General features: G+C 35.9%; 1 protein-coding gene across 3 annotated transcripts; it reads left to right on the top strand.

The window, feature by feature from the left end:
• Positions 1 to 88,457: 88,457 nt before the first annotated feature.
• Positions 88,458 to 283,232, top strand: LOC145660639 (homeobox protein OTX2-B-like). 3 transcript variants are annotated; one of them, XM_081725930.1, is made up of 7 exons: positions 88,458 to 88,684; positions 132,674 to 132,706; positions 173,950 to 174,116; positions 194,604 to 194,779; positions 255,973 to 256,446; positions 272,236 to 272,339; positions 278,672 to 278,809. In XM_081725930.1, exons 2-6 carry the CDS (start codon positions 132,681 to 132,683, stop codon positions 272,314 to 272,316), a joined length of 924 nt encoding a protein of 307 aa, XP_081582056.1. In that variant the 5' UTR covers positions 88,458 to 88,684; positions 132,674 to 132,680; the 3' UTR covers positions 272,317 to 272,339; positions 278,672 to 278,809. The 3 variants fall into 3 exon arrangements, with proteins under 3 accessions (XP_081582056.1, XP_081582054.1, XP_081582055.1); XM_081725928.1 differs by lacking the exon at positions 272,236 to 272,339 and having other exon boundaries at positions 88,465 to 88,684; positions 278,672 to 283,232; XM_081725929.1 differs by lacking the exon at positions 272,236 to 272,339 and having other exon boundaries at positions 88,483 to 88,684; positions 194,628 to 194,779; positions 278,672 to 283,232.
• The last annotated feature ends 5,126 nt before the right edge of the window (positions 283,233 to 288,358 follow it).

Genomic DNA, 288,358 nt, shown 5'->3' with positions numbered 1-288,358 from the left:
TTTCATACGCACGCTGAGCTCAGACAAGTCTTTCATCATATCAAATTTAGTCAAGATTGGATTAGTATGGCTGATAAAATGTGATATAAAATATCCTTTTACTAAATATAACCCCAAATCTGAAAGAAAATAACTCAGGAATTAAAGACCTACACATCACAATATTTCATATGTGTACTAAGCTTATAAAGTTCGATCACCATCCCAATTTTGGTCAAGATCGAATGATTTCCATGAATTGCATTTTAGTGATATTTCTTGATTCACTGAGTTCAAACCAAACTTTGTTAGCCAATAACTAGGAAACTTAAGATCTCTATACCATAATGTTTCATATTATGCTCGAATGTGTAGGAGCTCGTCAATTTCCACCACCAAGCCAAGTTTGGTAAAGATCAAACATGCTAACGTGTGTGAGGTCTACTACCATACGAAATTGTCAAGAATCGGATTGTTATTGTCGAAACTATGTCATTATACTTTCACTAACGAGGGAAGGGAGAGATGTCACTCAGAGATAATTGCACTAAATTTGGTGTAGGAGTTGGGAATGGGAATAGAAAAGAGCGTGTGGAAGCATTCGTTTAGCAGGCGTTCGGAATCAGAATTAATGGGCCCTACAGTTATGAAGAAGTATGTCCTGTCAATCAGATATTGGTGGGAGGATGTCTTTGCTCCCTGTTGCGGCCAATGCAGAACAAGTTAAGTAAAGTAGAATGAAAACAGAAAAGATTAGCTGAACAGAAAATGCACCTATGTCCGCCTTTAGTCCCAGAGGCGAATGCCGGGATACTAAATCTATCAACTGCCCTGCCCTTGCAGTTACCAATCGGGTATGCATCACTAGTTAACCTTATGAAATTATATTTTAAAAAATAAAGAAAATACATACAGAAATTAATCATGGGCGTCGCCAGAAGTTTTTCAGGGAAGGGATCAAAATGAAGTTGCTGTATTTTTTCACACTATAAGATGCTGTCAGTACGCAAGTATTAAATGTTTGAACCCACCAATATTAAGTGATTTCATTTGTACAGGTGTTTGATATCTACGACGTGGTGCCCACCAAAATTAAACTATTGTGTGTTTGTGACTCGAATTTAAATATATATTTCGGGGTTAGTGATGTTTAAAATTGGAACAACTGTGGACGGTCATAACAAAAATAACCGTTTGAATACATACAAAATGGTTCATTAATACAACTATGTCAACGCGAAAAATAAAAAATAAAAATATTTGAATTTGGACTACTCACCACTAGAAAGTAGCAAAATGTATTGGACAGGAACAGCCTCGTAATAACTGCATTCAAGACTCCAAATAAAACTCACGCATGTTTCACAAGCACTGCACTTTAATAGTTTGAACACAAAATGAACATGAGTGTTTCACTTCTGTTGCCTAGCACACATGAGACAGAACGTCTTCAGTGTCTATACACGTGTCATATTCGTAAAGTTAACTTGCAAAGTGGTCTCAACAAGATTAGAAAATACCGTAGTTAACCTTAATATACGTACAGTGAGTTATATACTGTTTGTAATGCGCTTACTCTCATTAACGCCCTCCATACCTAGACGTCATTAACTATTTCAGTGTTATCTTGCCATGGATGACTTTACAGATGCCGTTTTAGGATCCTTTTACTGCTTCAACAAGACAGACAACACAAAACAGTATCGGACTTCCAATGAGTTAGGCGTTAGTATAAGATAATAAAGGCACAGAATCCTCTACGAGAAGACCTGAGCCTGTGGCCCAGTAACGGAGTCACCGATGTTCCCCTTCTTTATCCGAGGAAAATTATAGATTCGTGGTAGAGATGGATGTTACGTAGTGGGAATCTAAAATTCACAACGTCTGGCAAATGTAATTAAATGTTCCAGAACGTAATCAAACTGAACTGGTTTGTACCAAATCCTACTTTAACTAAATTTAGTTACTAGCAGCTTTACAATGATTCTGTACACATATCGTGTTGAAATCTATATTGTGAAAACGAAAAGCAAATTCAGTAATGAATAATAAATCCATACCATTGAAATTTGTTAAGCAATTTAGTAGTAGTTTGCGCGTGCTTGCATGTACTATGATTATAACTGTAGTTCTGTTTGTATGTAGCTCGTTTTATATTTATTTAAGTATATGTAGCTCGATTTAGTGTCTTGCTTGTGCATATCTTGCAGTAATTCATTCCATTTCTATTTCTCTTTCAAACATTGATTGGTACTATCTGACGTTCCTACGCTCATGTACATCAATTATACGAAGTTTTACTTTATCATCTTTTAAAATATCTCTGTGCACTTACAGGCAACTTTCATATTAAATTAATTATCTCTTTTATATATATACTTTCATTTATGTATATATTTATTTATATCATATCTACATTTTAACTTTTTTTAAAATATATATATATATATAATTAACGTATTTTAGTGAGCTTTTTCAGAATCGTCAGTCTGTAACCAACTTCAACATAACATCTTATGACACCATATTAATATATCATTGAATCTATACAAATTAAGCAGCAAGAAAGATCACTACCATTACGATTTGCTACAAACACCATCTGATATCAAGTCTATATTATACAGCATGCACCACAGAAAATTTTTATGAGACATTTTATTTTATAATATAACTATTTATAATTCATGTCGAAAGTTTAGATGTGATGGTGTGTAGAATTTGGAGAGGGGATAGAATCCCCTGAGCTAAATAATAGCTTCAGAAATCCATTATATTTTATTCATGTCTTAACGTAAACAAACCTTGAACACTTATTTAGAAAGTTAATTAAAATTTAGCACAATAGTTTTGCACTTTTCAAATCCTTGACACTATAACATTAAATCCATAAAACAATTCGCAGGGTTGATTCTTCCATTTTATATTCTCTATCTTCTTCGACTCAAACTTTTTTTTTTTTTTAATTTCGATTCAAAAAATGTATCTTTGTTTAGGTTTAAATCACCGGATATAGATCATAATGCAAATCGCAACGTTCCAAAATATACTTTAATGTAATGCGGCGCAGGTGTAAAATAGCGGGGCATTACATGTTTTTGCCATAATGAAACAGTTGTTAACAGAAGCATTAAAAAATATAACAGGCACACATAGTATCAGGAACTGTAATCAAAAAATAAATATACTAAAAAACAACACACGCTCAGTCTGAAACAAATTAGACTGCTTTTTAAAAAATGTATTTCAATTTCTCTTTATAGAGATAAGGTGGGTAATGGCAAGGGCAGTTGATAGATTTAGTATCCCTACATTCGCGTGGTGGGATTGAGAGCGGATATTGGCGCATTTTCTGTTCAACTAATCTTTTCTGTTTTCATTTTATTTTATTTAACTTCCTCTGCATTGGCCACAACAGCGAGCAAAGATTCCGTCCCATCAAACTCTCTTTGACAGGCCATACTTCCCCAGAACTGTAGGGCCCATTATTTCTGATTTCGAACGCTGCGAAACGAATGCTTCCACACATTCTTTTCTACTCCCATTACCTACTCCTGCATCAAATTTGGTGCAATTATCTCTGAGTGATATCGCGCCCTTCCCTCGTAAGTCCAACCCTAAAATTAATGATCTATAGCTCAGAAACCAAAGACCTGCATACCATAACATTTAATATTTGTAATAAGCTCGTGAAGTTATATTTCCTTCCCAATTTTGGTTCAGATCAGATTATTTCCATCGATCGCGTAGCGTACATAGTTATACTATACTTGTGATTGATTTTTTAAAGAGAAAAAACATAATACTATGAATAAGATCGTACAAAGAAGTCTTGCTGCAAACAAATATAAATTGGTGATATTATTATTATTATTATTATTATTATTAATAATAATAATAATAATAATAATAATAATAATAATAATAATAATAATAATAATAATAATAATAATAATAATATTCGATTTCCAAACTATGCTATGCAATCCATTCAACGTCCCAATAATAGGTTCCATCGTCTCCGTTAACTCTCTACTCAGACCAGAAGTGGTTCAAATTAATCATTTCCGGTTTCTACGTTTATTGGCATAGAACGAAAACACTAACAGATAGCGAGAAGCAGTTATTTGCAAACGATTCAGCGTCGGTCTTGAGTTTGTGACGTAAGACGTGTTATATTAGTTCATCTCTGTGTTTTATTGCTAAAGTCCGTTAAAATGAGACGTAAAAAAGGAAATTTCATTCGCACAACCTAATACAGAATGTTGCACTCTTTTTCCAAAGGCAGAACTAAATCAACGCCGTATTCATGAGTTTTCTCGAGGTCCACCCGTGTCGTTCTGTTTTCTCTTTGTACCAGTTCTTTTATAGTCATTCACTTTTCTTAATCATCTGTCTTTAGCCATAATCGTGGGACGAAAATTAGACATTTAGGTTCAGTATTAAAACATACAAATATAGTTCCTTTGGATGTTTAAGACAATTGATTCATGTTGAAACATTAAAGTCATACTTATGGTTCTGAGAATAAAGACTCTTATATAGAGGTTGACTGATGGAGCACTCACCTATTATGCAGGGATCCTTCGTTCGATCCCAACTAGCGCTAAGTATACTTTGTAGAGAGCAAACACCGCATGCGTGAGATTTCTCGGGATTCTTCCGTTTCCTTCCGCTTTCTTTATTCCACCACGTCTTGATTATCATCATCACCAGAGCGTAAGTGTTGGACGTTAAACTAAAAAATTAAAAAGTAATACATGGTTACTTTTTTTTATTACAAAATTATACTTATAATACACTATGAGTGGATTCCGTGAGAAATCACATGTTCGAATAGAGAAGAGCTTCCGAAGAGCGAAATCATGGTACCTGATGCTCCATAGTTGACTTATAGATGCGTCGCAAAATATTTGGTAAGTTTCACTGAAATTATATTTATCCTACGTCGTCCTTGAACTCAATCACATTTTGTAGTGATCTCATGATTGTCTTCTCGAAACATGTACTTACTTCACGAACAAATATGTTTTAAGAACACCTTTGATGTGGGATGCAATGGAAAAATTGTAGAACACTAAAGACACCGTGAATTGATAAAGTTTGGGAAGCATTGGAGTAGAGGATTGCAGTTCTGACTTACAGTTACAATGCGATAGATTCTTACAGAAAGGGATATTTTAACATTTCACAAAATGATTAATAGATTCTTATCAATTTGATGGAAACACTTAAACTTGGAAACAGGTCAGATGTTTGGATTGGCAACGACTAGACGGGGAACACAACACCGAGCTGTTGGTGGTGGTGTTTTTTCTTCGTACTACGTAAGAAGCAGTAGCACTGCAGTGTGTAGTGGGCTGAACAGACAGAAGTAATATAAAATGGACGCATTGTCTTATTTTCAAAGAGGGCAGACTATTGATGCGCGGTTATGTGTTGCGAGCTTGACTAAAGTAGCAAGTGTGTTGAAGGTGTAGCGAGGGACAGTATTAAAAGTGATAATGGCCTACGAAATTCGCAGTAAAACCACAACGGCGTAGAGAAAAAGTGGTCAGAAGGAAACCTTCGGTGACAGGCACTGCCGCGCACAAAAGCAAATTATCATTCGGAACTATCGTGAAAGTGACGGAAGAATGCAAGTAGCAACTCGCATGTCCTGTATCGATAATCACGGTCCGGCGCGAGTTACATGACATGGATGGACATATGGAGCCGTGTTGCATGGACGTAAACGCTGATAAGGGACCATAACGCTTTAACACGTCGCCAATAGTGCCGCGAACATGCAACATGGACTGCTGATGACTGGGAATCTATATGATGGGATGAACATCGTTCACCTTATTTCAAATCATAGATCATTTTTATGCGTATCGCACTTCCAGAAAATCATATGCTCCGTGGAGTCTAAGCTCAATTAGGAAACATGGGGATGGCTCTGTGCTGTTGTGGGCCACAATATCATGGTTTTCAGTGAGCCTTGCTCTGACGCTTATCGATAACTTCACTGCCCAAGAATATGTTGCCATAGGGGACCATGTGGATCCTACGGTTCAGATGTTGTTTCCGGGCAATGACGTCCATTCACAGAGTTGGAACTGTTGCTGCGTGATTTGAGAAACATCAGGGTGGAGTTAAACACCTCCCCTGTCCCGCCCAATCCTAAGACCTAAATATAATTAAACATCTGAATTTCGGTTTGGAGATAGAAATCCTGTGAAGATTTCCACCTCCATCTTCTATCAAGGAGCTGAGTGTTTTGCTGTACGTGGAATGGCGTAATGTTCCAATTAGTATCATTCACGACGTCTTTGACTCCATTCCATCAGAGGTGTTCTGAGGGTGGAAGATAGTCCAGCACCATATTAACCTCGTAAGTTGCACTTTTCAGATGTTTCCAGATATTGATGAGAATCTGTATATTACTCGACAAATACCTATACCGATTACGGAAAAATTATCTTTCCTTCGCGCTTTCAGTTGGATATATTGTATTTCCTTTGAAACTGAATATTGAAATAACATTTATAGATACCTTCACAGAGCCTCGCTCTATTGCACCATCAAGATTTTGGTGTCACTTTCATGTTCTGCCTACTTCTTACTTCAGCTTTCTCTACGGGTCATATTGTCGAGTGTTGTTTTGCCAGACTGATTTAGCCAAGGGCAAATTAGACTACAGTTTTGATATAAGAACAGCTGCACTTCGACTGTTATCATTATAGAGATATTCATTGAGAACCTAGCTATTATTACGGGAGTTGTTGTTGGTTGTGTCTTATGGGTGCCAACCTATGGCTGGCCAAAATTTCAGTTTACCCTACTAGTTACTCCGGGACCCTTCAGCTTTTCCGGGAAACCGATGAGGCAGAGATGTTCTATCGGAAAGATTTTGCCAGCCACGGTTCTTCAACTCTCTCACGTTTCCCTGTTTCAGCCACGAAACTACCGAATGCAAAGCGCCACCATAAGTTAAGTGACGCCGGTTCGGAATCACCAGTGATCTGCCTCAACTGAGAAAAACAGCAATCTACACTTACCTACTTCAGAACATCAACACAAAATTCACTAATCCAAGACTTTCCTCAGTACAGATCATTAAATACATGTCTTGTGACAATAAGACTCAGATAGTAAGGAGTAGGAACGGTATAATTGTTAAGACACCCGATCCAGAGTTTCTCCGTACGACACGGAACAAGTTCAGTTTCTAGATTTTTAGGGAAACCCCATTATAAACCAGCTCAGTGATCAACACACGAAACAGCCGCCGCCACTGAGATCACCAATACTGTTTGTTGTTATATGAAGGGTAGATCCAAGTTATATTAACAATGAGGTCTTTGAAAATTTGTAAAACTTAAGCAAGAGGTCATAATATCATCAAATGTCCCTGAATCAAAAATGACAATAGTGCGAGTACTCGGTATCAATGAATTACTCGTGACGCAGATATATATCCTAATCCTATCTATATATAAAACTACATGAGCTCACTAACATAAAATAATGGGTATTTCCAGTTGACGTGGGAAGTTGAAATTTGGCATGTTTGTAGATTTGAGGAATTTTCCTACAGGAAAATTGCTCAAAGTGAATATTTTTAGTTTTTAGAGGGTCTAAAGGGGGGATGAAGAAATTCCCCATGTTATTTAATTTTTTTGCACTTTTCAGATGTTTGTAGAAAAGTGGATCTTTTTTTACTTATAATCTTATATTTTAGGTGCTTAAAATTGGAATAAAAACTTGAAATTCGGTATGTTTGTACGTTTATTATAGGCTTATTCAACGAAATCACTAAAATAAAAATTTTCAACTTTAGAATGGTTTTACAGGAAACTAAAAAAATCTTTCCCATGTTATTTGTATGGGACATCTACACCCGAAAATGTTCAGGCACTTCGGCCAGAATTGGAACGATGAAATTTGGCATGATTGTAGCCTTCTGGGACCAACCCACAAGAAAATTGTCAAAAGTGAATATTTTTAATTTTTAGGCAGTCTAAAGGGGGTATGTAGAAATATCCCATGATATTTGAATAGCCATTTACTTGGGATACAAAATTTTATCTTTTAGGTAGTTAAAATAGGAAAAGAAACATGAAATTCGGTAGAATTGTGGGTTTAAGGCGAATTGTGGGTGCGAGGCTGTAAGCCAACTAAACGCTGGAGTCTAGGGGCGAAGATCCCAGCTGGTCAAATTCTGGAAATATTAAGAGTAAACACACAAAATTTACTCTTGATGCAAAGGCTGATACATAAGAGGTGCGAGGCCGTAGGCTGAGCAAACCGGGGGTCTGATGGAGGAGGTTCCAGCTGGCCAAAGGCTAGTACATATATACGAACACCACCACCACGTTGATTTACCTCCTCTCCATGCCTCTTCATTGCAAGCAGTGTGAGGTTCATGGCCAGCACTCTACAGTGGAGAAACCCGTTGAAATGTGGTAATCGTTCCGACCTACATCCTGCACGCCTTTGTACCAATTTACAACTATTGTGCTCCAAAAATGTCTTGAGCCGTGGCAAAAATGCGAACTAAAGCTCACACCCTCACACACCCACGCGTTGAGCCAATAAGGGTTCAGCTGTTGATAAGCGAGAGAAAGTGAGTGGAATTCCTTCAGTCGATAGCAGCGCTTGCAACGGAAGACTAGGGATCAAGTCAATGTGGTACATCAATACCTCCGACTAACTCTCATCCGTACGTACAGTTACAAATGCCGATCCAAACATTCTCTCGAGCCTTCGAAACCAGAGACTATAGTGCTATTATGCTAAAACAAAGCACCTACAAATCTATCACCACAACAATCTATAACTGTCCATCAAATAGTAAATAATACATCCCATACTCTGTTTTATGAAAGTTCCGCCCATTGCTACGAAACCATATTGCACAATAAATCCAGCCAAGGCGATTTTTTTTAGAACATCTGTGCTACCTATTCAGTCAATGATGTATGTTATCACTCAAACATACCCGAAACCGAAGTTTAAACATCAGTACTACATCATCCATCTTAGTTTACACTGCACTATGGCACTTTTTTGTTCTTAAAATTCGTTCTTTACAGCAGAACAGAGCGCTTTTTGATGCACTTCTATTGGAAGAACAAATCCATGCTTTCATCCTTAGCGAGGCATATTTCATACACAAACTAACCTGTCACATAATTCAATTCCTATTATTACATCATGGTAGTACCATATTAACCAGACGAGCCAACGGGGGAGGAGGAGTATCGATTGGATTTTTCCGTTTCACTTCCTTTGCACACTCATTCTTCAGTTTTACATAATGTTCCTGAACATCTTGTCAGCTCCATATATGTTAAGGAACTCAATGTTACGATAGCAACCATTTACGTTTATCTTGGTCATAATATTCCACTAGTTCCTTTCAGTACATCACCAATAATTTTCGCACCTACATAATCATGGCAAATGTGAATTTGCATAGCTGATCAGCTACACAACGATCCTCCAGCCCGGTTTCCTGATTACGTCACTAGCCCTACTACCGATATCGACTGCGCAGTTATCGAAACTAAGTAGACCCGTCACTCAAACTTCCCCAGATGTAGTAATTGTGTCGAACATTATTTTCCATCGTAGCTGTGTGGAGGTTCTCGATCTCATTCGTAGTTATCATGTCACCACTTCTCAGTCTGCACATAATCGATCACTGTTACCCACTGTTACGATAAAAACAAATAGGGCTGCATACAAATCTTATCTCATAGATCATATATTACCATCAACTACCAAATCAGAACTATACCTGACTCTCGATTCTATCATTACGGTTATGCGAAATGCTATACACAAATACATCCCTAAATATACTATTCCTATCTTTCGACCATCTTTACCTTCCTTTGTTAATGATCAAAGGATCTCGGCAGTTTTGTAGGGATTTCGTTCCTACTGGCAATCTTGATTCTCTTGATCATCACAGGCAATTGCAATATACCATTCACAAATATCTAAAAGCTTACAAATTACGGTGTTGAGTCAAAGCTTCCAATAGTCTCCGTACTCTTTCACATCGAACTCAGTATTCGAAGCGTTTCAGGCGACTCACTGGTCAAAATGCTAGCACAACATATCCACTTATCGACTACAATACGCCTTTTCATGCCGATACGGACGAAGTGAATGTATTGGCACAATATTTTCAGGGCATCCTTATACCTCTCGCGCCTGTTGTACTACATCGTTCTCATCTAGTCAACTAGATAAATCTGGACTCTTCTCACCTCCACTCTAATATCATTCACACTCTGTCCAAGAACAACCATTTTATTGTGCCGATCTCGATATCTGACATCACTTTCGTAGTAGCTCATAGACGGAACACCGCTCCTGGCATGATGTCAATTTCATATAGGCATATAAGCGGGAGACTCTACACAGCCATATATCAGCTTTCCCTAACCTATATATTTCTTATCCGTACTGGTTATATATTTGTTGACTGGAACACATTACAAACTAATATGTTTTTCAAACCTGTCAACTCAGTCCTATTCAGTTAACGTCCACATTTAGCAAAGTATGGGAAAGTACCATTGTCAAAGGTCTTTATTCCTATCTGGCAAGCCGTTACATCCTTCCGATAGCACAAACTAGTTTTCGACCTTCTTTCAATATGAATGAATAACTAATCTGTCTTACCAATTCCATTTATAACTACTTTAACAGAGACAATCCAACTTATCTGCTTTTGTTTCACCTTCTGACATCCGGTCCTCATATATAAATTCCAACAGCTCAGATTGCTCACGTGTATGTTTGATTCATTTTAATTCTTCACATACCGACTGTTCTGTGACTGTATCAACTCTAGTTTCTCATTTTTCATTTTTCTTCATTCTGCTGTTCCCAAGGATTGACTTTGTCGCGATGATTGTACATTCTTTTCGGTGCCAACTTCCTGCTCTTCCAACTAATTTCAATATCCAGATGACATTGTACTGTTTATCACAGGTAAAACTATCCATCAACTAAATCTGGTTTTACAAAACGCTATTAGTCTGTTTGTTGACTGGTGTTCACACTGGCGATTCAAAATAAACCCGGCCAAAACTCAGGCTATATTGTCTTCCTTTCTCCGAATCAAAATTCTCGTATCCAGCACAACCCCAATCTTATGCACCTCACCGTTCAAAATACCCATTAAAATCTACTCGTAGCGTCAATATAAGTATCTTGGACTTAACTGCGATCGTCTTCTCATTTGGACAGCACATCTGCAACATATCTCTAAGAAGAAAAGCGTATATTCCTTTAAACTTGCTAAAAAGCTTTGCTGGAACAACTTGGAGTCTCAATTCCAGTACCTATCTCAGCACCTACAAATTTTTCCCCGCCATCTACTCACGTATGATCTCACAACACCTTGCTATAAGAAACTATAGTATATAAGTGATATTCTTGAATGCCATTAAGTTACCCAGTCCAACTCGAGACCTCTACACTCACCTTATATTTCTACACTTCTTCTGTGATTTAGAAGCACATCGTACAAAATATATCACCCAGCGGCAATAAACCAACAGCCACTTCTGCAGTAAACTTTTGAAGATCACGCCCAAATTATCTCCCTCTCGGCTGTTCTCTTTCCTCCGCTCTCAGTACTATTTATTCTGTATCGCCACCCAGACACCCTGTATTACGAACCATACTCTACAGATGCTCACCGACTTCGGCCACCTTTACTCGAGGCCACCATATGTGGAGAGAACTAGCTAAAAAAAAAAAAAAAAAAAAAAAAGGCAGGGTACCACAGTGTAACATGCCGATTGTGATAAGATTGAACAGACGTAGGAACATCGAAAAAGAAGCGACAAGTATTTTTTTAATATCGGCCAACAAGCGCATTGAAAGGATCAAATAGGGGCATAAAAATGGGGTCAAAATGAGATTATGTGGAATATAACGAGAACGAGAAGAGATATCGGAAAAGCTTAAATGTACGAAATACTGCCCATAGTCGACGCAAGCCAATGAGGTAGAACTCACCCATGCAAAGAAAGCGGAACATCCGAAAATGGACCAATAAAGTATACAACATTACCACAATGTGCGACGGAAATAAGTGAAGAGGGTGGTAAGGAGCAGGATGAAAAAAGAAACAAAAACGGAAATTCCGTGTTTTTGCTTTGGGTGCATACGTCGCTCGTATGCAAAAGAGACGCAGATTCATCTCAATGCACGAAGATGGGAGAACGCACAGGAAGGATGCAAACGCCGTTCGTATAGGCAGCCAGCGAGACAATATTGCGCAGTAGATTGCATATATCGCGTAATGAAAACAACGATTAGATGGATGGTGGAAACGAAAATGTGTGTAGGCAGTAGTAACACAAAAACAAAATTGTTACTGTTATGTTGTACGCGTATTTTCATAGTGATGTAACATTGATATTCATGCGTAGCACTGATATTACTGTTGCTGTTTATCTTACATATGTGAACCACCTGCTATTGCATTCTACTGTGCTATGCATTTTTGTTCCTATTACGCAATGGGAGAGTTCATGCAGTTCGGATTCCACATTCAGCTGTAGGTTAACGCTCCTCGGTGCTCAATGAGACGCTGAACTCCCCACCAACCAACCAACATCAATCCACAGAGCTTTTTTTTTTTTTTTTTTTTGTATTCATATTCGACGGATGATACATCCCAAATTACTTCGTCCTCTTTATCTTGTCAATAAACTGTTTAGTTTGTGTGGCGTCCATTGTTTCCTGAGACAAACTAACCAAAGGTAGACAACAGTGTAGTAGGTTGCAACAAGATGTTCCGGTCTTTAATAAATGCAACAATTGCCTCTCATGTAGTTAGACATAGTTTATGGAAATTTTGCCACATGTGATCCTTGGAACACTAGAGCAAGCTCTTCAAGCCGCAAAGGCAAAATTGCCGCTGCGACAAGTACAGTTTTCTCCTATTGAGATTGAAATCAACGACGGCCAGAGTCGAATGCATTAATGTCATGTTATAGTTTATACTATTCTATTTTATACCTTACTACCAGAATACCCGTTCTTTGCACGGGGAGAATATGTTTTATTTTGGACATAAAGGACTGAATTTGGATTTAAACTGCATTTACTGTATTACTGTTTGTCTCAGCGACCCCGCAAACTATGGATTCAACACTAATATCGGTCATTTTCGATCATTTTTATGTATATCCCCTTCTCACTCTCTCAAGCTGCGGGCTGAATTTGGAATTGACCTGCATCGGAAATCTCACTGTTCATCTCAGCGACCCCGAAAACCATCGATTCGACACTAATATCGGTTATTTTCGATCATTTTTAAACATCTTCCCCTCTTGTTCCTCTAAGTTGCACCGTCAAAGTGATGTGATAAAAACCATCCCCGGTCCAAACCTCATCCATGTTGAAAATTTGATTGAGATCGGTCGGGTGGTTCAAGACTTATGAAATTACAAACATAGTCACTTTCAATTTTATACATAGATATGTATCAATACCAAAATTGATCTATTTCGAGATGACTGAAACTATAACTTACATAATATCAGTCTAAAGGAAAACTCTATTGACAAAAGAAATTGAAATCTATTTCCTTTCGCTGGGGTACTGTATAACAATATTAAATGGTTAACGTCATTCATCACGACATGAAATTTTGAATTTGTAAGAAAATAATAAATGAGGCTCTTTTCAAAGAAGAAGAAACGAGAATTGTTCTGAATATTGTTCTTTCTACCGTAGAGCAGAAGAGCAGGAAGGTCAGCTTCATTCACTTTCACTGTTAAGAAGAATAAAAATGACTAAAACAAAATTATGGATTATATAAATATAAATTTCTTTCCTTCGTTCTTCTTAAATCGTCTTGGGTTCATAGGCAGTAAAAATAAAAGAAAAGGGAATCAAAGAATGGGAAAAAGAAAAGAATTCCATGAATTTTACGCGAACCACTTAAACACCAGTAAACTGTGAAATCTTCTTTTGAAAGTCTCGTTCATCCAATAACAACAGAAGATGAAGCAGATCGATCGTTTTTTAGGGAGGCTGTTCTCATCTCTCGCTTGGAGGAGCTGCGCGATTGGATTGGATTAGAACATCCATTCTCTCTTCTTCTCTTTTCTTTCGTCTTTTTCTTGTTCGATAAAAGCCGGCTGAAATGGAGGCAGGATAACATGATTGAATGAAGCTGGAAAAAGCCATTACAGTGGCAATATACAGAGAATTCATTAACTGACTTATGGCTGTATGAACACGTTGTGAAAATACTCCAGATTACAAAGATATTAAGCTTTGAAGAAGAAAGCTGAAAGAAGAAACCATTTTCTAGCTCCCATTGTCCCACCCTGCCCTTCTCTCTAAATTTTTGTTGTTGTTTTTCCCCTTTTTCCTGTACAGTAGGTTCTTTTGTGCAAGTAATCAATTCATTATTAATTTTTCAATATGGTCAAATGAAGTTGATACATAGATTTTATCTCAAACTGAACAATTGTATAGTAATTGGTTTTTACCTTCAGTAGTTAAGCGTAATAGCTTCTGATTTATAAGAAGGATCATATAGTCAAGTCTTTCTGTTCTTATGCCGTATATGAATTCAAACATTTTAACACTTAAATGTATTCAGCAGCTTTGTTCACACTTTCTTACTTTTTGCAAGGTAGTACAAGAATCAGTGAATAATAGAGAATTAATTCTTCAATATTACTATTATTGTATAACAATAAATCAATAAATAGATAAATTCCAAGATGAATTTATACCAATAGATAGGTCTCATTATGGTTAACATGGAATTACACAGTATGGTTAACAGCGACTTATTTAGGGAGGCTATCGGGCTCAACCCCCTCCCGAAATAAATGTGTTAGTTTCTCGCATTCCACTTTGCGATGCCCTTTCTTCTGCCGTTCTGGTAGGAAACAGGCAATTCCACAATAAGTGTCGTTTCTCATCAGATCAGCTAGAACTATGTCGGTATCTGCTAGGTTAACATTAAAAGATCAGACTTCCGAGTGCTGGTACGTTGCCAACGTAGGACAGGCTACAAGGAAGGAAAACAGGACACAGGACAGGAATAAATACGCAATGCGTTCCATAAGATGACAATGGAAAACAAATACAACTGTAGAATGTTGACCTGTTTTATTACTGTTACTGTATATAGCACACAAAACAGTTGTCGCGTCGCCTGAGGTTCAACACCGTGTAACATTTCACCGATTTTACAGGAGAGACAAAAAACTGTTTGAAAACTAGCTTTTGCCTCATTATACGCGATATTACTTTTAAGGGAATAGCAGAGCTATTTGTCGTGATATAGGTGTACTACTTAACCAGATTGTGCGCCATCATGTACTGATTCTAGTTGTATCAAAAACTCAAATTCGCCAAAATTGGAGATACGCGGTGTTGAATCTCAGGCGACATGTCGTCTCATCACTTGAGGTTACAGTCAAGACGGTTATGCCAGTACGATTATAATGATGTAAACATTTATACATTCTCCAAATTTATCCACATTAACATTTAAATTACGTAACAGCATTCCTGTTCCTGATATGACTCATCCACCAATGCACATACATTATACATTATCAATTAATCCTTTAAGTTGTCGTTTCATCTTATGCATATATCAATACACATTTATATCATATTTATACTAACTTCCTCACGTAACAGCAGAAGGATGATCATTTAATTTCTGGAAGCAAATTGATTAATTCGACATGGCAAACACAGTAATGTATTAAACAAGTACGCTATCATATATGTAGAGGCATTCAATTTGTTATTTATGATTAACTAAAGATATTTTATTTTTCCTGATGTAAAAGATGTTACTATAAACAGAAGAGAAGACAATTCAGTTACGGAATCCTCACGGATTCCAGACTACTGAAACTCAGTGGCGTATTTAGGGTGTAACTATCGGGCTTAAGCCCCCCGAAATCAATTTCTTATATGCACAACTTTATTAAAATTTGTCGACACACAAAAGAAAAAAAACTTAAGTACTTATTCACGTTTTATGCATAGCACCCCACCCCCCGAAACAAAATCCTAAATACGCCACTGTTGAAACTACTACACCAAATTCATGTTTTCTCCTCTTGACCAACACTAGTCTACTATATACATAGTTATTTATATTTTCACCACTAATTGCAAAAGCAGTAGAAAATCTCAATTTAACAGAAAAAAAGAAGAAAATCGGCTATAATTCCTCGGCCATTAGCGCCAGTACACCGGTTGCACAGATTAATTATAACGCAACATTAACTTATACAATAAAATAACAGAAATAATGGCATAAGTATAATACTAATAAAAACTAATAGGCTGTTGCTAAAGATAAACGAAGAGGGCGTTCTAAAGAAAGATAATCTTATATTGTAATGGAGATCAAACCGGTCCATTACAACGAACAACAATAATCCTTCTTACAATTTCTAAGAATTTCATTGACTTTCCATTTTCTTATGCTCTTTGTTCAGAAATAATACTATATTTGTCAAATTTCATTCCATGTAAGAACTGCGTTCTTTTTTCTTTCTTTCCTCCACTCTACTCTTCTGTTTCTTTTCTTAGCTGTTACTTTCTTTCGTTTCTCCTATCATACTTTCCATTGTTGTTAGTTGTGATTCAAGTTGGCCATCGTCAGTTACATCAAAACTAAGAGGAGCTGATAACACTGTTATGCAATAATAATAATAATAATAATAATAATAATAATAATAATAATAATAATAATAATAATAATAATAATAATAATAATAATAATAATAATAATAAAATTTCTGTCACAAGAACAAAACAAACTGTTTCTGGAAGATAATTTGGCCTTGAATCAAGATCAAATTGCAGAATTTCTCCACCAACCTCAATTTTCACGTGAAAGTGTTTTTTGTGCATACCTATGGCAGCTTACATATTACATAGGCTATATGTATTTGCCATAAAGACATAGTCTCGTCTAACAATAGTTTTTTACATAAAGTTTTTAAAAATCGGTATTAGTACACAAAGGAAAAAAGGAATGAGCAGCATAGAAGTAAGTAAAAGTTAAGAAACTTACCTAAAAATGTTTTCTGCCCGATTTCCTGCGAAACTTACTTCTATGTCTGTCAGGAAAGTCCCATCGTAAGGTCCAGCAATAGTCAGACAACATTGCTACACTCCACTTTTCTTGATAACGCTTTTCCATTTGAGGGATATTCTGGTGAAAACGTTCACCATGTTCGTCACTAATGCCACCAAGGTTATCCGGGAAAAAGTCCAAATGGTCGTTCAGGATATGCAATTTAAGTAACATGTTACATTCCATGCGGTGATATGATGTCACTAGTTCATGTTCAATATAGTCATAATTCTCTGCCTTATAGTTGCCTAAAAAGTTTTGCACACACTTACAAAGGACAGCCATGACATTTTCTCAGCATCACTCAACAAATTAAAAAAATTCTCATCATTCATTAATTCCCTAATTTGCGGTCCTACAAATATTCCTTTCTTTAATTTAGCATCACTGATCTTTGGTAACTTCTGTCGCAAGTACATGAATGCACGTTATGTTTGGTCCATACTTTTCACAAAGCTTTTGATAAGTCCCAATTTAATGTGCAGTGGAGGTAAATACACATTTTTAGGGTCAACAAGAGGAGCGTTCGTCAGATTTTTACGTCCAGACAGCAATTCATTGCGAGCAGACCATGTTTTCCCCAATGGTGATTTTTTTGTGTCCCTGCTGTCCTACTCGCATAAAAAGCAGCAGTACCTTATGGACCTCGGCTGCATGTCAAGTAGAATAGCAATTACCTTTAGATCTCCACAGATATGCCATTTGTATTTGTCATATTGGATAAGAGTGAGAAGCAGTTTAAAAGTCTCATAAGTTTCCTTAAGGTCAACTGTGTGAGCAATCGGAACAGAAGGAAAGTTCCTATTTTGAAGAAAAAGTGCTATGACACTCAATTAACTGGAATCTATGAACAGACGCCACTCATTACACCGTATGGATGGCCAATAATCTCCATAACAGATTCGATATTGTTACAAAAAAAAAAAAAAAAACACGCCATTTTCCGTCGAGAAGCATTCTGAAAAAACAGCTTGACGGTCACGAAAAAACACTCATTTTTGCATCGTGAGAAAGACGATTCCATTCTTTGAATCGTAATGCTAAAAGCTCATATTGGTACTTAGACAAATTTAAATCACGAACAAGATCGATGAGATCTTGTGTCAAAATGTGGAGGGAATTTGCTTTACAGGGCAATTCAAATGTTGCGTCGCGTCGGCATGAGTGGATCCCTATCTTCTGAATCTTCTTTATGCTCCTTACCAGATTCATAGTCACTCACTATCACAATTTCTGGAGGCACTGCTACTGGTAATTCCTCACTGTGGGAAACAGGTCTCATAGCAGATGGTAAATTCGGGTATTGCACACTCTTCTTTGTTTTCGACGTGATTCAAGCTATTTTTGTTAGACAAAATTAACAGTCTGCTGTGTGAAACACCTCCAACACACATTTCTTCCAAAGCTTTAAGGGTAAAAGTGGTCCTACAAAGCATGCTTTTTGAAATTTTGTAAGGTGCCTTGACCCATGGGTACATATCCTAAGTTTTCAACAAATAACCTTTGACCTTTTCAAAAAATCGAATTGGCGTTACATGATGGACAAAACTTTATGACCTTTTATTCTAAAAAATGTTTAACCTTTGGCCTCTGAGAGGTGTACATGTTTTCGTCCTCAGGATATGTGTCCTACATCTTGAAAAAGAAAAATGTCACAACCCAGAATGTATATTGTACTTGTTTAGCACAGTTTATACCGAATACAGTTTCCCTATCAATTGATAAAGCCTCTACGCCAACAACTTTCACAGTTTGAGAGAGAATAATTTGAAAGACTTCTCTTTTGGTATCATATCAACGCGCATGCACATAGGATTTATATGCAGTGATGGTAGAATTATGCGCTATATACACTATGAAACTTGGTTATTTGATCTACAAATCAGCTGTAACGGACATATATTAAAACAGCATATCGATATCGCATAAAAAAACAATCAAATAAGCCAAAATCCAAAATTAACTAATGATGTTCTTCCGCGTTTTTCTCGTTAAATGCAGGAAATTTATTAATATAGTTTTACTTATATGCGGTTATGTATAGAAATACAGCATATTTTCGGGGACAAATTAATATTTTCTTAAGTGCAGGAATTTGTTAAAATAGAATACTCTAGCTATATGCCTGTTTATTTACTTACTTCCATGTTATAGTACACAGAAACCTTGTCCAAGGGCGTCCATGTTGTGGTTTCCAAGGGGGGAGGGCAAGTATAAGGGACATTTCAAATATAGTTTCAAATTTTGCTGTAACTATTCTAAAAATTCTGTTGGGTTTTCGATATTCCGAAGTACAATTTCCACTAGGGGAGCGAGCGCCCCACCTTGCCCTCCTAATGGGCGCCCTTGGCCTTGTCCTCAAACGGGTGAAAGAATACTTGTGGAAGGTAATAGTTTCTTATTGTCCCAATTGAGGACACCACATAAAGGTCTCGAACCACTACTGAATCCCTCTGCCATCTATTGAAGTAACGCTTAATTAACTAGTGTTGCTTATGCAAATATATCCAATATAAATATAGGTGTAGTAACTTAATTCATTTCACAATAAAACAACAAGTTAGAGTGAAAATTATGTGAAAATACTGTATAGTAGACCTATTTGTCATCAGGTTTAGGTGTGTATACAAAATTTTAGGGCTCTGGTTAGTATGGGAGTGTGTGGAATTTAAGTTGCAAGAGTTGATTCTAACAAACAAAAACAGAAAAGTAATTTAATGAAAGCATTGTAAACAGACAAAGCCAATTAATTGGAATAAAATGAATAACGGCATCTATAAAAGCTGAAGGGGAGAAAGTAGAGCAGGATATAAACCTTTTATAAAAAATAAACTCCTGGCACAACAGGCTCTAAGGATCAGGGTCTTGCTCACCTCACCGTTAATACTGGCTTGCTGACTTTCTACACAGGACTTCACTACTTCTTCCCTTTAAGTAGCTCCATAATTGTCCTCAGGATCAAAGGTGTTCGAATTCATGAGGTCGGCGCTCATGAGTTCGAAACTCACTGAGCGTGAAGTTGGGTAAGCTCGAGTTCCAAATTATGATGTGAGCGTGATGTCGAAAGGATGTTGTAAGCGTGAGGTCGAAAAAATGTTGTGGGAGTGAGGTCGAGTCAGCGTGATGTCGAGATGATATGAGTGTAAGGTCGAGTGAGCATGAAATCTTTGAGTTTTACGTCCCACGCTTATGCCGGTTAGACTAAAGGAGACGGTGATGATGAGTAATGAATGAAACGGTGGAATGAAGAAAGTGGAGGGAAACGGGAGAGCCCCGAGAAAACCCACGCACACGGTGTTTGTCCACCACAAAGTTCACTTGGCGGGACTGGAATCGAACCCGGGACCCCAAGCACCAGAGGTGAACTTTCTACCACTGAGCCACCGCGGCCCCCGACGAGTGAGCGTGAGCGTGATGTCGAAAGGATGTTGTGAGCGTGATGTTGGAATGATGTTATGAGCGTGAGGTTAATTGAGCGCGATGTCGAAAAGATGTAGTGAGTGTGAGGTCGAGTGAGCATGATGTCGAGATGATGTTTTGAGCGTAATGTCAGGTTGACAATGTGAGTGTGAGGTCGAAATGATGTGAGCGTGAGTTTGAGTGAGGTTAGTCAAAAATTGGCACCTTTGCTCAGGATGCTCGGTAGACGTGGCAATACCAACACTGGTTAGTGAGTCCAGGAGGTTACGCAACTTTTCCCGGTCAAAAGCCGCCACTGCTGACTGTTGTACTCACTAGAAGCCATATTCCAGCGCAGCTAGTCGTTGACTTTGTAATTAGTTTTGGATGGCATTATTTCTGAAGATCTAAAATGTAAAGGAGAAATAAGAGCAAAATAGGCATGGCGAGAGGAAAAGAAGTCTCAGAATTTTGACTCTGATTTTTTTTTTTTTTCCTTTATAACTTCCTTCACTCTTAAAGTCGCTAAAAACTAAAGAGAACATTGTTTCCTGAATTTCCATGAGTGTAACACGACGCATGTCTCTGAGTGCATCTCAAATGGAAAAGCCATTCAGAAGGTCACGTGGCCTATAATACTCCTAGAGGCAAAGCGCCGTGAAATTATCATCCGCTGCTCTATTGGAAATTTACAAATGTCGCGTGCTGCGATGGGTCTGCTTCGCATAATCTGATATACGACGACCACTTGTTTGTCTGTCAAGGGAGAGACAACGATAAAGACATTGATTTCACTTTCACCAATTTTAATGACGATTTGTTCACTTCCCTGTCAAATACACTAGTCAATGTTAAGTTACAATTTTTCATGATATTCCTAAAGTAAAGGAAACTTAGAAATAGTAGAAAAAATAGTGTATTAATACGTTGCTCTAAATTAGTGTATTAATACGCTGCTCTAAATTAGTGTATTAATACGTTGTTCTAAATTAGTGTATTAAAACGTTCCTCTAAATTAGTGTATTAATATGTTTTTCTAAATTAGTGTATTAAAACGTTGTTCTAAATTAGTGTATTAATACGTTGCTCTAAATTAGTCTATTAATATGTTGTTCTAAATTAGTGTATTAAAACGTTGCTCTAAATCAGTGTATTAAAACGTTGCTCTAAATTAGTGTATTAATACGTTGTTCTAAATTAGTGTATTAATACGTTGCTCTAAATTAGTGTATTAATATGTTGTTCTAAATTAATGTATTAAAACTTTCTCTAAATTAGTGTATTAATACGTTGCTCTAAATTAGTGTATTAAAACGTTGCTCTAAATTAGTGTATTAAAACGTTGCTCTAAATTAGTGTATAAATACGTTGCTCTAAGTTAGTGTATTAATACGTTGTTGCTCTAAATTAGTGTATTAATATGTTGTTGCTCTGTATTAATATGTTGTTGCTCTAAATTAGTGTATAAATATGTTGTTGCTCTAAATTAGTGTATTAAAACGTTGTTCTAAATTAGTGTATTAATACGTTGTTCTAAATTAGTGTATTAATATGTTGTTCTAAATTAGTGTATTAAAACGTTGTTCTAAATTAGTGTATTAATACGTTGCTCTAAATTAGTGTATTAATACGTTGCTCTAAATTAGTGTATTAATACGTTGCTCTAAATTAGTGTATTAATACGTTGCTCTAAATTAGTATATTAATACGTTGCTCTAAATTAGTGTATTAATGCGTTGTTCTAAATTAGTGTATTAATACGTTGTTCTAAATTAGTGTATTAATACGTTGCTCTAAATTAGTGTATTAATACGTTGCTCTAAATTAGTATATTAATAGTTGCTCTAAATTAGCGTATTAATACGTTGCTCTAAATTAGTGTATTAATACGTTGCTCTAAATTATACAAAGAGCCGCGGTGTCTCACTGATAGAGCGTTTACTTCTGGTGCGTGGGGTCTGGTACGATCCCAGCTCGCGCCAAATGGGTTTTGTGGTGGACAAACACCGTACGTGTAGTTTTTCTAGGGGGTTCTTCTGCTTCCTCTCACTTTCTTCATTCCACCATTTCATTCATTTCTCCTCCTTATCGTCTCCTTTAGCCCACACGGCAGAACCATGGGACGTAAAACTCAAAGATTTTATTTCATTTCTAAATTATAAAAATACCTAGGTAATCATCTAACTTCATAACGAGAACTGTATAATTTATATCGTTTACGAAACATTGTTAGGGTCATTAAGTGTAGGATAGGGATGCGCTCGAGTCGAGACATGTCTCGAATCTCGACTCGACTCGACTCGAATTCGAGTCGAGATTCGAGTCGAGACACACTTTGTAAAATTCGAGACGAGTCGAGACAAACGTATTTCTCGACTCGAATTTTCGAGTCGAGACACGAGTCGAGTCGAGACGGCTCTTAAAAATCTCGACTCGACTCGAATGTCTCGAAAATCTTTCTATAATTTTTAATATTATTTTGAAGAAAGTATTCACTCAGAAACAGCCTTGAAACCAATTCCAGCTTTTATTCCTTCAGAAAGGTACAGAACGCATAAAATTAATAGTTAATCTTTAAAGATCAAGACTTAATTTTCAGCTCAATTTAGTTAATTAGAACTAATAGTTAATGTCGTTGTATTTGGTTGTACTGCAAATATAATGATAATAATAATTGATTATCTAGTTTGTATAAAACTATTATCCGTAGTCTAAATCTAGTTTGTATAAAACTATTGCGATAAAGTGAACTTCATAAATTCTCTGAATCAGCAGTTGGTAGTCTATAGTAATTTAGCATAGTTATAATTATTGTGTTTTCGTTCCCATGAACGCAATAGGGTTACGTAACTTCTGGATTATTCGCTTGCCCAACTATTCTGAGGCTTTAATATGTTGCAGCATATCACGAGCTACGGATAATATATAATGTAACATTTGTTGTAAATCACATATTATGATACGAGACTATTTTACATAGTATATCTTATCTAATATAAATAAAATAAAGAGTTTGTTTGTGTGTTTGTCTGTCTGTCTGTGTGCGACCTGGGGACCAGACGAGTGGACCGAGAGTTCCCAAAATTTGGTCACGGGTACCTTAGTCCAGGCCCCAGATCAAGACCAAGCGTTTTTTTAAAATTTCGAACCAGGGGGGGTCTCGGGGGGGACGTTTACTGGGACCGACCTGGGAACCAGACAAGTTGACCGAGAGTTACCAAATTTTGGTCACGGATACCTTGGTCCAGGTCCCAGTCTAAGGCGAAGCGTTTTTGTCAAAATTGGAACCAGGGGGTCTCAGGGGGGCGTTTAGCGAGACACGTAGTAAAATTAATCCAAATTGATCGACATTAGTGTCAAATCCATTGTTTTCACGGTCGCTGAGATCAATGGTGACACTTCCATCAGCGATGACTTGCAAATTCAGCTACTACTGTATGGGGGCCGGGTGTCAGCGAGTGAGAAATACCGAGACATGTATAAACAGCCCATATTGATTGATACTAGTGTCAAATCCATAGTTTTCGCGGTCACTGAAATGAATGGTGATACTTCCACAGGTGTTGACTTCCAAATACAGCCCCCATGCGAAGAATGGGTATATTAAGCTAGTATTACAATAAATGGACTGCTTGGATGCCAAGAACTAGTACAGATAAGTATCATTCACTTCTATGAATAGGTATTTTTTTAAAGGATTTTTGTAAACACTAAGTTATAAAACAATGAACTACATACAGTAGTTATGGTTTTGGTTCCCAACATAAAAGAAATATGGATTGTTCATGAGATATTGAACTTCAACTTTCACTCCTGGAAAATTTCAATTTTGGAGTTAGGCCACTTGGCATCAAAGCAGTTCACTGTAAGATAAATACATTCCGCACATTAGTAACATAGTTGTTCAGGGGCCTTCGATTTCCATCCTCTCAAATGAAAGCTGAACGTTTGCTTGATACATGCTGACTATATAGGAGAAATAGTGTATTAAGTTTTCGAGCTTTGGTGCGTATCCGTATTTACACTCTGATATAACTTTAAGTTCACACTCAAATCGAGCTAATTGTTTAATGCATTTCGAAAGCTTTTGTTTTTGTGCAGCTTATTAAGGAAAATCTATTTCATAATAGTAACATTTATGTACTAAGAAACTATGAACGTAAAGTGGACTCGACCTAGCCCCGTGGCCGCTGTGACTCAGTGGCACAGCTCTCACCCTTGGTATGTGAGGACTCTGATCCTGTGTGTGTGTGTGTGAACTCCGCGGCTAGTGTACGCGTCTTTGCCGTGGAAGACTCGGGCTCAATTCCCGGCGCGAGCTCATGTAGTTCGGATTCCACGTTAATCAGTAGGTCTACATTTCATATATCCTCGCTGCTGAAAGAGACGGTAAAGTCAAAATCAACTCAACAATATATATGTGTGTGTGCTTTTGTGAAATTCCTTGTGGCTGTATGGTTAACACATACGCCTTGATCGCGGGAGACTCTGGTTCGATTTACGGTGGAAGCTCATGAAGTTGTTACCGGTATCCCACTTTAAACTGTAGATCCATGCCTCATATAACCATAGATATAATATGGTACAGAGTAAAACAGGCATAGAAATTTAAGCTTTTTAGGCTAACTTAATCTTACATATAATGCAACTAGCTTGGCCAAGATATAATGAAGGAAATGCTATCATTGCAACACTCTGAGAATAGAAAATGTTCGTCAGGTATTACTATCCCCCCCTCTCCTGCAGAATGAAAACCCTGACTAAAACTCAATATATATATATATATATATATATATATATATATATATATATATATATATATATATATATATATATAAAACTATTTTGTGTAATGTAACAAACAGTGGCGGATAGTATTCATGTTTCCTTGCAGAGGTCCTTACGAGGGTTCGCTTCCATCTTCCTCTCCCCAAGAACTAAAATAAATTAAAAAATTGCTATTACTTGTTAATCTTGTACAAAGGACGCAATTAAAGTCCCAGTGTAACACCCCTTCACATTTAGATTTTTCCCCTGGAAGGAAACCAGTTATTATTGTTTCTTGATTTCTCAGTCTCACCTACATAAACATACGAATAGAATTACAGGATAGGACATGTTTAGAGTGCTTGCACTTGACATCTAACTATATTTCTCATCAAATGTGTCACAGATGAAAATTTCCGTTTGTACTGCCTCTATTTTCTGGTACATATGTTTCATTTATGTTATGTGGCTAAAATTCGTTAGGAAACAAGTACAGACTGCGCCTGTGTCCTGACAAAACGTAAATGTACTGGATAATTATTTCTTCACTTTCTTCCAGAAAAAAAAAGTAACCCATCTCATGTCGGCTAACAAAAGGAGGTAGCGGACCAAAGATAGCCGTTGTTTACCTAAGGTCGTTACACAGCAGGGGTTTCATTCAGTCAGAGGGAAAAGAAAAAATAATTTAAGGTTTCTACATTTGTTTTGAACTGCAATATACTTCTTCCTTTTATTTTAAGAACCATTTCCTTCTCATTTGTCTGCATCAGGAAAAAAATGCAAAAAAATCACTAGAATGTGCCTATTTACCCAAAGTACGTACTAGATCACTAGTTCAATAGTAAAATCACTAAATCTAGTACGAAATCATAAATGTGGCATCCCTGGGTTGGAGCGAAAGTAATGGTTGGAGTAAAAACTAGTCCGTATTTCTACTGCGTTCTGTTGTTGAATTCGCAGAAATGTTCAAAAATAAATTCAAGAAGTAAAACACGATCCTACAAAAGACTATTTACTTGCTCACTGGTTTTCGTATTGTGAACTGAAACTCAAGTGCACAGTCATGTTGAATACTTCTGTCCCTTTCTACTTTACAACTTGAGGTGGGATGAGGGTCAGAATAGATCTAGTGATATACCGCTAAAGGAAGTACTTCAGTACAGAGTCGGAAGCGGTATGTATTGTTTATACTACTTACAACGTTACCCCCCACATAAAATATAAATTCACCCTTTCTCCCTTCCCTTTTTCGAATACAATGAACCGACTCTTTTGCTGAAGAAAGATGCTAAAAGAAAATTGAAACATCTGTGTCTAAACTTTCTTTGAAGCGCAGTCTTTTGTATTTGTAAGGTTTTGCGAGTGTTTTCGAGATAGCCAAATCTTTTACGAAGGACTCCTGCTGCGAACTGACCGTGAGTAAACACCTGATCTCGCTGTGCTCAATTTCTCTCGCACACGTGAAATGGGTTTGTTGTTTCCAAAACAAATAAGAAGTTACCTTGTGCTTTTGCATTTCTGCACGCACACAGGTACCATTGTTGTTTTAATGATCAGAAGAAATATCAAAACCATCCGATATATATGATACGAAACAGCTAACAGAGGGAGGCAAAGATAAAAGTAGTCCTATACCAAGTTTTCCGCGTGGTACCATTATGGAGAATAAATATTTGATAAAGTCACGTAGATGCGCTAAAACCTATTCCATCTGTCCTTATAACTTTTCTGGTCTTATCAATTTCTCAGGAGAATACGTACAACATATGTCCAAATTCCATATATATTCTTTCTAAACTAATGAGTAAACTCATTAAGAACACCAACTGATATCAATAAACAGTAAAGAAAACAATACTTTATACTTCTATCATTTGGTACACATCTCTATGAAGCATAGCTTGTTTCTTTTCGAAATAGCTCCTTCGTGTCACAGCTGTGGTTAGTTTTGTTTTGTGTTAGGATGAAAGAGAGAAATGCAATATTTGCTTCGCGGTGAAGTTATATATATTTTTAAGATGAGTGGTGATAAGCTAGGTTTAACAAAGAGTGCCTTTCGGATGCACAATTTAACGGGTAGTTGCAGTCCGTGTTGAGAATCGAACCAAAGCAATGTAAGACATGTTATGATAAATCCAAAAGGTGTGTTGTACCGGTGCAGTACCAGTTTTTAACGTTTTTCAAAATGTTCCAAAACCCAAAGAATAATCTTTAAATTCTGATATTTTAGTCGTCACAAATTACAATTTTATAATGTAGTCAATGTTTATAATTACTGGGCAGTTGGGCGTTTAAACTAATGACATCATAATAAAGTCAAAACCATAATTTTGAGTTGAATTGATTCTGAGTTTAACGTCCCGTTCAGCAGCGAGGCTATTTGAGACGTGGACCTACTGATTAACGTGGAATCCGAACCACATGAACTCCAACCGGAAATCAAGCCCAGGTTTCCCACGCCAAAGGCAAGTATGCTAACCGTTAGCCACGAAGGAGCTCCACCATAATTTTAGTGGGCGATAAGAAATATCTCGCCAGTGCTTTTACAATAAATAAAATTTTATAAGTATTAAAGAATAGTGGTAAGAGATTTTATAATAGCTCTTTTATTTATGAGATATGAGTATTTAAAAAAAAACAACTAAAGAATAGGTTGGCGGAACCACAAAAGACTCGTAAAATAAACTTTCTTATAAATACATACTCACCTTACTCACCTTTTATAATTGCCATGCTTACGTTCTCCATAAAAACAGAAATTCTCTTTTAGTGATACTTTACACAAGATCATGAAGTGGGTTCAAATTTAATTAAAGGCAAAATACAATACAATAATCCACAAATATTGCCTCAAGTGAGTTTAAAGATTTCTAAACACTAGTGCGAAACCGGGCTCTGCCGTTGCGATCGATTTACTGGTCTTGAGACGAAAGTAAGAAGGGACTTACGCACACAGTAAGCAAAAACAATTAATATGCCTGTAACTTTCCCCCAAATGGGCGTATCTTAAAACTAACCTCACCATTATTTTTCTAATTAAATTCTAGCCCGAAATTATGTATCATATTACCCTATTCCCATTTTGAAAACTTGACCTTAATTCAAAATGGCGGATTTCAAGATGGCTGCCATCAAGGTCATATCTACCATACGACTTCCCCCCAGGACTTATATGTATCCACATGGTTTTTCTTCACTTTTCTTCATTAACGCTCCGTTTACAAAGGGTAGTAAGGGACTTCTGTAGTAATCTCTAATAACCACATCACAATTCTTAAAAGTTATTTAAAAAAGAGAAAACATGCACCATGGCAAAAATTTGTCATCACAAGTAATGATGCATACATGCCTTCTATCAGCAAAAAAAGTTTCATTGAAATTGGAGCCGGACATTTGAGTGATGTCCCTTGTGGGATGTGATTGAACGTGACGTCAGAACACATCGCCCCCCTTCCCGGAATTTACGGGAATTAGGTGACCTGAGTGAGCACATGTGGTGCCAGCTCTCTCCAGCGACCTATCAAGGATCATTGCGTGTATGCCAAGACGGGTCGCCGTTTTTATCCATGCCAAAAGTCCGACATACTGACAATTAGGTAGGTAGTCATGATGGTCTGGCTGATATGTGCGTATATTTTAACTCGTACATTTTGTCTCGACTCGAATTTCGAGACGTCTCGACTCGAATTCGAGTCGAGTCGAGACAGAGACTGTCGAGTCGAGACACGAGTCGAGACAGAAACATATTTTCGAGTCGAGACACGAGTCGAGACAACATTTTCTCGAGACGAGTCGAGACAGGCTTAAATCTCGACTCGACTCGACTCGAATGCATCCCTAGTGTAGGAGGCTCAAGCGGGCAGAGCATGTAGCCTAAAGGGATGAAAGTAGGAACGTTTTCAAAGTTGTAACTGGAAACACAATAGGAAGACTAGGCGCAGATGGAAGGACAATATTAAAGTGGATCTCTCAGAATTTGGAATACAAAGTGGAAACTGGATCCAGTTAGCTAAGGACAGAAGTCAATGGAGAGCTTTTGTTAACGCGGCATTGAACCTCCGTTTCATAGTTAGTTAGTTAGGTATTCATCTAACTATCGTAATGGAACATGGTCTGCCTAAAGGATTGATACAAATGGTCGCAATTCTTTTTTAATATTTACGTAAACTATTTTATTTATTTTTTGTTTAAGAAAATTTAAAAGCTACTTCCTACTTTAAAGTATGAATGTTTCACACTAATTCAGTCCCACAAATTCAAATTATAACAAAATCAGAACCAATACGCACTATCAACAACAACAGAAAGTTAGTGATGTTCTAGTTCTGGGTTCGCTTCCCGGTAGGAGAGCATAAATTTTCACTAATAATTCGTCTCCTTTGACCTAAAGGGCATAACTGTGGAACAGTAAATTAAAAAAAATAATCTCATTTTCATGTCAATTGTGTCCTATTTTTAAGTTTCACAATTTTTCCTTTTAAGAGTCACGATAGTATAGTCAATTAGATGTCAAATTCGCAGCCCAGGTTCGGTTCTCTTTGGGGAAATAAAGGGATAGGAGTGTGGTGCTGACTATGTCATCTTCATGAGTGTCGAAGTTAAGAAAGTGTGGAGCCTTTATCTACATACACAATCCTTAAGGTGTCCCGAAAAGGGGAATATCCGGGTTGTTTTCAAGGCTTTTTTATATCTAGTATAGTGCAAATAATAATAATAATAATAATAATAATAATAATAATAATAATAATAATAATAATAATAATAATAATAATAATAATAATAATTTCATTTTCAATTTAGTGTTCCTTTCAGCAACGAGGCTATAACGAGATGTGGACCTACAGCTTAACGTGGAATCAGAACCATATGATTTCCGACCAGGAATCGAACCTAGGTCTTTCACGTCCGTGCGAAAAATTGAGAACTCGACAATTATGATGTCAGAAACAAATCCATATTTCTAGAAGAAAAGGCCTGCAAACAATTTATTTAATGGCCTTTCGGATGTCGAATTGATGCAAATGAATAACAGATTTGTACTCTTTGAAGCAAAAAGCTTCTATATATAAAATATCACACCTTTAGAGTTACAGTTCGAGAGAATCATGTACAGTAATAATTGCAAAATTTCCTCCTTTCGTCAATACCTGCCAAAAATTGGTACTAATAATTAGTGCCGGATGAACTAAACAAGCTTTAGCTTAGGACCCCTCGCTCTCGGAGGACCCAAAAAAGTTTAAAGAAAAGAAAACTGAGTATATCTAGGTAAATTTCGAAAATATAAGATAAAAGCAATTAAAATAAAAATAAAAAACTACCTAGCCTTACAGCAACAGTGCTTTGTGTTCTGTAAGCTCTTATGATGTAAGTAATTGGGCTTCTCCTGTAACCTTCTGAAATATCACTAGTTTGCTCATTTCTCTCTAAATATTAGAGTGCCTATGTTGTATATACATGGATTGGTTACACATGACCACATGTAGCATACAGCTGAAGACTGCAGTGCAGACAATTTGTTGCACACAAAAAACAGCTGCACTATAAAGGGCACCATTAACTTCAATAATTTAAGGCCTTATCAAACCTAAATTCAGCTCTGCTAATATATAGATAATTGTATTCCGTGTATCTTCAAATTACCTTATTAGTGCAGTCAAATTACCAAAAAGTAAGGAAGAAATTAGTAACAAGCTGAAAATTGGTACAGATGTTGGGAATGATGTTCTAAACAATATATTAAAAGTCTCCTGAAATCCCACGTGACCTTCGCCGCCATATTGGAAAATGGCCGCTGGTAGTGTCCAATGAACATTACCCAGATAAAAATAGCAATATCTTCGCTATGGTTCAACATAAAGAGATAAACTTAGTGTCTTTTATAAAACAAGGATAACACAATATTTTTGTAAAGAAACAATTTTTCATAAAACGCATACTTTTAGAAATATTTAGCTCTAAATTCTAAAATTCCGGAAACTACGTCAAACTGATTCAAATTTTTATTGAACTTAGGAAGTAATTATTAACAAATTAAAATGTGACATAGATGTTGGTAAAGATTATTTAAATGACATACTAAAATCCCACAACTTCTTCGTTCGTCATATTGGAAAATGTCCAAATATCCGAAGTAATTGAAAGATAATATTTTTTAAAGAGAAATACAAAATCTCGACCGCGCTAAATATTTGAAAAACTGTAATTGCAGTCGATCCGAAGTCAATTGCAATCAATGTTGGTGGGAGAAGTGAGACATTACGACGTATTTAAGGCTGTCGTCCGCCATCTTGGTGGCCGCCATCTTGGAATCCACTTGTTTATTTTAAATGACAACATGGTCATGTGGCATATTAAACAACAACCTTGTTCGAAGAGAAACCCAACGGTAATATTATTTTTCCAAACACATCAACGGATTTGTAGTTATGAATAGATTTAGGATATGTTATGTGTGAAATGCTGTGAAATGTTCTGTGCAAAGTTTCGAATTGAAGTATAAAGTAAAAAAAAAAAAATAATAATAATAAAAATAAAAAAAACTTTGTAACATCTCACATTACGTATTCTTTAATAACCGGGAAAAGAGAGAGCTAGCACACATACAATCACATGATATGTTCAACATGCCCACCGTTCTGTTCTATGTACACTCATGCCCAAAATTATTGTCTTCTTGAAAGAATATAATTTGATAATGATTTTGCAGGGTACTTTTCATGCTGATACTATGTGTATAATCGGGAAATGTATATTTGTGGTAAATTCATAGGAAAATAATTATAAATACGAAAATTACAGTGACTTACATAAAATATTGCTAAATGGACAAGAAAATTTTATTTTCTGTTTATTGTTGTTATTTACTGCTCTTTTCATATGAAATTTTCCACATACATGTCTTAGCCGATTATACACATACTAACATTATGAGAAATACCTGGCGAGTTCGTTATCAAATTATATTCCTAGAACGACATATTTATAGACATGCGACAATAATTTTGGACATGAGTGTACATCCTTAACCGTACGACCCAGTGCTTGTGCAGTCTGCGAAGCATAGTTGGTGGTATTTGTTCACAGGCCGTAATTATTATCCTATTCAGGTAGCCAATGTCATTAATTTTACACTGGTAGACAATAGCTTTAAAGTGCCCCCGAAGTTAGAAAATCAACGCAGCTAGTACGGGAGATCTTGCTGGCCACTCAACTGATCCATGTCGATCTATCCAGCAACCGGGAAAATGTTCAATGAGCCATCGATTACATTATAAATGCCTCATCTTGTTGTCAATATGGATGAAATCACCCTTCCTTGTTCAATAAAAGTGGCATAACAGTGTTTTCAAGTATATCTCCATATTGTGCATCATCCAAGGTCCTATCAATGAAAACAGGTCCAATAGGTCCCATCAATGAAAACAGGTCCAATAAGTTTTTCGACCCATTTTCACACCACACCATTACCTTACCTGCACCTTGCATCTTTGATGCATCTACCTAATTAAGATTTGTATTAGTCCAGTACCGAACATTTTACACAATACTGAGAAATCCTACGGTAAAGTTTTTTTTTTTTTTTTTTTCAAAATCTGCAACGGTTTTGAAGTTGTGAATGGATTTAGAATAGATTACGTTATCATTTAGACTTAAATTTTGTTATGTGGGGAACATTGTATAGACGGGAACCGACTGTCTCTTTACTTTTTTCTTAAAGCTAGACATGATGCTAACTCGAGAGGGAAGAATCGAAAATATCCTTTTGGCTGGAGGACGCAGTTCAACAAAAATAATAGCCGTCTTCAAAGAGCGACATCCTAATCTCGAGCCAGTGACAGAGAGTGCTGTATGAAAATGAATCCACAAATTCAGGGCAACGGGAAATGTTGATGATTTACCACGATCAGGACGACCACGAAGTGCAACTGATCCAGACAAATCAGCAGTTATGTTGGGTGTATTGGTGAAAAGTCCTACGAAGTGTGTGTAACGTCTATCAAGTGAACATAATGTTAGTGTCAAAAGTGTTCAAAGAATATTAAAAAGGAAAAATGCCCCCCTCCAAAAAATACAGTTGAAACAAAAATTGTCAGAGCATGATTCTGATAGACCAATCGAGTTTTGTGAGTAGGTGTTGGCCCAGAAGCTCATGACTAATGTCCGGATTTGTATGTAATTACATATTTTTTCCTTCATATGTAGGTTCGTCAAATCCTTAAATGTTTGTGATTCACACCTGTAGGGTGCTTCCACTTAAGTTTTATATTACATATTTTTACATATTTTGAGCAATATTTCATATTTCTATGTTTTTTACTTTTTTTTTTTTTTTACATAAAACTGTCTTAAAATTTTGCGTTTACTGAAATTTTAATTTAAAAAAAATAAACTCTCCAACTGTGCAAGGCTTGCATCTAGATTCAATTTTGTTATGTCTATCTTTTCGTTTCTTTACCGAAAGAGAAATATATATATATATATCTTTTTTTACTTGTCAAACCATGTTTCGCAGAATTTTCGCCGATAACAAAAGATATATAAGAAGAAACAAGTAAAAAATCCTTCCTCCGGGGTACATTAGCAGCGCCCTTTATTCTCAACTCTGGAGGAAGATAGATCATGTGCCTGACAGGCGACTGGCCAGGAAATTCCTAAATTGAAGTCCATTTGATTGTTATCGGAGGTCGGACGAAAAAAAAGATGAAAGCAAATCCTGTAATTCAAGTTAAAACTGTATGCTAGTATGCTTCCAGGAATTTACTGCAAGAGTTCGTTCCAAGAAGCTGGCGACAATGGCAATATCATAACAGGTAACCTAAGCTTTCAAAAAACTTCGCTTGTTTAACTGAATGACAGGAGGACAGTACTCTAATATTGCAGTTGCAAATCGCATGTGTTCTGTATTGATCGTCGAAGTTAGAAATGGCTCCGGTTGCCTCAACTTTATCCGCGAAATTGCGGTCGTGGGTAACTATCGATAATGCGTTTACTATGGACGGTAAACTGGTGTTGTGCCAAGTGTGTGATAAAAAAAAATTGGATGTTCAATGAAATCTCAGTTAGAACAACATGTACGAAGTGCACTCCATGCAAGAAATAAAAATTTGCGAACTGCAAGAAAACAAGTACTCTTGACACAAATCCATCAAGATACTTCAGTGAGTGAGTTTTTCAAAGACTTGTGCCAAGCAATGATAGCAGCAAACATTCCTGGGAACAAAGTTCAAGTGCCAAAATACCGTACTTTTCTGGAGAAGTACTGCGGGCGTCGAATTCCTGACGAATCCACTCTTCGAAAGTGTTATCTCGAAGTTTGTTATAGGGAAGCTATAGATACCATTAGGGCAGAAATAGGTAGTTCATATATTTGGATTTCTGTGGACGAAACAACAGACGTTTTCGGACGTTATGTAGCAAATTTAGTGACTGGAAAGTTAAGTGAAGATGCTCCATCTAAATCCTATCTTATTGCTAGTAAATTGCTGGAACGCAGAATCATTCCACGATTGCTCGCTTTGTAAACGATGGTCTTAAAGTTTTGTGGCCGGGAGGAGTTCAGGAAGAAAAAGTCCTTGTTCTCTATACAGACAGTGCAGCGTACATTTTAAAGCGGCTAGAGCACTTACAGTTTTTTACCCTCACTTAATTCATTTCACCTGTATGGCCCATGCTCTTCAGCGTGTTGCTGAAGAGGTGAGAGACAACTTTCGCGAAGTAAATCAACTCGTTTCTTCCACGAAAAAATGTTTGTTAAGGCGCCACAAGTGTTCAAGTTTACAGAGATCAACTACCAGACGTGCCACTTCCTCCGGAGCCTGTGCTAACGCGATGGGGCACTTGGATACAGGCAGTACATTTCTACAATGAACATTTTCAAAAAATTAAGCCTGTTGTTTATTCATTTCCATCGGAGTCTGCTGTGTCAGTTGGCATTGCTCAGAAACTGTTTAATGACTCAAAAGTAGCGTGTGATATCGCATACATAGACAGCAATTTTGGTTGGCTACCTACAAGCATTAAAAAGCTAGAGACTGTTGGGCCGCCTCTTCCGGAATCCATGGAAATCATAGAGGATGCAAAGAGACTGCTTCAAGGTGTGTGTGGAGATGTAGGAGAAAAAGTTCGAAAGAAACTGAATGCAGTGCTGGAAAGAAACCCGGGTTACGACAGCCTGTTGGCAATGTGTGAGATTCTCAGTGGTGAAACAAAAGCCCCCCTGAAGATATTTCCCCAAACTACATCCCCCTGTAACCTCATGTAATGTGGAGAGATCATTCTTTGCATACAAGAATATTTTATCCGATCCCCGACAAAATTTTACTTCTGATCATTTGGAAATGTACCTTGTAACCCACTGTGCAACAACACACAGTTGAACTGCAGGCACATCTTTTGTAAGTACTTTATTTCAAATTAAAAATGTTCATTAGTGGAAATATTCTTCAATCTTAGTTCAGCTGGTATTGTTTAAAAGATATAGGAATGCTTTTCCCTGCATGATATATATATGCAGATTTGAAACGGGACCACCCCACACCACATGAGATTTCTGAAGTACAAATGCCGTATGCATTGCTTTTCTCGGGGTTTTCCTGTTTCTCTCTAGCCGATTCACATCTTCCTTCATTCGCGTATGATTTTTATTATCCTGCAATCAGTCACGTCAGTGACGTATGGCTGTATCAGCTGTTCAAGCATTTCACTTCATTGGGAGACTTGCATTAAGCAGAATAAAGTGTAGTAGATTTTCCTTTTTATTTTCATAATTCGTTTAAATATTGCATACTCATACACGTGTTAATATTACGTTTTCATAAATATGTAACATGTAATATTACATATTCTTATATAATATTACTTATTTCTTACATTTTTAAGCGATTTTTGTTACATATTTATGTACATATTTAGGGGATTGATATTACATAAAAATCAGGACTCTACTCATGACCCAGTGTTTCCTCATAACATTGTTTTTAGTGGTAAGGCAAACTTCTATGTCACAGGTGAGATTAACAACCAAAATGTCCGGTACTAGGCTAATACAAATCTTAACTGGATAGATGCATCAAAGATGCAAGGTGCAGGTAAGGTAATGGTGTGATGTGGAATATAGGGCGAAAAACTTATTGGACCTGTTTTCATTGATGGGACCTTGGATACTGCACAATATGGAGATATGCTTGAAAACACTGTTATGCCACATTTGTTGAACGAGGATTTCATCAATATTGGCAACAAGATGGAGCACCGCCACATTATGGTCGTAATGTAATCGATTGCTCATTGAACACTTTCCCGGTTGCTGTAAAATTAATGACATTGGCTACCTTAAGAGGAGAATCACTACGGCCTGTGAACAAATATCACCAACTATGTTTCGCAGAGTGCACAAGCATTGGGTCGCACGGCTACGGATGAGCATAGAACACAACGGTTGGCATGTTGAACATGTCATGTGATTGTATGAGTGTTAGCTCTCTCTTTTAATGGTACGTAATGTGAGATGTTACAAAGAATACGTAATGTGAGATGTTACAAAGTTTGTTTTTTACTTTATCCTTCAATTTGAAATTTCGCACAGAACATTTCACAGCCTTTTATACATAACAAATCTTAAATCTATTCATAACTTCAAAATCGTTGCAGAGTTTGGAAAAATAACCTTAACGTTGGGTTTCACTTCGAACGAGGATGTTGTTTAATATGTCACACGACCATGTTGCCATTTAAAATAAACAAGTGGATTCCAAGGTGGCGGCCACCAAGATAGCGGACGACAATCTTAAACACATCATAATGTCTCACCTCTCCCACCAACATTGATCGCAATTGACTTCGTATTGACTGCATTTACAGTTTTTCAAATATTTAGCGACGTCCAGATTTTGTATTTCACTTTTAAAAAATATTATCTTTCAATTACTTCGGATATTTGGACACTTTGCAATATGACGAACGAAGAAGTTGTGGGATTTTAGTATGTCATTTAAATAATCTTTACCAACATCTGTATCAAATTTTAATTTGTTAATAATTACTTCCTAAGTTCAATAAAATTTTAAATCAGTTTGACGGTAGTTTCTGGAATCTTAGAATTTAGAACTAAATATTTCTAAAAGCATGCGTTTTATGAAAAATTGTTTCTCTTTAAAAAAAAATATTGTGTTATCCTTGTTTTACAAAACGACACTAAGTTTATCTCTTTATGTTCAACCACAGCGAATATATTGCTATTTTTATCTGGGTATTGTTCATTTGACACTACCAGTGGCCATTTTCCAATATGGCGGCGAAGGTCACGTGGGATTTCAGGAGACTTTTAATATATTGTTTAGAACATCATTCCCAACACCTGTACCAATTTTCAGCTTGTTACTAATTTGTTCCTTTCTTCATTAAAATTTGAGCTTCATTTACTGTACTATATACGAACTTTCTTTCTTAGAAAATAGCATTCCAATAGAAACATATAACAGTAGTTTTGAAAAAGATCAAAAAAGAAAGTTACCTACACACTTTCTGAATGAATTTTCTCATAATTCTGTTTATTCATATACAGAATTCAAGATAAACATTTGTGTGAAATTTCAAATTCGTGGAAAATTTTTAAGTCCATTAAACAAGAAATGAAATAAGGTGTTCTACAATTTCATGACAACTTGTGAAATTGGATGGGAAGAATGTGAGAAATTTAAATGCGAAGGATATAGGATGGATTATTCAGGGTTAAGGATAATTACTAAAAACTGTTAAGAAAAAGTTTTTTTAAAAAAGCTTAAAAACAATGTTTTTATAAAATGTTCAAATGGAGAAACAGTTTTTGGTGGAGTAAAATTAAGAAATGGAACTAACCAGGAGCACACCCTAACTGTAAGATGGATTTTGTATAATCTGAAAACAAATTTAAATAGCCCTTCCGAAAGTGTAACACATTCCAAAGTAGTAGCTGCTAATGGGCACAAACAATTAAGTCACAATGATGTCACAATGAAGACTTGAAAAAAATGAACCACAGAATATTAAAATTTTGAGATAAATTCGAATAACTTCAAATATGTTTAGTTAATCTATAAGAAAGTTTGGTGACATTACACTGTACTTAACATAGAGTCTATCTAAAGGTTTATTATGTGCGTGTTGTAAGTAACGCAAGTGTTGTCAACTCGGTATGCACTTTTCACTTTCAAATGACACTACGTCATGTTATTACGTATATAAAATAACTACGTAATTGTAATCAAAAAAGGTATATCTAATATGTAGCAGTGTTGCGAACTTGTTATTGAGTTATTTGAGGAGGTTGATTCTTACAGTTTTGAAGCATAGCTTCCAAACTACATGGATAATAATAATAATGCTTTTGACAAAAGTACTTCCAAAGAGGTCTGTACAAATCTCAAGTACAAAGATATGTATACTGGCTCAACACTATTGTCAGATTAATTTTATAAAGAATATTCCAAAGAGAATAATTTCCAAACTACTGCTATAACACATTTCTCATATCAACATATCTCAAGCATACTAATCATAGAATATTAGAGTGAATTAAACAAAATAATCTTCAAAGAATCAGGTCAGGAAAAGAGAGAGTGACGCGTAAATCATTAAAATGAATTTTGTTTCCCAATTTGGCGTGGTCTTGTGCTTAGCGTACCGAATTTCCATGCGGAAGGTTGGGATTTCGATTTTACTCGCTCCAATTCTTTTTTTTTTTATTTATTTATTTATTTCTGTATATGTTTAGTTTTGGCATTCGGGAAAACAAATTGTAGAACAGTAGAAAACTTCATATTCATGCGAAATATAGTCAAGTACAAACATCAAACAAATAACGTTAAGGTAGCCTTCACACAAGGATCCTATGAGCCGCTCGCGTGAGCTGCAACTCTGAACTGCTATGAAGGTCACCCCGCCAGTAGCTGGCTCGAGCGGGCTGCTGGCGGGAAGAAAATAGCACACAGTCTTATGACAACCCTTCATATGTGAGCATGAACTCAGTTGGAATGGAGTACCGTATTTTTCTTTCTCGTTTCTAATTATTGTTATAATTATTTGTGACAACTTTAGTGGTGCATTTTATACTAAAACTTTAAAAATTTACAGAAGAAAGGCGTAAGAAATGCTGCTTTGGAGTTGTTATGTGATCTTTAGGTATCTAAACTTGGGAGTAAAGTTATGTTTAATACGAGAAATGATAGGTAGAACTTGATACTATTTGCTAGACGCGGAAAGTTCCAATGCTTCAGGAGCATCGTAGTCCTATAGCAGGCAAATCGGTGCGTTGAGCAGAATATGATATTTCTGCGTTAAGCTTAATTGAATTATATAAGAATAATGAAGAGGATCTATTGAATTTATGTGAGGCCCACAGATTAAATGAACTTGAGAACACAGTGTAGAAAGTGTGGGAAGGAAGTGAAAATCAACAAGCATAGAAAAACCTAACGTAACCTAACAACTGTTAATGTTTTAACAGCTTTATTGTAGATTTAAAGCTGGAGGGGCACCTCTAAAGTCAAACCTTATTCGTGGAAATTGTTATTATTTTTCTACAGAATGATGTAATCCAGGACCGTACTGGCCTAGCGATAAATTTCCCGGTGGGCCCTTGACGGTGATCTTTTTTAGTGGTCCCTTCGGCTCGTAATCGTAAGTAGCGATATATATATATACAAAAGGGCACACGTCGCCTCGCATACAAGAGTAAAGGAACGGAGAACAATAACACGTCGAGTATACCAGCAACATAGTCAACAAATTCCACACCAGCTCATGATGTTGCGAAAACAGCCTTTCATATTTTTCGTAATTTAATCCTTCAAAGGTTTCTGATTTCCTGCTATATACCAGTATTTCAGCTACTTGAAATCCCAAATGATGCCATAACTTGAAATTAAATAATAATTTACATTTTACAGCACTGTTGTTTTCCGTAGAGCGGGAAAATACAAATGGGGGCATCGAAAACTTTAAAGATGGTCCCTCTTTCAACATATTCAAAAGGGTCCCTGAATTATATAAGAATGACTCATGTTTTTAAACTTATATGGTGAAAGTGTTTTCAGTAATTTTTATTTATTTATTTATTTTTTTGAGTCCCTTGGTCACGGAGTCCTGGAGCAAAAACGTATCTTACTAGTGGGCCCCTGGGTTGCAGTACGGCCTTAATCCGGTTAACCGGTTATGTAATTATTTCGTGCTATAATGAAATGAGTAATGTGAAGTAACTTATTGTTTTTTTTTCGTTTAATTAAGAGTGGAAATGATTAGGCTTTTCTGCATAGTGCTGTAATTATTATTTTTAATGTAATAAAAAAAGTGGTACATACTCCTATTCTCTTCTTAAAAAGAGGTCAAAATTTTGGTCTAGATAGGCAAATATTTTACGAGTCGAGACGGAGCTGTTCCGATACAAACAGGTAAACTTTTCGATACAAGACAACATTTTACGACATCTTTTTTAATCCTCAGCACTTATCTCGTAGGCAATTCTAAAGAAAACACACGTTTTATTTATTTATTTATTTAATCCCAGGTGGCTTTACATCTCTCTCTCTCTCTCTCTCTCTCTCTCTCTCTCTCTCTATATATATATATATATATATATATATATATATATATATATATATATATATATGCAATACAAAGGACAGAATGACGTTTATATATTCAGTAATGTCCCGATTATCCGCGAGTACATGAAATAGTGCACGTTTCAAACCGCAACTCTACTCTGATAAGTACAAGCACGGGAATGAAATGCGGGAACTGGGGAGAGTACTTCACTATGCTGTACATATTTTATGTTTATTTGTATAATAAAACTTAGTTTTTGTGATGAAACTTTCGGTTTTTTGTGTTTACATCTCATTTTTAGTCTTTTTTCGGTTTATCCGCGATTTTTGCTATCCTCAGTGTCCTTGCCACCCATTTCCGCGAATAATTGTTGTTTTACTGTATTGTAATTACTTTGGTATTTAGCTAAAATGCTAGAAAGTTTTACCGGGAGTAGTGCCATGTAATTTGCTTGTGTTAACCTATTTCTCCCCTTAACTTTCTTATAATTCGTTGGTACTATAGCCAAAAATAATTAGTTTTCCGTTCCACTTTCGGTCCAAAGTTATTAACAAAAAATCACATTATAAACTCGAAAAATCTTCTATCGGTTGTAGATACGCAGAGTAAAAAGGAAGTTTTACCTCTTTTTTGTTAGGATACTTCCCCCGTAACAGAAGGATGTTTAGATTTTTTTTCTTTTTTATCACTGAGCTTAGAAACAGCCAGAAGGAAAATGGCTGTTGGAGAAAAAAAAAAAAGAGGAAATCTCTATGCTGTGACATTTTTTGATGACAAACTGAAAAGTAACTGAATCCGCCATTTAAACGTCACTGGGCTTCAATGTAAGTTGCTTGAAACTTGAGGCACACACTTTGGCTGGGAGACAACAGCATCTTGGGAAGGAAAAGCCTTGTCAAAAGCCTGTCACCTACAAACATTAAAAGAAAAAAAAAAGTCCTCTCCCTCGCTTACACTATACGACTTTTTCAAGTTTTTTTTCTTTCTTTCTTGCGTATAATCTGGGCAGAAAAATCTTTGGAGATCCTGACGAATGTCGACGAACACAGGGAGGGTGATGTCTTATATAGGGTGAGGTGGAGAAACAGCGTTTCAGGTGTCCGAAGCAGACAACTGTCTCTGTCGCATAGCTAACCGGCTTAAGAGCCTTAAAATCTTCCAACACATACACACACATATATATATTATATACATGTATTAAGACCCACACATAACGTAAAAGAATACAACCAAGATCAGAATAGTTCAAGAGGTAAAGACGAAAACCTTTCACTCTTTTGTTCTGCTATGACTCCATTATAACTGTGTCATTTCATTCATATATAAACAACACTCAATTATACAAAATTACTTGCACAGATTGAGTTAGGACCTCATTTTCCAATACCCTAAAAAAAATTTTAGCCTTGAGCTATTTGTGGTACACACACAAAAAAAAAATAATTAAAAATTTATCCCTATGATTCCCCCTTTCATACCAATTTTAAAAAAATTCTTCTCCGGAACTGAAAGAGAAACCTATATAGAGATGTAAAGTTGTCTGTGTCTGTACATTTTTATACTAAAAGTGGTCAACATAACAATAGCTTATAATTGTTTTACCTTAAAGTTTTAATTTATGTACCTTTAAATTTAAATGCAGTATTTAGTTACAAAGAGTCTAAAACTTCTATGCGCTAGCTGTGAGTGTATTACTCATTAAAGTACGCGAAGAGAAGTAAGTAAAATTACTCTTACATATTCTGAAAAAAAATCTTCGCCAGCATGGAAAGGTGGTGCAGACATGTTCAAATTAGGAGGGCCTTCATGAAGAAAGAAGGACAAGGCAAAGTTACTTCTAATGCTCCTGAACTTCTCGTACATATACAGGATGTCTGCAAATTCTTGAAACAATATAGAATTCTGATTACACGGTAGCGAGCTATGCTTTTCAGCTACTTTATAGTAGAATGGGAATCTGTATACAGTGGATAAGATGATCGCCTAACTTTAATTCGTTTTGGGAGAGATTTAGATTCTGTAGTCAGAAGACTTCCTAAAGGCAATCATGATACCGTTAGCTAAGAAATCGAATCCGGAGAGATGCGAGGATTATAGAACAATTAGGCTCATATCTCGCTCAGAAAAATTTGTTTCGAATTCTCAACAGAAGATTGTATGAAAGAACAAATGAAAAAGTTGAGGAGGAACAAATCAAGTTCAGGAGAGGTAAGGGTACAAGAGATGCAATTGGTTGAGTTGATTTTAGTTTAGCGTCCCGTTCAGCAGCGAGGCTATATGAGACGTGGACCTACTGATTAACGTGGAATCCGAACCACATGAGCTCCCGCCGGGAATCGAACCCGGGACTCCCGCGCCAAAGGCGCGTACGCTAACTGCTTAGCCACGGAGGAGCTCAAGAGATGCAATTGGGTTATTAAGGGTGATCAGTGGGGATGGGCACGAGCGAGTTCGAGCGAGTTTTCTTTGAAACTCGACTCGACCCGAAACAGAAATCTTTGAGCTCAACTCGAGAACTCGACTCGAAAAATTTCCTCCAACTCGACTCGAATTCGGATCGAGTTTCAAGTCGAGCCGAGGCAAAACGAGCCAATTTAAGCTAAATCCTGTTTGTAGTTCCAAGTACTCTCTTCACATATCCTACATAGATAATATAATTATCAATGATACTACCACTACAACTTTATTATTATTATTATTATTATTATTATTATTATTATTATTATTATTATTATTATTATTATTATAACAAAAGCACCGTCTATAATCATAAAAGATAGGCGGTTTGTATCTGAATACTAAAATCTAGTTGATTGTCAATCTTGGTCGTCGAAAAGTCTTCAGGGAGCAAGGACATCCGTCGAGAGGTTCTGAGTTTGAGTTCCGGAGGAGCAAGTATTCAGGCTGGAGCCAAAAATTGTTAAACCTTATTGGGCGTCGGCCAAACATGTTCAAAACTGCTCGGTCCTGGTTTAGGGCTCTCTACAGTTCGAGCTGCTCGGCTCGCAGCTCATTCGCTATCAAGTTAAACCGAGATGTGAGCCGAGCCAACAGTTCAAGCCGGCTTGAGCCAATGACTCACCCGAGCTGAACCGAACCGAGCTTATTGCTCACCGTAACCGAGCCGGTTCGAGCCATTTGCTCGGTTGAGCTGACTCGAGCTGAGCCCACGGACTCGTTTTAACGGAGCTGGCTCCAGCCGATGGCTCAGATGAGCAGAGACGGTAGTTTATCCCAACAAAGCCGGCACGAGCCATCGGCTCAATCAAGCCGAGTCGATGGCTCGTCCCAACCGAGTCGGCTCCAGGTGTTTGCTCAGTTGAATCGAGCTGAGCCGGTTTACATTACCACACGAGTTGGGCTTTAAAAAAATGGGACTATGGGACTATTTAAACTCGTTTCGTTATAAAAATCTATTGTCATTTCGTTATCGAGACGAGATGAGATACAGTAAAATTGCCCACGAGAAGCACTGAAAGTACCCCACGAGATGCACCCCTGTCGTGAGCAACACTAAAAATATTCCACGTTACTGCTTATATTCCTCATGCCTTTCCCTTTCCAGTCTAATCAGGCCATGATTTCAAAACGAGTTAAAACAAGCTGAATGAGCGAACCATTTATCAAACTCGACTCGAATCGAAACTCAACCTCAAAAACAGTGACTCGACTCGGAACTCGACTCGAGGAAATTGCCTTTGACTCGACTCGAAACTCGAGTTACATTCGAGTCGAGTTTCGAGTCAAGTCGAGTTTTAGCTCCACTCGTGCCCATTCCCAGTGATCAGTGAAAGGTTTATCGAAAAGGGGAAAGAGATGTATGTGATATTTATTGATCTAGAAAACGTTTTTGACTGCTTTAATTAAGAATTGTTGGAAGTTCTGAAGAAGGTTAGGTTGGAATACAAAGAGTGAAGACTCATAAGAAACCTATATCTATATGAACCAACAAGTTAGTGTTAGAATAAGGAGGAAATGACAGGGGCTAGTGCAATTTGAAGGGGACTTCGACAAAGATGCTCTGTCGCCAACATTATTTAATATATATCTAAAAAAAAAAAAAAAAGTGAAAAAGAGCCTACATAATGAAGACGGCGTTTCGGTAGGGAGTAGAATTATTAGGTGTACCGTTTGCAGGTAATATAACTCTTGTTGCAAAGAAAATCAATCAAATGTTAGAAAACTTAAGGAAGGGCTGTGAAGAATATGAAATGAAAATAAATATTAGAAAGACAAAAGCCATGGTGATTGGAACAAAGGGGTTGTCAAATATAGAAATAGAAGGGGAGAAAATAGAACAGGTGACTATTTTTCGATACCTGGGTAGTATTATTAGTGATTATACGAAGTTCGAACGTGAAATAAAAGCAGGGATAGGAATGGCGAAAGAAGCCATTAAGAGGAAAAATGGACTATTTTGTGGGACCATAAATAAAGAGTTGAGAAAGGATTCATAAAATGCTTCATATGGAATATTGTTTCACATGGGTCAGAAACATGGACATTATGCAAAAATGATGAAAAACGGCTGAAAGTTTTCGAAATGTGGGTATGGAGAAGATTGTAGACAATTAACTGGGTTGAGCGGAAAACGAGTGAAAGGGTGTTAGAAATGGTGGGTGAGAAAATAACAATTTTAGATATTATTAAGAAGAGGAAGAGAAACTGGATGAGGTATTGACTAAGAAGGAACTGTATCATGAGGGACATATTAGATGGTATGGTGGCAGGAAACAGAGGGAGAGGGCGAAGGAGACTACAATTAATGGACAATATCAAAACAGAAAAATCATACGTGAAGCTTAAGATGTTAGCGAAAAACCGTGGAGCATAGAAGCTTCTCAGTTGCAGCAAGTGACCTGTCAATAAGGACAGAATACCTACGATGATAATGAAGGAAAGGCTGAGAAATATGTGGCAAAGAATAACTGAAATGTCTATTCTCTCCTTGCTAAGTGGTTAGCATGTTAATCTTGTATGTGCGACATTCAGGTTCGATTCCCAGTGTAAGCTCACGTGGCTTGGATAATACGTTAAACTGAAGATTTACATTTCATAATCCTCAAAGCTGAAAAGCGGCGTTAGATCTAATATTCAATATTGAAGGGAATGCAAAGCAACAATGGAATGTTTGAAAAATAAGTCGTCAATAGTAACGGATACTTTGCTGCAAGCTTTAATGATTTTTACACAAATTGGTAAAGTCAGGAAAATGTAAATATTAATTCAGTAGAAATTTTTGAATGATGAACTGAGACTACTTGAGTTTAGAAATCATGGTCATAGTTTCCCAGTGTTTTGAAGCTGATCCATCTTCTGTTACAATTACAGTTACAAGAAAAATTAACACACATGCACGTGTTCTTTTCCGTGTAATTTCCAAACAAGTCAAGCAGTTTTGATTCAGTTTCTTAGAAGTAACGGGAATGTAGTTTTCCATACAGCACCGAAAACTGTCACCCAATTGGTTAATTCGTACGAAAATTATCGAAGAATAGTGCATATTCACTTTCAATTTATGCTTATGTCTTATATATATATATATATATATATATATATATATATATATATATATATATATATATATATATATATATATATATTTATCTTTGATATAGATATCAAGTGAGGATCCAAATTAGATTTCTGACTAGAACTCACTTAAAACATATCAATTGTGGAGCTTATTATTAAAACGTCTCTTGTCCATTTCTTTTTTAATCGAGATATCAATGTACACGGAATCATCGAATAATTGTCTACATCTTTGCACTTTTATTTCTGGTCAAAACGTCCCAGAACGCAGAGAAAAATGGACTTGAAATATGCACTTGCATTCAAAACGTTTCTTGTCCACTGCAAAATAGCGGACACCTTAGAGCAATAAAGTTTCGAAGCAAAACGTCCTATGTCCATTCCCATTTGAACACGATTCTTGCTGTTTTATTTCAAACTGTCTCTTGTCCAAAGATTTTCCTCAGCAATTACTTGATACAGAACTGCATTAATTATTGCTTTCTAGAATATTTAATGAATATTTAAGTCCACAAACTAGTTGGTTGGTACCACTGGCTCAACCGAGGTAATTGACAAAAGATTTGTGCGATAACATTATATTTTATGATGATTACATTGCTTAGGTCACATTATAACCGTCACCAGGTTATAAGAGTAATTTTTGTGGACGCTCTGTATATTTCGTAAAGACAGTAATTATTTTTCGATTTATACTTTATTCTGCGGCGCAATAACTTCTTTCTTCGATAGGAACTGTTTTTCTTCCCACGCAACAGGACAAAGGAGTATTTTATCGTTCACTTATATATATATATATATATATATATATATATATATATATATATATATATATATATATATATATATATATATATATATATATATATATATAAACTTTGCTTTCTGGTGAGAATATCTTTGTGAGCGACAAAGCTTCTCAGTGTTTCTTCCTCACTTATTAATATAGAAAAACTATGTTCCATAGTTATTTGGAGCTGAATCAAGTGTATTCTCCAATCATTTATGGAAATATTGCACACCAGTTGTCTGAGCGCCAAAGCGACGACAACCACATCGTTTTCCCAGTTCGTTATCTAAAAGTTCCCACACCCAAGGTATCGCAATGTCTTGTGCGTCATGGCCAATGGACTAAAATTAACGTCAATTCTTTTTTATATTCTATATTTATATTTGCACGTACATACAGGTGATTTAACCTGAGTGCTTTTTGGAATGAACTGCAACATTGACCAGACAATCAGTGCGGCTTGTATCTCGAACCTCTGAGTTCGAGGTGTGTTACTCTGTATTTCGAAGCAGCAACCACATACGTTGCATCGGGCATCGAGCATAATGTTTTGCTAAGGGGCAAACGTTATTAGCCAGTCAAGGATCTAGTTATGGTTAGCCCCAATCAGTGAAGTCCCAGGTTCACATACCTAGTGCGTATCAGTTATAAACGCGCCCTTCCAAAATTCTCATTCCATTTTGGTGACTGTCTACATACTTTTGCTGAAGACTAACGTCGACCTCTAAGGATTTTTTGGAGCAGCAATCAGACTACTTCGTGGGATCATCCCGATGTTACTCCCACAGCACTAAATCCCCAAGTGCATTAATGGTGTGAGAAAAGTATCTATAGTGAAATCCCAATCCTAATCTTCCATATACGTATGTGTATAACAGTGATAAAGGACTATAGTGTAGTGAACAAGCAAAGTGTGATTTTATTAGTGAAAATAATTATATATATTCAGTGTTAAATGTTGTAATTGTTTTCTTCTACGTTATTTTTTAATAGTATTTTAATAAATAAGCATAGTGCCGTCTTATCCAGTGTGTTTTTGTTACATGTATGAGTAATGTCTGAGTGACCGTCTGATCGTCCGTGAGGTTTTCGAGACGAGACATCCGAACCTCTCGGTGATTAATGCTCATCTCGTTATTGAGTCCGCCTGGCGATTTGGAATCGATTCTGCAATCCCTTTTTGGAGATGTCCTTCGACGTCTTACCCAGGTAAGTCCAGATCTCCTGAAAATACTCATTGGCAGGACAACGGAGGACAGACCCCAGAAAGCGGTTATAATATCAGCCGTATTGTTCGACTTATTTCTTAGTAAAATAGGTGCTTGAAGTTTGAAGGCACTTAGAAAAGTGATTTGTCAGACGTCTGTAGAGTATCGCAGTTCATTTTCATAGATGTGAGTGGTATATTAAAGTGAAGAAAATATTCACAGTTTCATTATTTTGCATCAAATTGTCTCTTGTCCGATAGATTTGCTTTCCCAAATGTCCCTTGTCCAAATTAAATACCTTTATTATTCATTACTTGTGTCTTGAATAATGGAATTTGTTTATAAAATGTGGCAATAACGGTTTGTTGGGTGGACAAGAGACGTTTTGATAATAAGCTCCACAATTACTTAAAAATACAAAGATCAACATATTTTCGGATAGTGAAATAACTCAGTGTTTTTTAAAATTGCTTTATAAATTCACTAGGACATCTATCTAAAATTGGAGTAAGAAGAACTATGCACATAAACACAGAGTGCATACGATATAAAGACATAATTAACATTTATGGCATCTGTACACCTCATACGATAGACGTTGGTACCTGCATATTAAAATAACCTCTTCAAATTTAATTTCATTTGCGTGGCAAAACTTGATGAAACTAAAAAATAATACATTTAATTGTGTCTAAGCGAAATATAGCAAGAATAAGTAAAGGAGTAAGGCAAGAATGTGGACTTTCACCTCTCCTGTTCAACGTCTCCAGTATATAGAAGAGGCTATGAAAGAATTCTTTGATAAAAACGAGAAAGGCGTAAAAGTAAATGGCCAGGTTTTCAGCATAATAAGGTTCGTTGATGACATAGTACTGATAGTGGAGAGCGAAAAAGAATTGCAGGAAGCACTTTCGAACTTGAACGACCAACTGGATAAAAAATGCAAAATGAAGATAAATAAGAAAACCAAAGTGATAAAGTGCACAACAGCAGTACAGGAATAGGCAAACGTATGGCTAGAGGGAGAGAAAATCGAAGACGTTAAGACATTCTTTTATTTAGGAAGTCTAATATCGTCGGACAGAAGAACTGAAAAAGACACAAGTTCCAGAATACCGCAGGCTAAACAAGCATTCAATAGGAAAAGAGGACTACTAATATGAAGAAATGTGTCGTCAGACGTTCGAAAACCATTTATTAAGACCGTGGTATGAAGCGTGGCGCTTTATGGATCAGAGACGTGAACATTGAGGAAAGCTGAAATATCCAAGCTGGAAGCACTTGAAATGTGGTGTTGGCACAGAATGCTGTGCATATCATGGACCAAAAGGAAAAGGAATGAAGATGTACTAAAGGAAGCTAATGAAGGACGACAGATCATGAAGATAATAGGAAAAAGAAGAAACAGCATGCTTGGCCATCTTCTTCGGCACTCCGATTGGATCACTGTGCTGATAAAGGGTGACAAGAAATAACCCGGACGAATGTTTATTACCATACATTTATTAAACCGAAAGAATTTAGCAAAACAACACGTAACACAAAGAAAATGGGTATTTAAGAACAACAAGTTCAGCTGGTTTCTTAGTGTTTTCAAATGTTCTGCGATGGGCCGCAGGTCCTAGGGCGACAATCGGTTCCACTCACGACGCAGGGATTGCTTCAGTCATTCCAATCTTTTGTGCGTGTAGTGCATGCCCTGGCCTCTAAAATCGACCATACACCGTAGTCCATGGGGTTGAGACCCGGCGAGTAGGGCGGCCATTCTGCAGACCAGATGAAGTCCGGAAAATGGGTTCTGCACCTGTTTTTCGTCCGTTTCGCCATGTGAGTCGGAGCGGAGTCCTGTTTGAAAGTCCATTCTGTATCGCCGAAGTGCCGCTTTGCACACGGAAGTACTATGGTCTCAAGAATCTCGCGTCGGTACATCTCGTGGTTGATCTTGACCCTTGACCCATGAACACCGGAGGAGTCTTGCCGCTTGTGCAAATTGCGCCCCAGACCATGACTGCTGATTTTGGCGGTGTTCGACCGATGGCTGAGGTGCCGGAAGCCTGTGAGGACCAGGTCCTGTCATTTTGGTGGTTGTAAGTAGTGCTGTCGAAATCGGTTTTTGAAAAAACCGAAAACCGGTTTTTGAAAAAAAGTGAAATTTCATAAAACCGAAATGTCGGTTTTGAAAACCGCTTTTGCGGTTTCGGTTTTGAAAACCGCTTTTGCGGTTTCGGTTTTGAAAACCGCATTTGCGGTTTCGGTTTTTGAAAACCGCTTTTTCGGTTTCGGTTTTGAAAACCGCATTTGCGGTTTCGGTTTTGAAAACCGTTTTTGCGGTTTCGGTTTTGAAAACCGTTTTTGCGGTTTCGGTTTTGAAAACCGTTTTTGCGGTTTCGGTTTTGAAAACCGTTTTTGCGGTTTCGGTTTTGAAAACCTCATTTGCGGTTTCGGTTTTGAAAACCGTTTTTGCTGTTTCGGTTTTGAAAACCGCACTTGCGGTTTTCGGTTTTCAGAAAACCGGTTTTCTCAAAAAACGAAAATGCAGAAGTCACAAAAATTCGACAGCACTAATGTCAAGTAACGACGAGAAAACAGCAAAGAATCTTTCCCATCTTCGACTCTCAGTTGCCAGATGGAGGAAAAAAATGCTCAAAATTTGCAAAGGGGAAAGAAGATATTTTCTCTTAAAATGTCTTAATGTGTAGGGAAATTCTTGTTTAGTATACTTTTACAATTGGCAGAATAAAAAAAATAAGTTGCAGTTTCTCACAAAGAGGCACGGCTATCGTTATTGGGAAGTAAAATGATATACGTAGAATAAAATATGATCGGTGTTCCCTTCACGTATGAACTATTGCAGGTGTCTGGGACTTGCGATAAGAAAGCAGTCAACACATACAAAACCACAACATTCTCATTTATCGGAGTGGCAACAAATCAACAATAAAATTGTGTATTGCGATCTATTTTTTCTTTTCTTTTTTTTAAGAAAGGGAGGTGGTGTTTTTTTGAAAGAGTAATGATAATATAAAAGATCTTAATCACGAAAAACCACCCGCATTTTGGGATTGAAGAAAAATCTAAGACGATTCAATGGATAAAGTCTTGGCATATTCAACGTAAACCGCTACAACTCTGACAATCTTAACCGCTACACCTCTGATTTTTATATATTTCGTAAACTAGATCACAAGGAACACGAATCTGAAGGATTTTTGACAATCCGACTTCCGGAACTCGAGATATTAAAACTTTAAGTTTAATATAGATATATTCTCTATACGAAAAATATTATGTTCTGTGAGATATATAAAGGTAACCAAGAAAGTTCTGTCGCTTTTTGTGGAGTCTGTGTTCAATTGATCCTCACACCGTGAGTTGAATGCGAATGGAGAAAAAGCGAAGGTCAGATGTTGGTGTGGGTATATCCAACACTCTACCTGCTTGTGGCAGTTCAGTTACAACGTGAACTTGTGTAAGGACAGAGTGAATATGGAACCTCCACACAGCGTCATAAGGGCGTGTATGCTGTACGAGTTCAAACTTGGGTCAAACGCCACTGCAGCGGGGCGGAAGATATCTCAGGCCTTTCGTGAGGGTGTCGTGATTACGCAGACAGTGCAAGGGTGATTTAGAAAGTTTAAGGACGCTGACAAAATACTCACGAAAGACGCACCACGTGCCGGAAGACCAACACATGTACAAAATGAAAATCTTCAGGTAGCAATTGAGGCGAACAGCGGAGGGACCTGTGAGAAACTGGGGCTAACATTCAATGTGAGTGGAGAAACCATCCGGCAGCACCTCCATCAACTTGGGAAGCAGTACAATTTGAGTCTATTGGTCCCACATGAATTAACTCTGGGCCAGAAGGCTACGCGAGCAGACACCTGTGTTTCTTTGCTGTCTCGTCTGAGAAAGGAGCCATTTCTGGACAGGATGTTGACATGTGATGAGAAACTCCATGGCGTCGTCATCATTGGTTAAAATCCCATGAACTGGTTCCAAAACAGCTGAAACCAGTAATGCAGCAGAAAGTCCTGCTGTGTGTTTGGTGGACTGCTCGTGACATCGTGCATCGGGAACTGTTACCGGCTAGTCAGAGCAGAACATTAATGCAACTGTTTACTGTCAGCAGTTGAGCCGTGCTCAAGAAAAACTCAAAACCCTGGAGCCAGCACTTCTCAATCGCTAAGGGGTTTTCTCGTTACGGGACAACGCTAAGCCCCACATGGCTAGATTGATCCGGGACACCATCCTACGCCTTGGATGGGAAACACTATTGCAACCGCCATACTCCCCGGACATTGCACCGTCCGAATATCGCCTGTTCCATTCCTTGGACACTCACCTTAGAGAACTCCAGTTAAACTCCGTAGTAAAAGTGCAAAATACACTTGATACCTTCTTCGCTTCACGGTAAACCAAGTTCTACCGCGATGGAATCCATGCCCAACCCGAACGTTGGGAGAAGGTCGTTGATACTGATGGGTACTATTTTTGATCTTCCAGGTACGTCTTAGGCAGGGATGTAGCCACGGAGGGCCCATCGGGGCCAGCCCCCCCCCAAATGATTTCCTGGCACTCCTAATGGCCAGATGTTAAAACATCATCGTGAGATTACTTCGCTTCAGTCATTTAAAAATAACAAAGTTTACATATAATTAATAATTTACGGTAAAATAGTATGGAAAAATAGTATTTTACCATACCGATCACAAAATAGTATGGTATTTCTTCCTTATAGCCATCCGAAAATAGTATGGTATACTTTTTGTGACAGCAGATTACACAATTTACGGCGATTTGTATTTGACAGTTTGAAGACAAACGTTTTGACAAGGTACTATAAATTCTATCATAAAACAATGGTACTAAATCGTAAGTACATTATATTATTTATATGCTGTAATTAGTGTTTTAAGAAAACTTTTTATCAGACAGAAAATTTGGTGAAAAGCAACGTTTTTATTTAGTTTTTCAGTTTGGAATTCATTCGCTTTTTTAAATGCTATTTCGTAAAACAGTAAGTGAGATATAGCTGTTAATAAAATAATTATGTCTTTTTCGTCACGAATAATAAATAACATTTTTGTCAGAAAATCTTAAATAAATTAAGTGCAATTTCAAAGAAAATCAGTCTTATGTATAAAAGTAACCAAGAAAGTTCTGTCGCTTTTTGTGGAGGTCTGCGATAATTGGCCCTCACTGGCGGCAGGGTTTCGTCGAGTCGAAACATATATCTCGTGTCGGGGTGTTGAAGTTACCACCGCGTAGCTGATAGAGAAATAGAGAAAAATAGGGTGTTGAAGTTAGCGACCAGCGAGAACTTTGTTTTGGTCCGCACTTCTTAGATTCTTTGCGGAGAATCTTGAAGGAGCCAACACGAACTATCGCCAGTCATGTGCATGCGGTTATTATTATATATTATTTTTTCCTTGAGAATTGTTCCTAAAGTGAGCTCCGGGGGTCAAGAATAACCTCTGCCTCAACATCATGAAGTGAAAAATCTTGAGATAAGTGCGATAATTGCATGAATTTAGATGGCAACTGTCGTCGATCATTAGAAAGTGAGTATGGGAGAACTATGAAATAAAGTAAATAGACACGCGTGATTTTGTTACAAAATTACACACATTTTATCTAATTCCAAACAATTATCGTCGAATATACACGGTTAAAGGAGCACTCTGATTTACCCAATTAAAAAGATCTTAACGATTTATCCCTTTACAAGCGACGTTTCCTTCATCGCCTTCGTGGCGAAGTAGAAAGAACACTTGCCTAGTAATCATATGGTTGGTGGTTTGAGTCCCCTGCGGGGTAATTTTTTGATACTTTTTAAAGTGTTTTTTAGACTCACCTTAATGTAACTAAATCACACATATAGCCGATTTAACATTTTGGGGGAGTAATTTTGTGGTTCGTTGGCGCTTTGTCGCGTCTCTGCCGCTGGTGGTATAATTTTCAAAACGGTAGAGGGGCCACCGGGAATCGTTGCTGCGGCGCCGCCAATGTTTGGCGAGATGTCGCTAATTGCCCATTTGTGGTCCACCGACTCTTACGGCATGGGGACAATTCAGTGTGAATGGCGAAACCATTCAACAGCACCTTCATCAACTGAGAAAACACTAGAAGTTGGGTCGATGGGTCCCACATAACTTGATTCCGGGTCAAAAGGCAACGCAAGCAGAGACCTGTGTTTCTTTGCTGTCTCTTCTGAGGAAGGAGCCATTTCTGGACAAGGTGTTGCCATGTGATGAGAAATGGGTCCTGTACGAAGTTCCACAGCGCCGTCATAATTGGTTAGCATCCCATGAACGGTTCCAAGACAGCCGAAACCAGCACTACACCAGAAGAAAGTCCTCCTGTGTGTTTATGAACTGCTCGCGGCATCGTGCATCGGGAACTGTTACCAGCTGGTAATCGCATCAATCAACTGTGTACTGTCAGCAGTTGAGCAGTGTTCAAGAGAAACTCAAAACTCTGGAGCCAGCACTTCTGAATACCAAAGAGGTCCTTATGTTACAGGACAACGCTAAGCTCCTCGTGGCTAGGATGACCCGGGACACCATTTTACGCCTTGGATAGGAAACACTATTGTATACGCCATACTCACTGGATATTGCACCGTCCGATTATCATCTGTTCCCTTCTTTGGACAATCACCTTTAAAGGATGCCAACTCGAATCCCAAGTAGAGGTGCAAAATGCACTTGATACCTCCTTCGCTTCACGGAACACCAACCTCTACAGTGATGGAATAAATGACCTTCCAGAACGTTTGCAGAAGGTTGTCGATGTATTCTTAATCTTCCAGATACGTGTTAGGTGACATATGAATGGTGGTGGGTGAGAAAGCGATAGAACTTTCTTGTTTACCTTTATAGATCGGTTCTGTGTATTGAAATAGTTATGAACAAAGGTATAATGTTTGGTCGGGGGCAGTAGTTCTTGGTTAAACATAATACAAACTATCTGTAATATAATTTTTGAAATTATTATTATTATTATTTTGTTATTAATAATAATAGTAAGAAGAAGAAGCAGCAGCTGAAAACAGTGTTTTTAGTTTTCTGGAAGAAAACCAAAATTTTCCAGTTTTTTTCAGGCTTCAAAAACACTAGCTGCAACACATCTTTCTTTTTAGATTTTAGCTCGCCCCCCTTCAAAAACGACGAGCCCCTCCTACAGAAACCTGCTGGCTACACCCCTGGTCTTAGGTGACATATCGATGCTCTAAGGTGATAGGTCAAAAAGCGACAGAACTTTCTTCGTTAATTTTATACATACTATGTAAAACTACTGTATAAGTTCTAGTATCTCGAGTTCCGGAAATCGGAATGTCAAAATTCCTTCAGATTCGTGTTCCTCGTGGTCTAGTTTACAAAATATATAAAAATTAGTTTTGGTCCAGTTTGCTTCCGTGGTCACTTTATGTTCGAATATCTCGAGTTCCGAAATTCGGAATGTCAAAATTCCTTCAGATTCGTGTTTCTAGTGGTCTACTTTAAAAAATATATAAAAATAAGGTGGGGTCTAGTTTGCTTCCCTGCAGCCGAAAAGTACATTGGAAGTGTCATCAAAGAAGTAACTTTAAAAAAAAGTGCGAAGGATCCAAGGTCAGTATTTGTAAAACACAAGTTCACATCAGTACTTACGGTTTAGAACTCCCCACTTTCCTGACTAAAATATTGCAACCCTAATTTATCTGTGACTTGTACAACCATCGAACAATCCCTTTCGCACAGTGCTGCATATATTACCATAATAGTCTTGGAGCAAATAAAAAAAGTTAAAACACAGACATAAATCAATACAATTGTCTCGACCAATAAATGCTTTCACAATTGTTAAAAGGTGTAATTAAAAACATCAAACATTGTTTCTGCTTTGAAAAGGACAAACAAGGTTTCGTTCATAAAACCGCAAACACGGTTTCGGGCGGCTTTCGCTTTCGAAAAAAGCTTCTGCGGTTTCGGTTTTGAAAACCGCTTTTGCGGTTTCGGTTTTGAAAACCGCATCTGCGGTTTCGGTTTTGAAAACCGCTTTTTCGGTTTCGGTTTTGAAAACCGCATTTGCGGTTTCGGTTTTGAAAACCGCATTTGCGGTTTCGGTTTTGAAAACCGATTTTGCGGTTTCGGTTTTGAAAACCGATTTTGCGGTTTCGGTTTTGAAAACCGCTTTTGCGGTTTCGGTTTTGAAAACCGCATTTGCGGTTTTCGGTTTTCAGAAAACCGGTTTTCTCAAAAACCGAAAACCGCAAATGTCACAAAAATTCAACAGCACTAGTTGTAAGCCTGCTCAACAGTGAACAGCTTTTCCTCGGTGAAGAGAATGCGCTCGTATCACTGACCTGCGGCCCGGCGCTTGAGAAAGTGGCATAGTCCGAATCGCATTTTTTTTTTTTTTTTTTTTTTTTGTCCGTGAGCAGCTGAACTTTTTAGAGTTTGTAACCCTGAGGTTGAGCTCCCTTTTCGGTATTTGCCGCATCGTTTTGCGATTGATCTCTGTCTCACAAGCGATTTTTCTCATGGAGACCCTCGGATTTCGTTACATTCGTTTTTTGATGATATTACGGTTCTTGGACATGTTGATGGTGCGCTTTCTTCCTCTTCCGGGACGGTCGCCTTCATGGCCGAGCTCCTGAAATCGCGAACTGCGTCTGAGACTGTTGTTTTTGGAACACAAGCAAACGAACAATTTCTTATTGACGCTTTACTCGACGAAGCAGTTCCCCTGCTTTTGGTTGCCATTTTGAAACAAAAAATAAATTCCTCGTGCGGAAGTCGTAAAAAACATGTACAGGTACACAAGAATCCAACAATACAACACTTGACTACAGGACACTACATTCCCGGTAGGCTATGCCAAACTTTGTACCGGCTATTTCTTGTCACAATCTAGAGGAAAAGGCAGAAGGTAAACCAGGAAGAAGAAGACCAAGAATAGAATATCTAGATACAGTGACGAAGAAGAGACCTTATCAAAGTATAAACAGCTCTACTACATTTAAAATTTCCATATTGCCCACCAACCTATGGTTGAGGTGAACAAGAAGAAGCGAAATATATTAATATATCGTGTCTACGAGAAATGTGTTAATCTATAAATTTATTAAATACGACATGAAATAAGTACTTCTACTAAATAAAAGAAATATCAATTAAAAGGACACGGTTTAACATATGTTTTTAACTGATACAAATATTCTAAGTTTAATGTGGAAATTACCTGGAGAGTGAGGGATAAATTCTCTTTGTAATTAACAATCCCTTAAAACCGGTATTCTGAAAACTTTGTGATACGTGTCAACATATTTTTTCTTAGGGTTGTATTTACCGAGTTTCATCGTCCTAACTTGAAGGGCTCATGAGATATTCTAATTTTGACTGAAATTTTAACCCCAGACCTCCCTTAGGATACGATAACTTAGCTTGAGGTAGGTATTAACTAATTTATAAAATTCGTTTCAAACTGTTTAGCTGTTTTTCCGTGATCCGATCACAAACAACCAATTAATTCAATATGATGAAAATATACAGAAAATGCTCCTCTCCCCACTCTTAAAACGGGGAAGTTCCAAAAACGTTGATACTTGTGTCCGTTTACTTATTGGTCTCCATCCCCTCTTCCTTTATGATACACGTTATAATCAAAGCAGCGGGATAAAAACTCAGTTAATGGTAATTGATAATTATATCAAGAAATCATTTCAATCGATTTAGCCGTTTCTGTGTGATTCGATCACAGACATGATCAGTTTCATTTTTAGATTGTAAATGATAATTTTGTTCAAGTTCAATCACTATACCATCTTCCATACTTGACCACTGAGTTGCGCCACTGCTTCTGAAGCATTGCTTTAAATTGGAGCTTCCGTACGGAGCCACCGCAGTTGCTACAGTTAAACAGTGGGTGCCACTGTCTGCTCTAACATAACCGTCTCGAGCAACTCTCAGTATCCCTACTCGTGAAGAAACATAGTCTTAAATTAAAGCTTTCGCACGGGGACACAGCAGTGTCCGCCACCGCATAATGTTGCCAATGTATCATTTGAAAAAAAAAAAAAAAAAAAAAGTTGGATTACTGATCAGAGACGGAGAATGCACAATTGTTTATCGCTTAAAATTTATCTTGCTTTTACACCATACACTGGAGTTCTCGACTGTCTTAAAACAACTATAGACTATTTCTATATTTTACATTACAATGTGGTTTCATTCCTGTGATGAACCCACTGGCCCGCTACTAGAAGGGGCTAGTAGGGGCCTGGTCCCCCTAAAGTTTTCCTTGCCCCTCCAGACCGTAACACAAAATGCTATTATTAATACAAAAATCACAATTTAGCTATTTGTAAGATAATTTTTAATGACTTGCCCCCTAAAATATTCATGGCCCTCCCAAACTTCTGTAGCTGGTTGCGGGTCTGTAAACGCATAAGATACCACGAATAGATTGTTGCCTGCTTCCTTATATCAGTATCATCTTCCAAATTACCTTTATAATCCTGATCTTTCTGTAACGTACAACGTACCCATGTGAGCTAACTAGTCGTCTATTCTGCCCTGCTAAGCGAAAAGGCCTTATCTCCATTTCATATACTTTCGAGAAAGTAAGCAAAATGCGTTTTGGCTTAGGCTGTACGTACAAATGTGTTGTGTTTCAGTAAAACTTTATTAAATATATTTTCACAATCTAAAATTTGTGTGGTAATACAGTTAAATATTTTTGCTTATGAATTGCCACTTAAGATCTTTTTGCTTACTTTCAGTTACAGTTTTGAACATAAGGTAAACACTCATGACGTCATTACTCCCTACCTATTGGTCAAACCACGTCAATTTCACTTTAGGTGGATGCAAAATTGTACTACGAACATTCCCATACCAATATCTCGATTTTCGAAAAATGTGGAGTTAAGGTCTCTTCGCTTAGGACGGCAGTATTATGTTTTGTTCTTTATATATTAATCATCTCAATTCCAGCCACCTCTATTGTTTGCCAAACGAATTATTTCCGGATCAATATTATTACTATTATTATTCAACCACTAAGGAAAGAAGTAGAGGAGGAAAATATATAACCAAACATGTACATCGATTGGATTCCTTGTGGCTAAATGGTTACAATTTTGCTGACTGTACAGGAGACCAGGTTTGATTTCCGGTGGTAGATAGGTTTGCAGCGCATTGTGATTATTAGAGACCGGATGTTTAGGCATTAAAAACCTAGAAAATAGGCATGCAAATAGGCACTTAAAATTTAAAAAATAGGCAGTAAAATAGGCACTAAAGTGTAACTCGAAATAACGAAGATAAATACTCAATACAATTAAAAAAATAAATTCAAGTCATAGATATTGTTCAAAGAATATAGAAGCATACCTGTTTGTTAATATTTTTTAATGTATTTATAAAAACGAAGGTTGACATGTATTCCATGTGTATTTTGTAAATACATTCTATACAGCGCTTTATCACTACATATAACAGTCCAAATTCTATACATTTTAATCAGTACACACAGCAGTCCAAAGTTTTACAGCACTTTATTAGTACACATAGCAATCCAAAGTTTTATTGCATCTTATTACTACAAACAGCACTTATTTCTCGAAGAGGCAGAATCCATTCTTGAGATACTAAATTATATATTTTTACCAATAAAGCCTTATTTCGAAGAAAATGCATAGAATAGGCAACATTAGGCACTAAAGCAATCATTTAGGCAGGAAGGGGCCAAATAGGCAAAATAGGCAAAATAAAATTGGCTTAAATTGAAACTATAACAACCTATAAAAACTTTAAAACGTTATTTTTGACCATATCTTTAATATTAAAGAATAGGCATTTTGCCTAACATCCGGTCTCTAGTGATTATCATCCACCTTCATGGTCAGTATATTCCAAACGTACGCAGAGCCATAAAACGCGTTGCAAACACATTACTAGCCGTGCACTTATATTTCCGTTCATACTAGTGGCGCAACTCAGTTGCTTGTATGAAAGGACTGTACATTTTCAGAACAATCAGTGCTAACACTAAATTTTCAATAAAACATTTTTGTTGTTGAATATTACTATAATAGCTCTACAAACAATGCGTTTGAAAAAGCCCATAGCGTCCACTGATTTGCCATTTTTCTTTTCTATCCTATCAAGTAACCGATTACAATAATTGATTACTGAACTCTTCATGTTTCTGTCAACAGTAAACAGTTATTGAATGTTTTTTTCGTGTTATAATGAGAAAAGGAAAGTGGAATGTACTGTTATTTCTTCGCTTAAGTTTAAATGCTCGAAAAAAAATCAAATTAAAAAGCAGTGAAAAAAAATAAAAATTATAAGCCAGTTATTTTCAGAGCCCTTGCATCTCTACTTTTAACTATCTCAATTATTTTGAAGTTTTCTTCTATTTTATAATTTTCCCTCTTAATGCGTGAAGCCATTGTTAATAGCCATTGTTTCTTCCAGACCTGTTTTTTGGGGGGCACTGCCCCCCGGAGCTCTGATAGTGCCCCCCCGGAGCAGACCAAAATAATACATCTATAATATAATAATAAATAAAATAGTATCAATAATGCCTCCCTGGAATACTAAGTGTGCCCCCCGGAACATTGTTTCTCAAAGAAACACTGATTGTCACCTCAACAAGGATTGCCACCTGTCCCAAATTTAAGAAAATTTTCAACGTCCTGGATTACTCCTAAGAGCAGGGGTGTACCCACAGGGGTCCGCTGGATCAGGATTAGGGATGCGCACGAGACAAGATTTATGGCTCTCTCGTCTCGAAAATTTGCTGTAAAAGTGATGTCTCGACTCAAAAAATGTATATTTCTCTATTGGAAGAACCGTGTCTCGACTCGAATCTTTTCAGGAAAATCCTGTCCTGACTCGTCTCGTGCGCATCCCTGATCCGGATCCCCCAAATTTCGTAACATTTGTAGCTTGTCTTAAGAGAACTACACTTTAACAGAGAAATGATTGACGTAGGTTAAAGTTTTGATTTTACTCCCCATCTGTACTCTTTCTTTTCTTTTAAAAAAATTTAGAGCTATATTTTTAAAATAAATAAGAAGTTGTTAGAGTCTTTCTACATAAAGTGTGCCCCTGTTGGCGCTGCTGACGACATGTGCTTTCTCGTACCTTCCTCGAAAGAAGAGGGACAAGTTGCTTCAAACGAGATTCTTCAATAGCTGGATGTGGACAGGGTTGCCAGATTGCCGGGCTTCCCTGTGCATTGTCTTGTTAGCCATTCTATGTAGCTTACGATCTTCACTCGCCAAAAGCAAACGACTGAATGCCAAATTGACAACACAGTCGAGGTCATTCACTTCTTCCCCCAAAGCATACAGGAGGTTTCCTCCGTAAGAAGGATGCATGGGTGGGGCCCAAGTATATTTCACATATTTTCCGAGGGCACACTTTAAATAGATAGGCTCTAGTTGAGTTGTTCTTCTTAACAGACAGGAGGACGTTCATACCACTGCTATGTGTTGTTGCAAAAAAAGGGTAATTTCGCTCACAACTACAGGTATGTTAATGACAATTTATTGTATAAATGTGTGTGTGTGGCATCAAAAAAGTGCCTGATGTAACATTGAGTGTTTGTGTATTGTGCTTGAGGAGAAAAAGAAAAGCAAAGAGGATTGAGACTCTGGTAGCTGTCGTGCAAACAATTCATGGCTTACACAGTGTTGGCACTTTCCGGATCAGCATGCTAGTCTCGCTGCAGGGCGACATACGTATGTGTGTGTATTGTGAATGGGGAAATACGCGCCCTGCTATTGTGAGGGGAAACGAGCACCTTGCGCGTTTTCCCCGTAATCTGTAGAGATGCAGAACAATGAGATGAGTATATTTCCCTATGGAACTGCAAGACCACTACATTTGTAACGAGTATGGGAGGTAGAATTGTCCTTTAAAAATCCACTAATGTCTTTTTCAGGTAGATTTCGAAAGAAATACTATGTTACGACTTCCGGAAAATTTCTACGTAACTTTTCGTTTCGTAGGACCTCACGTGGGTTGCATAACGTGAGTGGCACTCAAATTTATAATATATTTTTTCAGTATACAAATCTCAGCCTATAGGCCTGGCCGAAAGGGATTTGTTTGCTTTCTTATGCAGATAGTCACAGGGGTAAAACAGCAACTGTTGGTACGGCACTCAACGCTTTCTATGTGACTGGTATTGTTTCTTTAAACGCAGACGCTGTTCCTGCATATGCTTACAGTCCATCTGCTCGTTTACGATCTCCAACAGAAGAAGACAGTCGCCAATTTCATCAGGAGAGCCTGCTTGTACGGAATGTAAAAAATGGGGATGCACCATTGTCTCAAGCTGAACCCAATGTGTTATGCAGCAATGTTTCATGTTTATCTGATGTCAACAGCTCCATATCTCAACGACCGGCGCCAAGCACGTCATTTGCGTCATTGCATCCATTGCTACACAGTGACACATCATCTCCTGCTACTATAGGAAGAAAATGATAAGTGCTGCTGTTCTCACATCTGATCACTATATGACTTAGCTACGTCAGGTAATACCTTCTACTAAGACTACTGCTTGTAAAAAAAAAAAGAAAGAAAAAAAGAAAAAGAAAAGAAAAAATCGGAAAGTCATAAACACGTAAAAAATATTGCAGGACAGGGTTATTCATCATCGGCAATTCGTAACAAAAGAAATTATTATCTTTACGCAGAGATACTTTAATGGGTATCTTTACGCAGAGAAAAACGGGTAAGAATAGAGGATACAATGTATCAGATGTGCATTGTGGTATCATGTTTCGTGCGTATCTGCAAAACACATGATCTGCTTCGTCTGTTATCAGTGCACAAATAAGATGGTGTTACTTCTCATGATAGTGTTTTGTTTGTAACTGCTCAATTCATGTTATACCAACACAAGAGTTTGTAGACACTTCAGAAGCTCCATTCCTATCGTAGAAGTTATAATATTTGAAAGAAGAATTTTGAACTACATATATAATTTATTAATACAGGGAAAATACTTCAATGGTAACAAAAGATCGTTTTTGTATTACAAAGAGAAAAACTTAAATTTACGTTTCCTTTCATGAAAGTTAATTTCTTGGTATTTTCATAATGTAAGTTGTATGATTTCATTACGTGGTTCTATATTAGTGTGTCAGATATTTGATGTATTGCTTGTCAGTAGTTTTAAATTTTGTTTGAAAACGTGATTACACACGATGCGCATATTACCCCAGCGTCGGGAAATATGAGCCCCTTACCACCCTTTTGCATATTTTGGTGTATGATGCTTTTCTGTAAAGATTTTCTTTCATGCTATTATTTACGGAGATATTAAACTTTGCAACTGCATACTGATTTTCAGGTTCCTTTTTCCCACCTGTGCCTCAGAGCACATTTTATCCTTAGGAGGCGCATATTCGGGTACAGAATAAGACAGCTTCAACATTACATAGACTATTTGACCCGCCTAAAAAAAAAAAAAAAAAAAAAAAAAAAAAAAAAAACTGGACTTCTCTCAGCAAATATTTCTGGGTACGCACCTGCTTAAAAGGTATACATTATATGGCGGGACGATAAAATATCCAAAATAATTACAAAATATGCGACAGTAATTCTTAGTGACTTTTGTAAATTTCCACCCACGAGACATACCATTGGAGATATCGACATGGTTTCCAACTGGAAGCACGAGATTCCTATTTCGCATGTTTTTGGTTTAAATATTCATTCATGAATATTCTTAATAAATTGTTCAGTTTTCTTAATAAATTGTTCCACGTATAAAATTGGGTGTGAGGAACCTGCGATTTGCACATGTTCAATAAGCGTGCCCTTGTTTATGCTTAACCAAAACGCGACAACCTAACCTGGACTGATACCCAGGCGAGCACAATGACATGGAAGTTGAGGAGCGAGCTGTTTCCGTGATTATGACATTGAACTCTTAATACGTATGTACAGTTACTGTTTGTATCAAAGCTGTTGGAAATTCAATCAAAATTACACCCGTAAAACAAGTTGAAAGTTTGACTAAATTTCGGGGGACATATTTGTGCCAATGATGGAATGGATCACTGGATCGTGCGTCAAAGGACGTGACCCACTGTACCCCATCACCTATCGTATCCCACTTTGACCCACCTACCCATTCTGACCAACGCTGACCCACCGATCCACTCTGACTCACCGGCCCATTTTGCTCAGTGCATTGTAGACAGCATCTTCCGAACACTGGAGAATTTGACTACGTTTTAATTTCAAGGCCTCCCTTTTTCTTCTTTTTTCATTTGTTTCTAATGAAAAAAGTACTTCAGATACATTTGGATATTGATATTTACAATTTAATAATAACAATATGACTTACTACTTGGCTTTTGAGACACAGCCTGTGAGTTTTTAGAAGAGCTAACTACTGGAAAAATATTTTTGAATCACCTATAATATATGAATTATTATATAAAAAATTGAATGTAACTATGTGTCCGTGATCATCACGGTCAAATTGCAAAGTCAAATTAAATTACCTTTGGTATATATGTAGGCCTCAATTCCAACTTGGAAGTTATCATAAGCGTATTGCTTTCATTATAATAGCCTACATATCCTAAGGGGAGGTCCGAATTTTTGCGAAAAATTGAGTTTCTTACAAGCCGTTCAACTTAGAGAGATGAAATTCAGTATATTAATTCTTTATTAAAATTAAACAGAACGTGTCCTAGCATTTTTTAAATTCCCTTTTATTGGTCGTTTTCTATATAGATATTGGAAATTTAGAGTGGGTTGATTTATAAAAATAATCGAAAACGGTCGATATTAGTTGAGAAACAAATTAAGAAACAATTATTAATTGAGAAACAAAAACTACAGTGCTTCGCATTTTATATCCACGGCTTTCTACTATAATAATCGCTGAAACCTGTGTTGAATATATGGGGCGTTCAGAGCACAAGGCAATTAAGCCATAAAGTTGTGAGACAAATGGGCATAAAATTTGTACTGTAAGCTTAATTACATGGGAATTTTAAATTTGTACGAGATACTTAATTATAGAGAAAATTTTATTTTTTTCCCTATATCGGTCTACTTTGCCTTGATTTGAGACTTTCAAATTTCATCCTATTTTCCACTGAAAACAATCTGTAAGTCAATAAGGAAATATTTACATATGATAGTTAAATTTAAATTCATCGCAATTTAGAACCTTAACAAACACTTTACCATTGTATATCATAAAGTTCAGAGCCACTGGTATTGTAACAGAGCGGTGTTTGAGCGATTGACAGTAGAAATTCAAACTCCAGTGATAATTTCACAGTCTTGTTTTATTACAAGTAAAAACTCTTTAGTCTGTGGAGAGGAGGACGTGGATCATGGATCAGAGTTGATGATGATGGGTTTTGGTAGATCGGAGCTGATCATAATGGGTCAGAGTGGATTATGATGGGTGGTGGGTCAGTGTGGGTGACGGTGATGGTGGGACTTGAAGAGTCACTGTGGGTCGTGGATCACGATGGGTGGTGGTTCAGTGGGTCGTGGGTTTAGTTTTCAATGCCCCATGCCATCTCTGATTATGCTTACCATATTACCGATTCCGCGATGTTTTGAATCGTGATATAGCGATTTGATATTGGAAATATTTATGAAAGGAAAAGAAACTGTAAATGAAACATTATTTAGGAAGCACTTGGGCATTCAGAGTACAAGGGCATTAAGTGTAAAACTAACCTCTTGCATGACAACCATTATGACCGTAAGCCGCTCCAACGCCATCTATCAGCGATTGGCTGAACTACGTCCAGTCAATGACGAAAACGACGTCAGCGCGCTGCATCTCCCTGTCTCTAAGAACGTATCAGAAGCTTTCTAGACCTATAATCGTCGTCGTGTATTTTATTTAGGCGTTGTTTTGTGATAATGAAAACAGTATATTCTAACTCTCAATAAATATTGTATGAAATGAAATGAAATCTTTAGTTTTACGTCCCACGCTTATGCCGGTTAGGCTAAAGGAGACGGTGATGATGAGAAATGAATCAAATGGTGGAATGAAGAAAGTGAGAGGGAACGGGAGAACCCCGAGAAAACCCACGAGCACGGTGTTTGTCCACCACAAAGTCCATATGGCGCGAGCTGGGATCGAACCAGGGACCCCAAGCACCGGAGGTGAACGCTCTACCACTTTTTTTAATTGTATTTATTTAGAGCAATATAGAATACATTCTGTGCTACAGTTGCGTGAGAGACATATTTATATGGATAGGCTTAAATCTAAAGACTAATATGAACACCTAAAATATATGTGCAAGGAGAATATACAAAACAAACAACATTACAGCTTAAGAATAAACATCGAGAGTCACCTGGAGAAATCGAGCGAACAATCGTTGCTCGTCTAGGTGAGTAAACTGTTTTTTCCGAACTCGGTTCAAGTATGTCAGGTATAGATGTCGGTCACAGAAAGGTCGGTAGTTGTCTATAAATAAAATAGTAGAGCAGATGAGCCAGGTAACCGCTCGTTGTTTGGTAGGCGGGAACCACTGAAATTCCGGAAATAAAAGGAGATCAGAGGTGAAATGTCTTCCTGAACCGCGACAAATCAGCCCACGAAAGGAACACAGAGTTTGCCACGCAGGTCGCGTAGTCGTGCATTGTGTATAACGGTGTTCTAAAGTGTCCACCTGCGGACAAAAGTCACATATGTCGGACGCACTCCTACCAATCTGTAACAGTCTGGTTTTTGTGACAGTCAAGTTATTTACTAGACGATACCAGGCTTCTCTCATTGGGGATGTAAGATACGCCGCTTGAATGGTACGCCAAATAGCAGGCCAATTATGGTGCGATTCTCGGACTTCACATAGGGGGGTGACATCTGTCAATTCAGATTGCAACAGTGCGATATAGAGAGATTTAGGAGTCCAAGACGTGGAAGGATTGTCACTCGGAACCATCGACCAGGCCAGGATGACCTGTAAGATGTATGTTGGACACGATTCAGGAAAATGAACATGGGCAGGATTGTTCCCTGGCCAAAGGCGATCTTCCCAGCATTGAAACCATTGCGCAGTGTGAGAGGAGGCATGTTCCAAATGATGTAGGGCGGTGAGCATGTAAATAGCTCGACATTTATGACGTACACTGATGAGATTCTAAACCGCCACGCGCAGTAGGAAGATATAAAACGCGTCGTTGCACGCGGAACATGTAGATTTTCCATATGAACCAACCAAATAATGACTCAATTTGGCGCGCATATTTATCGGGCAGTGGAAAAAGACGCGCTAGGAACCAGAGTTTGGAACTAATGTAAATATTCAGATAGTGAATGCGTTGAGCTAGAGTGAAAGTTCTTGAGCGGCACAATGCTAAATTCATACGCAGCACCTGGAGTAATGGCTGCCAAATATGGTCGTAAGACGAGCGGCATACGGCTTGAAATCGGACGCCTAAAATGAGGGATTCTGTCGTGCAGGTCAGAGAGGTTAAGACGTCCCTGGGAAGCAAGGTCTGAAAGTTATTGACCGTCAGAAGAGTTGTTTCGTGTAGGTTAAGTTGCAAATCGCTCGCTAGGGAAAAGTCTTCGACTTTTCGTAACGCTGAGACAAGTTGAGCAGTGGTAGCACAGAGGAACGTTAGATCATCCATATACGAAATGGCTGTCAATTGCTTGAAGCTGTGAAAAGCCGATGTAGGGGGGTGCTTGAAATGATGGAGGAGAGGATCTAGTGCAAGGCAGAACAATATTCCCGAGAGAGCGCAACCTTGTCTGACCCCTTTATGAATCCCAAAAGGGGAAAGAAGATGGCCATTAAGTTGTAACTGGGAAGTAGCGTTGTGATAAAGCTGGTGCAGAACGGTAAGTATCTGAGGAGGGAAGTGATACTGTTGTAAGACTTCAAACAAATAAGAGTGGTTTAGGGTGTCAAAGGCTTTCCGAAAATCGCATGCAAGAACTCCTACGGGAAGAGATTGAAATTGGGCATAAGCAAGGAAGTCGCGAATGGTCGCAAGTGCGGTATGAATATTGTGGGAGGGGTGTAAAGCCGTTTGAGCGGGGCAGATGTACGGAAGGATAACGTGCTTAATACGAGTGGCTAAAAGCTTAGTAAAAAGTTTGTAATCTGTGTTTAGAAGTGTGATCGGGCGATAGTCCGCCACGCTTGTGGGATTGCCGCCTTTGGGTAGTAGAATGATAACGCCTGCATTTTGATAGACCGGTCCACCTTGCAACAGAAAATTAAATAATTCACAGAGTATTGGACCGACTAGTGGAAAAAAGCTTGAGTAAAAGCGGTACCCGATCCCGTCTCTGCCCGGAGATGTACTTCGTTTAACTTGGGAGAGGGTTGTCTCGATTTCGGAAAGAGTGATGGGCGCAAGTAAGGAAGTGCAGTCTTGTTCGGATAGGCACGATGGGATCTTGGTAAGGAAAGGGGGAGGTACTGTATTAACGTCGGGTAATGCGTACAATGACGTGTAATATTCCTGAAAATGCTCGTATAAGGCGTCTTTGATAGTGAGCTGTTGCCCATCCGAAGTGGACACATGAGAGATAAACTGATGTTGTTGGCGATTGAGGCGTTTAACATAATGATACAAAGACGAAGGTTCAGAAACAAGTCTCTCTGCCGTCCCGTCGTCAATGTGAACGCTCAGCGATTGAGTATGTTGGAGCTGTTTCAATTGGTGCTTAACACGCATGATCGCCGCCATATTGGAAACGCTACTTGGTTGGTTCCACAGTTCGCATAGGACGCTGTATAAGAATTCGTGCATCTCGCGATAGTTTTGGCGATGTAATATCCCCATGCCTTGAAAGAAAGTTCGAATTTGGGGTTTAATGTAGCGACACCACCACATGTTAATATTAGGATAGATTGTACGAGCTCGTAGCCATCGTGTCCAACTAGCATGAAATAGACACCGGACGTGGTCGATGGTTAAAAGTTGATTGTTTAATTTCCAATAACCACGACCATACAATTTGGGAAGTTGCGTCGGAAAGCGTAAGATCAGCTTAATACCTGTATGGTCTGTAAAGCAAGCCGCATATTGCTGTATATCAAATACTCTGCTTAGGAGGCTTGCCGGGAGATAGCAGCGGTCCAAGCGTGAGCCCACTTGGGCTGATTTGAAAGTAAAAGTGTGATTCTTATGAAAATGAAGCCAAATGTCTTTTAAGCCCAAATGTGTAATAAAACGATGAAAAGCTGGAGATGGATGATATTCACCGCTCGTATCTTGAGGAAACATGTGACAATTCATGTCTCCAAGAAACAAAATTGGATATCGTGTAATAGGTAGCATGTCAACAACTTCTTCGTGATAAAAACGTTCGCGGGCCATACGCTGATTTGTCCCTGAGGAGCCGTAGACAGCCAAAATACATATACCATCAATAACACATCGAATGGCCCGCCCTGACGAGGATAGTTGGATATGCGTAGCGTGGAGGCCTCGTTTCACAAGTAAAGCAGTGCCCAATGATGGGGGTGCAATATTGACAATAGCAGTATAATTAGACACAAAGGATAGGTCGGGATCCTTTACCTCCTGCAAACAATAAATATCAGCATCGTGAAGCGCTATGAAGTTCGCTAATAGCTGTTTATTCGAGATGCTGTTTATAGAATTAATGTTTAAAGTTAAATACGAACGGGAGTTGACCCCAGCGTTCATTAGGTAAAACACAAGAAGCGTACCTACAAGATAAATGTGTACCTTACAAGGCTGTAAAAATCTCCAGGACACATACCTACAAGTGTACCTCGCCCGCAGAACAACACACACACTGACTAAATCTGCGAAACGCCATACATATTGTTGACCACACACAAAAAAAATAAGCACTGAATTGTAAACACAAAACCATGAACTTCTCGAAAATAGGTTAATATCTTTGCTATACACAAGCAGGAAAATTCCAAATTGACATAGCTTTCGCACATAACGCAAATAACACAAGCAGGAAACAAAACACCAGAACAGCATACAACTCGTGATGACGAGACAAACAAAGAAACCAGTGAAGTCTTACCACAGTTCCTATTCCACAAGGTCAGGCGTTTGGAGGTCACTCACACTTTCTCGTATATTCGGTTTACGTTTTTTCACGTGTTTTACAGATAATATAGGCGAAAAACAGGTTGTATCATCATTAAAGACGTCAGCGGGCAAAGGTACAGCTGGACGGAGCACTATATCCTGTGTCATGCCATGCTTAGCAGAAGGAAGACCTGTCACTGGATCCTGAAGTACTACTGTCGCATATGAAGCGAGAGCTGCGGGTGGTGTACCTGGGGGGACCTCGGGGGGCATGGTACCCCGTCATCCAAATCCGTGGGAACTGAAGGTTGCTTAGCTGGTAATATGGTAGCAGATGAGTCATTTGATGGCAATTGGGGGAAATCAGTTTCTGAAGTAGACAGCGGTGTTGACACTTGTTGGGACGTAGCGTCGGAATTTGTATCACTAACAGAGAATGTCAAGGGCACAGGTCGTTCGGGTACATGACGTGTAGTTTTTGTAACATGACGTAGATCTGTCGTTACAGGGGTGTCCCCTTCCAGCCGCGTGGACCGGGCAGGACGTCGCCGCTGTTTACACGTGGAAATCAGGTGATCGAGTGATCCACAAGCGTGGCAAGTTTGTAACTGTCCTGGATAGGAGACATTGCCTTTAATAGTGTCAAAATGTAATCGAGTAGGGATATGTTTTTTTAACGTCATCGAAAAAATCCTGTTACCATTATAAAGGCGTGTAGGAAACACAGTTTTCCAGACTTCATACTCCACACTTTTAATTTCACCATAATTACACAATACCTGAGACACTTGTTCATTAGGAAAATCGAATGGCAAATCCATAATTTTAACTCTCGTGAGATTAACTTGTGCGTCCATAATATACACATCGCTGACAGATTGATCAAAATGGGTAAAAGATAATGTGTCTGGAGCCTTAGACATAAACTTTTCGTAACTTTCACTATTTTTGAATTGAAAAAACATGCAATACTCTTCGTTATGGAGCTGTAAAGCTTGGATATCCTCAAATATGTTGGGAAAATGTACACATAACCAGGCATGTAATTCAGCCGGGCTAGGGCGTATCGTGTGTGTGGTTTTGTCAAAACCAAATTTTACACTATTCTTACGAAGTTCTTGCATGGTACCACTAACACTGAAGCCACAAAACACTACCAAAACTTGCAAACAATGTTCAGTTATAGTAATGTCGAAAGAAAGGCGAAGCTCGCAAATACAAATCACTATTCCCGGAGCTTAACTGTCAACGTCTACTCCCGGCAACAGCCAGTCAGCGAATCCACCACTGAGCCATCGCGCCCCCTACATATTGTATATTTTGCAGTTGAAACAAAATGAACTGTCGAATGGACAAAGTTCAACATTTCCGTCACATACTGCTCTTCGAGTTTAACTGTGAGTCAGATGCAGCAAGAGCAGGGTAAACAAATTTTAATATGTATGAAGCTAATGCCCTTTCTGAAAGTACGGCAAAGAAGTGGTTTTCTAATTTCCTGGAATTCCGATTTGACTCATATAAAGTTCCACAGTTAGGATGTCCATCACATTTCAACGAAGATCGCTTAAATAAGCTTCTTGACGGGAATCCCTGTCAAACAATGAGTTGAAATTGATAATTCAACCATTGCTGCCATTTCCATTCTATGGCTAAGGTTCGGAAATTGGGTATTACATGCCCACATTCAGCTAAATTGACAAAGAAGTTACTGAAGACCTCGGCAGGAAAACTGCTCCTCCCCGCTTACTCCTCTGACCTTGCGCCTACAGATTTCCACTTTTTTCCAAATTCTCTCTCTAACGACATTTCCACATTATTGACTGACAAAAGTGCATTTGAAACTTGACTCTCTGATTTCAATAATAATAATAATAATAATAATAATAATAATAATAATAATAATAATAATAATAATAATAATAATAATAAATACACACATACAGCAGTTCTTTCTAGGCATGATATCGAACTCCCGCAACGTTGACAGATAAACCAAACCAGTGACAACCCCTTGTGAGCCTGAGCCGCTCTAACGCCATCTATTAGTGATCAGCTGAACTACGTCCAGCTTAGTGACACCAACGAGGTCAGCTCGAAACGTTGCCCTGTTTCTAACAGGCATATCAGCAGCTTTCTACTCCTAGTGGCCTTCATCTCTTTTATTACAGTGACCCCGCAGTTTGTCTCACGACGCCGTGTGGACACCGGGAAAGCACCGGCCGGGAATCGAACCCAGGACGTGAATCAAACGCTCTAACCACTATACTACGGTGCTCCCAACGTTGTTGACAGATGGCCTTTGATAAAATGGAGGCGAGTGCATTATTGACTGGCAAATTGACTGGGTCTTGTGTTGTGTCGTGCTTAAGAATATAATACAATGCTTCATTAAACCCATTGGGCCTTATGCAGAGTTGTTCTGACGAGTGATTAGTGCCATACTAAAGAGAGCGACTAACATATGTTTCCTGCAGTAGTCACCCGTTTAGTATGACGATAATCAATCATACGTCAAAACGACTCTGTATAAGGCGAATTGTGTTTATATCAGTACTGGGCAAAATCAATTGAAAGTAATTGCTTTGGAAATTAATTGCAATTGATTCCAATTGGTTCTTTGCAATTAATATCAATTGCCATTGAATTCAATCATAAAATTTGCAATTAAATTTACGTCAATTGTTAACTGTTTATCGTAAATTGCAAAGGTACAATCGAAACATTTAATTGTTAATTGGAATTGAGCAATTGAAACTTGTAATTGTTAATTGGAATTGAAGTCAGTAATTAAAAGTGAAGATAAGATATGTGTATATTGTGTTGTCCACTTGTTGTTACTGTTTTACATATTTGAAATAAGGTACTTATATGAAATGCTGAATAACGAGGATCCCTTCGCTCCTCTGAAAAGAAAGCCGGGAAAGGAGTTATAGATTTTTGTGTCCCGGCAAAAATATATGTTCTCTTACGGAACATAACCCTTCCTTTTACGGACATTCTCTGATACGGATGCGGACAAGTCTTTTCCCCACAAGTGTATCTATCATGAGTCTACTAGACCTGGTGAACCATCAAAGGGAAGAGCTTCAAGCTGAACTTGAAATTCTTTTTTTTTTTTTTTTTCTGCCCGCAATAAACTGCTTCCTGGTGGAAATCCTAGAAAACCTTTAATAACCAATAACACTTAATGCAGGGGTAGTCGTATGAGCGAGCATTCTATGCGAAAGATCTTCCATTCCCTATCAAATTCAGTCCTTCTTCCTCTGGGTCTTGCACTTTTCCCGACAATTTTATAGATAACAAAACAAACATTGTTTGTTTTACAATAACATTTTCAACGATCAGTGTTTTCTCTCTTACTTTTTTTGGGGGAGGCAACATTTTTTCTTCTACTTATGATACTGGAACAAGTCTGGGTTGGAGTTTCCCCGGCTTCCTTTTTCACTTTCTCTAAGAGGATATTCTTTGTGACTGGAGTTGGGTCAATAAACATATACTTTCCAAGTAACTTGCATTTTCATCCATTCCGCCAAAGAATGTACCGCGCTTTTTTTTTTTTTTTTTTTTGCAGAAAATGAGGGAGAGGAACAGTGACGTAACTAAAGGCTTGGGGGCCCTTCCGCAGACAGCGTGGAGCGGGGCTCCTTCTCTACGTCCCACTTCATGATTTGGGCCCCCTGATGACTTGAGGCCCCCCGCAATGCGGGGTCTTTAGGGCCCTTATTATCGCCCCATGGAGAGGAAGATGTGGAAAACAGGTTGATACGGAGAAGGGCAGAAAGATGTATAGAAAGTTAAATAATGAATTAGGAAGAGAAACAGACAGAGCGAGGGACGAGTTTTACAAAAGAAAATGCGAGGACATAGAAGAACTAGAAAGAGTTGGGAAATATGAGAAAATGTACAAGGGGATGAAATCTGTGGAATTTCAGAGGAAGGGATATTACGATGGCAGTAGAAAAATAAGAATGGGAAGGTAGTCAGCGAGAGAAATGAGGTCATAGGAAGATGAAAAGAATACGTTGAAGACTTATATGAGAGTAGGGATAGAACGTGTAGCCAGGCACGTAGCCAGGATTTCGTTATAGGGGGGGGGGGTCCGTGATAAAATACTGTAGTTATCACACCAGGGACTCGATCATTCTAAACTATTTTGCTGACAACATATATGCGTTAGTTTAGCCAGGATTTCGTAATGGGGGAGGGGAACGTGACATGAAATACTGTGGTTACACACCAGGGGATCGATCAATCTAAACTATTTTACTGGCAACATACCCATAATGGGTTGTTAGGACAATAACATGAGGATATGTTAGTAAGTATATTAATTTTAAAAATTATGAACAAATATTGAGTAAAAGAATATAAAAAAAGTATTGAAAAAGATATAGTCTTCCGAGGTCATTCGAACTCGGTTCTTCTTGTCTTCTTGCTTCTATTTCTTATTTTCGTTTAATGCCGTCAAGGATAGCAATGAAATCTCTTTCGGCAGTAATGACATCCTATAAAATGGATTAGTGTTGTCGTGAAATTCAAAATGGTTTATATTATTGGTGATATTGGGCATTTCTTAAGTACTACCTGAGAGTCTATCTGATCGAACATGTTTATCGATTGTCATTTGTAGTCCATAGGATTAGCATGAAACTAAATGGAATTCGGAATGCTCCGTTACAATAATATCCATTTTCAACTTGACTTCGCTCTCTTCACACAAAACTCCTCATAAGAAAGAGTAGTACTAAACAAACGTTTGCTGTAGCTTTATATTTTTGATGCTGATTCATTTTTTTCTCGCTTCTTTTTTTTCATCCTTCTTTAATATTTTTTTCATTTCTTGACTCGAACGGGGGGATCCGGACCCCCCCGACCCACCCCTTGGCTACGTGCCTAGTGTAGCCTAAATGTTGAAGTAGAAAATGAAGTAGGCGAGGATTATAAAGGATTTAGTATTCTTCGGGATTAGTGAAAAGGCTATATCCGAGATTAGGAATTGAAGGCAACCGGAATAGATAACATACCAATCGAATTCATTAAAAATATGGGAGACAAGGGAAAGAAAGAGTTATTCCGACTATGCAATGAAATATATGAAACAGGAGAGTGGCCAAAAGACTTTCTGAAGACAATCATGATAACGATGGCTAAGAAATCGAACCCAAAGAGGTGTGAGAATTATAGAACTATTAATCTCATATCTCATGCAGCTAAAATTCTGCTCCGAATACTGAATAGAAGGTTATATGGAAGAACAAATGAAGAAGTTGAAGAGGAGCAGTTCTGGTTCAGAAGAGGCAAGGGCACAAGAGATGCAATAGGATTATTAAGGGCGATCAGTGAAAGATTTAAAGAAAAAGAGAAAGAGGTGTATGTTGTATTTATTGATCTAGAAAAGGCTTTTGACCGCATGAATTGGGAATTGTTGGGAGTTCTAACGAACATAGGGTTGGAATAGAAAGATAGAAGACTCATAAGAAACTTATACATGAACCAAGTAAATGTTAGGATAGGTGAAGAACTGACGGAAGAGAGTGCAATTGGAAGGGGAGTTCGACAATGATGTTGCCTCTCGCGAACACTATTTAATGTCTTTCTAGAAGATATAGTGAAAAAGAGCCTGTATGATAATGACGGCATTTCGGTAGGAGGTAGAATGATTTGATATATAAGATTTGCAGACGATATGGAGTTTGTTGCAGAATCTGAAAAGAAAATCAATATAATGTTAGAAAAAATGAGAAAGGGCTTTGAAGAATATGGGATGAAAATAAATGTTAGAAAGACAAAAGTCATGGTGATTGGAACGAAGGGGTCTGTGTCAAATATAAAAGTGGGAGGGGAGAAAATAGAACAAGTGAATAGTTTTCGATATCTGGGTAGTATTGTTAGTAATGATATGAAGTGCGAACGTGAAATAAAAGCAAGGATAGGAATGGCGAAAGAAGCCTTTAGGAGGGAGAAAAGTTTGTTTTGTGGGACCTTGAATAGAGTTGAGAAAAAAACTCATATAGTGCTTCGTGTGGAGTGTTGTACTGTATGAGACGGAAATGTGGACATTACGTAAAAGTGATGAAAATCGACTGGAAGCATTCGAAATGTGGGTGTGGAGAATGGAAAGAATTAGTTGGGTCGAGCGGAAAACGAATGAGAGTGTTAGAAATGGTGGGTGGGAAAAGAATACTTTTAGATATTATTAGGAAGAGGAAGAGAAACTGGTTGGGACATTGCCTAAGAAGAAATTGTATCATGAGGGACGGCCTAGAAGGTATGGTGGCGGGAAAGAGAGGGAGGGGCGTAGGAGACTACAATTAATGGATGATATAAAAACAGAACGATCTTACGTGAAGACGAAGAGGTTAGCGGAGGACCGTGGAGCATCGAAGCTTCTCAGCTGTGGTAAGTAACCTGCCAATAAAGGCAGAATACCTATGATGATGATAATTGGTACCAAATACAAACATGTGGTCAAATTTCGGGAGTTAATTTTTGAGATCAAATCAAGAAAGGATATCCTGTTGCAGTTTCTCGAATTCAGCATTCTTTTCGAGATACATGGTTTTCAACTCGGAATCGAAAATCGACTTAAGACAATTGGAACTGAACACAAACATATGGAGAAACTCCGGGAGGTGATTCCTGAGATGAAAACAAGAGAAAAAGTCTAGTTGCAGTTTCTCGAATTCAGCTTCGTTTGAGAGATACAGAGTGTCCAACATGGATTCCAAAAAGCAATTCCTTTCAGTGAGAATATACCGAATACTTCACCATTAATTAGAAGCGAAATATGGCCAGAAAAGTTGCTTGTCAGAAAGTAATGTGTAGCAATACGCTGGGGATTAGTGGACAACAAGTGATGCCATCAGATTGTAAATACTGCCATACTGGTACATCGAGTTTGATTTCCATATTGCACTGTTATTATTATGCATCTAGGCATTCCATAATAAAGTGTATGTAACGTATGAAGTAGGCTGAAACGAAGCGGAGTAACAGAGTGAAACGATCGATCTATCCGAGTCATTGCAGCTAAATCAGAAAGTAAGTACGTTCCTTTGCCTTCATTAAGTCAATAGTATCAATCAGGGACAAAGATATCAAAAGTAAATGGAAACAACTTGCCGTCTTCACTATCGCACAAGGATGTTGCCCATACATCCGAAATTAGTTTCTCTGCACCAACTTAGATCCAGGCACTGCAGGCAGGCCTCCAAACCAGGCGCTGGTCTGGATTACAGACAAGACAACAAAGAAGATTTCAAATCGGACCCCAATGCTTTGGGTCTGCTGAGCATGTAATCTGTAGCAAAGCTAGTCAGAGTCATTATTGCCCTTTTTCTACAGTACATTCGTTTTTGGAGTCGGTTTTAAATTCCAAGTTGGCAACCCCTCTATCTTGAAACTGAAGCTGAATTCGAAAAACTCCAATATTACTTTTTCTATTGTTTTGAACTCAGGAATCACTTCCCGAAGTAATCGCTCTAGCTATCTATTGCAAACATTGAATTTTAAAAAATGGCTCACATGAATGGGATATGGGCTATAGATAGCCACTGCTAACGTCACCTTTCTCCGCTACAAATTTCATCGAAATAATCGTCCTCCGTTAAAATCACGAATTTCCGTTACAAACTTGCTCAAGATAATCATCAACCGTTAAAGTCGCCATTATCCGTTAAACGAACTTCATCGAGATAATCGTCCATCGTTAAAGTCGACATTCCGTCACAAACTTGTTCGAGATAATCGTCCACCGATAAAGTCGCCATTATCCGTTAGAAACTTGGTCGAGATAATCGTTGTAGCTACCTATTTAAAAAAAAAATATAAATAAAAATTCACATCCGTTCAGGAGTTATCATGCGGACTAACGGAGTAACAGACGCCCTAAGAACACATTCTTATATAAGTTCACTCCCACTGCATGATAATAATAATAATAGATTGTATGTAAGTATTGCTATAAGTAATAGATCACTTTTTACAAACTATCATTCACTACAGTCTTCCGGTAATTTTGTCCATTAATTGGAGACTTCTTTCCCTGACTCTCTACCTTCCGGCATACATTTTATCACATCTCTAATGAAAAAAAAAATTCTCAAAAGATGGCCTAATCAGTTTATTTTCTCTTATTATCTCCATTATTCCTATTCCCACAACTTTCGTAAACACTCTATTTTCTATCCAGTTAAATTTCTCCGTTCTTCTCCATATTCACATTTCGAATGTTTCTAGTTGTCTTTTGTAACTTTTCCGTAATGTCCATTTTTCTGCCTCGTACAGTACAATACTCCACATGAAACATTTCATGAGAGCTTCCTCGTGGTTACTTAGTAAGTACACGCCTTTAGCGTGAGAGACACGAGTTCAACTCCCGGTGAGAGTTCATGCGGTTTGGATGTCACATTAAGCTGTAGGTCCACGTATCATATACAGCCGTCAAAGAGGCTCTAATGGGGCGTTTACACTTAGTCGATTTAGTCGCACGACTAAATCGACTCGCTGCATTTGCCACTAAATCGAAGCAACTAGGCCGAATCAGATTGATGGATGTGTTCAATTATTTCATCCACAGAAAATAGAACGTCTTTTAATTCAGTTGCCAGTCGATTAGTCGCCTTCGATCAACAAGCGATTAAGTTGAAGTCCCGTTTACACGGTCGATTAAGTTGAAAGTGACGTCAATTCAACTGAATCGAACGCAAATCGACTAAGTGTAAACGCCCCATAAGCACCACTTCCGCCAACCAAAAAACGAAACATTATAGTTGTCTTTGACACAAATCTTTATTTATTGACACATGTTCTTTTTCTTTTTTAAAGTTAATTTTCCCATTCTTTGCTTCGCGTTCACAATTCAGATCTTCGCTGATAATGCTATTTAGTTCCCTAAAACTAGTCATTTATTCCCTTTTCTTGCTGCAATAATCATATTTGATATTACTGCCTTTATTCTAATAATCATTCCTTTCTTTTCCTTTTACGTTTTCTCCCTTTCATGCGACTATAAGAGAGAAGAAAGTATAGTAATCGTAAATAATAACATTGGTAATCATAAAATAATAATATAATGTTAAAAAATCGAATAAAAATATAATTAAGTTTTCCCAGCTAATTTACCTAACCTCCAATGGGATTTTTGGAAGTTCATGCATTCAGATGTCCAAAATGATTGTCGCATATCTATAACTGTCTTCTTGTAAGAATATAGTTTGATAATGATTTTGCAGGATACTTTTAATAATGATACTATGTATATAATCGGGAAATATACATTTGTTTTAAATTTCATAGAAAAAGAATTATAAATACGAAAATTAGAATGAGTAAAACAAAATGTTGCTAAATGGATAAGAAAGTTTTATTTTCGTTTTATTTTTCTTGTTTACTGCTCTTTTGACATGAAATTTGCTACATACATGTCTTTGCCGATAATACATGTACTAACATCATAAGAAATACAGGATGAATTCGTTATCAAATTGTATTCCTACAACAACATATTTATAGACATGCGACAATAATTTTGGACATGAGTATACGTACACTCGTCTTCAGGTTTTAGAAGATTACTCAGAGAGAGGTTTCCATCTTTTTTTTAAACACTCAAAATCTGTCACTTCTGTCTCCATTATTGAAGATAGATAGATAGATAGATTAAATTTTAATTTTGCAATTAGTATTACATGATAAATTAAAGACTAAGATGGGAATTTCTACCTCTTGAGATGGGATTTTATAATTCTTCAGGTTGGCATCACTGTATTCAAGATAATTCAATCAAATTCATTGAAAATTAATGCTCAGACTTTAACCCAAAACAAATTGAATCACTAATCAGGGAATAATCAGTGCAGATTTATTTATTTATTACTAGCAGCGTTCACCCCGCTTCGCTGCGGTCACCCCGGAACGCAATAAACTTTGTTACTTAGATAATTTTTACTTTTTCGCTTTCAAATTGCAGTAAATGTTAACATTATAGCGCCTGTCATTTATGTTAACCCGCCGAGTGACACGGTCATGCGGGTTGCATATAAATACGTTTATTTTTATACCTATGATGAACTAACAAAGGATTTGTACGTTATGGACACTTGAATGGTCAATTATCTCAAGACACTGGTAATTAAAAATTAAAGTGATATGATAAAAACCATCTAGGGTCCAAATCCTAATAACCCCCCAAAAATAAAAGAAATTGGTTCAGCCGTATTAGCGTGATGAGGGAACAAAGGATTTGTACGTTCTCTTTTATAATATAGATTATTATTATTATTTTTTTTTTTTTTTGAGAGAGAATTTTATTATTGGAAATACAATTCTGAAGAGTAAAATTAAGTACCCTCAACAGCGAATGAAACAAAATAATAATAATAATAATAATAATAATAATAATAATAATAATAATAATAATAATAATAATAATAATAATAATAATAAACTGCATGGATTATTACCTAATTAACGATTAAATTCGTTTTGGAGCTAAGTTTGTACCATCTCTTGAATTCGATGGAATTCTTTTGAATATGATCGCTGCGTACAAAATATATTGGAATGATAGGAGACATATAGTGCAATATTTTGATACTAGTCGAGTCAGTGATGCCAACCCGTGGGAAAATCTTATTTTGTGGGATTTTTTACATTAATTTCTAGAAAGGGATAAAGGGAATTTTCCCGGTTGGTACCAGGGACAAAATTCTCTATTGTCAGTAAGTAAGCTAAATGCACGCTAGTGCAAAATTAACTTGTGATTCTCAAAAATAACCTGCAAGAAACGTAAATTGTGGTATGGTATTTAATAACTATTTTTATTCTTTTAAATAATAATTAACACCTTACGTTCCAGGTGTCAGCTTCCTATGTGCACGCTACAATACCGGTTTCATTTACTGTTAAAAGAATGTCAAAACAGTTATATAGGGCTATTTATTGTACGCATTCACATTACTCATAGAAACAATTATTTGCATTGTGGATAATTGGACTGGAAAAAGGAAATTCTAATGTTCTGAAGAGTTTTATGCTGCTTCAGGTTGGTAGCACTGATCGAAGATCAAAGCGAAAGGCTTTCCTTTTCCGATCTCGAAATACATCTCGAAGTTGCTAATTCTTTATCGTCAAAACAAACACATGTGTATTGTAATTGAATGCTCCCTTAGGCCTGCCGTCTACTGAAACAAAACATTTGTTTATCTTTTCTGTCAGTAAGGTGCTGTCACCTAAGGAGAAATAGTAGAACTAAGTCTTGCCTTGCATCTACTATCAAATTTTAGCATCTCCAGAATTAATATGACCCTTAGATATATTTCCATGACATCTACATGAATGTCACGGGTACACAAGGGGTTAGTGGAAAAGTAAACTACGATATGAGAAACAATAAAGTTGTAAAATGTTTTACACAAATTGACTGTAAAATAAAGTCCATCCAGTATTGTTAAATTAAAATATGATCTCACAAAAGCATGATGTTAATACTAAATGCTGGCAAAAATGAGCTTGCTTTTGTCCATACATTCAACGTTGGCTTTCAATTATAATTAGGAAAACTTATTCACAAACTATTTGATAAATGCAGAGATCAAAATTTACGAATAGACTAGTTCACTCGTATATTAAAGAAAGTTTGTGATATTCAATATTTTTTTCATATACATATAATTATATTAAATTCTGTAATTAGTTTAACATGGGAAATTCAAGAGCAAAATGGGAATTTCTACCTCTGAAGATGGGATTTTGTAACGTTTCAAGTTGACATCACATCAAGCTTTTACACTTAAACAATGTGAAGTGTGTTGGTCAATACCTTTTATTAACGTTTAATTTCATCCGATATCCTTCACTGCTTTTCCCATTTTTTCCCCCCTTTCAAGTTCTGCTATAAGAAGCATATTGCACATGCGGTGGAAATGGCGTTACAATTCAAAAATGGCAATTTTAAGTTATATCGCTCAAAAGAGAAGAGAGAGAAAGAAAAGCGAGCTCTACCTGGTGGTATTTTCGCATAAACGTAACTAAACAAATTACCAATTGATGACAGAAATACCAGTATTCCAGGGAGCGATTTTAAAAGAATAACAAACTTTAAGATTCATTTTTCCACAAATGCGGATTTTTGACTTGTAAGAGTCTTCCACCGTGTGTATGTTCCTGTTTCGCAGAAAGGAGTTCAAACTGTTTTTTTCACACTCAGCGCTACCATGTTTCGAAGAACAGAAAAATAATCAAATGTGTATGTTTCTGTTTCGCAGAATAAGAGATTTTATTTTCTTACGTAAGTTTGTGGAAAGCCTTTACTGCACCAGAAGTACGCCGATATTTGTATTACATATTGAGAAATTGATTCCATCGTGATATTGTAATCACATATAGAAATTGTAAGTAAGAAACAAATTATTTCATAAATTATTGAGAAAATTAAGATGGCTGGTATATCAGCACACCGTAAAGTGAAAGGGAATTTCTATAAGGTGAAAGGAACGAAGAGATAGTGATGGATGGAACATATAAAATGTGTCCACGTCTATTTTCGTAGTTATATACATTACATGGAAAATATTTCGGACATTTTTTCCACTCCTCTTCTACTTATTACAAAGCAAAAGTCAGTTACTGTACACAGTAATGCTTCAGCAAATGAAGAAAAAAGCTGAAGATTATTGCTTCCAGTTTCGTGCGCAAGAATTTATGACTGACTTTGAACAAACTGCAATAAACGCTACAAGAGAAATATTCCAGCAAGCGACATTACGCATTTGTTTGTTTCATTTTACGCAATTTATATGGAGAAAGGTACAAGATATTAGATTGGCTCCACTTTACAAGGCCGATAATGATATGAGGAAATAGCCTAGGAGAGCAGATGCACTTTAATTCGTCCTTTTGAAGAACACCGTGTGCGTGGATTTCCTCGGGGTTCTCCCGTTTCCTCCCACTTTCTTCATTCCACCATTTCATTCATCACTCATCATCATCGTCTCCTTTAGCCTAACCGGCATAACCGTGGGACGTAAAACTCAAAGATTTCATTTCATTTTCATTTCGTCTTTTTGAAGACATTCCTGATGCATTTCCATATATACAAGTACAAGAAGATGAACCTAACATCCCGGAGGCCAGGGGCGGATCCTAGGGGGGGCGATCGGGGCGATCGCCCCCCCCCAGAAGAGGAACCTTTTTTATTTTTTATATATAAATAAAATCCATCCCAGAGTTTGGAACCCTTAAAAGTAGCATTATGACAACCCACCGCCCCCCCAGAAGTCGGTCCTGGATCCGCCCCTGCCGGAGGCACAGGTTTTCCTAGACACTTGGCGGACACATATTGACGCAACCTGAATGCAACCTTCCACCCGCAAATACAACAATATTTAAAAGTTTACTTTTTTATTAGATTGTTATTTGACTCCTTATGTTGTACTAATCTTATTTTTATTAATGTTTCAGAACAATAAGAAACAAATTTGATAACAACAGCGAAAAAAGTATGAACAATGCCGAAGTTTAGCATTTCAAGTTTAGTAGGAAGTAGACATAAATCATCCTTGTACTGTATATACAGGTTCATTCTATTTTTGAAGCAAGAACAGTCCAAGAATGCAGCTGATGGAAGCAGGCAATTTAACTTCGCGGAGAAGATTGTGGAGCAACGTGACCAAACGTCCCGTTTTAGCCGGGACAGTCCCTTTTTTTCCAACCATTGTCCCGTTTTTTCTGATTGATTCTCGAACGGGACGCCTAAATGTCCCGTTTTTAAATAAAAATGGCCTAGGTGTCCCGTAATTATTATTCAAAATATAAATCGTCAATGCAAATTCTCTCTTCCGTACCAACACTCGTTGCCAAGGTTCAGCTGTGAACTTCTGAATTTTCAAATGGGAATTGAGGGTTTGTGGTTCAAGCGAGAATTGAGTGGGAATTCTGAGTGCAATCGGGAACCATTATTTGTTGTGTGATACACGCAAAGTTAGAAACGGTGTGTTATCACTCTTACTTGTGTAATTTGTAAATTGAGAACACTGCTGAGACCCAAAATGCAATCTGGAAGTCAGATATCCCCCCCCCCCGGTAGCCGATTCGTATGCGCTCCCGTTTTCGCAAGTGAAAATTCTGGTCACCTTGTTGTGGAGACGTTTGGACAGTCATACTAGAGTTCTTAGGAATAGGTTTAGGTGTGGTGAGGTTGACCTTATTTCGTACTTTAATGCAGTATCTCATTGCATTCATTTCAATAGATCTAGTTGAAATTACAATCGAATGAAGACAGGGTGATGTTAAGAGTGGCACCTGTATACTAAATTTATTAAGGTTCATGGCATTCTTGTTCAAAGCAGACGATTTTTATTATTATTATTATTTATATGTCTGTGTGTTTGTAATTTCTTCTTGTTGCAGTAAATCATGATTAGACTTGTGACAAGACAATTGCAAGCCGCACCTCTTTAGATTTATGTTGGTATTTTCTTTCTTTCGTCAAATATTTCTAATATTGAGGTGCTACAAAACTTTTCATGCGATTCTGCGAAGCAGGAATGGGTAAACTTGGCAAGGTTGCACACTGATAAGGCATTCTGCGAATCAGGAAGTAACCCTTTCACTAGGTGTGCGATATCATCTGCAAAGCGAATACACTTGTTTCATCACCTGCCAACATATACAGTCTTTCAACAAAATAAGAAAAGAATAAGAAGAATAAGTGGGAAAGAGCTGTTGGAGATTCTGTAGCCCAAATAAGTAAACAATATTGAAGTTCGGGACTAATGCATGTTTTATACAAGCTACTAAGGGCAAAAGGGTCATTAACTTCTGAGAATCCGTAGAAAAGATCATTAGCAGGGACACACTTACCTGAATCCGCTTCCTCCCCTCCAAAAGATCCATGACTCGACTGACTTTGTACACTTTCTAAACACAATTACATTTGTTTAACAGATAAATTAATCATGTAGCCTAAAAATTTAATTTTAGACAATCTGTACTCTTTCTTTCATAATTATACTAAAAATAATTTAGTTCTATTATTATTTTTTTCTGAGAATACAGGTGGCAATAGTTAACAATTGCTTATAGACTTTTCGGGTGCAGAATAACAAAGGTCCAACACTACATTAGTGTATTGGACTCCCTCCACACACACACACCCACAATAAAATAAAATAAAATAAAAAAGAGAAAAACTTTGGATGCCTCCCATTAGAAATTTCTGGGTGAACATCTGATCGTTAGCATAGGTCTATATTACTAACGTTATTTGTTTGTTTCCATTTGACACTGCAACATCAGAACTGAATCTCTACATATATAGAACATTAATGATTCCAGTAACACGCTAATCTCAATAGAATTTTAAAAATGCAATGAAATCGTGTCAATACAATGAAAGCATACCGATGCGTAAAATCTTCATATTAAATTTCTACCGCTGTGTCTGTTCAGTTTAACCGTATGCTCCAAACCGCAAGTGTCCTTGCAGGGAATCAAGTTCTAAGGCCACATTGTCACGTTACAAGAACTTGTAGCTGTCATTAAAATAAATCTTGAAACCCTACCATATTTCACCGTGTACACATAGTCTTGTAAGGGTCATAAAACATTTTTTTTTTTTTCCATTTTGCAAAGAGTCAAAGAGTGTCCAACTTTCTGGGACGTCTTGCTTGCTACCTGCTATCGCCCTCCCGCTAACATATTTCTAAAGGAAAATCTAGTTTCGCCGCTTCCGAAACTACGGATTCTTTTGGACAGGGAGGGGAGTGCGCCAAAATACACGTTTTTAATGAGGAGGTTAATTGTTTGTCCACTAAAGTGCAGTGCTGTAAGGGTGGTGATACCTTTCTTGTTTACAAGAAGTTGTAAAATCTAAACAGTAGATAGAAAGATCGGGTTGCAAAGTCTTTTTTTTTATGACAGCTACAAGATTAATGTAAAATGGAAACGTGGAAGGAAGAGCGAGTGGTAGAAACTTATATACTCGAAGTCAATGGCGTAGGGAAGGGGTGAGCACAGCTCCTTAAACTAACAGGTTACTATTACACTTCACTATTCCTAATACTTAGAATAATATACAGAGCAAATTATCGGGGAGACATTAGACGGTAAACTGGACAGTTCATAAGTACATAATCATTATCTTTACTAAATTTTAAAAAAGTGATAAAATGCACAAGAGCAGGACAAGAAGAGGCAAACGTATGGCTAGAGAGAGAGAAAATCGAAAACGTTAAGACGTTCCTTTATTTAGGAAGTCTAATATCCTCGGTCGGAAGAAGTGAAAAAGACGTAAGTTCCAGAATAGCAAAGGCTAAACAAGCATTCTATAGGAAAAGAGGACTACTAACATCAAGAAATGTGTCGCTGGACGTTCGTGAACGATTTATTAAGACACTGGTAAGGAGCGTGGCGCTTTATGGATCAGAGACGTGGACGTTGAGAAAAGCTGAAATATCCAAACTGGAAGCATTTGAAATGTGGTGTTGGCACAGAATGCTGCGCATGTTATGGACCGAGAGGAAAAGGAATGAAGATGTGCTAAAGGAAGCTAAATGAAGGACGACAGATCATGATGATAATAAGAAAAAGAAGAAACAGCATGCTAGGCTATCTTATTCGACGCTCCGATTGAATCACCGTGCTGATAGAGGGAAAGGCAGAAGGAAATCCAGGAAGAGAAAGACCAAAGATAGAATATTTAGATGCAGTTACAAGGAAGAAACCTTATCAAAGTATAAAACAGCTCTCCCAAACGAGAGAAAAGTTTTAGAATTTCCATGTTACCCACCAACGTATGGTTGAGGTGAACAAGAATAAGATCAGATAAAAAGGAAGAAGAAAAGAAGAAACAAAAGGAAATAAATTTAAAATTATTAGTTACGTCATCCACACACTGAAGCCTTAACTCCAAGCATAGCATTATTTGTAACATATTACCGTAGTAGCAAGAAAGCTCTCGGCCAGTTGGCGCGTGCTTGGCTTTTGGCTTTCTACGCTTGCACTTGAAACGCATGCTTTCATACAATCTGCCTTTTGTTGTATTTGCAAGCGATGCTTTAGACCCTTCGTAGAGCGTCATAGCATCACTGGCCATTCATTGGCTATTGGCTTGATATGGCTTGTAAAACGCTTGCGTCAAGCTTGAATGTAACACTGAATACACTATTGCCTCCATGTAACTTTGTTACTTGAATCCAGCTTGCGGCATGCTTGCACGTTTTCCAATCAAGCTGGATGCAAGTTTGGCCGACTTGCAATTCAAGCTTACAGCAAGCGTTTTGCAAGTTGTCTCCGCTACTAGGATAGTTTAAGTGAAAAAAGTTCTGATATTGTTTAATTCTTTATTTTAAAATCGTATTTATTTTTCTTCCATCTTACGTCGTGTTTTTCTTACCCCCTTAACCCCCCAAAAAGAAGAGATTGATAGACGTTTCGCTGTTATTTATGCTAGTGAGATCAAAAGGATAAAGGAAGTAAATGATTTTGTGAATGCACTGTATATAACTTGTAGATCACTCTCCTCAGGATTCTGTACAAGAATGAACAATTTTAGCAAAGATGATTTTTTTTTCGTAAAGGAGGAAAAGATCATGAGATGTAAGAAAGCGAAGGAAGACTGTTGATAAAAGTAGATAGAGAGAAAGAAAGATACTTTTTCTGTTGTTGAAATAATTGCGTGCACGAAAGCTTTGAGAGGGAACAGGTATTGATTACTGTTGGCCAGAAACCTTAGAGTTTACTTGTGAGCTGCTTCATGAGGAAGGTGGAAGGAGGCAGAGAAGGCAAAAAGGGATGAGTTTTTAAGTGGGGGAAGGGGGCGGCTCTCGTGTACACAGTCTCTCCGCCTGCTCTTTGTTTGCAGTTGGCATTCACAAAAGAAATGCATGTCGGTTTGGACAAGAGAGAAAGAGAGAGAGAGACAAGCGCCCCAGAAGAGGTATAAAATCCTCTTCTGGCGCGCATGCATAGCTAATCCTGGAAGGTGGATCCCTACGATTCTTGTTGAAATATTATTGGCTCGACTTAAGCACGTGACTTTGCGCAGCGCTATGGGTTGCACAGGAGTCGCCATTAGACGATGTCGTGTGTTTGAAAAGTTGGGGATTGCAGTGGATCAATCGTGGTCTTATTTAATACGGTTTGAGACGGTCTAAGCTGCTCTGTAACAGGCTTAAGGCTTGTTTTATCTGAGGCTGCATTCAGTAACAGATTTCTGACAGCTTAGGTGAGTTTATTGTGTTTTATCTCCTTTAAATGTTCAAACACAGACATTTAAGAAGATTAGAAAGACTGATCTTGATGTGTTATTGACGATATTACTGTTGAGCGTAGCCGCTTAGAGTTGTGACACCTACAATCTTTTTATTATTTTTTTATTGTTTTTGCTGCATTAATGTGTGCATTACGTTTAATATGCTTTTTTTTTGTATTCGCTTTATAAGAGGATGTGCTTTATTGGTTTAAGAGTTTTGTAGCAAAATGGATTTTTTTCTTCAATGCTATTAGCTTCTTAAGAGGGAAAGTCTAAGGGGAGGGCAAAATTTCATTAAAATGGATAAAACTGGTTTTTTGCTAATTGACCAAGTGGGCGAACTTTGGATGAGTGATTTGAATGTAGCAGGTGATAATATGACATTGTTGTTTTGTTAGTTTAACGAAAAGGAGAGGGGCGGAAGATGATTCTCCGTGGGAGAGGCTGTTATTTGTCCCACATACAGATATAAGCTTTTAATGAAAACATAGCCTATATATGAAGTGATTTTTAAAAGTTGAAACATATTCATGTATCAATCCATAACTGTGTGATGTGATTTTTTTTTTCAATGACTTATTAGATCTACCATTATATGAGTTTTGTAAATTTTGTCCTTGAATAGTTGATAGTAATTCGAATAGAAACTGCTGATGGAAAAAAAAATCTATACATCTACAATGAAAAGAAGAAAATTGTGTATCTTTAGGGGTTTGGAGGTGATAGGGAAAGAGGATTTTGGGGTATTCACCGACCGAGTCATTCTTTCCCTGACCCTTGCCGGTTTCCGATCTTTTTTTTATAGCTTTTGTTACAGCATGATATCTTCGACCTCCTTACGGTTGTAAGATTTTCAAAAGGAGAAACATGTAAGCCCTTATCACCTGGACGTAGGGGAAGGGGGTGCGTTAAGCTCCCACCCCTTAGCCATTCTTTGTTTGTTCTTTAGCTTAAAGGTGTTGGAAAACTCCCCTTTCCTTTCTACCGAGTCCTGCAATTAGCCAAGCAAGGATTTTTTTCCCCTTTGATTCTATCAGCTTCGACGATCATTCAGCCACATCAGTCTTCATTCTTCATGCTTCACTACAGTTGATTGTTCAACAGGCAGGCTGTTGACTCACTTTTCATGCCGGTTGATTTTCTCCAATTTCTGTTGTTTTTCTTCACCTTTCTCCACAATTATAACAGTGTTTACGTTTTCACCCCCTCCCTCCCCCTTAAAAAGACAATGGATGTTCCAGTGTTTTACAGGAGTACATTATTATATGTGGTGAAATCTCGTACTGAGTCTAAAAATAAGCTTTTCATGGCTCAAACACATTTATAAGTGCGACGTTGAATTTTTGGTGTGTTTATGCGTGTGTTTCAATACAACAAGTGTTTATGAAAAAGCTTCAGCTATGAAGGAAAGATCATTATTTTAATCCGTGTGTGCGTGTGATTTTGTATGCACAATAATCAGTGGCATATTTACGATTTTGTTTTGGGGGGGCTTTGCCTGAAAATGTGAAAATTCTGCAAGATATTTTATATATTTTACTATAGTAAGTAAGATTTCGGGGAGGGGCTTAAGCCCGGAAGCCTCCCCTCTAAATACGCCGCTGACAATAATATATTTTTATTGCAATCCTTCAACTTCAGAATTACCCTTTCCGATATTTCATGTAGTGAAATGAACGACACAAATTTCAAAAAGACTAGATATTAAACAGTTGTGACGTGGATAGATTTTTTTTTCTTTTTTGGTACGGATTCTGTTCATTGATTCTCTCTCTTCCTGACAGCAATGTGAATGTTAGTACTCATATACAAGTATTCTTACAACTATAGCAGTAAATGCAAAAGGAAGGAAAATTTTACTTATTAATTATGTCTTACTCTTTTGTTTGTATTTATCATTATTTTCCAAAGAGTTTCCTATGAATTCAACTTCTTTGCATGACATTAGACCCTAAATGAAATATTTAAACTAAACGACGAAAATTATATGGTGACTAAATGGCTAGTGGAATAATTATTAAAGAGACGAAACAAGAGTACCCAAGAAAACTGGGAGATATTGTATTCCTCAAAGCTACGATAACCCAGGCATAAACCTGCGATCCTGCTCACCAGAGATAAGCACTTTGCCACTGTTCCCCTTCCGACTACTTTCAGTACACTCATAATTTAGTTACCGTATTTAAATTTGGTTTCAAATTAGTTTCTGTATACATCAGTGGCTTTTGAACTTCTCACATTGTCCGTAAAGATTTTAGCAGGAAGAAATCTACATTGGTAATTTTACAAAAACTAACCCGTCATCCTCTTACAAATTTCGGTTATATTACTATTATTGATAAAGTATGTTATACTAACTTGGATTGACTTTCCGGTTTGCACAGTATAATTTAAGCTTTTCATAACTAGAGGTCTAGAAATATATGAAAACATACAGAAAATAAGATTCGTGCGAGAAGGTTAGCAACATTGTTACATTATTTTCCAATAAATACATTAGGAATATGATGCTATAAATGATATATTTCCTCCCAACAAAATTATTTTATAGTTAGTATTTAAAAGACATTTAATTCGTTATATACGTCCTATTTGCATGTATAGCACCATGTATCACAATAAGAAAGTCTATAATACAGCGTAGTGTAAATTAAATTTCGAGAAATGAAATTCGGAATCATTATATTAGACTCTACTAAATTTATTTTAATAATATTGTTTACATAACAAATTATAGAATAGCTTTAGGGTATAATAATCGAATCGTTCGCTCGAGTTAATCATAATTTATAAGTTAAGGGTGCATAATGTTTACTGTCCTGATAGGATATAAAACTTCGAATAAACTAAATCAATTAGATGTTTGTAATAATGTTGCCCATTTGTCCTAATTATTGTGGCTTCTCTTCATTATTCATTATTGAATTATAGAAGTATTTTCGTCCTTATATCATTTCTGACAACTTGAATTAATGTGCTCCGTCATCGGCAAAGATACGTAACATGTTCGAAAACATTTGTATGTTATTCGACTCAGCAAAGATGAAGATATTTCCTCACTCATTAGGAATAATATTTGTGTGTGTGTCACATATTTGTATTTGTGACATTTATGTTACATCTGGATATTCTTATTTTAAAATATACACGTTACTGTAGGAAGGAAAATTGAAGTAGGATATAAGATGACCACAAATCCTTATATATATGGATTTAAATAGCTAATTGGTTAAAATCAGTTCCTTTGTCACTTGATCTCGAGTTCGATAAACCAAGGAAAAATACTAGACAATTATTTACTCTTTACTTCGTTCAATAAAATAGGTTTAAAATGTTAAATAACGCAGTTCGTGCATTTTGAAAGCAGTCGTAAGACAACGAAATTACGTTTAGCGTAAAAGTCGTTGTATTTCGTATTGCTATAACTAAATTTGTTTTCTTACTTTAACCAAATTAGATTTATTAGAAATACTTTCTAATATAAACACACTTAACCATGCCTAGCCTTCAATCTAGTATCAAATTATATTTTTTGTCTTTCTCTCTATATATAAAACATATATACTGTATTAGGTGAAGAAAGTTATCTGAATGTATCAAAACCCATCTTCTACATGAGTGGGAAAGGCTGCGACAATCGGAAAGATGAGACGAAAGAACGGTAACACGTGAGCCGAAAGCTCTTTAACTTCGTAAACGATGGAAAATGCGAAGAGCAAATTCCTGTCCGCCCCTCGGAGCAGTGATTAGCCGCAGCTTCCCGCCCACCTTTTCCGCTCTTGTTGTCGGCCCTCGGCAAACACTTTGGCCCTTTGGCCGTCGCTCGGTCGCTCCCTGACGTTTGATGAGAGGATAGAAGCAACCCTTCGCTCCTCCGGGCAATTAGACTCTAATAGGCATAAATCAATTACATGAGTTGACGAAACATTTGAGATAGGGACGTGTTTCTTGTTGTATTACACTAATATAGAGGATTCGCAGGAACTCCCATTATTACTCCAAAGAACAAATGGAACGTATATCGTACACTTAGCGCGAAACTTGGATGGACTAGGGTATATACTCCAAGACTGTTATCTGCATATATACCTAGTACTTTTAAAGTGGAGAAAACAATTATAGTTATGTTTTAATCTTCAATTATTTTATAGACATTTTTATTTATATTTTAAATATTATACACGAGTATACACAAAATTAAATTATTTTCAAAAAATATATCTCAGCAGGAATCAGTTTATAGCTACATTTTTCTACATATCTTTAAATGTGATTCCAATTGCATTGATACGGGTTTTAAAAACATATATGTATATAACAAACAAAAATTTTAGGAATGATATAAAAGAAATGGATCAAAAGATCGCGATCTTGGCCAAGGATTAGTTTTTGGATCAGGGGCCACAAAATTTTTGAACAGCCCCTAAATCGAGTTTTCTTTCTTTTTTTTTAACGGAATAAGGGCATCAAACTGAGTTAAGTGATAGTGTGAGTTTGGGTATACTATAGATATGTAGTTCACCAATATAAGGCCTACAAGAAAATGTTTGATTGAAGTATATTGGATCTTTTGATCGAAAAAAATGTATGTAAATGAAATACATATAGGCAATACATCAATCAGCCAAGATCTACTTGCACTGCATTAAATACATACACTAAAAAAATACACCAAAGAGCCTTCCTTTGTGTGTTTTCAACTGTAATGTTTATTTTAAAGCATTGTTATTATATTTTCAGTAGTTTTGAAATATTTCCAGCGTATAAATTCTTGATTGTACGGGAATCAATGTAAAGAAAATTATCTTCGGTGTAGATAAGTGTAGTATCTTATTGCACAAAGTTAAATATTAAATAATTTAAGTTTAGTGTACAAACATGATTATTTTATGAAATACATAAGGTTTAATAGGTTTAGAAAGTAAATTAAATAATGAGGAATTCTTAATAAGATAATCGTAAAGATTCTTGTAATCATAAAGGAATAGTAATAAGTATTTGATCGCAGAAAGATGAGTTTACATAAGACATCTAAAATTTTTCAACAAGTTTGTTTAATAATAATAATAATAATAATAATAATAATAATAATAATAATAATAATAATAATAATAATAATAAGGGGCTTTATAAACTGAAACGAAAAATACAGCTTATATGAATTGAAAAGTGTTTACTATTGGAATACTCAAGGAAAAAATAATAATTTTCTGATAATTACATTTAAAAATATAAAATTATTTTAATATCTATTATTAAAATTATTCACTACATTGTACATTGCTGTTCGCGTAACTGTGCTTGTGCTGATCAATTTTACGGAGCCAATTGAGTTTCACGACCAAATACAACACCGAAAGTGTGCTGTAGAAAACATGTAATATTTATTTAAGTATATCTGTAATATTTTTCTTTTTGTACACAAATGAAGAATACGCATGAAATGAAAATTGTATGTAATGATTTCGTTGTATAATACGCTTGAAGTACACGAGTTTCGACTGCAAATAAGAGCATCGTCGATAACATGGTGTCCGTGAGTTTTCTCGGGATTTTCCCATTTCTTTTCTTATTCTCAATCTACCAATTATATTACTATTCATTATCATTAATTATTTGTCTCCTGTAGCCTAAATAGCATAAGCGTGGGACGTTAAATTACATAATTATTTTTTCATTTACTCATCTTCTGTATCGTTTAAAGATACCATAAGTGAGTGAAAACATAAACGTATGTACCTTCTTTACTTTTATTTTCTGAAAGTACAGTCGATGGAGGATTATGACCAGTTAGATAGTGCAAGCTTAACTTGATAGTGTTCCTCTGGCTCTGAACTCCACAGAATTCTTGGTTTTCCAAACTGAAACCTGCTACTTATTAATTCAAGTAGCTCTCTGGTTGCCTCACGACATCGGAAATACTACGAAAATGTGAGCCTCGCCAAAAGCAAAACCCGGGATCATGTGCATGAAAGGCCTTCGAGAGTAATTAATAATGTGTAATCATTGATGTGTTTGATGATTAATTAAATTTGATATTGAATAAATCTTCCTTTCAATCCAATATCGTTTCTGGTATAGTAAGTGAAATACTGTAAGAGTATTTCGGAATATACAATAAGTTATATGAAACAGGCAATAACAATAAATTAATGAAAATGAATGCAAAGAACGCGATCAGGGTTATGCTTAACGGTACCATCCCGGTGTTCGCCTGATGCAACTGAGAGGAGAAAATCAGGAAAATCTCCATCGGAATTGCCACCGTGGAGTTTCAATTCACAACCTCCCAATTCTGAATCAAGAACGGTGACCACTAACATTATATATACCTACTGCTCAGTTAATTATTTTCTTACAATGTATGGACAATTTTGTTCGATATTGCTATTCAGTTATTTATGAAAAGTAAAAAAATAAAGAATAGGGGAAATCCTTAGCAATCCTGTCTTCCCTATGGTGTAGTGACTAGCGCCCGCGCCTTTAGTGCACGTGGTCCCGGGTTCAATTCCCAGTAGGAGGGCATTAAAATTTGAATGCATTACGGTGCTTCGGATTCCACCTTAAAAGGCCTAATCACTGCGAAATTAAAATACCGCTAATTTTACAGTAATTATGTGATATCTTCAAATAGATAAAAGATAATCGAAATGTGGAACAAGAGCGCACTAGACAATATTATTTTACATGAACTACCGTTATCACGAGTCACGTAATAGCTTTCCGTTGGCAGCCATTTAAAAACGCGAAAATAAATGACGATTTACGAAATGGCTGGAAATCGAAAGTAGATAAGTGAATCGTGGTAATGGTATCATATGTAAAATGATATTGTCTAGCGAGCTCTTGTTGCACTTTTCGATTATCTTTTATTTGTTTGAAGATATCACATAATTACTGTAAAATTAGTGGTGTTTTAATTTCGCCGTGATGGGGCCTCTTAAACTGTAGGTGCATATGTTACATAGCCACGGGACTGAAAAGAAACTCTAAACTTCTACAAACAAACAAATCTTAGTTTTCTTCAGTTGAAGTATCAAAAAATAAAAAAGATAATTTTTACCTCGGTTTGGTAACAAAAGACTATAAATAAGACTAACCTTGTGATGTAGGTCTTCACTTATGCACTGATGTAAAAAGCTTAGCGCTGGAGAGTTCAAAACTTCACTTCCAACCGAAATTGGCATTTTTTTGTAACTGCTCTGACGTGTATTTACCAAGTCTTGTATCTGCAAAAATCTTACCTACTTGCATAGTAAAGTATGGCACATCAATCTCAATTTAAGTTGTCTAAAGATAGGAAAATTTACATATCTGATTTCTATTTTTATAAGAGTGGAGATGGACGACTCTAGCTCTAAAATCATTTTATATAATTATGACTAGCCTATTAATTTTATTAGAGAGTAAATAGAATAATTACTTTTGCAATTGTGAATTATTAAGTTTATCTATCTTACCTCTTAATTATCGTAAATAGACAATTATTTCTTAAAAGAAAAAACTATCTCTATACTTATTTTTAAAAGTAATGAATTATTTAAAGCATTTAAAAAAAAACTTTTGAATACAGTACACTCACGATTATCTAGGGTAATTGGACAAACTCACCTCGGATACGCAAAAAACTCTGATAATATGGAGATCAACTAGGTACAGTAGTATGCACTGCAAATTACATAATTCTAAAACTAATTTTTTAAAAAACGACAATATTTTTACATACATACAGCACCGTACAAAAACACTTTTTGAAAACGTCAGTAATTGTTTTCTGGAAAATCTTTCCATGTTGCGATCTTATATCGATACACAATGACAGACGACTCAGCCCGAAGATTTGGGACTTAGTGGTTCGGAAACAGCCATGCGTGTCATTTCTAACGACAAATGTAATATGCATTCTTTTTAGCTACCTCGGCTAATCCAAAGGCTCGGTTAATCGGGATCTTACACATCAAATTTTATCTCTTCCCTTCTTTAAGTGAAATTTCCCCATGTAAGTTCGAAATTTAGATAATATATATTTAAGTATTATTTACTCTGAACTTTGGCCGCCATGTGCATAATTTTGATGCACAAATAGTGTGGTCCAAAATACCCCCAAAATTTGGCTTGGCGGCTAACGTGTTAATTAGCAATTTAGTCAACACTATATATATATACAGATGCGGATTCAAGGGGCTATAGGGGCTGTGATTTCCCCCTTGACGCTCAGGTATACACTGGATAAAATAGGCTTCAATCCTGCTTTACACTGGATAAAGCGGCAAAGTATGGTTTAGCCCTTCCCTTGATCACATCCTGGATCCGCCACTGTATATAGTCTATCTTCTAAACAAATTTCCTAATTTTTCTATATGCGTCTACTTGCCAAGCAAACAGCACTATCTATAATATAGATATTTATTAAAAGTGCATTGCATCTACGTTAAGTAAAGAAAATAACAATGTGAGAAATTTTAGCATATATACAATAAGAGTGCTACTTGTTACGAAAAAGAAGAGAGAAATTATGGTTTTCGTAAACGGATATGTAAGTGCAGATTTGATTAAACAAAATCAGCCATCTTGTTTTAGTGATTTTTTATATTAAAAACTCTACCTAATGTAAATAAGTGATTAGCGTTTCTGACTCACAGTCCCCTGAGTTCGAATACAACTTTTCCTTATTCTGAATGAAACTTTTCTAGGCTTTTCCCTCAGTCCCAGCATCCAAGTTTCAATGATACCATAGCCCACCCAGCTAATCCAGTGGCAAGTGCGCGCATCTTTGGTGCATGGGGTCCCGAGTTCGATTCATAGTGGGAGACCTTTGAAATTTCAATGCATTAGAACGGTAGTTTGCATTTCATCTTAAGCTGTAGGTCCAAACTCCAATCCATTCATTCAACCATCCATCGAAAGGTAACTTTACTTGTAGGCTGGGACCAACGTTATTTCCAAATTCATCGTATGACGAGTATGAATAAGGTGTTACAAGTCATGCAGTGATAAAGAATATTTCTAATCAATTGACCATTTTATTCATAGTACTTCCTACGTAAGAGTCCACTGAAATTCAGATTTTAACAATATTCTAACAAATATTTTGGCGTTTTTACTGTTACTTCCAACTTAGACTCCTGTAGACAAAACAACAGAAAATTCTAAATATTTACTGTAATAATAATAATAATATATTATGTACGTTCATAGACATATATGTGAACATATGAAGGGTAATTTTGCCTACGAGATGACCGAAAGAAAAATTTTGTGTCTTGATACGAGAAGAGAGAGTATTTTCAAGACTTTTTTTTGAGATGAGACACCCCCAAATCTGATCTTGTAACCAACACTAATTAAGGATTATGTGAAAGATTGGCATTAACCACTTAATGTCCTTTTGTTCTTCACTCGCTGCGTACTCCATTTTCGAAGAATAAAATCTAATTACTGGATGAAGTGAGAAGTATTTTTTTTCTTTTTTAAAAAGTTTAACGTACCACGATTATGCATCAAGACTAAGGGAGGAGATGAAGATGATATGGGTGATAGTGGTGGAATCAAGTTGTTAAAGGAAACGGGAGAACCTCGAAAAACTCACGCACACGGTATATAACTAGCACAAGGTCCAATTGGCTCGAGCTGGGGTCAAACCTCGAACCCATTCACCAAAAGTAAGTGCTACCAGTACCTTGAGCCACTAAGACCCTGATCAATTTAGTGTGGTACAGTGTGTTGATTAGAAGTGAATCATCATGATAAATGATAAGAGTGTATACCTATTATAGAAGAGTATCATCATAATAATTATTGTCAATTTAATTAAGTGTGATATTTGTTTTGTTTACGTAGAATAATTATTTGTAAAACTAGCATAATACACGCAAATGAATATTATTTCTAATATTTTAACGTACTATTAGTTCAGTGGTAGAGCGGTCACCTCTGGTGCATGGAGTCCTTGGTTCGATCCCAGATCGCGTCAAATGAGCTTTGTGGTGGACAAACACCGTGTGCGTGGCTTTTCTCGATGTTCTCCCGTCTCCTTTAGTTTAACCGGCATAACGTGGGACGTAAAACTAAAAGATTTCATCTAAAGTATTTTTTCTGTAATGACTGAGAGAAATACGATTTATGGAAACTTAAAATATCTGGAAAATAAAACAGCTTAAAGACATCTCCATCCATGTACAACACATATATACCAGGAAACCAAATACACTATGTTAAGTATTTATGAAGTCTGAAAAGTACGACCTGAATATAAACTGGAATCTGCGCTTCAAAGTTAATTTGTTCCAACAATTTTATACGAAATAACTTCCAATAAGAATAAAAATGTAAATATATACATTATTTTCCTCAGTAAGTAATCGATACTGCACGTTTCTCACAGATAAAATAATTTTCATATGATGGATATTGAAGCTGAACGTTTAACCTATCTTGCAATCTACTATAAATTTCAAGCTTGTTGTTTTCAAATTACTTCAAGTAACATGCAAGATATCCCAAATATTCAGAGGTTAATCTTTTGCATGTAAGCTTAACTATCAGGGCTAATAAGCAAATATAAGGTTAACATCTTAGAATCTAAATTTATATTCCATACCTATTACCCATTGAGTCAAAAATAGTTCATTCTTTATATTTCTAATACCTCTTTTATCATAGATTCCTAATAAGACAAAAGGCAAGAGGACAGTGTTTACATTTAAATCTTATTCAAAGAAGCTTACACTGAAAACTAAACCTAGATATCTGCATTAACGAATACACGTGAGCTAGTATATAGTCACGAAATTCTATTTCTATTATGTTTTACTGCACAACCTACATATTTTAAAACTTTAATGTATTTTGACAATTACGCTAGACAAATGTTTAAAAATTATGCCAAAACTGCAATCACCTTAGGAACATTTTTATTTTTCTTAGCTTATAACATTTAAATATCTAAAGAAAAACTAGATCCCTATATTGCTTTGCTAACAACATTCATATTCTAAACTATTTAGAAAGTGATACTCTGATACATTTTTTTGAGTTTTACGTCCCACAGTTATGCCGGCTAGGCTAAAGGAGACGGTGATGATGAGAAATGAATGAAATGGTGGAATGAAGGAAAGTGGGAGGAAACGGGAGAACCCCGAGGAAACCCACGCACACGGTGTTTGTCCACCACAAACTCTGATACATAATATTCGAAATCTTAGAAGGATGCTGTATAAACAAACAGCAAGTAATTTGTATTTTAGGTATATTTTTGTTTGAATACCAATATTGCTGTTGGTGGCAATGCATCCAACACAAAACATCAGATCTGAGACATGTCCTTGCTCTGCACTGTATACATAACTTTGAATTGAAGTAACAGGGATATTTCCAAGAACTAAATAGACAAATAATATTTACAATTTGATCCTTTGTGTATTTTTATTTCAAATAACTTCAATGAAACTACGTAACGCTGTGCTTGAAGAGAAGAGCCTGCTTAACTACTGGATCAAAGGGAGATTTTGAAGTACTGATTGCATGAAATATTCCTTTTAGTCGAAACTGCAGTGGCACATTGAAATTTATGCATAAATACTAAGCGAGGTGACGACTTACGCCTTTAACGTGTAATTCAAATCATATATAGAAATACTTACACCGGGAATCGAACTCGAATTGGTTAGATTGTGGAGGCTTTATCAAACATGGACCTATTCTTTAACTGGAATTTGAATCACCTGATCCCCCATCGGGAATTGAACCCAGATCTAGCGTGCCTAAAGCGTGTATGGTATCCATATAACCACAAGAGAACTCAGGGAAATTGACTTTGAAACTTTCATACTGATGACAAGAACACTGTTCCGTGACAGGTTAATCTCGATGAAGCCAAAATAGAATATCACAAAATATACACAGTTAAATACATTGATACTTACACCTACGAAATTAAGGCATTTCTGTTGTATTGTGTGGACCATTATACACTGTGAAGAAAATAGCATAGACTATAGCGTCTTTTGACACACTTCCAATTGAAACTGCGTTTTAAATACACTATTGGTATATGAATTCTCAAAAAATGTGCTTTGTGTACACGATGAAACAAAAATGAAATTAAATCTTTTAGTTTTACGTCCCACGATTATGCCGGCTAGGGTAAAGGAGACAGTGATGATGAGAAATGAATGAAATGATGGAATGAAGAAAAGTGGGAAGAAACGGGAGCACCCCGAGGAAACCCACGCACACGATGTTTGTCCAGCACTTGGCGCGAGCTGGGATCGACTAAGGACCCCATGCATCAGAGTTGAACGCTCTACCACTGAGCTACCGCGGCCCACGGTGAAGCAAGTAAAAGACTGATTGACACCCATGGAAATCGACGTAAGTTAAATACGCGATTTTTTCGGGGGGGAGGGGGGAGAGTATAATTTGCTAATGATAGAAATTAGAGATGCGTTTGAATTGAATTAATTCTATTGCATTTGGGTTACCAATGAAAACAATATTAATAACAAATAAAAAGAGTTATTATTGGAGCTGATAGATAACTCAGGACTTTCTATATAAATTGTTCGTCTTTTTCTTTTTACTCTCCGACGTATTTATTTTCATTTTACTGAGAGAAAGAAAAATGCTTACATTAATTAAGTTTATATCTATAAATAATACTTTAATGTTACATTATATTTAATATTCGCAGAAAATTTTTATTATCTGTGGCTGAAATTGATCTTTATATGTGAAATTTTAACATCTTTTCATAAGAGTTTAACATAATCGAAACTATGTAGTTTCATTGGAGATGATATGAAGACTTGAAACGCTAAATGATCTAAGCACCAAAACTAGAAATTATTGTTTTGTCGCTTATATGTGATCTACGTCCCCATATCAATATCCTGCTATGAGATCTAAGTGCCAATACGGTTATAAGTATTTGTAATAACTGCTAACAGAATGCGTTGTCTGCATTAAACTTTCTCATATTGTGAAAGTAGCAATGTCTTTCTTAGGTTTCTTCGAGCACCAGTTTTTGGCATTTCAGGTCTTCATATACAAGACAAGAGGCTCGTTCTTCAAAGTCAACCAGAAAGGTCGTCTTTCGTTTGAATTTTTAAAAATCATTCAGAAATGATATTACCATAACTCGAATTTTTTCACATTTCCTTGAACTCTCCATAACACTCAATGCAACTGAATGTTTAAAAATTACAACCTCGATAACTCGAATTTTAAGGGTTTCATAATCATATATTTTTTTTTAAAACTCGGTAACTCGAACTTCCGTATTTGCGAACTTCTACGAGTTGGAGATTAACTCGTAGTTATAGTTCTATGTTTTTACGTAATTGTCATTGTTCCTAATATCTACTGTAACTGTGTTTTATTTATGTCTAGTAGCATTTTACTTTATTAATCATCTTGCTTAATTTAAGGAACTTTCACAACTTCGTGTTCTAGAGGTTGAATGAATAAAACTTATATAGAGTTATAGAGGTTATATGGTCACTTTTTCATGAGGAACGCAGAATCTCAAATTTTTGTTGTGGCTACCTTTACAACTCGAACCTCTATTACTCGAAGAACTCGAATTTTTATCTATTCCCTTCAGCTTTGAGTTATCGATGTTCCATTGTATTTCGTACGCGATCGATGAAACTAATCCCGCCTTGGCCAAACTTGGCAGTGTTTCAGATCTCTACGAGCTATTATGCACAGGCCTCTAATACCCGAATTATAATTCATCAAAATTTGGGAATGGGCTTACTCAAACATATGTACTGGTATTAGAACAAAAATACCTGGAAGAAACCTCTTCAACGTTGAGTCATAAAAAAGATAAGTTCAAAATGATGAGATAATTTATTAGCTATGTTGTAAATGCAGTGTTTACTTCAGTGGTGTATGCAAAAGAAACTTTCCAGGTTTTTACCTCCCTCCCCTCCCTTCAACAAGACATTACGAAAAAATAAAACATTTACTATATTAAGATATATAGACACACACACTAAAAAAAAAAAACATGTTCATCCTTAAATTATAAATATACAATTTGGATAATTCATGAAGAAAAAATCAATTGAGACTTTTCCGCAATAAGGAAACTTACTATCAAAAAAGGAAGTAGTATTTTAACATTAGTGTACAACTGTTAAAAATAAAAGTATTTACAACAACGCATGTCATGTACAGAAATTATACAAAGAAGACACAACATTAGTATTTATAATGACTTAATATTATTATCTTTGATTGGTTTATTTGTGGTTTAGTGTCCATTACAGCACCGTGGCTATATGAGACGTTAACCTACAACTTAACGTAGAATCCTAACAACATGAGTTCCCATTGAGAATCGAATGCGGGTTTCCTGCACCCAGGCCCATACGATATCTATATAACTACGTCGGAGCTTAATGTTGTTCTATTATTTGTTTTTCATGTATAAAATAGCCTAACTTTTTAACTTAAAAAAAAAAACACTTGTACACAGGGACACACTAACCGCGGGGCTCCACCAGGTCCGGGAGGCGGTGACTCAGTGGTAGAGCGTTCACCTCCGGTGCTTGGGGTCCCTGGTTCGATCCCAGCTCGCGCCGTGTGGACCTTGTGGTGGACAAACACCGTGCTCGTGGGTTTTCTCGGGATTCTCCCACTTTCTTCATTCCACCATTTCATTCATTTCTCATCACCGTCTCCTTTAACTTAACCGGCATAATCGTGGGACGTAAAACTGAAAGATTTCATTTTTTTCCCCACCAGGTCCGGACTCCCTCAAAACTATACCTATTTAACAGGGAAATGATTAATGTAGCATGAAAATTTTGATCTTGCACTTTATCTGTACTCTTTTTCTTATAAAAACAATCTAGTTCTACCATTTTTTTAAAAAAATATATACGTGGTAGTATTTTACAATTAGTTCTCATGTTTTCGGATGAATAATGATATTCCTTACATATTACATATACGTAGTGGCTTGTAGTATCTCCCCCACCCACCCAAGCTTGGAACCGTCCCAACAAAAAAAAAATTCTGAGTGCGCGCCTGCTTGTAGATCTTGTTAATTTTGGAAAACGAAACTCAATAGATAACAAGAATTTTAGGAATTATCCAAAAAATGGATCAAAAGATTGGCCAAGAATTAGTGTTTGGATCCGGGGCCACAAAATTTTTGAACGGACCCTAAATTCAGTTTTCTTTCTCTTTTCTTTCTTTCTTTTTCTTTTTTTTCGAATAAGCACATCATACTGAATTAAATGATTGTTTGGCTTTGACTATACTATATGTAGTTCTCCAGATATAAGACGTACAAGAAAATTTTTGATTGAAACATACTGGATCTTTTGATCCAAGAAAAGAAAAAGGAAGGAAAAAAAAACATGTACGAACTCAATTACTTGAGACTCATCACAGCGGAAATGATTTAACGTTGCTAATAGATAGTACTCCAGCGGAACGTAATATGAGTATTTTATCTGTTACTATTATTATTATTGCTTGAACTTCTTTCAAATTCAATTACATTTTCTATAATTAATTTCTCCTGTGTGTTTTGTACACTTATTACAACAGTATTTTGTTAGAAGCTCAAAGAAGTGTGAACTTGCGCATAAACATATGGAAATAAAATTATAATTCATATTACACGTCCTGTAGAACAGTTACACATGCTTATTGTTAATCTTATAACTCACTGGCATGCAATGTAGCTATTTATTATAATTTCACCTTCCCTCTCTTGTAAAATAGCACAAATGAGAATTTACACTAATTGTTGTAATCATTTTCACTTAAAGTACATACATATCTTTGTCAACAAGTTTCATAAATATTTTATGTTTATGAAGAATAGTGGGTTGAAAGCACTGTATATTTTCATGAAAAAAAAAAAATGTGTGTGAGATATAATAATAATAATAATTTGTTTTGGTTCCTCCTCCTCGTGACTAAATAATTAGCGCTTAGAAATTGAAATTATAATCTGGTTTGTTTAGATATTTTGTGGTCGTTTCAAAATTTGTAAGTGCTTGAGTGTAATATTTCGTTATTTTATTCAACAAGTAAAATTTACATGATATTTTAAGGGATGTTTGACACACAAACTAATGGGTAAAGACCATCTTGATTATCTTTGGTGCAGGATACTTGGCCCTTATTTCAGGTAACTCATGCGTTTGAGTTCCCATGTTAAACTAAGTCACGCCACATACAGTCCCAAGGCTGAAAATAAACGCTAAACTTCGTGTTTGTTTATTTGTTGAAGTTTCGGACAATTTCTAGCAGGGAGGTAACACCGTAGTCTAATGGTTAGAACGCTGGACTCACGTCTGCGTGGTCTCGAGTTCGATTCCCACCCGGTGCACCTCAATTTTCGGCTTCCAAGTAGCGTCATGAGGAAAACTGGGGAGTCAATAAAAACGTGACGGCCACTACGAGACGAGTCAGTGCGCTCATCACGTGTTTGTCGCTAGGCTGGACGTAGTTCAGGCGGTCGCTAACAGATGGCGTTGGAGCGGCTCAGGCCTACTAAAGGGCTGTCACACCAAATGGTATGGTTTGGTTTTGAATGCTATATCAGACGTGTATCTATATTTTAACCCTTTCACTACTAGTGTCCCCTGGAAGGGACACAATATTTAACGCTCATCTATATGGTTCTTGCTCGTATATGCACCCTTAAAGTAAAATGTGCCTTCAGATGGATATGTAAGAAATATTTTTAACGCGATACAAGCATCTTAGAGACCATCACGGTCTGGTAGCGTTGTATTGAACTCAAAAATTTTCAGAAGTGTAGAATTAATTCAGTAGTGAAAGGGTTAAGGTAGAATATGAACCATTGAAATGCATTCAATGCTCTCCCATCAAAAATTGAGCCCGAGACTACATGTCAAAGGCTAGTGGTAGCCCACGAGACGAGACGAGAAATGAAGTTTTCTCGTCTGGAAATTTATTTCTCCTCATTTTGTAAATTTATAATTAAAATATGTGTCCTGGCTTTTTCTGAAGATTATTTAGAAATGATCAAAATCCGTCTGCATCATGAAAAGTTTGCGAAGGGTGTAACAGATAGACATTCTTAATACGAGTATTTACTTATTAGAACAAAGGCGTAATATTGCCAATCTATATTCTCCCCCCCCCCAAAAAAAAAAAAACTTCAACATTAAACTTCCATGTTCATACAGTTAGAACTAGAAGTAATAGATATAGTACAGGTCTCTTCCATTGCAAAGACACTAGGACCAACCAGGGGCGGATCCAGGACGGACTACTTGGGGGGTAGGGGTGGCAGTGGGTTGTAATACTGCTACTTCAGCTACTTTTAAGAGCTTCAAATTCTGGGATGGGATTTATTTACATATAAAATAAGAAAGTTTCTTCTTATGGGTGTGGGGCAATTGCCCCGATCGCCCGCACCTGGATCCGCCCCCGGGACCAACATAATGTTGAAGTCATCAATCTGGAGAATATGCTCTGTCTACAACAAATTATGCGAAAAACACGATAAAATTGATATATATGCACAATGTCCTGTAAGGCACTAAAAAACTGTTGTGAAAAGATATTGTAATATTACAGCACTCTAATTGAGCATCAACCTGTTGTGTTGATAAATAAGTAAATAAAATAAATACATAAAATTTAGATAAAATAAAATAAAGCAAATAAACCACATTTATCATTGGAGTATATTGTGTAATAACAACTCGCGTATCTGTGATAAATGTTCTTCATTGTGTTTGTACAATCACTTTATCAACTTATATTTTTATATATGATTAATGTAACACTAGAACAGTGTTTGAGACTTAAGATGTGGCTGAACTAAAGTTGCTCACGTCTCGTCTCAAAAATCAAACAAGAATTGTAATTTTTCTCGTCTCGTCTTGAAGTAAAAGATAAATAGAAGACTTTAAAATTCAGAGTTTCTAATTTCACGCCATTTTCAATTTACAATAAGATAAATAGAAAGTAAATAAATGCTAAGATTTTTTTTCGTTGGAGAACTAACATGTACTACAGGATTGCCAACCATACGATAATTTATCGTAATATACAATAATTTAATGTTTTACTGATAATACCTTTGCGATAATAGGTAAATATACGATAATTTTAGAATGCACACTTTTTTTTTTTTTTTTGCAGTTTTTGAATATGCAAATAAATTGTAGATATATACCTATATCAAATAATTATAAGACACACACACACACTGAGTTTCTTAACAGTCATTCCAGCTAAAATAAACCAATATCGATTTGAAAATTGGCAAAGGGCAATCCTTTATCCATTTTTTAAATTAAATTACGTTATGAGGGGTTAGATCAGTGTAGTGCTAATAAAGACTTTTTTTAAAAAAAAAATGATGGTAATAACAGTGATGCCGATTTGGAGTTCAAAACTGAAGATTACTAGATAAGTTTATTACATATTATCCTTAGTATTAGTAGTATTATACTTATTTCTACAATTATCACGTTCATGACGAATATATTATTAACTATTATTATTATTATTATTATTATTATTATTATTATTATTATTATTATTATTAATAATAATAATAATAATAATAATAATAATATTTTGGAATATACGATAATTTTAAAGACGAAAACCGATAATTTGTTTTCTGAGGTTGGCAACTCTGATGTACAATCATTTTTTAAGAAAATATAGTTCCCGGTTGTTCTTGAACTTCTCTGTATTTTTATCTATTGATATGGGGTGCCATTTGGGGAAGGCAGAGGGGACAATTTTCTACCATATTCCAATAAATTATAGGCTCAGTGGTAGAGCGTTCATCTCTGGTGCTAGGAGTCCTGGTTCGATCCCTGTCCCCGCCAAGTGAACCTTGTGGTGGACAAACACCGTATGCGTGGGTTTCCTCGGGGTTCTCCCGTTTCCTCCCACTTTCTGCATTCCACTATTTCATTCCTTACTCATCATCACCTTCTCCTTTAGCCTAGCCGACATAATCGTGGGACGTAAAACTCAAAAATCTCATTACATTTTTCCAATAAATTATACAGTAATACACAGAGAAAAATCCGTTCTCCGGACAGCGGTATATTGTACAAATATACGTTATCCTCTTGCTTACTATAGAAATCAGTACGGAGCATACGTTATCCGTATTCTACATAGGCACTGCCCTTAGATGTTACATCATGCCGTTGCATGATGTCTGACATCTAACAGTTTCCCGTATATCACATGCATATACTTATGTTACCTTCGTCAGCTATGTGTTATATACGTCCCTTTTGTATGTGAGATCCTGACCGTCTACATTGTTTCATACGGAAAGTACGTATAGATGGAACACTTATACAGAAAGTATTATAAAACATGCGTTTTCAGTTATACGTCTGCTGTACGTTAAGTCCAAAAACTACAGGAATTACGCATGTAACCTATCTTTTTAAGTACGCCACCTACAATTTTTTTTCTCAGTGTACATTAAAAAAAAAACATGAAAGTTTAATATGGGTGCTAAAGCCCCCCCCCCCCAAAAAAAAGAAAGGAAAATCTGAAATGATACCGCTCTATACATATAATTAAATCAAAGATATGTAAATCTTTCTCAGACAATTATTACTATATAATAAATGTCTGAGAAAACTATTAAAATGTCTTTCCTGTAATTACGAGGCTATGGTTTTTAGAATTGCAGAATAGTCGTTTTTCAAACAAACTGTATATTACTGCTGAATAAACTATTTTAGGGTTATTTTTATTAGTATTATTGTTATCATTGTACTATGATCGTAAAGTCATAAGAACTATTATAGTTGCAATATTAATGAAAATAAATGTTGAATGTGTAACAAAACAGAGAAGAACTTTAATATTATTTCGAAGTCAAATATGTTTTTTAAAAAACAGTGAATCTTCTCTTGTTTCTGTAAACTCTTTTCTCCCTCTTCATGGAAAGTTCAGAGAGAGAAAGAGAATATATAGATACAACCCTTCTATGGCAGTTGGAGAATGAGTTCGCGCACACTCCTTGCAACCTAGCATCATCGACGTTCCTGCCCTGCCTGGGATTTTAGTTGGTTGAAGTCCCCTAACATGGCAAGGGTACAGCTAAGCTACGCACAAACACGGACTATGTTCAACTTTAAAGAATCTTTATTTTGTAACAGTTTCTGTCAGGCTGTTATTTTTTAACTATAATTTTTGGCTTACGAGCTATGAGTCATCTCACTGTATAGTTTAAAGAGGCCGGATGTTCATCACCTCAGAAACAAATTTATTGTCGTATCTTATCACGCCAAGCCAGTTAGTCAATATTATTTTTACTTATCTCCCTAATATCAATTTTTATATATTATCCTCTGCAGTAGCGCACGGAGATTTTCAAGGTACTCAGTATTATATATTATCAGGACAAGCGTGAAAGATATATATACAAAAGTAGGTATACAGTTTTGGTATGCCGCTATTTACAGAACCCGCAAAAAATGCTAAATCTATCTACAATTGCAAATCGAAAGCAGATAGATGAATTGTGAGAACGGTATCACATGCAAAATCGTATTGTCTAGTTCACTACGTTTCTGCTTTTCGAATATTTTTATTTGTTTTGAAGATATTACAGAAAAACTCTAAAATTAGCGGTAGTTTAATTTCGCCATAGTGACCCTTAAGTTCATTCTTCTCCTCTGTTATTGTACTTGTTGTTTTTGTAAATATTTATTCGATGGTTTGAAGTTTGTTTCATGTAAGCATCATGGTTATATGAGGCGCAGATCTACTACTTAGCATGAGATCTGAACAACATAAGCTCACACATGAAATCGAATCTGAGTCTATTACGGCGAAAGTGGGCATACCAAAACCCTGCAGCTACGAGGAAATGCTTCCGTAATTATCACTGTTACTAGTGCTATCTATATCTTTGTTTTTAATACAGAGACAAAAAGATATTTTCTTTCTTTTCTTTTCTTTTCTTTTTTCTTTTTTTTTTTTCCTCATTGACCGTGTTTCATCTATTACCAAGCTTCGTAAATGTCTTGCGCTCTTTGTCAAACACATTCCAAGAAAATAAAAATAAAAATCGAAAAATGTCTGGTCTCTTCTTTACGGCATCATCCTTGTATTTATGACATAGCTTTTGATATCATTTTTGATACCAAACTAACATTTTCCAACTACGTAAAAAAAAAAAAAAAATAAATAAATAAATAAATAAAGTAATCGAAGCTTATAGAAACCTGGCGTATACGATAAGAACTGGAAGGGATTTCAAGAAACAACGCACGTTAAAAACGATATATAATGCAATCGTTAAATCGAAATTAGAATACCCTGCTGAATTCTGGAACCCTACAAGCAAAAAGTATAGCCACAAAATAGAAATGATACAATCAAAATTCCCAAGGTATTTAGTTTTCAAGGAAACAGGCATATATCCTAAACCTGAAACATATCAGTGTTTCAGATTTAGGATATATGCTAAACATTGTATCCCTTGATATCAGAAGAAAGTTCAATTACTCTGCCTTCTATATAAAATTTTAAAGAAGAAAATCCGAGTGCCACAATTACTTGAACTCCTAAAATTTAAAGTTCCCAACGTCAGAAGACATTCAAACGCTGGCTTATTTCAATGTAAAACATTAAAAAACCAACATAATGAATAGCCTACCTATTTGGAGCATGTGTGACTTCTACAACAAACTTTATGTGTTTGATCCAAATATTGATATATTCAGAATGTCCTTTATTAAATTGGATGAAGTAGTAAATTCTTTAAGTGCCAAAATCGATGATTAATTAGTCATTAAAATTATCACTTGTCTGTTTATTCTCCTGTTATATATTTATCTATTTTTGTGAATACTGTAAATGGGTATCTTTACCTGTAGTATTAGTCACTCTAAATAAATAAATGAGAAACAGGCGTTGCTTTTTTAAAATTTGTGGGAACACCGAAAAAGACGATATTCAACATCATGAACTCGTATGACCTAGAATGAAACCAGCCAATATTCCCATTAGTAGTGAGCACTTCAGAACCAACGAGCAGTGACATCCCGTTTTCTTCATGGCCTACATCTGGGAAAATAAGCCGTATTCAAAGAATTAGAAAGATAACCTTCAAAACGCAGATTTCATGCTAGGTTTTAGAGCAGCTCAAAGAATTATGTTATGAAAAAAGTAGAACAATTATTTATTTTGCCTTCCAATGTAGCTAGTAACAAAAAGGAGACATAAGTACTTTATATGTAAAAACTAAAAAGAAATATAGTGGTAGTTTCTTAAAATTATTATTATTATGTAAAATTCATTCCATCAAAAACATTGTTGTGTTAGTGAAATTAGTTTTATGCAACTGCTGAAATTAATGACTGCTCTAAAAGTGTTTACGTATGAATCTAGCTTAACCAGAAATTCTCTGTGATGTTAATGACATGAATATCAATTAGGTAAAACAATTACAATAAAAAATGTGTTTGGGTGTTTTACAATTAATGCGGTATGATCAAAGGGAGATCCAAAAGGCCACTCAGCTGACAACATAAAAGGGTAATCCCTAACTTTCGAGCTCTTTGTCAAAGCAAAAGAAAGTAACGCAAAACTGAAATAAGAGAGTTAAATATGATATTCCAGGCGTACATAATGTAACCGTTTATTGCTCGTACAGTAAAGAGAGAAATTAAACACGTTCATGCAACTAATTAACCATATGTAAGTACAAATATATTCTGATTAATATTTTTAATTAGGCATAATAAATTTTGCTAAAATTGAAGCAAAGATTCCCCAAATGAACTTCAGGACATTCATATCTTTAACATTAGTAAATAGGCACTTTGCCTAACATTTGGTCTCTAATGATGCATTTGCAGTGTGTTGATCTGTACAAAATTTCATAAATAATCTTTCACATGCTGTCAATTGACAGTAGTAGCAACATAATGCAGCGCTCCGAATGATCTTGCTACTATTGTGCAAGTAGTTAGTATGTAGATATATGTATAGATGGCGGGAATGTGTCATCAGAGTGGCGCCGTTGCGGCAAGATGAGAATTCCGTGATTCCACTCAGAGTCGGCGGCGACACATATATAATGCTCAACAAAGAATTGAAGTAAACTTATTTCGTAAGTTTAGCATAAAAAACTTTAACATACGTTGTTCATAAATGACACATTTTGAATTTAAGTGTCATTTTTGAAACACAAACTCTGAAAGGTTTTTTTTTTTTTTTTTTTTTTTTTTTTTTTTTTTTTTTTTTACCTTACGGATGCTCAATGTGGGCTCCACTGGCGACCACCAGCTGTTTGCTCTATATTTCAGCTCATCTCATCGATCACCAGAATGAGCTGGATTACATAGAGCCATTGTCGTGCGCAAAAAGTTCCGAACTTTAACCTGTCTTGTCCAAGATATTATGTTAAAATAAACACTTTCCATATCAATATATGTATACAAACGTCTGAGAAGATATGAACTTGGTAGCTTGAGCCCCCTTTAATGAAATTTTGCGTACACCACTGCATAGGACGATCAATGGTTTTCTTCTCACTGCAGCTTCCCTTTTTCTCACCCGCACTAACTACCTGGGTACTGTATCCACCACTGGTGCTTATGCGGGAGTGAATTCTGATAAAACTGTATTCTGACAAATATTTGAACATTGGTGACCGAATTATTTTCGAATATTCAATTATGTAAAATCTGTTTGTGGATTTGCTGTTTCTGAAAGTAGCGAAGTCTGGAGGTGAAAACTGATATTATGAAGATGTATCACAGAATTTTAAATTGTAATTTGTCTTTCCGCTGATATTCCACGAAATGTGTACCGGTGTTTCTCGAATGCGCCTGAAACTACAGAAAAAAGTATCAATAATTTGCAACATGGTAGACACTGTAACGAGGAAAGAAAATTATTATGACCGAAATAATTATGAAAATTTCATTGTCAACACGCATGATAACTTTCCAATGTGAAGAATTAGTTTTATTGGTCCTCCGTCACTGTGCCGTTGCAGACATCGTTTTATTCAAACAGTGATGAAACGGTTCGCATTCACTTTAAAATTCCTTTTCCGATTATATCCTGATTTTGTACACTCCTTCATACCTTGTCTTATTCATTTATTTCCTACCGATGTAGACATAATTCTTGTTTTTGTTTGTAGCACAATTCTTCGAAATTTCTAGCCTATATATATTTAGGCTACAATATCTCCGACTTTGCCTTATGTTTCTATTCTTTACTGATTTTGGCCTATTTCTTTTCTTGTTTTCAGGGATGTGTTTATTAGACATCGACTTTTTCTTTACTACTCTTATTTATTTATTTATTTATTTATGTTATCGATTTGTCGTTTCATATGTTTTTAACGAAGTATTTCCCGAGTTTGTCATATTTTCCTTATCTAACTTTATTTACAATTGCTGGGAGAGAGCTTCACTCCATTTAATAAGAATTCTCACAAACAGATGAAAAAGAATGTTACACGTGTGTAGAAAAGAAAAATGTTCCATATTCAGACAATGCAAAACCATCTTCATCCTGAGATCACTGACATAGATAACGTATTTCCGTGAAACACAGCTCTTCCCTTGGTAAGACCGTTCCATTTTTATTCCTTGATATAACTATTCGTTTTTCCTGTTTTTAACCTCCGTGACCAAGAATCTAGGAGAAAGTCGAAAATTTGAAAGTTTTTTTTTTTTTTTAATCCAGGAATTACAGGAATCTGGAAGTAGAATAAGTTTAGTATTGTTTAGTATTGTTTTATTTGGAAGCTTCTCTCTAATTTGCAAGATCTTTCTCTAATTCACGGATTTTTTTTTTCGAAACCAGAGTTTTGAAGAAAATGTTTAATGTAAAAATAGACGATTGAGCTGGTTAACGAAGCAAGGTGCATAATTCAAATTTCATAATGTACACTTGTGTTGTTCGTTACCTCGTATCACACTGATAAGAACACCCAGATATGAAAGATCGGCGGGTTGCTAGATTAGAGAATATATTTTCAGGAGGTGAATAACAACAGTTATGACTCGATTGGTTTGGTACATGGTAAAATTCAATTGTCAACTTTTGTTTCAGCAGTGATCAACATTTGTGTCTGCCAGCTATGAACTGAGCTAACGTTAGTGGTCTCGTTGAAATGTTGAAGGTTCTCATAGTTAGTTGGATGATCTAAAGTGCTTGAGACTATCCCCACCTCCAAAAAGAAAAAAAAAAAAAAGAAAATGAATCGCTAGTTTGAACTTCGATAGAATCTTTAGCTCACTGGTCCCATATAAACTTAAGGTTGGTTTAAAGGGATAAGTTTTGCTAATAGATGTCACTACAAATTTCAACCTACAGACTTCAAATTTTTAGAGAAGGAACTCCATAACCTATCGAAGACAACAATCCGTGCCGATTTTTTATTTAGAATTTTCTTCATTGTTGAAATGGCTTGATTGTTGGAATAGATATCCAAACCTTTAACAATGAAACTGTTTCAACAATGGAAACAATTCTAAATAAAAAAATCGGCAAGGATTGTTACCTTTGATAGGTTATGGGAGTTCCTTCTCTAAAAATTTGAAGTCTCTACGTTGATATTTGTAAGAGAAACTGTAAGTTTTCGTGAAAGGTAAAAAATACATTAGAGATACGAAGACTGTAGAGACATCTATCGCCAGAACATGTCCCTTTAAATCATCCTTAAGGAAACATTGAAGGCAAGTACATAATTTAAAAAAAAAAAAAAAAAAGTGCTGAAATAAGCAGGTGAAAAGAAGCTGGAAAATCTCGAAAAAATACACAAACATAATGTTGTCCACAACAATTTCATATGGGCTGGGATTCAACCTATGATCCTTGGAACAAGAACTTCGATTCCAGAAGAGTGAATGTGAGTTTGTGCTGGATAAGTCCCGTCTTAGGCATATTTACCATCATTGCTTCAGCATTCATTCGTTTAGGGTCTTTTCCGTCATGAAACAACATTGTGGTATTTTTTCCCCTAAAGATGTGCAAAGAGAAAAAAAAACCTCATGTCAGTTAGATTTATGGTTGAAATAACCAAAACAAGTAACTACAATCATCTGCACGCATATTTATGAAATACATTTCTAGTAGATTGGGTGAAGTGAGTGAAATGCCTGTTTCTATATTATACGACTACTGCATATGGACTGTCTCTTTAGGCAAATTGTTTGGCGCGTGTTGTCCAAGAACGAAAGAAATTTTTCGTTCATCATAGCCTTCCTTCAGCTATCTAGACTATAGAACACTAAAGTGGAATGAAGTCACTTGGGACACCATTTAATATTCAATTCAGCTAAATTCTCTCATGGAGTACTTTGATATAACAGAAAACCATTTTAGGGGAAGAGACTTAAAAAAAACTCGGAAATTGAAAAGTAAGGAATGAGGACTACCCTTATATATATCGGGTAGTCCTCATTCGTCCTAATAGGAGGTCGTTCGGAAAGTAATCTCCTATTTATTAAACAAGAAACACCAAAGTAAATAAGAATAATTTATTATTTACATCTGAAAACTACTTCTTTGTTCTATGTTTCAACATAGTTTTCAGAAACATTCAAGCACTTATCATATATCTGCACTAGCTTAGAAATTCCATCAGCATAAAAGTCTCAAGCCTGTGCCTTGAGTCAGCCTATAACCGTATCTTTCAGCTCATCATCATCACCAAGGCGTTGGATCCTGGAAATTGGTGGGAATTCATCGGAAAGTTTCGATATTGTCGATTTACGCGAACTTTTCCATCATCAATTTTCTGAACCAGTTCATCGGTGACCAATGATGGCCTGCCACTCCTCTCTTCGTCATGAATGTTTGTTCATCCACTTTTAAATGAACGAACCCATTCACGAACAACTCTTTTACTCATCACACTTGGTCCATACACGGCACAACGCTCCCGATAAAAAGCTGCTGCTGAATATTATTTTGTCGTAAGAAAACGTATAACAGCTCGCACACCGCACATGGCGGGGTTTTCTATTACAGCACACATTTTGAGACTCTACAAAAGTGGAACTGGTAATCAGACAACCTTCACTCTACCACGGCTGGATGCAGACTGATCCACCGCGCATGTCTGTGCAAAGATGGTAGCCCTGCCCTCACTACTTCGCGCACAGTGATCAATCGGAGGTTACTTTCCGAACGTGCCTCGTATGTAATATAAAATAAACCAACTGTCTAAGAAAGTCATATAGACCCTATCTTTAAATTTACTTAAGAAATGTTATAAATACGGTACATATTTAGAATTAAATGATTTAATCGTTACATGTAATTAAATCGCCATGAAGTTTATATATATATATATTTTGGAACCCTCTTCCCAACCCTTTTATTTGATACCCAACATAATATGTTTCGCTGGTAGTTGAATAACAAGAGGTCTATGGTGTGTTGCTCCGTCATATTAAATTTTACAATTCTAGAAATCCCTTTAACTTCTACATGGAAAGACATGTACGTATACATAGACGCGAAAATCACTGCTCTCGTTTTAACTTTCCCGCAGTCCATTAAAAATAAATTATTGAATTCTAACCACGGAGAAAATACATACATACATACACACGCACGCACACGAGATAATGACTTATTAAGAGCAATACTGACTAAAGTGCTAATTGATTAAGCTTTATAGTAATAACTTAATTAAGAGGAAATTATCTTCATTTATTGGATATTCGGAAATTGAATCCTAGGCTACTATCAGCTGCTTCTTGTTCATGAAAGAAGGATTAAAACTCTTGAGAAGGTGTTAGACTTCATAGTTAAGCAATTTACGAGTTCCTTGTGTCTGCTTAATATTATTGAGTTTCCCGTAATGTTTTGAGATTTGCATGTGTCATGCTTCATTCAATTTGTCTTTTATGTTGAATGATAGTAAGTCAAGATTTCGAGATGCTTCATTTACATGCTGAATCAACGCATGAGTAGCATATTAATGTCAGTCACTCTTGTTTTTCGTAATATACAAACCAGTTTCTCTACTCACAAGTAAACCTTACGTTTGGGTGAATCAAGTTGCTGACTGAGACATATGTGAGAAAGTAGTACTAAATGTGGTCAGTATTTCAGTGAAGTTGTAGGTGCGAAGCTCCAGGGGTTTAGGAAATACAGGTACCAGAACATCACATGGAAGTACAGAATAGTCTTCATACAGTTGGAGGTAAAAGCTCTGTAAGACGTCTTGTAACGACAAAAGGTGAATAACAAATAATATATGGGTACATATTAGGACTAGGGGGAAGTCCTATAGTAAGGGTATACCTGACGGCGGCCATCTTGAAATCCGCCATTTTGAATTAAGGTTAAGTTTTTAAAATAAGAATATGGTCATGTAATACATGATTTAAGGCGCGAATTTAATCAGAAGAACAATGGTGACGTTAATTTTGATTTACGCGTAATTGGTAAAAAGTTACAGGGAAATTAAATATTGTTGCAGCATATGTATTAGTCCTTTACCCCACCTTATAAATTTTGTGTTAATGATAATAATTAAATAAAAACCAGGTATAAATATTAGGTCTATAGTAAGAGTTGACTTGATGACGACCATGTTCAAATCTGCCATTTTGAATCAGACAAAAGTTTAAACAAAACGCATAACATTGACACCTTATTAATAGCAAATTTTGCCATAAATCCAACGGTATAACCATCATTAACCAGCATTATCATTAACCAGCATTTGCTATCGCATAAACAAGTTGATAATATAAGGAAAAATGACCATAGTGGAATTGAGTCATAATTGAACTTGGATCTTTCTTCCAGAAAAGTCCTCAATTAGTACAATCAATATGTAGTTCAGAAAAGAGTGCATGACTTGCACAAATGCTCTGCTTACAGTGAGCACACCTGACAAAGGCAATCGAGTTACACTTGACACATTTGTCATTAACAATTCCATCAAAGCAGTATTCGTAAGGAGCGATCCATTTAATTTTGTGCTGGTTAATGATAAAGCAAAAATGGTTATATCGTTGGAGTTATGGTAAAATTTGCTATTAATATTCTCACTTTTATGCGTTTTGTTTAAAACTTTTGTCTGATTCAAAATTGCGGATTTGAACATGGTCGTCATCAAGTCAACTCTTACCATAGACCTAATATTTATACCTGGTTTTCATTTAATTATTATCATTAACACAAAATTTACAAGGTGGGGTAAAGGACTAATACATATGCTGCGACAATATTTAATTTCCCTGTAACTTTTTACCAATTACGCGTAAATCAAAATTAATGTCACCATTGTTCTTCTGATTAAATTTGCGTCTTAAATCATGTATCACATGACCCTATTCTTATTTTAAAAACTTAACCTTAATTCAAAATGGCGGATTTCAAGATGGCCGCTGTCAAGTATACCCTTACTATATGACTTGCCCCTAATCCTAATATGTACCCATATATTTGTTATTCACCTTTTGTCATTACAAGAGGTCTTACAGGGCTTTTACCTCCAACTGTATGAAGACTATTCTGTACTTCCATGTGATGTTCTGGTAGCTGTATCTCCTAAACTCCTGGAGCTTCGCACCTACAACTTCACTGAAATACTGACCACATTTAGTACTACTTTCTCATATGTGTCTCAGTCAGCAACTCGATTCACCCAAACGTAAGGTTTACTTGTCAGTAACAATTTATAGCTTCACTCCGCCGTTTGCTTTGAACAATGTCTAAAAAATACAATCTTTCAATGTTGATGAAGGATTAATTTGGTCTAAATGTAAAGGAGTAGGCCGCGAAAATTCGAAAGTATCCTCCTGTGGGCTGCTTTGTAGAAATTCCGTGAGTATAGTGACTGGGTCGATTACCGATGGGAATGCTTGTCTTGAATATGAGATCGGGGTAGTAATTCACACCCATGTTTAAACAGTAGGTCCGTTTTATACAACCTTCTTGCTTTCTAATTAACTAAAACTGTCTCATGATTTTATTATTATAACTATTATTTATTTATTTAAATATTTTTACTCGAGTCAATCAACAAATACAAAAAATGAAACAAAACTCAAACGAAACTGAAAGTAAAGTAAATAAAAAACGAAAAAAATGCGGAAACTGCATAATAGAGATATATTTCCGAGTTGTTGTCAGTTTTTTAATGTATGTTGTATATTTAATAACAGACGTGAACCATAGTCACGAAAAAATTAAATGTCGACTAAAAGCAGGGAATTCGTGTTATTATTCAGTTCAAAATCTTTTGTCGTCGCGAATTCTGTCGAGGAATTTCAAGCTTAAAATATATAAAACGATAATCATGCCTGTTGTTAAGTATGGTTTGTGAAACACGGTCGCTTACTCTCAGGGAAGAACATAGACTGAAAGTATTTGAGAACAAGATCCTGAGACGAATATTCGGACCCAAGAGGAACGGGAATGCGGAATGGCGGAAACTTCAAAACGAGGAACTACATAATTTATACTGATTGTTAGGGTCATCAAATCTAGGAGGCTCAGGTAGGCAGGTCATGTAGCCAGGATGGAAGAAAGTAGGAACGCTTTCCAAGTCTTAACTGGAAAACCAATCGGAAAACGACCATTGGGGAGACCAAAGACAGATGGGAGGACAATATTAAGATGGATCTCGCAGAAATAGGAATACAAAGTAGAAACTGAATCCAGTTGGCTAGGGATAGAAGTCAAGGGATAGGTTTTGTGAACGCGGCATTGAATCTCCAGGTTCCATATGCCATAGAGTTAGTTATATTTATGCTGGATTATAATATGAATACTGCTGAATCCTAAACATGAAAAGACATGCCACAAGTAAATGTACACGTCAGTATAAGATGACACAAAGAACATTGTCACAACAACTTATTGCGTGCTCTGATGTGTAAGGTGTATGCTCTCTTATGCTCCCTGACATTATACTTGGTTTTGCTTTGCCCATAATCCAGCATAATTTGTTGAATCTGTTAAGATAGGCATGTCAAACTTGTGGTCCTTGACTCGTTTTTCTGCGACGCTTGGTTCACCTAAAGAAAATAACAATATACATACATAGTTCACAATGTGAACAACTTTTCTCAGTTATGAAAAGGAACAAGTAACCAGCAAAATTGAGATTAATAGATATTCACCTGACCTACGTTCTAAACTCGCTGGGGCGGGAAGCATGTCTTCAGGTATTCGAAAGCTGGCTGCAGGAGAAAGATGTCAGGTGTCGGGCATTAAACAATAAGTATCTATCTACTATCCAGATTTTCTTTCGTTCCTTCTATTTTTTAAAGAACTACAGTATGAGCGATTTGAGGTATTTAATTTGATTGCCTTCGTTAAGGGAACGATAATCGCCCAAACATCTCACCTTTGCGCAATTTGCATAGTTGTTTTGCTCAAATTTTTTGTGATTTTAGCTAAAAATATTTTTTTTTTATTTATTTACAAAGTTTCGAATGTACCTGAAAAACATTTTACACTGAAAAGAATTAGGAATGAAACCAAAAAAAAAGAATTTTTGAAGAAAGCTAGCTAGAACCTATATTTGAAGGTTTAACTCTAGGATTCATCTAATGAGTGAAAAAGTAGAGAAAAATCTAGAATAATGGGCCATAGTATTTGAGCTCGGAATCTTCCGAATGCGAAGGGAGAACGCTAACCATTCACCTTGCCCCTTTATTTGTCTATAGCTACGCAATGTATGCCAAACATTTAGCTATTTTTGTAGAACTAACTAACTCTATGACCTATGGAATCCGGATATTCAATGCCACATTCACAAAAGCTCTCCATTGACTTCTATCCTTAGCCAACTGGATCCAGTTTCTACTTTGCATTCCTACTTTTGCGAGATCCTTCTTAATATAGTCTCCCCATCTGCGCCTAGGTTTTCCTAACAGTAGTTTGGTAGAACTAGAAAATTAAAAACCAGTGCTCCCAGTGGCGGATCTAGCCTAGGGCTGAGGGGGCCTAGGCCCCCAGTATTTTGAGCGACAAAAATAATTTAAGCTATTATATGTAAGCTATTATTTACATATTTTTGAAATTATAGTTAACTTATGATATACCTATCGTAGTCTGGATTCTTGCAGCCCCCCCCCCCCAGTTTTTACCTTCTAGATCCGACACTGAGTGCTCCCACGACGTGCTTAGTATGTCAGTATTAACAGAGTAACAAATAATTAAACATAGTCCATTGACAATACAGAATTATATTTATGTATCCCTTTTCAGTTTCTGTTTTGTAATGAGAAGTTAAAACTTATGAATTCCTGAAATCACTATATTTCGGAAATCGGGGCTCAATGAAATGCATTTGTTTAAAAATAAGCATATTCCGACTTCGGACTGTTTCGCATTTTAAATTCATTCGCGAGTTAAGCTTACTCCTACAGACCTATACTAAGGTGTGGGTTTCTTTCTTTAATTTCTTTTCTTTTCTTTTCTTTTTTTTTTTTTTTCAGTTCTTAACCATCAACGTTCATTTCATTTGATCTTCAAAACAGTTGGGAATGAGCGTAGAATTGTTTACTTAGGATCGGGAGAAGTATATATAACTTTCTTTATATAAAGGTGTCAGTACACTGGTCCTCACATTTTATGATAGAAGGATCGTTCTAATGACCATTTTTACTTGTAATGTTCTTAAGATATATGCATTTCAAATGTGCCAATCATTAGAATGTTTTACGGGGAAAGTTCAGCTGATCTTTAGCTTCCTATGTACATCTTGGTGAATGAATGATATTTTTATAGTCCTAGTATATCTACACAATTAGGATCATTGTGATATAATAAAGTCAAATCAGAACATGTTTTCAGCTTTTTTTTTTTTTTTTCTTTGGAACAACAAGTAATGTTTTGGAAAGATTTTGTGGACTATTATTATGATTAAGTATTCTGCCTTTCGGCAGGCCCTGGGACTAATATTTTTGTTTCAATGTTAGATTTGGGTCTGGAAATGTTTCTTCCACGTTTTTCGATCTCCAGCTTCCTCTTTCAACTCCCAATATTTTCTTCTATTTTTTAAATCATCTATCACTTGTGTTCTTCGTCTTCTTCCTATTCCTCGCTTTCCTTTCATCTTTCCTTCTTTGGCGGTATGAAGAAGACAATTTTTTCGCAAGATGTGTCCAATCCAATTGGCCTTCCTACAAAGGATGCTGGCTAGAAGTGTCCTCTTCTCTCTTATCCGTTTTAAAACATTTTCATTTGTTACTCTCTATGTCCTTTTATATTCTCCATCTTCGTCCAACACCACATTTCCAAGCTCTCTAAATATTTCTTCTCTAACTTTCATAATGTTCAAGTCCCAGAACCGTACAGTCCAATGCTCCATATATAGCACTTGACCAACTTCTTTCTAAGTCCAACACTGAGCTGCTGAATGATCTTATCATGTGTGCTTCTTTGGCTATGGCTCTTCTTGACCTGATCTCTTTGATGCAGTAAGCATCTCTAAAGGATAAATTTTAGATAGGTAAAGGTTCGTCATGCCGCTGTGTACCGTTAGAGAAAAAACACAAGATATAAAATCATGTAAAAACAAATTTTTATTTACTTTATTAATTAACAATCATAGTCTTAAATAACACAGGCTTCTGGATAAAGAAATGAGTTTATGCTTTGTTATACATACAGATTTCAAATACAATAGAAAGGAAAAAAAAAACATTCTCATATTAAGTAAAGGAGCTCAAAATACGTTTTAGTTTAGCGTTGATTGTCATACATATAGAATCCATTTCTGTTGAGCGTGAGTTGCTGGTATTAGACAATGTAACACGCTTTACTTATCGATCAGTGAGTGTCATTGAACAGGCGGGCCAATACCAATTGACTTGATGTGATTATGGAAGCTTCCTAACACGCAATAAGCTGGTTTGTCACATGCTTAATTGCGGAAGAGGGCTTAATGCTTGCTAGCAGCAATATGTTTTACTAGGTTCAAGTTTATAGGCTGTCGAGAGCATTGCTCAAATCAGATTACCAACGAAATTGAGCAAATAATATTACTCACTTAAAATCCTTTTTATACTGAAGGAAAACAGTACTCCAGTGTCCCATTCACAACAAACCTTTAATAATTCCTTTAACTGTTAGATGAAATAAATGTGTTATGTGACCTCTTTGCATTATAGGAGGTTTCTTGGTCATTAAAAGAGGTCTCTTTAAGCTATCTTATGAAGTCTAAGAAAGCGCACCTTTCACACAATGTTTCCTTATATTAGTAAAATGGAGGCCTTTGTAACATACTGCATGCAGTATAGCGACACCATCTCTTTTACATGGTTATAAAAATTGAAAATTAAACTCTCGACTGCAAATGCTCTCAAAAAGCTAAGAAAGGTCAAATAGTGGTGAATGTTGAACTGGGTGAGTCTTGATCAGTGCATGATTCCCAACGTGATTATTTCTGGCTTTCTAGGTCGAAGTTCGCTACCTCTTATTCCAAGTACTTCTCTGTAGCCTACGATGTTTAACTGTTTTAAAGATGCAGTGCTAAAATAATTAGTATTGCGTTTACTACTTTGTAGATATAAATAGCTTATTCCTCTAGATTCGAATCTCATCCTCGAAAAGCCACAGTTCTAGATTTCTCCTTTCTCCTACAAGCTTCAAGACCAATTCAAGTTGGTGTTCAGGGGCCGCGGTGGCTCAGTGGTAGAGCGTTCACCTCTGGTGCTAGGGGTCCCGGGTTAGATCCCAGCCCCCGCCAAGTGAACTTTGTGGTGGACAAACACAGTGTGCGTGGGTTTTCTCGGGGTTCTCCCGTTTCCTCCCACTTTCATCATTTCATTCATTACTCATCATCACCGTCTCCTTTAGCCTAACCGGCATAACCATGGGACGTAAAACTCAAAGATTTCATTTCATTTTTTCAAGTTGGTTAGTACAGCTTTGCTTACTGATGGCCTAACATATTCTAAATCATTACTTTAACTATTGTCCTAGTATTGATCAAATTAATTAATTACTTAATTAAAAAATAAGAGTATGTTTCTTTGCTTAGCTCTATTGTATAGATTTTTGTGTGACCTTTCTTAAAATACAAGTTCGAAAGGGAAATGGCCGCGCTGAAGAAAACGAATCTTAGACATTTCTTTTACATGCTATTCGTCCAATTCGCTTGAGGTGTGAGGAAAATGAACTCCAGTATCGTGATAATGGCCGGAACATTTACCTTCGTTGAAACGATGAAATGTCTGATTGAGAAGGTGATATGTGATACCAGCACCATTCCAACAAAGAGTTAATTATTGTTTGTTTTTCAGGAGAAAGAAAAATGTGCTAATGTTTATTTGCAACTCATACGGGCTACACTTCTTAATCTCTTCACCAAAGACAATTGTCCCTCAAAAAATTAATTAATACTCTGTATAAGACTAGAGATACATTATTACGATAGAACATACTCGAAATTTAAAATGATCTTCCACCAAAAGGGAAATTTTCAAGGTTAATGTTTTTTTTTTTTTTTTTTTCATCTTAACGTATTATGACATGTTCAGAAAATGATCAAATCTCCCTTCGTCAATACCTTATGTGCCTTCTGTGGGAAGCCTGAGCTCTATTTTCGATGGGAACTCGTGTGATTCGAACAGGCCCGGATCAGTGTCTAGGCTGAATAGGATGGAGCCTCGGCAGAACCGTAGCTAGAGATTTCGACGCCCAGGGCGAAGTATGGTTTCACAGAAGTTTCATTAAGATGTTTAGACATTTTTAAGATTAAGTTTATAGGGTTGTTTACAGAAGAGTTATACACTGCACATAAAGTAGTTTCTTTAGGACATTCTGATTATCCACACACCTTGGGGGTTAAAATCTGGCAAGAATGAAAAAGTAAGTTAGTCTCTTCCCTAACTTAAAAAAAAAAAAGTTCCACGATAATTCTGGTTTAAAAAATGTTCTACAGTATTTTGATGTGTTGTATATCTTCTTTGAGACTTCCCCTCATCCACTCTTATTGGAGTTAAAATTAATAAAGAATGGGGATGTGGATTTACGTTTTAAAATAACTCGCGATAACCGGCAAAACTTATTTGGTTTTGATGCAATATTATACGTATATTTTCTTATACTCTGTTTCGTATTGGGGGCCGCGGTGGCTCAGTGGTAGAGCGATTACCTCTGCTGCTTGGAGTCCCGGGTTCGATCCCAGCCCCCGCCAAGTGAACTTTGTGGTGGACAAACACCGTGTGCGTGGGTTTTCTCGGGGTTCTCCCGTTTCCTCCCACTTTCTTCATTCCACCATTTAATTTATTACTCATCATCACCGTCTCCTTTAGCCTAACCGGCATAATCGTGGGACGTAAAACTCAAAGATTTCATTTAATTTTTTCTTTCTTTTTCGTATTCTCTAGTGCTTCAGATTAAAATCAGTTAAAAATGAGTGGTTAATTTAGCTCCTTAATATGGGATGTATTCACCCTCTACCTCCGATTAAAAATATGATCCACGATTTTTTTTTTTTTTTTTTTTTTTTTTTAGTAAAAATATTTGATTTTATCATTATTTGATTTTAAAATCAGTCGAGAACGAGTGACCTTATCCCCTCCACTCTCAGGTTAATATATTCTATGTTTCGTAAAAATAATTGGATTTTGATACAAAATTGTGTATGTGTTTTTGAGGTTTTCACATAATATCCCGCTGCTTGAAGTCAGTGAGGAGTGACTTAACCCCCTTCTATAATTAAGAAAATGTTCTATGACAACTTTCGTTAATAAAAAGGAAGAAGAAAAGGCTCTCGTCGTGTTGGCGTAATTTTGACTGAGAATTTCGAATCATTTCAACTGTTTGGAGTTTGAAATGGGTCAATAACGAGGGAGTGCATTCATATTTTCAGTGAAAATTTATTTTAAAAAACGGGTTCACTATCGGAGTTTTATAGAACATAGTATGTGTTTTGTTAGATAGTGTGTTTTTGTTATATCTCTCACTTCAACAATGCGTACCATCACTAATACATAGAAAACATGTAATTTATTAAATTTTACTTTTGTCGTTGCAGTATGCAATGGATGTCAAAAGGGCCCAAAATACAAAGACACAAACACATTTATACGTCTAACTAGTTATAATTTTCTAGATTTATTACTTAACAGCAAATTTAAGTAAATCGCTTATACAGGGTGTCCAATATAGAATGCAACCCGGAGTTTGGGATAGTAGAACTTTTCAACCGGAAGCGGTTTACAAATAATGAAACCTTGCTAAAACTTTTACTTACATGCACCCACCAACAATGCTATTCATTGAATCAAAACGGAAGCACTTCTAGAATCTGCCGTAAAACTGTCAATTCAGTTCGTGATGAACAGCAATGTTGCCGGGTGTATGTAAGTAAAAGTTTTACCATGATAATTTCAAAGTTTCTTTTTCATTGTTTTCAGGAATTGCATAATGTACACAGATCATTAACACATCTTTTGATGCACCGAAACATCAGCACTGTTGCCAATTCAGAATGTTAATTTATGAAAACCACGTTTTCCCTAGTAACCCCGTACAGAGGCCTCATTCGATTAGTTATCGGTGGAAATCAAAAATTCTTCTTTCCACTCCATAGCTTCTAAACTACTACAACTATACAAACTGAAAATTAAAGACAGAACATCTATACGTATGAGTTACGAGTCAATTTACGTGACTTGTAAAAAAAAATTGATTTACACCTGCGGTTATATCTGGCAACACTGTGTGGTTCCTAGAGCACTTCAATCGTTGCTTCCTAGTTTTAAAATATATGCATAAACAAGGGCTTCGGTTTGATATGTGTACTGCTTCCGGTTGAAAAGTTCTACTATCCCAAACTCCGGGTTGCATTGTACATTGGACACCCTATATAACGTAAGTCGGGAGAATGCCTTATCTAAATGTAATGTATCTCAAAGTTTGCTAGCATGTAAAGAAAAGCATTGGAGATCTATTTTTATTAGCGACGTCAAATCTCCAGCCGGCGCGGCGGTTAACGCTGCTCAATTGTCATCCGGAAAATAAAGGGCGGAGCGCAGATACTTCCCGTTCAATTTTCCACTCAGTAGCGAAACGACGCGGAATAAACATTCGATAATCGATTTGTCACACAATGGAGGGAGCTCATTTTTCCCTTCTTCTCTGTCTCTCTCTCTCTCTCTTTCCGTTTTTTCGATCTTTTTAAAACCTCTTCATATCAACAAGAAAGAAAGAAAGAAAAAACAATTAACAAAATTTTCTTTTTATGGAATTTTAGGCATGAAATGCTATGTGCCATTTGTTCTTCTTACTTTTTTCTTTACATGGAACGAAGAGAGCAATTGTTATCACTAATATTTAAAAATGACTTTTTTTTCTATTATACTTGACGTTAAAGACATGACCTACAACATCCCGTTCAATTAAAATAATGTGCCTATAACTCACCCACTATATGGTTGAAGAATCCCTAAAGTTCATTGCCACGGAAACAAACAATTGCCATAGGAAATGTTCAGTGTCTAGCTAAGCAGGATTTATCAAAAAGGCCAAAAGTGAGCAATGTGGATCTCTTTAAATATGAGATTTTTACGTTTACGTCCTTATTTAACACGGAAGTTAGAGAAGAAATATTTAGAGATTTGAAATCTGGTGTTGGAGGAAGATGGAGGAGATAAAATGGAAAGAGAAAGAATAACAAAAACGAAGTTCTTTTAAAACGGATAGGAGAGAAGAGGACTTTTTTCGCCGGCATCCTTCGTAAGAAGGCCATTTGGATTGGACATATCTTGCAAAGAAACTGTCTTCATACCGCCATAGGATAGAAAGAAAGCGAGGAATAGGAAGAAGAAAAATAGAACTGATCGATGATTTTAAAAATAGACAAGATATTAGGAGTTAAAAGAGGAAACTGAAGATCGAGAAATTTTGAAATCTGCGTTGTAACAATAATTGAGAGACAAATAGTGATATTAACAACAATTAAATTACAAACCTTTAAGCACGCATCATACAGTACATACATACAGGATGTACAGTGGCATTGTTTATATCTTATAAATTATGGTATGTTAATAATGACACGGACCCCCTTAAATTTCTTCCACGGACCCCTAGAGATTCGCGGACCACCAAGTAGGAAAGACTAAGATGAAACTAGATCAGTGCCGTGCTATGGAAAATCAGCGCCCGGGGCGAGAGTATACAGCGGCGCCCTCGTACATAGTTTTCCTCTCTTTTCTTTTTTTCCTTCCTGAATTTTGCGCCCCCTTTCTTCGGCGCCCGGAGCCGTCGCCCCGCTCGCCTCCTTCGTGGCACGGTACTGAACTAAATCATCGCCCGTTTGAGTGAGTTTTGTGGCACTGACAAGGCATACAAAGATGCTTTACCAGGAATTGTAGATCTAAACATTTCCACTTCTTTGAGCCTCTTTAGCTTGCTTCTCGCAAAAAGAATGCCTTTTCCGCATAAATAAATACGATATTTCGAAAGAATAAAAGTGTATGATTCGTACCACTACAAACAGACTGAGAAGCGAGATGGTTCATAAACAGTTTTAACTAAAATAAAAGATTTTATTTTTTTTCAGTTTGGGCATGCAAAATAAAAGTTGTTCCTTATTTTTATCTTGAAGATCATTGGAGAAAATTCCAACAGGGGGAAAAGTTATCCCTGTCAGAGATGAAAATTTTCTTCTCTAGGGGAGGGAGGAATTCCCTGGCATTCTTCCCGTCAATTCAATTACTGGATTTAGTGGGAAGAGGGAGAATCATGCTGGTTATGTTAGCAGTCTGGAAGTTGTCCATATGTTTCGTGGTCTCCGGGTCACACAGATGCGACTGTTTTCATTGTCACTGGTCACGAATATCATGATCTGTTACATCAGAGTCCGGCAGCTTTTGTTGGAGATTATGTGTTTCTTTAATCCTTCACATTCATAATCCATTTTTAAATCTTAATTTAAAAAACTTCCCTTGCTTCCTAGATGCTGGAACCCAGAATATTTTATGAATCAATACGAAGTTATTAGCATAGTTATACAGCTATAAAGTTATGATAAGTTAATGAAATGTTGCCATTTTCTGATTAAATACTTCAGTTTTCGAAAGCTGGCGGAACGCAATTTCTATTCTTTCTGCTTGTTAACATTTCATCCATTATTCTTTGAATAAGTGTTGTAATGTACACAATATATTCACGTTATTTCCCACTAAATAAAGGGTGGGAAAATTTTGTCCACCCTTGTAGTTTTTCTTGTAGAAAATTTTGTCCGGGAAAGGGTCAACATGTAAGGTGATAACAATATATCTAAAATTCGAAAAATACGGACTCAAAGGAAAATCGGCAGAAGGAAGGACATAGATTCCCGTTGTTTTGATATTATGTGGTAATTAAAGGACAGGACCTGAACAAGACTGGTTTGTAATCCCAATTTAATTTGTCTTAGGTGTGGGGAGAGAGGGAAAAATCCACGAAGAACAATTATGTCGTGGAGGCTATTTGTCCCAAAAGACAAATGACACTGTAATACATAATCATCATAGGTATTCTGCCATTATTGGTAGGACATTTGCTGCAACTGTGAAGCTTCCATGCTCCACGGTCTTCCGCTAACCTCTTTGTCTTCTCGTATGATTTGTCTGTTTTGATACCGTCCATTAGACCTAATTGTAGTCTCCTTCGCCCTCTCCCTCTCTTTCCTGCCATCATACTCTCTAAAACGTCCCTCATGATACAGTTTCTTCTTAGCCAATGTCCCAACCAGTTTCTCTTCCTCTTCCTAATAATATTTAAAATTCTTCTTTCTCCTCCCAATCCTACCCCCTCTTATTCGTTTCCCCCATTCCTACCCAGTTAATTCTTTCTATTCTTCTCCATATCCACATTTCGAAACCTTCCAGTTATTTTTTAAAATTATTTTTGCATAATGCACATGTTTTGGTCCCATTCTGTACGATACTCCACACGAAGTATTTTATGAGTCTTTTTCTGAACTCTTTGTACAAGGTCCCACAAAATATTGTTTTCTTCCTCCTAAAGGCTTCTTTCGCGATTCCTATCCTTGCTTTTATTTCGCGTTCACACTTCGTCAATTATTAATAGTATTCAAAAGAAAGATGTCGAAAATTCTTATCTTTTCACGAATATCCGTAATTCACACAGAAACTAAGAATATATCCGCAAATTGCTATGCGGATGCGGATACTCGCTCCTGCACAGACCTCTAACTATCGGGAATCAAATCCAGACCATTCACACCAAAGGCGAGAAAATTAAAATGTAGCCATGTAGGGAGTCTAGCCTACAAGTCGTAGCGAAAGTAACACTGGAAGGTGTGAAGTTAAACTTTAAGTAATACTTTTTATTTGCTGAACAAACCTTTAGGTTACCAGTTTTTCCCCTACAAAATCGTACCCTTTCAAGCTTGAAAAGGAAGACAAAAAAAAAAAAAAAAAATCTTCCTGAAAATCTCGCCGAGTACAATCCATAACCCGTAACCCCTCAGTTAGTCACCAATCTTTGGTGAAGTTCACACGCTAAGCAACAAACAAATAGTGGAAGACACAACCACCATTTTCTCACACTGTGTCAATACAAGTGTAGAAGTCATCACTTACGTTTAATACATTTCTCTTCCGTTGTGATATCTCAGTCAGGTTGCTTGCGGCGTGATTCTTTCAGCAATTCGCCAGTGGGTTAATATATACAGCGATTGCTCTGGAATCACGCATCTTCCCTCAAGTTTTCATTCCGTGGATGTAATGTTGCTCTTTTGTATTGATTTCTTTCACACTTATTCTTGTTTCACCCTTTTAATGTTTGTCTACTTGAATAAGGCCTTTTATTGAGAACATATTCATTACTTATTATGGAGCTCTCTTCCCGCCAAATTCGTAATTATAAGCAGGGTATTTCATGAAGTAGAATAAGTATTTTTGGCAGGTTGGAGAATTGATAATATGAAGTTTTAAAAATTCTGTAAACTCATGTCTGACAGTGAGTCTCAAAATATATTTTGTAATACAGAAACGTTCAAATCTGGGACACCTGGGTTCGATTCCTGGCGGGAGCTCAAGTGGTTCGGATTCCATGTTAATCAGTAGGTCTACTTCTCATATAGCCTCGCTGCTGAAAGGGACGTTAAACTCAAAATCAACCCCAACTCAACTCAAACGTTGAAACCAGTAGAGTATGCAAGAGGAATCGGTGACTCGAGCAAGATATTATGCAAAAATAAACATTTACTATATGGAAATATGTTTAGAAATACCTGAAATTATGCGAATTTATTGAGAGCTTGAACCCCACACTATTTGACAATGCGCTAACACTATACCTAGGTACCTATGCCTACCAGGCTTTATATTGCATTAAATTTTCTTATTTAAGGTAAATTGTATTTATTTAATTTAATTTATTTACTCCATCTAACCAATACTTGGTATTTGGAGGGTTCAGTTCACACGTACACTCATGTCCAAAATTATTGCCGCGTGTCTATAAATATGTTGTTGTAGCAATATAATTTGATAACGAATTCGCCCGGTATTTGTTATAATGTTAGTATGTGTATAATCGGCAAAGACATGTATGTGGCAAATTTCATGTCAAAAGAGCAGTAAATAGAAACAATAAAATGAAAATAAAACTTTCTTGTTCGTTTAGCAACATTTTGTTTTATTCATTCTAATTTTCGTATTGTAATTCTTTTCCTATCAAATTGGCACATATATACATTTCCCGATTATGCACATAGTTCAGTATTAAAAGTATCCTGCAAAAGCATTATCATATTATATTCTTACAAGAAGATAGTTATAGATATGCGACAATAATTTTGGACATAAGTGTACATACATAGAATTTTTGTGGAAGATTATTTAAAAAAAAAACATAAAATGCCTAACAGAAATGATTATCATATACGTAAATATTTTACATTATTACACAGATACTTCTGGTTATTCTTTACACTATAAAATCCTTTCTCTATTAGATACGTTTTTAAGTTTTGTTTAAATTTATTTAACATTTTCTTCATTTTTATGTGATTGGACAAAACATTGAATATTTTACTTGCTATATGTCTTATAATTTTATGTTAATCTTATTATGTTATAAAATTATAATACATAATTAATCTTAAGTTGTTTACGCATTTTATTTAGTTAATGAAGATCGAGATACAAGAACAGGAGGAGAAAATGAAAGGCAGTTGGCTAAAATGCATAGTTATAGATATTATCACATTTGTCCAATAAAACTGAAAATTAAAAAAAAAAAAAAAAAACTTATTATAACTGGTCACGGATCTGGACACAGAAACTCTGATTGCATAAACCCAAGTTGAACTATACCCTCAGAACTCGAACCATGGATCATTTAGAATAATATTTTTCAATCTGTAGAATAATATTTCGCAAACCCTCGGGGAGTCGCGAGAGACAGTGAAAGATGATCCACAGGACATTTATTTTCATTGAACTTTATGTTATATTTCTCACACCTGGGATATTTGCAATGTATGTTACCTAGGTTTCGATCAGTTAAGAATAGAATACTGTACTTAAAGATAGAAGAAGAAATTAGAAAATTACTATCCTAGTCTAAAAGATACATCAGCTATCACATAGATGAATGTTGGATTCATATTATTGGACCTATGTGGTATAATCGTAGTTTTTTTTTTAATGTTTACATTTATAGAAGTCATAAAACAGTTAGGTTAGTGTTGTAAAATCGTAATTTATCAGTTATTTTTATGATATGTAAAATATTTTTAAAAAAAAAAAATCATGGGTGGTCGCTACAAGGAGTCCGCGACATCATAAAGGTTGGGAAACACTGCTTTAAAGAATGTATACGTTCTGTTTGAAGATTTGAGCTCTGAACAAATGAAGAAATCGGGAACACCGTGTAGCCACAATTAATATTACTAGTTCTAATATTATCAATATGCAAGTATGTCAACATACTATACCCTATTTTCCTACTATGTGTTATTTTTAATTTGTTATTTTCTATTCACAGGCCCCCTATGTGGCCCAACAGCCTAGCCGGAGGGTAAGTACTTTTTATTATATCAGTTTACTTTAGAGATATAATGCAGGCAAGTACATACGTAAAATTAGAATGGCAAAAGAACCCTTTAAGAGAGAGAGAGAGAGAGAAAAAAAGACTATTTTGACGAACCTTAAATTAAGAGTTGGGCAAAAGACTTATAAAATGCTTTGTGTGTACTATTGTACTGTATGGGTGAGAAATATGGGCATTATCCAAAAATGATGAAAAACAACTGGAAGTATTCGAAATGTAGATGTGGAGAAGAATGTAGAAAATTAGGTTGGTTAGAAATGATGAAGGAGAAAAGAACAATTTTAGATATTATTAAGAAGAGGGAGAGAAACTGGTTGGGACATTGGCTAAGAAAGAAAGAACTTTATCACGAGGGATGTTTTAGAGGGTATGGTGGCAGGAAAGAGAGGGAGGGGGAGAAGGAGACTACAATTAATGGACGATATCAAAAGAGAGAAATCGTACGTAAAGATGGAAGAGGTTAGCGAAAGACCATGGAGTACGGAAGCTTCTCAGTTGCAACAAGTGACCTGCCAATAGTGGCAGAATACCTACGGTGATGATAATGTTACTAATTACAAATATTTGCGTTGTTATTCTTTTTTATTACAAGAATGACGTACAATTCTTAAAACATTATTTGAAAGATATTTAAGATAAAAATTTAAAGTGAAATTGGGATAAATGAACGGATTCCCTTATTTTTTTAAAAAATTAATATGCCAAGTTTTATATTCATAGCTTTAGGGATTCTGAGGCCGAGTTAATGATGGTTCTAGGATTTTATTTACGCACTTCTTTAACCATTTGTCCTTTGGCTAGTGCAATAATTAAAGCCTTGATGGAGTATGTTTTAGTATCAGTCTCATCTTAATAAAAGGCATATCACTATTATTGTGGCCACGAATAACATGTGTAACTAGTGCCATGAAAATTTATTTTTGTTGATTTTCTCGAAAACTACGCATGAGGATTTACTCTCACGTGTCATTTTGTTGAGCGCAGTGAGATCTATCAATTGATATATCTATGTCTCATTCATAGATGGCCAATTTGCACTGGGCTCGCTCGCGCTCGCGGCCACTTGTCTCAATTAGGTTCACACTCACTCGAGCTCCACTCACCTGCCTCAGTTGGGCTCGTGTTCACTTGCGCTCGCGATCACTTCTCTCAGTTGAGCTCGCGATCACTTCTCTCAGTTGAGCTCGCGCTCACTTCTCTCAACAGAGCTCGCGCTCACTTGTCTCAACTAGGTTCACACTCGCTCGAGCTCCACTCATCTGTCTCACGTCAGTTGGGCTCGCGTTCACTTGCACTCGCGATCATTTCTCTCAACTGAGCTCGCGCTCACTTGTCTCAACTAGGTTCACACTCGCTCGAGCTCCACTCACCTGTCTCAATTGGACTCTCGTTCACTTGCGCTCTCGATCATTTCTCTCAACTGAGTTCGCTCTCACTCGGACTTGCGATTAATTTTCACAACTGGGCTGGCGCTCACTCGGACTCACACTCACTTTTCTCGACTCGGCTTGCGCTCACTCGGGCTCGCGATCACTAATCTCAACTAGGCTCACATTCACTTATTTCATTGGGGCTCGAGCTCACTCGGACTCGCGTTCAATTATTGAGCCTGAGTCCGGTTGAGCGCGAATGCCGAGCTCGCGAGTTTGGACACCTATGGTCTCATCTTTGGACATTACGCTTCGTTATGCACTAATACTATTTTGTTATTTATAAATTTATTCATTGTTTTAATATCTTAGAATTCAATACATAATAAAACATATGAGGTTATTATTAAGAAGCTAGATGGAAACGAAAACTCGTGAAGTGATATAGCATTTCGTGGATATTTTTGGAACTTTGAGGAAAGTTTGCAGAGCGCGGGAATATTAAACTGTAGACCTGATAGAATGGATATTTTTTCTTTCTTTCTTTCTAAATGAGAGACTTTTCACTTGAGTGCACTAAGTATTAAAAAGAGAGGCTCTGAGGGTGTTTGATTCAACTGAGTGAATATTGCGGTTCCATGAAATCCACAGCAGGAACCCAGAATATTGTAAGACAGCACGTCCCGCAAATATTTGAAGAAGAGTCTCATGCAACAATAGTTCATTGTTGTAGATGGGTTTTAATTGCAGTTGAGAAGAAAGCGAAAAAAAGGAAAGCAAAACTGGGGTGAATCGACGAGGGTTGACTTTTATTCCCTCTCGCGATCTTCGAAAGCCTTCTCCCATCGTTTTCAAGTGGCCTCTTCAAGTAACGAGTCCCATTCACAAAGCGTGCTGCCGAGTTTCATTAGAGCCACTGCTCGCCTCTTTGTCGATGGACGTTTTCAGTTTCAAAAAATTGATTCACTTCATGAACGAGTGATTCAAAACGTACTTGTTTAGTTTGTCACCGGAACTAGTGGAAGTTTTCTGTTGAAGCTACGTTACCTCTAGTCCAATAAATTGTTGAATAATAATAATAATAATAATAATAATAATAATAATAATAATAATAATAATAATAATAATAATAATAATAATAATAATAATAACGGAATACTGCTGTACAATATTGCAATGTGACTGTTTACTACTTGCTAAAGTAAACATACCACACTTAGGCAACACCTAGGATTGGCTATCGGAAGTCCGATGAGTTACGTATTTAATTACATATAAAATTTTGGCAATGTTTTAACCTTTTAACAATGAAAGAATAATATATTTTTCTTATAGGTGAAAACTATGAGTGAAAAAGTGCATGAAAAAGGAGTTTGAGTGTTTTTTTGGTCTAAAATTATTATTATTATTATTATTATTATTATTATTATTATTATTATTATTATTATTATTATTATTATTATTAATAATAATAATAATAATAATAATAATAATAATAACGATACATGGTTAATTTACTTTGCATATGTATTATGGCAAAAGGTGAAAAATAGCTGTTTTATTATAAACAATAGTGGTTCTGCGTAGCGTAGTCGCTAACACTCTCGCCTTTGGTGCGAGCTGTCCCGGGTTCGATTTCCGGTGGGGGCACTCGGTAGAAAAAGTGTAAAACGCTTTTTCAGGCCAGCCACCCTGAATGAGGTTTTCCTGGGTTTTCCTCATTCACACCAGGCAAATACCGGGGTGGTGCCTAGTTTATAGGTCCCAGGTCTCTTCTTTCCTTCCTCAATTCTTTCTTCCTTCCTTTTCCCCGGATAATGTGCTCGCCGAGGGACGTCATCCCTCAAAACATGACGGACTAAATGGCCTTAGATGCCGAAAGCCAATAAATCTCAATCCTAAAACTCCTTAGAAAAATATTATAAACAAAATTAATAATAACAACCGGTACAGTATTTGTTAAAACGATTGCATAAATTCATTTTTTCAGATAACTTCAAAAATGATTATGTTTGCTTCTCTCGACAATCGTTATCCTAACCTAATTATTCCATTAATACTTTTAGGAGCCATTAACATAATAGACTCTATACCGTAGCTCAATATTTCTGAATCCTTTTCAGTGTGATACCAACTTGAAGAGCATTAAACTTCACGAGACCTATAAGTGAGAAGAAAGAAAGAAAAATAAGATTAAAATGTTCTTCCTTCTACAAAATAGAGTTACATACTATAATTCTAATTAATTAAATAATAACATTTGAACCGGACGATTTCTAAGTCTCAGAACAACTGAGACAGTGAGATTCTTTCTCTTCTTCCATCCACATAAAGTAGTTCAACATAAATAAAAATCTGAAAGTGTCTAACAGGGATATAATGGGACGAATAGGGAAGTATTTAGGATATACTTACCTACTAGTTTTATAGTGTATCATATACTCAGCTTAAATTTACGAAAAAAAAGTGTGAATAAGGGGGTGGGTGTACGCTATATTTCTGAAAATGGTCGAGCCTATACCTACCTAAAATTCTAGTATTACATTACTGACGTCAAACCCTTTCTGTGCTTCCTTTTCACTTGAAACCGAGAATATCGTATTTCACGTACCACAATCAGGAATGATCATGAAATTAAGAAGATTGGAAATGAATTTCTGGGCATTACTGGTATCTTTAGTCTATTTAAGCCTATCATTATGAGATATGACATCCCTCGGCGATCACACTACCTCGATAACTGGAAAGGAAAGAGAAATATGGGGAAGTAAGGAAAGAGTATGAGATCATTATGGTAAGTATAGTCTCGGCATTTGCCTGGTTTGAATGAGGAAAAGCCTCACTCAGCGTGGCTGGCTTGAAAAAACTTTTACACTTTTCCGACCGAGTGTTCGCAGCCCCACCTGGAATCAAATCAGGGATGCTCGCACCAAAGGCGAGAGCATTAGCGACTACGCTACACGGAACCACAATCGTCATGAAATGTAGTGAATAGGGCGTAGTAACAGAATCACTAACGAATCATTCAAAATTTCGGCGCATTCACTCATTCATCAAATGCAAAAAAAATGTCGCGCTGAACAGTTCGGTTTAGTTGAGAACTTTCGTTAAACAGTTGCCCTGAATCTAAAGTGTGTCGCAACCCATAGGTTGAGAATCGCTTGTATAGCATTTTTTGTCAATAACAACCTTTAGTTTTTAAGAAGTAATAATCATTGTTGTATTTAAAACTAGATTATATTAATCTTATCCCTCTATCGGTCACGAGAGTCATGAAAAGTCACGAAATCAGAAAACGGTCATGAAAGTCAAGTAAAAGTCACGAAATTTAGCTTTTGGGTCACGATTTTTTAAAAATCTGTACAAATATAAGTATAGACTGGGAAATTTTGTTTTATAAAAGGTCAAAATTCACCACCAAAAATGTCTATGGTCGGCTTTAGACGCGTACCAAATTGCAAGCAAAGCACGCTCCTATTACATACATGAAAATTCGGCCCAATTTGCACCCAAATTCGCTCTTGAAAATGTTATGGTCTGGGAAAGAAAAGGTCACGAAAAAGTCATGAAATTTCATCTTGGAATTTTAGTAGACACCCTGCTAGATTTGCATTGCAGAAGTGTTATTTGGGTTTTCAGAAAGGGGAAGCAATTGCTCCTAGAGTTTAATATAGGTATATAAATCTATTTTAATGTATATAGCGTAATAATAATAATAATAATAATAATAATAATAATAATAATAATAATAATAATAATAATAATAATAATAATAATAATAATAATAATAATATACTAATAAATATACTTCAAATAGTAGCATATATTAATAATATACTTTATAAAAAAATCTCAACTGAAATTTTCTCCTCGCTCAGCCTCACACTTCAATCACAAAACTTGAAATAATGCTACTGCTTCATTATAAACATTGTTTATTGATATTTTAACTATTACTATTTTTATTATTAACCTTTCGGTTCTTACAATTAACGTCGGAAAATCGAAAATCGTTAGAATATTCCGTGGAAACACGTCCTTGTGGATCAGAGTAGAACAAATATCTGTCCCTTTCTTGTTAGGTACCGTACATTGCTATTATAATTCGCACTAGGACCATTCTGAATTATGAAACTTTTTTCGCGAATGGACCCATGTTCGATTCTCGATGGAAACACGAAGTCGAAAAGATATGATAAATTTTCAAACCAGCCATGCTGAGTGTGGTTTTTCCTAGTTATTCTTCATTCACATCATTCAAATGGCGGTGGCTAACATTCAGGTCTCCGGCCGCTTCCCTCCTACCCCTCGCCCGGGGTAGTATGCTGGGGCGTCATCCTTCATATGTAAGGAGCTGAAGGCCATAGATGTTGGTAATAATGTCCAGAAATTTGTATAAATAAATAAATAAAACTTCTACATACCCATCTGCTAATGTCATTTTAGACTGAAAATTTTCCTTAAAAATTTTGTCTTTGTGAACATGAATAATCTGCGTTGCTCTCTTGAATAATCGATTTTTTTGCGTAATTAGTATTTTTATTAACGGAGTAAACTACATCATACAATTTGCCATCGATATATAATAGTTGTACAAATACTCATAAATTAAAAATATGGCATAAGCTATCAACAGAACCTAGAAATATCTGCTCACGTGCATAGTTATTTCTGAGAAATACTAAATATAGCTTGGGAAGTTCATGGTCAAATGTAATAAGGCGATTAGGCCCACTGTAGATTTTTGAAGAAAAGCGTGTAAAGATAGATGAGGTGCTAAACTTCGACATTTTGAAGATTGAGTAGTTGTTATATAAAAGTTTTGGAAGCGTCACCTTGAAATATATTTTACAGACACATGTTAGTTACAGGCCCGTAGTCACGGGGGGGCTAGGGTGGGCTCAGCCCCCCCTAAATTTTTTGCAGCCCCCCTAACTGCAATGCCGGGGAAATTCCCCTTCGGTAAAAATTTATGTCCGTCTCGTATCACAGAAGTAACATAAATTTTCGCCTTCTACATGTACAGCAACAATACATAAGGATCCCCCTCTCGTTCGAAAATTTAATTCAAACACTGACTGAAATGTTGGAAGAAATTGTATTTCCAAATGTACTTTAGAGTGCTAAATTAAAATTTACTTTTATTATCCTCATTTAAAGTATTGGCCTATTTATGCGCTATGCTTCTTTGAATTGCTCATATTTATTTGAGCGTGAGTCTGTTTGTATATATATATATATATATATATATATATGGTCTAGGAATTAATTCGTGCGGTTGGTACGCACACATTGAAGCTATAGTACAAACACAAAATACATAAATACCTTAAGAAAAATATTGTCCATCGCTAGCCACCACTTTCGCCCATCTGTCAGGCAATGTACGGATTCCGTGGCGAAAGAAGTCCTCATCCTTGGAAGCGATCCAGTCAGAGACCCATGTTTCGATATCTTCTGAAGAAGTAAACCGCTGTCCAATCAAATCGTTGTTCATGCAATAGAACAAGTAGTAGTCCGAAGGAGCAACGTCTGGTGAATACGGCGGGTGGGGTAAAACTTCCCATCCGACATTTTCTAAATAGGTTTTGACCGGTTTTGCGACATGTGGGCGAGCGTTATCATGTTGAACAATACGTTTATCATGTCTGTTCTCCCATTCTGGTCGTGTTCTGGCCAGAGCTTGCTTCAAACGCATTAATTGTCGTCGATAACGTTCTCCATTCATAGTTTCACCCGGTTGCAGCAGCTCATAGTACACCACACCTTTCATATCCCACCATATGCACAGCATAACCATTGCACAGTGAATATCTCGTTTTGGTTGTGATGGACCTGGTTCACCTGGTTTCACCCAGGCCTTTTTTCGTTTAGGGTTCTCGTAATGGATCCACTTCTCATCACCCGTAATAATTCGATGCAGAAACCCCTTTCTGCTCTGTCGTTGAAGCAGCAATTCGCAAATGGTTTTTCGTCTTTCAACGTCTCTGTCTTTCAATTCATGTGGAACCCAATGTGACATCTTTTGAATCATTCCCATGGCTTTCAAGCGTTTGGAGACTGTTGTTTGATCAACGCCTAATGCTGCTGCAAGTTGTTCCTGCGTTTGACACGAATCCTGCTCGAGCAATGCTGTCAATTCTTCGTCTTGAAATTTTTTTGGCTGTCCAGCTCGCTCTTGGTCTGCCAAGCCGAAATCACAACTTCTAAACCGTGCAAACCACTTCTGACACGTTCGCTCAGCTAGAGCATGGTCACCATACACTTCCACCAAAATACGATGACTTTCAGTCGCACTTTTCTGCATGTTAAAGTAATGCAGCAGGGCACCCCGCAAAAACACTTTATCAGGCACAAATTGCGCCATGTTCACTTAACTACAAACTGGTGTTGTTGACGCTTTAATCCACTGCCCTATACTATGAACGATACGCGATGACAGGGGTTTGCAACACATGTGTGGATACACGGAACTGTGGGACGCTCCGTTCGTTGCGCCATCTCTTGTCCACCCGCACGAATTAATTCCTAGACCATATATATATATATATATATATATATATATATATAATGCTCCATGTGCAAACGACCTTCGCTGCAGGAGAAAAATAATTTATGGTTATTCTATCGGCAAACATGTATTTGTGTTTAGAAACAATATACTTTTACCTTAATCTGCGGACGAAGAGTTTACTTCTTCTTGTTTTTTTGGAATTTGCAACTGAAAACATCCTTTTGCTGTGAGTCATTGGCTTTCGGTTAATATTCGAGAGATTGAAAAGACAGCATCCCTCAACAGGGGATCGCAACTGCTTCACTCTAATAATCACACAGGTGTTTGGGTTTGTTTTGTGTATATTGGACATGGAGAGAGAGAGAGAGGGGGTGGGGGATTTTGACTACGTTTTATGTCACGTGATAACGGAGTAAGAAAAGTTTCCTTTTCTGAATTGTATTTACTCTTGTTGTCTTGTGAGTTGAACATGGTTGTAATTGAAAGTTGATCGATGCTGGTTTCTGAAGATGCACCGAAGTTCACTTGAAGAATGAGAATTGTAGTGTAGCAGCAACTTGACTATTTGTTAAATAATTTAGAATAATATATCTTTAAACTAAAGATAAGTTCGATTCACTTAATCTTTATCGGGGGTGAATAATTATATACTTATATTATAAAATAATTTAATAATTGTTGCCAATTTTTGGTGCCAGAATCAAATGTTCAAGCAGATCATTAGACGTAAGCCTAATCATGCAAAGTTACTATTTTGTAAATGAATGCCTTGCAATCTTCTGGTATGTAAACAAAAAAATGCAGCGGACTGAACGGAGGTAGTAGTTGCACTTATAGGAAAAACAGAATTTTCAATTAAAAATTGAACCTTATTGGATGATAATATGTATAATGCTTTATAAATTTGAAATTTCACCTTTGACTTAAAACAGGTTGCGTTGGGGAGTTTAGCGTCTCTCTTCAGCAGGGAGGCTATAAAGAAACGGGACCTATAGCTTAAAGTAACATCCAAATCACTATCGGTTTGAATCCGAGGATTCCCAGTACGATTTGAACCCGAAACCAGACGCGCCGAAGGCGAGCGCTGTACCCATGAGGCTACGGGGTAGCCCATAAAAGTAACAATTTGTTAATGTAGTTTCATTTTGAAGAAGAGATATCTTCAATAGAAATAAGTAAATAGCTGTTTAAATAATTAGTTCTTAACTTAAACATTTTAGTACTTACGAAAGCAACTGATCTTGAATTCTTATTTGTACAATGTAAAGAAGAATTTCATGTATACTTTGATATGAATTGTAATATACAAAGAAAATTTAATGAACTGTTACTTCTCTTATCAATTTCGTTTCGAGAAAGAAGGTAACTGCGCTAGAACAAGGAACTTTTTTGGAGTTATTCCTTATTTGAATGCTCGAGTACCAGATCATAACAGTTATTTTTACTTAAACATGACTTTAGTAGCAATCATCCTAAATGATTGTTCATAGTATGTTCCAAAGAGTCTAGAGCAGTGGTTCTCAAACTGGAGTCCGCGGACCCCAGGGGTCCGCGTCACCTGGCTACGGGGTCCACGACGTCTAAAAATTGAAATGTGTTGTGATAAAATGGAACTCACAGCTGTTATGCAAAAAGTATTTTTTTCAGTTACTAAAAAGAAAGCAATTAGAAATTATACGTTTGTAAATTTGAATATTTTCTTTACTAAATTTCTGCCCTGAAGCCGGTCAACCTTTATATAGAACTACTTCAGGTGAGAGGAATTCCTTCTTTGTTAGGGCATTTTTTCAAAAGGAGTTGTACATTAACTGCACCGTGCCGAACTTGTTTTGCTGAGTTACAAGGACATCACCAGAAACCTCGATCTGGACACAATTGTTTTAAGATTGGCAGCATCCAAAACAAGGAGACTTATACTGTGATTGTGTTGTTAGTGATTGTTCAAATGTACAACTTGTTTCTATTATAGTGTGCCAACATGAGGAGTGTATATATGCGTGTTGTGTTTGTGTTTCTTAATCTTATGAAATTTATAAATTTGTAGATAGCAAAAACCCATAAACATATCATTATTTCTGTCGAACATCACCATAAGAAAAAGATCAAAAAATGTTTAGAAGTACAAGTGTAAAATAAAGCGCGTGATATTTAAAGAAATATAAAGTTTCATATCTAAGGAATTGTAAATAATAATATCTACAGGTAAAATGTTAATTTCATTTTTCCAATATGCACATATTTGTTTAGGCCACATGTATTTCAAAATATTGATTTAAGATTCTGAGACCCTTCTCTGTAGAATCTCTTTGAAGATAGTATTAAATCTCATTACTCTCTAGATGTTTTCAAGTTTCACAAATATTTTTTCAGTCATCAAAAATTTAAAAAACCTATTTCCTGTACTAATTCTTTGGAAATTTTAATGATTGGTTCGTTTGGCCAACTATTTTTTAACAATTTTTTTTTTATTTCCTTGAAGATGAGAAAACGGAAGAAATATTTTGTTGCCATAACAAATAAAATAAAAAGGGGACACATAGTATTCTAGCTTTCAGGTATAGTTGTACTAACGCTATAGGGGAAAATTTTAATAATAATTCCTTCACGCTGTAGTTTTAGTTTTAAGAGCATAAGAAATTATTCATCATCACATACAGAGACAGACATTATATATATATATATATAGTATAATGTCTGTGTCTCGCTCTGTGTGTGCCCACCCTAATTTACATTTAGCCCCCCCTAAATTTGGAGGCTGGCTACGGGTCTGGTTAGTTACTAATTGGCTATGTCGAAAGTGCAGTAGGTGTCGGAACAGACAAAAATATGTGACAGCATTAAATCAGCCTCGAAGAGGGAGGAGAAAGTTTATTAATAATGGAAAGAGAAGCATCTGAACAAGTGTTGTCACCAAGGAGCCCGAAAAGTTGCATGACCTGTCTCCCAGGTGGTTGCTATCGCGTTCAATTATCTTTCAACATGCACAAGGCTCCGTACACCACATGATAATGAATCGAACTAAGACAATGTCCCGCATGCCAGAACATTCGCTCGGTGGAGAAAATATTTCAATCAACATATGACACAAGTGTTTTCGATAAGTGACTCAGGATAACTATCTCTGAGCTGCACCACTTACTATGGTATACACATTTGTGGCTGCAGACAAAGGAATGTTTTGATAAATGGTTTTCTTTCGCCTTGAAATAAAGATAGAAACAGGGAGCATACCGCGTTTGCGCTAGAATGTTATAGAACCTTTGCCACAGTCATCCCTCCCCCCCAAAAAAATTCACATCAACTTTCTTTCTTTTTGAAATGATTGTATCATGAATATTCTTTAAAACACATGGCAGAAATACAGACTCTTTCATGCGTCTGAAGGATAATTTATTATTAAAGAAATGTGAAAAGCTATTCAACAGAGAGGCCACGGTAGCTCAGGGTCCTTGGTTTGATCCCAGATCGCGCTAAGTCAGTTTTGGGTGGACAAACACCGAGTATAGGAGTTTTCTCGTGGTTCTCTCCCGTTTCCTCGCACTTACTTCATTCCAACATTTCACTCATTTTTATCATCACTGTCTCCTTTAGCCTAGCCGGCATATTCGTGGACGTAAAACTTAAAAAAAGATTTCATTTTTTTGTATTCAACAAAACTTCCTTTTCTTTTCTTTTTGTATATGTACAAGTGTAACATCCATTTTACATAGCAAAGTTATTTGAAATGTGGTTCTAGAGTTTAACGAGAGATCCGAATTATATGTGCTTCCACCAATAAAGAGTCTCTCGCGTTAAAGGCGAGAAAGGTTAATATTTAACCACAAGAATGGCCAATCAACAGAACAAAGAAGAAAAATATGTCTATGAGTACTGTCCTAAAGACTCTAGACCACCTATTTTAACGTAGTTAGGCGGGACCGTTAAGCCGATAGAACAAGGGTAAGAAAAATGAAATGAAATCTTTTGAGTTTTACGTCCCACGATTATGTCGGTTAGGCGAAAGGAGACGGTGATGAAGAGTAATGAATGAAATGGTGGAATGAAGAAAGTGGGAGGAAACGGGAGAACCCCGAGAAAACCCACGCACACGGTGTTTGTCCACCACAAAGTTCACTTGGCGGGGGCTGGGATCGAACCCGAGACCCCAAGCACCAGAGGTGAACGCTCTACAACTGAGCCACCGCGGCCCCAGAACAAGGGTAGAGTGGCCAGATTCTTTCTCTTGTTAAAAAAAGCTTTTAACAAAACGAAACTTAATAGTTTTAATACAGGAATAGGTTGATACAGGCCCGCAACTAGAGGGGCTAGGGAGGGAGGCTGGCCCCCTAAACTTTTCATGACCGTCTCAATACAAATATCTATTATTAATTCAAGAAACACAATTTAGATATTTGTAAGAAAAATTTTGGTGACCTGGCCCCCCCTAACATATTCATGGCCCCCCAAACCTCTGTGGCTGGTTGCGGGCCTGGGTTGATGATTGGGATTACGGATACACGCAGTGTGTTAATGGACGGGGAGGAGTTGCAAGGGATTTTCTCCTGACGAAAATGTTCATCCCTGAGAGGAATAATGCTAACCCTTTTCACTCTAGATTTTTTTCGAATCCTCATGAATGTAGAATCAGGAAAAAAACTTTTATTTTATGTAACCAAACTTTTTTTTTTTTTTAAAAAAAAAGCGCTCATTTGAGTTAAAACAGTTTATAGAACTTATCGCTTTTCAACCTTTTTTGTAGTCATTAGAATCAGACACGTTTGTTTCTTATCTATTCAACATTTTCCTGGAACTAAACGGGCTGGAAGGGGCACAAATGTTTGGTCTGTAATTCTTGGAAAATCATCTTTGTATGCCGAATCAATGCCAGAACATTCCATGAAACAGCTGATGATATACCTGTGTATGTGTGTATGTGATAGTTGGGGTATATGGATGAAATTCATTCTCCTCTGGGAAAATTATTCAACTCGCACTCTTGATACAAATATAGCCCTACAAAAATTATGTAATGACGTCATTACACAGGTAATCACTAGATTAATTAGTATTCATCTGTTATGAACAACTTTGACTTCTTGTAGTCTCAATGAGCCAGAACCTGAACGGAGAGAAGTTACGGAAAATTAAACAAAGACTTCATGACAACTAAGGAGGACTGATTGAATTTTGAGTGATTCGAGCAATCAGATACTAAGCATTCAATCGGGTGATTCGTGACAAATACCTTGACTTTCAAAATAATCATTTGTAGTTTTGTTGGCCCTCATACAGTTATTTATTCAAGTTGATCTTATTTTGTCTTCATGACACTCAACAACTTAACAATGATAGTTTATTTCCGCGCCAGGAGTCGAACCAGAACTATGGATATCGATGACAAATACGGTAGCCGCTGGAATTTTTACTAAATAATTATGAATTATAAATTATTTTGGTTCCAATTACTACTATCACTACAAAGCAATAGTGGAATAAATGCATAAAATTGATTACTGAAAATCCAAACTACGCTACCTTTTCGTTTAGCTGTTTTACATCGTATTTAATCTACTACCAAAGTATTCAAAATTCACTTTTCACGTGATATGAGCGGACAAAAATATTCAGATTTACAATTTCTGACATTTAATACTTAAACATAAGAAATATAAATATTTTTCATACTTTTCTGTCAATTTAAAATGTTTTAAACAGTTTCTCTTCTGTCTCCTTTCTCCTTCCCTATTTCTATTCCCCCCTCTTCTAACCTCTGTAGACCTCCTTCTCTCCCTCTTTCTTTAATGTATTTTTGAATGGTGGTTGTGGCTCAGAAAAGGGTGCGTGATGATATTTTTAGGGATGGTTAGTAGAAGTGACAATTTTCCGGGAGTGATATTTGCAATGGGTGAAAAGCTCCCTAGGGGGTGCATGGCGAATGGAATCCCCACTCTCCCTTTGTATGGGGATTAACTGAGTCCCACCCATGCCATCTCCCGGACAAAGGTCTCACTGGATCCTGGCTTCAGCTGTCCGTATTGTGAAGGGAAGCAAACAGCAGCCGACAACGAGCCACAATTATTCGAGCTAATCATGCGAACGTTCTCACACTACAAGTGGTCTTCTTCTGCCACTGGATACATTGAGAAGCCATTTACTCCTTGTCACGACACAAATCTAAAAGGGACGGACCAAACAACTTTTCTTACAATTTGTGCTTGGCTCGTGAAACAGTAATTAACAACATAACATCCGGAGGAAATTCTAGGAATAATATTTTTTAAATGTTATTAATTAATATGTTATTATTATCATTGTAAGTTGGAACATTTAATCAACGCTCTTTAGCAGTTATGGATTTTAGTTCCTACTAACTGACTAGCTGTGGTTGGTCATAGTTTAATGCTCCTTTTAAGCATCGAGGTTACATGTTTAAGTTTAAGGTGAAATCTGAACTAGATAATGCGTTCAAATTTCAAGATTTTCCTACCGGGAATCGATCCCGAAGTTCCGGTACCAAATGTGTACGCAGTAGCCACTAGATCAGCGGGAACGGTTGACTACTTGTGTAATGAAGCAAAGATGGAGTGGGTCGTGGGTGAAGTGGGACAGGATTTGTGAGTGAGTCAGTGGGTCGTGGGTCAACCCACTCTGCTCAGTGCAATGGCACCTTCTGAACACTTGTAAATTTGTCTACGTTTTACTTTCAAGCCCTCCATTTTTCTCTCTTTTTCATTTGTTTCTATTTACTTATCTGAGATGAGTATATCTAAGTGAAAAAAGAACTTCAGGTACTTTTGGATATTGATATTTGTAAATGTAATAGATAATAGCAATAGGACATAGGTACTACTTGGCTTTCCAGACACAGTCGAATTTTACACTCTTTTTCTTTCTTACTTTACATTGAATTACTTTACTTTGATTTGAGATTTTCAAATTTCATTTTATTTTCCACTGAAAAGTATCTGTAATTCAACAAGGAAATAATTATATATAATAATTGAATTGAAATTCATGGTAATATGGCCCATGACAAAGTCTTTATCATTTTATATCATATCTAAAGGCCAGATCCACCGGTATTGTAACAGAGCGGTGCTTATATCTCTAAACGATTGACCGTAGAAATTTAAACTCCGATTAGTGATAATTTCACATCCTTATTTTATTACAAGTGTAAACTTTTTACTCAGTGGAGAGGACTTGGATCATGGGTTAGAGTTGATGACGATGGGTTTTGGTGGGTAATGGGTCGAAGTGGGTCATGGTGGGTGGTGGGTCATTGTGGATCGTGAGTCACCTTGGGTGGTGGGTCAGTGAAGCATGGGTCAAATTTTCATTGACCCACGCTATCTCTATAATGAAGCCATTATTATCCAGTTCTTGAATAGGTTGTGGTATCCTTAGTTCCCAACCTATTCCTCTTAATTTCCAGTTTCCCATAGCCCGTTGTGAACCATGGGAAATGAAATAACCACTCTACCCTTGCTCTATTGGCTTAGTAGCCCCACCTAGCTATGTTAGAATAAGTGAGCTAGAACCTGTCACTGGGCAGAACACTCAAACAGATGTACCTGTATTAAAAACTAGCACGCTCGCCTGCAATACGAGTTGTCCCGAGTTTGTCGGATGATTCTAAGATTTTTTCGAATATTGACCTATCGTCGTGAAAATATGATCTGTAATTAATTTAAGAAAATTTTTGATGTTCTATTCGCGGTTTATACTATCGTATTTGATCTGATATTTCAAAAGATAATCGATGTTTTATCTGCCTTTGAAACATCAGTTCCAATAAAACATGGATACAACATCTGAAGTTTTATTTAGTTACAAATACCTGCTTGGAAATTATTATATAAGTAATAATCTACTTGGATAATAAAGTAAAAAGTTGTATATCAAGGAAGATAGAAATAATGATGTTGGAAAACCAATGTATAATAATAATAATAATAATAATAATAATAATAATAATAATAATAATAATAATAATAATAATAATAATAATAATAATACCGGGATAACATGGAATAAAATGCACATATGACATTGTCATAGAACAAGCACATGTTTTCGGATCCAACCAAGAATTCTTTGTAAAAGTCATCTGCTTCTTGTTATACATAGGAAGTATATCTAAATGAAAGTAGGGTTTATAATTTTTTTCAGCTTTACTGACGGATCGTATAGAGACTGTTAATCTTCGTTTATTGCAATCCCTCCACCGCATTTAAATCGTGCGACCAGTTCTCCTGACTTAAATTTTTCCAAAGTTTTTCTGCGACATAAATGCTTGGGCGATATCTCCTGACTCTATGACTGCTTGGTAATTCTGCTCCCGCCAAGTGAACTTTGTGGTGGACAAACACCGTGTGCGTGGATTTTCTCGGGGTTCTCCCGTTTCCTCCCACTTTCTTCATTCCACCATTTCATTCATTTCTCATAACCACCGTCTCCTTTAGCCTACCCAGCATAATCGTGGGACGTAAAACTCAAAGATTTCATTTCATTTTTATTTTGCTTGGTAATTCTGGTAATTATATCTTGTCTGAAAGTATTGGCCTAACAAAAAATATTTTGCATTTACTTAACGTAGCCAGGGTGGCCTCAAAACGAGTACAGTAGTGGCAAGGTGGCCAGTTCATTTTATGTGGTTCAACATAATGTGTAGAAAACAAGAAATTTTGGATCTGGAGTGAAGGGATTGACTGAGAGTCAGGATTGGGGGACCATGCATGTAAGAACTTAGTAATGCTATCTTTATTACACACACACACACACACACACATATATATATATATATATATATATATATATATATATATATATATATATATATATATATATATATATATATATATATATATATATATATAGGCGGGGATCTAAGGGGAGGGCTATAGGGCTATACCCCCTTCCTTGACGCTCAGGATATACAGTGGATAAAATGAGTTTCAATCCTACTTTCTTTACAATGGATAAAGCGACAAACTATGGTTTAGCCCCTCTCTTGATCATATCCTGGATCCACGGCTGTATAGATATATACTTATTCTCGCCAATCAATGTTATTCTAATATAACATGACTTATTAAAATGTCAAGAAAAGAGATCCTTTGCAAATTTCACTTCTTCCTTAATTTCAGTTTATTTGACACTCATTATAATCAGCAATGCAAACTGAGCTTTGTAATCTAGAATTTTGCAAATGTTATTTAACTATTTTAGTATTTTTCAAGCTATATTTACAACAAGCACTGGATAAAATGGGCTTCAATCCTGCTTTACACGGGATAAAACGGCAAAATATGGTTTAGCCCCTCCCTTGAACATATCCTGGATCCGCCACTGTATATATATATATATATATATATATATATATATATATATATATATATATATATATATATATATATATATATATATATATATAATTCACCCCAAATACAAACACAAAATCACATATTTTTCACTATGCTATTCGGAAGTGTTACAGAACAAAAATGTCCGTCTGTCTGGCAGATGTCAGAGCAAAAATGTTAAGAGATATCGTTACTCTAAAATCTTAAGGTTATTCATTACGTCCAAATAGTTTGTGTCTAAAACGGTAGATGGCGCCACCGTCACCAATGTTAACATATGCAACTAATAAAATTAAAACAATCAAAAATAAAATGAACAATTCAAAAATTAAGCAAAAACGGATATAATCTGGTTAATGGACGTTACAAAATCTAGGGAATGGTACGTGTCGATTTCGCTTATTGTTATTAGTTTCATTGTTAGAGGCCACCATTGTTAAGTAAACAATCAACTTTATCTGCCGTACTTTTTACCAGAAACTGACCAAACTTTACACACTCATTTAAGATTGAAATATCTAGGGAATGGTACGTGTCGATTTCACATATTGTTGTTAGTTTCATTGTTGAAGACCACCATTGTTAAATAAACAATCAACTTTATGTGCCACACTTTCTAAAACAAACTGACCAAACTTGGCACACCCATCCGATTAGCACAGAGACATCTAGCGAATGGTACCTGTCGATTGTTCGACAGGTTTCACTGTTCGAGGAAACCATTGTTAAACAAACAATTGCTGGATTTTTCCATTGTTAAATAAACAATTAACTTTATCTGCCATACTTTATACTACAAACTAACCAAACTTGGCATACTCATTTACAATTGAGACATCTATGGAACCGTACGTGTCTATTTCACTTATTGTTGTTAGTTTCATTGTTAGAGGACATCATTGTTAAATAAAGAATCAACTTTATATGCCATACTTTCTACCAGAAACTGACAAAACCTTACACACTCATTTAAGATTGAAATATCTAGGGAAAGATATGTGCCGATTTCTCATATTGTTGTTAGTTTCATTGTTCAAGACCATCATTGTTAAATACACAAGCGTTGGATTTCTACATTGTTAAATAAACGATCATCTTCATCTGCCATACTTTCTAGCACAAACTGACCAAACTTGGCGCACCCATCGGATTACCACAGAGATATATACTGAATGGTACCAATCAATTTCTCATATTGTTGTTAGCTTCATTCTTTGAGGCCACCATTGTTAAACAATCGTTGGATTTCTCCATTATTAAATAAACAATCAACTTTATCTGCCATACTTTCTACCACAAACTGACCAAACTTGCACAATCATTTACGATTGAGATGTCGATGGAACGGTACGTGCCGATTTCACTTATTGTTGTTAGTTTCATTCTTAGAGGCCACCATTGTTAAAAAAACAATCAACTTTGTCTGCCACACGTTCTACCAGAAACTGACCAAACTTTGCACACGCATTTAAGATTGAAGTATCTAGGGAATGGTACGTGTCGATTTCACATATTGTTGTTCTTTCATTGTTAGATGCCACCATTGTTAAATGAACAATCAACTTTTTCTGCCTCACTTTCTACCACAAACTAACCAAAATTTGCAGAATCATTTAAGATTAAGATATCTATGGAATGGTATGGGTCGATTTCACATATTGTTGTTTGTTTCATTGTTAGAGGCCACCATGTTAAACAAACAATCAACATTAATGGCCATACGTTCTACCAGAAACTGACCAAACTTTGCACACCCATTTAAAGTTGAAATATCTACGGAATGCTATGTGTCGATTTCACATATTGTTGTTTGTTTCATTGTTGTAAGACACTATTGTTAAATACATAATCGTTGGATTTCTTCATTATTAAACAACAATCAACTTTATCTGCCATACTTTCTACCACAAACTGACCAAACTTGCACAATCATTTACGATTGAGATGTCGATGGAACGGTACGTGCCGATTTCACTTATTGTTTTACTTTCATACTTAGAGGCCACCATTGTTAAAAAAACAATCAACTTTGTCTGCCACACGTTCTACCAGAAACTGTCCAAACTTTGCACACGCAATTAAGATTGAAATATTTAGGGAATGGTACGTGTCGATTTCACACATTGTTCTTTCATTGTTAGATGCCACCATTGTTAAATAAACAATCAAGTTTTTCTGCCACACTTTCTACCACAAACTAACCAAACTTGCACAATCATTTACGATTGAGATATCTATGGAATGGTATGGGTCGATTTCACATATTGTTGTTAGTTTCATTGTTAGAGGACACCATTTTAAGTAAAGAATCAACTTTTTCTGCCGTACTTTCTACCACAAACTGACCAAACTTTATACATCCATTTAAGATTGAGATATCTAAAGAATAGTACGTGTCGATTCCACATATTCTTGTTAGTTTCATTACTGAAGGCCTACATTGTTAAGTAAACAGTCAACTTTATCTAACACACTTTCTAACACAAACTGATCAAACTTGGCACACCCATCGGATTACCACAGAGATATCTACTGAATGGTACCAATCGATTTCACATGTTGTTAGTTTCACTGTTCGAGGCCACCATTTTAAAACAATCGTTGGATTTCTCCATTATTAAATAAACTATCAACTTTATCTTCCATACTTTATATTACAAACTAACCAAACGTGGCATACTTATTTACGATTGAGATATCTATGGAATGGTACGTGTCGATTTCATTTATTGTTCTTAGTTTTATTGTTAGAGACCACCATTTTTAAATAAACAATCAACTATATCTGCCATACTTTCTACCAGAAACTGACCAAATTTTGCATACCCCTTGAAAGTTGAAATATCTACGGAATGCTATGGGTCGATTTCACATGTTGTTGTTAGTTTCATTATTGATGGCGACCATTGTTAAATACAGAATCGTTGGATTTCTCCAGTGTTAAGTATACAGTCAGCTTTTGTCTGCCATATTTTCTACCACAAACTAACCAAACGTGGCACACTCATTTACGATTGAGATATCAATAGAATGGTTCGTGCCGATTTCACATATTGTTAGTTTCATTGTTAGAGGCCACCGTTGTTAAGTAAACAATCAACTTTATCTTTCGTATTTTCTACGAGAAAATGAAGAAACTTTGCACACCCATTTAAGATTGCAGTATCTAGGGAATGGTCGTGTGGATTCCACATATTGTTGTTAGTTTCATTGTTGAAGGCCAATATTCTTAAATAAACAATCAACTTTATCTGCCATACTTTCTAAAACAAACTGACCAAATTTGGCACACCCATCGGATTTGCACAGAGATATCTACTTAATGGTACTAGTCGATTTCACATATTGTTTTTAGTTTCATTGTTCGAGGACACCAATATTAAATAAACAATCGTTGGATTTCCCCATGGTTAAATAAACAATCAACTTTATCTGCCACACTTTCAACCACAAACTAACCAAACTTGGCACACTCATTTAGGATTGAGATATCTATGGAATGGTACGTGTCGATTTCACTTATTGTTGTTACTTTCATTGTTAGAGGCCAGGTTTGTTAAATGAACAATCAACTATATGTGCCATACTTTCTACCAGAAATTGGCCAAACCTTGCACACACATTTAAGATTGAAATATCTAGGGAAACATATGTGTCGATTTCTCATATTGTTGTTGGTTTCATTGTAAAGATCACCATTGTTAAATAAACATTCGTTGGGTTTCTCCATTGTTAAATAAACGATCAACTTTATCTGCCATACTTTCTACCACAAACTAAGCAAACTTTGCACACTCATGAACGATTGAGATATCTATGGAATGGTATGTGTCGATTTCACATATTGTTGTTAGTTTCATTGTTGAAGACCACCATTGTTAAATAAACAATCAACTTTATGTGCCACACTTTCTAAAACAAACTGACCAAACTTGGCACACCCATCCGATTAGCACAGAGACATCTAGCGAATGGTACCTGTCGATTGTTCGACAGGTTTCACTGTTCGAGGAAACCATTGTTAAACAAACAATTGCTGGATTTTTCCATTGTTAAATAAACAATTAACTTTATCTGCCATACTTTATACTACAAACTAACCAAACTTGGCATACTCATTTACAATTGAGACATCTATGGAACCGTACGTGTCTATTTCACTTATTGTTGTTAGTTTCATTGTTAGAGGACATCATTGTTAAATAAAGAATCAACTTTATATGCCATACTTTCTACCAGAAACTGACAAAACCTTACACACTCATTTAAGATTGAAATATCTAGGGAAAGATATGTGCCGATTTCTCATATTGTTGTTAGTTTCATTGTTCAAGACCATCATTGTTAAATACACAAGCGTTGGATTTCTACATTGTTAAATAAACGATCATCTTCATCTGCCATACTTTCTAGCACAAACTGACCAAACTTGGCGCACCCATCGGATTACCACAGAGATATATACTGAATGGTACCAATCAATTTCTCATATTGTTGTTAGCTTCATTCTTTGAGGCCACCATTGTTAAACAATCGTTGGATTTCTCCATTATTAAATAAACAATCAACTTTATCTGCCATACTTTCTACCACAAACTGACCAAACTTGCACAATCATTTACGATTGAGATGTCGATGGAACGGTACGTGCCGATTTCACTTATTGTTGTTAGTTTCATTCTTAGAGGCCACCATTGTTAAAAAAACAATCAACTTTGTCTGCCACACGTTCTACCAGAAACTGACCAAACTTTGCACACGCATTTAAGATTGAAGTATCTAGGGAATGGTACGTGTCGATTTCACATATTGTTGTTCTTTCATTGTTAGATGCCACCATTGTTAAATGAACAATCAACTTTTTCTGCCTCACTTTCTACCACAAACTAACCAAAATTTGCAGAATCATTTAAGATTAAGATATCTATGGAATGGTATGGGTCGATTTCACATATTGTTGTTTGTTTCATTGTTAGAGGCCACCATGTTAAACAAACAATCAACATTAATGGCCATACGTTCTACCAGAAACTGACCAAACTTTGCACACCCATTTAAAGTTGAAATATCTACGGAATGCTATGTGTCGATTTCACATATTGTTGTTTGTTTCATTGTTGTAAGACACTATTGTTAAATACATAATCGTTGGATTTCTTCATTATTAAACAACAATCAACTTTATCTGCCATACTTTCTACCACAAACTGACCAAACTTGCACAATCATTTACGATTGAGATGTCGATGGAACGGTACGTGCCGATTTCACTTATTGTTTTACTTTCATACTTAGAGGCCACCATTGTTAAAAAAACAATCAACTTTGTCTGCCACACGTTCTACCAGAAACTGTCCAAACTTTGCACACGCAATTAAGATTGAAATATTTAGGGAATGGTACGTGTCGATTTCACACATTGTTCTTTCATTGTTAGATGCCACCATTGTTAAATAAACAATCAAGTTTTTCTGCCACACTTTCTACCACAAACTAACCAAACTTGCACAATCATTTACGATTGAGATATCTATGGAATGGTATGGGTCGATTTCACATATTGTTGTTAGTTTCATTGTTAGAGGACACCATTTTAAGTAAAGAATCAACTTTTTCTGCCGTACTTTCTACCACAAACTGACCAAACTTTATACATCCATTTAAGATTGAGATATCTAAAGAATAGTACGTGTCGATTCCACATATTCTTGTTAGTTTCATTACTGAAGGCCTACATTGTTAAGTAAACAGTCAACTTTATCTAACACACTTTCTAACACAAACTGATCAAACTTGGCACACCCATCGGATTACCACAGAGATATCTACTGAATGGTACCAATCGATTTCACATGTTGTTAGTTTCACTGTTCGAGGCCACCATTTTAAAACAATCGTTGGATTTCTCCATTATTAAATAAACTATCAACTTTATCTTCCATACTTTATATTACAAACTAACCAAACGTGGCATACTTATTTACGATTGAGATATCTATGGAATGGTACGTGTCGATTTCATTTATTGTTCTTAGTTTTATTGTTAGAGACCACCATTTTTAAATAAACAATCAACTATATCTGCCATACTTTCTACCAGAAACTGACCAAATTTTGCATACCCCTTGAAAGTTGAAATATCTACGGAATGCTATGGGTCGATTTCACATGTTGTTGTTAGTTTCATTATTGATGGCGACCATTGTTAAATACAGAATCGTTGGATTTCTCCAGTGTTAAGTATACAGTCAGCTTTTGTCTGCCATATTTTCTACCACAAACTAACCAAACGTGGCACACTCATTTACGATTGAGATATCAATAGAATGGTTCGTGCCGATTTCACATATTGTTAGTTTCATTGTTAGAGGCCACCGTTGTTAAGTAAACAATCAACTTTATCTTTCGTATTTTCTACGAGAAAATGAAGAAACTTTGCACACCCATTTAAGATTGCAGTATCTAGGGAATGGTCGTGTGGATTCCACATATTGTTGTTAGTTTCATTGTTGAAGGCCAATATTCTTAAATAAACAATCAACTTTATCTGCCATACTTTCTAAAACAAACTGACCAAATTTGGCACACCCATCGGATTTGCACAGAGATATCTACTTAATGGTACTAGTCGATTTCACATATTGTTTTTAGTTTCATTGTTCGAGGACACCAATATTAAATAAACAATCGTTGGATTTCCCCATGGTTAAATAAACAATCAACTTTATCTGCCACACTTTCAACCACAAACTAACCAAACTTGGCACACTCATTTAGGATTGAGATATCTATGGAATGGTACGTGTCGATTTCACTTATTGTTGTTACTTTCATTGTTAGAGGCCAGGTTTGTTAAATGAACAATCAACTATATGTGCCATACTTTCTACCAGAAATTGGCCAAACCTTGCACACACATTTAAGATTGAAATATCTAGGGAAACATATGTGTCGATTTCTCATATTGTTGTTGGTTTCATTGTAAAGATCACCATTGTTAAATAAACATTCGTTGGGTTTCTCCATTGTTAAATAAACGATCAACTTTATCTGCCATACTTTCTACCACAAACTAAGCAAACTTTGCACACTCATGAACGATTGAGATATCTATGGAATGGTATGTGTCGATTTCACATATTGTTGTTAGTTTCATTGTTGAAGACCACCATTGTTAAATAAACAATCAACTTTATGTGCCACACTTTCTAAAACAAACTGACCAAACTTGGCACACCCATCCGATTAGCACAGAGACATCTAGCGAATGGTACCTGTCGATTGTTCGACAGGTTTCACTGTTCGAGGAAACCATTGTTAAACAAACAATTGCTGGATTTTTCCATTGTTAAATAAACAATTAACTTTATCTGCCATACTTTATACTACAAACTAACCAAACTTGGCATACTCATTTACAATTGAGACATCTATGGAACCGTACGTGTCTATTTCACTTATTGTTGTTAGTTTCATTGTTAGAGGACATCATTGTTAAATAAAGAATCAACTTTATATGCCATACTTTCTACCAGAAACTGACAAAACCTTACACACTCATTTAAGATTGAAATATCTAGGGAAAGATATGTGCCGATTTCTCATATTGTTGTTAGTTTCATTGTTCAAGACCATCATTGTTAAATACACAAGCGTTGGATTTCTACATTGTTAAATAAACGATCATCTTCATCTGCCATACTTTCTAGCACAAACTGACCAAACTTGGCGCACCCATCGGATTACCACAGAGATATATACTGAATGGTACCAATCAATTTCTCATATTGTTGTTAGCTTCATTCTTTGAGGCCACCATTGTTAAACAATCGTTGGATTTCTCCATTATTAAATAAACAATCAACTTTATCTGCCATACTTTCTACCACAAACTGACCAAACTTGCACAATCATTTACGATTGAGATGTCGATGGAACGGTACGTGCCGATTTCACTTATTGTTGTTAGTTTCATTCTTAGAGGCCACCATTGTTAAAAAAACAATCAACTTTGTCTGCCACACGTTCTACCAGAAACTGACCAAACTTTGCACACGCATTTAAGATTGAAGTATCTAGGGAATGGTACGTGTCGATTTCACATATTGTTGTTCTTTCATTGTTAGATGCCACCATTGTTAAATGAACAATCAACTTTTTCTGCCTCACTTTCTACCACAAACTAACCAAAATTTGCAGAATCATTTAAGATTAAGATATCTATGGAATGGTATGGGTCGATTTCACATATTGTTGTTTGTTTCATTGTTAGAGGCCACCATGTTAAACAAACAATCAACATTAATGGCCATACGTTCTACCAGAAACTGACCAAACTTTGCACACCCATTTAAAGTTGAAATATCTACGGAATGCTATGTGTCGATTTCACATATTGTTGTTTGTTTCATTGTTGTAAGACACTATTGTTAAATACATAATCGTTGGATTTCTTCATTATTAAACAACAATCAACTTTATCTGCCATACTTTCTACCACAGACTGACCAAACTTGCACAATCATTTACGATTGAGATGTCGATGGAACGGTACGTGCCGATTTCACTTATTGTTTTACTTTCATACTTAGAGGCCACCATTGTTAAAAAAAACAATCAACTTTGTCTGCCACACGTTCTACCAGAAACTGTCCAAACTTTGCACACGCAATTAAGATTGAAATATTTAGGGAATGGTACGTGTCGATTTCACACATTGTTCTTTCATTGTTAGATGCCACCATTGTTAAATAAACAATCAAGTTTTTCTGCCACACTTTCTACCACAAACTAACCAAACTTGCACAATCATTTACGATTGAGATATCTATGGAATGGTATGGGTCGATTTCACATATTGTTGTTAGTTTCATTGTTAGAGGACACCATTTTAAGTAAAGAATCAACTTTTTCTGCCGTACTTTCTACCACAAACTGACCAAACTTTATACATCCATTTAAGATTGAGATATCTAAAGAATAGTACGTGTCGATTCCACATATTCTTGTTAGTTTCATTACTGAAGGCCTACATTGTTAAGTAAACAGTCAACTTTATCTAACACACTTTCTAACACAAACTGATCAAACTTGGCACACCCATCGGATTACCACAGAGATATCTACTGAATGGTACCAATCGATTTCACATGTTGTTAGTTTCACTGTTCGAGGCCACCATTTTAAAACAATCGTTGGATTTCTCCATTATTAAATAAACTATCAACTTTATCTTCCATACTTTATATTACAAACTAACCAAACGTGGCATACTTATTTACGATTGAGATATCTATGGAATGGTACGTGTCGATTTCATTTATTGTTCTTAGTTTTATTGTTAGAGACCACCATTTTTAAATAAACAATCAACTATATCTGCCATACTTTCTACCAGAAACTGACCAAATTTTGCATACCCCTTGAAAGTTGAAATATCTACGGAATGCTATGGGTCGATTTCACATGTTGTTGTTAGTTTCATTATTGATGGCGACCATTGTTAAATACAGAATCGTTGGATTTCTCCAGTGTTAAGTATACAGTCAGCTTTTGTCTGCCATATTTTCTACCACAAACTAACCAAACGTGGCACACTCATTTACGATTGAGATATCAATAGAATGGTTCGTGCCGATTTCACATATTGTTAGTTTCATTGTTAGAGGCCACCGTTGTTAAGTAAACAATCAACTTTATCTTTCGTATTTTCTACGAGAAAATGAAGAAACTTTGCACACCCATTTAAGATTGCAGTATCTAGGGAATGGTCGTGTGGATTCCACATATTGTTGTTAGTTTCATTGTTGAAGGCCAATATTCTTAAATAAACAATCAACTTTATCTGCCATACTTTCTAAAACAAACTGACCAAATTTGGCACACCCATCGGATTTGCACAGAGATATCTACTTAATGGTACTAGTCGATTTCACATATTGTTTTTAGTTTCATTGTTCGAGGACACCAATATTAAATAAACAATCGTTGGATTTCCCCATGGTTAAATAAACAATCAACTTTATCTGCCACACTTTCAACCACAAACTAACCAAACTTGGCACACTCATTTAGGATTGAGATATCTATGGAATGGTACGTGTCGATTTCACTTATTGTTGTTACTTTCATTGTTAGAGGCCAGGTTTGTTAAATGAACAATCAACTATATGTGCCATACTTTCTACCAGAAATTGGCCAAACCTTGCACACACATTTAAGATTGAAATATCTAGGGAAACATATGTGTCGATTTCTCATATTGTTGTTGGTTTCATTGTAAAGATCACCATTGTTAAATAAACATTCGTTGGGTTTCTCCATTGTTAAATAAACGATCAACTTTATCTGCCATACTTTCTACCACAAACTAAGCAAACTTTGCACACTCATGAACGATTGAGATATCTATGGAATGGTATGTGTCGATTTCACATATTGTTGTTAGTTTCATTGTTGAAGACCACCATTGTTAAATAAACAATCAACTTTATGTGCCACACTTTCTAAAACAAACTGACCAAACTTGGCACACCCATCCGATTAGCACAGAGACATCTAGCGAATGGTACCTGTCGATTGTTCGACAGGTTTCACTGTTCGAGGAAACCATTGTTAAACAAACAATTGCTGGATTTTTCCATTGTTAAATAAACAATTAACTTTATCTGCCATACTTTATACTACAAACTAACCAAACTTGGCATACTCATTTACAATTGAGACATCTATGGAACCGTACGTGTCTATTTCACTTATTGTTGTTAGTTTCATTGTTAGAGGACATCATTGTTAAATAAAGAATCAACTTTATATGCCATACTTTCTACCAGAAACTGACAAAACCTTACACACTCATTTAAGATTGAAATATCTAGGGAAAGATATGTGCCGATTTCTCATATTGTTGTTAGTTTCATTGTTCAAGACCATCATTGTTAAATACACAAGCGTTGGATTTCTACATTGTTAAATAAACGATCATCTTCATCTGCCATACTTTCTAGCACAAACTGACCAAACTTGGCGCACACATCGGATTACCACAGAGATATATACTGAATGGTACCAATCAATTTCTCATATTGTTGTTAGCTTCATTCTTTGAGGCCACCATTGTTAAACAATCGTTGGATTTCTCCATTATTAAATAAACAATCAACTTTATCTGCCATACTTTCTACCACAAACTGACCAAACTTGCACAATCATTTACGATTGAGATGTCGATGGAACGGTACGTGCCGATTTCACTTATTGTTGTTAGTTTCATTCTTAGAGGCCACCATTGTTAAAAAACAATCAACTTTGTCTGCCACACGTTCTACCAGAAACTGACCAAACTTTGCACACGCATTTAAGATTGAAGTATCTAGGGAATGGTACGTGTCGATTTCACATATTGTTGTTCTTTCATTGTTAGATGCCACCATTGTTAAATGAACAATCAACTTTTTCTGCCTCACTTTCTACCACAAACTAACCAAAATTTGCAGAATCATTTAAGATTAAGATATCTATGGAATGGTATGGGTCGATTTCACATATTGTTGTTTGTTTCATTGTTAGAGGCCACCATGTTAAACAAACAATCAACATTAATGGCCATACGTTCTACCAGAAACTGACCAAACTTTGCACACCCATTTAAAGTTGAAATATCTACGGAATGCTATGTGTCGATTTCACATATTGTTGTTTGTTTCATTGTTGTAAGACACTATTGTTAAATACATAATCGTTGGATTTCTTCATTATTAAACAACAATCAACTTTATCTGCCATACTTTCTACCACAAACTGACCAAACTTGCACAATCATTTATGATTGAGATGTCGATGGAACGGTACGTGCCGATTTCACTTATTGTTTTACTTTCATACTTAGAGGCCACCATTGTTAAAAAAAACAATCAACTTTGTCTGCCACACGTTCTACCAGAAACTGTCCAAACTTTGCACACGCAATTAAGATTGAAATATTTAGGGAATGGTACGTGTCGATTTCACACATTGTTCTTTCATTGTTAGATGCCACCATTGTTAAATAAACAATCAAGTTTTTCTGCCACACTTTCTACCACAAACTAACCAAACTTGCACAATCATTTACGATTGAGATATCTATGGAATGGTATGGGTCGATTTCACATATTGTTGTTAGTTTCATTGTTAGAGGACACCATTTTAAGTAAAGAATCAACTTTTTCTGCCGTACTTTCTACCACAAACTGACCAAACTTTATACATCCATTTAAGATTGAGATATCTAAAGAATAGTACGTGTCGATTCCACATATTCTTGTTAGTTTCATTACTGAAGGCCTACATTGTTAAGTAAACAGTCAACTTTATCTAACACACTTTCTAACACAAACTGATCAAACTTGGCACACCCATCGGATTACCACAGAGATATCTACTGAATGGTACCAATCGATTTCACATGTTGTTAGTTTCACTGTTCGAGGCCACCATTTTAAAACAATCGTTGGATTTCTCCATTATTAAATAAACTATCAACTTTATCTTCCATACTTTATATTACAAACTAACCAAACGTGGCATACTTATTTACGATTGAGATATCTATGGAATGGTACGTGTCGATTTCATTTATTGTTCTTAGTTTTATTGTTAGAGACCACCATTTTTAAATAAACAATCAACTATATCTGCCATACTTTCTACCAGAAACTGACCAAATTTTGCATACCCCTTGAAAGTTGAAATATCTACGGAATGCTATGGGTCGATTTCACATGTTGTTGTTAGTTTCATTATTGATGGCGACCATTGTTAAATACAGAATCGTTGGATTTCTCCAGTGTTAAGTATACAGTCAGCTTTTGTCTGCCATATTTTCTACCACAAACTAACCAAACGTGGCACACTCATTTACGATTGAGATATCAATAGAATGGTTCGTGCCGATTTCACATATTGTTAGTTTCATTGTTAGAGGCCACCGTTGTTAAGTAAACAATCAACTTTATCTTTCGTATTTTCTACGAGAAAATGAAGAAACTTTGCACACCCATTTAAGATTGCAGTATCTAGGGAATGGTCGTGTGGATTCCACATATTGTTGTTAGTTTCATTGTTGAAGGCCAATATTCTTAAATAAACAATCAACTTTATCTGCCATACTTTCTAAAACAAACTGACCAAATTTGGCACACCCATCGGATTTGCACAGAGATATCTACTTAATGGTACTAGTCGATTTCACATATTGTTTTTAGTTTCATTGTTCGAGGACACCAATATTAAATAAACAATCGTTGGATTTCCCCATGGTTAAATAAACAATCAACTTTATCTGCCACACTTTCAACCACAAACTAACCAAACTTGGCACACTCATTTAGGATTGAGATATCTATGGAATGGTACGTGTCGATTTCACTTATTGTTGTTACTTTCATTGTTAGAGGCCAGGTTTGTTAAATGAACAATCAACTATATGTGCCATACTTTCTACCAGAAATTGGCCAAACCTTGCACACACATTTAAGATTGAAATATCTAGGGAAACATATGTGTCGATTTCTCATATTGTTGTTGGTTTCATTGTAAAGATCACCATTGTTAAATAAACATTCGTTGGGTTTCTCCATTGTTAAATAAACGATCAACTTTATCTGCCATACTTTCTACCACAAACTAAGCAAACTTTGCACACTCATGAACGATTGAGATATCTATGGAATGGTATGTGTCGATTTCACATATTGTTGTTCTTTCATTGTTGAAGGCCACCATTGTTAAATAAACAATTGTTGAATTTCTAAATTGTTACCTAAACAATCAACTTTATCTTACACTCTTTCTACCACAAATAACCAAATTTGGCACACTCATTTACAATTGAGACATCTATGGAACAGTACGTGTCGATTTCACTTATTGTTGTTAATTTTATTGTTAGAGGCCACCATTATTAAATAAAGAATCATCTTTATATGCCATACTTTCTAGCAGAAACTGACAAAACCTTACACACTCATTTAAGATTGAAATATCTAGGGAAAGATATGTGTCGATTTCTCATATTGTTGTTAGTTTCATTGTTGAAGACCACCATTGTTAAATACACAATCCTTTGATTTCTACATTGCGAAATAAACGATCAACTTTATCTGCCACACTTTCTACCACAGACTAACCAAACTTTGCACACCCATTTAAGATTGAAATATGTAGGAGATAGTACGTGTTGATTTCACATATTGTTCTTAGTTTCATTGTTGGAGGCCACCATTGTTAAATAAAGAGTCAACTTTATTTGCTATATTTTGTACCAGAAACTGACAAAACTTGGCACACCAATCGGATTACCACTGAGATATCTAGGGAATGGTACTTGTCGATTTCACATATTATTGTTAGTTTTATCGTTTAAGGCCACCATTGTTCAATAAATAATTGTTGGATTTCTCCATTGTTAAATAAACAATCAACTTTATCTGCCATACTTTTTACCACAGATTAACCAAACTTAGCACACTCCTTTATGATTTAGGTATCTATGAAATGGTACTTGTCGATTTCACTTGTTGTTGTTAGTTTTGTTGTTAGAGGCCACCATTGTTAAATAAACAATAAACTTTATCTGTCATACTTTCTACCAGAAACTGACCAAACTTTCCGTACCTATGTAAGATTGAAATATCTATCCTATGCTTCATGACGATTTCACATATTGTTTTAGTTACGTTGTTGGAGACTACCATTGTTAAATAAACGATTCACTTTATTTTCCACACTTTTTACCAGAAGCTGACCAAACTTGACATATTTACAATTCAGATATCTAGAGAATGGTACATGTCGATTTCTCATATTGTTGTTAGTTTCATTGTTGGAGGCCTCCATTTTTAAATAAACAGTAAACTATTTTCCATACTTGCTACCAGAAACTAAGCAAACTTTGCTTACCTATTTACGATTGAAATATCTATGGAATGATACATGTCGATTATCAAGGGCTAACAAGCCCTAGCCAAATTGTGTGTAATACATCAGTATGCGTTGAGATCAAACGATAATTATTCGTGATCAAACGAGCTGGACAAATTCCGATTGAATTTGTTTTCATGGTGGCTGTGGTGGAGGGGCTAACAGGTCATCGGTAAATGTTATTGTTCGGAAAATGGAATAGTAATATATATATATATATATATATATATATATATATATATATATATATATATATATATATATATATATATATATATATATATATATATATATATATATATATATTTCATTCAGAACTTTGTTGCGCCAGAACTTGTTTATAACCAGTGTGAACTAATTGTGTGCCTCCAGATTTTTTTTTTTTTTTTTTTTTTGTCTCAGGTGGAGCGGGATGGCCCCCTACAGCGTTCTTAGAATTACACTCTAAAAGCCCACAGTGTTCCTAGAATTGCACTCTAAAAGCCCCTCCCATACAACTGACCTGTGCTTCCCAGCAGACACCTCACATTTGAACTCTGTTGAGATTCTATGTAAGTTTGTCGGCTGTACGTACAAATTCAGAGAATAAACATGTATTAGGGAATGAGAAGTTCTCGAAATAAATTTGCAAGCTAAATATTTTTTCGCGACATAAGTGAAGAGTAATTATATACCCTTGAAGAGTACCCTGGAGAGTAAGAAAGCTCTAAGCAAAATAATCATTGAATAAATAGCAATATAATCACAGTAATGTGTATATATGGCATGTTGTATTTCTACCAGATTGTCAGAGCACTAATTATCTCATTTTTTGATGTGAGCGATCTCGCTATCGAATTTCCAGAAGAACATTTAAAAAAGTTGTATTTAGGTCTATTCCATTTTAAACAAACGAAATACGTTGCGTAAAAGAACTTTCCATGTTAAAATATTTGATGGGTAGAGTAGTTTGTGTGGGATTTGATTGTTATTGCATGTATCTATTGCATGTTGAATGGGTAGCTGGGAAAGCAGCCAGGATATTCATTCTGACGGTTGCAAGCCCGTGAAAATACAGAGCAACAGTTACTCCAAGGGAGTAGATAATAGATAAAAATTCTTAAAACTACCGTGGGGGAGAGAGCCGAAATTTTGGGCCGGAACTAGGGAAGTTTCCCCAGGAACGCAGAATCACCTGTATACAGCTCTCATTGTTGAGACACTAAAATTTTTCAATTACTCGTATACGGAAGATAAACATTACGAAACTATTTTTATTTAATTATTTATTTACTTATTCCTCGGGGGGTAGTCTATCTCAGAAAATTACGATTAGCATAATTCTATGTTTCAGGAGTGCGCTACGAACCCACCCCCGAGAGGCGGTTTTTTTGGGCGGGCGAGTATACCTTGTCCGCAGGTCCACACATTAATTAAAGTATATGTAACACACATGTACGTGTGTGTGTGTGTGTGTGTGTATGTATATACTGTATATATATATATATGTGTATATATGTATGCTAAATTAAAATATTTTTGAACCAATGTTTCCAATCCAAATAATAGAGCCCCACGGCTCCAATTCGCCAAGGGCTCCATAAGAACAAATTCCGCCTGTGTCACCTTCTACACATCAGTGGCTATGCCCATAGTATATTCTATGATAACAATTGACTGAATGTGCTTTTCAAGTTTCACTTTCTTGGAAAGAGAATGCGTAAGACTCTCTTAGTGTTCCAACGAGACGGGACTCGACTCTTTGAAGCGAGACACGATACAATACGAAACGTTTTGTGATATGTCTCGTCTCGTGTCTCGAAAAATACAAACACAGTTTCTGAATTTGCTTAAAAATTTATTAACTCGGAATAAATTATTTGCCTTCGAAATGTATACCATCTTTTATTATTTCAAATGATCGAAATGATTCAATGTTTCAAATCCTACAAAGAACAGGGAATACCTAAAGAATTTTTTTAAAAATGATTCTTACAAACAGCTTTCACTTCCATTTTTCAATCGATTCAAGTTTAATTATTTTGTGATAGTGCTCCAGATTCAAATACAAATGTAAAGCGTTCATTGAGATCAGTGTTTCAGAAGATTTTATTCCGGGGGCTGGTGGAGATATCTACGTATAAAAATCCTGTTATAGAAGTACAAGTAGAAGTGGCAATTTTATCAATGAGTAACTATTGTTTCATGGTCTTTCTCGTTCCGAACCAAGACAGAAACGTGTCAGCCTTTCTCGATACTGAGTTTTGAAAAGATGCTGATTTGACAACAAAATTTATCTTTTTTATTGTTTTATGATGTTATTCGAAGCTAAACCATTTTTTAAATGGGAAAGTTACATAGGCCTCCTTATTTGTTGAAGTGGCGCCAGGGGTTCTGAAAAAAGATATCAGAATAAATGGGGAAATTTTGCCTTTCGACTCTACTGACGGTATTGACAAATGTTCCTATCGAAGTAATTACTGGTTCAGTCGAATCTAAGCAGTCGTTGCTGGAAGATTGCAGTCGTGTTGTGTGTTGTGCTACCAAACAAAACTTGGTTAAAAGTTGTAATTTTAACCACTTGGTATAACAGCTCTTTTTGTGGGCCTCAGCCTTTCTGGTGTTGCCACGAGACGAGACAGAACCATTCGATACGAGACGAGACGGGCACATTTTTTCTAGACGAGACGACACAGCCAGAAATCTCGTCTTGTCTCGTGGCAACACTAGACTCTCTAGATATATCAGTAAAAGGAATGACAACGTTCCTCACGGAGCACGTGTAAGCTCTCAGCCTCTTTCTTTCACTGATGTTTGTTTACATAGTAGATGAATATATAGAGAGTAACAAAAGGATGAGATATGCAGATTCTCCTAAAACCACATTAAAATTGTAGCAGTATTTGGAGCTACATGTATAATCAATTTGTTATAAATTGATTTACCGGGGAACTAAAATAATTCTTGGAATTGATCATACAGTATTGATATATATATATTAAAAAAATGGAAACAAGTAAAGACAAAGAACCGAAATCGTGAATTTGTTTTCAAAATACAGAAATCTCGAAGGAATATCTGTTTAGCCGACTTTAATTGTAAACGAATTTTGAATAAATTTGCATTCCCTGAATTCTTATACATAAAAAATAGAAATCTTTCTTTTAGCGTACGAATGAGAGGCTTTAGGAAATTAGGCCAAGATAATTAAAATGATACTGTCCTTTACAAAATTTAAGGGGAATACCATGATCGAAAAAGCATCAGTCAAACTATAAAGGTCAATGGTAGCTTTTGTTATTTCTTACGACCACTATATGCACCTTATTGCGAAAAATTTATTCGTATTATAAAACCGCTATCGTTCAATAAATGTCAAATTTAATAGATCTTAGAGATGAAATTGTCATTACCTCTGTCGCATAATATATTCTAGCTTTGGGACCCATGTCATTATATGACTTTCACGATAAGTGACAAGAAGAATATAAATCCCAAGTTCAAAACTTAAGGAAAGAAACCGGCTGTTCGCCCTTCAAATTATGAAAAATGTACCAAAATGGTTGAAATTATGATTTTGTATTTCTTTACGAGAGAGAAGAATAAAAATAAAAATTGGAGCAATTATGTATGTATAAGGCCACTATCTTCTTCAAGTTGCTAAACTAACTTCAAGTGTTTCAACCATTTTTGACACATATCTCGAAAACTTTTAGTGATATTAGAGGCAAGAATATGTGGTTGATAATGAGCTTTTTAATTATGTCACAATACTTTTGAACTTTACCTTATGAGAAATGGCATATTCCAAAAATAATTCAGTACCACCCTAACCTGAATTTTACCAAAAGATTAGCGAAAGTGATACGGTATGCGTCGTCCAGGGTTTAATTCCCGGTGTGGCACTCAAACATTGCTGTGTTGACCAAACATCGAGAGAAAAGTTGGGAAACTAAAAGATAGCGGACTTCAATCTAGACAGCCGGTTACGTTGGGTGTAGTTGTGCTGATCACTAACAAAAACCCGCTGCAGACTCAGATCACAAGGGACTGTTGCGCCAGGAGTTTATATATATATTGGTGTTATTATTTTACCTTACCTCTCAGTAGCGTAAGTAAGGACGAATGGGCCTCCCCGCAAAAATGTTAAACGGACCCCCTCTATCCACATCCATGAGTCACGTAAAATTTACAGAGAACAGTTTTGACTTTCTATGTTCTATCAGTGAGTCACAACTTGCTCATATGCAAAAAAAATGCATATTATTATTATTATTATTATTATTGTGCTATAGTTTTCGTCTATTCTGCTGTACCAACCTCAAGAGTCTACGACATCCGACATTTTTAATGAGGCGTAGTCGCCCCACTTTTTGTTGTTAGGTTCGATGCTGGTTTCACTGTCCTTTTCCCACCTTTGAAATACATAAGCACGGCAGATCGCGAAAACTCGACAAGTCGCGCTGTTTCCGAAATGAAGCTCCCAGCCATTTACTCACCCTGATATATCGTCGTCCTTCCCCATTCAAGGCACAAGCACCACACTGACTAATCGAGTGAGATTCTTGTCACGTTTGGCGCGCGGTTGTTATGCCTTGTAGCTCTTATCGCTGCACAATGATTTCGTTCAAAAAGTAGCGAGTGGTCATAATGTTTTCGCTGGTCAGTATAAGTTTTGTTGGCATTTAATTTACTAAATAATAGCTCAGGTATTACCGTCTTCACAGGTAAAAATGATATATAGTTGGAACATCACATAATTTTTAACATCCTAACATTATAAAGTTTAACTTCAAAACTGAAATGGGCCTCTTTCTGTTCTGGGCCCTGCAGGCCCTTTAGTTGCGCCACAGCATTCTCTCTACTCAGAAGGATAGGGACAAATAAAATAATCAAAATTAATTCTGTCCATTTTTCAAGCATCATACACTTCAGGGGGGGAAAAATCATATAATACTGATATGTAAGAAAATATTGGTATTGTTTGTTTTCTGTATACAAAGAACCATTTAGGTTTTTTATCTTATATTCTGGTAATAATCGAAAAAAAAAGAAAAGAGCTTCATGTGATAAATGGACGAAAGAAAATTTGTCAACGCGATGCGAATGACGTTCTCTGCAACCTAATTCACGTTTTTCGTACAAAAACTCTATTCCTACCTGCAAAAAGAAAAGATTTCTGTTACCCGTCAATGGTTGAGATTTTGCCCTGCGGCTGAACAACACGGCTTGTAAAAATAGACTCTGACTGACTGCAGGTGCACGTAGGAAAAAAAAACTGTTGGATTCCTCTCCCCGCCCACTTCAATTGTGGATATCCAGGACACATTTAAACTGAGCGGTACGATCTTTCAGTTCTTCCCAGTAGAGGTGCCAGTAGTGATTGCTAAATGAAAAAGTGAGCATCTGGTGGCGAAAAGGCGAAGTGCTCGGACAAGGGGGTGGGCACAGTAACCTTAATAGATACATATAATTAAGTTCCATAGTATTCAATAGATTCGGAATACGATAAATATTATTCACTGTCTCAATACCAATAGCCAAAAGTGCTTCGGTTGCTCTTCTCAAATCCTAAAGGTTATACACTTCAGATAATATTTTAACAGTTGCTAGGGCCGAGATATGTAAAGTCCGTAATGGACAATATCATAGCTACGAATTTTCTGTAAGTACACATTTTTATTATTATTCCATCACAGCCATTAATTTGTACTCAATAGCCTGTCGTCTAACCTTAAAGATTATACTCGTAAAACACTAAATTCGAGATTTCATGTTATTCTACAAATAAACCTGTTCTTTGTTTTTTGGATTAGTAAACGTGGTAGATAAAAAAAAAATGCTGACCACAAAATAAGCAGTGAAGTTCTTCACGCTATGGTAGATTTATTGAAGATGACTGAAAGATCTGCAACCCACCTCTCACTATTGAGTTTCGGGTAAACTAATCTTGCAGGATACAATGAAATTTACAAGGAAACCACAAGTAAAATAAACAGAAAAAGCTAAACAAAGGATCAAGAAAAAATATATTATAAAACTTAAATTTATGTTGTAATGAAGACCCAAGACACAAGTTGATTATATAATTCCTACAATGGTGATCCATACTCAAAGTACAATTAATGGAGCAAATCGTTGCCAACAAATAACTTTTCCACGAATAACTACTTTAACTCCTGTAGGTCTCTGGGATGTGGTTGACGCTCTGCTTTTCATATGCCTTAGTAATCACTAGTTTTGCGTCTGAACTTCCGACCCACTGTACATTACAGTTGAAATTGTGTTTAATTATAAGTTATAATTGATTACATTTGACTATTTTTAAATAGTTTACCCACAAACTATCTCGCGGTTACATAAATATTAATGTTCATATCTGAACATAGTTACGGACCTTGTCTCAGTAGTAAAAAGCAAAACAATTTCGTTCACTATAATTAATGTCCATTTTCAAATTTTTATCATTATTAAGTGTTCTGCTTTTTGCCAGGTCCTGGGACTAATGAGTTTTTATTATTATTATTATTATTATTATTATTATTATTATTATTATTATTATTATTATTATTTTAGGTTTGGGCCTGGAAATGTTTCTTCCACGTTTCTCGATTTTTAGTTTTCTCTTTTCACTCCCAATATTTTCTTCTATTCATCAAATCATCGATTATTGTGTTCTTCTTCTTCCTATTCCTAGCTTTCCTTCCATCTTTCCTTCTATGGCGGTATGAAGAAGACAATTTCTACACAAGATGTGTCCAATCCAATTGGTCTTCCTAGGAAGGATGCTGGCTAGAGGTGTCCTCTTCTCTCTTATCTGTTTTAAAACACCTTTCGTTTGTTACTCTTTTTGTCCATTTTATCTTCTCCATCTTCCTCCAACACCACATTTCGAAACTCTAATTATTTCTTCTCTAACTTTCGTCATGTTCAAGTCTCTGAAGCATACAGTAAAATGCTCCATACACAGCACTAGATCAAATTCTTCATGTTGAATTCTTCTTTGACTTGGGAAATTCTTGACCTGATCTCTTTGGTGCAGTAAGCATCTCTAGTCAAAATACTTCCGAGAATTTTTAAATTAACTTTGTTCTACTCTGTCCATAAGGACGCATTTCCACGGTATATTCTCATGACTTTCGATTTTTCGATGTTCATTTCCATTCCATATAGTTTCCGAGGGTCAACTCTTTTCTTAATCATCTCCTGTAGTCTTTCTTCGATCCTAGCTATAATAACCGTAGCCTATCATCTGCATACCTGATCTTGTTAATGATCTGCCCTCCAATCTTGAAATCTCTAATTCCCATTAAGCTTCCTTCATTAGGCATTCACTGTAAATGTTGAATAATTGGGGTAGCATACTGCATCCTTGTCTGATTCCTCCTCCCACCTCAACACTATTCATTTTTCCTTCATTCAAGTTCATTTTCAAATAACTAGATTAAAATAATACAGTTTAAGTTGCAATAAGATTATCATAGTAGTTTTAAATGTGCAAATCGCTTCCAAACTAGCGACATCTGTAAGTATAAGACGTTAGGCAGAGCAGCTAGTGACATCTAGTAGCGTGATTGTTTACTAGCTATTAGGAATTAGCGTGGTGCAGTGACATGTTTTTTTATATATATAAATAGAATACAAATATTGGATCGAATTTAAGTCGGGATACTTGGCTGGCATTATATCGGAGCAACAGTTTCATGCAAGAAAACCATCAACGGCAGCTCTGTATGAATGGAAATTGTCGTTCACAAGCACGAATTATGGCCAAGAGCGCTACGAAATTGCCGCGCATAATGCTCTAGGATCTTATCTCAATATTTTTGAACTTCCAGAAACCAGCCTAAATAATGTAAAGAACACTGAACATAGTTCGACGAAAGTACCTTGCGTTTTTCTCTTTCTAAAATATGTGACAGATATCGGTCTATAGACTAGGGATGTGCACGAGACGAGTCGAGACAGGATTTTCCTGACAAAATTTGAGTCGAGGCACGACACATCCAATAGAGAAATATACATTTTTCGAGTCGAGACATCACTTTTACAGCACATTTTCGAGACGAGACAGCCAAAATCTTGTCTCGTGCTCATCCCTACTATAGACGAACTTTGACTCTTCTCTAAACATGATATAGTACTGCGGATCCTGATGTCAGTTACGATGTTGACGACAGCACTCCAGATGCCATCCTCTTTGTACTGGTGTCCTGTTTACTGAATATTTCGTGCCTCTCCGAGATACAATAGATCTTAACATAGTCTGCTCTGCGGCTGATTCGAGCTTTGAAGCTAGTTGACATACAAATTAGATGCGATGACGCTAGGGAAAGGTACTGGTAATGTCATTTGTGATTTTTGTACGATCTATACTAAATCTTCGTTGCACATCACCTGATCTTTGGAATTGATTTCGTAGACTTGACACAACACTTTTCCGAATATTCACGGTTCTAAATACTTCTGTTCTAGCCTAGCTCACCTCGATCAATCATTCTCCAACTCAGACAAAGGTATACATTCACTTTTTAGCGATGACAATGCCAAACAAGTATCGCTATCAAGGAATAACACAATCACATTTCATGAACATCTTGCCACTTGATAATTATGTGGATGAAGAGGCTCTGCATGTGGATGAAGAGGCTAAACATCTTAGCGCTCTGCATGATAATTATGTGGATGAAGAGGCTTTTTGGTGACATTACGTCATCATTGTGGCATCACTAACTTTGCATTTATGTTATGCATATCCTTTCCACTGTTTATTTCTAGTTACAGCCCTTCAATCAATGTGGCTTTTAGAAGAAGGAAAAAATATTTGTGCCTTCAATTTTGCACATATGTCTACATTGATGACAAATTAAATAATACCCATCAAAATTATTCTTATAATTCTCATATTTGCATATATTTTTCTTGTGTTTAAGTTTCTTAAGTCAATTATTTATAGTCATAAAAAAACGCTAGTTTTAAAATAATATTGAAATAAGAATTCCATTATGTTTGTCATTTAAAAAACTTTTTCATCCCTTGCAGGTGTAATCCCGACGGCGAGCTGGCTTTCCCGCCCTTCAGCAGCCCTTGTGGCACCAGCACCTCAGCTGGAATGGCCTACCTCAAATCATCCCCGTACTCAGTGAATGGAATCGGCCTCACCATGCCTACCATGGACTCATTGCATCCGACGATGGGATACCCCGCAGGTCAGTTACGTTGTATTCTTATCAATGTGTGTTTACATGTGGACTTGCTACACGAAAGCAGATTCTACTCCATTTGCCTAGTAGAAATAAACTGAATTACTAAATTATTAATTAGAGGCGGCTTTATAATGTAGTCACAAAGTCATGTATTTTCCCAATTAATACGAAGAAAAATACTTTGTAATTACAGTTGTAAGAAAACAATATGAACATTTAGTCTTATATACGAATGAGGAAAGATCGAAGAAAAAATATTTGGTTTAATATGGAGTTTGTAATCCTATTTGACGAATATAACGATTTGGCAACGTAGTGTAAGGCAAGTTGCTTGATGTTACTCTCTCTGTTCACATGCTCTGGCTTAGTTCTTTCTAGTGATTGCCTGGATCGCAGAGCAGCTCTTTAAATACGTATCCTTACGTACAATGTAATCAACCAGTTTTCATAACCGAGACCGTAGGAGACGAGGAAATACGGAGGAGACTAAGCTCTGTTTTTGTGCTGATTTACTCAACTTCCAATAAAGTGGGATGGATTTCTATCAAAGACGAGAAGAATCCACAGTAGAATTTTGAACCATTGTTCATTTGGGGTGCTCAATTCAAATTATTATGAACGAATATTATTATAAGATAATTTTCTCAATTCCGTAATTTAATAATACGGAACCTGTGAGTTACTTTTAAAATAATAGTTGTATTTAGTCTGTAATAGGCAAAATAGTTTTAACATTCAGTTATTAAAATTAAATAATAATATTACTTTAGAAGTAGTTCACAGGATACAAAAACAACATGATACGTAATTAAATGCAGTTGAGTTGGCTCCTATAGACTCTGCCTTAACTGAGATTTTGGGGGAAAATGTTAATTTAGTAACACTGTAATTTCTATGGATTGCAACACTGAAAATTCTTCAGATTCATATTTTCTGTTGTAGAATAACATTATCTATGATTGTGGTAAGTTTCATTTCATTATTTCCTTTCACTTATGAAAAACAAGCAAAAGAAAGATGGTAAATTTTGTAATTTTTTAAGTGTCAGGCTCTTAATGCATCCATCGTATGTCTCAGACCTGGCATATTCATTTCCTTCAATGTCTGCAGAACTATCTGAGTAGTGATACGTTAATTTGAAAATTGGCCTGTGAAAACCATCTGTAACAATCTTATGACCAGAAACCAGAGAAGTTCTAAAGCGACAGAATTATAGTGTTGCTGGATAAATGATAGAAGGTCATTGAACAAAATCGTGTATATGTGGTTTCATAATGTTATACATGACGGGAAGAAATAGCCTCGATGCTGACGTCCCCATTGAAACCTCAATCATAATGTTATTTTCAAATTATAATAAATGTATTCTCAATTTTGTCTTCCGAGGACTCAATACTATTTAGACAACCTAATAAGGTCTTCTTCTAATTTTTGTTGGATTCTCATCACGTCTCGATTCTCAAAGAATTCTTTCTAGTCTCGTCTCGATTCTCAAAGAATTCTTTCTAGTCCCGTTTCAATTCTCAAAAAATTCTTTCTAGTCTCCTCTCGATTGTCAAAGAATTATTTCTAGTCCCGTTTCGATTGTCAAAGAATTCTTTCTAGTCTCGCCTCGATTGCCAAAGAATTCTTTCTAGTCTTGTTTCGATTCTCAAAGAATTCTTTCCATTCCCATTACGATTGTCAAATAATTCTTTCTAGTCTTGTTTCTATTCTCAAAGAATTCTTTCTAGTCTTGTTTCGATTCTCAAAGAATTCTTTCTAGTCTTGTTTCGATTCTCAAAGAATTCTTTCTAGTCTTGTTTCGATTCTCAAAGAATTCTTTCTAGTCTTGTTTCGATTCTCAAAGAATTCTTTCTAGTCTCGTCTCGATTGTACGGAAACTTTTCTCGTCTCATATTGAAATTTCTCTCGTCTCGTTTTGTAAACTTATGTACAAAATGAATGTCCTGATTTTCTTCTTAAAATGAAATATCTCTGTTTAACGTCCCACGATTAAGGAGACGGTTATTAAGGCAAGTAAATGATGATGGAAGAATTGGTTTAGTGATTAAGTAGAAGAAATGGGAGCAAACTCATGGACACAACGGACTACGTTGTCTATCACAAACTTACTTGACCAGGAGCGAACCAGAGACACTACACACAAGAACTAAGCGCTCTACCACTGAAGCCACCGTGCCCCCAGCGATATGACAACATTTAAGCGATTTTATTATTGGAGTATATTGTATAATGATTTGAGTATGTTTAAACGTTGATAAATGCTCTTCATTGTGTACGTGCAATTACTTTATCAATTTATAGTTTGTTTGTTTGTTTTTTTTTTTTTAAGACCATGAATCGTGTAATACTAAAACAGTTGTTGAGATCCAAGACTTGTGTGAACTAGTATTGCCCAGGAGACTCGACAAATTTCTCGTCTAGACTTGAATTTGAAAATGGATTTCTCGTTTAGTTTTTGAGACAAGACATTTCTTGTGTCGTGGACAACACTACTCCACACGACAACTCTTGAATGAAAGCCAGCTTTTGAATTCTGTTTTCTGCAATAGATAGCTATATCGATTATCTCATCCAAGTTCGTTAATGGAATGAACCAGGCACGTAGCCAAGGAGGGGGTCAGAGGGTCCGGACCCCCCCCCCCTTCGAGACGAAAAATGAAAAAAATAAGGAAGGATGAAAAAAATGAAATGAGAAAAAGAAGGATCGCGTTAAAAAATATTAAAAAATCAGGGAGCTTTTGGTTACTCTTTGTTAATACACAATAACACACTGAGCAAGGCTATGTGAAAAACACTATCACGTAACAGTTTCAACATAATACCGGTGTCTTCATCAGACTTCCACTCCTACTGGCTGCTTGGGAGTTGGTCATCACTTATATACTCTCCGGATAATTAAAAGTTCATCTCCGGAAAGTATATAAGTGATGACCAACTCCCAAGCATCCAGAAGGAGTGGAAGTCTGATGAAGACACAGTTATTGTGTTGAAACTGTTACGTGATAGTGTTTTTTTCTTTTTTTTTACATGTTATCACATAGCCTTGTTCAGTGTGTTATTGTGTATTAGTACAAAATGGAAACAAGACCTGATAGACCTGATGACTCTTTCTTATGAGGAGATTTGTATTACTTGAAATACATGGTGGCGAGGTGATCGAGATATCCTGGAAGAGTCAGGGAATTTGAAATTTCTAGAAAAGTTACGGAATTCTCAGAATTTCTAGAAGAGTTACGGAATTCTCAGAATTTCTGCTACTAGTCAGGGGGATTTCAAGGGAGATTTCAAGCTTCTGAAAGCATAGTAACGTGGACATTTTTTATCATAAATTTTCGTCATGGCATCTTTGCAGTATCAAACATGTTATTTCAAAAACAATTTTCTACTGCTCCTTTAACCTGTCATTGGAACAGACAGTAGTTGACGGAATAATAAAAACAAAAATTTATATGAAAAGAAAGTTCTGTTAACATTTGATTCAACAGAGAAAGGAACGCAGATGTTGTAAAATATTTTACAAGACATTATTGAGTATGTACTTTTTATAATAGTGAATAGGTACTTTTTATAATAGTTGAGGTCATAATGAAAGGAAAATGGTTATATTTGAATGAACAGAGGAAGGATGTAAATATTGTAAAATCTTTTTCAGTACGTTTATTATTATTATTATTATTATTATTATTATTATTATTATTATTATTATTATTATTATTATTATTATTATTATTATTATTATTATATTACTCGAGATTTCTCATAGTTTGTTATTAAAGTACTAACATATTCTCATTTTATTGTCCTAACAAACCAATATACGTTGATAGTAAAGTAGTTTAGATTGCTCGAGCTCCTGGGCATTCAGAATTTCATGTCACGCCCCCCCCTCCCCTTCGTTACGAAATCCTGGCTGAACGAACCAAAATATGTTCCAGTAAAATAGTTTAGAATAATCGAGCCTCTGTTGTGATGACCACAGTATCTCATGTCACGGACCCTCCCCCTTCACGAAATCCTAGCTACGTGCCTGAATCAACCCGTTATCATCTTCACGATCAACGTTAGCCACCACTGGCGCAAATCCCGGGGGATATGATGGAGACATGTCCGTTCCAATTTTGAAGCTGGGGGAACTGTCCCCCCAATAATCCGATTTGAAATGTGTTTTTTTTTGGGGGGGGGGTGAATGCAATGATTTGTGTTAGATTGCCACAAAGGAAAGTGAGATGAAATTGATGTCTTCCCAGAATAAGCCTCAAATCTGCCCGCCTCCCAGTGTTGAAGACAACTCTGCTCGCTGATCCTCCACAGGATTGTTTTTCAACTTCACAAATATTTTGAGCATCGCTTAACAAACTTAACAAAAAAAAAAAAGGTCTTACTTCCCCCCCTACCCAATGTTGAAGACAGATTTGCGCCGCTGGTAGACACCCATATTCCATTTTGTACTATTGAAACAAACGCATGAGAAGTTAAACATCACACCGTTAGATGACACCTAACATCCTTTAGTAAGTGACATCTACTGGACGAAATTGAAACTTCTAATGTGTTTGCCATATTTTAGTTTTGCTTTTCTCTCTCACTTCAATGATGATTCATTTGAGTCCTGAAAGCTACTTGTGTGTATGATTTTTAGTCATTATTAACCAAAACGTACACTCATTCTGAGATCACTGGATTCCACAGTTTAGCTTGGTAACCTTCTACGCATTATTAAGTACAGTTTTCACAAGTCACCTTCACTGATTCAAGAATCAGTTCTTAAAACTCGAAAAATAGAATAGGAAAAAAAAACATTACTATATGTTGTTTTCTTTCTCTCTGTCGAGTTTGCATAAATGTTTATGGATTAAACGTCAGACAACCAGTATCTATCGGTATTCCGTTCCCTCACAGAGTTCTCTTTGCAGACACCTATAGACTAACATTCCCTTTGAAGGAAAGGAGAGGACGAGAGCTGCTTAACTTTGAACTGACTGTGATGGAGCTCAACAGGAATTCTGTGGAAGATGTATCTCAGCAGGGCGCATGCTTATGATCAATGGCCCTGCAATGTTCTTCTCTCGTAACACTCATTGGCTTCACCTAAAGAGGCTCCGCCCTCCTTCAAAGATGAAGCCAGGAGGATTACCTGCTCAATGATTCAACTTCTCTCTCTCCCATCCACTCACCGCTCTCTTCCCTTCCCTCTATGAATAAAAAACGAAAACAAAAAAATGTTTAGGGGAGAAAAGTCTACCTCTCCACATTACATACATTGGAAGATGTCAGCAAAGAGTCATAACCCCTAAAAATTGATCAGAAGAACTGTTTGTAAAAACGAAGTGAAGATTATCTGTTTCTATCCTCTTTACTCTACAATTTCCCCCAATTTTCTGATTATCTTTTCCAATTCCCTCGTACACTGTCTTATGTTGTTTGATCCTATGTTATTTGTCTCTCACACCTTTTCTTCTTTCCACTGTTCTTTTAAGAATCAATTTTTATTATGACTTTTTTTTTCGTTCTTAAGACGTTCTAACTCTCATAAGAAATATCAAGGAGCTTAGAAATTAATCAATTCTTTATTTATATACAGAGATCAAATCTATATGCTGAAACAATAATCTTTGTGACTTAGTTACATTTAGTGCTGCGTTGTGTGATACTGAGTAGTACGCGAGGCAGTGTAGAACAGATTCGTGTGCAATAAGTTGGGAGAGCTCTCCGATTTTCAAAAATGAAATGAAATCTATGAGTTTTACCTCTCATGGTTATGCCGTATGGGCTAAAGGAGATGATGATGATGACAAATGAACGAAATGGTGGAATGAAGAAAGTGGGAGGAAACGGGAGAACTTCGAGAAAACCCAGGCACACGGTGTTTGTCCACCACAAAGTTCACTTGGGCGAGCTGGAATCGAACCAGGGACCCGATGCACTAGAGATAAACTCTCTACCAGTGAGCCACCGCGGTTCTCTGATTTTCAAAAAAGGAAAATACGGTGCGGGTTAGTTGGAGCAAATGTGTCCAAGACCACCAGTGTGTTAAGTGCATCGAGTAGTGTTGCCTCTGAGAGGAAAAATGTCTCGCTTGTCTCGAAAACGAGACGATAAATTCATTTTTAAATTCGTGCCGAGACAATATTATTTCTCGTCTCTTTGCGTGGACAACACTAGTCTCGTGAATAACAGTGACCAAAATTATGACGGCATATAGAATTAGTGGCAAGACATGATCAGAGAGGAGGAATAGTGAAAGGAAACCACGCCAAAGTTAGAGGGATCGCCGAACATGCAATAGGGTTGTCACAAAGAGTTGTAGATCTAATTCTACACAACTATTTGCAGAACTCAAGCAGGCACCTTTTCGGCGCGATTGAAAAAGGATAAAAGGTTTTTCAGGCTAGCAATCCTTAATGTTTTCTTCTGGAGTTTTCTCATTCACACGAGACAAATGCTGAAATAGTACAAAACGTAATGGTCCCAGACCGCTTCCTTCCTTCCCCATTCCTTTGTTTCCCGGGTAGTATGATCGCCGAAGGAAGTTATTCCTTAGATGTTACGATGTAACATGGCCACAGATGCCTAAAACCCAAAAATCTTATTCCTAATCCTAATCAAACAGCATCGGGAACATGTTTTAAACAGTGTTGCCCGCGAAACGAGAAAAGCTTTTTTAAATTCTAGAAGAAACGGAAAATTTCACGAGTTTCGTAAACAACACTAAAACCTGTGACAAACATCTTGGCATTTTAGCCTAACGAATAAAACGCAAGCTCTGGCGCGACGTTGCCAAGTGGTAGAGGGGTAGCTGTGGCTAAGCAGACAAACTACAGCGCGATCAGGTAACATGGGATAGACGTGCATGTGTACAAAATAAACATGGCAATACAGCTGGCCTCTCATTTGCTAGCAGCGTTTAAAGGTAATTTGGAGCGCCGCCTTCAAATGCCAAGATGTTTGTCACGCCGTTTAGTTCTCCTAGTGAACTAGCGTTCTCGTGCCGAAAGATTCGATTGCCAGCTGGAAATATGATCGACATGAATGGGTGTAGATAATCAGTAATAATCTGCCGATAGCTAGCAGCTGTTATGCATCCTTCTACACCAGTGATGGAATGGGTCACGAACTTTGTGATACATGACTCGGATAGACCCATGGTCCAGAGTGACCCGATCTAACCCATTACCAAGAGTGATCCAGTCTGACCCGGACAGACCCATGATCCCGAGTGACCTGGAATGACCCTTACGGTCCAGAGACAAAACGTCATACACATGGGGAGTTTGTGCGAAGCTACTTCTGCAATTCTATCAAAATGGTTCTCTCCTCTCTCATTGCCGTTTCCCCAAATATAATTTTCGTTTGTTGTTTAAGTCTGTGTGTGTCAAACGTTGCAGTGTATTATAACTACAAAGTTTATCAGATTACAAACGCGCCAGAATCACAGACACTATAACCTTCATGTTTGTCTTATAATTGATTGTGAAAGTTTAATCGACCTATAAAACTTGTCGTTTACAATAGAAAAGTTACTGCTGAGCCCACAAGGTGTTTTGTTAACTCATTGTGAATAGGTCATGTTCAGAAACCACGTATGGGAAAACGAATAAACACGTAATTATATTTGTGAAAGCATGTGATATTCAAAGCATGGTATCTTGATTAAGAAATTTCACGCCGAGAATCAAACAAATCAATGTCCTAACTCAAGCATTGAACATCATTAATTAACTTTAAAACTCAGCAGTAATGGTGCAGAGATGCGAATGCTTTTGGGTCATCGTAACATTCAATTATATCCCTCTTGTTACATATTTGTTACAACAGAATCTTTATATATAAGTTTAAATTTATTTCAGCGTGTGTGTGTGTGTCGTGTAAAAGGGTGTCGCTAATATGACCATTAGCTTCTGTAAAGAAACTTTGAAGGTAGATAAAGACTTCTGATCTACAGTGATATGATTTGATTCTCATGAGAATTAAGGTTGGATAAAATGCAAAAAGCATTCTACGACATATTAATAAAAGCAAAAAAACTCTTTGTCTGCATCCTATGAAAGACTATTTCCAGCAGACAGGGAAGGGAGGGGAGTCCTCCGGGACCGGAGCCCCCCTCCCAAAAAAAAAATTCGTAATTTGACCTGCATTTGTGCAGTTTCTTAATAAAACTATACTTGTTTTAGCAGAGGAAACTTCATATAAACTAAAGATTTGATCCTACTCATCATCTGTACTATTTCTTTTCTGATAAAAAACAATCTAATTTTTTTCAAGAATTTAGAATTTCGGCTGTAGAAAAACACCCATTCAATAAATAAACATAGTGTTTTGCATTATTGGATCCGCCCAAACCTTGGACCTCTCCCAACAAAAAATTCTGGATGCACACCTGCTACCCAACAAAAATTTCTAGATGCAAAATGAAATCTTTGAGTTTTACGTCTCACGATTATGCCGATTAGGCTAAAGGAGACGGTGATGATGAGTAATGAATGAAATTGTGGAATGAAGTAAGTGGGAGGAAACGGGAGAACCCCGGGAAAACCCACGCACACGGTGTTTGTCCACCACAAAGTTCACTTGGCGGGGGCTGGGATCGAACCCGGGACCCCAAGCACCAGAGGTGAACGCTCTACCACTGAGCCACCGCGGCCGCAAAATTTCTAGATGCGTGTTCAGCTGTGTGATATGTGGTCATCGCACTGGTTCCTAGTGCCTCTATTTGTATCCACTGTTCTAGATTCTTGAAGATATCTTCATTATTTTGTCACTACTTAATATTTCGCCTACTTGTTAAATTTAACAAGTTAATGAGTACACAAGTATTACATCAAAATCGTGGCATCAAGTGTTGAATCTCTTGTAACATTTTTTTTTTTTCAACAGCGACTATTATGAAACATTTATCAGTTTTTATTATCGTGTAAAATAATCAAGACTTTAAATACATTTTTAGATCACTGTCTTTTTATTCAAGCATGCACTGCACGATGGTAATTATTAAGACCACGTTGTATGAATACAGAATAAAACCGAAACATTTTCTTTCTTAGAAAATATTATTATTTTATTTCTCTTTCCTGATTGGCTGAGTATAAAAGTTTATCAGAAAACTTACACGCTAATAGAACGATGATGCCTCCTTCGACAATTAATTAGACAAAACAATTTATCTGATAAAGGAAAAATGGAATGATAGAACGAAATTGTCATGCAAATCCTTAAGATATCTTGCTTTTTCAAGTGTGATATTATTACATATTTATTCTAGATTCCAGTTATGAAGGATAACACTGATATTAAGCTAATTAGAAAAAAAATATAGATTAAAGTAATACTGGAGACAATTATTTCGCGAAATCCCTTCTCAGATAATATTCTTCACTGATCAGGCGCGCTCCCAGAAATTTGTGTTGAGGAGGGTCCGAAACTTTGGAAAGGGATTCACCACTAATGGTTACTTCCTTTTATACAGTATTAAACTGGTATTATTATACACCTGATAAAACGATAAGTAACTTTAAAGTGCTGTCACCTATACCCTCAGAAAAAATGAGAAAACCAAATTGTTTTTATAAGAAAAGAAAGAGTACAGATGTAGTGTAAGATCAAATCTTTAAGGTACGTCAAAAATTTGTCTTCTAGAGCAACTATAGTTTTCTTAAGATAGTGTAGAAATGTCTGTCGAGTAACCAAGGGGGATTTAGGATTTAGGATTTAGATTTCTGGGCTTTCGGCATCTAAGGCCATTTAGCCCTTCACGTTTTGAAGGATGACGTCCCTCGGCGAGCACACAATCCGGGGAAAGGGAAGGAAGAAAGGATTGGGAAAGGAAAGAAACGGCCTGGGACCTATAAGTTAGGTACCACCCCGGCATTTGCCTAGTGTGAATGAGGAAAACCCAGGAAAACCTCATTCAGGGTGACTGGCCTGAAAAAGCTGTTACACTTTTTCGACCGAGTGCCCCCACCGGGAATCGAACCCGCGACCGCTCGCACCAAAGGCGAGAGTGTTAGCGACTACGCTACGTGTCGAGTAACCAAGTTCGGGGGGAGGGTTCCTGACCTGGTAGACCACCCCTGTGGGTGCCCCCCTGTCACAGATTAACTTCAATGACGATTCGTTAACTTCAGTAATGGTATTTGATCAAGGGGTTGGTAGGTTAGCCTGCATACAACACTTGGTTATTGCAGGGGTAAAAGTGCGGGGGGACGCGGGGGTATGCCGTCCCCTCACTTCTCGAAAATATCTGTGGCGTCTCCCACTTTCTAAAAAAAAAAAAATACAATGGACAAAGATGCGGGCTACGTCGTGACGTCACGCGTCCCCCTACCTTTTCAGATCCACTTTTACCCCTGGGTTATTGTTAATATGAGGACGAATCTCATTGACTACCAATTTAAAAGTAAAGACAGAAAAAATATATTTTAAAAATCATGCAAAATAATTCTTTTAAAAATAACTATTTCTATTTACGAAATTCCTTTATAGAAAAATATTTCAGTTTAACGTCCCACGATCATGCTCTTGAGAGACGCATGATCAAGGTAAATGAATGATAATGGAAGAATTGGTGGAGTGATAAAGTGGGAGGAAACGGGACTATCTGAGAAAAACCAGAGACACGATATTGTCCACCACAAAGTTACTTGGCCAGGAATTGACCCAGAGACCCCACACAAAAGAGATAAACGCTCTACTACTGAACCGCTGAGTCCTCACCAAAAAATATAAAAGAAGTCCACACTGCCTGAGTGACTGATCAACACTTAGACCAAACTGGCTAAGCTAGTAACTTAATACTTGAATAGTATATAATATTTGTAACGTAAAGTACCACTAAAGAAGGAGTTTTGAGAATTAGAAAGGAAAAAAGGAATGGGAATTCGTATTGTTACAATAAGATTCACATAACCCAGAATTCCTTAAAGTTAGGAAATTTGTTATGTAGACTTTTCATTTCAAATAATTAAAACATGTTTCAGTATTTTCCTATATTTGACCTAGAAAGGAAGAAAAGAGGTGGTAAGGAAAAGGATGGGGGTTGCAATTATTATAATTACTGTAGGCGTTCATATTTCGAAATCCCTTAAGGTTAGAGACACAAAATTAGATATTTGGACTTTTCATTTAAAATAGTTAGACTCGTGTTTAAGCGTTGTTTGATATTTGACCTAGAAGGGTAGAAAATGGACAGAACCCTAAGATGCCAATACGAGGCGTACAAATTTCATGCGAGACTTCGAGCTCAGCTAAATTATATGATGCAGAAGGAAGAAATACTGCCGCAAGAACAAGTGGGGGCATTTAGTAGTTGGAGATACTGGTGAGAAGTCATTTACAATGGACCAGTTAACGATAGAAGTACTGTTGTCAACGGTTCGGTTCACGGCTCAGTCACCACCGAGCCGAACCGAGAAGTGAGCCGAGCTGTTGACACACCCCAACCGAGGCGGCTCGAGCCAATGGCTCACCTGAGCTGAGTCGATCGAGTTGTTGGCACACCCCAACCGAGCCGGCTTGAGCCGATGGCTCACCTCAGCCGAATCGAACCAAGCCGATGGGTCATTCCAATCGAGCCGGCTCGAGCTGTTGACTCAGTTGAACCGAGCCGAGTAGGTTGACATCACTACGGGAAGGAATTGCGTAGTGATAGAAGTTGGGAAGGAATTGCGAACGGAAGTGGATCAGGGACTCTATTTAAAGATAAACACCCACCATTTGTCTGGTAGGACTGAATAAAAATCATTATCGGTAATTCATTCGAATTCATTATCTTTCGAATGTTATCCTGTCTACCACCATTGCACGAGCTGAGAACGAATCAGACACTCCACCTTCCAGAGGTGTACACTCTAGCTCCTTTTACTCATTTTTTATATGTTTATTTTGTGTTTTGGTAGGCACGATGGTTCAGTGGTAGAGCATTCACCCTGGTGCGAAGGGCCACTAGTTCGACCCCAGGCCATGTGAGTTTCTGCTGGACAACATCGTGCCCTGTATTCTCCTGCATTGTCATTCCACCAATTATTTCAGAATCGTTCACTTTCATTAATGATCCCTCTCTTTCAGCCTAGAGGAGATAATCGTGGGACGTTACGTTAAAGATTTCATTTTGTTTTGTTTTCGGCTTATTACACGAGGACATGAAATATGCAACGGGCCTTGGGACCACTATCTCGGTATGTCAGCGCTCGAATGTGACTACCAGCAGCAGATAGATGGATGTTTCATTAATTTTGACGACTGTCATTTCGATCTCACCAGTTGCTTTTCATAGTTGTCAGCAGTTCGTTTTTCGTTCTGCAATGTGACTTGGAAGTACGTGGTTCAGCACGCGGGCCTAAAGAACGCACCTCAGTCCGAATCGCTTACTAATGTCTGTGTTCACAATTGAAGGTGCCAAATTAAATCACTGGCCAGTCGCACGTAGAGTCGGTGCATTTTCCTGGCACTCTAACCGACGGATCTCCTGCAGCACTGCGGGTGTCATTTTCCTGGAATTCCTCTTCCAGTTGGTGGGCCGCGGTGGCTCAGTGGTAGAGCATTCACCTCTGGTGCTAGGGGTCCCGGGTTCGTACCCAGCCCCCTCCAACTTAACTTTGGTGGACAAACACCATGTGCGTGGGTTTCCTCTGGGCTCTCTCGTTTCCTCCCACTTTCTTCATTCCATCATTTCATCCATTTCTCATCTTCACCATCTCCTTTAGCCTAGCCGAAATAACCGCGGGATGTAACACTCAAAATTTTCATTTCATTTTTCCCTCTTCCGTTTGCTTCTCGTGAGCAACTGTTGCAGTACAACCTCCTAGTTTGTGTTGTGGGCTATATTAGCTTTCGCAGTAGTCACCCCGAGAGTGAACGCATTCTTCTAATTCTGTTTTACTATTGCATGTCATGAAAACCTGCATGGAAAAAGTTCATAACTAGAGGTATAGTGGAGCTGAAGCGGAGCAGCACAGGTTTTGAGGGAGGAGCAACGCTCCGTTACAAAATCAGTATTTAAAAAAAAGTTTTTTTTTTCCATTGAAGGAAGATATTATTTAAATTATTATATAAAAATAAGATATTATATAAAAATAATTATTTAAAAAAACGTATTTCTTCCTTATAATGGAAATGTTCAAAATCGTGTTTTACATTTTGTTCTGTTATGTATTGTTTCACTATACAATATTAAATGAAATGAAATATTTGAGTTTTACGTCCTACGGTTGTGCCGGTTAGGCTAAAGGAGACGGTGATGATGAGTGATGAATGAAATGGTGGAATGGAGAAAGTGAGAGGAAACGGGAGAACCCCGAGAAAACCCACGCACACGGTGTTTTATACAATATTAAAATACACATTCAATTTGATTTGAATTCTGTTTCTAAGCTTAAATTGTGTTTTTGGTTTTCTTACTTATCATCAAGCGCTCCGGCACAGATAAATTTGGCACTACAACTCGGACTATAACATCCCCTTACCCTTCACAGAATCGGTTTAATTTAGGCTTTATTAAAAAAAAAAAAAAAAAAAAAAAAAAAAAAAAAAAAAAAACCTCACACGCCCTTCACCGGCCTACAACTTCAAACACACCTCTATTTACAACATCAAGATGCGTAATCAGACTACGGAAGGCATAGTAATTTTACGATTTACAACATTTATACATAGGATGGGCATTAAGAGACTAAAATCAAATCCATGAAGAAATGAAATGTCGATTGAAAGCAGGGAAATCCTGTTATTATTCAGTTCAAAATCTTTTGTCGTCACAAATTCTGTCAAGGAATTTGAAGCTTAAAATATATAAAAACGATAATCATGCTTGTTGTGCAGTATGGTTGCGAAACATGGTCGCTTACTTTAAGGGAAGAACGCAAATTGAAAGTATTTGAAAATAAACTCCTGAGACGAATATTTGCACCCAAAAGGAGAAATTACGGAAACTTCATAACGAAGAATTGCATAATTTATACCGCTTACCAAACATTGTTAGGGTCATCGGGCCTTATGCAGAGTCGTTCTGACGTGTGATTAGCCATTCTAAGGGGTCTGACTTACACATGTTTCCTGCAGTAGACAGGCCTCTAGTATGACGCTAATCATACCTCTAAACGACTCTGCATAAGGTCTATCAAGTCTACGAGGCTCAGGTGGACAGGTCATGTAGCGAGAATGGAAGAAAGTAGGAACGCTTTAAATAAAAGTTTTAACTGGGAGTCCAATCGGAAAACGCCTATTTATCAGGAAGACCTAAGCGCAGATCGGAGGATAGACTAATATTAAGATGGATCTCACAGAAATAGGAATACAAAGTAGAAACTGAATCCAGTTGGCTAAAGAATTTTTGTGATGCGGCATTAAACCTCCGGGTTCCATATGCCATAGAGTTAGTTATATTTATACATACTATAATACAGTTTGGAAATTGAAAAATCAACAAATAAATCATTAATAATTAAGCTACATCTTAACCATATACTTAATGAATAAGAGTTTTTCTTCTTTTTTTTCTGGGAAGAAAAGTGGTTTCATAATACCATTGTAGTGCAAGCAACTTTCAGGGAACAAAATTTGATCATAAGTGGAAGGCCGATATTTTATTGAAGGATATTTTGAAAACTCTCTTTGTTGTATTCTATCACAGTGTGTTGGAGTACAAGACATCTCAGCAGCGTTCACACTTGATTTTATCCGCTTCGTCCGCCATAAAAGAAACTGAGCAGCCAGCTATCTTTAATCTTAGAATTTACGCCCACTCGAACGGAATATAGAAAGAACGAAAGAAGGACCTGTTTTCTAGACAAGAGTGGATGCTTCGAAATATAATGGCAGATGCTTTTCCTTCAATATAAAGCTGTATGTTGTTCTGAGCGAATGCTTCCACTATAAAAGTCAAGGAAACATATTATTTGCATACAATCCAAGGGAAAGCGGAAAGCTGATCGATTGCTATAAAACTTCAAGACCAAAATCATATTTTATGCTAAATCAAGGAAACAAGAACTGAATACGGTGGGTGGTCTATCTTATCATACACTGAGGGAGTAATAAGTTGACAAACTTTAAGATCGAATGCGATGCGAAAAGAGATATTGGAGATGTAGAATATACCGTATAACTTAAATTCGGGCATTGTTAGATATTTTCAGCGTAAAAAAGAATTGGTATGCAAATAATAAGTGTTGAAGCAAGATATTTGGAAATGTTTCTTAGTAGTGTTCACCAAATTGTATAGATAATTTAAATGGTTCTAGAAACATTCATTCAGATAAAGCACAAATTGAGGAAGAGATGTTATGAAAATATTCTTAAATGTCTAACCCATAGCTTTTGGCAGCAAGAAACTATAATTTAGCTAAAATTTCATTTACATTTTCGCAAAAATGCGAGAGTTTTCTTCATTTTAGATATGTAGTATGCATTATTATTATTATTATTATTATTATTATTATTATTATTATTATTAGTAGTAGTAGTAGTAGTAGTAGTAGTAGTAGTAGTAGTAGTAGTAGTAGTAGTAGTAGTATAAAGATATAGAGATAAGCGAGAAGCAGCTTTTTTAGTCGATTCGACGTCCTACGAATAGGTTCCATTTCCTTCCTTAATTCTTTGTTCGAACCGGAAGTGGTAGAAATATACCATATCCGATTTTCATTTTTGTCACCTTACAGCAAAAACGGTAATAGACAGCGAGAAGTGTTTTTTTTTTCCTGCAATTGATTCGGCGTTTCAAGAATAGAGTCTTTCTACACCCTGGTTTCTGTACTAAAACCAGAAGTCGTAGAAATTCAATACAACTTCTGATTTCCATATTGATTCCCATTGAGCAAAAACAGTAACGAATAACAAGAAATGACCGTTAGATATTGGTTCATATTAGTTCTTATTTTTCTGCTGAAACTGGAAGCAGTAAAAAAATAGTACCATTTCTAATTTCAATGTTGGTTTGTATGTAGTAATATTTAGATAATGATTGCTTTTAATATCGCTTTAGTGTCCGAAGAGCAATATACCTCTAACGTGATCCCTCTTTTATAACCGAACGTTTTATATCTACTTCTTCCGGTTTCGGTATTCAGTTTGGGATTCTTCGTTAGTTTCCAATGTGAAACGAAACTCATGTGTTTAAGTGTTAAGCCCCTACTAATTCGAGCTTCAGATATTTCTGTATACGAGCCATGTGCAAGAACTGGCTCTGCCCCACTGAACCCTTTCAGCCAGTCCGTCAAAGCCGTTATTTATAGTGTATTTCTTAGTAATCTCTTAAACTGAATTGAAAATATTTGCAACTCTAGACCGTGCAATGCAAAACTTATCTCTCTCGAGTTGGCAACGATGTGAAAATAACACATAACCTAACCTTTCTCTTCATCCTTTCTTGTTGTCACTCAGCTTGTACTTCAAACCTCATCATAAGTAAATTACGCAGATTTTTTTCTTTTCTTTAGTAACTAAATATATTTGTAAACGTTATAACAATTTTTGTGTTTCTGTGATGTTAGTTTGTTCCTACTGGCACATACCTGCTGTATACTGTTGCCCTATTTTAAAACATATTCATTACTAGGTAGGTTTTCAAAAACCACAGGTCAAGTAAAGCGGATAAATTTCTTTTTTAAAAAAAGATCGCTATGAAATACATTCTTTGCGCACAGACCACTTCTCGAGATTGACTGTTTGTTCATCGAAGTGTTATAATCTGGTCGTTAAAAATTCAGCGAAAACAACGAATCTTATGAAAGCGCCTGGTCAGTTATGCAACACTAAACAAACTAAATAATAAATGGTTGCATACGATTTGGCGTCACATCGTTTGATTATCCTGTATAAAAAAAGTATTTTAACATAGTTCAACATACTGTATTCTGTATAGAATATAGTACAGTATATATTGATTTCAATGATGATAGTCGTGTAAAATTTCATCAAGTTCTGTCAAGAAGTTTGAAAGAATAAGCGTCAGAAATATATTGAATTTCTCGTGAATAACATGGTATTCTGTCCGCTATACTCCAGCAGTGTCCTAAAGTTTCTTTTTGCTCTTTTTAATTACTATCAATATTATACCTTAACTTTTTAAAAGCTTATCAATTTTGACTAAATATGGCGTATGTTTTCTTTAAGATGGATAGGGGAGAGAGAGGTAGCCCCGGTCAGGAGGTGGCCCCGGCCAGTTCGATATAGCGTGAAAAACTTGTCGTAAATAGAAGCAGATGATGGTGCCTTACTGGCAGCTGTCAGATAAAGTAATTTTGAGAGCGACGCCATTGTAGCAGTGATAGGTATTAAATGAAGGCGTGTTGTTTTTCTCGCTGCGTTTGATTTAATATTAGGCAAAATATTCAACACTGTAAGTAAAGTACGGGACAAGAATAAACGACCAAAAATGCCATTAGTTTTAATGGTATTTTTGGTCGTTTATTCTTGTCCCGTACTTTACTATTCCATTTGATATTTTTATTAAGTGACTTTTTAGGTAGACACTATGCTTACGTAGTTCTAAAGCAATCTATAAATTAGTGCATTCATTTATGTGTATGTTGGTATTGACCATGTTTTGCTCAAAACATGCGTTTTGGGTAGCTCCGGTCAAACGGATGGGGTAATGGTAGTCAGTGACCGGGGCTCCCCGACATTAAAATAAACGTTAATAAATAAGTCTTGACAGTCAACCCCCAAGCAAAGCTCTTCAAGTGTAAACTAACTCAGAGGCCAGAGATGATGAAGTTGAACAAGGAACTTCCACTGGATCCAGACGTATATACAGGCCCGTATCCAGGGGGGTCTAGGGGGGCCCACAAAAATTTTGGCTGCCCCCCAAAATTTTCACGGTAGGCTTGCAAATGAACTATAATATGGTAATATGGTTGGATCGCCCCCCCCCCCAAATTTTTGGGCTGGCTACGGGCCTGCGTATATATTCACTTGATGATTTTTTACCAATACCAATAGATTTATATTTCAAATATATTAAGATGTTGACGAAAAATATATGTAATTTCAATGAATAAGTAGTTTTTTAAATCTTCTTTACACGAAACTGTGGTATAGTATCTGTCCCTGTAGATACCCATCTATTCTAAAGTTAATGAATAAATTTGATATCTTAATGGTATTGAAGTTCTTTTTCCATATGTAAAGCATGGTGAAATCCCTGACTGCCATTACCCAACCGTGTGGGAAATAACGGTCAATTGAGTATGTTCATATTTTCGTTTTCAGCTTGGCAATGAAATAAGAGATATATTTTGAAATTGGTCACAATAAACTAGACAGAATTACCTATAGGATCGACTTATCGCGGAAACTTTTCGTACTTTACGAGCTAGATTATAACGATTTTTGCTTAGGTGACCGCCATTCCCCCATTCTCTCATTCCTTGTTGCTTGGGGCTGGAAATAAAGAATAATGAGGTGTATTCCATCCCAACTTTAAAAAAAAGAAAAAAAAGCTCTCGCTTCTTGTATGCACCACAACAAAATAGTCAATAGAACAACTTCACTTAAAATGTAACATCAATATCAGTGGCGGATCTAGCCTGGGGCCGGGAGGCCTAGGGCCCCAGTTTTTTGAGTGCCAAAAATAATTTAAGCTATTAATTATATATTTTTGAAAGTTTATAGTAAACTCATGATATAGATCCTATCTATCATAGCCTGGGATTTGACTGCCCCTCCAGTGTTTACTTTCTAGATCTGCATCTAATTAGTATACCATCGGTTAAGCCCTGGCAATGTTGCCTGTCATTTAAGTGAAGGTAAAAGCTTTACAATTGTGCTGCATGGTATCGCTACTGACGAAATGGTCCAGATATAGGTTATATATATATATATATATATATATATATACAGGGCGGATTGAGGATATGCTCAAGGGAGGGTGTAAACCATATTTTGCCGTTTTATCCAGTGTGAAGGATTGAAGCCTATTTTATCCGGTGTATACCTGAGCGTCAAGAAGAGGGGGCATAGCCCCTATAGCCCTCCCTTGGATCCACCAATGTGTATATATATATATATATATATATATATATATATATATATATATATATATATATATAATAGACGAGCTGGCGATCATAATTGAGATCTTTCTTGTTAAAATTCCCGACGAGAGAGCATGCGGTTCGGATCCTACGTTAAAACTGTAGGTCCACGTCTCATATAGCCTTGCTGCTGAACGTAGCGCTAAACTCAAAATCAAATCAAATTTGCAATTCGGAAGCCTGCATGTACCCCACGCTTGGTCTCGACCTAGACACATAAAACAAGAAGTAGGATATACGCAGGATAGAACAAGGATTCAGAAAATTTATGACTTATCCACATTCAGTGTACTGCCCTTAGTGTGACGGAGAGTGGTGTACTTTGCAGGCTATCGGCAGCAGCTCTACAACATTATAAAAAGGAAGTTAATACAACAACACATAATTATAAGCTAATTTGAATGAATAAGGTTATAGTTTGTTATATTCTTTTAATGGAAGGCTTACAAGTTTCTTTAAACTCTTCGCAAACGTGAATATGTACTAAAATGCAGCCGTTATCAGCAATTCTGTGATACTACTACTCCTAATAATAATAATGTATTATCAAGTAATGTAGCAGAAGACCATGGAACATGGAAGCTTCTCAGTTGTAGCAAGTGACCTCCCAATAATGACAGAATACCTATGATGATGATGGTGATGATAATGATGATTGAAATCCGTATTGAAGAGGGTTGGAAGAGGTTAAATTGTTTGCTAAAAGTAGAATTTCTCGCGAGCCCTTGAAATTACAGAAATGAAATTCGACATACAGGATAAATTTCTCATTAAAATTACATTTCGCACGCGTTTCAGAGTTTTCGAAAATTCTATTTCTAAAGAGAAAAAGGGCCAACTTCTAATTATATTTCAATTCCGTATTTTGTTTCAACAAAATACCCAAAGGAAACGTCTGAACTGTTTGAAATGAGTTTTTGGTCATAGTTAAGAGGCTAAGGGGCAAGGGATTAAATATTTCTTTCTTTCTTTTCTTTTCCTCTCTTTCCTTTTCTTTCTTTTTTCTTTTTCTTTCTTTCTTTCTTTTTTTTCATGTAGAGTAGCCCTATCTTACTATTCTCTGAAGTTAGGGAGGTGAAACTCAATATAAAAGTTCTTCATTAAAAATACGTGAACACTATTTCAGCGTTTCGAAAATTCCGCTCCTAAAGGTTAGAACTGGGGGAGGAGAGATTTGTTTGTCGGTTTATGTAACTCCATTGGAATCAAACCTCCATCACAACTAATGTCTTGAAAACCAGAAAAAAAAAGGTTCGTTAACTTTGCAGAAATATTTTCCATAAATCGTATTCTTCTCATGCGAAAAACGGGTATCGTACAAATTGTTTATAAAATCATCTCATGACTGCTGCTTTTTGTCTTTCAGAATATCACCAATGAATTACTGACATATCAGTAGAACTTCGGATTACACTTTTCTTTGATGGAATGAGCAGAATAAATTTTCTTCTAATATTAGCGCATGGTATATTTTCCTTTACAGCAAATCCTCGAAAACAGCGCCGGGAACGAACGACGTTTACAAGAGCTCAACTTGACGTCCTAGAAGCGTTGTTTGCTAAAACCCGTTATCCGGACATATTCATGAGGGAAGAAGTCGCCCTTAAAATCAATCTCCCAGAATCACGGGTACAGGTAAGTGTCCTCTACTCCTTTTCAACGTAGAAATCTTAAATAAATCATTTTGTTTCTTTAGTATTTCTTTTTAGGTATGTGTTTGTATTCTAAAGTGCGTATAGGATACGAATTTTACTTAAATGCTCAGATATGGACTTTCAATACAAAATTCAGATTTGAAGAATAAGTTAGAAAAATATTGGAATTTTAGTGACCATGAGTACCTCGTTCGAAAATAGGTACACTCATGTCCAAAATTATTGTCGCATGTCAACATATATTTGTTGTGCGAATATAATTTTATAACGAATTCGCCCGGTATTTCTTATAATGTTAGTACGTGTATAATCGCCAAAGACATGTATGTGGCAGATTTCATGTCAAAAGAACAGTAAATAAGAACAATAAAGAATATAATAAAATAAAATAAAACTTTCTTGTCCATTTAACAACATTTTGGTTTACTCATTCTAATTTTCGTATTTATAATTATTTTCCTATGTAATTTACCACAAATATACACTTGCCAATTATACATGTAGTATCAGTATTAAAAGTACCATGCAAAATCATTATCAAATTATATTCTTACAAGAAGACAGTTATAGATATGCGACAATCATTTTGGACATGAGCGTACATATTTTACGATTTTAAAGAAACGTAAAACTATTTTACCAGTTTTTTTTTTTTTTTTTTTTTTTACAATCTTTCAAAAATAAATGCGGTATATTTTGATCTGAACAGCAAGGTACTTAGCACTTTTTAAAGAATATCTGGATAAACTATCTCACAGAAATCTATCTATATAAATAAAAATGAAAGGGATTATGTTTGTGACTTAATAACTCTGGAACAATCCGACCGATCTGGATCAAATTTTCAACGTAGATGAGGTTCGGGCCTGAGATGGTTTCTCAAAAATGACCGATATTGATGTCAAATCCATAGTTTTCGGGGTCTCTGAGACGAACAGTGACACTTCCGGTGCCTTTTAAATCCAAATACAGCCCCTATTAGTACTCTTAAAAGGGGATGGTGACATGTCAAAATAATTGAAAATGAAGTGTCGAATTCATAATTTTTGTGGTCCCTAAGTTGATTAGTGACATTTTTGGTGCCCTTTATGTCCAAAGTAAAACTTATTCTCCCCGTGCGAAGAACGGACATTCTGCTAGTAATAATAAAAGAGAGAAAATAATGTGAAAACTTTAATTTATCATCCCACAGTTATCGTCTTTACGCTAAAGGAGACAGATAATCAATGAAACTGAATGATAATTAATGGTGGCATGCGAATGTGCGAGGAGACGGTGGAATCCAGAGAAAGCCCATGGTATGATAATGTCCACCCTAAATTTATTTGGCGTGGGATCGAACCAGAGACAAAATGAAAATAAATAAATAAATATTATTATTTTAAAATTTTGGTTTCCTATCTTTTAATCTTAGAATTTTTCTGTTCATTCATAATCTCATTTTGTTTGTTAAAGTTTTAGTGTCTTTTTCTAGTATCAAGACTTTATGAGACGTAGATTTACAGTTTAAGGTGGAAACTGATCCATCATAACGCATTCAATGGTCTGTCACCGGAAATCGACTCGGGACCACGTGTACTGTACCAAATTCCATGTTGTAGGTTCACGCCTCAGCCTCGCTACTGAACGGGATGTTGAAGTAGAATCCAACGAGTTCACGTTCCCCTCCCCGTTACACATGGAGTGTCTATAAAGTTTGCTAAAGCTAACTTGTAAATGATCATTACAAGTGTCGCTTTATTCATAATTTCATAATATATTTCTGTGTGTAGCGTGTGCGCTCCAGGTTGGGAACCACTGCAGAAGCTGAACATGGCATGCATTTACAAAACTTTTGGAAATTATGTGCAATAGATAAAGAGAATGTATTCGGAATGGCAGACTATCGGATGCAGCGAAAACTTCTTTGTTTAATGAATCGCTAATACAAATGTATGCTAAATTTTCGTGTAGGGCTACCGCATGGATACAGCATTCACTTCCGTACGAGTTACCATACTTCCAGTGTGAAGGAATGGATGAAAGTAGAATTTGATCTATTACTAAATTGCCCGTTCTTAGCACGGGAAGAGCAGACTTATGGAAAATATTTGAACGTAATTTGCCCCCCTTACGACGTGTATTTAAACTGAAATGAAATTTAAAAAAAAAACTCAGCTTGAGGGAAAAGTTTATTTCAAAAGTTATTTCAAATTTTAAACGGTATCAATTGTTTTCTTACTTCTAGCTTAGAATCGGAATTTTCGAAAACGTCCAATCATTTTCGATAAGGGGCAAGTTTCATTTCGATAATTTGAGGGCTCCTGAGATACTCTGTTCTCTCTCTCTCCCCTTAGGATGCAAACTTTAATCAAAGTGACATAATGAAAACGTAGTTCGAGATAGATATTTACTATGCTTCAAGTTTAATTTCAAATAGTTCAACATATGGATTTGTGTACTGGAGATATGTATATACATTTAGCTTTATTTGTAAGATATGAGAACGGTTGGACACAAAGGAACAAAGTTCGGCACATGGAGCATTTTTGATATAAAAATACTAATAAATCTTTGACTTGTACTGCTTTTGGAAACTCCATCCGTAAGAGGCGGAAGGGGAAAATTCAATATGCTAGACCCAGCCAAAACAAATAAAAAGGATTTTTCTTTTGAACTGTCGGAATTAAAGGAATAAAATTTTACATAAAAGAACTTGTAACACATGGATGTGAATACCACATTATTTTTAATGTTGTCCACGAATCGAAGTAGACTTTTCGTGACTAGACACGAGACGAGACAGCAATTTCACGACCTTTTTTCGAGACGACACACTAGAAACGGGACGAGACATTTTAAATAGAAACCAATATACTTTTCGAGACGAGATAGCAATTTCAGATATTTTTCGACACGAGAACTAAACACGGGACGAGACATTTTAAATATAAACCAATATGCTTTTGGAGACGAGACAACAATTTTACCATCCTTTTTCGAGACGAGACACTAGACATGAGAAGATACAACATTTTAAATAGAAGCCAATATGCTTTTCGAGACGAGACAACAATTTCACCATCTTTTTTCCAGACGAGAACTTGAAATGGGACGAGACAACAATTTAAATAGAAACCAATATGCTTTTAGAGACGAGACAGCAATTTCACAATTTTTTTCGAGTCGAGACACTAGACACGGAGGAGGCAACATTTTAAATAGAAAACAATATGCTTTTCGAGACCAAACAGCATCGAGACGAGACAGTCTTAAATCTCATCTCTTGGAAAACATTAATTGTTTCCCCAAGAATTTTGGAAACTATAACCGAAAAAATTAGAGAATGGGGGAAATTTAACAATCATTAGGGTCTAATCTGCCTTATTCTGAACACTGGACATAAATTAACTGAATTTGTTACAGATATGGTGATATTTTGATTGAGAGAACATAAATCTCTCATTTTCTTCTATGATTTCAATATGGAAGGGGTATTATTGCCTACAGTAAGATAATACCGCTCTTGTCAGTAAAGTATTTCTTGTAAGTCTAAGTATGTAGTATACCTGTACCAATTTCTTACTAAAACTATAGAAAACTCTTAAACAAGCAAAATCTATATTATAAAATTGAAAGTCACTGTGTTTGTGTCTCTTAATCTCCTGAATCACGAGGCCGATCTCGATCAAATTTGCCACATAGATGAGGTTTGAATTGGGATGGTTTTTATCATTTCACTTTGACGGTGTATCTTAGGGGAGGGGAGGATATATATATATATATAACCTCCTCCCCTCCCCTAAGATACACCGTCAAAGTGAAATGATATATATAAATGATCGAAAATGACCGATATTAATGTCGAATCTATAGTTTTCGGGGTCGCTGAGAAGTACAGTGAGATTTCCCATTCTGCTTAAGACCAAATTCAGCCCCGCAACTTGGGGGAGGGGGATATACAGAAATGCTCGAAAATGACCGATATTAGCGTCGAATCCCTAGTTTTCGAGGTCGCTGAGATGAACAGTGATACTTCCGATGCCGTTTAAATCTATGCCGCTAAAAACAAAAACAGCATATTTCACGAGTATCAAACACATGAGATTAGGAGTTGTGCATTAAATTTTTTTGTTTTAACCCAACGAAGCCGGTAATCGATGTTAGTGTTTAATAAAATGAAGGACAAAAACTGATATCTACAGTGGTTATTAATAAGCCCCGAAAGAAGATTGTAGATTGTTGTCATACAAATTGTATTTCCATTAGATTTTTTCCTCCCATTTTTGTCTTGTTCGCACGGAAAAACTCTTTTCTGCTTTTCTTGCTTTTACACGGTTGAAATTAAAATATTATCTATTACAATATTATCCACAAAATAGTATTTCTTGTAATATGATGACGAAATCATTGTCTCTTTATTTGTAATAAGGATTTTTCACTTTTCTGTGTTTATTATTATAACATTTGAGAACTTCGTTAGAACTATTTCCTCTACCTTAAAGAAAGAAGAAGAAGAAGAAAGTAAAGGAAAAAAGGCAACCGAATTGGAGCATATACGAAATCAGCTCACCTTGGAACATCGTAATCACACAAACTCGTCACAGTTGACTTGAAAACCGTCACAAAAGAGAAGCTTTTTTAATATCAAAGAAAGACCAATAATCTCTCTGCCTTTTCCCCCCTTTTCACATTCTCAGAGAGAGTCAAACGCATTATATTTTTTTTTCTCTCTCTCTCTTTCGTGTTCTCTTTTTCCATGGCATTAGGACGGGTGGGTGTATGGGAGACCATGGAAGTGCTTTATGCGTATTCTCTAACATAAATCTAATGTTCCTTTGTATCGTATGTTCTCCGGAAGTCACGTTTATTTCTGCTTATGGGGGAGGGGGATTTTTTTTAAACAATATTCGAAAAGAAGCACCTCTGCTCGTCTGTTTGTCTGTAGAGGAACTTGGCTTCTACACTCTCTATATCCGGAGACAGAGAAGGGGAGTGAATGTCCATTTATCAAATGATGTATGCCCTATAGTCAGCAGCGGCCCGCACATCTACTCTACACATGGTGACTGTAGAACAGGAGAAACAGCATCTCTCAACTGTCCTAACATACAGGCTTCAGGTTAGGGGTTGATAATATAAGCCATCAGATTCATTGCATTATATTTTCCTCCCTTTTCCTATTCTTTCGTCCACAGCAGTTAGTGTAATCCGTGTCAATTGTACCTCCAACGCGACACTAGAAAATGCAAAATGGGGGTGGTTTTTGTCTATATACAGTCCACTAATAAATTGCCCAATTCTAACGTAATGTTAATCCTAATTCACCCATCGATGTGACGGTGATATCTCTACTTAGTTATGCTCCGTCAAGGGCCTTGTTACATTGAGAGGTTCCTATATGCAGTGTCATGTTTCGGTGACTTTTAGTTGGCCGAACGTGGTGCAGAATACTATTTTACCAATGGCCTTTGATTGTCTTGATGTTGCGGGACTGTCCCTTGTAACAATTTCACCAACGGACCTCCTTCCCACGACACAATTCTCTCCTTTTTCTTTTCTCCTGTTCATGTGCATTTTATTCATGAATAGCTTCTTCCCAAAGGAGAGAGAGAACAGCAAAAAGAAGTTATTGTAGAAGTGTTGTTTTCTTCCAAGGCACGAACGAGGTTTTTTTGTCTCCTGCACGCTCCTGCAATTCCTTCTTTTCTCACTTTCCAAACTGGACGAAAGTTTGGTCAACATAAAGAAGAGAAGCCGGCGAATACCTGAGAAAATTCCACAGAAAACAACAGTAAAGCCCTAACTGGTGTGTTCAAAAGTTCCCAAGTTCATTAAAACAGATGTTAACTGTAGTTGACTACAATCCATTGGGAAGGTGTTTTTCTCGAAAGGAAGGGGAGAAAAAAATGTGTAATAACAAAGAGAAAATGTGGACTTCCTTAGAACGAAAGTTCTTCCATCACAAAATCTGTTTTATCAACTTAATTTTAACTTATGAAAATAATACGTTTATGAATAACCAATTTCTTCTTTCAAAAGGAAAAAAAAAAAAGAAAGAAATAAAAAGAAAAAAATATTAACGTTGCTGGTGTTAAGGGTCTTCACTACAGCGAAATTAAACTACCGCTAATTTTAGAATATTTCTGTAATATCTTCAAAACAAATAACAATATTGGAAAAGTAGAAACGTAGTGAACTAGACAATACGATTTTGCATGTGATATCTTTACCATAATTCACCTATCTGCTTTTGGTATGCCGTTATTTACAGAACCCGCAAAAAGAGATAAATCTATCTATCGTTGCAAATCGAAAGCAGATAGATGAGTTGTGATAACGATATCACATGCAAAATCGTATTGTCTAGTTCACTACGTTTCTGCTTTTCGAATATTTTTTATTTGTTTTGAAGATATTGCAGAAAAACTCTAAAATTAGCGGTAGGTTAATTTCGCTGTAGTGAAGACCCTTAATATCTAAAGCTTCAGTTCCGTTGAAACAATAATTTAGCATTTGCAAATACATTACAAAACTGAATGCACGTACTTTGATGGAATGTCTACCTGTTGCCTTGTTATATCTGTAGAAGAAAACAGAAGAATGAAGGAATAACAAAATGTAGATATATTTAAAATGTCAGCTTAAGAGGCCTCATCCCGGCAAAAATAAAATACCATTAATTTTACAATAAATATATGATATCTTCAAATAGATAAAAGATAATCGAAATGTGGAACAAAAGCGCCCTTAACAATATCATTTTACATGAGATACCGAACCGTTATTACGACTCACTTATCTGCTTTCGATTTGGAGCCGTTTTGAAAATCGGCATTTATTTTCGCGTTTCCAAACGACTGAAAACGGCAAGCTCCTAGGTGACTTGTGATAAAGGTACTTCGCGCAAAATAATATTGTCTAGGGCGCTCTTGTTCTACATTTCAATTATCTTTTATCTATTTGAAGATATCACATAATTACTGTAAAATTAGCGGTATTTTAATTTCGCCGGAATGAGGCCTCTTAATGTGAAGCACAGTATTCCCACTCACAATCGAACTTGGGATTTTCACACCCAACTCAAGAACACCAACTATCTTGGTTCAAAGGGCTGTTGTTGATTGGTTGCCGGTGGCAATAGCCAAGTGCTCTGGAGCGTTCGGCTTCGAATCGCAAGACGAGGCATCTTTGGTTCGAATCCCAGTGTGGAACTGTCATGTTTGAACACGATTCGAACCTGGGTTTTTAACTGTCCTGTTCTGTCTATGTGTCTCTGACGTTAAGGTCAATGGTGTCCGTGTTTTTTTCGGAGTTCTTCCGTTTCCTCTGACTTTATCATTCTATCAGCTTTGTTACTATCAAACACTTTTTTTTTTACAAATCGTTACGTCAGCTTTAGCCTAAAGGCAGGCCGGTAGCCAGCCCAAAAATGTAGGGAGGGCCGGTAGGAGTTAGGGGGGCCGAACCAACCATATTATAGTTCATTTTCAAGCCTACCGTGAAGATTTTAGGGGGGCAGGCCCCCTAGACCCCCGTGGATACGGGCCTGCCTAAAGGGCATGAACGTGGGACGTTAAATTACATATTTCATTTCATCTGTTAGTAAATAACGCCTTTAACTTTGAATGTAATATCTATTCACACCATAAGATCTTTGGTATTGATATATGCTAGTTGCGTAGGAACTGTTTCCGCAGCTCCTGCAGTCTAGGAACACCGAACTAGAGTAAAAAATGAACAAAATCAGACGAAATACATGTGCAGAGATGTCGTGGGCAGTCGTTCTTTCAGACAAAATGTTACGGGGGGGGGCACTTAGTATTTTGAGGGGACACTGCTGGTATTATTTTATTTACTATTATATTATATACGTATTATTTTGGGCTCCTCCGGGGGGCACTGTCAGAGCTCCGGGGGGCAGTGTCCCCCAAAAACATGTCTGAAAGAAACACTGGTTGTGGGTCAATGAAAACTTGACCCATGACCCACTGACCCATCATGATTCACGATCAAGTCTAACGACCCACCTGTGACCCATTCTAACCCACCAAACCCCATCGTCATCAATTCTGACCCACGATCAACGCCTTATCTTCACTGACTAATAAAACAAAGCTCTGAAATTATCACTAATCGGAGTTCGAATTTCTACGGTCAATCGCTCTAACCACCGCCGTTATAATGCCAGTGGATCTGACCTTTATGGTATATAATGGTAAAGTATTTGTCTTGGGTCATATTGCAATAGGATAAAATTTGAAAGTCTGAAATCAAGCTAAAGTCGGCCAACGTTAAAAAAAAAAAAAAAAAAAAAAAAAAAGTGTACAACTCTACTATGTAACGAAAGCCAAGCAGTAAGTCCTATTGCTATATATCCAAACCAGCCTGAAGTTCTTTTTTCACTTAGATGTACTCATCCCAGGTAAGTAAATTGAGACAAATGAAAAGGGAAGAAAAATGGAGGCTTTAAAAGTAAAACGTAGACAAACTCACCGGGGTTCAGAATATACTGTTTACAATGCACTAAGGAGAGTGAGTCATGGTGACTCGGTGGGTCAGAGTGGGTCACGGTGGATGGTGGGTCATGTCTTGTTGGCCCACTGACCCACTTGCAAATCTTGGTTCACTCCATCTCTGTATATGTATTTAGTTACATTCCTAAACGGAATAATGATAGTAATAATAACAATGATTATAATATTGATAAAGACTGTATGTGTGTGTGAGAGAGAGATAGTGTACGTACAGTAAGTTCATCGTGTAAATTTACTATTGAGAACAAGGCAAGATTGTTCATAAGAAGTGATCAAGATCTAAAGGGTATCATCAAATTTTGGGAGGAGTTAAAAAAATAGGTAAAGTACTTCAACAAGTTTGCAGTCGTTACTTGTTAACAAACTGTATAATAGCTGCATATTTAACACAAGAAACACACATTTTAACCGATATTATATCCGAAGGAGAAGCGTTCTAGATGAGAGCCATCCTTCTTCAGTAGCAAGGCGTTATGAGAGGGATCTATTACTTAAAATGGGAATAAGTGGTATTTAATTCTTTTTCTGGCGGGAACTTATCAGGACAATTTAGGGAGAAGCACTATGAACTAAGGTGGACAATTCTGAAGTAACATGCACGTATGTTACTATCTGGATTTCCTGGATTATATATATATATAAGGCCTCAGAGGACCATACAAAAGTGACACCATTTATTCTAACTTTGACACCTCTTCTGGTCAAAGTTTCTGATAGCTAAAGCTTAGACGTTCAATAAAGTCTTAAAATAAAATGAAAATTTTCAGTTTTACGTCCCACGATTATGCTGTGTAGGCTAAAGGAGAAGAGATTATGAGAATAAATGAAATTGTGGAATGAAGAAAATAGAGGAAACTGGAGAACCCAAGAAAATCCGCACACATCATGTTTGCCCACCACAAAGCCAATTTGGTGCGATCTGGGATCGAACCAGGTACCCCACGCACCAGAAGTGAATATTTTATCGTTGAGCCCCACGGTCCTTGAAGTCTATATTACAGTCTATAATAACCTAGTCTATATAGCCTATAGAAATATATATTATAATCTATAGTCCATTGAAAATTGTCTGTGTGATTGGATGTGGTTTTTACCTTAGAACTGAGTTCCGTGGTGGCTAAGTGGTTACCATACGCATCTTTCGTGTGTGAGACTCGGGTTCGATTCCCGGCGGGAGCTCATGTGGTTCGGGTCCCACGTTAAGCTATAGGTCCACGTTCATATAGCCTCTCTGCTGAAAGGGACGCAAAATCCAAAATCAAATCAAATTTAAAAATCTTAATTTTTTTTCGAAATAAATTCTGAAGAAACTTGAATTTTCAATCCCACGTTATTTTGTGCCAATTAATGTGAAATAAATCATATCATGATAAGAATATTTGACGCTAAGGTACTATTGATGTGTGGTGCCCTGTCCGTATCACTCGCGTTATTATTATTGTAAAAGTCTCAAATTTTGGTTGTTTTTCGATGTTTGTGATAGGTACTGTAACATTCTTAGTTTTAATACTGAATAATAAGTGTAATATTATGCGATTTCGTTTAAACTGTACAGTAGATATGAAATATGTAATACTGTCACGTAATGTCTTTTGAAAAAAAAATATATAACTTTATGTTGGATTTGCACCACTGTTAATCTAGTGGTGTTGCAGAGTATGTCAATCAATGTTCCCCTGTTGATATTTAGATAGTATGAAATCTCAGCGCCTTGTTTTCTTTTATTTTAGAAGTTACAAGAAAGTTTTAAGATAAATGGCCTGCCCTATATAAACATCTCATCTATCTATCTATCCATTTATATGACTATGTTTGTGACAATAATTCTTGAAGCACATGATCGATCTCGATCAAAATTTCAACATAGATGAAGTTCGGGCCCGGATGATGGTTCTAATCATTTCACTTTGATGGTGCAAGTTAAGGAAGAGAGAGAGAGAGAGGGAGATAAATAAAAATGAAAGTGGCTATGTTTGTGACTTGATAACTCTCCAACCACCCCACTAATCTCAATCATATTTTCAACATAGATGAGGTTCGGGCATGGGAGTGTTTCTATCATTTCACTTTGACGGTGCAACTTATGGAAGGGGAGATATTTTAAAATGATCGAAAAGGACGATATTAGTGTGTGGTATCCACAGTTTTCGAGGTCACTGAGATGAACAGTGACACTTCTGATGCTGTTTAAATCCAAAGTCAGAACCTCAACTTGGGGAGGAGAAAGGGGACACAAGAATATATATATATATATATATATATATATATATATATATATATATATATATATATATATATATATATATATATATATATATATATATATATAAATGATCAAAAATGACCGATATTAGTGTCAAATACATAGCTTTAGGAATCACTGAGATGAACAGTGATACTTTCGATGCCGTTTAAATTCAAATTCAGCCCCGCAGCTTGGGGAAGGGGAGGAGGAGGGGAAATTACATAAAAATGATCGAAAATGACCAATATTAGTGTCGAATTCATAGTTCTTGGAGTCCCTAAGTTGATTGGTGACAGTTTTTGGTGCCCCTTATGTCCAAAATGAAACTTATTCTCACCGTGCGGAGAATGAGCATTCTGCTAGTTAAAAATAATGGATACCTACTTCAATATTTTCGAAAATTCCATTTTTACAGTAATTAGCAAGAGGTATTTTTGGTTAATATACTAATTTTCCAGTTTTGTACTCCTCAAATGGCCAAATTGAATACATTTTTGAACATAGCCTATAGTACTTGTGTCGAGCTGAACTTTCCCAATTTCACTTTGATTCAAATACGGATTGCAAGGGACAAAACGAAGTTTAAATATTCCTTTCAAATATTTTCCATATGCCTACTCTTTCCGTGGAAAGAACAGGCATTTCAGGTCGACCCAAGTGCTAATTATGTTCAATAATTGATTTCAACCGGTTAACCCGTTCTCACGTGATGATGAGGCAGACAACCTCTGTGTCATTTTATATTTGAGACTAGCCTGTGGTCAGCTGGGGGCTTTGACCCCAAACCTCTAAGTTTGCTCGGCCTACGGCCTCTCATCTCATTTGCTTCTTAAGTTTTAGGCTATTTGAGAAAGCGTTACCCCCTGTAGCGAACGCGGCCAAAGTGGCTATTCAGTAATTTTACTTTCACCAGATGTGTAAATCATACTGTGAGCCAGTCAGGGTTTCCAGGTCTTTTTGCCAGGTCCAGGTGTGTAATAGCAGAGCTCCAATACTCTGCACAAACCATCTTCCAAGCAGCTGTTTCTTGCCACAATCCCTTTGCCTGGCAAGACGTCTTTCCCTTTTTTTTTTCCCTTCCTTTTGAAATCTTTTAAACAGCAGGCGGTCTATTGTTCCGACCCGCACCAAATACGCTCGAGCTGACGTTTTCTCAGCGATTTTATTGCTTTCGCCTTTATGATTAGCCATCTACATTTAAATACATGGTCAGCGTATTCCAAGAGTACGCATGAGCAATAAATACGCTTTGCGATCGCCTCAAATAGCCGGGTACTAATACTCTGCATAATCACTCTCAATTTATTTTTACAGCAGGCTTTGAATTAACATTCACAATGTATCGACTTATTGTATAATGAAAAAAACACTCTAAAATTTTTTAATTCTTAATGATTTTGTTAAATAATCATATAGAAAATGTAGTCTAACTCCAAGTACCTAAAACATGAGGTTATAGGTCTAAAATAACGCCCATATAAATAACATGGCTATTTTTCCTCTTCCCATTAGACCCCCTAGAAACTAAAAAGTATTCACTTTTGGCAATTTTCCTGTGGGTTAGTCCCGAAAAGCTACAATGATGCCAAATTGTATCATTCTAATCCTGCCACCCAATCATTTTAGGATGTAGATGGCGTACCATGTAAATAACATAAGGAAGATTTTTCAGTTGCCCATAAACCCCCACTAAAGTTGGAAATTTTTATTTTGGTGATTTACTTAGGTAACTCTAACGAAAACTTACAAGTATAATGAATTTCAAGTTTTTATTCCAATTCCAAGTATCTAAAACATAAGATTATAGGTCCGAAAAAAGGCACATTTAAATGACATAGGAAATTTCTTTATCCCCTGTTTAGACTCTCTAAAGTTAAAAATATATATTCATTTTTGGCAATTTTTCAGTGAGTTAGTCCCAAAAAGCTACAATCATGCCAAATTTCAACTTTCCACGTCAATCGGAAGTACCTATTATTTTATGGCAGTGAGTGAGCCAGTTCATACAGTTTTATATATAGTTAGGATAGGATACGATTAGGATATCATAGAAATTACATCTTTTCCCGCCTTACAAGCGAAATTTTCAAAACTGTTGGGGCACATGTCTACTTAGGGAGTGTATATACCAAGTTTCATCTTCCTAAATTTTAGGGTTCCTCAAATACTTATGTTGGGATTGAGGCTTTGGAGTATGGATAACAAAGGGTATAGAAGTTAGCACATGCCTAGATATGGAATGTTAGTTGCTAGGGATGACACTGTGAAAACAAATGATCATATCCAGATGGATTTCAATAAGAGTAAAATGTATATGGGTATTTAGGAGTCTTTGGTGTTATTTCTCTAACGTAAGTGTAATCTGTGAGTAGGAAATATATACATGGAGATTTAATGGAATGTGGATTTATATTGGATACTTTCATGGGGATATGGAATTTAGTGGAATAAATATATGAATAGTAATCAGTGCATTTATGTTTGTTGGTAGTAAAAGCATTTAGGCATAACAAGTTACATAAGATGTTCTATCGGATTTGAAGCATTGAAAGATAGTTAGCACAGATCAAGTTTTGACACTCCAGTATATTTAAGAAAGCATTTAATCATATCTTACAACTTAATTTTAACATAAGTTTTGAACACAATCTTCCTATATGGGGTAGAAAAATGGATATTACGCACAAGTGATGAAAAACAACTGGAAGCTTTCGAAATGTGGGTGTAGAGAAGAATGGAGAGAATTGGGTCGAGCGGAAAACGAAGAGAGGTTGTTAGAAATTTTGTGTTGGAGACAACAGTTTTAGATATTGTTGAGAAGAGGAAGAGCAACTAGTAGGAACATTGGTTAAGAAGGAAATGTAGAGACCCCTAGACATGACAAACGTGCTACATGGTATGGTGGCAGGTAAGAGAGGGAGAGGGCGAAGGAGGCTACAATTGATGGACGATATCAAAACAGAAAAATCGTACGTGAAAACGAAGAGACTAGCGGAAGACCTTGGAGCATAGAAGGTTCTCAGTTGCGAGAGGTGATCTTCCAGTGATGTCAGGATACCTATGATGATGATGATAATGATCTTCCTGTTTAGGATACGTTTTTTTAATCAAAATTACACGATAAAAATTATTCAAGATAACCAGGTACTAAATAAATTCAAAAATTCATTTGAAACAGTTCATCCGTTTTCTCTGTGATGATGAGAGATTCGTACAACATCCATTTCATTTTTAGGGATTTAGGATTTAGATTTCTGGGCTTTCGACATCTAAAGCCATTTAGCCCTTTACGCTTTGAAGGATGACGTCCCTCGGCGAGCATACAATCCGGGAAAAAGGAAGGAAGAAAGGATTGGGGAAGGAAGGAAGCGGCCTGGGACCCATAAGTTAGGTACCACCCCGGCATTTGCCTGGTGTGAATGAGGAAAACCCAGGAAAACCTCATTCAGGGTGGCTAGCCTGAAAAAAGCATTTTACACTTTTTCGACCGAGTGCCCCCACCGGGAATCGAAGCCGGGACCACTCGCCTATTTCATTTTTATAATATGAAGATTGGAGAGAATAAGGTTTAACGAACACTGCATTTTCACTCTCATATGTGTGGTTGTTCTTGGTATTCTTCATACATTATCGGTAAACTTCTGCAAGGACGAGCGATTGAATATAGCGACATTTCGAGTTCGACTCTTCCGCTCCCATTTGCTTCCCTTTCTTTCTATGTTAAATATCACTGAAAGCAAAAACAGGTTTTCAATTACTTTAAATATCCCAGAATTCTAAATACCAAATTGCATTTCTCTAACGTTAAGGATTCCGAGATATGGACATCTTATTGTAAAAATTGGAAGTGCCACTTCGCCTCCTTCCAAGACGAATTTCCAACAATAAAATCCCTAAAGTTATGTACAGATATGAAGTATATACGATTTTACAATGAAAATAGAGTTTTGTTAATATGATTTTAAAAATAGGCACAGACCTGTGTTTGTAATATAAGCTGTGTGTGTATGTGTTTAAGTGCGTAGACCCTAAGTCTTAAGTATATTTTACACATTTGATACCATAATTTGATAATTAGAAAACGAAATGAAACGAAATCTTTAAGTTTTACGTCCTATGACTATGCCGGTTAGGCTAAAGGAGACGATGATTGTAAGAAATGAATGAAATGATGTAATGGAGAAAGTGTGGAGAAGACCGAGAAAACCCACGCACACGGTGTTTATCCACCACGAAGCTCGCTTGGCGCGAGCAGGGATCGAACCAAGGATCTTATGCACCAGAGGTGAATGCTCCACCACGTTTTTTATTTATTTAAAAGTTCGTCCCAACCGGGATAATGTTTGCCACGGTCACTTCGCTCAATTTCTGCGTAATCCAAACACGACAGGGACACGAACACAGAAAGATCCAGGACAGTTAAAATTCCGACTTTGCTTTTCCGAGGGATTCGAACCCTCAGTGGATTGCGTCTCATGATCCGAAGCCGAACGTCCGAGACCACTTGTTTTTTGCCATCGGCTACCACTGTGCCATCGCGGTCCCGATTTAGAGTTTGAAAAAAAAAAGTGATTAGAACTCTAAACCCAGTGGCGTATTTACGATTTTGTTTCGGGAGGGGCTTTGCTAACTTTCGGGGGGGGGGGGCTTTGCCTGAAAATGTGAAAATTCTGCAAGATATTTCATATACTTTACTATAATAAGTAAGATTTCGGGGGGGCTTAAGCCCGGAAGCCCCCCCCCTAAATACGCCACTGTCTAAACCATAACCCGTCAGAAAATATTTTCTATTCGTTTGGGCTTTTAAGATTAAAGACATAAAATGTATTATTTGGCTCTCTCATTTAAAATAAGTTAACACTTGTTTCAGTGTATTTTGATATTTGATCTAGGCTAGTGAGAACGCCACATTTTCTCTTCTTCCCTGGTAATTAATTTTCAAGAAACTCTAGACCATTTGTTACTTTAAATGAAAAGTCCAAATGCCGAATTATTATGAACATTGTAATAACTGCAATCTTCAAGCCTTACCTCCTCTTTTTTCCTTTTATATACGTATATAAGTAATATTAAAACGTAAAAAGTAATTGTTTTCAAGAAAATTACTTTCTTTAAAAAAATTCTATTTTATATATGACTGACAAGAAATGCTCTCATATTACTGCTATAAATTCATTGCATATGAGAGCACTCCTCATGATTTTCTTTTCCGTCACGTAAATAGTTTATTTAAAAAGTAATTTTGTTCAAAACAATTTATTTTTTAGTGGTTAGTACGTTTTCTGTTATTTTTTGTTAATTTTTAAAAGAAAATATGTTTTTTTAAATATTTATTTTATTTTCTACTTTTAAGTCACAATTTATTTTCTGTTGTAGAATTTTGTTTGTTTTCTTTTCTATGTGCCTGCCTAGGTCCGGTGTGTCTCGATAATAGTCTATAGTCTACCTGAGGAAGAGATTCAAAAAATTACACAAAAAAATATTTTTCTTTTGTGGGGTAAATAAAGAAATAAGACTGACCAAAAAGGAAAAAAAAAAAGCATTAAATGCTCTAAGTGATTCGCTGCAATCCATTATAATCAATCACGCTCAATGCTTTCATAATTTTACAGCACCTATTTCTTTATTTTACCCACAAAAAGAACTTTCGTTTTTACATTTTCATAAGAGGTTTTCACATTCAATCGGTTCTTGAAGTTTATTTAGGTTTCACAATCTGAAATGTAACTTTAACTTACGATATCCCTAGAGGCGAACCAGGCTGTCTATGGGTGGCAAATTTTAGGAACAGCGAGCATTTTCTTTTTCTTTGCGGAGTTTGTAATATCTCACTGAGAAAAAGGTGTATGTAGCGTACATAAGAACGTATGTTACATGTGTAAATCCTGTAGTTTTTGAACGTACAGCAGACGTATACACTAACTGAAAAAATATATTTTATACGCACTTTCTGTACAAGTGTTCCGAATAAATGTACTTTCCATATGAACGAAGAACTGTATAGGCGGTCAAGATCTCACATGCGAATAGACGTATGTAACATACGTATATCTATGTAATATACGGAAGACTGTTAGATGTCATATAAGGGCAACCAAGAAAGTTCTATCGCTTTTTCACCCACCACCTTCGAATATCGATGTGTCACCTAAGATACATGAAAGATCAAAAATAGTCCCTATCAACATCTACGACCTTCTGCCAACGTTCTGGAAGGCCATGGATTCCATCGCGGTAGAAGTTAGTGGGTTGTGAAACGAAGAATGTATCAAGTGCATTTTGCACCTCTACTAGGGATTTGAACTGACGTCCTCTAAGGTGATTGTCCAAGAAATTGAACAGGTGATAAACGGACGATGCAGTGTCCGGGGAATATGGCGTATGTAATAGTGTTCCCCATCGAAGCCGTAGAATTGTGTCCCAGGTCATCCTATCCATGTGGGGTCTAGCGTTGTCCTGTAACGAGAAGACCCCTTTGCGATTCAGAAGTGCTGGCTTTAAAGTTTTGACTTTTTCTTGAACACGGCTCAACTGCTGATAGTACACAGTTGCATTGATGCTCTGACCAGCTGGTAGCAGTTCCCGATGCATAATGCGCGAGAAATTCACCAAACATGCAGGAGGACCTTCTTCTGATGCAGTGCTGGTTTTGGCTGTTTCGGAACCGGTTCATGGGATGCTAACCAATGATGACGTCATCATGCAGCTCCGTACAGGACCCACTTCTCATCACATGTCAACACCCTGTTCAGAAATAGCTCCTTCCTCAGACTAGATAGCAAAGAAACACAGGTGTCTGCTCGCGTTGCCTTCTGGCCCGAAGTCAAATCATATGGGACTTATCGTCCCAACTTGTAGTGTTTCCCAAGTTGATGTAGGTGCTGCCGAATGGTTTCTCCACTCATATTGAATTGTAGTCCCAGTTCCTCACATGTCTGGCTCTGTTCGCCTCGATTGCTGCGTGAAGTTCTTCATTTTGTAGATGTGTTGGTCTTCCGGCACATGGTGCGTCCTCGAGTATTTCATCACCGTTCTTAAACTTGTTAAACCACCGCTGCGCTGTCCGCGTAGTCACAACACCCTCACCAAAGGCCTGACATATCTTCCGCCTTGCTGCATCAGCGTTTGATTCCAGTTTGAACTCGTACAGCTTTCACGCGCTTAAAACGCTCTGTGGAGGTCCCGTGTTCACTCTGTCCTTACACAAGTTCATGGTGTAACTGAACTGTCACAACCAGGTAGTATGTTGGATATACCCACACTAACAACTGACCTTCGCCTTATCTCCTTTCGCATTCAACTCACTTTGTGAGGGGCAATTGAATACAAACCTCCACAAAAAGCGACAGAACTTTCTTGATTACTTTTATACATCCTGCAACGGCATAATGTAACATCTAAACGAGAAACGTATGTAGCATATGGATAACGTATGCTTCGTACTTTTTTCTGTAGTAAACATAAGGATTTCATACATTTGTACATTATTCCGATGTTCGGATAACAGATTTTCTCAGTGTAATGGAGTGAGCAATTATTACAGGATGCCATGGAAAAAGCATTAATGCAAGCTGCCATATATAGTAGCAAGCTTCACTGCGTACTTGTTCGAAATAAAAATTGCAAAACTTATGTTCAGGTTAGAAGTAATGAAGGTTAAGTTTAATTTCATGTAACAAATGGTAACAGTGGGGTGATGCTGTGGAATGTGAGAGAGGATAGGTGGCGAAGAAATATTTCTCGCTGAGGGTGTCAAAATATCTAGAGCCGGCACTGCGTGGATGTTACACTGTACATGCAGCGTCCAAGGTATACGAACAAAATCTTTGGACCCTAACATCGCAACTCAAAATTCCTCAGGCCAAAATTTTCCGTGGCCTAAACTTCGCTGTCCAAAATCTCGCCTGTTCAAAGCCCCGCGGGCGAAAATCTCGCCTGGCCAAAACCCCTCGGAACAATCGTGCTGAACCAAAACTCGCATACCGAAGTTTCGTACGGACAAAACATCGCCATTAACAGTATAGCTATAGAAGACTTTCTGAAGTCGAAGTAATAACAATAATAATAATAATAATAATAATAATAATAATAATAATAATAATAATAATAATAATAATAATAATAATAATAATAATAATAATAATAATAATAATAGTCGAAAAATGCCTATTTTATGTTGTTTGTAGACGGTCAAAGAAAACTTGAACAAGACTTGTTCAAGACCATTCAAGAGTATTTGATGAAAAAGACGTCTGCACTGACGTCATTTTTGTCTTGAATTCAATAGTTTTGTTCAAGAGATTTCGTTTTGGTCCTGTTCTAAACAATCCAATTCAAGAGCATTCAATAGCCAATCAGCACCCGAGTTGAGTATAGGAAAATACAAAACAACTATGATGGTGTCGTGAGACAGAGCGCAGTTGAATAAATATCTTTTTATTACTCTTTTCCATAATTCTCTGATATTCAGTGTGCATTAATTAAAGAAAAGCAAATATCCACGCTGGAAGATATTGTTAGTACTTTTATAGATAATTTAAACGCTTTATGTGGTTACAGTGCTTGGATGCCCATAACTATGTTAAATTTTGAGGCAATGGTAGGTATAAGTATTAATTTGAGAATGTAATATACAAGAATATCAGGTGTAGATTAAGAAAGAAGATTCCACATATATATATATATATATATATATATATATATATATATATATATATATATATATATATATATATATATATATATATATATATATATATATATATATATATATATATATATATATGATTTTTCTTCTTTAATAAGATGTTTTGTACTGTTATTAATTTGGGATAATAATTAATAATTACTTACAGATTACATGCCCGCAAACTGAAGTACTGTAGCAATCTAAAGAATGCTACGTTGATCCAATGTTCTCGGGATTGCTGCCAGAGTGAGTGTTGCTATGCACAGCAACACTCACTCTGGCAGCAATCCCGAGAACATTGGATTAATAGTAGACACCAGCAAAGCTTCAAGATCATAATGCTACGTTGAGTTTGGAGCATTCATAATTTCAGAGCTAGGGCTGTCCAAAATTGGAAAAAGGCCAAATTTCAAGAGGCCTTATTTCGAATTCGATAAACTGTGGATGGTGGTCCTTATCAGCGTAGGGGAAGTCATGTATACGCAGTCCAAAACTGCACATTTTGGACATCCCTAGCTCTGAAACTATGCACTTTTCCCTACAGGTTCATACGAACCTTTTCTCTTACGTTGCTGTGGAAAATTCCATTGTTCTATGACGACAGGAAATGAGTTGAATTAAAATTGCAAGATTTGAAGACGACGTTGAACTAGAACATGAATGAACCATTCTAAGTTAAAGAATATTCAGTCAGGACTTCTTCTTTAACATATACAAATACTTACCAATTTAACAGGAACACCTTGTGTTAGAAACATGCAAGATATCTGGATTGACAACGGCCAGGTGGGTAATGCAGTTTATGGATGTTGGCGGTTATGTATTGGGACAAAGTTTGTACTACGTGAGGAGGAGTAGAACAGCAATGTGTAGTGAACTGAGCACACGGCGATAGTGTAAAAGGAGTGACTCCTCTGATTTCTAAAGAGAGCAAATAGAAGGCGCTTTGTGATGTAGTGCGAGCGTGACGAAAGTAATAAGTGTGCTGCGTGTGTCGCGAGGAACAGTGTCCAAGGTGATAATGGTCTACAAAACACACGACAAAACCACATTGGCAAAGAGGAACAGTTGTCGGAAGAAAATTCTCAGTCACAGACCGCGCTGAGCATTAAAGAGAACTATTACTTAGAATTGTTCTGCAACTGCGGTGCAAGTGACGGCGACTCAAGTAGCACCTCCCATAGCCTGTGTCAACAATCACAGACATACCACGAGACATATACATAACATGGACATACAGGGTCGAGTTACACAGGCGATACCACTGATAAGGAACTATCACGCTTTAGCACCAATGCTCCCGCGAACATGCAGCATGAACGGAAACGTGTAATATGGCGGATGAGTAATCGTCAACTTATTTCTAACTAGGGGACGTTTGTATGTGTGGTGGACACTGAAAGAAGAGTATGGTAAGTCCTTACAGTAATATTGTCCTAGGGCAATATTAAGATTCATCTCACAGAAATAGAAATAGAAAATACTGTAGAAACTGGGTCCAGTTGGCTAAGGACAGAAATCAATTGAGAATTTTTGTGGATGTTGGATTGAACTTCCGAGTTCCATAGACCATGGAGGTAGTTAGTTGGTTAGATCATAAGATTAAAATTGCGTTGGATCACTTTTCGCCCTCAGAGTAGCTCTGATACAATGTAAAATGGAATCACGGAGGTTGCGAGTGGTAGAAAGTGGAACATTACACCGTTCCTCGTGCATACATTATTCAGTTCAGTGAGAGGGGGTGGAGGCGAAAGTAAGTCTCGGATGCATATCTCCAAAACAAACCACAGACGTTCAATTATTTTCAGATCCAGGAATTAGGCGGACCAGGGAAAGTGTTTAACTTTATTTCGATGTTCTTCAAACCACGTTGCTCAGCAATAGCTCCAGTTGTGTGAATGGGCACATTATCATGCTGAAATATGGCCCGGAAACATCTGGACTGGGTTGGGCCAGTTTAAATTTTGAAAGCGTTCCTCCTTTTTTCAGGTATGGTTACATGACCTAGCCCTAACAACATTAGATAAACGGTATAAATTATGTAGTTCCTTGTTATAAAGCTCCCAATTCCCTCTCTCTTCAATCCGAATGTTCGCTTAAAGAAAGTTCCAGACATTTTCAATTGAATTTAGGTCCGAAGAAAGTGGTGAGTATTGCAAACGTGTGATATCTTCGTATTTAAGGTATTCACATACTACTTAGGCTCTGTGTGGCCATTATTGTCCATTGGACGAAACATAGGGGCATATAGGCTACGGAAGAGTCGCACATATTGTTGTTGTTGCATAATGACATCCTGATAGATAGTACCCGTCATAGTACCCTGCGAAAACGCATGCAGGGTATCTGTGACCCTAACATGATACCACCCGAGATCGCAATCTCGGCTTAGTCATAATATCTCATTCCACAAAATTGCAAGATTATAGTGTGTTCCTGTTTTTCAACAAATATACAGATATCGAGACCGGGTCTCCGTGCTGTACCGGGACTCACCAGTAAAGAGTATCCCATCCCAATGTTCTTGGGTCCGTTCTTAGAGGGATAGACGACACGTTAAGCAGTCCTGGTGGTATGGTGGTGTGAGCGGAACGACTTTAGGGGATCGCCTTGAATAAAGTGACTCCTCGTGTAGCCGTCGATGCACATTTTGTCTGGTGACATGGACACCAGAGACTGCTGCAAGGTATTGATTTAATGCGCATTATAATTTGGACGTCGTTGGGCAATACATGTCAGATAGCAGTCCCTGCATTTGGTTGTGGCACGTGGGCAATTAATCTCATATTCCCATCGAATATTTTAGCCCTACTGGAATCTTGTTGAAATGAAATTAGATTTCTAAAGTTCAACTCCGCAACCATAGCTCAATGACTTTGCCCCATTACTAGTCTTTCGATAATATGCCCACGCGTAATGTCATCCAGATGTCTTCCTTGTGACATTCTCTATGCCTATCATATATCTGATATATCCCAACGTACCGAAGCAAACTGTATGTAACACTTCACTATCAAGCTGGCCTTGCATGTACCACCCGCTGATGATTAATTGCACTTGTAGAGGGCATCGTGTCGCTCACGTGGTTGCAATTTACAATTTTTTGTGAGAGACATGGCGTCATATTTTCTGGCATCCACACCGTCATATTTTGTGCCATGATGTCTCGGGATTTCAGTTACGCATTTATTTTGGTTCACAGGCAGAGACTATATTATTTCAAAAATTGAATGCATAGGATGGCTCACGATAAACCTTTCGTCCAATTAAGGGCAAAAATAGCTGCGAAAATGTTCTGGAGTTAATCGAAACATATGTAGCTTTAAAGTTTGGAATTGACAAGAAAAATTATGAACAATATATTACTTTAGTTTAGAAGTACTCCATATGTCTGCCATCATTCTGTACAGTGTATTTCCTGAATCACTTCAGATGGTTCGTTTGAATTCAGTTGTACATTATAAGGGTCACAAAAGCAATTATTATTATTATTATTATTATTATTATTATTATTATTATTATTATTATTATTATTATTATTATTATTATTATTATTAAGTATTCTGCCTTTCGGCAGGTCCTGGGACTAATGAGGATTTTTTTTAAATTTTAGATTTAGACCTGGAAATGTTTCTTCCTCTTTTGTCGATCTTCAGCTTCCTCTTTTAACTCCCAATATTTTCTCCTATCTTTCAAATCAATCATCAGCTGTGTTCTTCTTCCTATTCCTCGTTTTCCTTCCATCTTGTCTTCTATGACGGTTTGAAGAAGACAATTTCTTCCCAAGATGTGTCCAATCCAATTGGCCTTTCTACGAAGGATGGTGGCTAGAAGTGTCCTCTTCTCTCATATCCGTTTTAAAACACCTTCGTTTGTAGCTCTCTCTGTCCATTTTATCTTCTCCATCTTCCTCCAACACCACATTTCGAAGCTCTCTAAATATTTCTTCTCTAACTTCCGTAATTTCCAAGTCTCTGAACCATACAGCCCAATGCTCCATATATAGCACTTGACCAACTTCTTCTTAAGTCCAATATTGAGCCTACTAGTTAAGAGTGATCTTTGCTTGTTGAATGCTTCTTTAGCTATGGCAATTCTTGACCTGATCTCTTTGGTGCAGTAAGCGTCTCTCGTCAAAATACTTCCCAGATACTTCAAATTATCTACCTTTTCAAGTTCTTTTTGTTCTACTCTGATCCGTAAGGGCGTATTTCCATGGGATATTCTCATGATTTTCGACTTTTCGATGTTAATTTCCATTCCATACAGTTTTCCAGTGTCAACTATTTTGTCAATCATCTCCTGTAGTCCTCCTTCGGTTTTAGCTATTATAACCGTATCATCTGCATACCTGATCTTGTTAATGATCTGCCCTTCAATCTTGAAATCTCCTATTCCCATTAATACTTCCTTCATTAAACATTCACTGTAAATGTTGAATAATTGGGGCGACAAACTACATCCTTGTCTGACTCCTCTTCCAATCTCCACACTAATGGTTTCTCCTTCATTCAAGCGCAACTTCACTCGTTGTCCTATGTACAGGTTTTGAATGAGTCGTCGATCTCTCCAGTTGACTCCGATTTCTTTAACTATTTTCAGAAGTTTCGTCCAATTGACTCGGTCGAAAGCTTGTCGTCAGTCGATGAAGCACAAACATAACTCTTCCTTTACATCAATAATTCCTTCTGATATAATTCTCATCAATCCCATATTATCTCTGGTGCCTTTTCCTTTCCGAAATCCAAATTGATCTTCGTCTAACCTTTTATCTATCTTACTTTCCAACCGCCTGTTCACTATGCGTGCAATGATCTTTCCAATGTGGGAAATCAGGCTAATGGTTCTGTGATCGCTGCACTTCTTTGCTTGCTTTTTCTTGGGTAATGCAATCATTGTAACATCAAGAAAATCCTTTGGCCATTCTCCACTCATGTAGATCTCCTAACTCTTGTGCTTTCTGTTACATCAGATCATATCTGCCGCGCTGTTGAAGTTCCATTATTTCTTCACATATTTGCTCCATGTACATTTCTTTGGCTTTGTCTGTTTCTCTTTTCAATTCATTATTCAGCCTTCTGTATTCATTGATGTCCGTGTTTTTTGCCCTTATGCGTTCTTCCATCTTTTTAAGCATTGCTTCAGTTATGCATGGTTTTCTCGGTGCTCTTTCCATCCTGCCAATGTTATTGTGGAGTGTGTCTGTTTAACTTTGTGTAGAATCTGTTTAACTTTTCCCCAACTATTCTCTATATTGTCAACCACATCGCCAATTGCAGAGAATGTTTCTTCAATCTTTTCTTTCACATCATCGTCGATATTTCTTAGTCACTCGTCGATATTTCTTAGTCACTCGTCGATATTTCTTAGTCACTAAGTTCCATTTTCGATTTCTCCTCCCAATTTTCTTGATCGACTTTAACCAGGTTTGCACTTTCGCCACCAGGAGATTGTGATCCGAATCAATTTCCGCTAATATCAGTGTCTTCACGTCTCGTACACTATTCCTGAAACGTTGATTCACAAGAATGTAATCGATTTGGTAGCGTTTTTTATCTCCTGGACTTTTCCACGTGTACAGCTTGGTTTTTCTTTTCTTAAACCACATATTCATCACCACCAGATCATGTTGCCTACAGAAGTCGATAAGCGTTTGACCTCGTTCGTTTCTTCTACCTAGTCCAAATGGTCCCACTACCTTATTCACAGCTCCTTCTCCTACTACGGCGTTGAAATCTCCCATTGATATGGCGTTGACTTTACCTCTTCCTTCCTGATGCAATATGTCACTTATCTGATCATACATTACTTCTATTTCATTATCATCATGATCGGTTGTTAGCATACACACTTGTATTATCACAATATCCACTGGTTTTGCATGTAGTTTTACAAGCATCAAGCGGTCATTGCAGTATTCCACTTTGGTTACACTTCTTACTACTTCGTTCTTCATTGCTATCGCGACACCATTCTCGGCCTTATCGCCACCCGAATAGTATATTCTGGAATTTCCCGATATTATCTCATCTTTCCTTGGCCATCTCACTTCACTCAAGCCCACTATGTCCACTTTACATTTGTTCATTTTCACTTTTAAATTTTCAAGTTTTCTCTCACGTCGTAGAGTTCGTATGTTCAAGGTTCCCATGCTGAAATGAAAGTTATTATTTTCTCTTCTGATGATTCTTCCCGGAGTAGCCCCCACCCGGAGATCCGAACAGGGGACTATATTACCTCCGGATTTTCTTTTAACCTAAGGAAGAACCATTATATTTATTTATTCTCCTCCTCCGTTCCTTCTGCTAAAAAGATAATGTGGTAGTATTCCCATTTCCTTTCCACATCTCCATGCCTTTGACCATCTAGTGGTTCATCCGCCTTTTAGGACAGTTTCCCCACCTAAGGACAAGAAGGTGCCCTGACCTCCACCCGTTCATTCGCCCTCCGAGAAGGCCGTTGGCACTTGGTAGAAACTGACTCCTTGTCCCGGGAGTCGGTCGGCCCCCACCTACGTTAGCCACCGCCAAAGATGTTCCCCGCTTTCTCCCGCGAGGAAGTGTAGTTTGGGATTTTCCCTTCGTTTAGGATGAGACCCGAAGGCTTTTCTCAACCTCTCCAGTACTTTTAGAAAGCACAACATAACAGTAGTTATTTTTCCCTGTAGATGATCCAAGTTCCTCGTACTTAAATTAAAAAAAAAAATCTCATAATGTAATTTACGTTTGAGATCAGTAGACCGTGGTGGCGAGAGGTTCACTTCTCCCAATACAACGTATGAGAAACATTAATCCAATCAATGGTATGAAGTATCTGTCTTATAAGTTGCTCAAAACATTAGATCTACCTTATAGGATCCAATTTGACATCATCGTCGTTTTGGAATTTCCTTCAGGAAAACTATGGATATTTTGCATTAGAAATCAAAGGTGGGAAGTCTGAAAGTAATCATATCTCAGCCGGTGCTACTTTGCCTCGTTTGATAAGAATCGCTTATCACAGTAGCTTATATAGAACGCATCAGACGTGGACATAAACATTAATAAATGAGCAAATACGGTCTTAGAAGTGTCCCAGTATGATGCTCAACGACAACGTAGTAAGTAAATGTGATTGCAAAAGGCTGTAAGCTTCTACACGGTGAAATCTTTCTTCTTCTTCTTCCCCTTTGATTCTTTGAGGATAAATGACTAGTGATTTAACAAGTGATTTCTCTGCCCCTTTGTTTCGCATTCACACAAATGAAAGAGAAGCTCTAATTGACATGTGAATGCACAACACATTTAATGCGAATGAAACCCTTTTGCCTTCGAGTTTTAACATCCCTTTTTCCTTCTCTTTCTTTTTCTTCGGTGCTTTTTATTTCTTTCTTTTCATTTTTTCAGGTTACCTTCTTTATTTGCATTCTCTCATCGCCGCTTTCTGCTATCGTTTCGAAAAGCATTAAGGTATTACCTGGCAGTGCAAGGCAGCTCGCTTGTTTAAGCGTACGGAGGAATTACCCTTACTCGTTCCTCCTCTTCCGTGCGAAAGCGCTCCCTCCATTACTAAGCTTCAAAATCGGATTTTCAGATTTATGTGACGTCATAGCTTTCAGCTTAAAAATAGTGAAGAGTACCGACATTGACTCTCTCTCTCTTTTATGCGTGTGTCGTTTCTTTTTAGCTTATTTCTTCACTTTCTCCTTTTACCTCCTTTATGTCGCTTTTCTTCTCTTCATAAAATAAAATTGTACGTGACCCCTTTCGTACTACACACTCACGATAACAGAATCTTTTCATACTCCCATTTATTTCATTCTCACTCATTTGCTGGGATTACTCTGACACAATATAGGTCTTGCTGGAGTGGCCAAATTGGGGGGTCATGACGCAATGTGGGTCTTTGAAATTTTGATTTGATTTGATTTTAGTTTAGCGTCCCATACAGCAGCAATGCAATATGAGACGTGGATCTACATCTTAATGTGGGATCCGAACCATATAACCTCCCGCTGGGAATCGTACAAGGGTCCCCCACGTCAAAGGTGCGTGCGCTAACCACTTAGCCACATGGGAGCTCTCTTTGAAATTTTAAGGGGTTTGGGGAAAAATAGAGATGGCCCATTCCGGAATTTTTACTTTCCGGAATCCGTAAATAAAAATAAAAAAATCCGAAATTTGGAAAAAAAATCCGGAATTTAGAAAATTCAGGAATTCAGAAAAATTCCGAATTCCGGATTTCCGAAATCCGGAAAGTGAAATTTCCGATTCCTCTGGATTCCAGAAAATTTCGCCCATCCCTAAAACAAAATTATTTACATGGTTAAACCAGTTGAAAAATTTTACAATATTAGCGAATAACGAAAATAAATCCAAAGATGGGATACACAAACCGATACATCTCATGAGCTGAATAAAATGATAAGGGTGTGCGTAAATGCTCATGAGTAGTTTTCGAGAAAATCGAGAAAAATAAATTATGTTTGTAAACTTAAAAACTGATTCTGAGTGCAAACACGCCATCTATTAAAATGAAACTAATTCTGAAGTATACCATTTATCAAGATTTTTCATTATGAGGCTAGTAAGATGACAAAGATGACAATTTTACCCATAGCAGGGGACAGAGATGGAGTGGGTGAGTGGGTCGTGGATCAACAGGACGTGATCCACTGCGACCCACCAAACACTGTGGACCCACTCTGACCCACCGACTCACTCTGCTCAGTCCATTGTAGACAGCATCTTCTGAACACTGGTGAATTTGTTTAAGTTTTACTTTCAAGGACTCCATTTCTCTTCCTTTTTTATTTGTTTCTATTTACTTACCTGAGGTGAATATATCTAAGTGAAAAAAAAAAAACTTTTGGATATTGAAATTTGTAATTGTAATAGTAGCAATAGGATTTACTACTTGGCTTTCGAAACATAGCTGAATTTTACACTGATTTTTTCTTTACGTTGGCTTACTTTTTAAATTGATTTGAGACTTCTAAATTTCATTCTATTTTCAAGTGAAAAGTATCTGTAAGTTAACAAGGAAATAATTATATATGATAATTAAATTGAAGTTCATTGTAATATGGCCCATGACAAGTGTAATACCCTACAGCCAGTGGAGACGAGGGCGTGGATCATGGTTCATAATGATAACGGTTTTTTTTGGGGGGGGGGATCAGAATGGGTCAGTGCGCATCATGGTGGTTGGTGGGTCAGAATGGGTTATAGTGGGTCATAGGTCAAACTGGGTAGTGGATCAGTGGGTCAATGGTCAAGTTTTCATTGACCCATTCCATCTCTGGAAGGGGAAGGACAGAACCAACCAAATCTACAAAGGTATACTCGTATATCTAAGTCCTAGAACACATTCATATTTTTTTTATTTTTTATCTATTTCCAAATTTATTGGATTGTCCTATGGACCCCTCCCGAAATTTAAGAGGAGTGCTTTAAAGCGAATTAGTCCCAGAAGCGACAGTCCTATTAGCGACAGGAACTGTTATCTGTCCTATGAGCGACCGATTCATTTACATTGAGATGATGGAAGATGATATGATTCCATCTCGTAAAATATGTTTGCCTGTGGTGTTATTAGCGCCTGAACAATCTTGGTATGAATATGTAAGTGCCAGTGATACTGTTCGTCAAATATATTTTTCCTCTACTGTGAGTGCAAATAAAACTTATTTTAATTTTGATTTAGTTTTGACATAAAACATCAAATAACTTAACGAGACAACAAGGATATCTCCACGAAAAGTATATTCCTATGTAATTATTGAAAATCCAGTTGTAATATTCCCTTTCTTCAAAAGCTCTGTTTTCTGTACTTAATTTGATTCAAATCTAATTACTCACTAAGCACAGTAATATATTTTATTTTGTAAAACTTACACGTGTAACAGTTTCGCTAACTATCTACTTTTTAGACTTCCTAAGACTCTATGAATAAAATTAAATATATATATATATATATATATATATATATATATATATATATATATATATATATATATATATATATATATATATATATCAATGATAAAAGACAGCTTTTGAGATTCCTTACATCTGATTGGCTATAATCAACTAATCCCACCAATTACAATGCAGTTCACTCTAAACAATCCAAAAGGTAAACAAACACTAAAACGTAAACTACAATAATTGCTTAATTTGCCTTCCTCCCTTGTTTTGACTTAACAGCTTGTCGTGTAGCAATCTGAAATAATCCCTTATAACTGGACGAATTGTTAAGTTCTACGAAAGATTTGTAACTTGTGTAATAATTTCTTCGAATACACCGTGTTTTTTAGATTTCTTTGATATTCCCAAATGATGAACACCTTTTTTCGATGGGCGCCCGTTGGGAAGGCAGGCGTCGACTCCCTGGCTCACAAAAATATATACGTAATATAACAAACCACGTATATTCAATACCAGATATAGCAGACGTGATACAGCAACCATGGAGATGCAGCTCCCTAGAAAATTTTCTTCGGGCGCCCCTACCTCTTTCTGATTTCTTTCTTATGCCATAAACATATTCAATCTAAACTTATGCTCCGTATCATTTTAACATGAAATTTTTAATTATATTAGAATCATAGACAACGGTGGAGCTACTCTAAATATTTAGTTAGTTTTCCCCTTGATAGAGTCAATGTAGTCATAGAAATTAATTCAAAAATATAATTTTAGGAAAAACGTATAAAAGATTTTTAATGTAATGAGAGCATTCTCACGTATTAAATTCAGGTAGAGCGAAATTTTTCATAGTACATTTTGTTAGGTTCTAAATCACATTAGCATGAAACAAGTTAAAGAAGAGAGAGCCTTATCTTCTTCCATTATCTTAGTATGAACGAATCAGTGACTCATAGGGCAGTTAACAGATCGAATCGGTCACTCATAGGACAGTTAACAGTTCCTGTCGCTAATAGGACTGTCGCAAGTGGGAAGACACCCTTTAAAGCATCCATATTTTATGAAAGATAATGGATTCCCATATTTCATATAAGGTAATAAAGCCTTGTCAAAGAGGATAAAATAGGTCAAATCCTCGAAATCCACATTTTTGGCAACTTTTTACCCATAAAAGACAAAGAGAGGGGCGAGAGGTGCACTCATGTCCATAATTATTGTAGCATGTCTATAAATATGTTGTTGTAGGAATATAATTTGATAATGAATTTGCCCGGTATTACAATGTTAGTATGTGTATAATCGGCAAAGACATGTATGTGGCAAATTTCATGTTAAAAGAGCAGTAAATAAAAACAATAAAACTTTCTTGTCCATTTAGTAACATTTTATTTTACTAATTCTAATTTTCGTATTTATAATTCTTTTCCTTTGAAATTTACCACAAATACACGTTTCCCGATTATACACCTAGTATCATTATTAAAAGTATCCTGCAAAATCATTATCAAATTATATTCTTATGTGACAATCATTTTGGACCTGAGTGTACATACAAAATTTTAAAATTTGACAATTTCCAAAATTTAACGGAGTAATCATATGCACCGCTCCCAAAGTTTGGCAGTGGGTCAAGGTTCCCTTGCCAAAATTTAGAGGGGGCTGTCTTATTTACCCCTAGGTCATTTCCCTCGTGTGAGGGACTATGAGTCCTGAATCAGGGACCATTAAACCATAACCCTGCCCATACTACTGCCACCAACCCCTTCTGCTTTTGATGAGAAAAATCCTTAGTAGCGAAATAAAGTCAATCAGTTTGGTAAGAGGAATAAAAGAAAGTAAATTCTAGGGATAGTCAGAAACGATTGATATATTCGCCTAAGTAGAGGCAACTCACTGATCATCTTTTCTCAAGAAAGTTTTTTTTTTTTTTAATATTTATTTACTTCTTCATGTTGCTTATGTTTCTAATTGAAACAAGGTCAGTGGATTATTCTGTGAGTTGAAGAGCTTGTCAAAAGCTTTTAAAAACTCTATTCTTCTGTATGAATTGGTCATTCTATAGTAGAATCAAAAGAACTTATGTTAATAAACTGCATGCTAGTTCTACTTGAAATATATATACATTTTTAGTAACCTGCTTTGTCTGCCCACCGCAACATTGTAATATGAACATGGATCTCCTCGTCATTTCCTCAGTACATCTGTACTCTCTTGAAACAGAAGAAATGATCGTTTGAAAACACTTAATTTTCCGCCATTGTATTTGTTTACCTTAGCAACGCCCGAGGGACAATTTTAATCTTATTAGCTAACGATCAGTAAAACGTTGAATAGAAAATTAACTGATTTTATTTTTATTGCAGTGTGAACTGGCAAACGACCTATACAAAATACGGATTCAACCACTGGTTTCCAAGATCTCATTATCGAAAGAGATTGACCACGAACACATAAACGTAGCAATTGAACATATATATATATATATATATATATATATATATATATATATATATATATATATATATATATATATATATATATATAAAACCTACGCTCTCAACACAGCGTATCATTCTAATATGAAAATGAGTCTCCTAGCCGCTTCCTCATTATATCTGTACATCTGTCTTTATAAACACAAGTTAAGGATAAAGACTCACAAAGGGAATAAATTACCATAAACAAACATATACAATGCTATAACATTTTAACATGCAGATGTTAGGATGAGTTTGTGGCTAATTTGGAGAAGTGACAAATAATGTCAAATGGAAATATCTTTTTTTTTTCTTTCTTTCTTATCAATTCATATCCGAACACGTCTCATCGCGGCTCTATAGGTCTTTGAAGTTGTCAGCGTGCTTAGGTTTTGGATATAAAAACAAAGCGCCTGCAATGTATGTCAACCCGTTATACGTAGCTCATGTACTGGTTGCCTATCCGAATACCAATGTTAGCAACGTCCTAGCGACAATGTTGGTCTTCTGGACTCAAAACGACCCCTGAAACGTTGAATAACAGGACATTCTTATGGAAATTTTAATAAGAATTATCAGAACTACATAACACTTGTAATCAACCATAGTGATTTCAAGCGTAAAGAATTGTACCGAATTCTTCCGACGAATCACACGTGAGAGAAAGCAGTTCTATGATTCGTGTAGAGCACAGGCTTCACGAATCATCGTGTTCGCTATAGTGAAAACGGCACGTTTCTACAACTTCTGATTTCCAAGATCTCATTGTGGAAAATAATTACCCACAAGTCTGTAAACATAGCATTTTACTATATAGGCTATATGAATCTGGCTGTTCTATTATGAGCATAAACCTCCTTCTCACTTCCTCACTATATCTGTACATGTTCCTTTACAGAGAAATTAAGAACGGCCAAAGCGTTTACTTCTTTAAAATTACCAACTCTGTATTCTTTGTATCCTCGTAAGCAAAAGTACCTCGACACCACGCCTTGCAATATAATACAAGGTACATGACACCTGGAGAGTGTGTGATCACAATTTACTCATTGGAAGTGAAGGTTGGATAAGAATCTGCGATAGAGTTTTTATGTTGACTGGAGAAAAAGGAGCAATCTATGTAATTAAAGCCTGTGACAAACATCTTGGCATTTCAGCTAAACGAATAAAACGCAAGCTCTGACGCGACGTTGCCAAGTGAAGGGGTGTGGCTATGGCTAAGCAGACAAACCATAGCGCGATCAGGTAATAGGGGATAGACATGGATGTGTACAAAATAAATGTGGCAATACCGCTGGCCTCTCATTTGCTAGCAGCATTTAAAGGGAACTTGGAGTGCCGCCTTCAAATGCCAAGATGTTTGTCACGCCGTTTAGTGCTCAGATTTGCAGCATCAGTGCAATATCATCTCTGAAAAGATTCGGATTCTTATAGTCTGGATTTCTTATATGATACATTAAGCTAAGCTCAATAATATGTAGCAATGCCCGTATAAATCGTCTTATTTTTAAATATCATCTCTGCAGTCTATTTGTTAGAATATTCATCTTCAGAGGTCACATAGAGAGAAGAGAAAAGGAAAAGGAGATCTCGAAATCTGAACTTGGCGTTGTTGGAACGTGTAATGCTGCTTCGTAATTCCAGATAATTACTATAACAAGAAGTATTATGACTTATTACTATAGCTGTGTTCAAAGAAAAATTCAACTGTCAAAGGACAGGCAGTCCTATGTCTTGTCATATCTGTTACTGTTACTATGATGCTGCAATTTTTTTATATAGAAAATGGTAGTGAATTATTTTCTGCTATTAAAAGCTTTATTATTATTATTATTATTATTATTATTATTATTATTATTATTATTATTATTATTATTATTATTATTATTATTATTATTATGCACTTTTTAGTGCTTTTCTTATTTTCAACTTTCTAGCGTTTCTATTGACGTCGACTAATATTGTTTTTTTTTAATAAAGTTATTATGCTTTATAATGTTAAGCTTTATAATTATATTTTACTTAATGGAGTTACTTTTTAAACTTTTTTTGGGACTGAAAATGTATTATATGAAATGTATAAGTGAAAAATGAAATTAAATACCATTATGTTTTTTCTACAAAAAAATAAAATAAAAAAAGGAATAGTGGGAAAGAAGCTTTTAAATGATTGATTTATACTTTAGTCTAACATTTTTAATTATTACATACATACGCAATTTCTTGCATTTTGTGAAGAACGAGAGGATATATAATAAGTCTTAATATTATAGCAGGAACACTTGTATTGAAGAAGGGTTAGGTTTCTATGGTAAATACAAAAAATACACAGTTCTGACTACTACTGCTACTATTATTCTTATTCTGATTCTTTTCTCTTTTCTTTTTCTTCTTATAATTATTAGTACTCCCCTCGGGTTTAGTGCCTAGTGCATACCTTTGGTACACAGGGACCCGGCTTTGATTCCCGGTGGGAGAAAACTTTGAATGCATTAAAATGGTTCGGATTTCATCTTAAATTGTGGATTCAAGTCTCGTATAGTCTCGGTGCTGAAAGGGAAGCTAAACTCCACAACAACCAATCAACCAACGTATATAATTTATATCTATCCATGTCACTCCTGGAGTTTGTATTATTCTTGCCAGGAAGAAATGTTACAGGGCGGAACTCCTACTACAACCGTTTTATCATGAGAAATTATCTGGACGCTCAATTCCTGTTGTACGAATTTTTCCTTAGTTGATCATTAATACTTTTCACTTGACACTGAAAACTGAAGGACAGGCCTATAAGGGACAGGTCTATACGGAACCCACAGGCTATGTGAAGGCAAAAGTTCACACACGTTCTTAATGTCGGTACATAGTGGAGGTCATGTAGTCAGAACTATACTTTGGCCGCCTTTATTTACCCATGTTGCCGTAAGTACTCATTTCACAAAGACTGGGTAAACCTTAGAGCCCTATTGTGACGATAAAAAATCCCTTCCACATTGACAATCGAACCCCGGCCCTTACCGATTATGCAAGAGTCTCTTCACTTCACATGAGGTTACTTAAAAACAGAAATCAAAGGATATCTACCTATATTTCAATTTAACACTTACACTGAGAAAAATCCGTTATCCTGTCAGTAGTATATTGTACAAATATACAGAATCGATAAGTTTACTACGGAAATCTGTACGGAGCATACGTTATTTATATGCTACACACGTACTGCCTTTTTCCGCTTAGATGTTACATCGCGCCGCTGCAGGATGTCTGGCGTCTAACAGTCTTCTGTATATTACATACGAATACGTATGCTACATACGTCAGCTATATGTTATATACGTCCATCTATATATGAGATCCTTACCGCCTATATACAGTCATACGGAAAGTACGTATAGATGGAACACTTATACGGAAAGTAGGTATAGATGGAACACTTATACCGAAAGTAGGTATAGATGGAACACTTATACGGAAAGTAGCTATAGATGGAACACTTATACGGAAAGTAGGTATAGATGGAACACATACGGAAAGTATTGTAAAATATACGTTTCCAGTTATACATTTGCTGCAGGATGTTATTCATATATGTCGTACGTTAAGTTCAAAAATTACAGGATTTACGCATGTAACCTACGTTTTTACGTAATTCGCATACGTTTCTTTCACCTGTGTAAGTATTTTCAATAGGTATGTTATCAGCAATTTTTGTGAGTATGTAGATATAAAATAATTTATCAGAAAACATTTTACGAACTTAAAGTAATCACATTTTCTATTGCTATTTTCTGTTTTAAATAAAACATTTGTCTTTCTTGCTGGTCTAGTGGCTAGCGTGTGTGCCTTTGCTGCACGTGGTTCCGGGTTCGGTTTCTGGTGTAAATTTAATTTTACAATGACTTATTTTCATTAATCAACCGTTTCCTTTATCCTCAAGAGCATAGCCGTGGGCGTTAAACTAAAATTATAAATAAATAAATATTCATTCAAAAATGCAGATACTATAAAAAGAATCATTCAAACATTATTTCATGCATGAAACAAAATTAAATTACTAGTTCATATACGCTGAGAAAAATCCGTTCTCCGGACAACGGTATATTGTTCAAATATACGGAATCCTCTTGCTTACTACAGAAATCAGTACTGAGCGTACGTTATCCGTATGCTACATAGGCGCTGTCCTTAGATGTTACATCATGCCATTATAGGATGTCTGATATCTAACAGTCTTCCTTATATTACATACATTATGTATATATATTACCTTCGTCAGCTATATGTTATATACGTCCATTTGTATGGGAGATCTTGACTACCTATATTATTTCATACGGAAAGTACGTACAGATGGAACACTTATACATAAAGTATTATAAAACATGCGTTTTCAGTTATACGTCTGCTGTACATTAAGTCCAAAAACTACAGGATTTACAAATGTAACATACGATTTTACGTACGCCACATATTTTTTTCTCAGTGTATTTTATAGATCTTCTGGATGTGACTGATCCACCCGGAACCAGACTGTGAATCACCGGTGGTCCAGGGACAACTTTCTGAGAAATCTAATTCTATGAATTGAAAGTAAAATTTAAAATTGTGTAAACCTACTACGATGTCACTATCTTTCTTTTAACTCTCAGGAGAATTTAAAAAAAAATAGTTTATTTAACAACACTAATAATAATAATAATAATAATAATAATAATAATAATAATAATAATAATAATAATAATAATAATAATAATAATAATAATAATAATATAGTTATTAGTTACATTTCTTAACATCCTTTTCTTTTTATTTCTGCTGCTGCCTTGGCGCTTTCATCTCCTTCGAACTTATCATACTGAAGGGCATGATAAGTTGAATAACATCGCTCGATGTTAAAATTCTTTAAGCTACCCCTTAATAATTTTCTACATATTAAACATTTAACACTATTTATTTCTTGTACGAGGAAATACAAATACCAAGAAGGGTTGAATGAACTCGAAATTGGTGACTTGCGTTTTACATAAGGAGTCCGCTTCACTCAAACTACTCAATATGGTGTCACAAGTATAGAGGTGAAAGCATTCACATAACTTCTCAAAGTTTGTTCGCTACAACTTTTAACTGCTTGCATAAGCAATTCTACCCTCTTGGTTTTCGAGAACAAGTATAAATATGAAGGTGCATGATCTACATTGTCACTTATATATATTATGGTGCTTAGCTTAACATGTCAGACAAGAAATCGAAAAACTAAGAATGCGATTTTGTGTTCTTCTTCTTTTTTTAAAAAAAAATCATTGGTGCTGCAAATCTAACCCCTAACTACCTAGACTTGATCCTTAAATTGCTAGTCCGGTGGTTCTCAACCTAATTTCTATTACGACCCCATTTTATGACATCCTCTTGCCAGCGACCCCTTTTTTAATTTCTGGTTTGTAATAAGCTTGTGTGGAAGTTTTAATATACCTATCCATCTACTATTTCTATAATAGTAGAATCCATTTCTTGTATGTAGTGAATACAGTAACTTCCCTAAAAGCAAATGGATTAAAACCAAATTAGAAGTATCGAATCGGATCCGTTATACTCTTTCAAAATGGAGACCATTTGAAAATTTTAAAACTTCATAACTACATTAATTTTGGGTCATATTATAAAAAAAATAAAGTAAGAAGAATATCCTTTGTTGGTATCTGCTGCTTTAAAAAATTTTTTTTCTTCCATGTTAAGCATTAAAACAAAGACAAGAAATTGCATATCAATTGAAAATGACTTGATAATGTGCGTCACGAAGATTGAACCGGACATTGCCGCGCTAGTGAAATCACAGTGAGTCCAAGTATCTCATTAGCTTTCAATTTTAATTGTATTTCAATAAGCAGGCTTTCTTGCATATATTTTTCTGGTATTTCAATATACATTTCTCATTAGTTTCATATCGTACCTCTTTCATTTAAATTGATTTTTAACCCTTTAGTGTGCAATGTTGCTCTCAACCAACATCGCATTCTTTTGCGTTATCCGCACGAATTATAACCTCAGTGATAATTTAATTGGCATTATTGCCTTCATACAATATTCATATACATGGTTTGCGGGTCGCTTCTTTAGATACTTCTAATCTTCGACATAAGGGGACAGTCAATTTTAGTATTGTAGAAGCTTTATCTCCTTCGTTCCGCGAAAGTTCTTTTTTCATTTTATTTTTTTTAATTTGTGGTTTCTTGCTCTGTAGGAAAATACTTCAACAAAACTATTGGTAATTACTGAGAGTATTCTTATGACATTTTACCATAATAGGGCAATGCTGCTCAGTAGCTGTACATAAGACCTACTTTATGACAATGATGCTTTGAAATAAACACCCAAGTAACACTTTAAAAATTACGAAATTATGATCAGGAAGGCATGGTTCAACCATAAAAACAAACTAAATATTTTAATGGTAATCCTATCAATGCTTGTCCATTAAAGGGTTGAACAAATCTTCACCTGTTGAAAATGTTTAGTAGACCTATTTTTTGTTGTTCTTAACAGTAGAAATATAAAAATAAAAATATACCTATCAGAACAAAACTCAAAATAATATTTAAAAATATTTTATTCTAATTATATTTACCTGTTCCGCTTATCTTCGGGGCCCCCAGGTTGAGAAATCCTGCTCTAGTCAACACAAAACTCTATCACAGATTCGAATGCAATCTGTATCGGTGATCACATACGCAGCAGACGCCATGCACCTTACATTACATGGCAGGTGCGATGTCGAAGCATTTATATTACAAAGATACTTGAAAAACAAGAGATTCCGTTCTTTGCGTGTTAAATGTAGCGATCGTAATATGGCATTTTATCCTGTTATGCTAACAACTAAAATCGCTTTCAAACAATATGGGTTGCATACTGTTGAATATGCAAAAGGCGTAAAAAAAATTGGTAAATCAACGATCACTAAAACGTTGAATAGAGAAATAGGGGGATGTAATTTGAATATTTGAATGGCAACTGGCTATACAACATTTGGAATCGACTGGCATAAACGGCATCTTTCTGGAGCTTATAGTTTCCAACATCTCATTGTCTAAAGAAATTGGTCACAAACATATAAACGTTATACTGATTATAAACGTATAAAGGTAGCATTTTAATGTATCAGGAAGCACCAGAAAGCGTGTTAGACCTGACAATTCAAATGAAATTTCCCTTATTTAAGTTGTATTCCCTGTTTTGAAACTTCTTGGTAAATACGGGGCGCATTCCAAAAAAGGACCGATTTTTTTACACGGGGTTGACAACATTGATGAAGTTGAGCATGTGCAGAAATATGCCCTAGTAAGCCCGTCTCACATGGACCTGAACTAAGGATTCAACCCATGTTACAACTTGACAGTGTTGCCTAACTCAAACTTCCATGCAATTTCTTTTATCCTGAGGTAATGTAGGGCTTTCAGACGATCCTTAAAAGTAGGTAGGTTTTTACCAGCAGAGCCTCTCGTGGCCGCTGTATTAAACAGATTTAAAACACTTCAAGGGCAATCAGATGTCGTAATCGGAAATATTATTACTTTTCTATTTCGCAATATGAGTTCATCTGAAGAGGATGAAATAGCCATAGCAGCGATATCTGCTCTGGTGTTGGCACAAAGGCCGCCTCCCACCCAAAAAGGAGAAAAAAGAGAATCTGCAGGGCCAGGGAGTAGACTTTTTGCCGCAATAATGCACAGGAAAACACAATATGTTCAATGGTGGATAATGAACTACCTGCAGAAGATCTTCGTTCCTACAAAAAAATTCTACAGAATGTACTATTCAGAATTCCATACGCTACTAGAATTAGTAGCTCCGAAAATTCGGAAGCAAGATATACGAACATGAGGGAGTCTGTATCAGCTGAAAAAAGGTTTGTAGATCCTTGCATCAACCAGATTGTAGAACTGAAAATCAAACGACTTGGTGAAATATGTAAATGTAGGCAGTTATCAGGCGCGGAAAGCTAAAATAAAGGAAGAAGAGCAATTTTCTAGTTTGGATACAGAGCGTATCCGCTCAGCTCTATCCACAAGAGATACCCACATTCAGGACCGGATTTAGGGGGATGCAAAGGTTGACGTGAACCTTCCCCCCCCCTTCCTTCGTTGTAAATACACACTATCTAAAATGAGAAGCTAGCAGTGAAAATACCAACACTTTCCGAAGTTTTCTGCCATCATGTTTCCGTTTGGAGCTTGAAAGAAAGCAGAGGTTTGCAAAAGCAATAGTTTTAAGTCGGTTTTCTAAAGGTTGAAGGAAAAGAATTCACAAAGCAAAACAATATAGCGTTTATGAAGTAGGGAAGAAAACAGAAACCAGGAGGAGAGAGTACTTTTGTCCTGCATAACACTTGCGACCCTCTTTAAAATACTTTCCTCTAGGGATGCGCACGAGACGAGTCGAGACAGGAATTTCCTGACAACATTCGAGTCGAGACACGGCTCTTCCAATAGAGAAATATATATATTTTTCGAGTCGAGACATCACTTTTACAGCACATTTTCGAGACGAGACAGCCACAAATCTTGTCTCGTGCGCATCCCTACTTTCCTCCGTCTATTCACCAGTGTTGTCAGGGTTAAAGAATATTGTTACATGTCAGTTTGAAGAGTTTCAGTGTGATTGGTTATTTTGGTAGTTATTTGTGCACCTCCCCTTAGACAATCGTGGATCCGGCCCTACCCACATTCCCCATAAAGTAAACTTATAACACGCCGGGGTACCCTCATTACATTCGGTTCGGTAAACAAATTACACAATATACTTAAATCACCTATTTTTAATACTTTAAAAAATGTAATTACATTTGTTCATGCTTGTTATGTTCGGGCGGACACTCCTTACTTCACTACATACTTTCTGTAAGGCTTGCATCGAAGCGTTTCAACGATAGTGAAGTGCTCAAAACATTACTTCTGGACTACACTCTTGGGCGGCATATTTTTACACGGAGGGTATAGGAAAGCTTGTGCCACTAGAAATGACGAGGTTCGTGGTGACTAGTCGAAAAATAGACAAGATATGTACTTGTATATAAATCACAATAAATTTCTTCTTCTGTCACTTTTTTAAAAACATGTCCCTCGTATTTGAGCGGAAACCATTACTCTGCACAGTTGATTTTAAAATTTTGAGTGGTCGTCTTAAAAGGGTTCCGCTGCAGTTTTCTTTTAGTTTTCCCCCAGACGATTGTACCGTCTTTTCGATTATGTAATTTTGAAAACTGATAATTTTTATATTTTTTCTAAGATGTTTCAGTATACTAACTTTATATGGGAATTGGAATACATTAATTATCACAAACAAATAATTTTAGCTTCAAGTTAACAGGTAACGTAGTACGTACATAGTAAGATTTAAAGTTGTTAATGGCAACGGAACCGAAAATGTTTTGAGGTTTAGTCCAAAAACCTAAATAAATGTTTCTAATTCGGTGTGCTTCGTAAAGAAAACACTTCGACATATCAGTTCTATCCATGGAACCGAAAACTGTAATTTGGCGTGTTTCGGGGAGAGACCCGAAAGGCATTTAAACATAATAATTTGCCAACACTGTTTGTTCAAGATCGTTGGAGGCTGTACATGTTGTTTAGCAACTATAAAATTATAATTCGAGGAAACCAACTACAGCGGTTTCGTTACAAATCTATTTTCTTTCGTAATTTCTATTTAACTTGTATATCAGTTTCAGTTCCGGAACCAGAAGTAATTTTATTAGAAAATCAATTTCGTTTCCGCGCCAGGAACCGATTTTCTCGTGCAAAAGTGATTTCCTTTTGTTCTTATCTGAAAAAGATACAAGTTAGAATCTCAGCTATTTCAAGTCCCTTTTTGTATCGTGAAATAATTTATTTTATAACTTTATTTATTAATAGCAAATTTCTTCTAACATTATGTTGAACATAGTTATTCAACTTATTTCTTCCTGAGACTGATACTCTTTGTGCAGCGATATTGTAGTTTTCCTAATCCTTTCAAACAAAATTCCTTTCGTTGGACCTGAAACCAAGTCTCAGCAGCATGTTGGACATCAGGAATGTTCCTGGAGGAGCTTCTTAGAATTTGGGGTAATGATATAAAAAAGTACGAGGTCAGGCGAATAGGAAGGAGGCGATGCAGTTGAAATCAGCGAGTATCGTGCAAAGTGAGAATCCCTTTAGACAATTTTCCGCAGTCCTTGTGAAACTAGTCCAAAATATTAGCAAATACTCCCCGGAGTTCCCAAGTAGGTAGTCCATCAACAGAATACCATATTTGACCAAGAAAATTGAAGGCATGACGTTATAACCGCCTGTAGTTCTGATCTGATCGATATTCTCTTTATTTCTATCTACTTTTTGTTCTAATCTATCAAAGTTCTCTTTATTTTCCTTTTTTAAATCTTCAATATTCTCTTTAAAAAGTGAACTTATCTTAGTAATCATGTCTACTTCCTGTGCCATCTTAGACAAAATAAACTTGAAAAAACATACAATTAGAATAAAATATAATGTCACAAGCTATGATTAAAATCACCTAAAAGAGAAGTTTTTTTTTTCAGATTACTGGTACTAAGCTGAAAGAGAAATGATATATTAAAATATTAATCTTATATGTATATTCGAGCACCAACGGTCTCGATTCGGGTCCCTGTTCGGGCGCCATTTATTTGTAATCGATTGAGTGTTCATGTCACTGTTCGGGCTTCCATTTATCTGTAACCGCCTAGAGGTCGTGGTCCATGTTCGGGCAGCTATTTATTTGCAACCGGCTGGAGTTCAAGTCGCTGTCCTCGGCTCGTGGTATTACCAATAAGTATACTCCTGATACTTTAACTTACCTGGACAGAACGACGAAGACCTCTCCAAGAAAGGTTACAAACTGTTTCCCAAAAAGCTCGTCGGTCTCAATAATGAGATGAGCATTAGGCGCCGAGAGGTTCGGGTGTCTCGTCTCGAAAACCTCACGGACGATCAGATGGTCATCCAGACCATAACGCACACAAACACCATTCATACATACAACGAAAACACACTGGGTTAAATGACACTATACTTATTTATTAGAACACTATTTTGAAAAAAAAATAACGAAGAGAAATGAATACAACACTGGACACTAATAAATTTTGCCGCTGAAATTACGCTTTGCCCTTTTCGGGAAATAGAGCCCTTTCTATATATATATGATTATAATTCAGGTATCACTATAAATACTTTGCTCACACCATTAACACACTTGGGGAATTCGCACTGGGGAAAAGTTGTCTGGATCGTCCCACGATGAATCCAGTTGTTACGCTGAACAGTCCTGCAGCGTAAAGGTGAATCTTCAGCAAACACACAAAAGAAGATCTCCACAATGGAATACAGATATTGGAGGGCGCGTATGTAACATTTTAAACGCACAAGGTCTGAGGACCTGGGATTTCACTGATTGGGGCTAGCCGTAAGAAATCGTCCTTTACCGGCTAAATAGCTTGTGCCCCTTAACACAACTTATGTTTGAAGTTCAACGCGAGACGCGTGGTTACATCTTCCAGACCTGGAGTCAAACTCCTCGAGCGTCCAAGCTCAAGCTACGGGTTGCAATGGTCAACGGAATAGTGTTGGCAGTTCATTTCAAAAATTACTCAGTTACTCACCTGTATGCACATACAAACAGAATACGGAAAACAATTTCTGTTAATTTTAGTCAACTGCCCATAATGCACTAGACACGGCGATAACACTGGCATGAGAAAGTACAGATAACGGACTGCAAAAATTGTGAGGCTGGTGCCACTTTGGCTACTGGGACATCTGGTCAGCCCGTATTTCTCTAATCTATTGTAATGTTTCCATAAGCGATTAACGAAAGCACTTAATTCAGTTCCCAATAACTATAGAATATATACTGTGTATATAATGAGTCAGGGAGAAACACTGAAATGGTTAGTCACTAACTGAAATGTTCTCAGCAAAAGCAATGTTTTAAATATATATATGAAAAACGATGAAAGACTTCTTTGTCCAATTGTGTGGGAAAGAAGCAATTCCCACCAAAGAAAGAACTTATGTGCGTTGCAGAATAAAGTATAAATCGAAAATAATAATCACTGTCTTCACGAAATATACAGGGCGTCCACAAAAATACTTCTATAACCTGGTAGCGGTTATAACGTTCTTTGCTGACTTCTGAGTGCGGAATTTCTACGACCACGGAGATCTGGAACAGCGCAACTCCTTTGACTGCTCCTTAGTCTCAGCATCATGGATGTTTCATTTTCAGCCACTAATCAGACCAAAGCATTTGGAGGCACTAGCCGCAAAACGGGTCAAAACTACCATGGATATTTCCACTCGTACCTTTATCTCATCACTGTTCAGACTTTTCGGTACCTACTTTGCTGTAAGGTTGCACATGTCCAGTATACTATTGGTAATGAGCTTAACAACCTCCGTTGAGGTGGTCAGTATCTAGAGGTTTTTTTTGGCTGATATTAGGCTATCCTCAAAGATCACATATTGTCGAGTTGGTTAAGGTTAGAGGATTCCCACTGCCAGGTTTATCTTCAACGGTGAAAAGGGCAGTCTTGAAACGAGCTATGCAGATTTTGATAGTGCTGTAGGAAGGATACTTTCCTCCTCCATGTTTGTGACATCTCAATGTGAATGTTCGTTGCAGACTTTCTCCAAAGAAACAGAATCCATACAAAATCCAGATTGTAGGACTTGATCTGTAGAATCAACGTCATTGCTTATATATATAAAAAAAATAAATCATATGGTCCTGTTCCATATGTTGTGTTTAATGAAATACAGATCCTTAGCCTTGGTAAGAGCTTTACATATTCCAGATATTTGTTGGATTAATTTATCCAACTTTGCGAAGCTATGTGACACCAGTAGCTCTGAAGAGCCTCCCAAAGACCTTCAATGTTCGTTGGCATCTACTTACGAACTGTCCGGTCAAGTTCATCTTACAAGAGCTCGATGGGTAACAAATCCAGTGACTATGGCGACCACTCTATTTGTTAGTGATGTCAGCGTCTTGCATTGCAGATAATTACTGCGTAGCTTGGAAGAATGTTTGGGATGGTGTACTATAGTACATCGAAACTAATGTTTCCCCTCGTGGAAAATATTCTCCCTTCGTTGATATTAACATTTTTTTTAAAAAAAATTATAAGTACACACTTCATTTAGAAACGTGTCTAATCAAATGTTTACTTTGTTATGGTTCAAATTAAGGGTTAGCATGTTTATTTGCTGTATATTTGTTCCAAATAGCAATTCATGCTTTCTTTTTCGTAAGAAAATTGATTAATTCTAAAACCAAACGTTAACGGCCTAAAACTCGTAAACGAAAGGCATATAGAGGAAAATATCAGGCATGCTTACCAAGCAAATCAAGGTCAACTATGTTAAGTCTGATGGTAATCGGTCACCCGAAAACGTAAGTGTGTGTGTGCTGCGAAGGGAGAGAGGGCATGACCCTATTTTTTTTCAGAATTAAAAGAACCTTTCTTACGGGTCCAACGGTATTCGAAGGGAAGTCTACTGGGCCCCTATGACCCTCTAGTTACACATGGACGTACGATATATAAGTACTGACCTAATGATACTGATTTTTCTAAAAGGAAGAAAACAAACAAAACATTGATGAAGGACGAAAAGAATAAATAAAATAAAAGATACCAAGAATCGAATACGAATCCTTCGTAATTTAAGGAAAACTGAGTCAGTCTTTACACAGTTCTCTGTTGGTGGAAACAGACTTTCAGAAATTTCGACTCACCAAAGTGAGTGACATTTCATATAATCAAAATAAAGATGAAGTTGTGTGAAGTTCATACAACACCTTTTGTAAACACAAGTTTGAGTGTAAACTTCGTACATATTTGTAAAATTGATTAATCTTGGTTTTTTATAAAATAAATGTTATCAGATCAAAGTTAAGTACGTAGTTTATTGCTGCCTTCAACAACCGTCTCCATAAAACCTCTAATTTTATAGTTTTCTACGTTTTATTTCTAGCATACTTCTATTTCCCATGAACGTTTTTTGACTTTACTTGCTTTTCCATCGTTACTCTTTCTTTCCAAGCATGAAAAATCGATCACATTGAGACATTTCTAGAGCTTCCCCTGCTGCAGCCTTCTTACGTTAATCGCCACTACGGAACGGACAGAGTAGAACCCCTTGACGAAGTAAAGTGCTGTGTGTTAATCCATCCCAGCTGCCACTGTAATAGGGAGAACAGTTTGTTTCCTCAATCGGAGGGGAATCCGTCGATGGAATCTTATCACAAGCAGAGTTAATTGGAACATCGTTAAGAGACTTTGATTGTTTTTATCTGGTACCTCGGCCTTTTACATCAAGTCAAACACATGGCTTAATGCCTTCGTCCGCCTTCATTATTAGCAGTAGCAGCTTCCAACTAGGCTATTAGGCCGAGATCCTTACTCAAGATTTGAATATATCTTGTGTTGTGAAGAGATTCCATTCTCAATTGAGACATAAACTCACATGACAAAAAGTAATATTAGATACACACCTATCCAATAACATATACTCTTTCTCCTCGCTTGAATAACGGAGGTTTTCAAATGATATAGAGTCACTGATAATGATTTGAGTCATTGCGTGACTGTATGTGTTCAATAATTATAAAACAATTGTTTGGATGTAAGCATTTGCAACGCAAAGCGTTACGTTTTTGTACATGTCCTACACATTTTCAATGGATTAAAATTTGGAGATCCGGATTATCTGAAGTCGGTAGAGTGAGTTCTGTTAATTTCAGATTCAGAAATACGTACTAGCGTCAGTTACCTGCTTCGTTGGGTTAAAATAAGGAAATATAGTAATATGTTCCATTAGTCAGTTACGTCTTGCTCTCTGACTCTGGGGGTATTATGAAGCGCTCTCTGATATTGATCAGATATCTCCCCCTCCCCCACGATGCGGGGCTGAATTTGGATTTAAATGGCATTGAAAGTATCACTGTTCATCACAGCAACCCCAAAAACTATAGATGCGACACTAATATCAGTCATTTTCGATCATTTTCAAATCTCCCCTCCCCTTCCTCTAAGTTGCACCGTCAAAGTGAAATAATAAAAAACATTCCAGGTATGAACCTCGTCTATGTTGAAAATTTGATCAAGAATCTTATTATGTGTTTGTATACGAAGTGGGACTAATTTGTCCTACTGGTACAGACTATCCCAAAAGGAAAGTGCGCTTGCATGAAGTGATTCAAAATCGACGCCAAAGAAATCTGTGAAAGTCGTACCTCTTAGGGTGATTTTAGTTTTACTAGTGTCTACTGCGATCTCCAACAATATACATCTTAAACCACGAGTACTTACATTATATTTATTGTATGAAATTCGTTCATATATCCATGTCCGGACAGTCAACACGAAACAGGTTGGAATGTAATTCCATTTGTTGATATAGAGTTTCACACCACAATGCTTGGGTCATCAATGGATCGTGTGATGGGAAACTTTGTGAGAAAGCCGTCAGATCTGTGACCTAGAAAAACCTAGAGATCAGGAAACTTCGTCATAAATACGGGAAACCGTGACTCTACTCACTTAAAGCTAACAAGAAATCTATTTACGATCACCTTATATGTCATGTCATTATACATACATTTTTACGTAGTCTGTATATACCCATCATGAAATCGAAACTTCTATAAACATACGTCAGCAAGTTTGGGTTCAGTTTACAATTTTGTCTTCCAGATTTCTAATAGGGATGAATGGGGTTATGATTCTATATTAAGCTGAACGCTCGCATTGTAATAACAAACTCCGAATAAGTAGATTGTGATTAAGAAATAATATCACATTGGTAATCGAACACGTGATTAATTCGAACTCGAACAGTGGTGTTACCGATTGACTATAATACTTTTCAATGATGCTGTAAAACTGATATGATTTCGCTGCCTTCGAGTTAGGTTGGGTCCCGGGTCTGTTTGGGTCTGATCGATGAGTGTAAGAAGCCGTAACTCGGCACCGCCAAATCGTAATGTAGGTTAATGGTTCTCAACCTTTTTGAGTTTAGCATCCCCTGAAATGAATGCCATTATCCTCACGCCCTCTCCTCCGTCATTTTCACCCAATCCTCAGTACACAAGACTGAACGTAAAGCTTGAACGAAGCAGCCTCTGAACCAGAAAAAGGCATTATTCTTAATATCACCTATATACCGGTATAAAGTAAAAGGAAATTTTCGTATACTAGCCATCTGTTCCCTTACATTCCTTCCATCAAATGTCTTCTTAAATAGTCTACCACCCCCTTGTTTCAGCGTCCCCTTTGAAAACGTTTGAGAACCACTGATCTAGGTGACCCATGTCATTATTGATCAATAGTAACAGACCAATGGTAAAGGATCATATCATATAGCTTGTTATCTATATATATAAAAGAGAACGTACAAATCCTTTGTCCGCTCATCACGCTAATACGGCTGAACCAATTTCTTTTATTTTTGGGGGGTTATTAGGATTTGGACCCTAGATGGTTTTTATCATATCACTTTAATTTTCAATTACCAGTGTCTTGAGATAATTGACCATTCAGGTGTCCATTACGTACAAATCCTTTGTTAGTTCATCATAGGTATAAAAATAAACGTATTTATATGCAACCCGCATGACCGTGTCACTCGGCGGGTTAACATACATGACAGGCGTTATAATGGTTTTTATCATATCACTTGAAAGCGAAAAAGTAAAAATTATCTAAGTAACAAAGTTTATTGCGTTCGGGGGTGACCGCAGCGAAGCGGGGCGGGTTAACATAAATGACAGCCGATATAATGTTAACATTTACTGCAATCTTCTATGGTTTTTATCATATCACTTGAAAGCGAAAAAGTAAAAATTATCTAAGTAACAAAGTTTATTGCGTTCCGGGGTGACCGCTGCTAGTGTGATATAAATATCGAGTGGTGGCCAAATAGGCGATAAGCAATATCTCAGACATTGAATACTTTGTTTCACATTATTTCCAATGTACTAGAACAAATGCTGCTGCTGTTGTTTCCTTTTGTTATTATAAAACAACCCTATAAAGTAATTCGGGGAGAGTTGACAAACTTTTTGAGAAACGCGTATGTAGCTTAAAATATGAATCCGCCGAAGAATTATACTTAACTATGGTGAAAACGCATGATGCCCCGGGCCATACTGTAACCCAGGGGCCCACCGGAAGGTATTTTCTAGGGGGCCCATGCACATGTATGTACTTCCCTCTTCCCCAGCTGTATGTACTGCGTACTGGCAGTACGCGCAACTTAAAGCAAATGTATAGTATATTGTAGTTACTTCACACAAGCCAAGACCATGGACCCACGAAAGATTTATTTCGCACTGAACCACACTGTCCTTATGAAAACCCTACGTAGAATCCTTTTAAAGTACGGTACGAATGAATGAATTTTACTTATTTCCTTTAAGCACTTTTGGCAGAACGGAAAGAAAACGAGTTTTTGCATCTGCACAAGGTCCCTTATGATGCCCTTAACACGTGTTTTAAAATACATCATTTAAAAACATTGTTATTGTTATATATCCAGTATAAAATGGCCTCAGAGATGTATTTGGTAATTGTTAAATAAATAAATAAATAACAAGCTACTTAGTCGCAACATAGTGATTGCTCCTGTGATTTTCCTCTAAAGATATAAATATTTTCCTCTTTTTTAGAAAAAGGAAAAATTGAGTTGAGTTTTTAGTTTTTGCTCCAGGACTCTGTGACCAAGAGGGCCCCCAAAATTTTTAAAATTACTGAAAACATTTTGACCAAAGAAGTTTTACAAACATGACATGAGGCTCTCCTATATAACTCATGGGTCCTTTTGAACTTGTTGGGAGAGGGCTTATCATAAAAGTTTTTAATAGGCGCTCTTGTATTTTTCCACTTCAGGACCCCCAATTGCCATAATCTAGCCCTGTATATTTTCTATATGCAAAACAACGGTGCTGCAAAATGTAAATTATTATTTAGTTTTAAGTTATGGCATCATTTGAGATTTCAATTTAGCTGAATACTTCAGTATTAGCAAAATTATAAAGCATAGTGGGAAATCAGGAACCCTTGAAGGGTTGAATTACGAAAAATATGAAAGGCTGTTTTTGCAACATCAATGGGCTAGCAATGTTGGTCTGGAATGAGCTGACTGTGTTACCGATACTCGAAGGTACTCGACGTCCTCCGTTCCGTTACTCTCGTATGCGAAGAGTGCGTGACATGTGCCTTTCTGTACATATACCGCTAGTTACGATACCAGGCGGAGGATCCACTAAAAACTTCAACGTCCAAGACCCACCGGGAAATTTCCCGGTTTTCCGCCTGGCCAGTACGGCCCTGATGATGCCTACATAGTTTATCATGTGAACCATAGTAATTCCATGTATGGCTTATGTGTGAAATTCAGAGGTTACTACTTCAGAGTATAATAAAGTAAACACTACGATTGTAGCAAAAAAAAAATCTTTGAGTTTTACGTCCCACGCTTATGCCGGTTAGGCTAAAGGAGACGGTGGTTATGAGAAAGGAATGAAATAGTGGAATGAAGAATGTGGGAAGAAACGGGAGAACCCCGAGAAAACCCACGAGCACGATGTTTGTCCACTAAAGTCCACACGGCGCGAGCTGGGATCGAACCAGGGACCCCAAGCACCGGAGGTGAACGCTCTACCACTGAGCCACCGCGCGCCCTTACGATTGCAGCATCTCTTCTGGATATTCCGGGAGAGAGATTCGGACTTAAAGATGAGATGCTGCAAGGGAGATATATATGCCACACACTAACATAATACTTTAATGTTTCTTTTATTGCAAATTAATTATGTCAATTATGACAATTTTCGTATATAAGGGTAAGTGAACGTAAAGCTTTTATGTAGCTTACTGCTGCAAAAGAGAGATAGAAAAAAATAGTAACGGAATGTAAAGATCTAAAGTCAACAAGATTATCTTATGAATAATCCAAAGAAATAAAACAATTATTCAAAAGAGTTACTAACATGACAGTTGTTTATTATAAGAAAAAGTGTAATATATGACCAGAATTAGTACGTATTTACTTAGCTACTCACCTAAGCTTATATAGTCAAAAAGAACTAAATTGGTTATAGACAACTTGAGAAATTTAGAGAAGTTTAATTTTCTCTTTGATAATCTACCTTTTACAATCGATTCAAGAATCCATATATAAAGAGCATGACTCATGGAACCAGGTTTTGCAAGAAGTACATTGGATCTATGCATCTCTTTTTCGTTTGCTTATAAATCTCTCAGGATTTAGAATAGGCATCTCATTCTTCAGCTGCTTCTTCTACAACGATGATACGTGCGTTGTAGATTGTATGATGTTGATCGTATGTACAGTGTACGCATATAACTAACCACACTGAGAGATGTGCATTACCTTATATAAGATAGCTTATATAAGATTGACGTTTTCAGAACAATCAACGGTGAGTAACTTAGATTTTCCCGTATAAAGCTAAATTATCATATAGTCAAGTTGAAAATGTGAGAAGTTGAAAGTTTACTGTAAAAGTATTGAACTTTCGAGTTTGAGTTTAAGTGTTTTTGCGTCTTTAAGGTAAGAAAGACAATACGAGAATTAGGCTCACACAAAAGTATCTTCTCATGTGAGCACTTTTTTTTTTTTTTTTTTTTGGTATGTTTTCCTACAACTCTTTCATACAGAGCATCATTTTGAATAGCCTGAACGATGTTTTCTGATCTGAAGAGCATTACATCTGGAACGAATAACCTACCATTTGTATTCTTATTGCCTTCTTTCTCTTTTAACGTAGATAAGTATTTCTTTCTCGTGCTCTTAATCTTTCCTTTCCTTTATCTTCAACATGATTCATAAGTGATCAGTTAAATTATTGATATAACATCAGTTAGAGATGTTCGGCGTCAGGCCCGTAGCCAGCCCAAAAATTTGAGGAGGGCGGTAGAAGTTAGGGGAGGCCCGACCCAATCATATTATACTTCATCACCATATTATAGTTCATTTGCAAGCCTACCGTGAAACTTTTAGGGGGGCAGCCAAAGTTTAGGGGGGAAGCCGGCCCCCTAGCCCCCATGAATACGGGCCTGTCGGCGTCCCAAACCACAGGGATGGCTTTTTGGAATTCCGAAGAGCATCAGCCCTGGAAAAGTGGAGTTGCCATACTTGTACATAGTTTTGTTTTTCTATGTTATATGTATTTTTTCCTTTTTTGTAATATTATCACTTATTAATGTTTTATAACATATTACATATCAATATCATTCTGTTTCATTTTAATATTCAATAGTGTGGAGCGCCAAGGGCATGAAGAACAGAACATACTATTAACGTAGAATAAGAACCACAAACGGGACTTGAATTCGGTGTAGTTGGCAGGTACTTAAGAGCCTGATGTTGTACAAAATTTACCATTTTTCTTTTGCTTGTTTTTTATAAGTGAAAGGAGATAATGAAATGCAACCTACCACAATCATAGATAATGTTATTCTACAACAGACAATATGAACCTGAAGAATTTTCAGTATTGCCATCTACAGAAATTACAGTGTTGCCAGAATAACATTTTCCCCCAAAATCTAAGTTAAGGCAGCGACTAGAGGAACGAACTCAACTACATTTGATTACGTATTATTTTATCTTGGAATCCAGTGAACTACTTTTTAAACAATGATTGTATTTAGTTGGTAATAAATAAGATAGTTTTAACATACAATTATTAAAATTAAATAATAATGTTGTCTTGGAATCCAGTGAACTACTTTTTAAAAATGGTTGCATTTAGTTTGTAATAAATAAAATAGTTTTAACATACAATTATTAAAATTAAATAATAATGTTATTTAAAAAGTAGTTAATAGGATTCCAAAATAATATGATACGTAATCAAATGCAGTTGAGTTCGTTCCTCTAGTCTCTGCCTTAACTTAGATATTGGGGAAAATGTTATTCTGGCAACACTGTAATTTCTATGGATGGCAACACTGAAAATTCTTCAGGTTCATATTTTCTGTTTTAGAATAACATTATCTATGATTTGGTAGTTTGTATTTCATTATCTCCTTTCACTTATGAAAAACAACCAAAAAATGATGGTAAATTTTGTATTATTTTTAATGTTGCAGGCTCTTAAACCATCACCTAAAATCAACCCTCACAGTAGATATAAGCAAGGGCGGTAATTAGGGGGGCAAGAAGGGTCAGTTGCCCCCGCACTTTTTGAAGTGACCCCTAAATGTATATAGTTTCATTTGGAAATGTAGTTTTTCTATGTATTGCTGGTTCGTAGAAAAAAATGGTGCCATATAATATTTGTTGTTGCGTGAGTACGTGTTGATTATTTGTCTTCCCGTGGAGTTAAGAAACCTACAGGAATTGCGTTTTAATTGCAATTCAAAGCAATTCATATTGCAATTGTGTATTTCTTTAAATGTCGTAGCATATGCTTGTAGTATTTACTGTCTTTCATTTTCTAACAGTATTAACATACATTTAATAGCATGTGTGGAGTTAAATTTATAAGTTGTTAATAATCCCCAGTTTCAATATAACTTCTACAAATCAAGCCTCATTATTCATGACTATGATTAATATTATACTTTCTATTTATTTGTTTTGCAAATTTGTTATTAAATAATCTGATCACACAATTTTCCAGACGGAATTTTAAGATGTTCATGAGCAAGGCGACATGTGATTTAAGAGTACAAAGGGCTAGTTAGTACCTACTTGCGTTGCTCTTGTCAATTTACTTAATAAAATATGAAATTCGGTATTTTAACTGAAAAAGATAGTATCCTCTTATTTATACAATCTTCCGACAAACAAAGTGTTATAAACAACCAAGAATACCAACATTGATATACAAATATTCCGATCGTGTCTTGCCGCATTGGATATAAGCCATTCTCCGCCACATTACCTTGCTACTATAGCTTGTTTACAGGACACGCCACCGTTCTCGGCAAAGTGTTGATCTGTTATATGCCCGATTGTTATGTTATAATTCTCAATTTAAAAAAAAGAAAAAAAAAGAAACATCTATTGTGCATTGTAATGTGAGATTAAATTTTTTCATTTCTTTACATTTTACTCATTGCTTCACTCTTTTGAAACTTATTTGATGTGATTTAATTTGATAATGAAATTTGAAAACGTATTTTTAGCTCATAGCAAGCATATATGAGTCGTTCAGACTTGTCGGGCTTCTGCCATAACGTGGAGAGAGAGAAAAAAAAAGTTTTCCGATAAAGCACCCAATATAACATGTAAACGATATTGTTTCAGAAGATTCTAGTAGCAAAATATCGACGAAACGTAAGAGTGGAAATATCTGAAGCTCGTCTTCTTCAAGTAGCCTACATGCCAAGTTACGTCATAAATTCCTTTCCTTCTATATTGTGAATGACTCTCATTTTAATATGTGATCCACATACGTCTTCTGCAATTTGTCTTAACATTGATTAAAATTTTAAGCAGCCCCAATGCATTAGCAGTGATGATAAAAGAACATATTTAAATGAGTGCTTCAAAATTTGGGCTCTTCGAATTCAGTCAGGAAAAAATCGTAAAAAGATTAGAAACATGAACTGCCCCGTGTGACTTTTTCAATTTATTCCAGTATCAAATTATATACAGTAGAACCCCTCTAATTCGTCACCTTTGGGACTCGGGGTATGGTCGGAACGCAGAAACGGTCGGATTATCAGAAAATACAATAGATTTATTGTCGTAACGCCTATATTGAGTTCCTTGGCAATTATTTGGAGTGATTCTTTTTTTTTTCAGTCTTTGTAGTACTGCTAATTTTTCATTTAATGAACGAGTAACATGTTTACGTTTCACTCTTGACATGTAAACACACTGTACTGTAACGAACACAGAACAACATTGTCGTAAAACCAACGAACAGTAAGTACAAAAAACTGCACAGTACAGTGCAGAAAACACGTATAACGAAAGAAACGATACACGAGATGATGGAGCACTGAAGCGGATATGCGGTAACAGCAAGTAAACAATGCCGCAACGGCAGTAAACGTCAATGGGGCTCGTGAATCACAGACGAATCTGGAGAAGTTCGGCACGAGCACGGTCGGATCAACCGGAATGGTGGACCAGCCGAGGGCGGACGAGAGGGGTTCTACTGTACTCTCAAATCAATTATGTAAGTTGAGTTTAAAACTCAAACTATGCAAGTTTGAAACTAAGCTTGAATAACGAGCTTATGTTCTGCCGGTACAATTCATAAACTGGACGGAAGTCGGGATAAGACTTTTAAACTGAGATGTCTGGTATCTCTATATAAAATGAAACAATGCCTATTTACACGTTTCCTCTCAAGTAAATTACACATAATAAGAAAATGAACTTTCGATGTTTTAGTTCCTTTGCGAACAAAGGAAAAAAAAAAGAACCTAGTTGGCTATAACTTTCATCATTCGATGGTGAAGGTGTTATAGTAGCCAACTAAATCTGGTTAGAGTTAGTATATAATGTAGGAAAGGGAAAAGTGAAGAATGATGACTTGCAGTTGAAATAAAATGAAGAAATCAAGTAACCATGCAATAATAGAACTAAAAATAAAGAGCAAAATAAAATTCTTTTAACAAAGCAAGATGAAGAGAAGATAACTTAATAACAACGGAGAGTGCTTACTTTGCGATAAGAGTGACGGAATTAGAGCTAGGAATTTTAGGAGCTGCTTTTTTTCTGCAAAATTTCCCAAATTATAGTGACCGCGACGACTCGTGAAGCCCAGGCTCTACACGAATCATACAACTGCTTTCCCTCACATGTGAGTCATCGGGAAAATTCGGTACGATTCGTGGAGCTGCATTCCGAAGGCACACGTGAAAAAAAAAAAAGTGAAACAGCAGAAGTACACCAACAACGTTGCCAAACTTAAGAGAGACGGCAAACGAGCGGCAAAAACAGCACTTAAAGAACTATGGCACTAACACTAACAATTATTCGAATTAAATGATAACAAAATAATAGCAAAAATATAAAACAACAACAATAATAATAACAATAAAACGAAACTTAGCGGCTATTCAACAACACTGTACTCTCAGGAGATGTTGTTCGTATAGCGCGAGAGACGACACTAGCAAAAATTCATTGGTGGGGGTTAACGACCGGAACACACCCTCTCGTTCTATGATGTGGTGAAATTCGTAAATCTCGGTCAAGCTTCACGAGTCCTCACGATCACTATAGTTTATCTTGCAAAGAAAACATTAAATAAGCTTTGGTTGTACTGTACACTCATGTCCAAAATGATTGTCGCATATCTATATAACTGTCTTCTTGTAACAATATAATTTGATAATGATTTTCCAGGGTACTTTTAACACAGATACTGTGTGTATAATCGGGAAATGTATATTTGTGGTAAATTTCATATGAAAAGAATTATAAATATGAAAATTAGAATGAGTAAAACAAAATGCTACTAAATAGAGAAGAAAGTTTTATTTTCGTTTTATTGTTTTTATTTACTGCTCTTTTGACATGAAATTTCCCACACACATGTCTTTGGCAATTATACACATAATAAGAAATACCGTGCGAATTCGTTATATTCCTACAACAACATATTTATAGACATGCGACAATAATTTTGGACATGAGTGTACCTTTTTTCACTTTTTCTCAATACCCTCACCTTTTTGTACTTGTTAAAACCTCTTTGGGCTTTTTTTCTTATTTTATTCCTATAATAATAATTAAACAAGGAACAACGAGCGTGTGTGACGTCGCATTATTTTTCCTTTAGGGCAGTCCTGTTGGGCAAAAGGTATTAAATAGAAAGTAAAGAGAGGTGGCAAAATTAGTAGCGGATCTAGAACGTAAAAACTGGGGGGCAACCAGAACCCAGACTATAATAGGTAGGTGTATCATGAGTTTACTATAAACTTCCAAATATATATAATAGCTTAAAAGATTTTTGTGACAAAAGACTGGGGCCTAGATCTCCCCGCCCCTGGCTAGATCCGCCACTGGGAAATATTAAGCTGATCAATCACGGCTATCATCAATCGTTATTATTGAGTGCTTGTATATTATACATACAAATATTTACATAGTGACAGGATGGGTCAATTGAGTGGTTGATTGGGACTTTAGGGCTTCATTTAGCAGCGAGGCTATATAAGACGTGAAGCTGCAGCTTAACGTGAGATCCGAACCACACGAGCTCCCACCGTGAATCGAACCAGAATCTTCTGCGACAATGGCGCGTACGTTAACTATATAGCCACGAGTCTTACTCAGTGATCGGAGGACCAAGTTTACTGACAAAATCTTAAAATGTTAAATGTTTTTGCGTTCAAACCATACTCCGAGTCCCAAACGTGACGGATTATAGGGGTTCTACTGTATATAATTTGATAGTGGAATAAATTGAAAAAGTTACACGGGTCAGTTCATGTTTCCAATCTTTTTATGATTTTTTTTTCCTGACTGAATTCGAAGAGCCCAAATTTTGAAGCACTCATTTAAATATGTTCTTTTATCATCACTGCTAATGCATTGGGGCTGCTTAAAATTTTAATCAATGTTAAGACAAATTGCAGGAGACCTATGTGGATCAAATGTTAAAATGAGAACCATTCACAATATAGAAGGAAAGGAATTTATGACGTAACTTGGCATGTAGACTACTTGAAGAAGACGAGCTTTAGATATTTCCACTCTTACGTTTCGTCCATATTTTGCTACTAGAATCTGAAACAATATCGTTTACATGTTATATTGGGTGCTTTATCGGAAATTTTTTTTTTCTCTCTCTCTCCACGTCATGGCAGAAGCCCGACAAGTGTGAACGACTCATACATGCTTGCTATGAGCTAAAAATACGTTTTCAAATTTCATTATCAAATTACATCACATCAAATAAGTTTCAAAAGAGTAAAGCAATGAGTAAAATGTAAAGAAATGAGAAAATTTAATCTCACATTACAATGCACAATAGTTTTTTTTTTTTTTTTTTTTAATTGAGAATTATAACATAACAATCGGGCATATAACAGATCAACACTTTGCCGGGAACGGTAGCGTGTCCTTAATCCAGCTATTATGGTAACAAGGTAATGTGGCGGAGAATGGTTTATATCCAGTGGCGGCAAGACATTATCTGAATATTTGTATATCAATGTTGGTTTTCCTGGTTGTTTCCAACACTTTGTTTGTCGAAAGGTTGTGTAACTAATAGGATAGTATCTTTTTCAGTTAACACACGAACTACCAAAGGGATCATTTTGACCCCTCACCGTCATTCATCATTCTTTAATTTGAACATTAATTAAAATAAGCAAAACATATGGCACATTCTTCTCTCTAACTAGTGATTATATCCTACATTCCATATTTCAATTATTTTTGGTTTTCTTTAAAAATAGTGATTTACCTAGAACTACCACGGGGGTCATTTTGACACCTACCTATTTAGTTGGAAAATGAATATGAAATCTTTAAGTTTTACATAAAGGAGGCTAAAGGAGACGGTGATGATGAGAAATGAATTGAATTGAGGAACGAACAAAGTGGGAGGAAACGAGTATATATATTAATTTTAGGATTGAGCTTGGAAATGTTTCTTCCACATTTCTCGGTCTTCAGCTTCCTCTTTTAACTCCCAATATTTTGTTCTATTTTCCAAATCATCAATCAGTTACGTTCTTTTTCTTCCTATCCCTCTCTTTCCTTCTATGGCGGTATGAAAAAGAAAATTTCTTCGTAAGATGTGTCCAATCCAATTGCCCTTCCTACGAAGGATGCTGACTAGAAGCGCCCTCTTCTCTCCTATCCGTTTTAAAACATCTTCGTTTGTTACTCTCTCTGTCCATTTTATCTTCTCCATCTTCTCCTAGCACCATATTTCGAAGCTCTCTAAATATTTCTTCTCTGACTTCCGTAATGTCCAAGCGTCTGAACCATAAAGTCCAATACTCCATATATAGCACTTGACCAACTTATTCCTTAGTTCAATATTAAGCTTGCTAGTTAAGAGGATCTTTTCTTGTTGAATGTTTCTTTGGCTATGGCAATTCTTGACCTGATCTCTTTGGTGCAGTAAGCATTTCTCGTCAAAATACTTCCCAGATAGCCTACTTGAAATGATCCACCTTCTCTTTGTTCTATTCTGGCCCGTAAGGGCGCTTTTTCATGGGATATTCCCATGATTTTCGATTTTTCGATGTTGATTTTCATTCCATATTGTTTCCCAGTGTTAACTATTTTGTCAATCATCTCCTGTAGCCCTTCTTCGGTTCTAGCTATAATAACCGTATCATATGCATGTCTAATCTTGTTAATAATCTCTCTTCAATCTTGAAATCGCTAATTCCCATTAATAGTTTCCTTCATTAAACATTCACTCTAAATATTGAATATCTGGGGCGACATCCAGTCTCCATACTATTAGTTCTCCTTCATTCAAGCGCAACTTCACTCGTTGTCCTAGGTATAGGTTGCGAATGAGTTGTCGGTCTCTCCAGATGACCCCAATTTCTTTCAGTACTTTCAGAATTTTCGTCCAATTGACTCGGTCGAAAGCTTTTTGCAAGTCGATGAAGCACAAACCCAACTCTTCCTTTACATCAAGAACTCGTTCTGATACTATTCTGATCAATCCAATAGCATCTCTGATGCCTTTTCTTTTCCGGAGTTCAAATTGATCTTCCTCTAACATCTCCTCTATCTTACTTTTCAGCTACCTGTTTAGTGCAATAATCTTTCCGGTGTGGGAAATAAGACTAATGGTTCTGTGATCGCTGAACTTCTTTGCTTGCTTTTTTTTGGGGGGGAGGGGGTAATGACAACCATTGTAACATCAAGAAAATCCTTTGGCCATTCTCCACTCATGTACTGTAGATCTTGTTAATAAGTGATGTCAGTACTTTCATATTGCATTGTTTCGTAAATTTTTGAACAAATCTCCTGGTATGTCGTCGTTTCCAGTGGCATTCCTCCTTCACATGTCTTTGATGGCTTGTACTACTTCACTTTTCAATGTACTGAGTCCTTTTAATTCATCATCCACCTCTTCTTCCTCTGCTTCGAGTCTTTGGTGTATATATAATATAAATAATTTTGGTATTGTATGAATATTTACTGTGAAATTTGTACCTGTTTTTCCAACTTGCACTTTTTAAAATCAAATTTTTGCCTCTAAAATTTCTAGCTTTAGACGTAATTCAAAAATAAAAATAAAAAAGATGTTTTTATTTATCTTCTTCAGGAGAAAGAAAAAAGAAAAAAAGTTTATTCTTTATTTGTAAGTGTACCAGACTTCTTGTATATAAAGAATTGATCTGTATTTTACAATCTATTTTCCTATCCTGTATGTAGGTTGTACAAGACATATTTGTGTTACATTTGCTTACTAGTGCCGCAGTTCAAATGTAAATACAATAAAGTATTTTATTTATTTTTAAAGAAACAAGAGTCTAAGTAGACGAATTTGATATGAACACTACTGTCAAACAAAGGGGGCTTGTGATTGAAGTCACACTGTCAAAAATTTAAGTTCTTTCGCTTGAAACTAAGGGGATAAAGATTACCTAAAGGTACCATAAAGGAAAGATTTTTCGATTATTTTTTCAATATCTCGCACCGTTTGGAAGATTTGAGCCTACTTCTGGTTGGAGTTTCTAATTCATGTATGATCAGTGTTTTCTTTCTTCTTGCATGCAGTATGTAATAAGAAAATACGTTACACGCAAAGTTAATTATGTCAATTATATATGGTGTTCATTGTGTAAAACACTCCAAACAATAAAGATTCATCTTAGACTGGAGAAATGGTTATCCTTCATTTTTCATTATAATTTGGCCATGAAACAAATGCCTGAGAGATATGCAATCCATGTATACAAATATGAAGTGTTGGAATGTATAACTTGTAGGATATGATGCTTTACTTTTTTTAATACTTCCAGTGTAACCCTAAAAATGTAATAAAGAAATAACATCCTTTTAAAAAATATATATATTCAATTAGAACTGAACAATCTACACAAAATTTGCAATCGATCAGTGAAAATAGCATTTTTCTACAGAATATGGTTCCCGAGAACTCACTGTCGAAAGGATTGACCACAAACGTATAAACTTTTCTCGACCACAAACATATTAAGCCTAACACTTTAATATATAGATTTTTATTTATACAATATATGTTGATTATACACATAGCTTATTTCTGTTTAACTCTACATAGTTTATTTTGCTCTAGATAGCTAGGTATATAGATGACTTATTTTGTAAAACTCTACTTGCAGGTATGGTTCAAAAATCGACGTGCCAAATGCAGACAACAACAAAAGCAACACCAACAGCAACAACAGCAAAATGGTGGAGAGAAGAGCGGGCGTATCAAGAAGTCCAAATCCCCTCCACCTAGTAATTCCACGACGAATTCTAGCTCTCCGGCACCTCCTAGCCGAGAATCTCCGTACAAACCACCGCCTCTCAGTCCGCCAACAACCGCACCATCTACCAACCCAATTAATAGCCTGCCCTCTGGAGCGGGTTCTGCCTCAAGCTCCTCTTACAATTCGATATGGAGTCCTGCATCTATTGGCCCCGTTTCGGAACTCATGGGGTCAAACTGCTTGGACAGATCGGGGTATGGAGTCGGAGTCTCCAGCCAAAGCGGAGCCAACTGTTATCCTCAGAACTATAGCGCTGCTTCCTACTACGGCAATATGGACTACCTGAGCCCTGCGATGTCGCATTCGCAGCTTAACGTACCGGTATGTATCTCCAGTAAGTTCAAGTAAGTTATCTTAAATATTTAAGAACAAGCTATATTTTATTATCCATTTGTTTGTTTACTAAAATGAAGTCGTTATTGTTATTCAGAAACAGAAGCCATGATGACGGTGGTTGAACATTAGTATTTATCCTCCTGTATTTGAAATGCCTGAATTGATAACATAGCATAACCTCTCAAACACAGGGGTGCGCAGACCCTTGGATTGGGGGGGGGGAATCAATAGCGGTACTCTTGAAGATATGCAACCACCTTTATCATTACTTTCTTTATAATTTAATTTTTATTTTCATTGGCCCGGAGGAAGCGATGATTACAGACGTCTTTCAGGGTCCGTTTTTGTGAAATTTAATCCTTATTAGCTGAGAAAATTATTTTAAAAATCGAAAAAAACGCAATGCCAAAACATTAGGTGGAGCGAGCGCCCGCACTTGCCCCCACGTGCGCACGCCTATGCTCTCAAACTTACGATACACTTGAGCTCCCTCGCGGCTATATGGTTAGCGTACGCGCCTTCGGCACTGGAGATCTTGGTTTCATTTCCGATGGGAGTTCATGTGCTTTGGATCCCATTTTAAGCTGAAGACCCACGTATCATATAGCCTTGGTACCAAGCGCGCCCATTAGGGGGGGAAGGTGGGCGCTTGCCCCTTAGGGGAAATTGTACTTCGGAATATCGAAAACCCAACAGAATTTTTAGAATAGTTACAGCAAAATTTGAAACTATATTTGAAATGTCCCTTATACTTGCCCCACCTTGGAAACCACAACATAGGCGCTCATGCTTGGTACTGAAAGAAACGCTTAGTTCCAATCCACCTAACCAACCATTCACGATGTACCTTACAGAATACATTAATTAGAAGGAACAAGAATATGGTTGCAGCGACTGGTATTTATTCTTTGTCTTTAAGAGGCCTAATCACTGCGAAATTAAAATACAGCTAATTTTACAGTAATTATGCGATATCTTCAAATAGATAAAAGATAATCGACATGTGGAACAAAACCGCGCTAGACAATATCTTTTTGCATGAGGTACTGTTATCACGAGTCACCTAGTAGCTTTCCGTTTGCACCACTTATAAACGCGAAAATAAATGCCGATTTTCTAAATGGCTGGAAATAAAAAGCAGATAAGTGAGTCGTGATAACGGTATCTCATGTAAAATAATATTGTCTAGCGAGCTCTTGTATCACTTTTCGATTATTCTTTATCTATTCGAAGATATCACATAGGGCCTAATTACAGTAAAATTAGCGGTATTTTAATTTCGCCGTGATAGGCCTCTTAAGTCAAGTTGCTACATTCATTCAAAGATCGTTTGTCAGACCCTATTCTTTTTCTAATGCTCGGGTTGAGTCCTACTTCTTTGCTTATCATATCAGAATATTTGAATAGTAACAACTAACGTAGACCTAATAACCATTGGTCATTCCTCAATTCAGAAATTGTATTTGTTAATTAAGGTAAATTTAAAGGAGCGCTAATAATCAATAGATGTCAGCACATACCTCATATCTTATCAGTGTAGTTTGTAGGGAGCAACAATGTTCAAAATAATTAAATTAAATTCAAGTTATAAATTTGATTTCATTTTACTCTTCAGAAACATGCTTTCAATAATGGAACTCTCTGAACAATGAAAGAAACAAAATATTTTAAAAAGTGCACAGATAATTCTCTGATTATTTATTCAACTTGTCTATGGACAAAGTTAGAACATTAGGCCTATCTCTTGAATTTCATTGAATTATGTTGAATATTGTTGCTCCCTACAAAATACAGGATCTGTTGATAATAATTGAGCCTTCACACTTACCTTAATAGATAATAATACCTATTTTGCCTATACCTTCGTAAAATGCTAAAACAAAATTTGCTACTTCAAAGAGAGTATAGTAAATGATGAAAATTCAAAAATATGGAATTATAAGGCGTCCGTAAGTACTTGATTCCACTGATTTATCTATAGCCTCTAAATTTTCTGAATCAGCATTTTCAAACTATGCATCAGAATCACCAGGTAACAAAAGTTTTATATGCATGCTACGAGCAAATTATGAACTTCACACCCCATAAATTTCCCTTGCAGTAGAAAATTCTGGATAAACTGGTGATTGATCCATTTTATGATTCCGAGGCAAGTTCCATAACTATGGACGTGGATTTGAACAGTGTAACAAGTGTCAATGGAACACGTATCATCTGAAAGACAAGGTTTGAATATTTTACCTACCTTGCAGATAGTCAGCGAAAGCTCTGTTAGTGTTCCGTGAAAGGTTCACTTTGTACAGGTCAAGTTATTCTCAACATGTTTTTGTGTGAATGGCTGTTCTAATTCTTATCTCCACATCGTGGGTGTCTAAAGATAGAAGTGATACACGTTTTATCTTCTAAATGACCCCAGAAAGAAACCACATGGTGTGTGAAGAGAAGAGCGAGGGGCTACTTCATCCATTCTGTATCTTATCTACCAATCTAACAGTTCTGTATGGATGTGTAACATTCAGAAAGGGACAAACTGTTTGATGAAAATATGGCCGCGACCAGTCTTGTTGATGTATGAAACTGGTTTCGTGTTCTGTTGAATTAACATTTTAGGTGAATCCATTTTATGCTCCGAGATTGTATGAGATTTTTTTAAACCTGTTCATATGCGTAGCTTATGTCGATTAACTTTGCAGCTAGTATGAATTGTTGCTCAAAACTCAAAGTTTTTTTTAAAAAAAAAATCAGTTCCGGATTTTGTTTTTTGGATCATTGTAAATTTGTAAGGTCTCGAACGAATTAATCTTCGTTGTACTTTCCACATAATTACTTCAGGCATCATCAGTAACTAACGGCTTGCCATCAGTGTTTTCCGTTTGCCGCATAGCCTCTTCGTTTACACGCTTTCTTCTTGCAGATGGATCTTCGGTTTTTAAAGGTATCGAATCACCTCTGACAAAAAGAGAAAATATATCAATCTTCATGAAAAGATGTACTCAAGATAAGCTCTTGTGAAAACATATATCCTGGGCTAATAGCAAAATAGACTGTTTTTAAATATGTACCTTAAAGTATTTTTTAAAAAATATACCTAAAGAGGTTCTCAATTTTTAACTGGCGCACCGCCAAAAATCGTACATACCGTCCAGCAACGTTCACTTACCACAAATGGTATGCATACCACAGGTTGAGGAAATACGCCTTAAAGATTACATTAACATAAGGGAGCATAGAGTGGAAGACCGCTCACCTCTGATGATAGAGATCCCTGATTCGATTCTAGACTAAGTGAGTTTTTGGTGAACAACATCGTGTCCATGGTCTTTCTCGGGTTCTTGGGAGTTCTCTCCCACCATAATCATTTACTTTCATTTATCACCTGTCTTCTTTAGCCTAAAAGAGGGATGCAAACCTGGGAATATTCAACTATCACCATCTCAGTTCGCCTAATGCGGGCCGCGGTGGCTCAGTGGTAGAGCGTTCACCTCTGGTGCTTGGGATCCCGGGTTCGATCCCAGCCCCCACCAAGTGAACTTTGTGGTGGACAAACACCGTGTGCGTGGGTTTTCTCGGGGTTCTCCCGTTTCCTCCCACTTTCTTCATTCCACCATTTCATTCATTACTCAACATCACCGTCTCCTTTAGCCTAACCGGCATAACCGTGGAACGTGAAACTCAAAGATTTCATTTCAGTTCAGTTCAGTTCAGTTCGCCTAATTAATCTTGCATTAGCATCACATGGCTCCGTGGGAATAGTGGAGTATATTTTTTAGAAGTATATTGTAGGCACGTATAGACATATATCCTACACTGGCATTGTCTTTGCTTTCCCATACAGTAAAATGAGTCAACTATGAAGAGAGAGAGAGAGAGAGAGAGAGAGATCCTGCCGAGGAAGTAGAGGTTGGTCTCATTCCCAAATGGACTGATTGCACAAGTCATTGATTCGGAGAATACAGGTGGTGTTAGACTTAATGTGTCGTAGATAGGATTGTGATTGTAGCCCCTCCCTGGTTTCAGAGTTTCCACATCATGAGTTGGATTCTGCCGGATTGTTGTCATATCATGGTATTCAGTACCTTGTGATCATATCACGGGAGTCGGGATACCTTCTCGTACCAAAGGGGATGTTCACTTGTATTAAAAGGCTTCGGAGCCAACACTGGAGATGGTAGTGGACTTTCACTCACTAAGGCTCCAACTCCCACCAATAAATAGCCTATAATTAGAAGATAGGTTTCGGTCTGATAAGAAAGGATCCTGGCATTGTAAATACAAGAGGGCAAGTACGTTTAAATTTGAAGGTGAAGCAAAGTCACTGGGTTCAACGAAGTTAGAGATCACTTTAGGCATGCGACGTATATAAAATATGAAGGAATATAAATATTTTACAAAATATGAAAAATTTCGTCAAAATATCATGAAATATGAAAATTTTAAAACTTTTTCGATTCAATATACCGTGAAACGTCAAGATCCTTGTTCCCAATGCTCTAGGAGGCCGGATTGTAATATTTCGTAGTTTGCTTCTTTCTACCGGTAGTTATAAGATTTGCTTATGTCTGCTGGAATAACAAAGCAACTGTGCAAAGTGAATGTCATTACTGTTTTCACACTAAAAATAACTTGCTATAAAGTAACTTTCTCAAATTAGTTCACTCATTTCAACGTTATTGACAAAGGAGTATGTAGGAGAAATGCACTATACTGAAGACTCACAGTCCCTATCAAATGTTACACATACACATTCACTCAAGATTTTTTTAAACGATATTTTGATTAAAAGCCGTTCTTATCAAATATTTTTAAAAGATTTTTTAAAAATATTTGATAAGGACGGCTTGTGATAATAAATGCGTAGAGCTCCAAAACATTACTTGTTTTCTCAATTGTGGATACAGAATAGTGCACTGTCATAGAAATGAGGAAAAAGTAAATTGCACCACTAAATTGAGTAAATAATACAACTAAAAATATAGTTAATTATTTTCCTTGTTGATTGGGAGTAGTTCGTATGGAGTTCAGCTAAGCTTACTCTTTATATTGTCTTTAGTAAGAAAAAGTCATTTAACAAGAGGTCATATGATCATATCTCTAATTACATAAAAATATCAAAAATAAAAACATCAAAGATTCTGTAATAAAAGCATTACTAGTGCTAATAAAGAAATCCTAATAAACCCACGAAGATATTTATTATTATTATTTTTATTATTATTAGTATTAGTATTAGTATTATATTTAAAATACTAATAAATGCTAAATATGTGTGCTCATATCAGGAAAGATTCTAAATAAATTATTACAACAGCTTTTAATACTTTTGAAGGAAAATTTATTCTATTAGATACAACGCGCAAAAAGTCCAAGAATGGATTCTTTTAAAGAATTTTAAGCATGCAATTATCTTATTATACATAGAGTATAAATTGTAGTAATATAAAATATGTTCATGTGTGTATGTGTTTGCTTATTAATCTATAATTATACCTAATATATCTTAGGGAACATCGAATATTGATCTTAAGCTTTTGCCTCATCCTCTGATTTCAACGGAAATAATAACTATTGATTACAATATACATGTCGCGTTGTTTCCTGTCGCATACCGCAAAATATAATTAAAATTGTTTATTGCTTTTTAATTAATTCTTAATTTGCATCAATAAATGTTAGCTTAAATCGTCACTCAAACAAACACAGTCGTTAAAAAAAGAATCAGCAAACACCCCACGTGATTGTACGTACAGAAAAAAAATATGAATATATCCATATGTACTGTAAATAGTTGTGTACAAAAGAATAAAGAAAAGAATAACTCGATTCACTGTTTGAAATAAAATTTTAAACTATTGATATTAATATTAAGTATTTAATATATTTGAATAAAGTACAGGTGAGTACATTAATTATCCAACATAATTACTATTTTTTGAGTACGAATGATGACAAATGAATACTATACTAACAACATAGTTACTATCATCCATATTTTTTTGACAATTTAGTTACAAATATTATTGAATTTTAAAGTTTAGTTATAATTTTCATTATCATAAATGTTGAAACATGAGGTGCCAGGCTTCATTTCAGGGCAACAATATATTTTGTTTTAATGTTACAGACTTACAAAGAAATTCTACAGTTTCTATAAACCTTCACTTTTCTATCTTTAAATTAAATGATATTAGCTTGAAAAAAGAGTAAAATATTTACTCTTTGTATTTGAATTTGGTTAGAAAATGTGTTGTTGGACACTTTTTATTATCTAAGGTTAGAAAAAAGTAGCATGAATATTAGTATCAGCAAATATATTGACAAAGATGCTTATATTTAAGATAATAATAAACCAAAAGAATTCACGATTCATTTCTATAGTACGTCTATAAAAAAGGAAAAAGAAAAATAAATTAAAATACTCTGGGAAAGAGTCTAAAATTATAGCACGTAAACATTATTAACTTATTAATTCACTGAAATGTAATTAGTTTCAATGAAATCAACTTTATTGATTTTCTTTATATAAAGTGATTAATTACCAGCCTGTAAGCTGGAAAAGCATATATGAAAAAAGCAAGAAAATACGAGGTGTGATTAAAATGTACTTCATTTATATTTCATAAACGGGAAACAGTTATAGTAAATTGGTTAGTGTTGTGTTGAAGAACTATTCCTCTCGGTCTGCATGAATTTCGGACTCTTCCAACCTTGGTAGTTCTGAGTACATTGCCAATGAATACATCTAACCGTGCTATGGGTAGTTGCAAATATCGCAAAATTGTTAGTTGAAAGCGAAACAAAGGATTAGCATAAAGTTTCTTCTTAAATTTGAATAATCGGCAAGTGAAACATTCTGAATACTGGCCGATGCAGTATGATGATACGGTGAGTGTATACCCAGAATACAAATCTTTCAGTGGCATAAACATTTCTGGAAGAGGAGGTAAAGTGTTGAAGACAACAATTGGTCAGACAGGTCTTCAGTTACTGACAAATCAACAGAGTATGCGAGATGATCAGAAGTGACCGAAGATTGAGTGTGCATTTTCAGTGGCTGAACTAGTGAACTTGAACAGGGAATGTTCAGCAAATTATCACAGAAGAATCAAACATGAGGAAAATCTGACAAGATTGTGCCGAAAAATCTCTCGCGGGAACAAAATGACTGCCCTCAAAAATTGTGTGAAAACATGTTACAACGCATTGAAAATTAATCTGAGTTGTTGGAACCTATAATCACCTTCGACGAAACGTATTTGTTCCTATGATCTGAAGACTAAGCGGCAATTCATGCAGTGGAAGTAGGCCTATCCCGATTTCCTCAGGTTGTAAAAAGCACGCATATCAGTCTCAAGATTTGAGGCAGTGTTGCTTGTGTTCCTTGACATTCAAAGAATTTTTAGATTTTAGTCAGTTTCTACTGAAGAGCAGTCAGTCAGCACCATTACACTGAAGTTTTGATCAGACTTCGCGAAAAAAAAAAAAAAAAAATGAAGGGGCCTCAACTATGAATAAATGGATGAATTCTGTACTAGAACAATGCATCGATTGGCAAGAATCTGTCCGTCAGGCAAGTTTGGACGCAAAAAAAAAAAAAAAAAAAAAAAAATATTAATCTTATAGAACAGCTCCCTACTCATTAAACCTGGTACTTTATGGCTTTTTCCTTTACTCGAAGCTAAAGTCTAACCTCAACGGAACACATTTTGCCTCAATTAAAGAAGTCAAGTCGAACACGGCAGACTTCGTACGTAAAGTCAGAAAATGACTTCCAGTGTTGTTACTAACAGTGGCAGCAGCAAGTGCAGAGTGTGTGAATGCTGAAGGGGACAACGTCTAAGGTAATGACCACGCCAAGTAATAAAGAAATGAATAACAAAACTTATGAGTCTAGTATTTTTATTGTTTGTCACACGTCGTATTCAACTTGATCTGTTTTGATATAACAACACGGTAACTTGATTAAGTAATTGTAGAAGTAATAACTCTGGATATACGTAGTGTGTTTATATACAATATTTACAGTAATTACAAAGAACATTTCTGCAAGAAGTGATTTTTGCACCAGACTGAACAAAAATGTTAGAATGATTCGAACTCTTTCAGATCTATAAGCTGCCAAAAGCATAGAAAAATATCTTCATGGTAACCTATGGTTTAATAACTATGGTAATATAAGCTTTTTTTTTTTTTTACCCGAGACTCAGTTTCTTGACTAAAATTAATTGTATAAGTACCACACTCAATTTCGACACATACTTAATTAGATAAAATAAATATTAATTGATATATAATTTTCTAAAGCTAGTCTAGGTTCTATAATTGCCACCTTAAAATTTGATTTTTCACCACTTTAATTTAGAGAGTGGGCAGTTTAGACCTTAATAGTTTTTTAAACTAATGTTTAGTAGAGTTTTTTTTATTGTTCTTGTTGTGCAAAGAGCATAGTTTTGTGTATTGAATCACTTCCTGAAGTTTGCCTTTAGTCTTTGCAATCATTACACTGACATAATCACTACAAACTTAGAAATATTCTTTCTCAAAACTTGCTTTCAAAACTATGACCAATATTTTCATAGATCTTGTTTCTTTACCCTGCGTAAAGTTAGAATCTTATTTTTCAAGCACCCATAAACCATAATATTTTAGTCTAAGCAATTATGATGTTATAGTACAACCCAATAAAATTTCAAGTTATTATATAGAAAGCATGGAAATAAAATGATGCTATACCATTCTTTTCGTATTTGACAGCTTGTTTAGTTTACACGTTAAGTAGTACTGGGTATGATCTTCAGAAATAGGTAGGACGCTCACTCATTCAGAAATTATCTGTAAAACAAGTTACAAACTCAATCTATGTAGGCTTAGACATTTTAAGTTAATCCTCTGCAAGTTATAAGCTTTCAGTTAAAATAAAGTAAAAGGAACTGTTAAGTTATTATAGCTTTTGCATATATCTTTTACTGTATTTATACTAAAAGAATAATGCAACAATTAAACTACGACTGATAGACTAATATATGAATATCAGATAAGAAAAGAATATAAAGATAAATGACAAAAGAATAGTAAAAAACACAATTCATTGTACACTTTGCTGGTATAGAAGCAAGAGAATTTATATCACACTATTGCGAGCGGTGATTATATTCAATGAGAGAAAGCGGAAAGACTATTACTCATCGCAAAAAATATGTAGCAGAATTTTCTTCTACATGCAGCAGGTAGCGCTTTCGGAAGCTGCTACTTCCTTCATCAGCTGCTACTTCCTGTGGTAGACTTCAAAAAGGATTTTAAAAACATGAAGGATGGTTAAAAAATGGTTAAAAAGTTAGGATATGTAAAAAAAACAAATCTTCTGTCAAACATTAAAACTCACGGGAATGAGTTTTATTCCCGTGAGTTTTAATGTTTGACAGAAGATTTGGTTTTTTACATATCCTAACTTTTTAACCATCCTTTATGTTCTTTTAAATCCTTTTTGAAGCCTACCACAGGCTGATGAAGGAAGTAGCAGCTTCCGAAAGCGCTACCTGTTGCATGTAGAGGAAAATTCTGCTACATATTTTTTGCGGTGAGTAATAGCCTTTCCGCTTTTTCTGAAGAGAATTTATGTTCAAATATAATGATGGAAAGTGTGTCTTATGTTACAAATAAGTGAGTAGAGACAAGTTAACATAAAATTTAAGTATGTATTTACAAATAAAATAAAATAAAATAATAAGAAAGTTGCTGAAATACAACTAAGTACTTAGGTATTAGCATTTGAAATATAAACTTATCAGCAACACACACAGGAAATATAAATTTCAATTATCTAATGAAATGAGATGTGTCACAGGTCCCCATTCTTCTTGATATTTTTGCATACAAAAATAGCTCTTTATGAAAGAAGTAATAGACCTTAATTCAATACTTCACTGTTAGAGTATTAATCAATTTCACGTATTTTTTCAACTTCTAAACTGTTGGTGGTTCGTACGACAGGACGACGAGTTTTAACATTTTGGAATTTTCCATTACATCGTGATTATGAGAATAATATCCACTTTATTGAGAGCCAAATAAAACGTAAAAACAATACTTAACAGTTGAACATTGGTTTTGTACCTAGATATCTTATCAATGATACGAAGGTGTCTAATAAGAATTATTAGCACAGTCAGAGACAAAATTTCTTTCCGTTTGATGAAATTTGTTTCATAAATAACTTCAGAATGCAAGAATAATTTGAGCACAGTTTTCAGTGAATTAAAACGAATGTAATTTTGTGTACATTCCAGCCATACCACAGTTATTCCCAAAATATATTTTACCAAACGGAAAGAACTTTTGTCACTGACTGTACATTGCGAAGAGATACAAACGCATTGTCACAGGTAGGGTGATAAGTGTGTTAATAAAATTGCAATACGTATATTCCAGTGTTAAGTATATAGAACTTTTTTTAACCATTATTCCCAAAGATACAAACATCATTCAATTTTTTTTTCTACCTCTTGGTAATCTCCAACTTGCTGAAGATTAATTAGAAAAGTATAAGAAAAGATCTGGAACAAAAAGCACAAAAACACATAAATAGGTCTTTTGGATCTTCCTTACTCAACTCCACTAACTTATTTGAGACTCAAACCTAGTGAGTTCTACAAAGAGAAATCTTAAGTTTCAGACCAGTTAAGAAAGATATTTAAGGAAAAGCTATTTGTGTGTGATTAAATGACTGTGTAGAAATAAGAAATGAACAAATGTAAATTAGATTATATTGCTCATTTCTTTATTTTTTACATTCTATTTCTCAAGTAATCGGCTTCGTCAAATACATCATTATAATAACATAATGATTATCATACAATATTCAATTTGTTATTAAAACATTTTACAATATTCCATTAAAAATATGCATATTTAAATTCATATAATAAAATTTACATAAGATGATATTTTTAAGTAGAACCTTTGACAGCCATCTTCTGCGAATTCTTGAAACGATGACGATTTTTCTTTTAGTCACTTATCATAGTTACTTTAAATTTACTTAACGACAGTTAGGTTTTATTCCTAAAGACCTTATTTACAGAAATTAATCCTTATTACTACTTTGAGATTTGGAAAGACTTTATAAAGGTAAACAAATTAACAATTGATTTAACTTTTCCAATAAATGTTATATTGATTAATTCGTAAATTAATATAATTTTAAGGTTGAATGTTGTACTTATGGATAACTTTGGTCCAAACAATCATTTCATTGGCCTCTCCACCACATCAAAGTTTAAACTGACTGGAAAGCCAATCAAATGATCGTTAGAATGAAGGTAATCTAATATACACTAACAAGTAAACCTCACCACTTCGCCATTGCGTTAGCAAAAGGAAATAACTACTGTCCTAATATAGGGGTGAATATGAGACACTGACAAATATTTTAGCTGCTAATGAGCACCAGAAACATGGGAAAACGCTGTAAGAATGCTGTCTCTGGAGCTATGCTCATTGCTAGTTATCTGCTACAAACAACGAATTTTTCAACATTCAAAGAACTGTAAGTTGTCTAGATATGGACAAACTAATTAGCGTATGCGATTGGGTGGAAAAAATCATTGTTGTTTGATACCTCACATGGCCCTGTTTCCATTTGAAAAAGTTGACATCGGTCCAATATGGCAGATTTCAAGATGGCGGTCATAATCTGGAATGCCATAAAAACATCCCTCCTAATTCGATTTACATAGTTGAAGTCATAACTATTGTTACTCCATCTATTTCGAAAAAAATCGGTCTTGCAACTATCAAATTATATTGTACATTGCTATTCCATATTCATGTTTCTAGAGCTCATTACCAGCTAAACTTTTTGTCAGTGTCTTAAATTCAACCCTACATTAGGACAGTAGTTGTTTCCTTTTGCTAACACAACGGCGAACTGGTGAGGTCTACTTGTAAGTGAAAATAAAAAAAAGAAAAAAAAGTTTAAGTAAACCAATTAATCCAATTTTTCTTGCATTATGTAAATGTCATTTGTTTCTGATTATACTTTATGTAATTCAGTTTTATACATATTTAGTAAAATACTGAAGACATACGAATAGAGAAAATGGTATGTTTTTAGAGGAAACTGCAGTTGATGATTTCCCTAAGCATTTTAAGTTTTTCTTCCATTTGAAATTTTTTTTTTTTAAATCCAATAGGATTATTCCACAATAAGATAACATATCTTATGAACTTGTCCGCCTTGTTCATAATATTGCAAGATATTTTGCTTCTTATTTCTCAATATATTCAATATATTTCATTATGTCTTCATTCTCAAAATATTTCACAAAATGAAGCTGTATCATATCTTTTCTCTTCTTCAGTTTTCAGTTCTGTAGTCTGCCGAAATGGGGCAAAAATATTGATCTCAAATTCATGTGTGTAATGAAAGGGCACATATATGTAACAAATTTACACGTTAATCACTCCACAACATTCTGAATTCTACAAAGAATATGGGCAAAGTAAAAATAATTCTGTAGAGCCTTTCAATTTCAACTGTGCCACTTCTGGCGCTGCTGGCGATGCGTGTTTTTCCGTACCTCCCTCGAAGGGACAAGTTGCTGCGGCCGAGATCTTTCAATTGTTGGATGCGGAAGCGTTGTCACAGTAAATTATTTCACGGACTTCGCTGTGCTCTGTCTTGTTAGTCATTCTAAGTAGCCTAGGATCTTCACTCGGCAAGACCAAGCGACTGAATAACAAGCTGGCAACACAACTGAGGTCATTCACCTCTTTTTCCTAAGCAGAGGGTGAGTTTCCTCCATCAAACGGCGGCGGGGATTGGGCCGAAGTGTGTTTCGCATATTTTCCAAGGGTACACTTGAAATACACAGGCTCTAATAATTGAGTGATTCTTGATATTTTGTCCATGTTTGTTCATGCTTTGAACAACTGTAATTGTCCTCGGAATATAACTATAATGGATTTAAAAATCAAATAAAACAAGGAAGAAACCCAAAAGCTAACTCAATTGTTACAAGTTTATCTTAATGAGAGTAAAAGTATATAGAATAATTCTTTTACACTTAAAAAAAAAATACAAAGTACTTAATAAATTGATTCACTAGCAGTGCCAAATTCACAACATTCTAAACTCAACAAAAATGTAAAATACGAATATCGTATCTATGTTAGGCAAGTTCCTTCAATGATGCAGTAATTTCAATTAGTAAAGTTGCTTAATTTTTCTCATTTATATATTCAAATTAACATTTTGCTTTACTTTTCTAATTGTGATTAATATAATATAATTAAATTAATTAAATTAATTAATATAATTAATTTATATTAATCGATCGTACCGATTTTAAGATCTAATATAATTTTAAATTTATGGCTCACAAATTTAAGAAAAAGTTTACATGATCTTGTGATTTATTACATATTATCTGTTACCAACCTCGCAATGAAAAAAATATTTTAATCCTCAATTTGAAAATACAAGCTTTTTAGGTTTAACTACTAGTCATTGTTTACTTGTAGACCTTTTATTGAATCAAAGACGTATACCAGTAGTCGATAAAGATAAATCCAATAAAATATATGACATAGTCATCTTATCATAACTTACTTATCTTGTCATTTTGAAGGTTTAACTGGCTTTGACTAAGAATATTCATGTGATTATCCAGAGCGGAAACACTTTAAGTCCTACTAATAAAATTAGCTTCTGAAACATTTTCATACTTTTAAGTTGTTTAAAATGTAATATTTGTCACTTTAACGTTATTTTAAGAGCGTTAAAGAAATATCTCAATTTGGGTAATTATAGTAAATGTAATTCAATTTTATATCTAAGAGAATTAAAATGTTTAGCTTGTCGATATAGTATTTATTTAAATAGCAGACTCAAGTACAAGTCATTATACAAAACTAAATCAATACGATTACGTTTAGTTTATTTCTTATAGCACTGGATTACTATGTTTGGAACCATAAAGTTGGCCACATAAACGATCTAGTGAACATATAGATAGTTCAAAATAAAATAAACGATGTAAATTTAATTGCCTTGATATCGACTTTTCTGTTATTATCAATTTTGGATAGATTATTAGTAATATTTCGGGTAAAAGTTCATTTCCTTTCGAGCAAGATAACATATTTCCCAAAAGACTTAATTCCTTTATTCATTTTACATTACAAACGTTTGTTAAGTTCTAAGAAAAAATTTAAATAAGATTATAATTGACCCAAATTATCTTTGATTGACAGATATGGATTTGCGTCAAGAGTCGTGGAAATAACCATTCTGAGTATGATCATGTATTTACATAACACAAACAGATTTCTCAGTTATGTAGATAACATACATCCTTCATCAATGATACTCCGGAATGTAGTTACACTACAATTTCACTATTATTTAAATATTTTCATCTACACGTTGGTTAAACTTACGTATCTTACAACAAAAGAAATATTGACCAAAGCTTAAACACACACTGTATTTTAAACTATAATGTGTTACAGTTTCGGATATCTTTCTTTCTTTCTTTTTTTTTTTATCCTTTCATTCTCTTCCCTGTCTCTCCTACATATGACATATCGCAGTACCCACACCATTCCTTGTAGATGACTCCTTCTTCCTCTTTATTAATCTTCTTCGTGCCTTTTCTATTCTTCTTTATTGATATCAATAAGTTTTCTCCACTCCTTCTATAAGCTTTGACCCCTCCTTTCTTAAGTAACTTCTTCAGTTTCTTCGTCTCTTCTCCCATGATTCTATACCATGCCATTTTCCACTCTTCCTCTTCCTTCTTCTTTCTTTCTCCCCTGCGTTCTTCTTCCCTCTTTATCTCCTTCCTGTTGTAACTGTTCTTCTCTGTCTGTAGAATTTCTCTATGCTCTCCTTCCTTCTTTCCTCTTCGTCCTTCAGCATTTCTATTCTTCTTATCACATTTGTACGAAATTTCTCTTCGTACTCCTATCCACGTGACTCCTCTTATGGCAGTACACCCCCGCTGAGCACTCTTTCTGGTACCAGTTCGTAACCAGTCCCTCTCCTTGTTTTATTATGGTCATGTCTAAATAGTTTATCCTTCCATTTTCTTCCAACTCCATGTCCAAGCTTATGCCTTTTTCTTTATCCTCCACACTATCCTTGAACTTCTCTAATTGTCTCCTAGTCCCTTTTCACAAGCCTAGGCAGTCATCCACATAGCTACAAAACGATTAAAATCTTCCCCCTTCTTCTCTCACCTTTTCTCCCATTTGTTCATAACTATTTCTGCCAGTACTGGGCTCAGCCTCGAACCTCTACTCAATAATTATTTTTTAGCAGCTCTTACCCTATTACATCATAACTGTTTTCTTTCAAAGCCTTAAATACTTTCTCTTTTGTCCATCCTTTGATACTACTGCTTCCCATCTCCTCCTCTATGACACTTTTTATCGATTCTCTACTAAGGCTCGGGAACATAGCCTTAACATCCAGACTGAACGTAAGTGGTTCCACTGAACATAAGTAGTTCTGGATCCACTAAGATCCACTCTCCTTAACACTTGCTTAACATTATAGTTTAAAATACAGCGTGTGTTTAAGCTTTGGTCAGTATTTGTTTTGTTACAATATCTAATCCAAAGCCATGGATAGTGTTATTACGTACCTTGCCAGCGTTTCTTAACCAAAACCTTGTTAATTTTATCAATTTTAAAATTAAGGAAAATCGAACAAGAAAATAAATGTATTCGATATAGAGTCTTAGTTGACAGAGTCCCTTTGGTTCATATCGATAGGATAACGGCTTGGAAACAACGTGGACGAAAGGCCGGGAGGAGTCGTGGTTTTACAATGCGACCTGCTGGGACAGAAAGTGAAACGACCTTCGCGCAAACAACAGGTATGTGAATACTCAAATATATTCCGAGAACATTAACAAAAACTCACATGCATGTTTTTCAGCATACATCTTATCACAAGCTAATCACACTTGAATTCCTTGTTATAATCACATACGATATACGAATTTAACACATGCGTAATTTTCATTTTTAGTGATAACCATTTACAGCAACATTCTATACACATAATAACTTCTACTGGACAAGTTCATGGATATGCTTCTTATTTTAGTCAAGTCATACAGTTCCAATTATTATATGTGAACCCTTTAAGGTTTAAACGTTTGTTTATGTCATGTTGTTCTGTGTTAGTATCATTTTCGATGTAGATGCAGCTGTTTCGGAATTAACATTAACTAGAAAAGCTTCTGCTAATAGCTTTTCGCACGTGCATTATATGATATGCTAATTTTTACATAGCACATGGTGTCTGCAATGTATGTTCACTATATATAAGCAACTAATGCAGATGTTATGATCGTCATTTATTCGAGACCTTGAAAGTCTTTTTTTTTTTTTTTTTTTTTTGGTAAGGTTTTGATTCTCTTCTGTGCACATAGTCAGGAATAATAAAGTACGTAGAAGAATAAACGCATATGGAAGGTACAAACAGGAAATTAAAAAAAAAGAAAGAAAAGAAAAGAAACTCAGCAGGGAAAGGAACACCTTTTCCCTGTTGATTTGAATACCACAAATTCCACACGTGAGTTATGTGTCACAGTTTTACCAGGAAAGATTAGATATATAGTAATAATTATCCTTCTGACTGTGTATTTTATCCTAGATGTTATGTTTGCTTTTATTAATTGTGACCAAAACTTCAAGAGAGAGATTGGTATAAAGAATGTTTAGGGATTAAAATTGCAAATAGGTAAAAAATTAGGCAAATGTTTTATTTTGTTTTTAATACTTTAATGTCTATAATTTAATTTTTTACAAGGTTATTATTTGCTGAGCAAAACAATATATTTTTACATAAAAAACTTAATACTTGTGACAGTTTCGCCAACTAACTTTGGCTTCATCAGACACTATGAGATACAGGAGTAATGTACAATCTCATATACATACAACCGCTAAGACATCTTGCTTCTGGTTGGTTCTTAGCAGCATCCAATCTCCTTCAAGTATACAGATTTTAAAATTCCTATATTGAGGCATTTCCATTGTTGCTAATAACACAAAATGACAACATTAACTAAACTAATCTCACCTAACAATAATTAACTTCAATAATATCCATATACACACACAATTGTATGTATATGAGATTGTACATTACTCCTGTATCTCATAGTGTTTGATGAAGCCAAAGTTAGTTGGCGAAACTATCACAAGTATTTAGTTTTTGATGTAAAAATATATTGTTTTGCTCAGCAAATAATAACTTCGTAATTAATTATTTACAAAGCAATGCTTCTGTTTATGGAAAATTTAATTTTTCTCTGTTCATAATATACATGATAACAGTGATTTCAACTACCATTAATTTAAAACTAAAAGTTAATTTATGTGTACATCTTGAGTATGTGTTCATAAGTCTCTATAGTGGCTACATGTATTGTAGGGATTTTAAGATGTAGTGATAGAAAAGATTATCAATCATGTGAGGAAGACTTAAGAAAACTCATGTGAGGAAGACTTAAGAACACAAAGTTGTATTTTTGTTTTTAGAGCACTGAAAAATAAAGACTTAAGAACACAAAGTTGGATTCTTGTTTTTAGAGCACTTTATCTTTTCTTTGTTTGTCAACGATTTCAGAACAGATGAATGCCTGATAAAATGTCAAACTTGTAAAAAGTGTGGTTAATTACCTTAAGTACCCAAATCGATAACATTTTTCCTGTTGACAATGGGATGGGGTTCCTATCTCTCCTTCGCAACGCAGTTTGTTTGCAGTGAAAATTTCGATGTTGGGTAATGAGTGGTGGTGGTCCGATAGAATGCAAAAGGGGGCCTTTTATATGATAAGTAAATTTTCAAATTTGGTCACATATAAACCGAACAATCTTCTGTACACACTTACTATGTAAACGAAAACTCATAACTTCATTCACTAGTATGACGTTATCATCTTTACTAACGCGTCAGTATTGCTATACCACAATTCCATATAATTCTGGAAAAAAAAATTAAAAATAACTTTTGTTCATATATTTAGTTATGTTTATGGTAATTTTGATCCAAAAGGGAACGGAAGATAATTATTTATTACATAATTCCGATTTATCTAAGTTTAATTTTGGATATTACGTTCTAATATAATAAAATTTCAATACTAGTATTTCCATGATTGAAGAAGTATCGTGTAAAATATTTAAGTGCTTAATAGTCTCTAGAATTACACAAATGCTTAGATAGTTTAGATACCTCTGAATTATTATCTTCAGTGCTTCTAATGTGTTCCTTTATTATTTTTATCTCTATACTTGTCTTTGTTATACTGATATCTGAATAATATGTAACGTTGTAAATACAGAAATTCACTGTTTCACCCACGTAATATAGTTTATAAGCTTCTAGTAGTTACTTAGGAAATTTAAATATGACTTTAAATTTATAATTTATTTATTTATTCTTTGTCTAAAAGATAATGTGGAACGTAAAAGAAACGAAAATCATGTTCTTTACCTTTATTTTTTGTTTCAATATTATTGTTGAGACGTTTTTGTATGCGTCTAAAGCTTGTATTTTCTTAATTTACCCAATATCATCCTATGTAATAATTTTCTTATATGAGTTATGCATTTATAATGGATACAATAGTGAAAGTAAGGCAGTGTGAAAAATTATGCAAACAATTACAATATGTAAAAATAATAATAATAATGTCTATATGTAAAAAAAGAAGAAGCCCTGAGTGAGTTAGTAACCGATTAATCAACGCCTAGGTCAAACTATTGTATGGAGTATGGAGTTCACTCTAACACTTTTGCACCGATAGCTTGGCGCTGCGTTTGGCGCTTGACCGTTGCCAACCCAGATATATGAAGCGTTTCCCAATCCAATCTACCTGATTAAATTGATAAGTATTTGCATACGAGAATGGAGTGGTTATAATGAGGCAAGGTATTATGGACTGTTAATGCCAAGGGTGGCTTGCGGACAGGATGATAAGTATCTTTACATCCCTAACTAAAAGACACAGAAGAGTCTTATGGAAAAATTTTGACGATCCTTATGCAAAAAATTTGGCCAACTGTGCTGTTGTGATGAATTATGTTCTGAGATAAGTAAGTAAGTAAGGAATTTAAGTGCTGCAAGAATATCAGTAGTTGATTGAATCGAAAGAGGAGCAGAGTGTTGCAATATAGAAGGCTAAACAGTGGATGCAGTTATGAACATAACTTATATTAGAAGAATCACAACTATTAGACTCATATAAAATATATATGTTATCTTTGCGATGGGCTATTGGAAGATCAGATTTGTATTGAATATCGGATGACAGGTCTTACATCTGACATTTCTTCGCTGGAAGTACAAGGTCTTGCATGATGAAGTATTTTAGCGAAAGAGCTCACTGTGTATATTTTTTAATTTTTTTAAAAAAATTAGTAGTATTGTAGTTATGTTTTACTAGTCGTTTCACTACACTCATAGCATGTTTTACAAAAAACTGCAATTTATTTTTACTACATAAGATTGTTACATAAAATTTATATTAATAGTGTAAGGTTTCAAAGTACCCTGTATATATTATATAGTTTTCAAGCTACATAACAAATTACCTGATTAGCATAAACATTTTTCTATGAAAAAAAAAATCAAGTTACAAATAAAAAATATGCTTTTTATCGGAAAGTATAATAATATAATTGAATAAGAATAATCAAATTTGGCTAATATTTTTTCTTATTTATCTTTCATAATCAGTATACTATATACATTTTTAAAGGTGTATACTGTTTCCTCTGCAATGAACACGTGTTTGCTTGATGTTAATTTTGTAATTTCTCCCATAATTGATACGTATACGTATTGTAGTTTTATTATTATTTTTGTATTGTTACTTTTCTTCATGAAGCATGGTTGGAGGAATCCAATGTATAATTGATACTTATACTAAATGAGTGATCAATTAACATAATACTGTTCGTGGTTTGTGTGTCACGTTAAAATCTATGTTTAGTGTAACGAGTTATTTATTCATTCAACAACAATTTGTTTCAACTATGTATTATGTTCATTTCCTTCAATTATGCATAGTTTCTCAATTACATTAATAGAAAATACTGTACACATAAACAATAGCCCATTATCTAAAATTGTGATTGTGGTTCCTGATTGGTGATTTTCTCTTTAAATTTTTGAAGGCAAATTCACTAAACCATGCTGATAACGCTTAATACCTCATGCCTTCCACACGGAAAGGCCAAGCATAAAGCATTTTGCATCCTCAGATTCTGAAAATAGTTAGAACAAACTAAAAAATTCCGCTTTTGCTTGTAGTAGAAACAAAAGACTCTCGAACAGATTTCAGTTATTATGTAGTCAAAAGAAACTACTCAATAAGCATTATCTTCCACGCAAGTACTATTTCCTGAAGAGAATAAAATTTTATTTCTAAGTACGTAATTTTTCTTTCTATTCTGCCTTATTCTCTTTCGTTTTTAATGCCTATGAATCTCAGTTATTTTTCTTTCGATAGATATTTTTTTTTCATTTAAATATTGCTTCTTGTTTCCATAGTTTCATAATTAATGTTTAACTTATTATTAAATTCAAATTTGAGAAATATTTATTTAACACTTCGTTATAGAAAAATCTCGTTCAGGTGTTTACGTCAGCAATGAGAAGAGTTAATGGATGTAAAATACTCCCTATTTGGAATTTATTATAGTATAATATGAAAAAAAAAATAGATAAGAAGAAAATTAAATGTTGACTGAAAGCGGGAATCCATGTTACTATTCAGTCCAACATCTTTTGTCTTCACAAGTTTTGTTGAATGAATTTGAAGCTTAAAATATATGCAACGGTAATTATGCCTGTTGTGCTGTATGGTTGTGAAATATTTTCGCTTACTTTGATGGAAGAACGCAGACTGAAAGTATTTGAGAATAAAATCCTAGGGCAAATATTCAGACTCAAGAGGATTGGGAATGGGTATTTGCGAAGACATCATAATGAGAAACTACATAATTTATACCTTTTAGTAACAATTCTTAGAGTCATCAAATCTAGGAGACTCAGGTGGGCAGGTCATATGACTAGAATGGAAGAAAGTAGGAAAGCTTTCAAAATTGTGACTGGAAACCCAATCGGAAAAGAACTACTAGAAAGATCTAAGCGGAGATGAGAGGACAATATTAAGATGAATCTCGCAGAAATAGGAACACAAAGTAGAGTTGAGTTGAGTTGATTTTGAGTTTAACGTCCCTTTCAGCAGCGAGGCTATATAAGCCGGGACCTACTGATTAACTTGGAATCCGAACAACATGAGCTCCTGCTGGAAATCGAACCCGGGTCTTCCACGCCAAAGACGCGTTCGCTAACCACTTAGCCACAAAGGAGCTCTGAACACAAAGTATAAACTGGTTACAGTTGGCTAAGGACATAAATCAGTAGAATGTTTGTGTGAATGTCACATTGATCCTCCATAAACCATTGAGTTAGTAAGACTTTAGAATCCAAAACAATAAAAGAACAAAAATGATTAGATAATAGAATAGCTTACAGGGAGAACTAGGCTAAAGTCATGAAAAGTTTTCCACTTTTGTGAAAATCATAATTATTGTTATTGTTTTCTATTTCTTACCTGTTTTATAAAAGAAATTCAACATAAGGCATTAAAATACTTTAACATCAAGAAAATTACGAAAACTTTGCTGAGAAAAGGCAAGTTAAAGCGTAATTTATAGATATTATCCTTTTTATTAAGCTTTTGAAGTGGGGATTTGTGTTTTTCAGAAGCTTTATACCGTAATTTGAAACGTATATGTCTTATAAACTCAAATGATGCATTGGAAGTATATGCTTGATTCAACTCTTCTCGAATGTCCTAAATAACTCATAATTATTTATCTGTATTACATGTAGAAACTGACACACAATCATAGTAATACGTCCTGTGAATAAAATCAGCAAATAAACACACTGCTGAACAAGACTGCACTTATTTAATATAAAAACACATTTACGCGTGACGTTTCGATCTTCTAGCCTTCTCTGATGAGGATCTTGGCTAGAAGATCAAAACGTCACGTGTAAATGTGTTTTAATATTAAATAAGTGCAGTCTTGTTCAGCAGTGTGTTTATTTTACATATAGAAAGAAAAAAATACAGTAAAATAAATATAAATTTGTATTTGCCTTTTTGTCTTCTAGGTCACCTCGATGACAGGACTGAGCCAAATGACTAGCCACGGTCAAACAATAACCTCGCATGGCATGAGTGGTTCGAGGTCCACCCCAGTGACTCCTGTGACCCCTGTGAATCCTTCGATCACGCCAGCATCTGGGGATTGCCTGGAATACAGCGACAAATCGGCCGCATGGAAGTATCAAAGCTTTCAGGTTTTGTGAATTGTTAGGTGTATTCTGTGTTGTACATAACGTTAAGGAAAAAAGTACATTAAGCTCAGTATATTCCATACGAAACTGTAGTGACGAAGAGCATTCCGGAAAACAAGAAAAATAACTTCACTTTTTACATCGACATTTTTGTGTGTCTTTTTTTTTAATAAAACGAACACCATGTTTCCGAGAGTGGGCAGTGTGAATGTAAGAATGTATGGTTTGCTAGAAACCTCGTTTATCAGTTTCTTCAGAAGACCTTAAACAGCATCATCATGCAGGAGACGACATAACACATTGCGATTGCCGAAACATCAAGACCAAAGATTCTTTGCCGTTCAGTCATGGACTTCCAGTGAGTTTTCGAAAATACATTCCCCTTGTATTAACTGATCTGTCTTTGAGCGATTGACTGAATGTTTGAGTTACTAAACAATATGAATGTATGAAGTAAATGTTTATGTAAGTACTTAATGCGTGTATGTGTGTGAATGGATGAGAGTATGTATGCCTATACAAATGACTTCTAAAAAAACCGAGTAACACGAGAAGTGTATTGTATCAAATTTGCTGCACGAAGTCTATATGTGTAGTCAGTTCAATTTTACATTAAGAAAATCATTTAATATTTTACAAAGAATATTAAAGAAATGTTCATAATTCACTTTAACTAACAAGGAACATTAGGTGTTACCATTAACAAGTAGTCACAGAGTCTACTTTTGACAAAAATCCCTTTACAAATAGGGTACCCAAGAAAAACTTCACAATTAAAATCGTACTCGCTACTGACGACGATAGTAAAAGACAAAATAACACTTTGAAGCTGAAGTAGAGGCAACAAACAGACATTTTCTATTACATGACAAAATAGGAATTTTGATCGAGAACAGCTCAAGAAATTGAAATCTTGTTGACATTAATCGATGCTTAAATAAGAGGAAATGCTTGCTGACTAATAACTATGATGACGCCATACTGGATTAAAATATTTTTAAAAAAATAAAATAAATAAATAAATAGAAAGGGAATCTTATACTGAAATTTTACCACAAATATATTGTAATCGATTTAGTCAGAATTGTATTTTGATTGCATGTGAAACTGATGAGGAAAACGTTTGAAATAAAAGTCAGTACATGCGTGTTCTGAATCAAATATTGCAAATAAATATTCATTGACTTGAACATGTTAAAAGTTTTCTTTTTGCACTGGTTTCTACTTCAACTGTTTTCCGATTCAATTTCATGTCATTATCCATAATGAAAATGCATTGTAACGAAATCGATGGCAACAATTAATTTTTGATACATTTGATAGGTACAAAATCCCAAAATGACTGCTTTCAGGATGACAGCAATTATCACTATACATGCCAGTTACTAGTCCTCCTTAGCTAGTGTCAATCAATATCAACCAACTGTAATTACTTTTAGCTATTTTTTAAACGGAAATGATTTATTTACTTGACAGAAGATTTACTAGTTGTCTTTATTTTATCTTTAAGGAGTCATCGCTCTTTCCATTTATGGCGATAGAGCTATAACTTGGAAATGGAGTTTCTATTAAGCACTTTACGCTAATACGAAAGTTCACCAAAATCGAACTTCTTAAGATATAAAGTGTTCTCCAGAAAGTTAGTTAATTCAAATTTTAATTAGTACTATTAATTCATTTGCAGTGTTGGATTTCTAGTGGAACAAATACGAAGAAATTACAAGGAAAAAGATTTTTAAAATCTAACTTTTAAATGAAGTTAAATATTTTTACTAAACAGATATATCTCGAATATGCCCATTTTCATTTTTTTTTCTTCTATATTCGTTACATTGTAAACCAAAAATGATGGAAATCGTAAACTAACTTTCACGAAACAAATTACTAACAAAGTAACTATATTATATCGTAGCTATACTAACAAAAAATGATTATGACTAACTTACATTCGGTTTAATTTATGTATTGATACATGTACAGCAGAAACAAAATTAAAACTTAGATGAACAAATACTTCATTAAAAATAATAACATTAAAAATAGTAGTTCATGAGATCTACATCACAACTACAGAAGCATGATTTGTTAAACATTACATAAATTTATTTATCTTCATGTTAATGCTTTCTGGTTTTCATCATTTAAAAAGCCCATAACTTGGCTTTTCTTAAATGCTCATGTGCACGGTTAATAAAGTGTATTTTTTTTTTTTACCATCTATACGGAGCGCATTTCCAATAGAAATACTTCTTTTTTTTTATTAAAACTTCTACAGGTGATGAAAAGCATCTTTTAACCAAATAGTCAATGTATTTGAAACAAATGAATTAAAACATACATGTATCTATCTATCTAATAAAAGTAAAAACTTGGCCGTTAACACAGAAAACAGTAAATTGAATATCATCATAGATAAATTAATTCGAAATGTAATAACAACGAAAATTATGTTGAATACAAACTTCTCAAGCCAGCTGCACATAATAGTTTGGGTTATATATTTAAAGATGGTTCCGTCCGTAATACCTGTTTCATATACTAGGACGCTAATAGGCAAGGTGTATGCAAACTTTAAAAAAAAAAAAAGTGATTTTAAAATTTATTTTAAATATTCAACCAATTCGTTGAAACCTCTAATAATACTGTGTAATAATAATAATAATAATAATAATAATAATAATAATAATAATAATAATAATAATAATAATAATAATAATAATAATAATAACGCTCATTTGTCAATTTCTGAAAATTTAAGTTTAAATGTTACTTGGTAATATGGAAATACTCACACCACCTCCTTATCTATTTCAAGATAATGCAAGCACAAGAAGGAAAAGGAAAAACATTTTACTATCTGAAGTAGAAATGAACTCTATTACATTATTCATTATATTTCTCCTTTAGAAAGCAGCTTTTGCAGAATATTCGGTAATCTTTCATTATTTTACTTTTGTCAAAACTATATATCAGAAGCTCATGAAAAATATCTAAAAATGTAATCACTTTATTAGTACTTGCAAAGTACTGTTTAGTTACATAGTCCGCCAGTGATTTGAAAAAAGTCTTCACATCAATTAAACACCATGGATTTACACAATATTGTGTTTACCAATAAAGAACGTCTCGAAAATAGTAACAACCTTGACAATAATGGAAAGTACGAGCAACATTGTGCTGTCAAATTGTAACATTTATCTCCGTTTTCTGAACGTTCTTAAAAACTATTGGAAAATTAATTATTACCAGGATATAATTATTAAAAGAGTAAATATTGTGACACACTAGTTGACTAAAGCAATTTTTCACTTTAATTTTAGAACTGATATTTTCCGTATAATCGGAGAAAAGTTAATATTTTAAGAGAAATCGATTATGTATATTTTGTTTCCTTCAGGTGTCAAAACATGTCAAATACATTAGTAAAAATGGTTTCGTAACTATCGTAAAATTTGTTTTACACCTCAGGTTTGTTTTGGTCTTGAAACGTTATTTTTTTTTTATGTTCGCAATTACTTCAAGCAGAAAAATACATTATAAAATCGCTTTCATTAACATAAATATTACTTTTTAAAAAATATGTATTTTTGAAGGAATTATTTATTAAAATCGTATTACCTAGTTTTTACTGTATCAAAGCGAAGCAAAAGGTAGTTTCAATATCTTTCAACTTATGTAAATATACTTGCATACACAATTAAAATACCATATATTTAAAATAATTTGTTAAACAAGTTGTCTAGCAAAGATATCAATACTATACTCCTGATTTAAGTTTACTGAATATTAACCCATTATTTATAACTACCTTTAACATATAAATAATAGAATTATCTCATTACATATTAGTTTTAGTGAAATTAAAATATATAAATAATAGACTACACGTATAGATTTCCTCACAATTGAAAGAGGTGCTTTTGACACAGCCATAAATGTATTTTCAGTTGACTTACAAAGTTGTGAAAGCACAGAATCCTTTCTATGAAGGAAGAAAAAAAGTCAAGTGTACGTTTATGTTATTGCTCAAGATATACTATACTTCACTAGTCATTACTTTTTTTTAATGATGTTCAGCGTTTTGTTGTCTTTTGAGTTCCATTGTTACTACTCAAATACAGATTAAGAAAGAAATTCAGTTGTTTGAAGTATTTCAAAAATTGCAGTTTTAATTTAAACACGATAAATTTTCAGAGTTGTATAGATCAATTCATTGTATTCAACATGTAAGTTGCATTTTTTCTTAACAGCAAAATGGAAGAGAAAATCTTACATTGCAATATATATGTACGTTTTGTTTGTGTATTTTTAGAAAGAATGAAATTATTGTCGTTTGTGTCATTTTGTAGTATAAGTGAAGTTAAATTCAATATAACTAAAAAATTATAAACTATTTTTCATTGTTGTTCATAAAAGGCTAAGGTTTTTTAAACTTTTAGTTTAAAATATCTGATTATTTTCGTTTGTTATTGAACTTCATATTGCTTTTGAGTACCGTTGTCGTACATACAATACCTTGATATTTGATTATAATATGCATAATAATAACTAAAGACAAACTGATTATAGTATGCATAAATACGGAGTTGATTGATTGCTCAGAACTATCTATATGAAAATGTGTTACTTAAAGAGTTATTTTAATGGTGTATAGAACAAAACAACGAAATATGTAGTATTTAGTATAAGCTTGCGAATTAACTGAAGAAACAATAAATAGAATATTGAGAAAATTGATATGTGTTTTCAGATATTCAATATAGTTCATAATTTCTATGGAACTTCTCTTTTTTTTTTTAATATAAATTATTCTCAAACGTACTAACCAATTGTTATCCTATTAAGCTATAATTTTAAAATATCGAATTAGCCAAGCAATTAAATTAATAACTTTCTAAGGAAATCAATTCTTTCTAGTTTTTACACAAAACATTTCTTATATCTAGAGATTAACCATGAAGATGATATAGAAGGAAAGAAAAATCAATAGGATTTGCAGATCTTCTTATTATAATTTAATTTCACAATAAAAATCAAGAATCATATATTTCTTGAACAAAGAAACGTTTTTAACGAACATCATATAATCAAAATAAAATAATTAAGTTACGAAAGTGCAGTATTAGTGTATACTTTTAGCAAGATGTTTTAATAGTTTATATATAACTATTGCATTTTCATAGTCATATCCAACAATGGATAACATTCAAGTGGCAGTTTTTGTTAGAGCTACTTTTTTCATTATTTATGTAGTCTCTGTCTGAAAGCTATTAGGTTTAGAAATTAGAACAAGAGATTACAGGGTTTTTTCTTCTCATACTATATGCATTCTATAGAAATATGCACTTCATATCTAAGACAAATAATAAATTTCAATGTCGGTTGCGACAAGTTTCTCCCTAAGACATTGACATTTTTTTAATCAGAAGAAAGGTAATATAAATATCCATGATTTTGAAGGGTAGTAATCATAGATCGTCTTCTAGCAGGAAATTGAATCTTTTTATATTGCTATATTCCTATATATATTCATAGAAATATATATAGCAATATATTCCTATGACAAATCTTTCAACCTTGATATTTCTTTTTAGTTACGTTTTGGAGAATTCAGAATGACAATGTTATTTGTAACTTCTTGTGTCACTGTATATAATAAGTGCTCCCAAGTAGCCAAATTATTCCGGCTAGTATGCATGGTCCTTGTTTTCATTCACGTTTACTTGGCAAATTAGTATTGTTAGACAATGCGGGGACTACTGAAATAAAGAGGCACTAAACTCCGGCGTAGAAAGTCGGAAATGAGAGACGATGTGCTGACCATACATCACCCAATTAAAAACTCTCTGGCGAGCTATTCCTTTCGCAGTCTGTAAAGACAGAAGGTTCAGTTTTAGCTTAGTTTATGGATGGATTAAAACCAAAGTGGTGTAGATCAATTTTGCATTATTTCACCTGTTTAAAGGGATGTTAGAAGAATTAACTTCATATATGGTGTCTTATATGTAAGTGAAACCAGTTGCTAAATTGAAGACATCTAATATTACCATGCTCTTCAAAATAAATAAAACATCACTTTCCCTGCTTTTGCTTTAATCCATTCATATGTGAACTAAGTGACCCAAACCACAATTTGTTAGAATATTCATAACTTATCAATAGAAATGTTATTACAACCGAGAGATATTTTATATGGGTGCATAAGGGAATCAAGTCCTTTTTTGGCCTTTCGGCCATATTTCTACTTTAGATCTCTATTTTAAGCTCCTATCAGAGCTTAAAAGATTCACGTCCGGATATTGTAAATAATTCTTAAGGTTAAAAAAACATTTAAAAAAAACAGGGTAAAATTGTCCGTGTAAGCGCTCGCTCCGTGCAGATTGTGTCTATTTTTCTCACAATTTTGGTAAATGTGACTTGATTCCCTTGCGCTCTGAATGACCCATATATCATCTAAGTAAATCTCAATAATGTGTTTATAAGTAAACCTAGAAAAATTATTACATCATTTGTGCATTTAACACAAACATGTCATGAATTTTCGTCGTAAGGTGGTTTTAAAAAAATGTTTTGTTTAATATAACCATACATAATTACTATATAAATGTAGCAATATCACATATAGGAAATAGACTATAGCTTAAAAGATTACATTTTGATGGTATATGTTGTACACAGTACTTTTCTTCATTCAAAAGAGATCTCTATATTTTAAACACTGCCTTCACTTTTGTACAGTAATATTAATTAATAACAATAATTTTCGTTTAAATTAATAATAATTTTAGATATGTGCCAAAATAAATGTAGACTGGTTATACATTAACTTAATATGATTGCAAATTTATTTCACAATAAGTAAGTCAACTGAAAACATTATTTCAATTAGTATATATTAATAACAAATGAGTATCTGCAAAAATAATATTTTACGAAATGGAAATGTGTAAAAAGGAGAATGATTGTATTGTATATATGTGTATATATACACAACTCACACATCGTTTATAAGTCTATATATACACATGCAAATCCATAAAAGCTATTTCTGTTCCCTCAGATTTGTAAAAGAAAGAAAAAGTGACGAAAAGAAGTCTCGTGTGTATGGAATTTTATGATGGTATATAACTATTCATGTCTATCAGTACGTTTCAGGGTTCATACAATATTTCTGCGTCCGGCTCATTATTTAAAAAATACGCAGAGGCCAAATGTATAAAGACTTGTATTTTTCTTCTGCAGTTTAGTCTTCCTAACTTCCCCACACTCCATTCCTTGTTCCTGCTCAGCCTTTCTGAGTAGGTGAAGTGGACTTGTACAGACTAACGAAAATCCTCAGTTGTCTTCAGAGACAACCTTAGCTCTTAATAAGAAAATAAAAGAAATTGTACTTTAAAATGCATTTTTATTTTTTTAAACATATATGTATGTTGTTTCCTTTCCTACACATTGCTATTCAATCCACTTAATATGTGTAGTGGTGAATAGTATGTAAAGAATGTTACAGTGAGTTTCGAACTTAGTGTAAATGTAATTAAACTGTGTTGGAGGAGAGCGTAATGGTGAATAGTCTGTGAAAAACATTATAGTTAATAGTCTGTGGAGTTTCGAACGTAGGGGGAGAGTAGTCGTCAGTCTGTAAGCAAAAGTTGGTGGAAGATAAGTGTGTATGTTACAAGAAATACAAGGAAAAGAACCAGGAATAATAATAATTAGTATCCTTGAGCATAAAAATAATAATTAGAATCCTTGAGATAATTAAAAGCGTTGTGTGCATGTAACAGTATCAGTAAATAAAAGTGAGTCTGGTCTTGGGAAAGTAGTTGTTTAATCTGTAAAAATAAGCAGTGGCGACGAGGAATACGACCTAGAACATAGTAGACCCAAGAAATAAGTGAGTATTTTGAGTATTTGGACAGGTTTGATGATTTTGTATTGCGATAGTTACTTGACACAGAAAAGTACCTACGTTGATCACATCAATCAGTGCAAAAACATATCAGTTATTAAGAGACATTTGTGAGCCGCAAAAGACACAAAATGCAAGTTACACACACACACACACACACCAAAAAAAAAAAAAAAAGACAAGTTAATGCTGCACTTCCGAATGAAACCAAACACAAGTTCTGAACGGTACAAACTCAAATGTATTCAACAGACGACAGCTCAATCTGTTACCGAATTTGTAGCCGCGTTACGACAGCAAGCAGGAATATGTAAATTTGGTGTTATTTTAGAGGAAGGCTTGTGGGATCAGTGCATATACAGCATTAATGATGATAGTGTACGTAAGATTTTGTTGGTAGAAGATTAGCAGTTCAATAGCAGTGCAAGCAGAAACTCTGGTAATGATATGGCAAGCATGAAAAAGGAAGAATGGGAGGACGTATGTCAGGTGAACGTGTTGAATCACTGTCAAGGTAGCCCAAGTAAACAAAATCAAACACAACTAAGATCCATTAGTAACAGTGGCAATAGTAACAAAACAGAACAGTAGAAGGGTAAATTCGTATGTTGTAAGTGCAGAAAACAACATAACAAATATTCCTGTCCTGCGAAAAATGTGAAGTGTGATTTCTGCGATGTAAAAGGCCATTTTCAGAAATGTGTTTTAAAGGATGTGAAGTAGTACAGGTCTAGTGACCCAGGGGAAGGAACGGAAATTAATGTGACTGGCAAAGAAAGGATGTAGTGCAGGAAGAAAGCTTAGATGAGATCGTTGAACTATTAGCGATGGAAGTACAAGACGGCAAATTCAAGGACTTAGTAACATGCCAGTAGTCTGTGATGGTAAGAAAGTGTCTTTCTAATTAGATATAGATGCAGTGTCAGTAATCAATATGAATGTATGTAACGAATGTATCCCTAAGAAACAAGTAGTAGCGGATACCATGAAATTATGCAACGCCGATGGTAGACCGTTAGACATAAAAGGCAAAATATTGGTTAAAGTGCAGTTGAAAAATAGTAAGTAGCAGTTACAGTTAGTTTTGGATGCTAAGCTAAAACAACCAATTTTGGGACGTTCGTCAATCAATATATTCTGGTCAGGTTGGAAAGAGCAGTTCAAGTAGTATTAGTATTTTTGAAGGAGCAAATGTAGGAACACATAAATTAACTGTAGCAGCCAACTTAACCAAAAAAATCAATAAAGAGTTCAAGGAAGTGTTTCAGGTAACATACTAGTGAAAGGGTATAAGGTGGTATTACCAGCGAAAACACAAGCGGTGACAATTTTTGAAAAGGCATCCGAAGTATCGGTAAGTTTGAAACCACAAATGAAAGAAATCAGGCAAGTTGGGGCAAGAAGAGATTTTAATGCAGACGAATTATTCAATTTGGGCGAGGTCACTAGTATTAGCGAATTAAAAAGATGGAAGCAACAATTATACTGGGACTTTCGAGTGATGGTAAATAAAGTTCTCGGAAAAGTATCGTATCCACTGCCACGCATTGAGGACTTAATGAACAAGTTAATGGGTGCTCATGTTTCGTATT

The sequence above is a fragment of the Thermobia domestica genome, chromosome 9 (genome assembly GCF_964235325.1).
Source record: "Thermobia domestica chromosome 9, izTheDome1.hap1.1, whole genome shotgun sequence".
Taxonomy (NCBI): Eukaryota; Metazoa; Arthropoda; class Insecta; order Zygentoma; family Lepismatidae; genus Thermobia; species Thermobia domestica.
Note: the sequence above shows the minus strand (reverse complement) of the source record. Positions and strands in the feature narration are given on the sequence as shown.

Bases quoted from the DNA above. Each gene is read 5' to 3' on its own strand.
- LOC145660639 (XM_081725928.1), top strand. From the start codon at position 132,681: ATGTGGCCCAACAGCCTAGCCGGAGG. The intron at 132,707-173,949 runs GTAAGTACTTTT...CATCCCTTGCAG, and splicing joins CCCAACAGCCTAGCCGGAGG to GTGTAATCCCGACGGCGAGC. The intron at 256,447-278,671 runs GTATGTATCTCC...TTTGTCTTCTAG, and splicing joins ATTCGCAGCTTAACGTACCG to GTCACCTCGATGACAGGACT.